Source organism: Sciurus carolinensis, chromosome 6 (genome assembly GCF_902686445.1).
Source record: "Sciurus carolinensis chromosome 6, mSciCar1.2, whole genome shotgun sequence".
Classification (NCBI taxonomy): Eukaryota; Metazoa; Chordata; class Mammalia; order Rodentia; family Sciuridae; genus Sciurus; species Sciurus carolinensis.
Window position 1 is genome coordinate 35,946,670 of NC_062218.1, and position 288,358 is coordinate 36,235,027.

Sequence of the window (288,358 nt, forward strand, 5' to 3'; positions counted from 1 at the left end):
CATTGATCAGATTCAGGGGTCTGTGTGTCCTTTCAGCAAGAAGCTTAAATATAGAACACAAACAACATTTCTGCTTTTGATAGCAAACCTGGCCTTATGATTGTCTTTAATTTCTGGATCAGGGAATGTACTTATTTCTGACATGTCACCAGTTATTCAGGTTTTAGCCTGGGTAAACACTTGCAGTTAGCCTGGTGGAGACTGATCCTCTCAGCATGAAACTATCTTTACAAGCAGGTGTCTGCTCTCACTGTGACCCAACTCAGAGATCAAATGCTCCCCTGGAGTTGACTTCTCATTCTGTTCTCTCATTCAGCCCTAGGATCCCTACCAATATCAAAGGGTGTTCCCACAGGGCACAATGAAAAAGGCCAGGTTGTCCCCTCTAATGGAGTTAGCAGGACCATAAGAGTGGAAGTTAGGATTCCTTTGAAATGTGCTTGTCACATGTGGGTGAGCAGGGAGGCAAGAGTCCTGACAACATGCAGTCATCTGCCCCTTGCTTTGCTAGTTTCATCCTAGAACTTCTGCTCTAAAGAAAAGACATATAAATAAACTAAATCATTTTATCAGCTCTAAAATAAAGAGGGGCATGTAACATATTTTTAATGTGGTATAATACACATTTGAAGGCATTTCCTGAGATTATTTCCCCTTTAATGAAAGCAGCTTAATCAGTTCATTACACATGATTGTCCTCTTAATTAGAGAGAGACTGATGCTAATCAGGTCAAAGACTTCATTGCCAGAAGGTCCAGTTACTTTTATCTCATTCCAAGTCTCTATTACTCACAAATTCCAAGCAACTTGGAAATGAATGCCATTGTCACATGAGGGACAAGAAGATGGATGGTTTTGCACCAACCTTTCATAATACCCATACCATCACCTTCACATATAAGGGAATCATTGATCTGGTGTTATGGTGTTTGCTACATCACAGCATCACAAGATACTCTGGGACAACTGACTGGCAGCAGCCAGAATTAGAATGCATGAATGACCCAGAGGCCTCAATCCATTCTTCCTGTGATAACTTTTAGGTTCATGACTTGGGTAAGTCACTCTCCTACTTCTTCATCTGTAAAATAAGGGTGATAAAACTATTCTCCGCACTACTTTCTCCACAAGACTGTTTTTAAGTTCACATAGGTCATGCACACAAAAGTGCTCCAAAAACTACAATGTCTTCAAAAAAATTATTCGGTTGTTATTGCCTTTGATCATTTTGTGCTATAGTCTCTCATCAATCATGGGTAGAAACCATCTGGGTGCATTCTGAGGAAATACACAGTTCTTTAAGTTCATATGGTCATTGATTTGGAGTAGTGAGAAAGGGATCACTCACCTCACATAAAGCCATACTAGAACTGGATTCCAGGACCTCACATCTCCCAAATTAGGTGAACCAGATATAGCAAAGCAATGAGCCCTCATCAATGAAGTCAGATTTAGGAAAAGAGTTGATGCAAAGAGAAGTCATCTTGCCAGTCAAGACTTGTATCTAAAATAATGCACACCTACTGAATTTGTGCCACAGAGATACAAAGGAAATATAGACCTAAGACAGCAAGGAGTGGATGGAGGCATCTCTGAGTGAGAAGATCTTTGTTACATCAGGAAATCTTTGTCACAGTAATCCAAAGTATTTCTTAGAGGAACACAAGCTGCCATCACTAACTCTCACTTTTCCTATCATGATGGATACTTTACCCTGGGTAAAGAAAGGATGCATGAAGATGATACTCAATGACTGGGATCCTGGGGTTCTGAATGACCTTCTCTATACTCCCCAAATTGTGAAAGACTCTGCCAAAGCCCTCCTAGCACCTCATAGCCTCCATCATGGGCTTTGAGATTAAGAGTAAGATCAAAACAATGTGTTAAACAGACAACATGATAATTGCCAGAAGTGAAATTGGGAAGCAGAAGTAAATGAGAACCATTAAAGATTTCTGACTTTAGCTTAGAATAGTTTTATTTTGTTGGTCTTTGGTCCATATACTACTTCAGTGTGTCCAGAAAGGATATTCAATTTGGGGAGCTTCATGAAGTACCTACTTATAACCTCACAGATAATAATTTCAAAGCTTTTACTAAGGTATTTGAAAACTAAAACCATTAATCTGCTTTTCTCTGGATAATTTTAAAGCACTTATCTTCATAGTGCCCAGGAAGGAAGACAAAGACAAATCTAATAAACAGGGAAGAGAAAAATATCCTCACTGTCTCCTACAAAAAGACCAGGTGAGTCTGAACAAACATGCTGTAACCTCAGAACACTGAGACATGGAGAACCGAGCTTTTGAGGATACTAAGTAAGATTTTCTCTCCTTAGTGTTAGTTATTTAAATGAGATTCTGCTATTCCACTGAATATATTTGCTAACTATTAACCAGAGTGTCTACGATTTATGCAGTTTGAAGAATTTATCTTCCCAAAGCTTTCTGACTGGAGGCAACTAGTCAATTACAAGTATATTTTAGATAGTCTAAAACTCCTATTTTTGGTGTAGGTATCTCTCTCTCTATCCCAAATTCCAGCCAGGCTAAAAACAGATGCAACATACTCTTATTAAGTTTAATTTGAGGAAACATCTCATGAATATTTTAACATGTCAATGAAATCAAGATTTTATTATCTACTCTCTCCAGTGCTCACCACATAACATACCTCATTCATTTGACTTTATCACAGAATAAGTTGATTCAAATCAATTAATTTTCCAGGTTGCATAACTTATTCATTAGAGCCTTAAAATATGTTTTATTGGAATTATTTTATTTGAAAATGTTTCTAAAATCCATGAATGCTTCTCTACCTCTTACGCAGAGGTTTCCTGTCATGATTTTGCTTCTTTATATTGCTTGACTATTTGGGCTGAATATCAGTCTATTTACTACCCTGCAGAGTTGTAATGGAGAAGTGTTTTCCAATGAGTAGAGAGGGCCACTTGCCCAAACACGAAATGACCCCAGGCTACTGACTGCAATGTTAGTTTATTTGCTGATCTTGAGTCTGCCTTTTCTGTTTCCCTGTATCCTGCATGGTAATATGATCATCAGTTGAGACGTCTTGCTCAACTGATGTGTTTGTCCTTTGTTTCTAATATACTGTAAGTGGGGAAGACATACCCCTAAGCTAATAAAGTTTTCTATAAAGCAAGAATACACAGGCTCAAAATGAAGTTCAGAGGGACTATGTAAATAAAGCTCATGAACTGAATATGTGGGTACTGAGAAATCTATTTTGTTGCTTATAGGCTTTTTAAAATATTATCTTCTGGCTGTTTCTCATCTGAATTTTGGATAAAATAAGTGACCACTGGAAAAGGGAAGTGTTTCCATATTTAAACATGTGAGGTGGCTTTGAGTCACATTTGTTCCTGCCACATTTTTTATAAAAACATAGTTCACCAGCCAGATTGCAATTCTGAGTGTCTGGCAGATCTTGTAAGGGGTTTCTGTATTAGAAAAAGTATCTTAACATTATTAACCCACTGGGTCTTATTTTTGATCATTCAGTCATTGTCATATTATTCTGGCCATTTTCCACTCCTGCACCACTGGTATTTGTTAGGCAAGTCTTATTAAGGTCATGGGCTCTACAGTTGCCACAAGTGTCCAAAGGAGAGAGTAGCTTCCACTACTACAGCTCTCTGGTCTTCATGATCTGGAGGGGCAGGCCATATGTTCTGTGGAGGCAGGAGGAAAGGGACTACAGCCCCTAGATTTGGAGTAGTATTGTCACCACCAGGGTCACCTCAGAAATAGAGAAACTTGCCTGGAAATGGGTTAAAAGCAGCTAATTTCAAAACCATCAGAATGGGGTTTTCTGAATTCCCTGTTAAATAGATGTCTCTAAAAACAGATCTTGCCTTTTCTCCCAAACATCTGATACCACAGGAAGCTGGAAATCGGGGCATCTGAGAATAGTTAAAGGACTCAAAGAACCGAACACAAAAGGAAGAAACATCTTGGTTTTGCTTCCCCACTGTTCTTCCTAAATAGCTGAGAAGCTTGGTACCCAAAAAGAAAAATATATATTTAACTTTTTTATTTCACCTTCAATACTGAAAAGACCTCAATCAAAATTTTGCAGTTAAATCCATTCTCTTCATAATTTTAAGCAGAGTCTGAAAAATAAAAATTCTTGGAAAACTATTATAAGTTGACAAGTTTCAAAATTTTGAAGTAATGTCCAAACCACACCTCAGCTATTATATGTTCATCTATTCCAGTCTATTTTATCATCTGATCTTATGCGGCCATCCTCTCATTTCTCTAAATCAGAAGCAAGTTGAAGACCTACGGAGAGCTGTCACAGATCAGAGCCAACCAACTTATTTGTGAAACATGGCTCAGAAATCTTTATAAAAAGTTCCTTTGATTGTATGTGGTCCCTACCTTAGACTTAAACAAACAAACAAACAAACAAAAAACAAAAAGGAAGATTTGAAGACTTAGTCTTTAAAAGATATCATTTCTGCAACAAGGAAGAGCACTCTTGTGTAGAGTAATAGTCATTCATCCATTCTGTCAAAACAGAACTTTATTGAGCACCTAGTGTCTACTAAGAATGTGCTTGAATATGGAACCAGGAAGAAAAACAAAACAAACCCAAAGTAGGCATTTGCAGGTCTTGCACTCCATTTGGACAGAAAAGCATTAACAAAAACAGAAAAGTTAATAATTTGAACATCGTTGTGGAAATTTCTGTGGATTAAAAAAAATAGAAAAAGGTCATGAGTTTTGTAACTGGAGTCCACAACAAACCGGGGATTCAGCAAAGGCTTTCCAGAGGTTGACAGGTTTAAGCTGAGTCCTAAGGTTAAAAGGTCAACCAGATGAAGAATTTACCAGTTAGAGAGAAGGGAAAATACAGAGACCTGCCAGGAGTTCTGTTTAATCAGACCAATCATGAGTCATGGGTAGGCATATTTAGAAACTGCATGGTCCTGAAGTACTGTTGCTTATGTCTGTAGCCTCTTCCACCACTCCAATCCCACCAAACCCTGCAGGCCTCCTCTACCACCCCAGCTGCTCAGACTTCTCCCACCTCTAAAGCTTTTATTATATTTGTCATCTAATGCGAAGCACTGATTCCCTTGAACATATTTTAAAAATTATTTTCTTTCTTATATTAGTCTACTTGAGCTATCATAACAAAGTGCCATAGACTAGGTGGGCTCACACAGCAGGAATTTGCTTCTCACTGTTCAGGAGGCTGGGAAGTCCAAGAGTTAGGTATTGGTGAGGCAACTTCCATTGTGAGGCCTAGTCTCTTGACTGGTTTGTAGGCACCACCTCTTGGCAGTGAGCTCACATGACCATTTCCATGTGCAGGTTCTGTCATAGTGAGGGGAAGCAAGCTCTCTGGGGTCTCTTCCTATAAAAGCACTGATCTCATCATAAAGGCCCCATCTCATGATCTCATGCAAACTTAATCAACCCTAATTATCCTCCAAAAACCTCATTCGCACATATAATCACATTAGGTATTAGAACTTCAACATATGAATTTGGGGAAACACAAACATTCCATCCATAACATTTCTGTATGGGTATACATCTTGACTCCACAACTGTACTGCCAGCAAGGCAGTTTAGTGGAATGTCTTCCCACCCCCCTACATTTCCAAAGTTTCTTGTACACATCAAATGCCCGAATCAAACTGCATATTAGCAATTAACTGATGGCTAATAAGTTATTTGTGGCCCTTTGCAATTAATCAAACACACAAAGTCAATTAAATACAATTTTTAAGTGATACATACAACTCTTCATGTCAAATGATTTAGTATGTGGCTAGAAATATTATCTTTTTTTCCCTTTGGTAGAAAGAGAGAGAGAGAAAGAGAGAGAGAGAGAGAGAGAGAGAGAGAGACTGGAAGTTAAGTTTTTTCTACCTTATTTTTTAGCAGCTTGCCCTGGCATGTTCTATTCCTTATTAAAATATTCATTTCCATACCTAGTTAGGGTTAGAATGATCAAGAAAGGGAACAGACATATGAATGCATACTGAAAACATATAGTTAGATTAAAAAATAAAATGTACAGAATAGAAATGACTCCAGTTTTGCATTGTATATGTATTTAAGAATCAGTAGAGAGGAATGACTAAGAACGGGACTCAAACAAACTTGCCTGTAGTATTGGAATATGAAGTCCACCATTCACTAAATATGGAACTCTGGACAAATTACTTAACTTCACTTATCTTTGTAGATTGTTGTAATAGCTATACATATAGGATTGTTATGAGAATTAGCTGAGTTTGTATACATAAAGCACATACAACAGTGACTGGCACTTTGAAATCTTCACATAAGCTTTCATACATAAAATGAAATGGAATTGAATGAAATACAATTAAATAAAATAAAAATGTGCCATATAAAAGACCATAAACAGACTTGCACACTTGTTACTAGAGGTTATCTCTGATGATAAAGTTATTTAATTATTACTCTCTTTGGGGGGAGATGAGTCTATATTTCCAAATTTTCTACAGTGAGAATGTCATATTTTTGATGCAAAACAAAAATACAAATATAATATATAAATTTGCATATGCATATATGTGTATTTGTATATAAGCATATACAATAAATTGTTTCACTGCTCACCAGTTTCATCTTCTAAAAGACTGGAATAATCAGTACATTGCAAGGACATTGAAAGAAGTAAATAGGTCATGTGTGCAAAGGGCTCTGTGTATCCTTCTGCACATGCTCCTACCCTTCTCTACTTTGACCTGCAGTGACAACAGCAAGAGGCAGGTGAGGTATGGACACAGACCAGTCCCAGTGCAAGGTCATCAAGAAAAAAGAATGAGTTTGGTCATGGTCTGTCCAGGGCCCCTCTGCTTCAAGGTCAACCTGCAGTCCAATTACATCGTAAGGTCAGATCAAAGCAACCTCTCTTCAGACCTGAATCCTGCAGGTTTTTATAGTAACTCCTCCTGCCCTCTTCCTTTTACTCTAGGGGGGTAATAGCCCACTCTTGCTAGTCAAGGGTACCAACCAATTCCTCAGGGATTCTCTCTGCTCTGTCCACACTTTTGTGATTATCCTCCTATTAGACCATCTTATGAATTATTCTGTGTTTGCTTTTTCTTTCCTGCTGGGGATTGCATGACATAGGGCTCTCATCAGCTGACACAGGGTGACTGCTCAGTAATTGCAAGGTAGGTATTTTTGTATGGTGAGAAGACAAATGCAAAGGCCAAATCTTCAGGGCTGGAGTCTAATGATCTGCCAATAGTGCAAGTTATTTGCTCTCATCAGAGTCAGATGCCCGTTTTTTTAAAAAAGAGAATGCGTGTGTTTTTACAACATACAGAGTACTTACTATGTAGTAGGCAATGGTTGTCTTGGTTTATCCCTTCCCCAGTGTTGACCACCTCCTTGGTAACCTGAGGTCTTAGAGAGCCTTTCTATTGCCTCTGCATAAGTCTTCCCTTGGGGGCAACTTTGTAACTGTATCAGAAACTCTAACTGATTGAAATCTTATTAGTTTGCATTTTCTCATATATCCCATGAACCAACTCTTTGAGAGTTGTATCTGTTTTTAAATTCTACTGGTAACTTATCTTAGTAACCGATCTCAGCACAGCTACTTCCCCAACCCAAGTGGCTACCCCCAAATCAAAGATTCTCATCATCTGCCCTTTCATCATTTTTTCTTTCCAAACCACATATTTCTATGAACCAGGGTCATTCTAGCAAGTTCCACTTCTGTGGCCCCAATTCTGAAGGAGATAGGGAAAATTCCAAAGCCTTTTTCCTGTTCTCATACAATAAATACAACACTTCTGGTCATCAAAATATATGGAAAAATGAGTTCCACCTACCAGCAACCAATTTTCCAGTGTCCCATAATTCATTTCAATTCTGATATCTACCTAAAGTGAGATCCCAAAGAGTAAGCTCTCAGTCCCACAAGACTTCCCCCCATACTAATTGCATATAGTCACTTGTCACCCATACGTCCGACTGACTATAAATTGGGGTTTGCACTAACCCATGCTTGGTTTCAATTAATATCCTAGGCTAGCCCACAGAACTCAAGGAAACACACTTGCAATTTTTTTAATATAGTCAATTATGAAAGATACATAAAATAGCTAGACGAGGGATGGATATGGAAAGGTAAGAGGGGCACAGAGCTCTATGCCCCCTCTGGAGTGCCATACACCCAACCCCTCCAAGAGTTCAGCAAACCAGAGCTTTCTAAACTCCTCACATAGGTATGATGGATTGCATCATTGGCCTTTGGTGGTCAACTTAACCTCAGTCCTTCTTCCTTCCCTAGAAGTCAGGGAACAGGGCTAAATGTTCCAACCTCCCAATCACATGGTTGTTTCCCCTGGCAACCAGTCCCCATCCTTAGGCTATCCAGAGGCTTACATATGTTCCCAAATTAGAACAAAAGATACTCCTATTACCAGAAAATTCCAATGGATTTAAGAACTGTGTCAGTGGCTCCTATCACTCAGGAAACTACAAAGATCTTAGGAGTTCTGTGTCAGGAACTGGGGTCAAACACCAGATTGTCCTAATGCCCTCTCTACAAGGCTTTTAGGACCTCTATCTATGTCATGAACTGTGAGCAGATACAAAATACATACATCGGTATCACAATATCATGCCAGCCAATGAGGTATATGGTTTATAAACAAGGAAACGGATACTAGTAGGTTAATTGTCCTGGTTAATAAGGACTACTAGGTAGTGACAGGATTGTCTGGCTGTAAAATTGAACCTCTTAACATGTACAAAAGCAGCTTTCTGAGTACTGGTCATGCAAAGTCAACAGGGACTTCAGCCTCTCTGGCCACTAGAAGCAACCTTCAAGCATAGTTGGGGAAAATGAACTTCACTGGTCACAACTGGCAAGGGTAAGGGAACCCCTGATCTGCAAAGAGAGGACATGGGGAGAGCCAGGTTTTTTTGCTTTCATTTTTGTTTTTATTTTTCTTTTTTTATAGACCAGTTTTCTTTGCATGGTACAGAGTGGTTAAGACCATTTCCTGGTGCAGAAAGATGACATTTCTTCATTGTTTTCCAAGCATGCTCACTTTCACTTTTGTAGCCTACAGAATACACTTATGCCGTTAGATTACTAACTCCCCAGGGCAGGACTGAAGCTTTGTTTGACCTAATCTCATGTATTGTGGATCTTATTGTGCAATCATGCTGTTGCAAATAAATAAACCATGTTCATTTTTAATATAATTTATTAACAATGCACAGGGAAGGCTTCCTTCCCATGTGTGCTAGCCAAGCCTCCATTCTTCGTGCACCCTAATTTAATGAATGGGGCAGTTTCCAAATAAATAAGTCCTGCTATAACCATTCAAGAGGTAGCTGATATAATTATTAGAAACACACTTTCTGAAGCATGATTATCGGGTTCCCATTCAATGCTACTGTTTTACCTCCTTGTGCCTCAATTTCTTCATGTGCAACTTCAGAACAATTGCAATACCTCTTCATGAAGTGCTGGTGAGGATGAAAAGAGCAGATATATGCAAAGTACTTCTAACAGTGCATGACACATATGTTCACCATAGGGGTATTAACTATAACTATATTTGATCAGGAACCAAAGGAAATGCTTCTGGAACATTGATGAGGCAGGAAGATGAAGGGTTTTAGGAAGTTAGATCAACTGGCTTTCCTGCATACTTTGATATAAATAGATTTTAATAGGAAGAGAATATCATGGTTTCTCAGATGACCTAATCATAAATGCTTTTGCAGGGGTTTGTTCGTTTGTTTTTAAGACAGTATCTCATTGGTCTCAAACTTCTGGGCTCAAGTAATTATATCTCAGTCTCCTGGCTGATTTTCAATCATCAAAGTTTTTAATACAAAATGTGTTCCAGGAATTTTTTATCAAGCATTGGAGATACAGCAACGAGTGAGTAAATCAAGTAATAGAAGATGTGGATGAAATATTCTAATGGAGGAAGATCAGAAATAGCTATATAAATACCTCACTGACTGTATTCAGTCAAGATACTGTTCCAGTCTCTGTGACTGACATACAGTCCTGCCTTATAGAAATTTAAGTCTTTCTGGGCAGCCTAGGAAGGCATAGGAAAAGCCATTCACTGAAGGCCAGTGAGTATTACTATGTGTACTGGTGAAGGAACTGAAAAGGTTGAGAAAGAGCCTTCTGGATGGCCAGAAATTCACAGGAGCAACAATGAGAGGGTCAGCCTGCTCCAGGGTGTGGGCCTCTAGCTTACAGATTCAGAAGCTCAGTTTATTCATGATGGCCAGCACTATTCAGAATCTGGACTCCCAGTAACCTTCTTCACAAAAAAAGATGTGTAAATCAGTATACCCAGTGTTTCTGAGGGTATATTCTTTTCTTATAAGTAAGCCCCCTTGAACCATGTTGGGCAGTCTTCTGCTGTCATCTCAAGGTATGTGAGGGAGTGAAGGAGGAAGAATGAGTCTGAATTCATAGTCAGGTGGGTATTTAGTGAGGTGGGATCAAGTAAAAATGGGTTATTTACAGGTCAAAGGAGTTAACCATTCCCTATGAGAGCCTGCTGTTTCCTCTGTCCATCACATTCATGTTCTCTCATCCTGGGCTGAGCTAATATACCTGCTACTAATTTTAATTACTTCTTGTTTTTCCTCCATGAAGACCACTCTATTTGTATTAAAAGATCTGTGATTTAATAGCTTAGACTAAGCAATTTTTGTCTGATTTCTATATTTTGTACCTTTTTCTTTTTCTTTCCAGCTCTCCCTCAAGGTAATATCTGCTAATATCCAATTCTACATCTTGTTGGTCTTCATGAGTTTAACATTCAAAGAGGATTCTGAGAATTCTGTGACCTACCCATCATGAGATAGTTTGGGGAATCACTGGCCTGGGACAGCCCTAGAAGATGCCACTAAGGACCTCTATTGAGTGGGACCTAGACATACCCTGACATGAATAAAAAGAAACTTGCATATAGGAGGAACACTTTGAGGGAAGGATGGAGACAGGAAAAGAGCATGACTCATTTCAAGAACGGAGTGAAACAAACTTCTGGCAGAGAATGGCTCATAAAGAGAGCATGACTCAGGATGAGAGAGAAATGGATAGAACCAGAAAATGGAGGCTTGAACTCCAAGTTGAAAAGTCGAGAACATACTTTAAATGCAGAAGGGATTTACCAAAAATTGCTGAACAGGAATGTGATATATTAAAAACAAAAAAGTCCTTGGAAAATTAATTGTCCATAAGGCATAGAGAAGTAGGGAGATAGATTTAGAGGAAAAAAGAAATGGTAGCAAATTACTCTTCAGACTTGACAAAGAAGAAGAGAGGATAACAAAGTGCAAGTTCATTCTTAGTCCATATATACTTATCACTCTAAATAATTATATTGGCAGAAGGTGACAGTAATAATATTGAATTTATAACTATCCCTAATTTTCACTCACCTAGAAATTATTAAAAGTCACTTAAAGTTGGTCAGTGACCAAAGTGGACCAGGCCCTCTCATTTTTAATTTCCTTTCCATAAAATCTATTTCCTACTCCCTCTAAAAGTTTCCAAACCTACACTAACTCTTTTCCTTTCAGGTAAGTCTATGTGGAATAGACCATCATGTCTAGGAGAGAAATAACTGAGTGTGAAATCTAAAAATGAATAAGGCATGTTGGTTATTTCCTGCTAAACTAATATACCAGAGCTAATCAGCATCTGTGTAGAAGTCATAGTCAGGAAAGTTAATTCAGTAATCAAGCTTTGAACCCCATTATGAATTCCCACATTAGTAAAATAAGAGATTGTTTTTTAAAGAATTGAATCTTTACTTTATTTTTATTTATTTTTTATATGGTGCTGAGGATCAAACCCAGTGCTTCACCCATACCAGGAAAGTGCTCTACCAGTAAGCTACAACTCCAGTCTCCCAAATAAGAGATTTGAGGTAAATTTCTAGTATGTGTATTCTAGAGTCCATACATTCTAGGAATTTAGGCCATATCTTCAGATTGGGGTCTGAATTAATAAATGTGATTAAATGCACATTTATTCATCTGTTTATTGAACAAATGTTTATTGAGAGTCTACTATATACCAGACATTTTGTTGAGGTTTGGGATGTATAAAGAAGACATTGTCCCTACACTCATAGGATTTATAGTCTAGTGAGTGAGAAAAAAGATAAATAAATAAAACCTGCAAAGGAAACAAACACCATGTGATTATGGTGAAGGTGGAGAAAGGAGTATCTAATTTAGATAAGTAGTAATAAAATATCTCCGAGAAGATAACATTAAGTCTGTGGGAGCCAGAAAAACAAATAACAAGGATAATAGTTTTTTTGACAGCAGATCAGTACTACCAATGGCTTAAATTTAAAAAAAAAGTGTAATAAAGAGGAAGACAAAAGGGGAGAAGGTAATAATGACATTTATCAGATTCTTTCCACATGCTCTGCTGTAAGGTTTACAAGCATGATCTCTTTTAGGCTCACAATTTTCCTATAGGTAGATGAAAATAATATTCCCATTTCAGAGAATTAAAAAAATCAGAAGCAAAGAAGTTGAGTTCCTCTCTCATAGTCATATAGTAAATGGTGGGGCTGGAACTGGGTCTTTAAAGGGATATTGAATCTCACACTCACACTCACAACCATGATGCTTGGGGGTATTTAAGGATGTGGAAGACAGCAGTATGGCTGAAGTACAGTGCACCAGAATAATGGCAAGAGGTGAAATTGGAGAGAGAGATAAAGGCCAGGGCATGAGGAGACTGAGTACTATGATAAATAATTCGATTTACTTCAATGTGTAATGAGAAGCACTGAAGAGTTCTATGTAGAAGGATGATGTGGAACATTTTGCCTATGAAAAGATCATTCTGACTGTAGGGCATAGACAGAAAAAAGTCTGGCCTTGGATTAACAGCATGATCATCACCTGGAAGTTTATTAGATATGCAGGATCACAAGCTCCAAACTAAGCATATTGAAGCAGAAGTAAGAGCTCTGCCTGAGTACATGCTCATGAAAATTTGAGAAGCACTGGATTACAGCAGTAATTCTTAATTCTGCAAATACATATTAATCAGTTCCAGGGTATTTCCCATGTTCCTCCAAGATATTTTCTATTCAAATTATTTGATTCAAAATTCTGGGAGTTGGGACCTTGACATTTATAAGTGATTCAATGTGCAATTTAGGTTGAGAGCTACTAGATTAAAGGACATAACAGGAAGAAGAAAGCCCCATTAAGAGGCCCTTGCACTAGCATAGGGCTTGATTTCCTTGGAAATGGATAGGAGTATATATGCTTAAGATTTCTTTTGGAAGCAGAATCCTTGGACTATGTTGTGACTACATATGAGGATCAGTGAAAGAGTGGGATCAAGAATCAGAATCTTAGTCTATGATTCTGAATTGAATGGTGAGCATGATAGGGATAACCTTTGGTAAAAGAGAGAAAGGAAGAACCATAATCTTGGACTTGAGATTCCAAGATGCATTGTGTAGGGACACGTAGATTCCAGTAATAGCATGAAGGTCCTGGTGATGGAGTAGTAAGAACAGGTGCGATGGAGGATGGTGGCAAGATTACAAATCTGACTGCACTCTTGGGCAAAGCAGAAAAGATCTCTGGGAAACAGTCAGGGATTCTGAAGGCTTCATCTCAGTTGGTATATTAAGGTCAGAACGAGAGAGATTTAAGGAGGAAAAAAGGGAAACCCACCACATCAGGATCAGGGTCTGAAAGTGGAGTGAGAGGTGAGAGAAACAAAAAAAAGCTCATTTGAAGACCTTAAGCTCCTGCTGTGGTCTCTACCTCTTTGGACCCATGTACCATACAGGGCAATGGCACCTTCTTCTCAGCAGGTATAGATTGATCAGAAAGTCATAATCATTGGGAATGACCCAAAGGATTTATTTATTCACCAACTACCTTTCTCTCTGGTTCCTGCCTTTGGTATCTTACACTGGGAGTGGGTAGAGGGAATAGGGAATGTCCAGGGGAAGAGAACAGAAAATAAGCAAATGGACATAAATAAAAGAGGTAATAACAGTACCTCTCTGTACATCAAATAAATCCTTCTCAATTTCAGGAATCACGTAGACCACAACACAATAATTCTGGGTGACTTTAACACACTGCTGTCACCACTAGATAGATCTTCCAAACAAAAAACAACCAAAGAAACCATAGAACTCAATAACACAATCAATAACCTAGACTTAATAGACATACATATAATATTCCATCCATCAACGAGCAGATTCACTTTCTTCTCAGCAGCACATGGAAACTTCTCGAAAATAGACCATATGTTATGCTACAAAGCAGCCCTTAGGAAATGCAAAAAAAAAAAAAAAAAAAAAAAAAAAAATAGAAATACTGCCTTGTGTTCTATCAGATCATAGTGGACTGAGAGTAGAAATCAATGACAAAATAAAAAACAGAAATTACTCCAACACCTGGAGACTAAATAATAAGCTATTGAATGAAACATGGATAACAGAAAACTTCAGGGGGGAGATAAAAAAATTCTTAGAGGTCAATGAGAATGATGATACAACATATCAAAATCTCTGGGACACTATGAAAGCAGTACTAAGAGGAAAATTCATTGCATGGAGCGCATTCCAGAAAACAATGAAAAGTCAACAACTAAATGACCTAACATTACACCTCGAAGTCCTAGAAAAAGAACAGAATAACAGCAAAAGTAGTAGAAGACAGGAAATAATTAAAATCAGAGCTAAAATCAATGAAATTGAAACAAAAGAAACAATTCAAAAAATTGACAAAACAAAAAGTTTGTTCTTTGAAAAAGTAAACAAAATAGACAAATCCTTAGCCACACTAACAGAGAGAAGGAGAGAGAAAACTCAAGTTACTAAAATTTGTGATGAAAAAGGAAATATCATGACAGACACCACTGAGATACATGACATAATGAGAAGCTACTTTGAAAATCTGTATTCCAACAAAATAGAAACTACCGAAGATATTGACAGATTTCTAGAGACATATGCTCCTCCCAAACTGAACCGGGAGGACTACACAATTTAAACAGATCAATATCAAGCAATGAAGTAGAAGAAGCCATTGAAAACCTACCATCCAAGAAAAGCCCAGGACCAGACGGATTCTCAGCCGACCTTCAAAGACCTTCAAAGAAGAACTCATTCCAATACTTCTCAAAGTATTCCAGGAAATAGAGAAGGAGGGTATCCTACCAAACTCATTCTATGAAGCTAATATCACCCTCATACCCAAAACAGGAAAAGACACATCAAGGAAAGAAAATTTTAGACCAATATCCTTGATGAATATAGATGCAAAGATCCTTAACAAAATATTGGCAAACCGTATCCAAAAACATATTAAGAAAATTGTGCACCACAATCAAGTGGGGTTCATCCCTGGAATGCAAGGATGGTTTAACATCCATAAATCAATAAATGTAATCCATCATGTCAATAGACTTAAGGATAAGAATCATATGTTTATATCAATTGACGCAGAAAAAGTGTTCAACAAAATACAACACTCCTTCAAGCTCAAAACACTAGAAAAAATAGGGATAGTAGGAACATAACTGAACATTGTAAAGGCTATTTATGTTAAGCCCATGGCCAACATCATTCTTAATGGAGAAAAACTGAAACCATTCCCTTTAAAAACGGGAACAAGACAGGGATGTCCTCTTTTACCACTTCTATTCAACATTGTCCTCAAAACTCTAGCCAGAGCAATTAGGCAGACTAAAGAAATTAAAGGGATACGAATAGGAAAAGAGGAGCTTAAGCTGTCAATATTTGCTGATGACGTGATTCTATATGTAGAGGATCCAAAAAACTCCCCCAGAAAACTTCTAGACCTCATCAATGAATTCAGCAAAATAGCAGGCTATAAAATCAACATGCATAAATCTAAAGCATTTTTATATGCAAGCGACGAAACAGCTGAAAGGGAAATGAGGAAAACAACTCCATTTGCAATAGCCTCAAAGAAAATAAAATACTTGGAAATCAATCTAACCAAAGAGGTTAAAGATCTCTACAAAGAAAACTACAAAACATTGAAGAAAGAAATTGAGGAAGATCTTAGAAGATGGAAAGATCTCCCATGTTCTTGGATGGGCAGAATTAATATTGTTAAAATGGCCATACTACCAAAAGTGCTATCCAGATTCAATGCAATTCCAATTAAAATCCCAATGATGTACCTTACCAAAATAGAGCAAGCAATCATGAAATTCATCTGGAAGAATAAAAAACCCAGAATAGCTAAAGCAATCCTTAGCAGGAAGAATGAAACAGTGGGTATCACAATACCAGAACTTCAACTATACTACAAAGCAATAGTAATAAAAACAGCATGGTGTTGGCACCAAAATAGATAGGTAGATTAATGGTACAGAATAGAGGACATGGACACAAACCCAAATAAATACAATTTTCTCATACTAGACAAAGGGGCCAAAAATATGCAATGGAGAAAAGATAGCCTCTTCAACAAATGGTGCTGGGAAAACTGGAAATCCATATGCAACATAATGAAACTAAACCCCTATCTCTCACCCTACACAAAACTCAACTCACAATGGATCAAGGACCTCGGAATCAGACCAGAGACCCTGCATCTTATAGAAGAAAAAGTAGGTCCAAATCTTCAACTTGTTGGCTTAGGATCAGACTTCCTTAACAGGACTCCCATAGCACAAGAAATAAAAGCAAGAATCGATAACTGGGACAGATTCAAACTAAATAACTTTCTCTCAGCAAAGGAAACTATCAGCAATGTGGAGAGAGAGCCTTCAGAGTGGGAGAATATCTTTGCCACTCATACTTCAGATAGAGCACTAATTTCCAGAATATATAAAGAACTCATAAAACTCTACACGAAGAATACAAATAACCCAATCAACAAATGGGCTAAGGATATGAACGGACACTTCACAGAAGAAGATCTACAAGCAATCAACAAACATATGAAAAATGTTCAACATCTTTAGTAATAAGAGAAATGCAAATCAAAACTGCACTAAGATTCCATCTCACCCCAATTAGAATGGCAATTATCAAGAATACATGCAACAATAGGTGTTGGAGAGGATGTGGGGAAAAAGGTACACTCATACATTGCTGGTGGGGCTGCAAATAAGTGCAGTCACTCGGGAAAGCAGTGTGGAGAGTCCTTAGAAAACTTGGAATGGAACCACCATTTGACCCAGCTATCCCACTCCTTAGCCTATACCCAAAGGACTTAAAATCAGCATACTACAGAGATACAGCCTCATCAATGTTCATAACTGCTCAATTCACAATAGCCAGATTGTGTAACCAACCTAGATGTCCTTCAATTGATGAATGGATAAAGAAACTGTGGTATATATATACAATGGAATATTACTCAGCTATAAAGAATAATAAAATTATGGCATTTGCAAATGAATGAAATTGGAGAATATCATGCTAAGTGAGATAAGTCAATCTCAAAAAACCAAAGGACGAATGATCTCACTGATAAGCGAATGATGACACATAATGGGGGATTTGACAGGGGCAAGAATGGAGGAAGGAGGGACTGTATAGAGGGAAAAGAGTGGTGGGAGGGGTGGGGGGGGGAGGGAAAAAAAAAGAGGTAATAACAGTACTGTGAATCAAACTATACCAGACTGAAAGGATAGAGAGGAACAGGGCCTGTTGTTTTGGATAGAGCAGGCTAAGAAGGCTTACCTCCCTGGGGTAGTGACATTTGAGCAGAGATCTGAGTAAAGGGGGAATTAGGACACAACAACAACTAGATTTGTTTTAAAACACCTATCTATAAAGGATGACCTTATACAGATTGTCTTGGAAATGCCAACTTTGTTCATTCAGGAAGCCCTCTTCCACATTGATAATTATCTATAATAAATAACTAAGGAACAAGCCTCTAAGAAATTGCAACAAGCCCTCCCAGGCAGTAGCTTAAAGCTCTGTCTTTCTGTGCATGTCTGTGAGACCCAGGCAGACGAAAGGGGCTGTCTGAGCCATCAATCAGCTCAGTCTAGACATTGCTGAGTTCTGGGGTACAGATATGCTGAAGGCACTAGCTTACTCCTACTCTCATAAACCCATTCTCTCCTTCCCTCTAGCTCTTCATTATGCCATTTTCTCCCGGTGAGTTTTCAGAACCACAGCTCTGCACAGCACAGGGACAGCAATTCTTCAGCATCGGCTTCCTTATCACACCATCAGCCTCCCAAAAGCACCTAACCAGACAGCGGAAGGACATGACCCAGCTTCTTTTAGAGGCGGTCAGTCTTTTTACATCTATTGAATCCATTGCAAGTTTCTCTACCAGAAGACCCAGACCTAAAAATATAAATGCCTCTATTTAATGGGAGTTGAATTTTCCTCATGGAAATGTTTTTCCACTGTTAATTTTGAGCACACCTGAAAGCTCTGTCAGAAATTAGAATTCAAAGTCAGTTGTTTCTTTCCCATGATGCTCCAGTGAAAATCTATTACAGGAAAATTTATTCCCATTTTGCGGACTTTGAAGGCCAGTAAGAAGTTTGATTTGCTAAATTACATACCTCTATTTTGGCTTTTTGAAAGCTATTCTTTTTCCTGAATTATGCCTGATTTTGAACAAGTATCCTTCATTCAGTTCATTATAACATCAGACCAAAATTGGCTAATAGATCCCTTGGTGCCCCTCTTAGAATGTAAGAGGCATACATGTCTGCCTTAATAAAGTTGAAGGTCTGCAGGTGGGTCTTTTTTCCTTGAAAAAATGCTATGCCTCTACTGAGTGCAACACATTTACACAAAATGTTCTATTCCAGCCAGTAGAGATTTGTCATGATGTGACATGCTGTACATTTCCTTATAGCATATCAAGACCATCTGAAAAATATATCACTTCAATTAGGTGTGTCAAACCATCTGCCACAAGAAAATGCAAAGTGCCCTCGCTGCCACCTGATGGAACATAGCTGATTTATTCAGAAGGTGACTGGAAAGTTGGCAAAGACTCAGCTTTTCATTGAGGGAGGAAGAGTTGCTGTCATGAGACACAAAAACAAAAACCTCACTCGTAATAAAAAGGGAAGGCCTGCTGAAGGCCACAGGAGAGAGAATACAACAGATGCCCTTCTTAAATTAGTTTAGTTTACAATAGATTGAAGACTCCACGTTGACTTAATATGAATGAATCTCGACATGATCCCTGGAACTTGGAAACTCAATCAGTTATTCTGCAGCTGTTTTGCCGTACCATCTGCGTATTTTGGATACAGATGATGTGCAGCACCTACAAGTTTCTCATTAAAGGTTGACATGAAAATTACATGTATATGTACCATCTACAACCCCTTGTATATTTTGGGTTGAAGTGCATAGCAATATCATGAGAGTATGACATGTCAGTAATTGTTCTGATTTACTTTCTCCCTGCAGGACTATCACGATGTAATGAAGCAAATGCCAAATTCTTTATTTTAGACAAATCAGTAGTGAGGGTATAAGAAATATATATGTAGTTTCAAGAGGAGATTGGAGTCCTTGTCTTTCTTATAACAGGAATGCTCTAAATCATATTTTATCACCACAAAATCTGACTTTTTTTAATAACCCACCTGGTATGGATCTGACTCAAGCATGTGGTTCAGTCTCTGTTCCTTCTGCCAACTGTCTCTGAAACCATTCACTTCAAAGGCAGGTTTTTTTCTCAACCTTTGCACCTTGTATCTGATAATTCTTTGTTGCAGGAGGCTGTTTTGTGCACCAAAGGATGTTTAACAGCATCCTTGGCCTTGATCTACTAGATACAAACAGCACTTCTATTGTGACAACAAAAAATGTCTTTATACATTTTCAAACGTCCCTGGTGTAGGAAGACTAAATTACCCCCATATGAGAACCACTCTTATAAGGGTTTTGGGAAAGTGATGCTGAAGTTCCTTATAACAAGTCACATGACAATTCTCAACCAACTACATCCAGTTGGCCCTGTCAAGATGGCAGCTGCTTCAGTTACTAAGAAGGAATCTCCACTGTTTCTTCATGCTGGTACTGGAACTGCCCAATCAATGATACCCAATTCTTGGGCTTAATGACGTGGGACTATAACATTACTAGAACCCCGTTTCCTAGCAGTCATGTTAGGATAAACACAATGTTTATGTGAGCTCGATTAAAACGATCAAGGTGATGAAGTATTTTATGGTCCTCTAAGCCAACCCATGGCAGAACAGATCAAGAACTCATACCTTTCACTTCTCATTATCTAGTCAACAAAAGTAAAGCATTATTCAGCACAGATAAGATAACAACTCCGACTTCAGTTACAGGAGGAGTATATCAGGAGGCTGTGAGACGCTTGAAATACATGGATTATAAATATTATAACACTCAAGATAATAAGAAGATAACATGGCCAAATGAAATCATAATCTGACAAGTGAAAAGAATATACTTTTAACCAAGGGATACATTACAAATAGTAAAGTTAGTTAAATATATATTAGGAGTTTTTCCTTTTTTTACAATCTTTCCCTTTTCCTTCTTCTTCTATACACACACACACACAAATTTGCTCCATAGAATATTTTAATTTAAGATTTAGATTCTGCTTTACCCTGTATATAATATGCTTCCAGGACCTAGATCCCCGTTGTCCAGTGAAGTTATCTGTTCTATGTTATGCATAAAACTGATTTAAAAAATGTTCAGATCTCAAGAAATCTTTTCTAAAATTCCATTTTAATCTCTCTCAAGTGAAAGAGAGTTCATTTCTCCAGTGAAAAGGAGTTCATTTATTTCATGCTGATGTTTACATGTGGTTTGTCCTGCAAGGATCTATGTGTTGGAGGCTTCGTCTTCAGTGTGGTGGTGTTGAGTTGGTATAGTAGTACCCTTGAGAGTTGGGGACTACTGGGAGATCCTTAAGTTATTGGAAACATTTCCCTTGTTCTCCTGAAGTGAATTTTTGGGAAAGTGAGTTGTGATAAAAACCTGATGCCTGAATCTCTCTTTAGCTTATGGTCTGGTATGTGAACTCTTACCCTTACATGTGCTCCCACCACTGAAATTTACCATGAGGTGACACAGCCAACCTAGGATCCCTCACCAGAGCCTATGCCATGTTGTTGAGATTTCCAGTCTCTAAAACTGTGAGTTAAATAAATCTTTCTTTTTAAAGTTGGCCTGCCTCAAGTATTTTGTTATTAAAAATAAAAATCTGACTTACACACATACCTATTAAAGGCTCCTTCATTCTTAGTTCTCCTAACACCACAATATAAATATTGCCAGATGATAACAGCAAAGTCCTGCATTTTTAAGCACTATTCCATATAACACTTAGAACTTTCCCACATATCATCTCAATTGATCTTTGCAGGTACAACTACCTTCACTTCACAATTGGGAAAACTAAAACTGATTTATTTAGGACCATCTGGGAAAAAGAGGAAAGAGGGAGATTAAACACTGCTCCTCTGGTTTTCATCAAAAACAGCTTCAACCACCTGCATTTTTTTGGAACCTGAAAGAAACATATTGGTTGCTAAAACTGTTCAATGCTGTAAGCTTAGATGAGTGGATCTAAGATAAAATGATAAAAGATGAGATTTTGAAAGAAAAAATGGTTAAAAAATATAAAGTGCTATTATTGGAGAAATTAAAATATTTGCTTGATCATAATTCTCTAAGGAAAGTAATAACAGTGGTCAAAAAGATACAGGGCCAAGGCATACCAAGCAATGTGTGTTCCTCTTCCTCCTTCCCCATAAATTTACCCAAGTAAAATCAGGTCAACATGAACACCAAAGGTAGCCCTGACATTAAAGGAAAATTATAAGAAAGACAAGAAATATATGCCATTTGGCTAAAGAAGAAAGCAGTTTCCATTATTGTATCTTGGTGCTAATAGAAGGACTGGTAGACATATTATACTATGAAATCTCTCAGTAGTTTGTAGCACCAGCTGACAGATATCTCCTTATTTTATCTCACACTGCATAAGCAGTTTCTCTTTAGCAGCATGCCCAGGCCAGTCCCTGTGTTTATCAATCCAGCCTCTCCCAAACCACTGGAGCTGAGACTAGCGCTCTTACCTTGGGATCATATTGAGACGGGAAGGCTTCCTAGTTCAGTGCTTAGGAAAGAGTGAGTGGAGTTTCATGGTGGCATACCCTCCTCTGCTGAACCAATTTATCCTAGATATATTTTCATGTTTAGTGACTTAATAAGAAAATTAAGGCACATAATATAACCCAGCCTCCCTAAGGTATTATGAATAGCTCATAACAAAATGATCTGACGCAGCCAACAATCAGCAGACAGCCATAAAGAAGAACATGATGTGAACTGCATAAACCTAACCAAACATGGTCAGCAATCAAAGTATTGGGAGTTTATCAACTGTTTGCACATATTAAGGTGTGGTCTGGACAAATGGTGCTGTCTATATTTGTTGTCCTTCTTCAGTCACCATGCACTAATTATCCCTGCACATTATTCCTTTTACCTTCTTTTTTAAATAATTTATTTATTTTGATTAATTGCAAACAAATGGGGTACAACTTGTTTCTCTGGTTGTACACGAAGTAAAGTCGTACCATTTGTGTAATCATACGTGTACATAGGGTAATGACGTTTGTCTCATTCTGTTATTTTTCCTTCCCCCCACTCCTCCCACCCCTCTTTTTCCTCTGTACAATCCATCCTTCCTCCATTCTTGCCTTCCTCCCACCCCCCATTATGTATCATCATCCACTTATCAGCGAGATCATTCATCCTTTGGTTTCTGGGATTGACTTATCTCACTTAGCATGATATTCTCCAATTTCATCCATTTGCCTGCCAGTGCCATAATTTTATTCTTTTTTTATGGCTGAGTAATATTCCATTGTGTATATATCTTTATCCATTCATCAACTGAAGGGCATCTAGGTTGGTTCCACAATCTGGCTATTGTGAATTGAGCAGTTATGAACATTGACGTGGCTGCATCACTGTAGTATGCTGATTTTAAGTCCTTTGGGTAGAGACCAAGGAGTGGGATAGCTGGGTCAAATGGTGGTTCCATTCCAAGTTTTCTAAGGAATCTCCACACTGCTTTCCAGAGTGGCTGCACTAATTTGCAACCCCACCAGCAATGTATGAGTGTACCTTTTTCCTTTGATTATAATCAGAAGAATCAAAACATTCCTATAACCTTAAGTTAATTCCTGATGGTAAAGGAGGAACATTAACTCTTTCAGGTCTTTAGGATGTCATCAAGAGCACAGTAATAATATGCTAAAGGGGGCCTACTGTCCAGAAAAAATTAATCTACTCCTTTTAGAGCCTAGCACAAAACCATGAGTTTAGTGCTGGTAACGACAGAACCCAATAATGACTATGCCACATAAAATAGTAATTCTAATCTAAGCACTGAGTTATGATGAAAATAGCCATGGTGTTTAAGGGTCTCTTCTTGCCTACAGAAAAGATTCTAAATTCTCCTGAAGAGTGTTTTTAACACATAGTTAAGCAGAAAATGGTTTTTAAACTCAAATTTCAGGGTTTTTGCTAAAAAATAAAAGCCGTGTTTTATTACATGGTGTATCTTAACTTATATTTCTCCTAAAACACATTTTAAAGAGTTTGAGGCCTTCAAGAAACTAACCAAGAGAAGCAAAGCCACTGGAACTTAGAGACATAGAAGAATATCTTGCTGTGGATGAAGAAACTGTCTTCTCAGTGAAAACCAAAGCTGAAATGCACCTGTCCTTCCAAAGGGATCACTTTTCTTCTCTAACCAATCCAACTTGTTTCTCTGTGCTGCAGGAATCTCAGCATCTACAAAAGCCCAGCTTTTAGGATGGAAGCCTCTGTGTTCAATGCCCAATCCCTTTAACACAAAAATGGCATTCCAACTTACCTAGAAAGCCTCTTTAAAGATTATACTGATTTCTTTTTAAGATCCTGACACTTTGGGATGTAAATGATCACTACACTATTTAAATGTTTATCAGTGAACTGGCCCCACATTTGTCCAATATAGGAATGTGTTCATTTTCTCCCAAACTTGATAATTATATATCAACTGATAAACTTTTAAATGACAGGATGGGGATTTTTCAGCTTTTCTTCAATTCAGTTTCTGACTATATTGTTAATATAATGAATTTTATTCCCACTGTTGTTGAATAAACTTGAACAAAAATAATGTAATTTTTACTTACATCAGTGGACTTTTTCTCATTATTGCAGCGTACACTTGTATTTCTCTGAATACCACCTCACAATTCACTCTTCACATTTCATAAGTTGAGATCCTCACCTATCATATGCATGCAGGGTCATCTCTCCAAGAAACTTTGCTCTCTTTAATCTTTTTGGTATATCATTTTTAAATGTAAATTATCTGGTTGACTGATTGCTTAAGTGACAGACCAAAAAATGGAATTCATTAAAAATGTGCATAACATTGTGGTTTGATGTCTCCAGAAATCAAAGAATGTTCAATAAAAGTCCAGTTTTTCATTATCTTGTAGCTTTATTCTATTCTTTCTTATAGCTTTAACCTCTGCACTGTTGCCAAAAAAAAAAAAATGGAACCAAAACATAACAAATACTTTAAAAGCTGAGCCTGTCATCAAGGTGGTTAGTTTCCATCCCTTTCATCTCGCCTTATTGTAGCAGCTAAAATGGAGCTCTGGAGAACTTAATAGTCCTGAAGCTGCTTCTTAGACCCTGAGAGTCATCAGGTTACTTGAAAAATTCTTGACAGATTTTGATGGAGAAAAAACACTCCATGAAACATATCATGTACTTTGAATCTAGACATCCATGGAATTCCATTTCAAATCTTATTCATGTGGTGAGCGTCTTTTGAAAGTCACAACTCCAGGGAACTAATTCCCCTCATCTCTACTCCCACCCATGCCTCATGTCTGTGTCAGCTGTCCCCTCGTCCATCCAAGTCACAGGGAAAAAGTGCTCCTGAAGCTTTCTTCCTGGTACTCTTGTGTTATAACTATACCTACCTTCACAGGACATCTGGGAAAGCTCTGATGTAACATGATTGAGTTTCCCAAGCTCTTCTACAAAAAATAGGCTCAAAGACTCTGAAGTTCATAAACCTCTTTTGTTAGTTCCTTTCCCAGACTTTCACAAGAGTTTTTCCTGTCATGCTTTCGAGAAATCCGTATATCACAAACATACATGTAAACAAAAATTTTAAAGAAAAAAATAGATTTCCAACAATAGGAATAAGTTATTTGTATCACAAACATTACATTTCATCTTCTTAGGAAAAGAAATTTTTAACATAAAAGTTAAAAACTCGGAGGTACAAGTGCTCAGCTATGGTAAAGTGCACATCATTATCTTTAACATCCAGATCTGTAACACCATTCAGGCCCCAAAGAAATGCTTATTCTCAACTTTTTCCCATGTCCTAGAAAGAGAAGACCACTGTATCCCAAGTATCATGAAGATTTGGGATTATGTCCCTGTTGACACTGAAGATGGACATATTACATAGTCAGAAGAGGATTTAGATAGCATATGTACTTAGGAAAAAGAAAGAAGAAAGGAAAGAAAGAAATGAGTGTAAATGAATCATGGTTTGTGAGGTATTCCCCCCAAAAAATCTCAGGGTAGTGCAGGAATTTTCAGGGGTGAAATGATTATGAGAGCTGAAACATAATCAGTGGATTAATCCATTTGATGGATTAGTAATTTGAATGGATTAGTAATTTGGATTACTGGGTGGTAACTGTAGGCAGGTAGAGAATAGCTGGAGAAGGTAGGTCATGGAGTCATGCCCTTAGAGATTATATATCTTGTCCCTAGCTCCTGCTACTGCCTCTCAGCTTCCTGGCTGCCATGAGCTGAGAAACTTTCCTCTACCATGCCCTTCTGCCATGACTTCTCCCCTATCTTCAGCCTAGAGCAATGAGTCTGCTGACCGTGCACTGAGACCTCTGACCGTGAGCTTGAACTAAACTTTCCCTCCTGTAAGTTACTCAGGTCAGACATTTTAGTCACAGAAAAGGAGACTAATACAGACAGAAGGAAGGGAAAATTTGCTAATTCTTCTACTCAGCATGAACACAATATTCTTGGAAAATAAATCATTGTTTCCTAGTAACGTGGAACTTTTTTTTCTTTTTGTATCCCAGATATTCATAAATTTTGGAGATATACATGAATTAATGAAATACAACAGTTGCACTTGGCTGAAAAGCGTTTTACAATATTGAATAATTCACATTTCCCTTAAATGTGTACATCTAGCAATACACCAGGAATATGATGCCCCTTTCTTCTTTACATTGCCAAATAGGGGGCTAGAGTACCCACACAAAGCAGCACCCACACAAACAAACAAAAAGCCCCAAAACAAAAACATTGCCAATCAGTGGGAAATTAATGATATAACCATAAATACAGTTATAAGAATATTTAATAAAATTGGATTCAATTTTAAAATATATTTAATATCAGATTTACTTTAAAAATTTTAAATGTGATTTTCCTTTAAATCTAACTGACAATTTTGAATGTTGTTGTATAAAGTTATGCATAATTAATAACTTTACATGCATTTTTAAAATTTGTCATTATAAGGTTAGATTCAAAAGTTGGAAAACAGAGGAAATTTATTTACCCCCTTGTTAATTGGTTTATAATTTATAAATACTCAGACCATACGAATGTTGGGGGTGGACTTTTTCTTTATCTTTCATCAAGAATTCCAAATTTTGTGTTCAGTTCTTTAAAGTCCATTAGCTGGTCTCTGTTCTCCAAGTTAATATTCTAGAGTTTTATTGGATTCTCAGACAGAAATATGGATAGAATATTCTCTTCTTTCTTCAAGCATCATAGATACACAAAGCCAGAGCTTTGTCTCAAAACTTTAGGAAAATGAAAATTTGGGAAATTCCTCTTCAAACAAATCCTAGGTTGTTCCCAATGAATAAAATGAAAGGAATTTCCTTCTTGCCCCTCATCCTGAAACTTTCTAAACCATTTGAAAACTACAAATGACTTATTTCCATTGAAGTAAGTAATGCAAACTTCTGTATGCAAAGGGAGGTTTTCTGATCAGTGAGTCATTCCCTCAGAAAAAGAAAAGAGAAAAATTACTCACGTGGGCTACAATCACTTGGTGACAGTTTCTGTAGCATTACTTTTTAACACTCCTCATTATATTTTTAGATCTTTCTTCTTGGTCTAAATTTGAGAAGCCAAACATCCCTTTGAACTGTATTTGAAATAAACCACTAGCTAACAGGAGAGGAGGCAATTTCACCAATCATGCTACAAAATCTGCAGGGATCCATCTCTAAAGATGTGTAATATATGTAAGCTGCTATTAATAATAATTTGTCGTGATTAGGGGAAAAATTAGGTAGTCCTTTGACTGTCAGGTTGCTACCCTAATGAAAAGCCGTCAAGATAATTTATTTTACTCTGAAATGTCTCCATCAATTAACTTTAGTTGATTGCTAGGATTTTAACCTTGGTTTGCCTTTCAGATCTGCTATTCCCAGAATGGTGTTTAAATATAAACATGGTGTCTTAAAATTGATTTGCTGCATTTTTTCCTATTCCAGCTAAATAAAATCTAACATTCTAATCATGAAAAAAATGAATTAAATATTTCCCTGGGATTAAAAGTCTATACCTGAAAGTGCAAAATTAATTCTAAATCTTATGGAAGATAGAAGTTCTATTCAAGTTTTCAATGTCCATGGAACTACTATATGATAACATGAAATATTTAACCAAAGAAATCATGGCTATTCATTGTTGTTGTTGTTGTTGTTGTTGTTGTTGTTGTTGCTGTTTGCAGTGCCTGGGATGGAATCCAGGCCTCCTACATGCTAACACATGCTCTACCTGGGCCACATTCCCAGCCCACATGCTTTGTTATGGTTGCCAGAAGTGACACCCACAAGCCATCCTTGGCTGAGGAGGGCAGGCTTCCCAGGAAGGAGAGCTTAAGGTCATACTTCACATGCAAGGAACAGGTTCAAAAAACAGAAGAGAATGGACTATATCAGACTTTTAATAGCTCCAAGAGAACAGAATATAAGCAGGTGTTAATGTCTTCAGAACTTCTAGCTCTACCTACTTCTGTTTCTGAGTACCCTTCTCCTGGTATTCCATTTCCTTACAGGAACCAAAACAAATTGTGGTGTAGGTACAAAGAATTCTTGCCGCAGACTGAATTCTCAGTTATCCCAATCATGTTTGAGGGCAACACAGCAGAGATACCATGTAATAAGCAGTATTGAACTTTGTGTTTCGATGAAATTTTAATTAAAAGAGTCTTTATGCACTTCCTCCCCTATTTGTTTGTAAGCCTCTCACAGCAGAAATAGTGTTCAATATATAATTGTTTCTCCCAAATATCCAGCACAGTAGTAGATGTTCACTAATCATCTGTCGAATGAGAGAATATGAATGGCCTTCTGTTCCTGATGAAATGTTTGCACAGGTATCCAAACGGAAATGACTAGAAAAGATGGAGGAAAGTACGGCAAGCCTTCTTAATTTCACTGAAGAACTTGCTAAACTATAAAGATTTGTTAGGCCAAATTTCCCCTGCAGAAGAAAATTCAGAGAACCATTGTTTTCCATGAAAGCATTTGTTGAATACAAGCAAACGTGAACTTCAGTTTTCTTGACCTTGCTGCTAAAGGAACAGAAACCAAGCAAAACCAAACTCAGAATTAGCCAAGTGAGGAGTAAAATAGGAAATCCTCCCCTTCATAAAGCTCCATTCTCAGTCTGTCATAGACCACATGAGTAATTGTTCTCTCTTTTCTTTTTTTTTTTTTTTTTTTAAGAGAATGACTCACACACACAAAAAATCTTTTGCAGTGTTTGAAATGGGTCATAAAGATGAAGGGCAAGAGGAAATTTTTTGTGTTGAACACATATCCTGGGATCCATTAGAAAGGGGTTTCCCCAACATTCTGGTGAGAATTTCATGGCTTTTCTTTTATTAAATCCTTCTCCCAACATGAGGGCACTTTTAATAAAGTTGCTTCAGATCTTAATAGAGGAGGGAGTATCCATAGGAAATTATAAATAAAAGTTGGTCATGCAGATTTGCAAATTAAACTTAAATTCAATAGGGGCCTATAACAAATGGACCATGTGGGTACAGAAGGTTGATGGTAGGGAAGTCTTGGTCAGGGTAGGAAGATATGATAACTCTGTACATTTTGCCTAACTTCGCTGAGACCATAAAACCACCTAAATAATAAAATCAATTAATTTTTAAAACTAATTAGTGGGCAGCCTCAAAAACCTAAGAATTTAAGAGTTCCAGATTATTGATTCTTCATCCTCTTTAAGCAAATGTAAGTCCTCTCTGAAGGAATGCATCTCCAGTGTAGACCTTGAGAACTTCCACAAATGCTTATGTAACCACGAAGCATGTGTTAGACATCTTTTCTTTGCTGTGACAAATATGTGAGAAAATCAACTTAGAGGAGGAAAGATTTCTTTTGTCCTATAGCCTCAGATGTTTTAGTACATGGTTAACTGACTCCTTGCTTTGGATCAGAAATGAGGCAGAACAGCACGGCAGAAGGCTAAAGTGGAACAAAGTTGCTCACCTCACAGCAGCTGGAAAGGAGAGAGAAAGAAAGGGGACCAAGGACAAGAAATATCTTCCAGGACATGCCCCAAGTAACCTGCTTCCTTCAACCACGTCCCACTTCCTACAGTTTCCATCCCACTCATGTCCTGACATTATTAATCCTCCAGTAGATTAATTCATTGATGATATCAGAGCACTTATAATCCAGTTAATTACCCAAGGCACCACCTCTGAATATTGCTGCATTGGAGACCATGTCTTCAACACCTAAATCTTTGGGGAACATTTCAGATCCAAATCATAATAATGCATAAATTCAAAAACCAAAAACAAGGACAGAAGGTTTTTTTGTTTAAAATCCAGCAGAAATGGACCTCTTAAAATTTCAAATAATGAAATAAGAAGATTCAGTATTTAAATTAAATCAAATACAGGTTTGAAAATATTTTCAGGAATATGAAATGCAAAATACAGTACAAGAGATTTGAACAGCAATGAAATAATATCTTTAGAAGTCATAAATGTAATAATTGAAATAGAAAACTTAAATGGGTTTATTTCAGATTAGATGCAACTGACCAAACACATTGTAAACTTTAAAATAGGCCAAAGGAAGTGTTTCAAAATGTAGCACAGAAAAAAAAGATGGAAAGGAAGAATAAACAGCTAAGATGATATACATATAACTGGGATTCCAGAAAGAGGAGAAAACAGCAGGGTCAGGGACAGTATTTGAGGAGATAATGGCTGATATTCCCCACAACTAATGAAAGACATTGATGCCTAACTTCAGAAATCATAATGAATCCCAAACAGAATAAAGATACGGAGACTCATACTATAAAAGAACACATGCATTATGATTCCACTTATATGAAGTTCCAAAATAGGCAAAAGAAAACAAGACAGTCCCTGATTTATGATGGCCCAACTTAACACTTTGTTTTCTTTTACTTTAAGATGATGCAAAATCAATAAACATTCAGTAGAAATTTTGAATTTTGATCCTTTCCTGAGCTAACAATATACCCTATTGTAGTCTGTTGAGATGCTGGGTAGGGTTAGCAAACTCCTCCAGCCATGTGTTCATGAGGCAAAACCATCAGTACTCTACAATGTACTGTGTAGCTAAGTCATTTATGTTCATTAGGTTGCATGTATTAAATGCATTTCCAATTATGATATTTTCAATTTATGATGAGCTTACCAAGATGTAACCCCATCATTAGCCAGTGAGCTTCTGTGGATATAGTTTAGGAATGCATGCATAGGTGACAGTGAACCAAAACTCTTGAGCCTGAGAGATCTCTGGAGTGGGTTTATTGAGACTTCACAGATCCTAGTGAGACAGGTCATGATCCTAGGACAAGTTCCCATGACAACCAGCAGCAGGGATAAATAGTGATTTGAAAAAAATGAACACTGGCCTTAGAGCTAAAAACATTTTTATAACAGAACTTTGGGGAGAGGAAAGTATAAGTTGTTTGTACTGAATAATAGAAAAGAGGGCTATAATTAAATAAGGGGTCTATACATTAGAGGGATAATGGAAATGCAGGGGAAGTTTTGGGAAAGGACAGTCCATGGCAGGAGGAATCCTTGCTTTTGTATTGTTAGGTATTAAAAGGATGCAGTGGCACCTAGGGATCCCCATGAACTTGAGTTAAGGTTTTTAAAGTTTTTCCTTGGCTTCAGTATGACATAATTACCCTCCCCCATCTCTCTTGTTCCATCCTTAGGGCCTTGTAATTACATTTAAGACATATTAGAATTTTTCTCTTTCCAGGGGGATAAAAATAAAGTCAGGAAATAGCTAGGTAATACCTAGGGAGAAAGGGGATATGCTGGGGAAGGGTTCAGGACCCATCATCTAATGAACTAGTAGTTGTTATATTCCTTATGTTATCTGGATGTTAGCTTTATAATCATTCTTTTAAGTCACTTTATATAGTTAATGCACTCATTTGTGGAGTTCAATAATGAAGGATATTGACTGAATGAATGATTAATGCCTGTTGACTGGCAATTGCCTTTTCTAGTCCTGCTATAGTTTGTATATGTTAGGTGTTCCCATAAAGCTCCCATGTTAATGCAAGAAGTACACCCCTCAAAGTATGCCCTGGAAGTGTTTATCTTCTCCACAGTCCCTTCTCCACCCACCCACTTCTCTCTGCTTCCTGGCTACCATGAGGTGAGTAGCTTTCCTCTCCCACACCCTTCTCCTCTGATGCTCCACCTCACCTTGCCAGAGCAATGGAGTCAGTCAATAATGGACTAAACCTTTAAGACAGTTAGCTCAAAATAAACTTTGCCTGCTCTAAATTGTTCCTGTCAGGTATTTTGGTCACAACAATGAAAGCCTGACTAACATACCTGTGTTTCTAAAAAGAACCTAAAATTTGCTGGGGTTATGTCTCAGTGGTAGAGTTTTTGCCTGGTGTGTACAAGGCCCTGGGCTCTATCCCAGCACTGAAGGAAGAAAAACATAATTTTTCTTTTAAAATATAACAATAGCCATCCCTTGGAAACTCATTCAATAGCATTTAAACAACCATGTGTTTCTTTTTTAAAGCTTTTTATCTTCAAAGTCCCCTCTGAAGCTTTGGATTTTGTTTGCTTTTTGTTGCTAAGCCAGGCAATCTGCATAACAACTGTATTTCATTTGAAACTTCCATGCAGTTGCTGGAAGCTGCTCACCTCTTATGGCACAGTATTGGTGCAGCTGAGGATTAGCCAACTGAGGTGATAGTTTTAATTATTAATGTTGCATTTAATTCCCGCTCCTTTCTCAAGTTGATGGACAGGTTTCAGGGCTGAACATGCCTATGGTTGAATTCTACCTTCACCATTTTACTCCTTATATAACCTAGACCAAGTCTATTTGCTTCTTTGAACTTTAATTTCTTTAACCCTGAATGGTTGATAAAAAAGATACAAAATAAGACTGTTAAGATATCTCTCATCAATAACTGATACATAATAGATATTCGCCAATTGGAAATACTTATTACACTAGACTTCATTTAACAGATTCAAGGAGGTAAAGAATACAAGAAGGTGAGTACAAGGAAGAACCTCGGAGAAACAGTAGAGTTCATTTCTTCCTGAAAGTGCTTTCTTTAAAATATAGGTAGGAGGTAGATCATTAGCCAGCTTTTGTAGATGGCTGTGATTCATCAATGGTCACAGGCAAATGGGAGCTAAGATAGGAATGCAGGGACTGACACACAACAACAGTCTTTGAACTATGCTTCTGTAGTTCCAAAGAGAACTAGTCATATACTAGAACCTCTGAAGAAACGAGTTGTTTCTCTCAATCTCAGTTAGCAACTATACCCAGCACCTAAGGCTTCAAAAATTGCCCCATATCCCCTATGATTCTTTTCATTAATTCTTTTAGCCTAATTTCCTCATTGACTCCAATGGTCCATCATAGTTATAGTTTCCTATAGAACCCCAAAGTTCCCTCCCAGTGAGATTCTGTAACCGGGAGATTGAATCAACTGTGGAGTGATTCTTGGTCTTTGGACATAATGCCTAACAATAGGGCAATCAATTCAGTGCAGAGACAGAAGTACAGCAAAGCAGAGATAGCAACTGGAGCAGGTTATTGCAAGGCAAGGGAATGCTAAGAGAAAGTGACATATACACCAGAGAGAGGGGCTAGCTGATCATCCAGGGACTGAAATGCACTGAAATGATTAGGCTTTGGGCTTTTGTTAGGATAAGGGGTGGGAATTTTCAGTAGAGCAAAACCTTGGTAGCAATGTCTCTCCAAGCTACTGCCTATTTGAAGGAAACCATTCACCTGCACTGTGTGAAAACTGAAGCTATGCACCTATGTACTAGATTTACTCTACCTTTTCCCACCTGGTCCACCATCAGAAGTCCATATAATGGTCAACTGACCCTCAGAGCAGCTTGCGGGCATCTGTGACCTTGGAAACATGATACGTGCCCTTAAATCTATGGAGAGGGGAGTTGTGCCCACTTTACGGTAGGTAAGGGGGTGACTGGTGGTGCCATTCAGTGGCTCTGAGTAGTCTGCCCAACTTCCTAACATGAATTTCTCCTATAGTCCACCCACACAAGGGAAGGGGGTAGTGTATGTCCTATGGCATCTCTCTGGGTTAATTGACAGTCAGAGGCCCTCTCCAGTCAGCCTTCTGCTTTGTCTCCCCTTCTCCTATTTCTGCTCATTTGTAGCTAACTATCTATGCTAACAGTTCCTGAGGCTGCAGTTCTCTGTGCTACTAGAAATTCCTCAATTTTTGGTCTTACATTAGTTCTTCATTCCCTCACACACCTGTGGACTTACAAATTGATTCTGTTTGGCCCTCTTTGCCTGACCATCAATTTAACCTCAGAGCTAATACAAATTAATAAGGAAATTAATGGGATGGAGCATGATCATTTGAGATAGGTCTCTGAGTACAATTGTGCTCATAATTTTCCCTTGCTCTTAGTTTTTCCTAAGTTTCATTTTTGAAATCTCTTTTTTATATTTTGCTAGGAGGGAAAAAAACACGAATTATTTCACAGTGTGTATAGCAGATCATACCTCCTATGACTCTGTGTGTTCCTCCAACAACTTCCTCCAATGGTCCTCTTCTTCCTGTGCCCTATGCTTTGGCCTCTCATCATGGAATGTTTGCTTTGCTGTTATTAAGGAGTTGGAATATTGTAATATGGCAAGGTGTGGAAAAGGCAATATACTCCTTTCATCAGAATATTGTGCTAACCAAGAATAGAACCTAATATAAACATAGTTCAGCTTGTATAAAATCCAGTAGCCTTCCACAGAAGAAAGATTAAATAATGAATTATAAGTATAGAGGAGCAACAGCATGCTGAGCTTACCACTCAGCTTGAGGCTCTCTGGGTGTATAAAACCAATGGTTTCCATTTGAGAGGGGAGATAGGAGTGTGGGAAAGTCAAATTTCAAGGAAGTCAAAGAAGTATAGAAACTTTATCATTGAAGATATTTTAATGCAAGTGAAGCTGTAATTTTTTTTAAAAAGTCCAACACTTCAGTAATTTAACACAAAAGGAATATAAACTTTTACTCACATGCACACAAACACACTCACACAAAATTATTCCTGCAGAGTATGCTGTCTTCTTCATCAAATTTAGGTGTTAATTCTTTGAAGTCTCATGACCTAAGAACTCAAAGAGTTCAAGTTATCAACCTCTTTCCACCCCCAGGAAAATGGTGAAATAGGAATAGCGTATTTGCCAGTGAGAACTCCCATCTTAGAAAGGGGAGCCAGAGAAGTCTGTGTTCCATGGCACTGACACCATCCTTCCGAGCTGGTGTCATTTAATACTCTCTGCCCTGGCCGTGGGGTCAGTTCCCTTGATTAACTTACTTTCTTTTTATCCAAGTGTTTAGGTCTGACATTTTCTTTCAGGTTTGAATACTCAATCAATGACTTTTTCAGTCTCTTTGTTTCTCTGTCAAATTAATTCCCTCAGTCTTATTGAGTCTCTGATCCATTTGCTTCTAGTGGGTTCCATGTATCAGTAGCCATGTCTGCCCAAAGTGCTTTCCTAGACACATGTCAAGTCTGCTTCATTTCTTCACATCCTCAACCTCATTGTTGTTCATGAATGAACGAACACACATTTATAGATCCTTCTCTGTAAGTCAGAAACTTCCTTGAACACTTAGTGGGTAGAAGACAAACAGGTAAAAGAGTGATCTCAAACCTCAAGAAGAAATAGGAGTTGAATGGAAGAACATATATGCATAAAAAGACAAAAAAAATTCAAGATATTGTTTTGTTATTGAATGAGAAGTACAAATAGCATCTGATTCAAGGCAGAGAAAGAAATAAAGACTGAAGTGGTGAAAGATAGCACAAAGATAGCCTTGACCAAAGGCCAGGGCTCAGACATGCTGAGGGGATTTGAAAGGACCTACGGGAACTGGAAATTAGAGAAAACAGGGAGATACAAAAACACCTGGTCTGTTGAGAGACACAGAGTACACCTATTTGACTGGTGTGAAGAGTTCATTCATACAAGTATCAGAAGAGAAGTTTGGTGAAGTAAAGAGGAGCCAGGCCTGGCTAAGCAATGTTGAATAGAATGTCATATTTTACAAAATATTGTGGATATAAAGAGTAGGCTCTGGGTGGAGGCAGACAGTTATCTACTTGAAGCACAGCTCTGTCCCTCATCAGTGGTGTGACTTCACACAAGTTGCTAAATCTGTCCATGTTGGTTTCCTCATCTATACAAAGGGGGTGATTCCACTGACCTCACAGAGTTTAGATAGGTTCAATGACATAATTCAGGTTAAGAGTCTAGCATATTTCCCTGATAGTCTTGCCAGGGAAATTGGGATGGGGGGATAATAAATGTGCAGATCATAGAGGAATTTTAGGGCAGTGAACTAATTGTATAATACTGTAATTGTGGACACCTGGCATTATGTATTTTTCAAAACCTATAAAACCTTCAAAAAACCAAGAGTGAGCCCTAATATAAACTAAAGACCTATAGAGTGTCAATGTAGGCTCATCAATTTTAACAAAGTTGCACTCAGGTACAGGATGTGGATAGTGAAGAAGACTGGCTTTGTGGAGACAGGATATGCAGGTACTCTCTGTACTTCTGCTCAATTTTGCTGTGAACCTAAAACTGTTTTTTTAAAAATAGAGTACTAAAAATAAAACATAAATTAAAAAGGAAACTTTTTTAATTTATGAAGTAGACCGGTGAGATTAAGAGCCCAATTGTCAAGTCACCTGCAAAACTATTTTCTAGACTTACAAAAAATTTTCAATAAGGAAAGTACATTTTACTTTGATTTTTAGTAAAATTGTCCATATTTTGGTTTTAGTTGGCTATGAGAGAAAATGATATATTTATGGAACTGTCTAAATTCTAATGTTCCATTGGTTTTTTTCATCCTCATACTGCTTCATACAAAAAATATCCTGTACTGATCTTAAGGAGTGACATCCTTCCAACACCTGTTCATTCCACCACAGACCAACACTATCAACCCAATGATAGGAAGCACTATGTATTCCTTTCCTAGTCTCCCAGGGACCTGACCTTAACTCTATTGCATTAATGTCATTTTTCTGGAATTCCCATAGAACAGATTTCTAAGTGAGCACAGATTAGGTTAGAATTATACAATTATTATACACATCAGAAGAGTATGCTTGAGAATTTAAAGGACAAAATTCCAGTTCTTAATAGGTATCCATAAGAGACTTCATTTGTCACTGGAATAATAAACAAACACATACAAGGACTCAGCAGAGGAGGACATGGCCTCCTACTTCACTGAGGGGGCTCCATTGTGCTGTCTCTTAGAGGACAGACAGGATTTAAATGAGTAGAAAAACATCCCAGATGGGAAAAAAAATTAAAAAGTGAGCCAAGGGTGGTAAATGGGAAGGGAAAAGCTCACATGAGTATGAGCAAGGAGTTCAATTCTCTGTTAATATCGCCTCACCAAGAAAAAAAAACAACATATACTCTTAGAACAATTTTCTTTTCCCATAGATTTACCTACAACATCCAAGTCATATCACATTAGGAAATTACCATATTAGTGAAAATTACAGTTGCCTTTTCTACTGGTAAGTAGTAAAAGAAAGACTTTTTCCACTATTTCTACACATGTCCTCTACTACCCTTTGCTAATATCTTCCCTGATAAAGTAGAGAAGATCTTTCCTCGTGGCTGCAATACAACCCAATTTTCTGTGCAGGGTATTCAATTATCTGAACATTTCAGTGATTAAGAAAGCCTGAAAGGAACCAGGCACAGTGGTGCAAGCCTGTAATGCCAGCATCTTGGGAGGCTAAGGCAGGAGGATCACACGTTCAAAGCCAACCTCAGCAACTTAGCAAGGCCCTCTCTCAAAATAAATTTCTTTTAAAAGGGCTGGGGATGTGGCTTAGTGTTAAGCACCCCTGAATTCAATCTCTGGTACCATAAAAACAACAAAAGAAAAAACAAACAAACAAACAAAAAACACCTGAGTCAATCTATCACAGTATCAAGTCCACTGTACTTTAGTAGGTATGAAAATATTCAAAAAAGAAGCCAAATTGGTTATGGAAGTTCTCAGCTATCTAATATGTGTAGCTTGCATGATCCATCTGGGCAACTCTATGATATTGAAGATTATGTGTCTGCAATTCTCTAATGTATCTCCAGTTTCTAGCACAATGTCTGGTGTATTGGTTAAATTTGCCAGCCAGGTTGTCTCTTGAGGTTTTGGTCTCTGAACATGAAACATGAGGACCCAGATATAATAGGTGTGATCTTTCCTCTAATAATGTTTTTTAATGACACATTTATAAAATAGAGCTCACGTGGAGACCCACAGATAGGCTGCATTTGACCTGGAGGGTGATCTAAAATTATTTAAATTAAATGCCCCAAACCTGGAAAATTCCTATATGAAATCCACTTGAAAAACAGCAGACATGACAACATTGTTCCAAGCAATTTGCTTGCCCGATACCAGTCAGCTGGTTTAAATGGGTTGCGATCTCTCCAGTGAGATTCATTCTCTACCATTCCTTTTCACTTACTACAACACATTTTATACATTTATTTTAATTCTCTACTCCCTTAGATATTTGATCTTGTGATCTCCTAGATTTTTTCATAAAACATAATAACCCTACCATTCAATAGATAGGAATAGAGACATACGAAAAAATTTTGTGTGATTATATTTAGGTTCCTATTAAGAATAAAAATCTGAAAATTCAAGTTAGGTCTATGGACATGCACCATACCAAGTCATCATATACTTCTAGCTTTGAATTTCCTTTCACTGCTCAAACTTAGCTGTCTCTGGGTAAAATTCTTTTCATGACTCATTTGGGAAAGAAAATATCTAAACTCCATACAACTGTAAATTAATTTTCATAGAACCTGAAGTAGCAACCCATGATTTCAAAAAAGGATGATTTTTTCATTAAGCATTAATTAGTTTGTAATGCTATTAAATTAGACAATATCCCTCTCCCTGACCCTATAGAAAGTTGTTTGTTGCATTGTTTGGAATCACCACTGTTGAGGCTCTGAGAAGGTCTTGTCCATCTTTACAGCCATATTCTATTGTCTATTAAAAAATAATAAGCTGCCCCCAGCACATGGTGAATATCTATATTTCATTGACAGAATAGGAAAGTAAGACTCCCAAGACATGGCCCTTGTCCAAGGCCATAGAATAGGTAAGTTGCAGACCTAAAAAAAGAACCCCCTAAACTGCTATTGAGCTCTTTTTCTAACAGCATTTTCACCTTTCTACTCCCATTTCCACTCTTTCCCTTTGATGCTGCAAAGAGATTATTACCCTGTGGAACAATAAGGATAATAAGTTTAATCAGGGCTCATTCCAATAAGCTTACAGATGTCAACAAATTTGTGGGATTTCACAGTTCACATGGCTTTTTGCTTATTTTTCTAGAAGACCTCCTACCTAAAACCTGAACTGTCATTCCTTGAACAAATCATGGTTAAATGGAATTTTACTAGAAAAATCTACTTTTTTTTTAATGTTGGTCATGGGCTAAATTTGTTTCATATTTGGAGAATCGTCAAATCATCTGAGAAAATAATTCTACTATCAATGTTAACCAATTAATTAAGATTAACCACCCAATTATGAACTCCTCATTGTGTGTCTACAGGGGAAGGGATGGATATAAGATATCTAAAACAAAAACAAGGCCTAGGGAACAATTGTATTCTGATAAGGGTGAGACTAGTTAATTATTACAGTGGGGATTCAGTGAAGAGATTGATAAAGCAGTCTGAACCGAGTTGAGCAGCTGCTTAAAGAGATGAAATTCCACCTGGATCTTAAAGTAGAAGTAGATGCCAGGTAACTGAAGAGAAAAAAAGGTAGTGATAATGTATTATTTATGCTAAAATTAGAGCAAACATAGAGTATCTGTAGTTTTCAAAAAGTGGTTCCATGGGGTGGGGTTGGGGCTCAGTGGTATAGCGCTTGCCTAGCATTGTGAGGCACTGAGTTCAATTCTCAACACTGCATATAAATAAAAGAAAAGAAAAGAATGATCCACTGACCAAAAAATTTTGTAAAGGTGATTCCACCTAAGTACTGCAGAAGGAATGTGTAGGGAATAGTGAGAAAAATGTAGCAGGTAGGGTAGGATTAGACATTAGAATGTTAGGACCGAGTACAATCAAACTGAATATAAAAATAAAAATAATAAAATTGTAAATATGTAAAAATTAAAGTATAAAAAATAATCAAGTAGCCAAAATCTAAAATAACCATTATTTGTTCATTCTGTTTAATGATGGATTTCCCATTGTAAACATTGTATTTTATTTTAGGGAAACCACTCTGACATGATCACATACAAATACATGCTGTTTTTGCCATTACCCATCTCAACAACGCCCATCTGAAACAACCTGCATCCCATAGAAATTTGATTTACTTTCCACTTGGGAAAACAGGATCCAGGGGTTTTATCTTGAGGCCCTTTTCACTCTTAAATTTCCTTAAATTCCATAATAATGTTTTGCCTTCTGTAGACTAGGGAATGATGAAAGGCACCCTTCTCCCATTTTGCGTAAATTGGCTTTGCAGACTTGTTTCTGAGGAAAGTTCCCTTATTGGGTATATTTGTAAAGACTTAAGATTTATTTTTATCAGCCCTGACATTTTCTAGATAGGAGAAAAATCAAATGGCATATTTGAAAAGGATAGTAATGGTAAACAGACAATATTAAGTAGCTAGTCAGCTTCCTTTCTCTTCATCTCTCCCTCCTTCCTATCTAACATATCTCTGTAGCTATCTATGTATTAACTTAATTTTGCTATTTAACCACAATTTATGATAGTTACTTCATTGATCCTTGGGAGAGTAGATGGCTTTTGACTTGGGCAAATAGAGTAGTCCTCCTTTATGAGTGAAAGATGCATTACAAGATCCTCAGTAGATGACTAAAACCATGAACGGTACCAAAAACTATATATACTATGTGTTTTTTCCTGTTGTGCATACTTATGATAATATCTAATTTGTCAATTAGGTACAGTAAGAATTCATAAATCAGGTACAGTAATAAATGAACAACAATAACTAAGAAAATAGAACAATTTCAACAATGTTCTATTAGAAAAGTCATTTAAAACTTATGAATTATTAATTTCTGGAATTTTCCATTTAAGGTGTTATGGGCCAGGCTATATGGGCAATAACCAAACAGACTCCATTTTATCCTGAGACTCCATATCTTGTAAGAAATGCTTCTCCCATGAGGAAACCCACCTCTGCCATACTGATCCTGCTTAGTACACCTTATTCAGAAACACAAATGTTTCTGTTCTTCTTATACAATGTAAAATTGTTCTCTTCTTGGTTTCCATTTTTCTTGGACAATGTACCCTGTCAGTTGTCTAGTTGTTAGTAACCATTCCTTAACTTGTACTCAACTAGGGTCGTTTTGACCCACTTCCCTTTCTGCTTATGATTTTAGACCTCATGATGTTTGTTTGCAGTTTTGAATCATAGCGACAGTCACTTATGATTAATGTACTTACATGCTTTACTTATGATATAAAAGGTGTACTCTAACACTTGGAGGGGGTCAAAGGGTGTAGACTTGCAACCTGCCCCTCTGTCCTGCCAGCTGGTGAATAAAGATGATTCAGTCTTCTGCTTTAAGACTGACTTGGTGATTTATTGCAACCTCGCCATAACAAAGGGGAGATGGCCAAATGACTTTAAAACATTGCTGAGCACCTTCCCTTCATTCCAGACTCAAGATAAATCTCTACAAATGAAAATTACTGGTAGGGTGGTGATGTGAGGAAATTAAGGAAAGCAAGCTCTCCCATGAATGTACCAAGGGAGTGAAGAGAATAAGAAACTGGATAGGAGGCATGAGTGAGGTGAACAGTTTGAAAGGAAGAAAGAGGTGAAGCACAACACAACTGTGAGAATGTAAGTTCTCTAGCATTTGAAAAAAATTTGGAGAGTACATTGCAATTTCCATTGGATAGAAATAGAGAGTTAAAGCAAATTCAATGTACCTCTCAGATTAAAATAATATCATTGGATTTACAGTATATCCCCATACATATCTCTATGCATACATCTGTCCTTTTTTCTGAATATAAATATCTGGATATACTATCTCTTTGCATATGCCTTTGCTCTACATGTTTAGATCATAGTTTCAAGTACTTATGAGGAAACTTAAGTAATTAATACACAGTCTTCACTATTTATGCATTCCACATCCATGAATTCAACCAACCACAACATTCCAAAATAAATACATGACTGCAGAGCATGTACAAATGGTTTTCTTGTCATTATTCCCTAAACAATACAACAATTTACACAACATTTATATTGTATTAGGTACTATTAGTAATCCAGACAATGACTTAAAATATACTAAAGGATATGCATAGATTATATGTAAAAACTAAATCATTTTGTGTATGTGATTGAAGTAGCCACGGATATTGGTATTTACCTTACAACTCTACTTAGTTCTGTTTCTAAACACTTATGAGTCACCTCCACCTCAGCAAATACAATTTCCCATTTTTTTTTCTCTTCCCTCTTGCTTTCTCCCTCGTATATTTCTGTCTGGTCATTGTATTCTTTCAGTCTCCTAATTAACAGATTGAAACCTTTCTCCACCTTAATATCTTTCCCAGTTCTCCTACACGTTCTGTGTTCTTTTTACTTTGGCTCCTTTTTTGCCTTCCTTTGAACTGATCTGGAATTTCTGTTGCTAGTTTTATGCGCTTGCACTGTTTGTTTAGAGATTACAAATGTGAGTCTCTAATTTACTCGAGTTAAGGTAAGAAACATTCACACATCCTGTTGTTCCGAGGCTTTGTGTTTAAATATGGTAATTTATTATTTAATTTCCATTTGTTCCAATGTTTTATATAACTGTTCATCCCCTTGATTATTTTCTTTTGGATTGGTACTTTTTTATTATTCCATTATCCCTTGTCTTAGCTTATTAGTCATTATTCCACTTTCTGTTACAGCCCACATTCTTGACTTCTGAGAGTATCACATAAATTCCCAAACAACACAGGATTCTTTAACATACTGATTCCACTTACCATCCGCCCATCATCTGGGCTGTTGTCATGTTCTATCTCTGTGGACATTTTAAATCCTACAAAACATTGTAATTCATCTAGATCATCCCATATATTTACTCTCTCCATTACTTTTCCTCTCTGCATTTCTGTATTTTCCTTCTACCTCAAAAACTCTTTAGTATTTCTCTAATACAGGGCACCTGGTGATAAATTCTCTAAGATTTTTGTGTACCTGAAGTTGTCTTCATTTTATCCAGTTTTTAAGGGTATTTTTTACTCTTTGAGAAATTCTAGGTAAGCAGTTCAGCACTTAAAAAATATTTCATTGTCTCCTTTTCTTTAAGATTTCATTTATTTGTTTGTTTATGTATTATTTATTGTTAGAGCAGTTTTATGTTCACAGCAAAATTGAGGAAAAAGTAAAAAGATTTCTCATATACCTCCTCTCCAATGCAAACATAGCCTCCCACATTATCAATATCCCCCACCAGAGCAATAAGTATTTTTATCATTCATGAACCTATATTTTTACATTTTAATCAAAGCCCATAGTAAATATTAGAGTTCATTCTTTATGCTGTACATTCTATGGGTTTGAACAAATGTATAATGACACATATCCATCATTATAGTCTCATATAGAATATTTCACTACCCTAAAAATCCTCTGTGCTCCATTTATTCATCCCTCAGTCTCTGGAAACCACTGAAGTCTGATCTTTATGGTCTGGCCTTTTCCAGAATGCCATATAGTTGGAATAATACATTATGTAGCCTTTTCAAATTGGCTTCTTTCACTTAGTAATATGCATTTGTCTTTATTCCATGTATTTTCATAGCATGACAACTCTTTTGTTGTTGTTGTTGTTCCAGGGATTGAACCCAGGGACACTTTACTACTGAGTCACATTCCCAGCCCTTTTTATTTTTTATTTATTTTTTATTTTGAGACAGGGTCTCACTTCAGGCCACACTAGTTTGCTGAGGCTGGCCTTGAACTTGCAGTCTTCCTGCCTCAGCCTCCTGAGCCCCGGAAATACGTATGTGCCACAACACCTGGCTCCATTTTTCAGTTCCACCAGTAAGACCTGAGATTTGCTGTTGCTTCACATCCTCAGCAGCATTTGGTGGTGTCGGAGTTCTGGATTTTGGTCGTTCTGATAGATGTTTAGCGGTATCTCATTGTTGTTGTAATTTTCATTTTCCTAATGACATAGATGTGGAGTATCTTTTAATCTGCGAATTTGACATTTGGACATATTTGTTGTTGAGGTATCTAATAAGGTCTTTGTCCCATTTTTAATTGGGTAGCTTCCTTATTTTTCAGTTTTAAGACTTTCTTGTATATTTTGGATAACAGTTCCTTATCAAATGTGTCTTTTGCAAATATTTTCACCCAGTACGATTTGTTTTCTCGATCTCTTAATATTGTCTATTGCAGAGCAGAAGTTTTAATTTTAATGAAGTCCAGCTTATCAGTTATTTTTTTCTATGGATCATAGTTTTGGTAGTGTATCAAAAGTTCTTGCCACACCCAAGGTCATCTAGGTTTCCCCTATGTCACCTTCCTGGAGGTTTATAGTTTGCATAATACATTTAAGTCATATTTTCTTCCATACAGGTATCCAATTGTCTCAACAGCGTTTGTTGAAAAGACTGTTTTTGTTCCATTGCACAGCCTTTGCTCCTTTGTCAAAGATCAGTTGACTGTATTCTGTGCTTTGATTGATGACATTGATCTGATTCTTTCATCAGTGCCTCACTGTCTTGACTACAGCTTTATGTAAATCTCAAAATAGTGTCAGTCCTCCAACTTTATTCTACTCCTTCAACACTGTGTGGATTCTACTGGAGTTGCTGTTTTGCTTCTCCACATGAACTTCAGAATCAGTGTTCTCAATATCCACAGAATAACTTGCTGAGGTTTTGTTTGGGGTTTTACTAAATCTGTGGATCAAGTTGAAATCTTGACATTAATGAATCTTCCTATCTATGAACAGAGAATATCTACCCATTTACTTAACTTCTTTGATTTCTTGCATCAGATTTGTATAGTTTGTCTCAGATTTTCATATATTTTGTTTGGTTTTACCTAAGTATATTTCATTTTGGGGGACACTAAAAAAATGATATTATTTTTATTCCAATTCCATTTATGCATTGCTGGTGTATAAGAAACTAATTGATGTTCATGTGATAATCTCGTATCCTGTGATTTTGATGTAATCATTTATTAGTTCTAGGAGGGATTTTTTTTTTCCTGTCAGTTCTTTCAGATGTTGTACACAGGTGACCTCATCATCTGCAAAGAAAGTTTTATTTCTTCCTTCCAAATCTGCATACTTTAATTTCCTTGCTTGTCTTTATCCAATTTTTATATTAGGATAGTCCTGGTCTCATAGAATGAGTTAGAAGATATTCCCTCTGCATTTATAATCTGAAGGATATTGAAAAAAAAATGATACAATCTCTTTCTCATATGTTTAATAGAATTCACCAGAGAATCCATCTGGGCTTACCAGTGTTTTAGAAAGTTATTGCTGATTTTCAAATTTTAAAATAGTTATAGGCCTGTTCAGTTGGTTTATTTCTTCTTGCATGAGTTTTGGCAGACAATGTCTTTCAAGGAACTGGTTCATTTCATCTGTGTTATCAAACATGTGGGCATAGAGTTCTTCAGAGTGTTTCTTTTCTTTTTTTTTTTTTTTAGTTATTTTCTTTTATTTTTACAGACTGCATTTTGATTCATTGTACACAAATGGGGTACATCATTTCATTTCTATGGTTGTACATGATGTAGCTTCACACCATTCATGTAATCATACATGTACATAGGGTAATAAGTTTCATTCCACCATTTTTCATACCCCCTCCCTCTCATTTCCTTCCACATAATCTAAAGTTCCTCTATTCTTCTCTCACTTCCTACCCCACCACTCTCATTATATGTCATCATCCACTTATCAGGGAAAATATTTGGCCTTTGGTTTTTTGGAATTGACTTATTTCACTTAGCATGATATTCTCCAGTTCCATACATTTATTTGCAAATGCCATAATATTATTCTTCTTTATGGCTGAATAATATTCCATTGTGTATATATACCAATGAATTATCCATTCATCTATTGAAGAGCATCTAGGTTGGTTCCACAATCTACCTATTGTGAATTGAGCTGTTATAAACATTGATGTGACTGTTTTACTGTAGTATGCTAATTTTAAGTCCTTTGGTTATAAACCGAGGAGTGGGATAACTGGGTCAAAATGTGGGTCCATCCCAAGTTTTCTGAGGATTCTCCACACTGTTTTCCAGAGTGGCTGCACCAATTTTCCAGATTATTTCTTTAATATCCTTCTTAATGTCCATGGGATCTATAGTGATGTCCCTCCTCCATTTTTTATGTTAATACTTTGTGTCCTCTTTTTGTCTTCATTAGCCAAAATCAATTCTATTGATCTTTTCAAAGAATCAGTTTTTAGTTTTGTTGATTTTCTCAATTGATTCCCTGTGTTCAATTTCATTGATTTTAGCATTCTTCTTATATCTTTTTTCTTATTATTTTGGATTTAATTTGCTCTTCTTTTTCAAGTTTCTTAAAATGAAAGTTTGAATTATTGATTTTAGGTCTCTTTCTCCTAATAAACATATTTAATATTATAAATACCTCTCTATGTACTGCTCAATATATTCCACAAATAATGATAAATTGTTTTCATTTTCATTTAATCAAAATATGTTGTAACTTCTTTTGAGAATTCTTCTTTGATCCATTGTTATCTAAAAATATGTTGTCAAATCTCGACATATTTCGATATTTTCCTATTATCTTTCTGTATTAATTTCTGGATAGTTCTGTGGTCTGAGAGAAGACATTGTGTAATTTCTAATATTTATAATTTCTGTTCTTTAAATGCTTTATGACCCAAAATATAGTCAATCATGGTGAATGTTTCTGATGAACATGAGAAGAATACACATTCTGCTACTCTTTGATGAAGGAGTGCAGAGGTTCACTGTATACAGCTGATGTTGTTGTTGAGTTTATCTACGTCCTCACTGATTTCTGTTGGATCTGTCCATTCATGACAGAGAAATATCAAAGTCTTCAACTATGATAGTGAACCAACGTATTTCTCCTTGTAATTTTACCAGATTTTGTTTCATGCATTGCATTTTGATGCTTTTATTGGGTACATACATGCTAATGATTGCTATATCTTCTGAAGAATTGACTATTTTATCATTATATAATCCCCTTCTTTATCCTTCATAACTTCTCTTGCATTGAAGTCTGCTCTTCCTGAAATGTATATACTTATTCCTACTTTGTTTTGATTATCAAGTGTTATCAAGGCATATCCTCCCTCTTTTACTTTTTAAACATTTTTAATTTGTTTAATTACTTATACATGACAGTAGAATGCACTTTGATACCTCGTATATAATGGAGTACAATTTCTCATTCTTCTGGTTGTACATGATGTAGAATCCTCCCGGTCGTATAGTTATATATGTACATGGGGTAATAATGTCTGATTCATTCTACTGTCCTTCTTATACCCATGCCCCCTTCCCTCTCTCCACTTCCCTCTACCTAATCTAAAGTAACTATTGTCCCCTACTCCCCCTACCATTGTGAATTAGCATCCACATATCAGAGAAAACATTTGGCTTTTGTTTTTTGGGGATTGGCTTATTTCATTTAGCATAATATTCTCCAGTTCCATCCATTTACCTTCTAATCTATATGCGTGTTCATATTTAAAGTAAGATTCTTATAGACAACATAGAGTTGGGAACCTTGGTTTGGACATGCTCTGGCAATCTTTGTATTTTACTTGGTACATCTAAACCATTGATGTTTAAAGTGATTATTGAAAGAGTTGGATTAATAGTTGCCACATTTGTTACCTCTTTCACTTTTCTTTGTTCTTTGTTCCTATTTTTGTCACCTATTCCGTTTCTGTCTTTTGTGGTCTTTATTGAGCAATTTATATGATATAATTTTCTTTTTTTTCTTAGCATATCATTTAAACTTTGTTTTACAATTTTTAGTAGTAGCTCTAGAGTTCATAATATACATTTTTTAATTAATCCAAGGCTACTTTCAAATAGCACTGAACCACTTCACAGATAGTGTGAGTACCTTATAAATGAAATAATTTTAATTCCCCTTCTACTCCTTCTATCATTGCTGTCATTCATATTGCTTACACATAAGCATATATATATGTATATATATATTACATATATATGTATATATCTAAGATATATACATAGGCATGCATAGTTGAACACATCTAGTTAAATTATTTCAAATAAACTGTAATCTGCCAGGTAAATTAAGAACAAGGCAAATGTATTTCTTCTTCAATATCTTGCTTGCCTTTCTCCCTTCCTTCCCTACTTCCTTCTTTCAACTAATTTTCTGATCTGTATTATTTTCCTTCTCTCTAAAGAAATTACTTTCATAGTCCTTTCAAGGTAGATAGATCTATTTGCAATAAATGCCCTCAATTTTTATTCGTGAGAAAGTCTTCATTTCTTGTTTACTTCTGTAGGACAATTTCCCAGGGTATGGAATTCTAGGTTGGTGGATTTTTCCTCCGTCTTCATTTTATTTCACTCCATTTGCATCTAGAATGTGTTTTCTGAGGCAAAGTCATATGTAAGGCTTATCTTTGTTCCTCTAGAGGTAAGGTGGATTTTTCCCCACTCTGGCTTCTATTAGGATTTTTTTCTTTATCTTCAATTATCTGTATTTTAGAAATTATATGCCTGGGTGCCGTGTTTCGCTTTGTTGTTTTTGTTCTTGGTATTGATTTTGGGTTTGGGTTTGGGGGGCGTTCTTTGTTGTTTTGTTGGTTTGGCATTTATCCTGCTTGCTGTTCTCTGAGCTTCCTGGTTCTGATTTTGGTACTGGATATTACTTTGGGGGAAATTCTCAGTCATTATTATTTCACTTATTTCTTCTGTTCCTTTCTTCTAATTCTAATATAATCATTACATATGTTACACTTTTGTAGTTTTTGCCACAGTCCTTGGATAGTCTGTTCTGGTTTTTCAGTCTTTGTTCTCTTTGATTTTTGGTTTTGGAGGTTTCTGTAGACACATTCTGAAAGTCAGATATTCTTTCCTCAGTCATATCCAGTCTACTGGTAAAACCCCCAAAGACATTCATGCTCTACAGTGTTACTAATTACTAGTTTTCTTTATGATTCTTTCTTAGAATTTTCATTTCTGTGTTTGCATTTCCCTTTTGTGTTTGTTTGTTTGTAGTTGTTTCCTTTTTTCTTTTTTCTTTTTTTTTTTTTTTTTTTTTGTATTGGGGATTGAACTCAGGGGCACTTAACCACTGAGCCACATCCCCAGCCCTTTTAAGACACAGGGTCTCACTGAGTTGTCTAGTGCCCTGCTGTTGCTGAGACTGACGCTGAACTCTGGATCCTCCCGTCTCAGCCTCCTGAGTCACTGGGATTACAGGTGTGTGCCACTGTGCCAGTGCCCATCTGTTTTGGAATGCTGTCATGTTGTCTATTTTATCCATCAGAAGCCTTAGCAAATTACTTATGTTGTTTTAAGTTCTCAGTCTGCATTGCGATATATGCATACATGCATGTAGAATGATTTTGTCAACTTCACAATGAATTCTACTTTTATATATTATTATAAGTCACCAATTAAAATAAATAAATAAATATTCAAGACCAATAGATTAAAGGACAAGGATCAGGGGAGGAAAGAAGGGAAGGAAGTGGAACATACCAGGTACTAAAATGGTGCAAACTATGTTATATGCCTTTATGGATATGCCAAAATTTACCTCAGTATAACTTTAATGCACTAATGAAAACATTAAAAAATAAACCTTCAGTGTGATAATTGCAACATCTTTGTCATGTCTCATTCTGATCTTTGTTTTGTGACATCAAATTGCTTTTGGTTTTTAATATGCCTTGTAATTTTTCCTTGATAGCCAGACATGATGATATACCAGATAAAAGAGGCTGCTGTAAACAAGCCTTTAGTTATGTGGTGGTAAGGTGTGAGGGAAAGGGAACTATTCTGTAGTCCTATTATGAGGTCTCGGTCTTTCTGTGAGTATTTGCTGCTGGACTGTGAACTTCACAGGGGCTTTTGAGTTCCTCCCTGACCACCTTAGGTGACACAGAACAGTTACAGGGAATTGGCATTGGGTATTTCCCTTTTGTGAGTTCAGATAGACTCTGAGAATGCCCCAGAAGCTTTGGGTTTGGTTAGGTGGTTTCTCCAGGCCTTGTTAGGAAGTTTGTTTTAAACCCTGCTGCCTTACCAACTTTCCTCTAGAAGAAGGAATCTTTTTCTCTGATACTTGCTATGAAAATCTTATTGACCACCTGGAGAACCCCACAAAACTGTGGGAAATCCCCTGTGACTGGGTCCTATTGGAGCTTTTACCTCTCAGATTTGTTCACATTGGCTTCTTTTTAAGAAGTCATTTCTCCTTTCTGCTCTTTCTCCTTTAGCAGTAGAATGTCTTTTATTACTCTGGACACTTATAAGATTTCTTTGTCTTTGACTTTTAGCAGTTGGTTCCTGATATGCCAAGGTTTTGATTTTGCTTTTATTTTTAATTCTGCTTAGGTTTGGTGGAGCTTCTTTGGATCTGTGGCTTAAGTTCTTTTAATAATCTTTGAAAATTTTTGTAGTCATTAACAGTTTTATACCCTTTCTCCTTCTTTTTCCCCTTTGACATAAATATTAGGGATTTTACCATGTTTCATCGGTTACTGAACACTTTCCTTTATTTTTAATGCTTTTATTCTTTCTGTTTTATTCTAGATATCTTATATTGTTCTACCCTCCTGTTTACAAATCATCTCTTTGTCTCATCTGCTCTTATACACATTTATTGAGTTCTTAATTTCAATTTATTATGTTTAAATTTCTCTGGTTGGATTCTCTACCTCATCCTCTATTTTCTTGAATATACTAATCAGTTTTTGAGGTTGCATCTAATGATTTCAACATCTGGAACAATTTCATGTGGAGAATCATGACAATAATTTGATGCTCTCCCTGAATTCCTCTTGAGAAGAGCTTTCTTCTTTCTGTTGAATAGTGATTCTTTCCCTCAGGAACTGAGATGGTGTGCGGATGGGTTTCATCTTTAGTAGGTTTGCCTATTCCCATTCTCCCTTACATCTGAGGCAGGGCCCTTCTCGGGAACACATGGAAATCTAAGGTGTTTACTTAGGAATTTTTCTTCCTGGCTGGCTCTAATGTCAGATTTTTCTCTTGCCAACTCATAAGACAGTTTATCTTTCAAGCATCTCTGACTCTTACCTGTCACTTTATGTTTACTTTCTTGTGTTTTGGCCCCACTCATTTTATAAATTAGCAATGCCTCCAAAGGAGAAAATGCCATGGAATGTCAAACTCAAGAATAACTTCATTCTCTTTTTTGCTTCAAAAATTTTTAGCTGCATTTTATGCCCTTTGATATCCTCAAACATTGGGTGGGGAGAAGGTCAAGGAGGGCATTTTATTGAGATTTATCCATGCCAATCTACCCCACCATTACAAAAAGTAGGAATTTTCCTCTTTACCTTCAAAAATGCTCATTGTCAGAGTATGGAATTTGCTGGTAAATGGATGGAGTTGGAGAATATCATGCTAAGCAAAATAAGCCAAGCCCAAAAAACTACAGGTCAAATGTTTTCTCTGATATGTGGATGCTAATTCTCAATGGGGGTGGGGGATAGAGAAGAATAGAGTTACTTTATATTAGGTAGAGGGGAGTTAAGGGAAGGGAAGAGGTATGGGGGTAGAAGCATATTAGAGTGAAACAGACATTATTACCTCAAGTACATATATGACTGCATGACTGATGTGATCCTACAATATGTACAATCAGAGGAAAGAGAAATTACACTCCATTAATGTATGAGCTATCAAAATGTATAAATGCATTCTACTGGCATGTACAACTAATTAGAACAAATAAAAAATTTTAAAAAAGAATAAGAAAAAAATACTCATTGTCTGCTTCATAAAAGTTGATGGACTGACTGTGAGGTGTAATTTATTTTAATACAACATCTTATTACAAGGTCAGGAAAAGCTGAGTACTTTTATATTTCTAAATCAACAGGCACCTTGGGTGATAAATGAGAACTGATAGGAGAACACCATTAGAATTTACATTCATCTTTAAAGGCTTAATTGTTCTGCATTTAAATTTTCAAATGATTTTAATGCCATCAGTTCTTATTTTCATATGTTCCACTTAGCCAGGAAGATGGCAGATAATTGAAAAACACAGATAATCCAATACCTTTCTCTCCAGACATTTTTCTCTTATCTAGAAATTTTGCTGTACATATATATAGTCACGTTTCAAGGAACACATAAACATGTATGGAAATTCCCAAAGACAAAGGGAGAGAAGTAGAAAAACAAGGGCCCAAAAAAATCTAGACATGAAAAAAGTTCTCTCTAATTAGAAGGAAAATTTTTTTAACTTTTTTTGACTTTTTCTTATAACTTTATTTTGCTTATTTATTTTTTTATGTGGTGCTGAAGATCTAACCCAGTACCTTATACATGCAATGCAAGTGCTCTACTATTGAGCCACAACCTCAGCCCACAAAGGAAAATTGAAGTAGCTACTATGGGTCAGGTACCTAATGGTATATTTTTAATCCTTACATCAGCCACATGAGAAAAGTATTATATCCATTTACATATTATAAAACCTACCAAAGGAGGTTAGGAAGCTTCTTCAGAGACATCCAGCTAGTGGGTGGCATTCCTAGGTAAAACTAAGTAAATGACTATTTCTTTTTTTTTTTTTATTGTTTGGTTTATATTGTAAACAAATGGGTTACTACTTGTTTCTCTGGTTGTACATGAAGTAGAGGCGTACCATTTGTGTAATCATACATCTACATAAGGTTTACAATGGTGTTTGATTCGTTCTGTTATTTTTTCCCTCTCCCCATCCCCTCCCACCCCTCTTTTCCCACTATACTGTCCCTCCTTCCTCCATTCTTGCCTCCCTCCCACCCCCCATTATGTATTATCATCCGCTTATCAGCGAGAACATTCGCCCTTTGGTTTTTTGACTATTTCTTATCATTAATACAAAGGTTGCAACCTCATTCTTTTCATTCCATTAAAAAAAAAAAGCCCCAAACAAAGAATACCACTGAGGTTTTGAATAGATTGAGTCAGTCTTGAATGCTTAGCTAGTTTTCAACTTGACTCTTAGTTGTAATTTTATTGGGATAACTTTAGATTCACATGCATTTATAAGAAATAACAGAAATTCCATGTATACTTCACCTATTTTCCTCCTATGATTTTGCAAAACTGTATTACCATCCCATGCTAAGTTAACGACAATCCACTAATCTTATTCATACTTATCCAGTCTTACTTCTGCTCATGCATGTGTGTATTTAGTTCTGTACAATTTTATCACGTGTAGGCGCACATATCTGCCACCATGGGTAAGATACACAACAGTTCCATCACAAGGACCCCTCATGTGACCAGATCATAACTATACTTACCCCCGACCAGCTCTCCCTCCCATATTCCTAACCCCTGGCAACTCTAATTTGTTCTCCATTCCTAAAATTCCATCATTTTGAAAGTTTTACATATGTGTAATCATGCAGTATATGACCGTTTGTTATTAGGGTTTATTCACTCAGTATAATTTTGTGGGAGGGGATTCATACTAGTTTGCTGCATATTTCAGTAGGACATTCCTTTATACTGTTGAATAGTATTCCACATAGGATGAACTACAGTTTGGCTAAATATTCACCATTGAAGGGTGTTTGGGATGCTCCCAGGTTTTGAATTTTATGAGTAAAACTGCAGTTTACATTTGTATATAAGTTTTTGTAGAAACATAGGTTTTCAGTTTTTTTGGAATATTACCCAATGGTGCATTTTTCAGGGATAATGCCCAATACTAAATTTGCAGGGTCACATGCTTAATTGCATGTTTAGTTTTATAAGAAACTAAATGCCAACTTGCATTTCCACCTGCATTGTGTGGGTGATTGAATATCTCCATATCTCCACATCACTACCTGCATTTGGTGGTGTCACTATTTTTATTTAGTCATTCTGTTAGATGTCTAGTGATATCATACTGAGGCTTTAGCTGGTATTTTCCTGAAAGTTAATAATGTTGATTGTTTCTTCATGTTCTTTGTACTTATTTTTATTCTCTTATTTAGCACTAAGGTTTGCAGTATAAGTGATTGGAAAGTGAAAATATGCTTGATTTAAAGAAAAAAACCAACTCATATTCTTTCCTCCATTGAGATTTCCATTCTTGAGTAAATCTCTCACCTCAAACCCCCCAAAAATCACTAAATTGTATTATTCAAAATTGTATTTACCACAAAAATGTTATAATGGATATTGCATTTATACCTTTCCTTTGAAAACTTAATAGGACAAATTTCAAACATACATTAAAGTGAATAGTATAATAAACTTCCACATACTCATTACCCCTAACTTCAATAATTACCAACATCTTGCAGATATTATTTTATCTCTATTTCTTGTTACTATTATTCAGAATATCTGTAAGAAAATTCTCATATCATATCACTTTGTCTTTGAATTAATACTTGTCCTAACCAGGTCAAATCATGAGATTGCCTGAATTAGGGAACACACCTTGGTTTTGGAGCAAAGGTTCAAATTACCTTTTTTGGTATCATTATAAATAAAATTAGTGTTTGCAAAATATGATCTCTATGATAGCTGAACTTCTTAGAATATTTTAGTGAATGATTTTTGACATAATTACCTTTTCTGGACTAGACATTAGGTTCTATACATGTGGGTAGCTTGATCGATTCTTCTGCGCTATGGTATTGATGAAATGAAAGAACATCTCCCTATTAATGACAGTCATATGACATCAATATGTGAACCTACTCTCTGTTTAGAACAGTTGTTTTCTTGATTTATGGTCACGTTTTCCCCCCTTTAACCAAAAGAAATTACTTTTAAGTTTATGCCTGAGTTAACTTTTGTAAACGCGCTCAATTCTACCACCAGCTCAGATGTCCTTGGAACATTTCTGCTACTCCACAATATTATAGATGACAATGAGGTCATTTCACAATTGCCTCTTTTCTGAAAAACACAGCTGGCTCTGTTTGGTTAGCCGTATTTTCATTGCTGCATTTCCTGAGTCACCAGAATATTTCAATTGACCCCTTCAGAACAGATTGTATCTGTGCAATATCCTTCCACAATAAAACATCTATAATCAAATGACTACAATGGCCATTGAGTGGTTATGCCCCCTATTCTGGGCTAGGATCATTTTATTTCATATCCTTTCACTCACTCTATTATCTCACTGAAACTTTAATGTTTAGATTTTTTTCCACAAGCATATGTGATGTTTGATTTTTGTCCTTCAGTCATTTCCCCCTAATAGTTTTGAGGTTTTTTTTTTTTTTTTTTTTTTGCGGTGCTGCGGATCGAACCCAGGGCCTTGTGCTTGCAAGGCAAGCACTCTACCAGCTGAGCTATCTCCCCAGCCCCAGTTTTGAGTTGTTTGTGACAGAATTCCTTTTGTGATTTTTGTACAGATCATGATAAGTCGCAAGGTTCTTCATCTGTATGTTGTTTCGTGGTTTCATTTTGGTTTTGATTGTCAGAAGTCACTTAGATTTTTCTTTTTAAATATACTTTACACATTTTATTGAACAACCTGTGGTATGTTTTAAGAATGTGCTGAAGGGCTGGGAAGTAGCTTGAGGGTAAAGAACTTGCTTAGCGTGTGTGAGGCCCTGGGTTCAATCCCCAGTACCACAAAGAAAACAAACAAACCAACCAAAAACCACAGGCAAGTATAAAATATAATTTTAAGATCATTTAAAATAATTTTTCATGGTACTCATACTTTTTCTTCATAGAAAAGGTAAACTTGACCCAATTAAGAATTAAAAGCATAATTGTTTGATGCAGAGTTCTTTCCCTCTATGAGACTGCAAGCTCTGTGAGGGTGGTCCATGTTTTCTAACTGCTGTTTCCATAGCATCTGGCACAATGCTGACCGGTAGCAGGTGCTCCTGCCACCTTTCAGCTCTTTCATTGCCTGCTCTAATCATCAAGATGGGCGCTCCAAATAATACTCCTTTGCCAACTGGTACAAAGTTAATCTTTGTCAACAGAAGGTGCTGGAGAGACACTGGAGTAGATCCGGTGTGCTTCCTTGCCAGGGTCCTGCAGCTCAGTTTGTCCACAGCCTATAAAGTTTCTTCAGAACGGCAATGGAATCATGATTGGCCTTTCCACTTCCTGGCTCCGGCATCGTGTTGCAATGAATGAGACCCAGAAGCCAGAAGTTTCCCCTGGGCTCCCTCAGATGCCTGTATATGAAGTGCCCTGATGAGACACCTCTCTGAGAACGGCTTGCTTCCTGGTAAGGTACATCTTCAGGTGGCTTTATGGCAATATCTGAAGGGTGGTAATTCCCCGCTGCCTCCACCAAGACAACTTCCTCTTGCACCTCAGAGACAGATTTCCAGAAACTTCTGTCAGTGTGACACCATGGTGGCTTATCTGACATCCAGTGAGTCACAGCTATATACTTTCTAGAAGGTCTGGGTTTCAGTTCTGGAGGCCTACTCCTTGGAAGCCCTATTTTATTAGGGTAGTGGCTGTTACTTATAGCTGTTATTCTTAGATTGCTTAGAATACTCTTTCGTTCTTAACAGCCAACCCTCATAACCCTAATCCCATTAGTTAATGATTCTTTATGTTAAACCTTTGCTATAAAATTACTATGTAATTTCTGTCTCCTGACTGGACTCTGACTGATAAAGTGCTCTATGAATACCTCTTGAAAGGATAGAAACATGAAAGGGATGTAGGTAGAGGGATACAGAAAGAGAAAGAGAGATTTTAAATTTTAAATTTTAAAAAGACAAATTTTGTCTGAATATGATCCTGTCATTGAATGATTTTTCATTAATTCATCCACTGTTTATTCATTTATTTGCTAAAAATGTATTGAGTATCTATTGTTTTCCAAGCATATGCTAATAAGTTCCTTGGGATGATGAAATAGTTGATAAGCCTACAAAAACCTCCAGACTATAAAGCCAGTAGAAACATTCATGATTCAATATTCAGATTTCATGAATGCTAGATTCCAGAACATTGTTTAAAACAGACTACCCAATACCTCTCCTGTCTCCTCCCTTACCTTCACCTCCTGCCAACATATAAACATCATATTGTATATCTTAAATATACACAATCAAATCTGTTTATAATGAAAAAGAAAGTAAACAGGTCATTTAATTCCTGTCTTTGAATATCTCATTATCAAGGAACACCTCTTAGTATCTAATACTTCCTTCTTCTTCTTTAGATATGGGGCATTCTTTATGAGTTATGCATAACATTCTTTAAATTCTTACTAAATCACTTTTTCAACTCTCATCTGAAAGTTGAATATTCCACGGCACTTTATTCTTTCCCCCTAGTTTTATCATTTTTAATTCTTCACCTTCCTGAGCTGTATTCAAAGTGATCACATCCATCCTAAGTAGCATGGTTTACTATTTGACAATCTCATATGCAATTTGATGCTACTGACTTAATGGAAGTATCCCTTTAAAACTTTGTTTGACCTTTTATATCTTTATGTATTTGAGTGTGTGTGATCTGTTAAACTACTTTAATTACATTATTTAAAATTCTTCACAGAGTATACTTATATAGGACTAAGGTAGAAATCATGTATACACAATGTCGGTGAGGGGTGAAGGATGGGAGAACACAGAGACATACCTGGAAGGCAGATCATGATGGAAAGATTCTATAATAAACACTTAGATGACTTGGGAGAGCTGTTTTAAAGCACTAACATACACACTAATAAATTTATCAACGGTTTCTTATCTGTAAAGTAGGTACCTGTGGATCTTCTGCAATCAGTACTAAAGGTATTTCAAAGTAATAATATTTTTCTTTGAATTATTCTTAAATCAGACTTTATGCTATCTAGAAAGACCTTAGAAGAACCACCTCGAGTTTACTGATTCCAAGATGAACAATTTCCCTCATTTTAAAGTATTCAAAATTGAGATACATCTCACCAATGATGCACCTTATGATTGTCTGGGGGGCCTTCACCTTCTGACTGCCTCCTAGCTCCAGAGGAGGAGACAGGTACCTGTTCTCACCTACCCTACCACCTGTCCTCTGACCTCTTCACCACCCTTGACCCTTCTTGTCACCAAGAAGACCCTTCACAACTGGTGGATTTTCTGTCATTAACTACTGGTGATTCCTATCAGCTGCAGAAATCATCCATTAATGACTCTTCTTTGCTTTAAATGTGCAGGGAATACTTGGCAAATTCATCAGGGACTAAGAGGAAGTCTCAAAAAAAATCTTATATATAGATACAATAAAATTTCAAGCTAGTAAGAAAACAAACACAATCAGAGTGCATTTTACAATTGATGGTGTCATATTCAAATAAATGGGACAGTAACACTTAAATGTTCTCATATGGTATGTGTCTTGCTGAGCCCGCAAGTGAGGAGTGAGCTCCTCACTCGCTCCCACTCCCCTGGCTCCACAAATCTGTGATGGATTTTCTTCTTTCCACAGATACTGTCCTTCCCAATGGAGGTGATGGTACAAGATCTTACTGAGTGATCCTTTCTCCAAGTCACCGGTAGAATTTCAGGCTGCCAATATCAGCCTTATCTTGAGGGCTCAACTGTATGAGTCTGAGACACAACTCTGACTTTGAAAACTGATAAAGGTTAATGCCAGGGAAGCTGAATTTCAAAGGTGTTAAGCTGCAAAGATAAAACAATGCCTGTCAACCCTTCCTGCTGGGGTCACGTGAGCCTCCTTAACTGTGGGTACCTACGCAAGGTCTTTCATGGGAGCAAATCTAGGTAACTATGAGTCTTTTACAAGAACATTTTCCCTGGTGGTGGGTGGCATTATCACTTTTGTTTTGATAGCTATCCATTTCCTTTTAAACTGGATTGTGCATAAGAGCTGTGTGGACAGAGGAAACAAAATTTGAATACCTGTCCCATTAGGTTTAAAGGTTTTGGACTCTGTTTTATAGCTTACCAGAGAGTAACAAATCTAGTTCTATTCAGGGGATTTAATTCACATCTCATTAACTACCTTGGCAAAATTCACCATTAGTCCTGAAAGGCTAATTTGATTAAAGAACTGGCGGACATTACTTCTCTCAGACTAATCAAGTTAATTTTAATGGAAGTAATAATGTCTCCCTGGCAGGTTATTGTGAAAATCAAATAAGCTAGCTAGCATATTCTGGGTGTTTTATAAATTTTAAAATGTTAAACAAATGTAGGTGATTATTGAAGGTCTCTTTTTATTTCTTTTATAACAGCCTCCCGTTTTCATCTCTTTTTTCTCCCCCTGCCTCTTCCTAAGAGATCATTTCTAACTATTTAGTTGAGGGAAATCCTCTAAGCCTGGACTCCTATAACTCAGTTTCTCAACTAGTCAATTGATTGAATGAATATATTGAGAAATGTACCACGGGTCAGTCATGCTGTTGTTATATAAATAACTATATAAATAACATATAAAACAAAACCAAAAACATTTGTGAGTTGAGCTACTATCAACATTGATGTGGCTGCATCACTGTAATATGCTGATTTTAAGTCCTCTGGGTATAAACCGAGGAGTGGGATAGCTGGGTCAAATGGTGGTTCCATTCCAAGTTTTCTGAGGAATCTCCATATTGCTTTCCACAGTGGTTGCACCAATTTGCAATCCCATCAGCAATGTATGAGTGTACATTTTTCTCCACATCCTCACCAACATTTATTGTTGCTTGTATTCATGATAATTGCCATTCTGATTGGAGTGAGATGAAATCTTAGTTTTGATTTGCATTTCTCTAATTGCTAGAGATGTTGAACATTTTTTCAGGTATTTGGTAATCAATTGTATAAACTATGGAACCAACCTAGGTGTCCTTCAACATGTGAATGGATAAAGAAAATGTGGTGTATATATATGATGGAATATTATTCAGCTTTAAAGAAGAATGAAATTATGACATTTGCTGGTAAATGGATGGGATTGGAGAATATCATGCTAAACGAAATAAGCCAAACCCCAAAAAACCAAAGGCTAAGTGTTTTCTCTGATATGCGGATGCTAATTCACAATAAGGAGGAGGGGGCACTAGGGAAGAATAGAGTTACTTTATATAAGGTAGAGGGGAGTGAAGGGAGGGTAAGGGGTATGGGGGTAGGAAGGACAATAGAGTGAAACAGACATTATTACCTCATGTACATATATGACTGCATGTGATCCTACAATATGTACAATCAGAAAAATGAGAAATTATACTGCATTTATGTATGATTTATCAGAATGCAAAAATGTATTTTACTGTCATGTATAACTGATTAGGAAAAAAAAAAAAACCCTTACCACTATGCACTGGTTTTGAAATATGTGTCTGAGAGTCTTAGTAAAACAACTGCTAAACTCTTACCCTACATTAAGTGTGCACCAGAACTGGGTGGAAGCTGGAGATGAAAACAGCATTTGCAGAGATGTGGAGTGTTGGGCATTCCAACCACAAGAAGACAAAGTGGGAGACGTAACCTCTTAATCCCTAAATTAAAAAAAAAAAAAAGGAGCTTAAAGGGTAACAGTGGGGTTTTACACATTTGTGGAGCTAATTACCTCCCCCAAACTTTATAAAGGGTAGAGGGTGGAATGCCCAGCTTCTAACAAATGAATCAGATACAAAATGACTTAGTTGGACACTGGCATCCCATAGTTCATAAGTAGAAATAAAATACTGACATGACTATGGGTCCTGCTACAAAGAGCCAGAATGTAGTTGCCTGAGGCCCTTTCCAAGAGGGCCATCCAGAGTAAGCACCCCACGCAGGGTTATGATGATCATAATTAATACTCATGACCAAACCTGATTTGTATTTGAGATACTGATAAGGGACTGCCTTATCAGTTGGTTACCTAGATGGATGTAGGCATCAGTCTCACAGGAGTTACTGTGTGATCCACGAAGTGCGTCTCTGAATGATTTTAACATGGACATGTCTGACTTCCTGCAGGCAGGACACTTGAAGCACATGTCACACATATGTGAACTCAGATCACATTATATTTATTGGTGTTTCTACTTAAACTCTATTTGATATGCAGAATGGCCTCTCATAGGCAGGTGACATAAAACACTAAAAAATAGGAACAATGGACAATGGATGCCAAAAGGAAGCCATCCATTGATTAAACCTCTGCTTATACATCCAATGGAATACCATTCCAAACTTGTGATGCACATACTGAAATGAGAAGAAAAATTCTCTACCAACAAACTTCCTACCACTAGTAACACCCACAAATGCTCTTTTGTGTGTTCTCTGGGCCCAAGTACAATCAGCTTTGCTCATATTATGTATAACTTCTGTAGGAGACTAGGTCCCTCTCAGATCTGTGGCTGCAGGTGATAAAGAACTAGCTCAAGCACAAAGGGAGATCTGTGGGCTCATGTACAGACATGGATGGAGGGAAGAAGGTCTTAAGTATCTAAAGCTTATTTTCAGATTCTCCATCTTTAAAATGGGGAGAATATGTTGTTTTCCACTGTAGTTCTGTAAGATGTAATTAATATATTTGGTTGCAAAAAGACTGACATCTTTTGAAAATGCTATACCATAATATTGCTTGGACCAAAACATAAAACCAAAATCACCAGGATGATTCCTCCCTATACCTCTGTGTATTTGTGTGTCAGCTTCTTTCTTTCCAACAACAGCTCAGCTGGCTGGTAGTGTGTGTGTGCATGTAATGGATAATTAGAGTAGGTATTAGAGCCAGACATGTTCTTTTGGCTTTGTGGCCAGAGAAGAATAAGAAAACCGACTTCTCTCTCACTTCCTGTTTTTAAATGTAGGAGGAATAATCTGAATGGTACATTTTGGATCATGTGACAATACCTGGGAATAAGCAGAGTGAACAGAGGAGAGGGACCAAAAGTGGCATATCCTGGGAACCTGTATACTCTTTGGCCAGGGGGTGAGTCTGTTTCTAGAGAGGCATCACAGATATATGTTGGGCAAACAAGCAGGAGACACTCTGAAATGCAACAAAATTCAACAAACCACTAGGAAATTAATTAATGTATGTCTATCATAAAGGAAAATGTTGGATGAAAGCAAAAACATTAACACATGAAACCTTCATTATTTTTATAAACATACTATTGGCTCTGATAAGGAACAAGGTGCAGACTTTATTTAAGTAATGGTTTATTTGTTTGCTTTAGAAGAACAATATCTCTTCTTTGGAAAGATAAAAAGAAAAGCAGTAACTTGATTAAAAGTGGTAACTCATACCTTTATTATTGGCTATTCTAACAACCTCTGCTGTATTATTTGCACCTTTAGCCCCACCATTTCCGAGTGAGAAACAGGACAAGCACACTGATCTCTATCAATTTGGAATCTTTATTGTATTTCTTAATGCAGTTCTTAATATCACAGTAGTCACTGATCAAGAATATTAAGTCATCTATTTAGGCTTCGCCAATGTTTAGAACATTTTTAGAATCACATTATCTTACAAAGTAACAGACTGGAATGATAAGCAAGTAAGTTTGAAGATGTAACAACCATCAATAACATAATTTTTTTCAAATTATAACTCTAATATGAACAAATATTACTCTCAATGGACCTTGTACATTCTAAGAAGGTTTCTTTTTGTAAGTACTTGGACAGTAAAACAGAAAGGCTGTATTATGTGCAAAGTGTGATACTCATTTAAAAAATCTCTCTTCTTCTTTGACTATTGTACATGACACAACTCTAGGCACACCTGAAGAGGAGTGAGTTCCAATAACAGTCATCACCTAAAAACTTGCATAAATTCCTGCCAGAGGAAGGATATATTGCATGTTACTCTGCCTTCGTCTGTCCAGAGGCCAGCTTGTCTGGACTGGTTTCAGGGTGTTTAGATTTTCTCTGATTAAATGGCCAGGATGCTTCTGAAGCAACCCCCTGGTACTGAGGAAACATCCCTTACAAGCCTAATCCACCACGTCTATCCCCCCAACACTAAAAATTCACCGACTCTTCACATCCAAGGTTTTTCCATCTCTATTTCCCCAGTTTGATTAAAGCTGAATTAAAAGTACTTTATTAAAAGAAGTACCTTAGGCAGAATAAAAACCACTGCTCTGTAGAAAAGTCATTCAATATTTAGAATCTTTTCTGAGCAAAAATGAGAGCCTAAAAAGAATGTATCGTTTAATTTTTTTTTTTAATCTCTGCTGTCACTGTGATTAAGGACTTGTGATAAATTACCACAGTCCTTCTTGACCTAAGAGGAGGTACTATACAAGTAGCTCACTGGGCCTCAGTAACAGGGAAGTAATCTTAAGGATTCTACTATATAAAAAGGAATACTGCACTGTTTCAAAAAGGGAAAACTGTCCAAGTAGATCAGTAGGGTTCTAGACCTCTTCCCATAGCCTTAGCACCAGGTAAAGCACAGATGGATGGTTTGATGTTTATTGATGCAAGTTCTCGATGGGATATCAACACCAATAGATCCTACACCTTTTGGTCTTTCCCACAAACCAGTTACTTCTCCTGCCAGAGACCTTCCTGCTTGTTTTCTTGGGCATCTATTTAGCTACAAAAAGGATGAGAGGAAGGGGGATGGTCTAGGCAGACAGGAGGCACGAAAGCAGAGGAGGTTGAAGGAAAAAGTTGTCAAGAAAGTGTTCTTCATAATCACATAGATATTATTTTTCTTTCACAAGTACTAAGTCATAATTTGGATATAAGGGAAAGCATATCAATGAAACTCTTCCTAGGGCCCATCTTAGTAAATACTGTATATAACTTAGCACAGCACAGATGAAAAAGATACATCCAATGTGAGCACCAATGGTAAAGACAACCTTCTAAGCACTTAGAAAAGAATAAGATAATCATAAATGTTTTCCTTTTGTTTTTCATTAAAGTGTCTTAGCACACTTGAGAGAATAAATCTATATGGCTGCATAAATCCTGAAATACCAAAAGAAAACTAGTCAAAAACTGCTTGTTAAATATACAATTGTGATCCTGACATCCTTTCAATTAAATCCTTTTTATTTTAATTGAAAAAGGAGCAGCCTGGGGCAAATGTCTACTCCTTACTTCAAGTTCTGATCTGCTGCATTGGCATGAGTTGTGGTGAAACCTGGTAAAAGAAAGAGAAAAAGAATCAAATTATGAAAAACCACATGGTATATACAACTTTAAATCTCCAAACCTGAATGATAAAGGCAGTTATCAAACTTGCTATGGACGTTGTCTAGAGTTTCCTAATTATTTTTTATTCTGAAACACCAAGACAGGAAATTCCTATTCTGTTTGCATATGAGGTCTTTAGTGGTTCTCAACCCTCCTATATTAATTACAGTTCCATATTAAAGACAATCAGGCAAGGCAACAAAGAGCAGGCAGAAAAGGAGTAGAAAGACAAAAGAGTCCTGATAGCCAAGCCCTCCAGTGGACAGATCAGGGATCTCCAAGACTGATGGATGCTTCTGAGACTTGACTCAAGAACCAGTGCCAAGCACAACTCTCTACATCCTCAAAACAGATCCTGTCAATTTGCAATTTATGTAGTCTGTGGGTCACCTGGATACACAGTAACAAAAATGTATGACCAATGATAAATCTTATCAGAAATTTCATGGTTTGGACAGAAATGATATAAAAGCAGTGAAAAGACTCCAAGTCACTACAAGAAGGTGATAACAGCACTAAAACTATTAAATGTTGATTGCAATTATGTTTAGTGTCTAGAACAGCAATTACATTCCTGGGAATCTTAAAGTACTGAAAAATGAGAACAGGTCTACACCCACAGTAGCATGGTTGAAGCAGAAACCTAGAAGTAAGGAATCTGGCTTAATTGTGATAGATCATTCAAAGTATGGTACCAGTGCCAGAGTTCTGAATTCAGTATGGTAAAGATCCATTAGATCCCAATCAGGAGCAGACACTGGAAAGCACAGTGGGGAATATTAAGAGGTAGGTGCTGTTCTGAGTACCTCACGGATGTGGTAGTGGAAGTGGGCCAAATCAGCATTTTGCTTCCAGGATAAACAATATCTTGTAAAATTAACAAATGAGTGAGTGGATGACTAGGTCAACTTCAAAGAACTAAAAGAAGGGTTCCCTCAGAAAGGTGAAGTCAGTATGAAAAATTGAAAGAGCAGGCAATTAATTGACTCTGATGAGGTTAAACATTTTTAGTTCATTTATAAATAACTTCTGTATTCATCTTCACATGTCAGGAGTTAATGCCCTTTCTTACACTTTTCTACTAAAATGAATAATAACAATAAATAAGAATAAACAAAGTTTTTCTACTAAAAGAAAGAATAAGAATAAAAAAATAAGATCAGCATAGTTTGGCATATAGCTTAGGATGAGAGACCATCTCTTTCCATATATATATACACACACACATACTCCACCTATTTGTAGTGTGTATATATATATATTTATATAATTATATATGCATATATATATTTATTTTTAAATTAAATTAAATTAAATTTAACTTTTTGGTACCAGGGATTGAACCCAGGGACACTTAACCACTGAGCTACATCCCAGACCTTCTTTAAAATTTTTTTTGGAGACACGGTCTTGCTAAGTTGCTGAGGGTCTCACTAAATGGCTGAGGCTGCTTTTGAACTTGTGATCCTTCTGCCTCAGCTTCCTGAGCTGCTGGGATTACAGTTGTGTACCACCACACTCGGTTTAGCCTTGCCATTTCTAAGAGCAAATGTATAACAGACAAAATATTGTATAGATAATAAACAGCTAAGAGTAACATCCCATATGCACCTTCACCTCTACTGAAGAGAAGACATATGAGCTCTGAATATTTAAGGAAGTGTGTCTCACAAACAACTCCCTTTCTTTTTTTAACAACATAGCATTTGTGGAATTGATTGAAATGAAATTTTTCTGTCTTGAAAACAGATAATCTCTAATAGACACTTAATTTTTAATACCTTAATTTTTAATTTTTTTGTTTTAATTAGTTATACATGACAGTAGAATGCACTTTGATACATCATATACAATGGAGTATAATTTCTCATTCTGCCTATATATGATGTAGAATCCCACTGGTAGTATAGTTATATATGTACATGAGGTAATAATGTCTGATTCATTCTACTATCCTTCTTACCCCCATATTCCCTCTCCTCCCTTCACTCCCCTGTACCTAAAGTAACTCTATTCTTCCCTAGCACCTGCCATTTACTGTGAATTAGCATCTGCATATCAGATCAGAGAAAACATTCAGGCATTGGTTTTTATTTTTAAAACTAAATATCTGATCCCTTTCCTTGTGTTGGTCCCAGTTTGAGCTCATAATATCATTCATATCCTAAATGTGGAAGCTGACTTTTATTGGAAAAGAAGATGATGAAGCTTTCTGTAGACTTGACTTGGCTTGTCTCTTTTGTAATAAAAAATATCTGCTAAACCACCATTTCTCATTTCTGTCCTCCCACAGTCTCATCAACATTGTAAGTCCATGCAAACCAAAGCACATTATCCTGCCAATGTGATCTACAGGCTAAGAAAAAGACATGATTTAAGTGTAGAAGATATGCCAATAATTTGTCTTCCCAGTCTAATGACATCCCAAGAGTATACTGTTTAATTCTGGTATGATGCCAGTTCATAACTGATATTGAGAATATATTTATTGAATTTGGCAAAAAATGTCTACATCTGGCTTCTTTCAGATTCCATGCTAAGCATGTAAATAAGCAATGCTCTTATTTAATTTTTTGCCACTGGTGGTTTAGGTGTGTTCTTGCCTGGAGAATACCACCAAGACCCTTGGGAGTAAGAACTATGTCAATTAGTCTTTTTTTTTTTTTTTCCTTTACATTTCACAGCTGGGTGTGACATACACTGAGTGATTAATAATAGATGGGGCTGTAGTGTGCTCCATAGTAGAGTGCTTGCCTAGCACTCATGAGGCCTTGGGTTCAAGCCCCAGTACTGTGAAGGTAGAGAGATAACTCAAAAGTAAGAGGTGACGAATGACCACTGGAAGTTTATTCTCCACATATATTCTTATATGGTTTAAATTTATTTTAATAAAACAAAAATTATTCTGTTTCAGAAAAGATCCACAGGTATTTATGGTAAAGAAAGCCTATTTCATGTAACTTCAGCATTCATCGAAAAAGAAAGAAATGAATAAGCGATTGAATCCACTATTTTAGAGATAATGAAATTTAAATGGTAGGATATCACCTTTCCTTTCCTTTCTACTTTGACCCATCAAGTTACTGGCACAGTGAATGATGTAAGTATAGATAAGAAACAAAGGAACTTGATAGTTTCATTCAATTGCCACAGTTTTAATATGAGGAAATGTGCAATATCATTTTGACTCCTTGAAAATGAATTAATACTTGATAAATATTTGGAAGACAGACTTCTTTCAAAATGTGAGGGTGATGGGAGAAAAATAAGCCAAAGGATTCCTTAGTTGTGAAAACGGTGGGTGCTAGTAGCATAAAAAGAAGTGTCAAAGGAACAGTCAACAGAGTGAAGAGACGGCTTATGGAATGGGAGGAAATATTCTCAAATCATGTATCTGACAAGGGGATTAACATCCAGAATATCTAAAGAACTTCTACAACTCAACAAGAACAACAAAAGAATATAGGATAACCTGATTAAAAAATGGGCATTTTGGGCTGGGGGTGGAGCTCAGTGGTAGAGTGCCTGTCTAGGGCTGGGGGTGGAGCTTAGGGGAGAGTGCCCATCTAGGGCTGGGGGTGGAGCTCAGTGGTAGAGTGCCTGTCTAGGGCTGGGGGTGGAGCTCAGTGGTAGAGTGCCTGTCTATCAAGGTTTTATCCCAAGCACTGCAAAACAAACTCAAAACACAAGAGCAAAACAAAAATTTAAAAAAAAAAAAAAAAGGCAATTGAATAGACCAAGAAAATACACGAATGTTCAACAAATGTATGAAAACATGCTGACTGTCACTGGTCATCAGAGAAATGCAAATCAAAGTCACAATGAGCTACTAACTCACATCCATGAGGATAGTCACTATTAAACAGAAAATAACAAGCATTGGTGAGGATGTGAGGAAACTGGAATCCTTGTGCATCACTAGTGGGAATAGGCATTATGGAAACTGCCCCCAAAATTAAAAGTAGAAACATCATATGATTCAGCGATTCTGCTTCTGAGTATATAACCAAAAAATTTAAGAGATATTTGTATATCCTTGTTCTTTGCAGCATCATTCATAATAATCAAGAGGTAGAAGCAACTCAAATGTCTACCAAGAAATAAATGGATAAAGTGTGATATCTACCCATAGGGACTATTATGCAAGCTTTGGAAAAGTTAATCCTGTTACATCTACAACAGGATGAACCTCAAGAACATATGCAAAGCAAAATAAGCCAGTCAACAAAGGGCAAACTGTACTGCTTCACTCACAGGGAGTATCTGAAGTAGTCAAAACCATGGAAACAAAGTCGAACAGTTTGCCAAGAGCTGGAGGGAGTGAAGAGAGGGAAGAGGTTGTTCAGGGTACAGAGTTCAGTGTTGTAAGGTGAAAAGTTCCAGATCTGTTGCGTTGAATACATTTACTACTACTGGACTGTATATTTAAACATGATTAAGATGGTAAATTTTATGTAATGTGTTTCTTCTAATCACAGTTAAAGAAAAAGAACGATAGAAAAGCATTACAGACCACCACCACAGTCAAGCACGTGTGGAGCGTGAATGGGGGCCCATGGCTCTGCCACCCAGTAGCGCTGAGGTACAGCATTTATTCCACCTGTCTCATTCCCTTGGGTGGAAGGATACCCATTAGTGTAACACCCTGGCCTCTAGTGTGCCCCCCAGGGACTTAGCTGGCGAGGAACTGCAGCCTGTGAAATTCACTCTGACTCTTCTTCCTTGGGATTGTCCTTGTGAGGAACACATGCTGCTTTGTTTTTGGTCTCTTGGAAGGCAGCTCAGCAGTACACGCTCCTCCTGTGTAAGAGGCCTGTGGTTTTCCCAGTCCGTCTACACATGGGAGCCAAAGCTTCTCCACCACTGGGGTTCGTACCTGGGAAGTCTGCTGTGGTTGCACATCTAAGCTACATCCTTCATCCTAGCCTCTGTAATGACGATGCTGTTTTACATCTCCCTGGCCAGCTATATTCTCTCTCTCAATGGATTCAGAACTCAATACCTAAGAAACACAGAGGAGAGTCCCTTTCCTCACAGCAATTACATGTTGAGAGAGAACGATCATATGGAGGAAGCAGATCAATGTTCATCAAGGGGTGCCTCCTCTAGCTGTGTTACCCTTTGACCAGATAAGATTATTTCTGGAATATACTGAAGGTTCTAGAAAGGGAGTCAATATTTGCATTTCTATGACTAAATTTACGTGGCCTCCTTCAAAGTTCATTGTAACTGAAGATTTGGTTCTTGTTAGTTTTCTGTCACCTTGACAAAACACCTGAGATAAACAACTTAAAAGAAGGAAAGGTTTACGTTGGCTCACAATGTCACAGTCACTTGGCCTTGTTGCTTTTTGAGCCTATCATGAGGCAGAAGTGCACGGCAGGGGAAAGTATGTCTCAAAATCATGGCAGCCAGGAAGCAAAGAAAGTGAGATTAAAAAGGACAGGGTCTCAGTGTCCTCTTCAGGTATACGCCCCCAATGAACTATGTCTCCCAACTAGGACCCACCTGCTCCCAAAAGTTCCATCAGCTGGGGACCAACGGGTGTTGTGGGGGCATTTACGATCCTAAGAATGATAGTCATTACAGACATTTTTAGGAGAGGCTATTTCATGTGGTATTTAAAGAACTAATTACACTGTGATAAGTAGGAAAGGTCCTTTCTATTTGTTTGTTTGTTTTTAAGTTCCCAAATATTTCATTATAATCATTCATTTTTAATAACCTGAAACCATAATTTTGTCATGTCCTATCATCTGATGTTGGCATATTTCATCTTTTTCATTGAGATTCTCTATTTCCTCAATCCTATATCCACATTCTGAATCCTTTGCCCATATTGTTAGGTCTGTAGACCTTTTACAACACATTTTAAATTGTGTGGTACTAGTTTTCACTTTTTTTCTTTATTAGGCAATAACCTGACCAATCATTCCCTTCTAGAATCTTCACTGCAGGTACACATTGAAAGCTGAGTTATTGGGTCTTTTCTTAAACATAATTCTTTTCTGTATATGCTAGAGATCGAACCCAAGGCATGACTTTAGCACTAAGCTACATTCCAAGCCCTTAAAGAAAAATGAGGAACTGATACATATGCAGTGATTAGCACATCTCCTGAATTATGACATGGAATACCTTCTGGATTATCAGAAAAGAAACATTATCCGCATGTGCCTTTATTATTAAATATATCATTACTGATAATCCAGTTATTATGCTTTTTATTAATCAGAGCACTCCAGTCCCTAGCCTCATGGAGAAACCACCTGCTATCTGTGATTTCATCTGTCAGGGTCTAAAGAGAAGCCAACCATCATCAGATCCTCAAAAGCTAGCTTTTCTGTCTAGATGAGTCAGCTGATACCACACCTTTAAATTGCTGGGACAACAGTGACATACAAATTAAGACTGCATCTCAACAGCCTCATATAAGATTGCAGGTCCATGCTGAAAGGCGAGATGGGGCTGGGAGGAAGATGATGGCTGCGGAGACACTCCAATGACCACCTGAGGAGGTGAGACTGAAGTGACAGTTTTGCACACACCAGACTACCTTCAGAACAGCTAAGGAAGCCAGGTGAGACCACACAATGCCTAACTTTAGCATAATAAACGAGAAAAGGTGCATTGAAGAAGGCAGGAAGGAAAAAGTGGCCCTTCTTTCTGCTTCCCCAACTTCACATAGCACAGAAAGAAAAGAGATGTCTCCCCCCACACATACCCCAGGGGGACGGGGAGGAAACTGAGTCTAGGCCTTAGACTTGACACCCAGCAGCAGGCTCGCCGTGGGGAAGCCCAGTGGTAGCCTCATGATACCTACCTAGGCTGGTACCTGCAAACTGAGCCTCTGGCCCCTCTCTGCCAGATGGCCAAGGGGCTGTCTCCACCAGGATTCCTCTGACTGTGGGCATCCAGAGAAAAGCAACACTCCTTCCCAGGGGGCAAGGCATAAGAGTGAGCACAGGACTGTATCTTGAAACGGAGTGCTGGGCTGGTCGACACCTAACACGGGGCAGATCCTAGCCATCCCGTCTGTCCCCAGGTCAGTGCTCACAGACAGAGCCTCTGGTCCTACCCCACGCCAGGTGGAAAAAAGGGATTTGATAAAATTCAGCATTTCTTCATGATAAAAGCCCTGAACAAATGAGGAAGAAAGGTACCTCCACATAATACAGGCCATATATAAAGAGCCAGCAGCTAACATCATACCTACAGAGGGAAAAGGCTCTCTCTCTAAGATCTGGAACAAGACCAGGATGCCCACTTACACCAGTTTTACTTAGCATAGTATTGGATGTCCCAGTGAGAGCAATCAGGCAAGACAAAGAAATAGAATGCATCCAAACTGGAAAGGAGTAGCCAAATTGTCACTGTTTCTATAATGACATGATTTTATGCAGGAAACCCCAAAGATTTCTCAAAAAAAAAAAAAAAAAAAAAAAAAAAAAAAAAAAAAAAAAAACTATCAGAGCTAATAGATGATTCAGCAAAGGTGCAGGATAAACAAATCAACATATGAAAAGCAACAGCATTGCTATAAACCAATAGTAAATTATTTGAAAAAGAAGCCAAGAAAGCAGTCCCAATTTTAATAACTACACAGAAAAAAAAATACCTAGAAATAAATTTAGCCAAAAAAGTGAAAAATCTCTAAAATGCAAACTATAAAACATTGATGAAAAGATTTGAAAGAGGATAGAAAGAAAATTTTGTTTTCATGGATTGGAAGAATCAATATTGTTAAAATGTTCATACTAACCCAAAATTATCCACAGATTCAATGCAATCTCTATCAGCATACCAAACACTTTCTTCACAGAATAAGGAAAAACAATTCTAAAATTTGTATGGGATCACAAACAACTCCAAGTAGCCAAACCATCTTAAGCAAAAAGAACAAAGCAACTGCAGATCATGTTAAGCAAAATAAGTCAAGGAAAAACAGGAACTGCACGTTTTCTTTCATATGTGGAATCTGGTAGGGAGTCAAGAGGGTCAAGGGGGGTCAAGGTCAAGGGGAAGAAAACATGAAAATAGAAGGGAGACTATTAGAGAAGAGGAAGGGGATGGGGTAGGATGAAGAGGGTAGGGAGGGCCATAGGAGGTGGAAACTGTTCAAGTATTGTCAAATACATGTATGAACATGCCACGATGAAACCCATTTCTCTGTATTGTCAATGTGTACTAATAAAAAAATAAAAGAAAGAAAAAAGCAAGAGGGATTACACAACCTGACTTCAAAATACCTTACAAAGCTATAGTAAATTAAAACAACATATGGGTATAAAAACAGGCATATGGACTGATGGAACAAAACAGAGATCCTAGAAGTAAAACCACACATCTCCAGTCAACTGATCTTTGACAAAGGTACCAAGAACATGCACTGGAGAAAGGAATCTGTTTAATAAATAGTGCTGGGCAAACTGGGTAACAGTATGTAGAGGAATAAAACTAGATCCCTACCCTCTTTTCAATTCTTAAAAAAAAAAAAAAAACTCAACCTGGACTGAAGGCTTAAAGGTTAGGATCTGAAACTATAAAACTTGTAGAAGAAAACACAGGGAAATACTGCAGGACATTGGAATGGGCAAATAGTTTTTGGATAAGACCCCTAAAGCACAGGGAAAAAAAGCAAAGGTACACAAATGAGATTATAAGTAAACTAAAAAACTTTTGCACAGCAAAGGAAACAAGCAACAGAATGAAAGAGACAACCTACAGAATGGGAAATAATTGTAAACTATGCAACTGACAAAGGGTTAATATTCAGAATGTGTAAGAAACTCAGAACAAGTCAAGAGCAGAAAATCTCAAATAATCCAATTAAAAAGTGGTTAATAGACCTAAATAGATATTTCTTAAAGGAAGACATAAAAGTGGACAACAGGTTTATGAAAAAATGCTTAACGTCACTAATAATCAAAGAAATGCAAATCAAAACCACATTGAGATATCACCTCACTACAGTTAGAATGTCAAGAGATATCCTTCTCTTCTCAGGTAAGATTATGAGTGAATAGAAAAAAAAAATAACAAGTGACAGCAAGGATGTAAAGAAGAAAAACATATTGGCAGGGATGTAAATTAATACCACCACCATTGAGGAAAACAGTATGGAGGCACCTCAAAAAAATTAACAGAACTATCTTATGGTTCAACAATCCCACTACTGAACATATATTCAAAGGAAATAAAATCTGTTTGTCAAAGAGACATCTGCACTCTCATAGTTACTGCACCAGCAGTCACAACAACCACGAAATGAAAACAACCTAAGTGTCTATCATCTGATGAACGAATGAAGAAATGGAATGAACAATGGAATACTATTCATCCATAAAAATGGATGAAATCCTGTCATTTGAGACAACAAGGATGGAACTGGAAATCATTATGTTAAATGTAGTAAGCCAGGCACAGAAAGACAGACACTGCATGATCTCACTCATAAGAGGGATCAAAAAATTATTCTCACAGAGGTTGAGAATAGAATGCAGATTCCCAAAGGCTTGAGAGAGAAGGAGAAAGGGAATGATAAGACAGATTGATCAATGGGTGCTTAGTTGCAGTGAGACAAGAGCAAAGAGTTCTGATGTGCCATTGCACAGTAGAATGACTACAGAGAATGATAATGTGCTCCATATTTCAAAAAATTAGAAGAAAGGATTTTTAATGTTTCTAACACAAGGAAACGGTAAGTGTTATAAGAAGTGGATATGTTTACCCTGACTTGAACATTACATAATGTAAACATGTGCTGAAACATCAAATGCTACCCCATAAACAAGTGCAACTTTTATACATCAGTTAAAAATAATCATAATGAAAAGAAGGAATGGTATTGGAATACAAGAGAGAACATAGATATTTTTCAATGTATGAAGATACAGGAATTAGCACATTTTTGCAAAATTTTAAGAATCCATTTGTTTTCATTTCTGATTTACCTGCATGAATAAAAAATAAATAAATAACGAGGGTCTTCTATTGTATATTCTCTTTTGCAGCAGAAAAAATGAAAATTGTATGGATGTTAAAATGCTACCTGACAGTTAACTCTTCCACATAGAAAAGGGGAAAAAACAAAAACTGAAACAAAAGATCAGCTGATTAAAAACTATTTGCAAATAGTTAAGGTATAAATAAATCCCACTTTTCCTCCTGTGATGAAATGGGAAAATTAATTAAAGATGTGCTTTCCAAGCAAAGCATTACTGGGAGACTTCTTTTTTCCAAAGGGAAACTCAGAAAAGGTTAATAGACAAAGACCTTGGTATAATACCAGAAACACTTATTATGTGGATAATGAATTATGCAACAAAACTCTTTTACAGAAATTCGTTATGCACTGATAAGTACAAGCCAAGCATGTAGCACACATAAAGTTACATGGAATCTATGCATGATCATCAAATAATTGTTGTTAAATTTGTATCTTCAAGATGGGTAGTTGCAACATGAATGTATTTTCTTCTCATTACAATAATGTTCCATTTTAATTAGTCGACTGGTTCTTTAAAAGGTGCCTGAGCATTGACATTTTCCTCTGTTGCTTCAGAGACATATCACTTTTACTTTTGGTTAACTTTAAGTGGACTGAGTTGTCCTGTCAGAGATGGAATAAGGAAGCATAATTTTCTCCACCTGTGGCTCACACTTTTGTGCTAATCAAGTTTAATCACAGCTGACACGTACTCAAAGAACAGAGGACCACCGGGGACTCAGCAGCAAGTAGCCTGGAGCTGAAGCCAGCCCTGTTTCCAACAGCTCCTGCTGGCTCCTTCCTCTCCTGCTTCAGACTCTTGAGCCAAGCCCTGGCCCATGAGTCAGAGCGTGTTCCTGCTCCCACCTGCTCTCATCTGCGGGTACCCTTCCTTCCACTGTTGTACACTGCAAAGGTCAACTCCCAAAATGATCACAAATTAACGGTTCACGTCCTGTAAACACACACTCACGGAGCCTGTGATGTAGCACAAAAGGCTGGATTAGCTCACAGAAACACTTACAGCAAAATCACACCCGGTGCTCTTTCGTATGTCGTCCACCGTCAAGCCTTCCCAGAGCTCAATCAGAGTCAGCCCTTTAATCCTGTCCACGTCAAATACAGCCTGCGGGAGACAAGAAAATGACAATGACAATTTCCACCACAATAATTATTCTACAGTACCAAACAAATAACCTCTCAATTTTTTTAAAAGATAGACAAGATCTAGGACAAAAGACTCAGAGACTCAGCAATGAAAAAAATATCAACTGTAACCATATAAATGAATGTTGACTCCCTAATCGGCAATTAGATGCAGAACACTATTGGTGCTGGAGAAACAACTCTTTTGACTATTGGTGGCATTTGTTATTATTGTAACCCAAGTCTAATGCTTTTGATGAAATGATTTGAAGAAATAAAAAAAGAATAAAGAAAGGGAAGGAGGGAGGCACCGAATACCTGAAAGGAGAAAGGACAGGAATGATTAAAAAAAAAAAATGTTGATAAATGTTGTTGAGTGAAGAATTACAGGAAATAAAAGGTTTTCTGAAATGCTAAAGGTAATTATAAAAGAAGAGTTATCCTGGCCCTGAAAAACAAGAGAACCAATCCAGGGAACTGTTAAACTGAACTGTTAAAACTCTCCCTTTACAGTCCATGAAAATACCTAGGTCCTAAAAGGAGGGCATGGGACTCGCCATCTGGTGTAAATCAAATGAAGTTGTTATGCTCAGGGCAAGAAAGAGGCACCGACCTCACCCTGAACATTCTGTTGCTGCATTCTGGTCCAAAGTCCCAGGTGATGGAAGTGACAATTGCCAGAGCCAGCCTTAGTGGAGACGAACCACGAATTCAGTGTGACCTCCCTCGCCAGCATTCCTGTCGACTGATGGGAAGTTCGAACCACAAGAACCGAAGCTGCTTCCCTGTGACTTTCCCCTACTTCTGCAGCCCTCCTCCTGTATGTCAGGCACTGTTCCCTCTTTCAGTTCTCATGATTAGCTTCCTCTTTCTCAGACTGGGCATGTGATGCTTCCCAGATCTTTCTTCTACTCTGGGTTTAATAAATTCAAACATTATTTGCAGGCTTAGAATCTTTATTTTCAAATTCCTTCCAAGTCCAACTCTCAACTGTCATTTTTTAAACATGCTCCTGGCTAGAAGGCTAATACCAAGACACAAAAACAGGTACAGGAAAGAATGTTGCCTTTAGAGCTGAACAAAAATTACAGCTCTGCTGCAGGACAGCTAAGCACCTCTTGATGAACCTGTCTTTGCATCTGTAGACATGTATCATGAAAAAACCACTCCCCAAGACTGTGATACAGTCAGATACAATAAGAAAACACACTCAGAGTACCAAAACACACTCAGAGTACCGTGCCAGGGACACTGCAGGGGCACGGTACAGGTGTGTTCTTATTCCTTAGCAGCTTAACTCATCATTTCTGTGTGAGCTAATCAAACCCTGAAATGATTTCTGTCTGCAAGTTGATTGATATTTTCCCCTAGAAGCAAAACATCCTGGGATCAGAGATGCTTGCCTTCCCTCTTTGTTTGATAACCTGGTAGATTTTATTGAAAAAGGTGGTTTACATTAAGAGGAAAATATTTTAGCAAACATTCCTTTTGTTTGCACATTTTTTAATATTCCTTAAAAAGAACTTTTTTTTTTTTTTTTTTTTAGCAGAAATGTGTGTTGGTAATTTAGGAATGTCCATATATCCCATTAACTTACTTCATCTAAAATGGTTTTTATTTTTAGTTGTGGATGAACACAATGCTTTCATTTTATTTATTTATTTATTTTTAATGTGGTGCTGAGGATCAAACTCAGTGCCTCACACATACTAGGTGAGTGCTCTACCACTGAGCCACAACCCCAGACTTAAAATGACTTTTTAATGGATATTTTCCTTTACAGAAAATGTATCTAGAATCCTATTCAAAATTATTTACTTTTTTCCTGAATTATGAACAACTATAAATTTATAAAAATGGGAAAATAAGAAAAAAAGGACCTCTGAATTATGTTATTAAGAGCAAGTACAGAACTGATTTACATTGAGGATAACTTAGGCATAGTGAATATAAGGTTTCAGTAGTCAGGAAGATAAAACCTACAGCAAATTGATTTACTGCTTTAAAAATAAAAGAAAACCTTATCATCTTTATTAAACCTTAATTATTTCCCAAGATAATATATGTGAGAGCCAACAATCTATTATTTTTAAAAAGAGGGAAACTTACTTTTAAAATATTTAGTGCTATAAACTGTAAATAAAAACTCAATAAAAAATGAAGACTAAAGCCTAAAAGTTATAATGAATTATTCCACTATCAAAAATAATGCTGAGCTGGGAGCTGGGGTGCATGCCAATAATCCCAACTCCTTGGGAGGCTGATGTAGGAGAATCACAAGTTCAAGGCCAGCCTGGGAAACTCAGCATGACCCTCTAAATACTCTAAATACTGGGAGTATAGCTCAGTGGTCGAACACCTCAGTATTCAATCCCCAAATACTGAATCAAGAAAGTGCCTCCTTTCTAGCTGACTTAACGGGAATTATGACATTCCAACACCTGAGATTCAAATCTGGAACAGAAAGATGACTGCAATGCTTCTCTGATCTGAGCAGATTTGGGTTGCACCAATGGCCAACGTTTTCTACCAAGAAGAAAATTCTACAGAGGGATTGAAATGGCAGGTGTGTTTGGACATCCCGGTGCAGAAAGCATGCAAGAAACAAATAAATTTCTTAGCTCAGTGTGGGGCCTAAACTGTAATCTGCAACCAAGTGATTAAAACTGAATTTTGACAGAGTGTCATAAAATGAAAGCCAACAATTTGTACTAGGAAGTATAAAACTGGGAAGGCAAGGAAGTAAAGTAGGAATGATAAATGTGCCCTTAACTCTGTATATATCATCCAGCTTGACATATTAATAGTAAAAATGTAAGGATCAATAAAACTCTTCTGATGATATACTGTCAGTTACCAAGGATAGCAGTTCGATATTGTATGTGTATATTTCCAGAGAGTCGCACATGAAAAATTTTACAATTAAAAACATTAAATTGATGAATTTCCCTATTCATTTTACCCACAGACTCAATTAATCCTATGACTACTGACGCAATACACTTTCGGAAGGTAATAAAGAATTCTAAAGATGCTTCTAAATAAAAAAGGCGGTGGTGGATATTAGAGGGAATAAAAGGACAAAGCACCCTACCTTCTCTGTAATGATGCGGTTGACACACTGTTTGCCAGTCAGGGGCAACGTACATTTCTCCATGATTTTGTGGGCATTTCCCTGTTTAAAAGAAAGACCAAACATCAAAACAAGAAGTTAGGTAGAAATTCTCATTTAGAACTGGTGTGACCTTGGGAACTATCAGAGAGACCGTCTCCTAGGGCACCGGCTGTCTTAAAATCTTTGACAGTCAAGATTTGACTTCCTTTCTGAAAGCAGCATCTGTCCCTAAAATAATTTAGGGAAGGTGCTACATGAACAGTCAAAGGCACACGTGATTTCTTTGGGAGAAACTCCCACCACACATTTGGCCTCTCAGACCTTGGGTCTTCTGATGTGCAGTCTTATTTCTAACGTCCAGCTTATTTTTTCCTTCCAGGGACAGATCTCTATGAAAAACGTGAGCTCTATCTGCCAAGTACAGGGAGTACACATAGAACACAAATGCTTAAGCTCCCTTTAAAAAAAATACATTTCATTTCATTTGTTAAAAATGTAATACACAGAAAATAGCAGTTAGCAGTGCTTTCTACCCAACAGGAATACATTCCTCAGTTTTTTTTTTTTCATTTCTTATATCCACATTTTAAATTATGTTTACCTTGCTATTTATGCCTTGACTAATTAATTTGATTTCTTTTAATTACTACCTGGTTCTAGGGATTGAACCTGGAGTTTTGCACATGCCTGGCAAGTGCTCTACCACTGAACTACACCCCCAGTCTTTGATTAATCAATTTTAGACATTACCTACTAATTTCTTACTGTGGCAAAGAGGACTTAATTCTCTTACATATGCCACTCTCACCCCTCCAGTCCCCTCAATCATCTTCAATTCTCCCATCTGGACAGGTCACAATTTGTAGTTAACTCCACAGTCAAAATTTCTATCATTCTGACCTTATGACCATGTAAAACTGATTGCTGCTGGGCCAGGTGGGGTAGCTTATTACGATTATCGTTACTTTTTTATCCGGCTCTTCACTGTTCCTGGAGTTTGTCTGAGCTTCTGTTTGCTCATTAATGAAATGTGAGCTGGTCTAAACGCACATTTTCCAGCTTTCATTTAGTCACAGTACCCTTTCTTCAAACATAAAACAAAAGCAGGATTAAGAGTGGAAGTCAGGCTTTCTGACCTTCAGGTAATTTTCTTCTGATTGTGATTAATCTCCTTTTTAAGTATCAAGCACCAGGAACCTAAATTAATATCTCCCTTGAGACCAAAGGCTAACTGGGCATACTCTGGATCCTCTCTTAAAAATGGCAAATGCTTCCACTGCTTCCTTCCTGATATAAACACACCACATACCATGTCACTGTCATCTCATTCTTCAACCATTGAAATACTCACCTGCTACCTAGTTTATACCTCTCCCCAAACTGGCATGAGGCCATGAGACCAAGTATATTATCAGAGGCAATGAATTTCTGATAATTGTGTTAAATTAAGATTTTGCTTCTTGAGATAACCTGTCAACTCTGAAACACACCATTCATTTAAAGGTTTTGGTGTACTTAAGTCAGTGCAAGGCATAGAAAGTATTCAACAGGTTTGGAATGAATGCATGAATGAATGAATGGAAAAGGAAAGTGAAGTCTACTGTGGATCATGGATGGATTTTTAAAAATAGACACACTCTATTATCTTAATGCAGTCAAAACAGGTGCTAAATACACACGAAATACACAGAAATGATACCTTTAAAAACAAGTTATATATTTCTGGATCTTGCAATACAAAAAAAATTTATAGATATAGAAAGAGAACCTTATTTTCACTTCATTTCTAATTATCTATTTTCCTTTGGAGATTTCAAATCTTGCACATGTCACAGAAGCTAAATTAAACAGCTGAAATTAATGATGAATATTCGAACTTCTACAGTTGTCAGGTCTTCTTACGTTTAATATAACTCCAATAAGGCACGTCACAATGAATTCGAAGCTTGACTTCAAACAAAGTGAACAATCTGTAGGCCTCTGAAGAACATTTTCTGCAGGGAGCTCTTAACTTTGATCTCATTATGTGAGCAAGGTCTACATCTGGTGTGAAAGCAGCCACTTGGATTTTAATGAACAATTGATTTCATTTTAGGAGAAATCATGAATTTCAACTGATAGCATTAACTGTGCCCTACTGATAAAGACCTTTTATAGATCATTTTCTGCATAAACAAAATGGCACAGTGGTATAGAGAATGGGCCATAGCCAAAGGATCTCTGTGTAAACCCTGGCCCTTTTCCACGCTATCTGTGTAAGATCCATGTGCCCATGTTTCCTTATCCACCTTATTTCACATAGTTATTGGTAGGATTAAATGAACTTCAACTGTCTGGTACTTTGCAAGTGCTCAATAAATGTCAAGTGGTATTGTTTACATAACTTATATTTAACATTTTTACCCAGACAATTCAAGTTCCTATGTAAAGTCTGACATAGAATTATACACAGAAAATGGCCTAAACCCAATTCCCGAGACCCACAAAACTAATCAAAACATGATACGAATTTGGAGGCAAACTATTAAGGCTTGTCTAGGAAAATGGCGTCAAGTATATTCTTATAGTTAGAACAATGTAGCTAGATGATTCCATTCACATTTAGCTCCAAGACACAACAGAGATCAAGGGAAGAGAGAAAATGAGATGCAGAAGGATTTAAAAATGTCACAATTTCAATATTCAACAACAGATTAGCTATGAAGACAAAATTCGACTGACTCCCACTTTAGCACTCTGCTCTAACCACGCTGGGCTGAGCCTTACGGTTGCTGTGTGGCAGCTGCATGTATTAGTGATTCAGAAAGAAGGAACAATTGCTGAGCTTCTAACATTTAAAAATAAACCCTAATAAAGACAGGCAGTGGAGTGTGGCAACAAAGAACACTATATGAGGAACCCAAGGACCAGGATTTTGCCATTAGAAAGCTGGATGGTCCCTTTATTCCCTGTGCTCTAGTTTTCTCTTCAAGTGCCTCATCCTATGTGACCACTGCAGGAATCTTTCCGTGTCCTTCTTGCCTTCTTGTGGAAGAGATGTCAGAAAAGGCAGCAGAATGGCCAATGACTCCTGTGAAGACTCCTGATTTCAGCCTGCTGTTGTTAACTTCCTCATAACCTTCATGAACGCTTAAATCCATTTCTTCCACCTGCTTCCCTAGTTTCTTTCTTTCCCCTTCAATATTTAGAGGCCTCATGTAAGACTTGTACTTACACCATTTTAATTCTTTAGGTGTCTGTATGAAATCCTAGGCCTACATTCTGGGCTGACGTACAACTCTGGTTAAATGATAATAAATCCCCTTGCAAGCTTAACAACGTCTCATGCTATCACGGAGAACTTGATCCCAGATAGCAAGCTCTCTTTCGCATAACAGAACGATTTTGCATTTGATGTCAACAGTTCATTGACCTGAGGCAAGTGGGCATTTGTTTAAGATGTTGCTTTATATAAAAACTCATTTCACGCTCATCTACTGTGTTAGGTACTTCCTAAATGTGGCTGCAATGTATTTTTGTCTTTCAGGCACTTTCTTTAGGAAAATCTTAATAATCAATTCCAGAGAAGACACAAATTCTAGGAATCAGTTGTTCCTAAAAGAACTAAGCCTTGGTTAATGCTCCCTGCTACCTAGAACATATACGACCTCATGTCCCATCACCCCAGATTCAAATGGCAACACCTTCCTAACTGTCTTCAGGATTTGGCTCAGCTATTATCTTCCCTGGGGAAATCTTCTCCAGGAGCTCCTATCTGGTGTCTGTGCACCAGTGTCCCAGGGACATTCTCTGGTCAGGAGCATCCCTCTTGGGTGCTTCTGTGCTTCCTTCCTCCACCACCCATGTTGTAACTGTTGACGTACAACCACCCTGCCACAGCTCTGGAGCTCCCGGAAGGCTGAGCCCATTCATCTTTGTATCCACAGCCATCAGTAGAGCTCTAGCAAACCACAGTGATCAATAAATTCTGTCCGAACATTACATTTCTGATTCAAGGAACTCCAGAGTGTTGGAGTCATAAAATACCACATGACTACATGCCTCAGGAACACTAGAGGCTGCTTTCTAGTTTTCAGATAGTTACTTGTCCATTCTCAACATCTCTGTACTCACCAGGAGGAGCACAGCTGACAAGCACATAAAGAGGCTCACAAGACTTTGGGGAGACAGATGAAGTCATGATCCAGGGGAGAAGCAAAGATAATCCAGGACTGATGCAGGCAATATACAAATTTAAAAGAGCAGAGGAAAACAGAATGAATTACTCTTCTTCCACCCGTTCCTTCCTAGTCTTCAAGGTTTGCCATAATCTGCTAAAAAGAGAGGCTACAAGGGCTGAACCTACAAGGGATTATTTAAAACTTTGCCTAGCACAAGGAAGTCAAGGGAAGGTCTCTCTTAGAACTTGCCAAAACATCACAAGAGAAGCCTGAAAGTCCCTATTCCTGGGTCCTTTCCTTCTCTCCACTGATCTTAATACTCAAATCAAGTGAAGTATTTTCTACATACACAACATAACCCCCAAATATAAAATATCAGAAAATACTATATTACCAAATCCATCACTATGATGATTGATGTGGTACACAGAAGAGAGAATGGAATTTGCTAAATAAAGAAAATCAAGGTAAACAGAATAAAAGGACAGAATGAGATGACTCACATATCCTCATGGGATATTTTTGGCCTTTATACAGCACCTACTCAGTAGAGATTCTAGCAATCCACCAGGGACTTTGGTGGAGAGGTTCAGCTAACTCAGAGAACATTTGCTGTTACAAATGATCTTTATGTGTGCATGCAATAACTGTTTGTGGTTAGAGGGAATTCACAAGGGAAAGACTAGCCAAATGAGACAATGGATACAGCAAGCCATTTCCCTGAAAATAGTCTTCAGGGTTTTGAGGTCTTAGAATAGAAGGCCCTTTTTCTTCAGCATAACACAAAAATCATTACAGCAGCTGAGCCTTTATGTTCTCTGTAAAGGTTGCAACCTGGGATCTGGCAGAGCCCAGGAGTGACAAGAAATTATTTTCCCCTTTCAATCATGCATTGGTAAGCTACCTTAGCATTAGTTTGCTTTCCATTTTTTTAAAAAACGTGGGTACCCATGCACACAAACTCAAAGTTATGGAATTTAAAGTTATGAGCTTAACTGAATTCTGGAAGACACGTTTAAGAGCCCACTGGCTGTTTGCCTGTGTTATGCCTTTTTATTCCAGAGGATAACATTTGGAGGGAGGAAGAATTTCACCAAAAAGAGAAATTCAAAGGCAAAATCATATAATAATTTTGACTTTTTACTTTTATTTTTTGGTGGTGCTAGAAATTAAACCCAAGGTCTTGTGCATGCTAAGGATATGCTCTGTCACTGAGCCACACACCCCAGCCCAACAGAATTTTCTCCAAATGGATCCTGCCTACTATATAGACTAACAAACTACAAAAGAGTAAAAAGCTTTAAGTAATTGAAAGAAATTAAACCAGTTGAAACTATAATTAATTAGGAATTATCCTAACCAAGGAATACCTTATTTACTTTGGGATGCTTTTCAGTTTAGCTGATAATTATCTCAGGAATGTTTCCCAAGAAAGGATTAAAACAATAAAATTTGCATTTTTTTAAACTTTTGGTAACACATTTGATTCAAATAAATATAATTAATAAACTTTAGTAAATTTTTTATGATTGCTCGTCACAAAAAATAAAGAGAAAATAGTCTTCAAGATTTCTATGAGACCTGTGCTACCAGACAGTGATTGAACTAAATCAGAAAATTATTCCCTAAGATTTACTCCCACCTTCTTAACAATATAATTATGATTCTTTTATCCCTTGAGAATTCAGACCTCCTACTGTAATAAAAATAAAATCTAAACCTGTTCTGGAAATGCAGGCCTTATTTATGTTCTCAAAAATAGGTGGCCAAGCTTCTCTTGTTTACAGTAAGTGACAAGTGTGACTGTTTCTTTGCTTTTTTGCTCTGGAAGGTATACTCTTCAGAATACATTCCAGTACTCAAAACTGAGAACAAAACCCTCGCTCTATCTTGTTCGTGGTGATGATATTTGCCAAAAAGTTTAGCAAAAGCAAAACAAGACCCAGAGTCAGGAAACACAGGCATGGTTTGTTCACCATTTTCTGCGACACTCTTCTCAGAACATTTAATCCCGATAGAATTCAATTTATCTGTCTTTGGAAGGGAAATAATAAGACCTATGTCACAAGAGTACTATAATGAAAAATGGAAATAATAAACATGCAATAGCTTGGAAAAGATCAAAAGTCCTCTGTATGTACAAAATATCATTATTATCTAAAGAATTAATGGATTCAACAAGTATTTATTGAGTACTACTGTATACCAAGCACCGCTCTGCTTAGTGCTTCTTACAGACAGAACCCCCAGCCATTTCAGGGAGCTCTTCACATTCTAGTGAAGAGGGTGGGTGAAGGATCATCAGAAGAGCAGTGAAGGAAAGCCTCTCTGGTATTCTGAGCCTGAGTGAAGTGAGGGAGTGAAAGATACAGACATCTGGGAAAAGCATTCCCCGCATGGAGAACAAGTGCAGATGCCTCAGGGCAGGACATGCCAAGAATGTTCCAAAACTTTCAGGGACTATGGCTGGAGCTAAGTGGGTGAGAGGGAGAAGAGTAACAGATGGAACCAGAGAGGTAGGGAATGGAGTCAAACCAGATAAGCCTTGGTGTGGCCTTGAATCTAAGCAAGATGTGCAACCACAGATTTTTGGAGCTAGGAAGAAGTGACATGGTTCCATTTATATTTTTAAAAAGTCACTCTGGCCACTGTACAAAGGACAGACACTGTGTGCATCTGGGCCTATATATATTTTTCCACTTAAACCTTCTCCCTTTGCTTTCTGACAACAAGGAAATGACTGTGATTCCTCAACACACTGTCTTCTTAGTCCTGCACTGCCCCAGGGTCTAGTTCTCTATCCCCTGCAACCCTGTGGTCCCTCTCAAACTCTGACCCCAAGCATCCCACTGGAAACTCGTCCTTGCTTTGCACCCTTCTAAGTGTTAATTCTTTTCTTCTATGACTTTTTCTCCAAGGGACTCTGAGATGCCTAGAGATAGGACCACATCTCACCAATTTTTATTTCCTCAGACCCTATAATATTACTGGCACATAGGAGGTCCTCAATAAATTAACATTCATACAAGGTAATTCTATCAAACTCCAAGACAAAGGAACAAAAATATTCATTTGGTCATTCATACTATCTATCTAAATGCAGTCATCAGACAAGTGTTATAATTTTCACAGAGGCTTAGAAATCAGGGTTCTAGGGTTGGCATCTGTCTGTGAGAAGCACCAAGTAGGATGGGTGCTTGGTATACAGTGGTGCTCAATAAATACTTGCTGGTTCAATTAATGCAATGTTAACTGTGCTTGGTGTCAATAGGGCAGGAGTCAAAAGGCATCATGGGTGTCTTCAGACATGGACTGGGAAATCACCACTTCTCTACTGGGCAAAAAAGAGGAAGAACATACTTAGGTGAAAGGATGGAGGCATATGGAAATGTGCTGGAGCTGAGGGGGCTCTGGATCAAACCAGAGGAGCTGTCTGAAAGGGAGTAGAAATACAGTGCTAAATCCCATCAGAGAATTCTGATGTGGGGAAAAAAAAAAAAAAAAAGATTATGGAGCCACTCAGTGAAAAATAATAGTTGCTCCAAAAAAATTAGATGGCACCTAGGAAAGGTGCACGTGGTAAAAAGAGTAGGGGTGGAGGATGGAGTTCTGAGGAGTCCTGGCAGGAACCCATAAAGGAGGAGACAAGGCACCTATGGACCCAAGCTTGTGGAGGGGAGCCAGTTTTGCAGCCCTCTGCACAAGGCTTACTACTTGGAGCCCAAGGCTAATGCTCCATTTAGGGCCTTTATCAGACGGATAGAACAAGGACAAAGGAAGTCCGAAAGTCATTGGCTTTATCTTTAAAGGACATGACTCAGAAATTAGACATCACAAATGTTCAGATCCGGTTTTCAAGATGGCGGACTAGAGGGTGGCTGCATTTCATGTTGCTCCAGGACTCAAGATTCAAGAAGAGGAGATATTGAGAGACTTGGGACCAACTCAAAGTCGCCTGGTGAATCTCTCCTGTTGGGGAGGCGTCCCGGATGGGGCGGTAGTCCTGGAACACAGGGAACTTTGTGAAGTACAGTTGCCCAACGAGACACCCCTCCCCCCGCTGGAGTAGTGAACTCAGACAACTAGAAGCATTGTAGAGGAGGCCTCTCAACACCACCTTGGACTCGGAGCAACCCACTGGAGCTCCAGGTGGCTGCCCAGAGGAGGAGGAGGAGCGCGGGGGGGTGGCTTCCATGCAATTAGGTTCAGAGCACGGTCCCAGGACCTAGGCGGCTTCTTGGTGGAAAAGTTGCACAGAGACAAGCTGAGGGGCAGAGCGAAGGTTCCAGGACTACGGGCAGATTATCTGAGGAGGGGCAGCCTAAGGACACTCTTTTGCGCAGGGTGAGGCTCCCAGGCCCAGGAGGTAGGTCAGGGCCCCTGGGAACGTTGCAGAGGAAGGCTGCCCAGCCCAGGCGATAGTTGTGGATTGAGGGGAACCTCTAGGAGGTGAACTGACCAGCGAGACCTCCCCACCAGGTGAGTCTTCCCTGCCGGGTGAGGTTTTCCCACAAGGACGGTAAAACCACAGACACAGGCCCAAACAGGCCTTGCCTCAGCCCGCAGCCTAGTTCCCCTTTGGATGACCATTGGTCAAAAAGTGGAGGCACCTCTGCCCACTAGCAGGGAATATACCCCACCTGAAAGCCACCACCCCTAGAGAGGCAGCTTCCTTGTGGAGCACTGCATTATCAACTTCCTCCAAGACTTCAGGCTACTGAAGGCTAAGAGGGGATATACTAGAAATCTTCAGAAATCTGTAATATTTCAGCCATCCACTGATACCTGAACAACATGAGAAAACATGGGAAGAAAATGCCCCAAACAAATCTAGATGTTACATCAATAAAATCCAATGACAGCATGGCAGAAGAAATGACAGAAAGGGAGTTCAGAATGTCCATAATTAAAATGATCAGGGAAGTAAACGATGAGATGAAAGAGCGAATGCAGGCATTGAAGGAGGAGATGAAAGAGCAAATGAAGGCATTGAATGGTCTCACCACTCGACAGTTAAAAGAGCAAATACAGGAAGCAAAAGATCATTCAATAAAGAGAGATATTAAAAAAAAAAAAACAGAAATCCTTGAAATGAAGGAAACAAAAACCAAATTAAGAACTCCATACACAGCATAACCAATAGGATAGAATACCTGGAAGACAGAACCTCAGTTATTGAAGAAATAATATTTAACCTTGAAAACAAAGTTGACCAAACAGAGAAGATGGTAAGAAATCATGAACAGAATCTGCAAGAATTATGGGATATCAAGAAAAGGCCAAATTTAAGAATTATTGGGATTGAGGAAGGCTTAGAGAAACAAACCAAAGGAATGAACAATCTATTCAATGAAATAGTATCAGAAAATTTCCCAAATCTGAAGAATGAAATGGAAAATCAAGTTCAAGAGGCTTATAGGACTCCAAATATACATAATTACACCAGACCCACACCAAGGCACATTATAATGAAAATACAAAACACACAAAATACAGACAGAATTTTAAAGGCTGTGAGAGAAAAGAACCGAATTACATTCAGGGGGAAACCAATACAGATATCAGAAGATTTTTTAATCCAAACCATAAAAGCTAGAAGGGCCTGGAACAACATTTTTCAAGCTCTGAAAGAAAATGGATGCCAACCAAGAATCTTATACCCAGCAAAACTTACCTTCAGATTTGACGATGAAATAAGATCATTCCATGATAAACAAAAGCTAAAAGAATTTACAAAAAGAAAGTCAGCATTACATAACATTCTCAGCAAAATATTCCATGAGGAAGAGATGAGAAACAACGATGCAAATCAGCAAAGGGAGGAACTATCCTAAAGGAATTGTCAAATAAAGGAGGAACCAAGTTGTGTCAAAAAAAAAAAAAAGTGAGCCAAATGACTGGGAATACAAATCATATCTCAATAATACCCTGAATGTTAATGGCCTGAACTCATCAATCAAAAGACATAGACTGGCAGATTGGATTAAAAAGAAAGATCCAACAAAATGTTGCCTATAAGAGACTCACCTCATAGAAAGAGATACCCATAGACTAAAGGTCAAAGGATGGGGAAAAACACCATGCACATGGACTCAGCAAAAAAGCTGGGGTATCCATCCTCATTTCAGATAATGTGGACTTCAAGCCAATGTTAGTCAGAAGGGATAAAGAAGGACATTTCATAATGCTTAAGGGAACCATAAATCAGCAAGACTTAACAATCATAAATATCTATGCCCCGAACATTGGCTCATCCACGTACGTCAAACAAATCCTTCTCAATTCCAGAAATCAAATAGACCACAACACAATAATACTAGGTGATTTTAACACGCCTCTCTCACCACTGGACAGATCTTCCAAACAAAAATTGAACAAAGAAACTATAGATCTCAATAACACAATCAATAATTCAGACTTAATGGACATTTATAGAACATACCATCCAACAAAGAGCGAATATACTTTCTTCTCAGCAGCACGTGAATCCTTCTCTAAAATAGACCATATATTATGCCACAAAGCTAACGTTAGCAAATACAAGAAGATAGAGACACTACCTTGTATTCTATCAGATCATAATGGATTGAAATTAGAAATAAATGAAAGAGTAAAAAACAGAAACTACTCCAACACCTGGAGATTAAACAATATGCTATTATATGATGAATGGATAACAGAAGATATCAGGAAGGAAATTAAAAAATTCTTAGAGGTAAATGAGAACAAAGAAACATCATATCAAAATCTCTGGGACACTATGAAAGCAGTACTTAGAGGAAAATTTATTTCATGGAGCACATTCAATAAAAGAAGAAAAAATCAACAAATAAACGACCTAACACTACACCTCAAAGCCTTAGAAAAAGAAGAACAGACCACCACCAAAAGCAAAAGACAGGAAATAGTTAAAATCAGAGCTGAAATCAACAAAAATGAAACAAAAGAAACAATTCAAAAAATTGACAGAATTAAAAAGTTGGTTCTTTGAAAAAATAAACAAAATTGATAAACCCTTAGCCACACTAACAAAGAGAAGAAGAGAGAAAACCCAAATTACTAAAATTTGGAATGAACAAGGAAATATCACAACAGACACGATTGAAATATGAAACATAATTAGAAGCTATTTTGAAAATCTCTACTCCAACAAAATAGAAAATTTCGAAGACATCAACAGGTTTCTAGAGACATATGAATTGCCTAAACTGAACGAGGAGGACATACACAATTTAAATAGACCAATTTCAAGTAATGAAATAGAAGTCATCAAAAGCCTACCAACAAAGAAAAGTCCAGGACCAGATGGGTTCTCAGCTGAGTTCTACAAAACCTTTAAAGAAGAGCTCATTCCATTACTTCTCAAAGTATTCCATGAAATAGAAGAGGAGGGAACCCTCCCAAACTCATTCATGAAGCCAATATTACCCTGATCCCTAAACCAGACAGAGACACATCGAGGAAAGAAAATTTCAGACCAATATCCTTAATGAACATCGACGCAAAAATTCTCAACAAAATCTTAGCAAATCGCATACAAAAACATATTAAAAAGATAGTGCACCATGATCAAGTGGGTTTTATCCCAGGGATGCAAGGTTGGTTTAACATCAGGAAATCAAACAGACTTAAAGTCAAGAATCACATGATTATTTCAAAAGATGCAGAAAAAGCATTTGATAAAATACAGCACCCCTTCGTGCTCAAAACACTAGAAAAAATAGGGATAGTGGGAACATTCCTTAACATTATAAAGGCTATCTATGCTAAGCCCATGGCTAATATCATTCTAAATGGTGTAAAACTGAAAGCATTCCCCCTAAAAACTGGAACAAGGCAAGGATGTTCCCTTTCACCACTTCTATTCAACATTGTCCTTGAAACTCTAGCCAGAGCAATTAGACAGACCAAAGAAATTAAAGGGATATGAATAGGAAAAGAAGAACTCAAACTATCTCTTATTTGCTGATATGATTATATACTTAGAGGAACCAGGATTTTCCACCAGAAAACTTTAAGAACTCATAAGTGAATTCAGTAAAGTAGCAGAATGTAAGATCGATGCACATAAATCTAATGCATTTTTATACATAAGTGATGAATCTTTGGAAAGAAAAATTAGGAAAACTACCCCATTCACAATAGCTTCGAAAAAAATAAAATACTTGCGAATCAATCTAACAAAAGAGGTGAAAGACCTCTACAATGAGAACTACAGAACACTAAAGAAAGAAATTAAAGAAAACCTTAGAAGATGGAAAGATCTTCCATGTTCTTGGATAGGCAGAATTAATATTGTCAAAATGAACATACGACCAAAAGTGTGATACAAATTCAATGCAATTCCAATTAAAATCCCAATGACATACCTTACAGAAATAGAGCAAGCAATCATGAAATTCATCTGGAAGAATAAGAAACCCAAAATAGCTAAAGCAATCCTTCACAGGAAAAATGAAGCTTGGGGTATGGCAATACCAGAACTTCAACTATAATAAAAAGCAATAGTAACAAAAACGGCAAGGTACCAAAATAGAAAGGTAGATCAATGGTATGGAATAGAGGACACAGACACAAACCCAAATAAATACAATTTTCTCATACTAGACAAAGGGTCCAAAAATATGCAATGGAGAAAAGATAGCCTCTTCAACAAATGGTGCTGGGAAAATTGGAAATCCATATGCAACAGAATGCAACTAAACCCATATCTCTCACCATGCACGAAACTCAACTCAAAATGGATTAAGGACCTTGGAATCAGACCAGAGACCCTGCAGATTATAGAAGAAAAAGTAGGTCCAGATCTTCAACATGTCAGCTTAGGACCAGACTTCCTCAACAAGACTCCCATAGCACAAGAAATAAAAGCAAGAAGCAATAACTGGGATAGATTCAAACTAAAAAGCTTTCTCTCTGCAAAGGAAACTATCAGCAATGTGAAGAAAGAGCCTACAGAGTGGGAGAAAATCTTTGCCCATCATACTTCAGATAGAGCACTAATCTCCAGAATACATAAAGAACTCAAAAAACTCTACACCAAGAATACAAATAACCCAATCGGCAAATGGGCTAAGGAAATGAACAGACACTTCACAGAAGATCTATAAGCAATCAACAAATATATGAAAAAATGTTCAACATCTCTAGTAATAAGAGAAATGCAAATCAAAACTACCCTAAGATTCCATCTCACCCCAGTTAGAATGGCAATTATCAAGAATACAAGGAACAACAGGTGTTGGAGAGGACGTGGGGAAAAAGGTACACTCATACATTGCTGGTAGGGCTGCAAATTAGTGCAGCCACTCTGGAAAGCAGTGTGGAGATTCCTTAGAAAACTTGGAATGGAACCACCATTTGACCTAGCTATCCCACTCCTTGGCCTATACCCAAAGGACTTAAAATCAGTATACTACAAAGATACAGCCACATCAATGTTCATAACTGCTCAATTCACAATAGCCAGATTGTGGAACCAACCTAGATGCCCTTCAATTGATAGATGGATAAAGAAATTGTGGTATATATATACACAATGGAATATTACTCAGCCATAAAGAATGATAAAATTATGGCATTTACAGGCAAATGGATGAAATTGGAAAATATCATGCTAAGTGAGATAAGCCAATCTCAAAAAACCAAAGGTCGAATGATCTCTCTGATAAGTGGATGATGACACATAATGGGGGGTGGGAGGGGTTAGTGTTAGGTTTAGGGTTAGGGAGGGGGGCAAGAATGGAGGAAGGAGGGACTGTATAGAGGAAAAAGAGGGGTGGGAGGGGTGGGAAGGGTGGGGGGGAAGGGAAAAAATAACAATGAATCAAACAACATTACCCTATGTAAATTTATGATTACACAAATGGTACGCCTTTACTCCATGTACAAACTGAGAAACAACATGTATAAAAAAATGTAAAATTAGGACTCTTATGCAAATATAAAATGAATACGTGTCAAAAAAAAATGTTCAGATCCCACTGAACCAAGCCTTGTGGCACGGATGTATCCATATGCAGGAAAATCTGTCACTGGGCTACTGTATGCCCTGGTAAAACTTGCAAGATTATTATAGTGGAAGAGAGAAAGATCGGCGAGCACAATTGTATTCTCAGACTGTGTTCTTTTAAGCATTTTATGGACATCTGTCTCACCAAAGCAAGAGGGGCTTTGGCCAGAGAAAGCAAGTACAAAGAAAGGAATTATTCTGAAACCTGCAGCTTCCTGGGAAGGACAGAACTGGGAGCTGCGGGGAGCAGCTCTGTGAGGATGTGACACAGCTCTGCATCATGGTCACGGGCAGGACCAGACTGAATCAAGCTCCTAGCTCTGTTGCGTACCTAGACAAAATTCTGAGCTGCCTACATCCTGCTGGTCCTGATGACACTTCAGAGGGTCACAAAGCAACTGAGACCAAGCTTGTGCAGCCCCAGCCCAGCACCTCCACACAGTAGGGACAGAGATGTCACTCCTTTTCATCCTTCCTTTCCCTCCCAGTTTTAGAGGACAGAAGATGAGACACATAGAGAGATAAAAAGCAGCTTAAGAAAAACAGGGGTAATAAAACAACAACAACAACAACAAAAAACCCTGACTACTTCACAATTTTGCCTAGAACCCTGATTTCTCAGCCTCAGTGAAAATTATTACATTGTCAGTTTGATGCCTATCCCTGCCATACGTCGGAAAGGTTGTCTGAAGGCAGGGGTCAATTGAAAGCAGCACCAGTAGGCAGCCAGATTTGGGGTTTCAGAAGCTGCTGGCCCCTAACCTAAAGGAAAGCTATTTGCAAAGGCTTGCAAGGAAAGAATTTTGTTTCTCTGATTAGAACAATAATATAAAAGCATGCTTCTAAAGGTCAAGCAATGCTATATTTATAAATAATATGCACCTGAAACTCTACAAAAAAGAGCATAAAGAAAGCTACACCTAAAATCCAATGGACAGGCCCACCCACTTACAGGGAAAAAAAAATTATCGGCCCAAGAATATAATATTGTATTTCTTTACTTGGGTTTTAAACTTTCATTGTAAATTTTTCACTCTCTTTTTAAAATTTTTATTTATTTATTTATTTTTGGGTTTTGGAGATTGAACTCAGGGACACTCAACCACTGAGCCACATCTCCAGTCCTATTTTGTATTTTATTTAGAGACAAAGTTTCACTGACTTGCTTAGCACCTCACTTTTGCTGAGGCTGGCTTTGAACTCACGATCTTCCTGCCTCAGGCTCCTGAGCTGCTGGGATTACAGGCGTGCGCCACCTTCCCTGGCAAATTTTTCACCGTTGTGTCTTACAAAACTCTAGGCATTATTAGTCCCTTTGACTATGAACTGGTACTAACTAGAGCAGTTGCCAGGATTGAAGAGCTCCTCTCTGCCTCCTTTCCAACCTGTAGCCTAGTAATAGATGTAGGATAGATATGGTATAGGGCTGGGGTTGTAGCCCAGTGGGACAGCACTTGCCTGGCATGTGCAAAGCACTGGGTTTGATTCTCAGCACCACTATAAATAAGTAAAATAAAGGTCCATTGACAATTAAAAAATATTAAAAAAAAAAAAAAAAAAAAGATGTGTTGCAGTTCCCATGTAGCCTGGAGCTGAGCCAGTCTCAATGAGTTCAGGTGGACAATACTAAACAGCAACCAAACAAGGAGACCTGCAGGTAAAATTTTGAGGGTGGTCAGAAAAGACACTGTTGGTTAGTTTTCAAGGTTACCTAACTTATGTGCACAAACCATTACGATTCTTTTAACCACAAGTACATTTTTTACCGGTTTGTTCAAATAAAAGTATCTAGGGAAAAATACTAAACTCCAATTCTACTCTAAAACTCTGGGCTAATTTCCCCACTGAGAGAAGAAAAAAGAAGAAAAGATAAAAAGTATTTATTCCTTTAATAAGGAATTTCTAGTTAGAAGTATGAGTACCATTTATTTTACATATCAGAAATTCTATCTGAGGAGAAAGAAAAGACTTTGGGGGAGTGAGAGGGAAAGAGAAAGAGAGTGAGAAGAGAAAATGTGCTAAACACAGGCTTAATGTTTTGAAAACGAATGCACAAAAATAATCCAAAGTAAGTCAGACTTCAGTGCCTATGCGTCAACACTAAAGTAACAACAAAAGGGAGGTTGGAAAGAGTTTTCTCCAAACAGACATTAGGTTCCAGAAAAGATATAGATTTGATTTGCAAGCCTGGCATTCTTTCGCTTCTGAAATTAAGTCTTTTGGATGCTTCTGCAAGGCATCTCAGAAGTCACCTGTGTTGGTTCCATTTCTATTGTTCCACATTTCTGCACCACTGCTCATTCCCACTGTTTACTAAACAACTGATGATAATTCACATTTATTGCAGTTTTCACAACAAAGCCATCTCAAAGCACACATCATTTTGTAACAGAATTCCCCCCAGGGAACCAAGTGAAGTGTGAATCTTTCAGCTCCATGTGCTTATGCAATGCTGCATCACTAAATAAAAACAGGGCAAATGTACTATAGCTTCCACTCGGATTAGCAGGTCTCACAGCGAGAACCAGTAAATTTTAAAACTAAGGATGACCACAAATAGAGGACAATGAACAAGGGCCATAGAAAATGAAGATGGTGCCACCCAATATCAACTACAAAGCATCAGATGTCAATGGTGAAGGTCAGGAAAGCGATTAAGTTTAGTTGGTTCAAAGACACTGATTTTAGAAATAGGAAGAAAATCGTAATGATGGCACCATGGTTAGAAGGGTGGCTTTGGAGCCACACCCAGGTCTAATCTCAACTCCACTCTTACATGACCTCAGGCAAGGGACTTAACCACCCTGTTTCAAGAACCATAGAAAACACCTCTGTCAAGTTTATGGGTTTGTAAACACAAACACTTGCAGAGTAACTACACTGCCGACACATGGGAAAAGCTCATAAAGTGTAGCTCTGATTATTATAGGATAAAAGAAGAGGAAGAAGGTTGAAAATGAGCTTTCAGGAGATCAGTGATTTTTGCTCAGTTTGGGTCACTGACAAAGCCTAACTGTGCTTAGCACATATAGGTACACCATGTATATTCAATAATTTATTAAAATAAAAGTATAATACTTTTCAGAATAAGAATACTTGATATCACTGTGCCCACCCTTTTCTGACACCTTCTGGAAAAGGCATCTGGCAGACCTGTTAAGAGGTCATACTGTTCATCTGAAAACAACTGCTATTAAAACCTACACTCTGTTGTGCTTCTCATTTTGCACACAGTGAGCAACAACTATAATCATCTTACAACAAGAATCTATACATCTGTCCTAATATTTTTTCACTGTCTTTGAAGACATTAAAACGTTTACTTTCAATGTGTATAAAAGGGAGTTATTTGAAGAACACCCCTATATTTGGCTTCACTCAAAGTTCAACAACTATTTAGCCAAACAGTAATAAATAACTACCTTTATTGTCATCTTTCTCTCCAAAGTGTAAGTGCTATCACCTTGAATGAGCTGAGAAAAACAATATAAAGCAGTCAGGGGACCCTGGGTACCATGTTTTAGTGTACCGTGAATTTCCAAAATCAGGATTAGGAAAGAAGAGTACACAGTACCTTTGCAGAATGCTCCATTGTGACCACCACTCTGGTTTTGGCACTGGACACTAAATCCATAGCACCTCCCATTCCTTTCACCAGCTTCCCCTGCAAAATAGAAACAAAATAAATAGTTCTACATCTTCTAACTTCTGTCATATGTAGGAGATTAAAATTAATTGCAGGAAGAAGCCACTAGAATAATTGATGTAAAACTCATTGAGCCTCAAGGCTCAGCATGTGAAACTTTACCATCTAGTATTTTGTTAGCCTATTATTCTATGATTGAAGGACAAAGTTCAGTGTAAATATTATAATCTGACTTTTATTAAGCATGGTTAACATGATTTTGTTGATGCTTTATTAGCAACAAGACAATCAGTGGATAAGAAGAATTTTAAGACATTTTCTAGAATTCTGGAAAAAATATCAGATTAAAATTCTAATACCCCAGACATTCTCTTGTTTCTTTTTAAACACATAACTGATACCACTGAGTTTTTAATTATAAGACACTTTCAAAAGCACTCTTGGATTTCCCATGGATTAAAATGACATTAACTAGTAGGCTGAGGCACTAATGGTGTTTCTGTAGTAGTGATTAATGTGAAACATGTTTCTGTCTAACACTCGGCATATATCTTGCTCTTGGAAAAATAAAACAAACTGAAAAAAACATTCCTGTTAAGCAAAAACAGAAAATAGAAGCTGAGTTCAGGATCCTATTTTTGTCTGTCCATTCCCTCATTCATCATACATTTATCAACCACCTTCTATGTGCCACATACTCTGAAATATTCCCACTGTCTATTCTGTCACCTGGTTACAGAGTTTTGGAAAAAGCAAATGCTTCCAGAGATGATGAAATAAATTCTTACTCAAGTATACTGAAGAGAAATGTCTTCTAACATTGAAAGTTCCTTAATATTTTATTTATTTTTAGACATAGTCCTCTTACTGATTTGACAGTGAACACTCAAACATCTCTCAGCTCTTTTCCTCTAATTTCAGAGCTCTAAAGAGATTAGGAAAGGCACTCAACACTTGGATTTAAAACAGGGTCTCAAATGCCATGATTTCAGAGACATTTTAGATGCCAATGCAACACAGTATGAACATGAATTAGAAGAATGGTCCAAAGGAAAGGAGCAAAAAGTCACATGCTTTATGATTTGGAGCCCGCTACTGGAGGAGATGGGCGGCAGCTGGCAATCATTAGCTGGGAGGGAGGTGTGCAGGGTCGTTCCAGACATGTAAGTTTGGACCCAAGTACAGTATCTATGTGAAAATGTATAATTTTAAACTTTTATGAGCAATACCCTCATTCTCCATCAGCTGCAACTTTAATAAATTGGGCATCAGGACATGATATTTCTGCTGATCCATTTATGGTATGAAATATGGATAAGTCAGACACAGAGGTAATGGCTGTCTATCACAAATTCCTATGCTAACGTTTGAGACTTTAGAGCACTGAAAGACACAAAAGCAACTTTTTAATAACAAGTCATGGTAAGAGTATCAACTGTCCCACTGTCCTGGGCAGACTCTAAGCAGGTGAGTGCTAGAAGACAGAAACAGCACCAAAGATAACAAAACCAAGCCAGCGTGTTAAAAAAAAAAAAAAAATAACAACAACAACAACAAAAACTTGATTCCAAATATAACATACCACAGGCAAATTTTGTCTCCTGTGACACAATGTTTACATAGGTAGAATTTAAGACAGCTTCTAACAGGAAGCTGTCCAATTTAGATAAATCTAATGTACACATTTTAAATCACTGTCAATTAGTTAAGAAATACTTGGAGAGTACCTACTAGGTACAAAAACAGTGCGAGGAGGAACATCACACATTTATAAAACATGGTGGAAGAACCATCTCTATTTCTGGAAAAAAGAACACTTGTTTGACTCAAGGTAAACAAGCAGCCTCCATCACTCAAAGAGATTTAGGTCATTGGATGATTCAGCCCCCAAAGCACACACTAGTTTCAAAACCCCATTTTGATATGTAAATTAAAGGTTTGTCTCCAAGAGTAGAAAATGCACAAGATTAGGTACAGAACACCTGAAATCTATTCTGTTAACCCACTACATGCCACTGGCAAAACACCAAATCTCTTTGATTCTGAGTTCACTATTTATAAACCAGAAAGAAGAGTAACTGTTGTAAGATACAGCTGGGTTGAACACTCCATAGGATAATATAGGGAAACGTGTATAGTGAATTTTATCTAGGAATTCACTTACATCCTCATTTGGACAATTCAACTTCAGTGAGCATCTAGCATGAGCCTGGCAATATAGTAGAGACCATCAAAAGAGGGTTCTTTTTTTTGAAAAGCTGATGGTCTGGGAAGGAAAGTATCCATGAGTAGTAAGAGATCTGGACCAAACTTTCTTCCTCTACAAGCAGCATTCCCCTCTTCTCACTCACCACCAAGGTAGAGCTAAGTGCCATTTTCCTATGTCCTTGTATTTGATCCTATTACAGTGATTTCAAATGTTCCCTCTCCTTCTCACTTTCTTTAATTTTAAGTAATGGATGAATGGATGAATGAATACACAGGTATGTCTGAGTTCTAGCAGAACCCTGAGCATGAATCTGCTAAATGTGCCTGGGAAGCAGCAATAAAAGGAAGAGGCTCAGGGGGATTTCACCTAGGAGCGAGTTCACCAAACTAGTTTGCCAGATGGAAAGAGCAATTCTGTAAAGGAGAGGAGCAGTATCTCCCAGGAGAACTCATTTCTAGGAGGTTAACAGTAAAATCATATATTTGGTTTTCCTATTCTTGTAATATGTTCATTGCTTTGGAAAAAAAAAAAAAAGAAAGAAAACATCTCCCTCCATTTCAATTCCCAAAGGATTTCTGAAACAGAGTCAGTTACTAAAAGAAGACAAGTTATTCTATCTATACCGGAAGAAACACAGTTATGTAAGTATACTCATCATTATCCTTCAAACCCAGCTTACCAGGCTTTTTTTGTGACCCAGCTACTTGCATTTCTTAGCTTTCTATTGCAGTTAGAGGTGGGGTTGACCATGTGTCTAAGTTCTAGACAATGGAAGAAAAGGAGGTAATATTTATGATTTCCAGGCCCATAAAAATCTCTTAAATGCAATTCTTCATGCTCTTTCACCTCTAATCTGGACAATGACATCCAAGGTGAATGGATGATGATTTAGTTTCTCTCATCCTGGGTCCTTAAATGACCATGTATAACAGAGCCCACTTATTCAGAACCACATTGCACTATTCAATATCAAGGAAAAATAAATGTATAGAGTGCTAAGTCACTGAAATTGGAAGTTTTATTTGTTACAGCAGCTAGTGTAACTAATATAATGATGTGGTACCCAAATGAGTTAAATGAAGAGGGAAAAATTCTGTGTGGAATTAGAGCTAACTATTACAGCCGCATGGCAGAAGGGGGCCTGAGCCAGGTAGTTAGGGGGTGATTGGGTTATGAGAACCTTAACCCAATCGGTGAATTAATCCCCTAATAGGGATTAACTGGGTGGTCACTGAAGGCAAATAGGGTATGGCTGGAGGAGGTGGGTCCTTGGGGGCATACCTTTGGGGTATATATTTTTTATTTGGCAAGTGGAGTTTCTCTCTGCTCTCTGATCATCATGTGAGCCACCTCCCTCCACCACACTCTTCTGCCATGTTGTTCTGCTTCACCTAAGCCCCAAAGAATGGAGCTGGCCTTCTATGGATTGAGACCTCTAAAACCATGAGCCCCCAAAACAAACTTTTCCTCCTTAAAATTGTTCTTGGAAGGTCTTTTAGTCACAGCAGTGAAAAAGCTGGCCAAAACTGTGGGTGGGTGTACTGCTGTACGAGACAGTGACTATACCAGGTACTGTCCCAGGTACTGCAATCTAAATGTCTAACACACCACTTGACATTTACAGTGGCACAACAGACCTGTTCAGCAAATCAAAGAGTGAGGGAATGAACGGAAGGAACTTTAAGAAGTTAAGGGAACAGCCAAAAAGGGATATAGACCCCACCTCCTTCCTCATCATCCTCCCACAAATTCAACATCCTATTCAACATACACAACAAGAAGCTGATAAAACAGGGAGATTATGGAGCTAAAAATATACTTTTAAATAAATCACAAGTGGGAAAGTGATACTTGGAGAAAAATAGATTTGTAAAGAAGAAGAGTTTCTGGGCATGACTGAAGCACTGGGCCAGGGTGACAAAGAGTGGCTTTCTTCAAAATCTCAGCAGCAAACATACATTTCTTGAATGGTGCGACTTTAGTTCTGAAATGTATTCTGGCTTGCATAATGGGGAGATGATTGCTGGGTACTCAGCCCATAGCCAGCTCATCCTTTTGCAGTTTAAGATTGACCCTGATATCAAGTATGAAGAGAATACTGTAATAAAATGAGCTAGAGACGCAGTACGCTCCATTATGACCCTGTCACACAACTTTCTTAAGAAGACACTGATTCAAGTATTATCCTCAATTCACAAATATTTACTCAAAGTCTGTTATAGACCAGGTTCCAAGATAGGAATTAGAAATAACAGATGAATTTGAAGCTAGGGCGATGGCACATGTCTGTAATGCCAGCTACTTGGGAGGCTGAGGTAGGAGGCAAGGTCAAGACCAGTCTCAGCAACTTAGTGATCCTGCCTCAAAATAAATTTAAAAAGGGCTGGGGATGTAGCTCAACAGGGCACTCCTGGGTTCAATCTCCAGTACAACAACAACAAAAAAAAAAAAAAAAAAAAAAAAAAAAGAAAGAAAGAAAGAAAAAAAGATAAATATGATTTCTATCTTTTCTGCAAAAATAGATCTAAACCAAACTCAATATTCTCTGTATGCCTCACCTACTTTGATCCTATTTGCAAATGCCAGAATTTTAAAGAAAATAAAACTATGAAGGCCAATAACATTAAAAACCTCAACACATCAAAGGACAAATATTAAATTAGATCACCAAAGAAATAGTAATTCAAGGTCTCAACATGACCTTTATTTTCAGGTAAAATGAAGACATTTGGACAGTGCTATGCGATGTTACTTAAAATAGAAAGCACAATGGAAATGACCACATGGCCACCTTTTTCATTAGGATATTTAGTAGCAAAGGCTCACTTCCAGATCTGTTACCTCTCAATATTCCAGTCTTAAGTGTGAAACAATTTATAATATATAGAAACAATTGTTAAAGCATTTTAAAATTAATGTTATGTGCCACAGTAGAAAATGTGAATCGATTGGAAGTAAAAGGTAAAGATAGCCATGGAGTGATTTATTAATAAAACCAGGGCTTCTTGCTCAACATTAAACACCAGAACATTAAGTTCCCACCTCAATCCAAATATAAACCTCTTTATTTCTGTCTTACCCATTACTAAAAAATGCTCTAGGAAAGAAAAGTTCCTCTTAACATGCTCCTAGCTAAAGAACAGGAGAGAGGCAAACTAAGGATAATAATAACATTTGTTTAAACACACAGAAACAGTTTATAACTCTTTTCTTCAGGGAAAATAAGATTTATGATTTGCCTTAGTTTAATAAAGTTGTTACAAAGTTACATCAGATGATTTCTCTTTTTTGTTTCAGTTTGTTTCCAAAGCAAACAAACAAAAAGTGATTTTCTTTTCATAGATTAAATGTATAACCTGGATGAATAAATTGATTGTGTAAACCAACTAATGTGGAACTAGAAATATATTCTCTACTTCTAGCTAAGTTAACAAAATTGCTAATAATAAATATCAGTTATACATCATAGCATGGGTTTTTAAAAAATGTCAAAAAGGAGAATGAAATAAACCTGACATTTCATTTCAGAGAGCTGAAATCTGGTTTCTGCCATGACTGTCCTCAAAATAAGCACACTAAATTAGCTTTCTAATAGTTAATTGCCTGATTCAGTAGACATCCTGAGAGTTTACTGTATTCCTGAGCTGATCTACTACATTTTAGAGTATATTCCACCTACTCCCTGAATCTGCCCACGAAGGGGCTTCCAAGGCACTGTCTTTTCCTGGTTCTTCCCACCTCTCTCTTGAGGCTTTTAGGTTCCTTCCAAGTATCCTTTATCCAAATTGTATTTGTATGTTGGCCAAATTAAGAGCTCTATCCTTGGACTACTGCTTGTCTCTACTTGTTCTCCAAGATGACTTCCTCTACCCTCAGGATAGACTTCCTCTGTCTCTAAAAACTCTTAAAACCACATTTCCAGCTTAGGTCTTCCCTCAGAGTTTCAGACTTCCATGTCCAGAATGCAGTCACCCTGTATCAATCTGCGGGCTGATTCCCAAAACCGTTCCCTCTCATTCCTGGGCTCATGGTTAGGTTAGATTTTCTAGCTTTTTGTGAAGTTAGAGTTGGTTGGGTGAATCAATGGTGACCAATGGAAAGGAGAACAGAGTGCTGGATGATACTTCCCTGGCTAGACCACTGAGCCTTGCAACAACAATCCTCCGTGTTTCTCCACCTTCTAAACTACAAGTTGAAAATGGAGGAGCCCAAGGAAGTATCTCAGTACAAATTTTCATCCAGAGTATTTTATTTCTATGTGGGTGAAAAATAAAAATTGATTTAATGAATTCATATCTTCCTCACTCAGTCTGATCCAAATTAAATGAGAGATCTTTATGAAGTCAAACAGCAAAGGCCCACCTATTAAACTTCCTAGCTCAGTTAACGGTCAACCTCTGCCCCAAAATCCATATCAGAAACTTCTGTGTCTTTTGCCTCTCCCTCATCTCCACATCCAGCCCGTCATTCAATTGCTAAGAACTCCAGGATTCCCAATATTTCTTGAATTTGACCTTTCCCTGTCCTGGCTAAACCCTCACCACTTCTTCCTAACAAGGTATAATAAGTTGAGGGTATGGCTCAGTGGTAAAGCATTTGCTTAACAAATGAAAGGCCCTGGGTTAGATCCTCAGCACTGCAAAAGAAGAAATGAAGAATAAAGATGGTAATAAGCTCCCTACTGGTCAGAGTATGTTCACCCTCATTCCTCTTGAACCCGTCCAGCACACAGCTATGAAAACAATCTCCCTAAAATGAGCTTCTGATTGTGTTGATGTACTGCTTTAAATCCCTTAGTGGTTCCTCAACACTTCAGGGTCAATTCCAAGCACCCCTGTCTAGCATACAAGGCCTATGATGACTGGCGCCTTTTCCATTCCAGGAACTGTGATTGGATTGTACTATGTCATAAAATCCCACGCTCTTTCTATCAAGTGAACACCACCTTATCCTTTATGTATCAAATCATGACTCTCTCCCAAGAAGTGTTCACAGACCTCTGACCCACCTCATCAGCAAGATGGGCTTAGCAAACTCTCTTGGGAGATCTCACATCATTCTTGCAAATCCATGTTTTAGAATTTATCACATTACCTTCATAAAATAAGGGTTGATGATCCACTGGCAGGTAGTGGCCAGTCTTACAGTTATTTACCATTTAAATTTTTTCTTATGACAGGAACCTTGTCCCCTTCTCTAGTTAAATCACAATAGGGGGCCTCGAAGACCCCATCCAGCTATGAGTACATCTGTTATGATTCATCAGCCTTTGGGCCTCAGCATCCCTGACAGAGTTCACCTGTCACCATGGAAGGCATTATCTCATCCCCATATTCAACTCCAGCCCGACCATGCAGTGACTGATACATAACAGGTCCTTTCACTATGTGTTTAAGCAAACTAATTTCTGTCTTCAAGTGAAAGTCTTATTTTCAAAAATATAGGATGAGAAATGAAAAACTAAGATGTACAAATGAGGCTAATCAAAACTTGGGGTTTTACCTACAGAGAAAAAGAACAGCAAAAAAAGTTCCAGAGTTTAAGCTATGATAGGAAGAAATGAGGAAGGCACAGAGAAGGCCAGGTGGAAGACAGGCCAAGGGTCGAATACCCACAGCTGACTCCGACTCTGAGGGCTGCGTTGACCCTTTCCTCTCCCCCATCTACTTTCCATTTTCAGAAGAACTGCAAATATCTAGAGCAATGATGAAGGGGGAATACACCTGAGGAAGGATGAAAAATGAAGCATACCCCAAGAGTATATGCACTTTAATGCTTTTTAAAGGTGATGATTCAAATTATGAACACACACAAGTGCCGTAAGTCATTTGCAATTCAGTCACCTGAATTCCCACCACTCAGTTCACATTTTCTTCCCATATGCAACCACCGTAGCTGGGGCTGGCAAAGGTGGCAGGCACTCTTACAGGTCACCTCCAGAGAGCCTGGAGACTGGCCCCTGAACACACTCAACCTAGGTCAAATGAACCGGTCCAGCAAGAGGTGACTGAAACAATATGTGAAATTAAAACTTCACCTTGCAACATAGCAAAGTTAAAAAGTCCAACAATTCCTTGGCTTAAGTAGAGGGACCAAGGTGAGGTAGAGAATATGGTACTTTGATCCTACAGGAACATTTAACCTTTTCATGTCATTATTAGTACTGAATGCTAAATAAATGTTATTTAATAAATATCTAAGTATTTTTTTCTGATGAGGAGAAATAAGTATTTTATAATATACCCAAAAGGGGAAAAAAAAAAAAAAAAAACAACAACTAATAAACCTGATGATACCTCAACCTTTAGTCATTAATTAAACATCACTTAACACACATTACATGCTCTGGGATATCCCTGGGTATACAAACCCTCTCCTCTGAACAGCTCACAATTATTAAAAGCCCTCTTACATTCCTGAGACTGAATGAAATCAATAATGCAAATTCTAAAATACTAATACTGTCACCTCTGTTTTCTTTCAAAGATTCACAAAGACTATAACCCATTTCTCTAGAAACAAAGGAATAAATTCTACTATAACATAATTATAATAGAACCAGTACTATGTAAATGTAAAAATATTTAAATAGTTTTATATATATACATTCATATATATGATTATTTGATAAATATGTACATTTCCTAATTCTAGGCAGAATATTTTAAAATAAAAATTGATTCTGTATAGAAACTGTCTCTACCAGTTTAGACCAGAAACTGCATATAACAAAACAACAGACTTTCTTTAAAACAATGTTTATTGCAATTAAACCTGAAGAAACAAAATCCTAATGTAAATGAAACTCATTTTCTTACCCTGATCAGAATCTTTATTCATTCATTTATTTTTACAGTCTAGAGCAAACACTTAAACAGGTCAAAATGTAATAGGCTTGATTTCTAAAGAAATCAATTAACTTCAAATAAGAAAAACAAGTTCTGTTCTTAGCTATTGACCACACTGAGTTTCTTATTTCATAAAAGTGCAAATACCATTCATGAAGCTATCCATAGTTCACTTAAGAAACCTCATCACTCCAACTAAAGAAAAAATACCAATATATATAAAACAGATTGCCATTAATTACACAAAGGTCTTTAAGTCACCTTTGTCCAGAAAATTGATAAGCATTCATTAAGTGAATAGTTAGAATTATGAAGCTATTTTCTTTTCCTAAGGTATAATGTGTGTGATATTTACCATTGTTGTTGTTATAAATGAGGCATGTTGCATAGGCTAAGGTCTTTGTTACAAGGTCAGACAGATGAGCTTTCTGATCTATTTGCTGAATTAATAAAATGGACAGAAGGGAAAACTGTGTTATTTCTAGCTCTGTTTTGAAGCTGTGGTTTCAGTTTTCATAGAGTCTATTCGTAATGCTGCAGAGATGAAAACAAACATCAAAAAAAAAAAAAAAACCGGCTGAGTTCACCTTGTTTTCTTAGGCCTCCTACAAAAAGGCTTCCAAGGAAAGTGCTTGAGCAAGTGTTTCAGAACAGATATAAGGGGATCTGAGTTCATTTAGAATGATTATTACACCCCAAGTAAGTTATTTAATTGAATTCATTAAATATGGCTCAGCACTGGAGCTTCTGGCTCTGTATGTTATAGAAACAGAATAAATACTGTATTTAAAAACCCAAGAATTATTTTTTCCTTCCATTGGAACAGAGAGAGAATTTTTTAAAAATCATATGCCACTGCCCACATATGACCATGCATGATGTACAAACACAGGAATTCCACATACTAGGTTCAACCTAATGTTCTAAAAGCAGAGGGTGGGGAATGGTGGTGGTAATAAAAGACCCCATTTACTAACAGAATTTTTTGGAAGGCTTGTTATTTTTAGGAGGTCCCTGGATAATCATTACAAAAGTGACAGCTAAAATACAGAGGAAAGCTAACAATCATTTTTATGATCCTGCATGTACTACATCAGTCCCCTCACCAACTCATTCACGTGGAATATGAAATTACTACTATGCTATTTGCAATCAGAAAATAGCCATTCTCCGAAATTTTATTTTCTGATTTCTCAAAAAAAGGTGTGGGTTTCTGATTCCTTAGAGAGGGTGTGAGAACTAGAACCATGGGCAGAAGCACATTTGCTCCATCACCTCCTCCTACCGTCTGCAAAGCTCTAAAGAGCACGATTATGGAATTACTGTAATTACACTGCCATTTCTGACAGCTGGATGGAACTTTTAGAGAGAGAGAGACACGGTGACTGAAAGAACATTAAGAAATACATCAAAATCATTACCAGTTGTTTTTAGCCACAGTAGAAAGGATCAAAAAATAATGTAGAAGATAATTTAAAAGTTAAAAAAAAAAAAAAAAAAAAAAAAAAAAAGACCAGTAAGGGCAATTGTGGAGAAGCATGAAAGACATATTAAATCTAGGTGTCCTACTAAGCAAGTATTAAAGGACTGGGTGGAAGAATGCACCACCATATTGATTTTACATGAAATTAATAATAACTACTCAGATGTCTTCTGGATTCAGTCGAAAAGCCAGTTTAATGACCACTGAGACCCTTCTTGGCGTTAACAGCTATGAATATTCATGGCAATCTTCCATCCCTTTTGGTCACTGTTCAAGAATCCTTTAATTTTTCCTTCATGTGCAAGTCTTCTCACATGAGAAGTTAGGTCTAATCTCTGGATGCTGAGAAAGCCCTACTTTCGAGACTAGGAGAATCATGGGTACCTGGAATAACATCTTTCCACTGGGGCCAGTGGAAGCCGAGTACCCAGAGGGAAGCCATTTGCACAGAAGGACCACCCAGTTGGAAGCAATAGAGGAGGCTAAAGAGCCTGAACCCTGTGGGAGGGTCCTAACATCACAGGCAGTGCATAGCATTAGAAATTTAAACTAGTGCTTCTAGAAGATAAAAAGGGCTCCTTCTCAAACTGGGGAGGATGAGGTGAGAAGAAAGAACTTTTTCAATCAGCAAGATGGGTTAAAAGAATTGCTTTGAGCAATTTACCAAAAAGCTAAAATTTTTGAAAGACATACAACAATGTAAATAGAATATTAGTTTCTACCTTCTTATCTTTTCAAGCCAAATGAATATCTTAGTGACACAGAAATAAAAATACTAAGAAGAGAATCTAACCATCAGAAAACCCAAATGAAGGACACTCAACAAAATGTCTGACCCGGACTCCTCAAAACTGTCAAAGTCATCAAAAACCAGGAAAGAATAACAAAGATGAGTTATGACAACGAAATGTAATGTGGCACTTGGGATGAGATCCTAGAACAGAAAACAGGCACTGGTTGTAGAGCTCACAATAATGCAGTATATACTTAAAAATTAAGTTAAATTTCTTACCATATGCAGGTGTGGAGAAGGAAGAAGATAACTGTTAGAGGCGATGGCTAAGTTTATGGTATTGTTTATCATGATGGTTTTGCAGGCATACACTTACCAACAAACTCGTCAAGATGTATACATTAAGTATGAACCCCTTTTTGTATAGCAATCTTACTTCAAAAATTTTAAAAGGATTTAGGGAAAAACTAATAAAATTCAAGTAAGGAGTTTCATTAGTAAAAAGAATACTGAGAATGGGATGAAAATACAGAATTTTTTTTCCAAAATGAAATACAAAGGAAGGTCAGTAGACATAGAGATATTTCAGGACATAAACCTTAACTCATTTTCTGATATGTCAGTGTTTCAACTCCCTGAACTTCATAGGTAACCTTTTAAGTTTTGATCTTGATGGTTTCATTAATTCTCCCTCTTCACTGTTCATAGCACCAGAAGTAGATGTAAAATACATGACTAAAGAGTAATAAAAGTAATATGTAAGTGAAAATCTGATCACTTAAATTTCATTTATGGACCAAAGATGAGAGGCAGGGTTCCAGCAAGCAAGAAGATTTTACTACTTGAATGTCTCAGGACAGTTGATATGCTCTCTTGGAGCTTAAGCATGACAAATATTCAAAGGTGGGGTATATTTAATAAAAAAATCAATATTTTCATTACAAAGAATGCCATTTTCTAGGCCTAATACTTGGAAGAAGACACATTCTCTTGATGCCACCTTCAGATATAGGTATTTAGGAAGGAGTTATTTTTTTCCCTCTATCTTCAGTGACAGGTGTAAAGAGAAAAGTTGTTTATTTATTATTCACAACTGTATAAGTCTGGGTTAGTATGAAGACATATGTTATAGATCTGTCCACAGAGAAGACCTAGAAGCTATGATATCCCCCCAGCAATAAGCACACCCAGCATCCAGGTCTTGGTTTCTAAATATCATTCTCCAATAAAAGAATAAAAGATCTTTGAAAAAATAGCTGATTGTAGGATTGTAGGGGGCGGGAATATATTTATGTTTATATACATACATATATTTAATATATAACATATTATATATACATATGTAAATGTGTATATATATATATATATATATATACACACACACACATATACAAATGATGAACATTTGTAGTGCCAGAAAGAAGTGCTCAACAAAATAAATAAATAAAAAGAATGGAAGCATGCCAAAGAAGTTTAAGAGCCAAACTGAAGGAGCTCCCAAGGGCCACTGCTAGAATAATATGAGCATGAAAATAAATAACATGGTATTTCATTACAACCCAAAGTACTAAATATGCATGAGACTATATTGATACAAATAAATGACTAAGTCAATAAATAAATGAAAGAACAAATCTCTCCAAAAGAATTGCAAAAAATACATAATACCTCCTCAACTGTATACTCATAATAAGACTTATAGGACTGAATCCTTAACCCATGGGTGCTGTACTAACACCAGGTAGTTAAGAGTCAGAAGTTAATTGAATTCATTGACACCCAGCTGGTGTCAGGGGATGAGAAGAATTCACTGGCATGAAAAAACCCACACATGCCCTCTTCAGAAGCCAACTGCATATCTGGAATACACATACTTCTGGACAATTAGCTAGGAAGCCAGCAGATTCCCATGACCTCCCTCTCAGGTTTGATAATTTGCTGAACAGCTCACTGAATTCAGGAAGCTGTTTGACTTACTATTATTTGCTTATTATGAAGGATACAACAGAAGAGCAGCCAAATGGAAGAGGTAAATAGGGCAAGGTATGGGAGAAGGGGTGCAGAGCTGACATGTTCTCTCCACCTTCTGGGAACCTGGATTTAGCAACACAGAAATTCTTGAACTCAGAAACTAGTGTAAACCAAAGAAGACTGGAGAATACATTATGAATATTTACGACATTTTTTCTTCTAATTATTCTATTAAAGATGTATATGCTTTCACAATTATATCAGGGTGTGTCCTAGTGTTGTATAAATTTTAAAAACTGGATAAGAAAAAGACCACAATATGGTACCCTGAGTTGGATTTTGAACAGAGGGATGATTATTACTTTATTTGAAATCCAAATAAAGTCTGGGGATTGGCTGATAATTAATACACCAATACATCCTTCTTGGTTTAACATATACCATGTAATGTAAGATGATAATAATGGGAGAAACTGGCAAGGGGCATATGAAAACTCTGCATTATCTCTGGAACTTTCCTGTGATTCTAAAATTAATCTAAAATAAAAATCTTATTTAAAAAAAAAAAAAAACTCAGTATGTGGTCTGCTTCTGTGGTTTTTGTTTCTCCATGAGAATGAAAACCACACAGAGAAAGGTGCTGAGATTTCTCTCTGCAAGACTCTCCCAGTGGTGACTCTCAGATTTTTCAACTTTGTAAATCTGACTTGGAAAATAAGTAAATTTATGAAGGTTAGATATATCCTTGCTTTCCATTGAACCACGATCCATTTTCTGGTAGTAGCTAAACTTTATTCCTTTACAGAATCCAACATTTAGCAATGCAGAGTGGCTAACAGAAAGGCATGAAGTAGTTTCTTGATAAAGAATCAGAAAGACAACTCTGAGAACTGCATGTGTGGCCTTTTTGGATTTTGTTTTACTTTTCCCAATAAATAAACTTTATCATCCAAATCAATACTGATTGGATCAGCCCATCCTGATGGTAGACATCTTAGATTTCTTGATAAAGATTAAAAAAAAAAAATGACAATAAGGACCTTTTAACATAAAACCACATTTCTGGCTTCAAAAAATTAAGAATGCGCAGTGGATTGTATCTGCTACCTCAGTTTCAAGTGGAAACTTTTTTTCCATTTGAATGCAAACTAGACATTTGTTCTATGACAAATAAAATATGTTATTTCTCTTTTACTATTCTTATTTCATTTTTCCTGTTAAGATAACTTTATTCATACTTACTACCTAAACAGTACTACAAAGAGTAAGTATAATAGACTGCCTTTACAAAAAAGAAAATAGAAGGAAAAGTTAACAGAATTACCTAAAGTTATAGAACAAGTCAGGAAAAAATAATAGTTTTTTCTCCAGTTACCAGAAAGATGTAACTCAATCCCCATACAAGATGCTTCCTATTTTAAAATACCCATTATGTTGGACTCATTGCACTATCTTTCTTTCTCATTGTTCTTAACCTGTTGGATAGTGTTAATTAATTTACTTGAGAGGCAGAAGGAGAGTCTAGAGATGTCCTGTGCAGCTTCAGTTTAGACAATTTCTAAAAATACAGTTAGATTCTCCCAGATTAAAATTATAAAACTTCCCAAGGTGCATATAAACAAACCATGCATCTTTCACAAACCTGAAAGTCATGATTTAAGAAAATTAAATTTCCTAAAGTATACATGGTTATAAGCAGAAGTTACATTCTGGATGGAAATACATTAGCTGATAAAGCTCCTAAGTGCCAGAAGAATATGTCTATTTCTCATAAAGTTCTGGCAGTAAAAAAAAAAGAAAAGAAATAGAAAGGAAAGAAAAATATTGCCTTTGTTAAGGGAGCTACGTCTGTTTTATTTGTGGATTAAGTTTTCAGGTCTGATTATTTAGATATGTTCTAGGCTATAGCTACAATCCAGATACAGACAAAACAGAAGAGTAGCTAAAACATGTCATAGCTCATAAGGAGTCTGTGTCAGGCTTCATGCCAAATAATTTGCTCTTTTTATGCACAACGTAACAAAACTGGGGCTCGGATATTACATCCAAAGTTATACTTAGAAACTGGTGCTTATATAGCCAAATTTGGATAATCTGAAAAAATATGATCTTATTTTTTACTAATTCTCTTTTAATACAGTATTGTTACAAATACTCCAAAGGCCTACTGAAGTTACAAGTAATAATACAACATTGAATTGACTGGATACAACCAAGTTAAACTCTATTTGCATTTTACTTAGGGAAATTCCACTGTACTGGCTGAGGGAGAAGAGGGACAAGAGAAAGATAAATATAAAATGGTAATGATTTTTGCCTTGCATTGTATTTAGACAGTAAAGGCAGTAAAGACAGTAAAGGAGGTGGAAAACCCATATTCACTCAATCTTGATCTCACGTTCCTTTCATATGTAATGTGAACTTGTTATGGTTTGGATGTGAGACAATGCCAGAAACCTTAGAGGTGAAATGATTGGGATATGAGAGCCTTAACCCAATCTGTGAATTAATTCCCTGACAGTTATTAACTAGTGGAAGTGAAGGTGTGTAGGGTGTGGCTAAAGGAGGTGGGCATTGGAGGTGGCATGACTTTGGGGTCATATTTTATTTGGGGTTATATTTTGTCTCTGGTGAGTGGTACCACATTTCCAGTCTCTTCCCTCTGCTATACACTTCCATGATGTTCTGCCTCATCCCAGGCCCTATGGAATGGAGTCAGCTATCTACGGACTGATACCTTGGAAACTGTGAGCCTCAAAATAAACCTTTCCGCCTCAAAATTGCTCTTGTCAGGTCTTTTGGTTACAGCAATGAAAAAGCTGACTAAAACTCATCCAGAAAACTCTAGGGTTTAAAGATATACATCAACATTTCATATGGTCCCTGAATGGAAGTCAACTACTCTACCTGACCCTTCACAACAATAAGCATAATCTGATCCAGCAATGTTCTTGAGGGTCTTACTGATACACATCAAGTGCTAATATGACCCAGTGCTGGACATCCTTCAGTCCACCATGGGCATCACACTGGTAAAGAATGCAAGTAAGCAGGAAACCAATAAGGTACCATTTCTGCAAATAATTAAAATCATTTAAGGCTCTCCATTTTTTTTTTCTGAGAATAATTTTAGTTGCACTTCACAAGTTTTGACATAAAGTTCTTATTTTCATTAATTTCTAAGTAATTTATAATTTCAGTTTTGATTTCTTTTTGATCTGCAGCCCTCTGAGGAAAGAATATGTGATAGATTTCATGGGTTTACCAACCTTTGATGAAGAAGTAAAACATACTTATAAGCATAACGTGATTTATACCTTAGGGTTAACTTTTAGAAACTAACCCTCACTAAAATAACCACATTTCAAAGTCTTTAGATTATCATAGCCTCAATTCTGAAATGTAGATGTAGATGATTTCTAAGTCTCAAAAATATTACAAGTTTGAGAGGTACAAAAATTTTGGAATTTTACCATCTCTCAACTACTAATTTTTCTAACTATTCAACTTTCCCATTTTGTCATAGTATTTTTTAAATGTTAGAAATTTCTTTATTATTATTCATTTTTATTAAGTACCAGCTTAACACTGCAGAAAATTTCAAATTATCCTTCAACAACACCCCCCTCACTCCCCACCAAAGTCTTGATCAAGAGTTTTTCAAGTAAAGACATGCTCTCTTTCTTTCCTGAATAAAACTTTATGAAATAAAGGCAAAGGATTGTATATTTCTTGTAAAATGCTTCCCAAGGCACTGAAGACAGTGATTGCCCAGGATCCCCTTACTGCCCAGGTCCTGAAAGACTCTTGTTCATGAACTGTCTCTTCACAAAGCAAGTTCACCATTTGCTGGGTTTATCATTTCTGAGGGTCAAAAACTTGCTCACAAAGTCTCAGTCCAGTCTCTTGCCTTAGCTGCTATAGACAGGCTTGTATGACTTCATCTTCTTGTTTGTTTGCAGGTTTGGCATAAATTGCATTAAGTGGAAAACCAGGCTTTCCAGGAATGGGAAAATTAGTGATTCACAGGGTATACATCTCTTTTTCACCTTGGTTTTTGGAATTGCACTTTTGGAGTTTCTTTAGGAACTCAGAAATGTAGAGGGTGATATATATCAAGGTCCTATCAGCTTCATGCTTAATTTCATAGTTTTTGAAGAAGACATTGGCCTTGAAATAATAGATGGCTTTGCCACACTTTAAAAACAGGTCCTGCCGCTCTGGGTCCAAATCCCAGCACTACCAAGATGCTGGCGTACCACTCTTCTCTCATGGACCCTGACACCAACCTCATTGGAAACATGGTCCTATTACTTGTCACAGTATTTTATAAAGGTATAAAACCACAGCTTGAAAGTTAAGATTTCAGAATTGGGTTCCCTGAGGATTTATGGTGTCCAACTTTAATATCACAGATAATATCTGTACCATCCAATCAGGTAGACTAGCTATATGTGGTTATAAATCTGAATTAAGAAAAACAAAAACTCAGATCTTTAGTCACACTAGCCATATTACTTGGGCTCAAAGGCCACATCTGGCCAGTGGCTACCATATTGTACAAAGCACCTCCAGATTATTTTACCATCACAACCGAAATTTTTGGACAGTACTATATTTGAGCGAAGGAGAGAAAATAGCTTGCATAAGATCACAGTTTACTAGTAGCAAAGCTAAACCTAGAATTTAGGTCTTTTAATTCCTATTCTTATTTGCTTTCTACTAAACCACAGCCTCTAAGAACTAATAAAGAAAGTAAAGAATCTGAGTACAACAAAGCTCAATGACAAGCTCAATCTAATACAAAACTGTCTTACACTCATGTAAAAAAGTTTAGAAAAATCAAACATATATTTGGGCACCAAGAAAATATATTCCAAAAAGCAGCACAAGGAATTATTCCCCTTACCTTTGAAATTTGGTGGGGGAGAGAAACTTGTAAAAAATTCTTGAATAGAAATAGAATTCAAAACTGAAATAATGAATTACTTAGGAAATAAGAATTTTATGCTAAAGTTTGTCGAAAGCAATCAGAATTATACTCAGGAAAACATGGAGACCCTTAAATGTGTCTCTAAGTTATAATAAAAAGACTGTAAATAAATCAAATATTCAGTTTATGAATCTAGAACTACCATCACATAAGCCAGAGGATAGAATTAATAAAAAAACAAAATTAATAAATCAGATATTTCTTAATGATTAATTTAAAAACAACAATTTTTGCAAGCCTAAGAGAGAAAATGAACACCTATAGTACAGGGGATGACAGTTTCATTATAGTAAGTTGCAAGAAAATTAAAGAAATTATACAAGAATATTATATGTTGTTTTAGGCTGGTCAATTTAAGAATCCAAAAGAAATGAATGTTTTCTAGAAAAATGCAGATCAACACATTACAGATTAAAAACTGAATTTATTAAAAGGATAACAATGATTTCACATCATCAATTTAAATAATGACATTAACAAATTAAATGTGAAGAGCTTTTGATCAATATATGAAAATACACTTGATAAAATTCAATGTCATTCAGTTTAACTGTAAGCAAGGGTTCATGTCCCACTTGTCAAAAAAAGAAGAGCCTTGTGGTGGCACACACAGGTAGTTCCAGCTACTCAGGAGGCTGAGGGCTGAGCCGGGAGGGTCATAAATTCAAGTCCAGTCTCAGCAATGAAGCGAGACATTGTCTCAAAACAAAAAAAATATATATAAAGGGTTCAAAGGGCTGGGATGTAGCTCAGTGGTAAAGTGGCCCTGGGTTTAATCTCCAGTATCCCCTAAACAAATTTAAAAAAACCCATAAGCAAAAGGCCTAGAAGAAAATTTCTAGGACAGCATGAAGGACACTTACCACAATCAGAAACAGCAAGCACAATATTAAAAGTTAAAATTCTAAATGAATTCTCATCAGTATCAAGAAATTCTTCAACTATTATTGTATACTCACACTGTTTAATGAGTTATATTAAAGAAAGAAAGAAAATAAATTAAATTGTATGGGTATTAGAACAGAAATAAAGCTATTATTTTGAGATAAAAGAATTGTATAGAATATCTAAGAGAATTCTGAAACCCTTACAGCTATTAAGAGAATTAAATAAAGTAAAGGATAAATATGTAGAAATCAGTAGTTCTCCTTTATACTAGCAATGACCATTTAACTAATTTTTTTGTTGTTGTTTTTTGGTTTGGTTTTGACCATTTAGATATTGAAATAAATTATCCAGCTTAAAATATTGACAAAAACTATAAAATGATGTAACAAATATAATGAAAAAAATGATACCAGAATAGAGAATATGGCATGCTCCTGGAAAAGGAGACTTAACTATTAAAAACCCATTAGCTCAAAAGAGGGGTGGGAGGGGTGGGGGGAGGGCAAAAATAAAATAAACATCATTACCCTATGTAAACGTAAAAAAAATAAATAAATAAAAAAAAAAAAAAAAAACCCATTAGCTCTTCCCAAATCATCCTATTTAAAGTTGGGTATTCAATAGGTTTTGCATTGACAGTACTAGCTCTCATCCTTCTTCTTTTTTATCATCATCACAGAAATAATATCCTCTGTAAGGAGGAGAACATATTGGGTTTGCTTACTACTCTACCTTCACCATTAATACACCACCTAATATAAAAAAGAAAAAAACTCCTAATAAATTTTATTGAATAAAATCCATCCCATCCATCATGTTTTAAAAATAAAGATCAATGTTTAGGATGGTTAAGTGATTTCATGGAGACATAGAGCTGCTTTCAGTGTACTTGAAAGAAAAACAGAAGGTTCTTTTATTGGGATGATGTATTTTAAAAGTAAACATTTCCTGCTAGGAGCCATGGTGCAGGCCCATAATCCCAGTGGCTCAGGAGGCTGAGGCAGAAGGATCACAAGTTCAAAGCCAGCCTCAGCAACTTAACAAGACCCCCTATCTCAAAATAAAATATAAGAAAAGGGCTAGGGACGTGGCTCAATGGTTAAGTGTTCCTGGGTTCAATCCCTGGTACCAATAAAATAAAAATAAATAAAAGCAAATTTTTCCTTGTGTACTGGAAAGAACATCCCTACAAGACTGAGACAGCAGATAAGTTCCAGTTCTGGCTTAGTTACTAATGGATTTGGGAACCTGGGCTCAGTCACTTTACTTTTCTGCATTCAGGTTTTCCATCAATTAAGTTAGGGTGCTGTATGGCTCAATATTAATCACCAGCACCTTTAAGACCTTACTTACAGGTGGGATAACAGAATTATGGTTTGTAAAAATAATCCTTTCTAGGGAAATCTGAAAGAATATTTCAGAGACAATGTGGAGATGTTTATGAATTGACTGATTTGATGTGTGGGATTTGCTTCAAAATAGTCTGGGGTGGAGGGGAAGCTGAAGAAGAGTACAGACAAAACAAGACTGGCTGTGAGTGGACAGCTGTTTAAGCTGGATAGATGTATGCCAATATCATATATATATATATATATATATATATATAATAATTATATATATATATAAAACATTTTCCCTAATAAACTTTTTCAAAACTGTTGATCTAAATGGCCTCTAGACCAAAAAAATAGAGAGGTGAATATTCCCCAACTGAAAATGCCAAATTCAATGATTTAATAACACTTACTGTTCCCGAGTCATTAGCCTGTAGCTGCAGGGTCATGTTGTCACCAGCCCTTTGGTTTCATTCCCTGCTAAGTCATCTCAGCAGCACCATTATTTGTCATATTACTAATAATGGGTTTCTAGGAGGCCTCATTTGTCATTTTTAATGTTTCTTCTCCTCCTTTTAAGTGGGCTGTTTAATGAGAAGAGGCTGCCACATTCATATAAATGCATCATTAGCCAAAGGGATATTACTGCGAATACCAACTCACTCATTGTTCAGTCATTTTAGAGAGAGAGAGAGAGAGAGAGAGAGAGAGAAGAGACTGACTGATTCAAAGATTCACAAACTCCTAAGGTCTGCAAAGAAGTCCACCTTCTCACACCAGAGGAGATGGAAATTATTTAATCAAATTCTTACAAGAACTTCTGGGGGGCTGTGTAGCACCATGGCTTGGAATCAATCAGTTGTCCAGTGCACCATTCATTCAGTCTCTGGGTTGAATACATCAAGTCCCAGTGAATAGTCAAAGTTCTTAGAGTTAAGCAGTTGTTCATAAATATATCATATGAAACACAGCAAGAACAGAAACTCTTTCTTTCACAACAAAAACAGGCTCAAACAGCAATCAAAAAGCAAAATCTCTTTCAGTCCACTGAAAATTGAGATAAAGAAGAGGTTGTTTCCCATTCTCACGTCCCTTTGCTTACCTAAAATGTTAGCATATGTAGGGATGTGAGCTAGGTGAGCTGTCTTGCTAATGGATTTGCTTTGGTTCCTTTCTAAGTGCTAATATTTTTTAAAAACTTGTTTACGGCATTCCTTTTTGCAATTGTCTCATTTCTACAATTATGCTTCAATGTTTCTCATTTAAGTAGCACAGAAAGTTGATTTTAGGAAAATCCTAGTAGAGGGCCTGAATCCTTCCAAAGAATTCTATTGGTAGATTATAAAAAATAAAAATGGATAAAGCACTTCATAGACAAACTTTAGGTTAATTATATGTGATGAGTTAGTGGAGATTTAGAACTTGAATGAGAGCCTAAAGGAAATAGGATGCAGAAGGCAGAACATACAATCATTTCTTTCTAAAGCTTATATTAGGTACAAAATCCCCAGAACTCATACAAGTCTGGGAATAACTCACATTTCTATTATTCAGTGAGGAAACAAAGGGTCATAAAAGAAATAACAAGGAAGATAAAATATTTTGAAGTCAATGAAAACACGACATATTAAAAAAAAAAAAAAACCACAGGATGTCACTGGTACAGTATTTAGAAATATATAGCAATTCCTTGCTAAGGTAGGAATTGACAAACATTTTCTGTAAAGGACCAAATGGTAAATACTTTAGGTTTTGCAAGTAATACAGTTTTGTCTTAGTCTGTTTTATATTGCTATAACAGAATATCTCAACCTGGGTAATTTATAAAGAACAGATAGGTATTTCTTACAATTCTGGAAGTTGGGAAGTCCAATAACAAAAAAAGGGTCTCCCTGATGAGGACTCTTATTGCATCATGCAAGGGTGGAAGGCAGAAGAGCAAGAGAGCTCAAGCAAGAGGGAGCAAGAGAGAGGCCAAACACGTTCATGACAAATTCATTCTCAAGAAAATTAACATATTCCCACAACATGACATTAATCCATTCACGAGGACAAAACTTTCATGACCTCTTCACCTCTTGGTAGGTCCCACCTCCCAACACTGTTACCTTGGGGATTAAGTTTCCAACACATGAACTTTGGAGGCCACACTCAACCCACAGCAAGTTTTTATTCCAACTATGCATCTCTGTTGTTGCAGCACAAAAGTTGCCGTAAACAATATGTAAGTTAGTGGATATAGGTGTATTCCAATAAAACTTTATTTATTAAAAAAAAAAGGGGGGCAGTGGGCCAGATTCAATAAATGGGCTATAGTTTGCCAACCCCTGCTAGAATATAAACTCCACAAATGCAAGAATTTTGTCTATTTTGTTAACTGTTGAATTCAGAAAAGACCTAGAGGAGCTCATGGCCCTTTAACATATGTTAAAAAATACTTGTTGAATAATTGAACTAATTTAATCCCCAGGACAAGCAACAAGTTAAATATTATTGTCATTTGACAAATGAGTGAATGAAGAGAAAAGGATGCACCACATCACCAATAAATAAAAGAACCAGTATGTAAGTACAGGTGTGCCTAATTCCAAAATTCTATGTGCTTTTCACTATATTGTACTAAAAACGCAAAAACATTACTGAATAATGATAAAAATTTCATTCCCTCCCTTTGATTCTCCCTGCTCTTCCTTACTCACAGTTTGTACTTTCCTGAGCCTTAGGACCAAATGAACATGACATATGTTTGTATATGTTAAAACTCTATCTAGATTTGCATTCTTTTTTTTATTATTTTTATGTAGCTTTTAATTTTTTACAGATTGCATTTTGATTCATTGTACACAAATGGGGTACATAATTTCGGTTCTATAGTTGTACATGATGTAGATTCACACCATTCATGTAATCATACATGTACATAGGGTAATGATGTCTGTCTGATTCCACCATTTTTCATAACCCCCTCCCTCTCATCTTCTTCTACATATTCTAAAGATCTACATTCTTAACTGTGATAATCTATGGATTTTTATATCTCTGGATTTAATATCTGAACTACACAGTTGATGAAACTAACCCACCAGAATGACTCTTGAACACCAAACTTGTTTTAGGGGGTTTAATAAGAAAAACCAGAGACTTTGCTTACTTTAAACAGATGTGTAGAGGACCCTCTAGAGAACCCATTCAGGTTTATGCTCTCACACATGTAGCATACATCCATACAACATTAATTTGTTTTATCCTTTTCAGATACACAGAAAATGGAAAATGTGAGGGGAAAACAAATACCCAAAATGCCCTGTTCTCCTTCATCTCAGGAATGCCTCAATTCAACCCTTTCTACAGGTAAAGAGAGGGCCCTTGCTCAGTACCACTTGTGTATGGCTGCTCTGTCCAGTGGCCTGTTATTTCACATGTTCAGTGCCATCTCCCTTACAGATCATACCATCTGCTTCCCTTCAGCAGTCAGTAATCTACGCCAGCTGTTTTCCAAAAATAGGAACTAGGAAGGCAGCAGAGCAGATCTGAATGTAGATTCTGTGGATTACACATCTTCCCACCTTTTCTTAGCTCATCTGGGGTTTTACCATTATCACCATCATGCTAAGCAGGGAACTTGAAGGAATGAACTACTATTTTGTCAAATTTTCCTTTTTGAGATGCTCAGGAAAAAAAAAAAAAAAAAAACTGTTAAAAATCTGTGTATGTGGGACCAATGCTGCACACTAAGAAGCTGTTGAAAAGTAAGATGGATAGCATCCACACCGTTTGCTTGTCTTAAAGGTTTAATGTGTATTGTAATATGACGATGTAATGATTGATGGTGATGTCAGGATGCTGAGAATCCAAGGCTTATACAACCATTGAAAAATTATTAAACTCCATAGAAAGATAAAAGGAAATGAAAAATGATGTAATAAAGATGAACTTTCCAGCTTCTTGACTGTCAAATCTTGCAATAAAAATATATCTAAATTTTATAAATCAACATAAATCTTCAGAACAAATAGAAATAGATTGTCTGCTGAAGCTCTTTAGGGAGGATAGGCTATATATCTTATCTATGACCAACAAAAGCAAGAGATGTATTCTCAAAGGGTTTAATTTTCGATTCTAGAATAGGAACCTAGGATACACAGGTTGAACTGGCTCCCACAAAATCATCTTGCTCACACTGGTGCATTTTTAGGCAGACGCTCCCTCTTTAATGTTAAGCAATAAAGCATTAAAGAAGATGAAAATAATAGCCACTATTTATGGAGTGCTGCAGTGCTTCACTTTTCATTCTTTTCTCACTTAATCTCAGCAAAAACATGTGTTTCAGATCATATAATTTATAAGGGGTAGAGCTGAAATTCAAATCAGATCTCTTCTAAACTAAACCTCATGGTCTTGACAGGGAAGCTATCCTTAGTTCCAAAGAATAAAAAGATACACTGTGCATCACATGCAAAGAAGTCAGGAAGAGATTAGCAGTTACTAAAAGAAAAAAAAGAAATGACAATCAGAACTGACATACCCTAACCCTCACCCCCTCCTTCCAGATAGATGAATGCTTTCATCTCCATTTTTCTTGGATCATAATGATGTTCCTTCAGGATGCTCCAGAGTTCCCCAGCATCACTCTACTCTTTCTGTTCCTTCAGAAACTCATGAGTTCCAAATTGCATTAAGAAAATTACAAATTAACAAACACTGATGTTTTAATCATTCACAGGAATCTTAGAAGAATATATAAAATATGATACACATAGGAAAGCCTTACAAGTGACAATCACATAGTGCATCTCACTAGAACAGCTTCTATCCACCCAGAGTGCTGAACCATAATATAGACAAATCTTACATATACCAACTTTTTAGAGATGCTCAAGTTCTCTGAAAGGAAGAGCCTGTTGAACATTTTCTGTTGTACTGCCCAGGACCACTGTGCAAATTGACTTAAAACAAAACATTAGTCCAGAGAAACAGACAAATTAAAAACCCTTCTGCTTCTCTTTACAGTAACCAATGCTATTCCCTTCTCTGCCAGGTATTTCAAACCTCTCCTGATCAGAATAATATCCCACTTATTAACCATATATATGTGTCAAGCTCAGAGACATGTACCCAGTATGCATTTCCCCATGTATTCTTTTATATAGCCCTATAAGCAGGTACTACTCTTTCATCCATATTTTACAGATGAGCTCAAGTTACACTAACAGCAAGTGGCAAAAATAGGATTTCTACTCAGATTTATATCACTACAGGGTCCTTGTTCTTAACCACTATCTTAGGAGAGCCAGACATGACCCAGAAAATCATCTAGTCTCAAACCATTTTACAGATGAGGATGCTTTAACCCAAAGAGCTTAAGTGCTATGTTCAAGTCATACCTTGATTACTGGTAGAGTGGGGGAAAAAAACCAGCAGGGCTTGCCTTCCTACTCTCCTTCTACTGCCCATACTGCCTTTTTCTAAAATTTGAAAAACAGAAATACACTACAATTTCCTGAACCAATAAGCAGTCCCAGAAACTATCCGTCTGACCTATTATGATGCTCAGGAGTCCCACTCTGTTTCTTTTGAATACACCAAAAGCTGCCAACTCTTATAATCATAGCTTAATTAGAATGATCAACTTTTATGACAAATATTTTTACAACTCAAATAGCAATATAATCCATGATTTGCTAAGAATTGAGTATTGTTGAGTCCCTGGTATTTTTCCTTTGTATTTTAAACACTAGTGAATTGTGATTATTCTGTAATGTGCTTGCTTCCAGACTTGTTCACATACTGGTGTTACCTAGGTTGTTGTAAACCACCCAGTACCCAGGCTACATCTCAGATAATTAAATTGGAAAGTCTGGGGTTGGAATCTAGGCATCAATATTTTTTAAATATCCAACGTGATTGAGTCCAATAAGCAAAAAGTTTGAGAATCAGGGCTTAATAATTACTAAAACTGTAATAATATTTTAGGTCATATTAGATCTACATGACTAAACTAACATGATCACTAAAATTGTTATCAACTATGTTAATCAACCTTCCTCAAAAAATTATTACAAAATATCAAAGAGATTTCAAAAAACAAATTGGAAAATCATAGAATGCCAGCCTTGGTTATTTAACAAGATTCCTTTTAGCTGATGCTATTAAGAAACACACAGAAATCCTTAAGCACACACACAAAGAGAAACCTAAGCTACCAGCCAAAATGAGCTCATAATCATGGACACAGATCCACTGTTATTTCCATGTATGTAATCAGAAAATAACAACCTGGAATATAATGAACAGCACTTATGAATTAAGTTACTGATTACAGTCCTTTTTCCAAAGGTAACTCTTAAGAGTTTTCTTCCTTGATTTAGGTCATTGTTAAATGAAAACAGTTTGCATTTCACATGCATGTTTAAGTATCACAGAGTTTGCATTCCATAATAGAAGTCAATGTGACTGATTCGTTATGGGGTCACAAACCCAATCAAGAGAGGATTTTAATCACTGTGAAGAATAAAAATAGAATCAACATAAAATTAATGAATTTATTAGTTGTCCTATTATAAAATATTAGTTATAATAAATATTTGTTATTTCTTAGTCTCATCAGAATATAATGAACCCAATATTTTTAATCTTTCCCAACTCTGTTTTCTCTAAAAGAAAAAAATATGACTTTGGCCCTAACCTTGCCTATTTTAAGTCTAAACTGTATAGTAAACTGGAAACATGGAATACTTCTCAGTGCTTGCTTAATAAAAATTTGATTCCAACAAGAAATATATACAAAGCATTTATCTCTTTTTAAACAATTATATTGTAGTCTCATAGCAATTTGAAATCTTTTTTCCTCAATAGTTGAAAAATAATTATTCTTACCCAAGCACAATTAAAAAGGAAAACAGAAGTATCTACTTACAGGTATCATCCAGTTAGCCAGGTCACCATATTTGGAAACCTGCATTGCTCCTAGCATTGTTAGATCAACATGACCCCTGAGAAAGAAAAAGAGGACATATAAAGCAAACTTCGCAAGTTTTTTGTCTCCTTTGTTTGAAATTGCCAGCAATTAAAATACCTCTATCCCCCCACAAAACACATTTGCTTTTCCTTTCTCCACAACTGATTTCTAAATAGATTAGCTTCCAAGTTGATGCAGAGAAATAACCATTAAGAGTTCTTTGAAAAAAAAAAAATTATAGCCTATACTGTCTCCAAAAACAAACTAAACACAGGTGTGCACAGTGAATTTGTTTCCTTTGGTGAGGGAGAATTTAACTCCATTTGAAGCCAATCAGTAGCTAGAAAGTAAATACACAATCTGAAGAAAATGTAGAGATCCTCAGAAAAGACCTCAGAAAAGTTGATTTCAATGGAGTTGGCACAAAGATACAGTTCCATTTTGAGAATTCTTTTCATAACAGTGGGCTGCATATTTCTTTTTTTAAAATATTTTTTTAGTTGTCCATGGTCTTTTATTTTATTTATTTATATGAGGTGCTGAGAACTGGACCCAGTGCCTTGCATGTGCTGGGCAAGCGCTCTTCCACTGAGCTATAACCCCAGCCCTGGGCTGCATATTTCAATGCCCAACCCTCAGTGGGAATAATCTCACATCTTCTTGCAGCCAAAAAAGCCTTGAGTGTTTCTCTGGCTGAGAAGTGGGGCTGTCTCAGAGCCTTGCTCACACGCTCAGGGGATGACTCAGCTCCTTCCACACTGTGTGAAACATGAGGGGCTCCGTTATTACATACCCTCTAATCATTGCGAATGACTCATCGCTGGAGAAAAACGAGGCTCCTGGAAGAACAGTAACTGTTTCCTTGCCTAAACACAAACAAAAGAAGGATTAAAAAAAAAAAAAAAAAGTAAGAAAAGACTATTAGACTTGGAGAGTAGCATTTTAGATGGAAATGTCTGAATCTTCTCTGTTTTCAAAAAAAAAAAAAAGTATGCTCCCTTTACCAAATGCAGTGGCATGGGGTGGAGGGACACAGTGGGAACTGTCCAGCCTGTGAAGAGGGGTATTTTGTCACCAGTATTGTTCAGCATTGCCCCTGCAAGGTGGTCAAAAAGTAAACCGACTTTCAGTGGTATTATTATAGGCAATGCACCCTTTAATGTCTATATCTGTCCAGTCTCTCACCACCCATTCCCTTCATAAGTCACTGCAAAAAGTTCGTAGGAATGAGGGAATTCTGGCAAGATGCTGTCATAATTCAATGCTACTAGAAGTCACCAGAGGAAAGAGCTGATGGAATAATTATGAATAGAAGAAGAAATATCATTTTGAAGGGAATATGAGATGCCCCTCAGTTTTTAATTTTTTTTTAAAACCAACAAATAACTTTCAGTTTCAAGATGAATAAGTACAGGACAGTGGCTATAGCTAATAACACTGCATGCGTACATGAAACTTGCTTAGAGAGGAAATGTTCCCACCAAAGAAAAAATATAACTGTGAGGTGACAGATACGTTAATTAACTTGATTGTGGTAATCATTTCATAAAGTATATATGCATCAAATCATCACCTGTTACACACTAAATATGTATCATTATTATTTGTCAATTATACCTCAATAATGCTGGGGAGAAAATAAATATAAAATAAATTTAAAAATCAAAGAAAAAAGAAATAACCTGCCTAATTCCTCAAAACCATTAAATCCGAACACTCTTCTTTTCATCTGTCTCTGATCAATGTTGTTCTTATAAGTTTCTACTAAAACCACAGGGTTTGATATAATCAGGCACTATGGTAATGCCAAAAAATGTAATATTGACTTCTAGGAGACCCTCTAGAAAGCACTTATAAAATTTATATCATGTAATAAATAAAAGTTTAGAGCTGGAAAATAATCTTCGAGTTTATTCAGTCACCACGCTACTAATAACATCACCTGACTCGTGCCTAAGCTGTTCTCATCTAGTGATCTATTTCCTGTCTGTTCAGGAGCTTCAGGTACCCAGGAACAGCTTTTGGATTCCACCAGAAGAGCACACGCATGCCACTTGGCCACAGGTAAGTCAACTGCCCAAGAACACCCTACACATGGCCCTGGTGTAAGAGGGCAGATAGAAAGACTGGGGAGAAAATCTGTGATTCCAAGACTGGAACACAGAAAAGGTTCTGCAGACACGAGGACCAGAGTGGTGTGATCATCCCCAGCTGTGTGACACAGCTATACCCCAGCCTCTCACCTTGCTGAAAGACAACTTTTCTATCAACATCCTCCTCCATTTTAGATGAGTATGGAGAAAGAGTAAATCTCTATATTAGGCTGAAATATTTACTCCCCAAGGAAGTTTGATTCTAAATGATAAGAACAGTTTCACATTTTTTCAAAGTACCATGAAACAAAAGCTTTGGAAAACACTTTCAGGTATGGTTAGAAAGGACTTTTAGATGGCACATAAGACCTGGGGGATTAAATGATCTAACCCATGTGAAGACCTTACTCTAGAGTCTGGTATGGAGAAAGAGCTCCAAAAACATCAGCTTGTATTATTGTCATTATCATCATTCCTCTCGCCAAACCTACTTATAGAAGGAACAATGCCATTTTTCTTCCAGGTATAAATACCATAGGACGCAGCTCTGGCTTAAATGGTGGGGTTTTGTAACTGGCCTATGGGAGCTCAGCATACAACACAGTTGGTCCTTATCCTAACACAGTTTCTATGTCCAATAAAATCAGATCCTTATCCATTCTGTGAGGTAGAGTGTCGAGGAGGAAGAATTTGTAGAATAAGAAAGGAGAAAAAACATAAAATTCCGGTTCTTTGTTTTCTAGGTATTAAACTGCAATAACTTCCAAAGGGTTCCGCTGGCGGATAATACATAGAAGGTAGAGTTCCCCAAACTTTGGAAATGTCAAGATCAAGGGGGAGACTTTTGGTTCCCCCTGTATGATTTAGGTAACATAATTTCATTAATGAGTCCAAAAAATAACTCTCAAGTAAAACAGTTATCAGGCCCTGCAAAAGCATCCTAGCATCTCATGAATGTCTGTTTTTGAAGTAAAGTTAATTGTCAGAATTTTTCAATTAAAATTGATTCTTAACTGCTACATGAAAACTGTACCTTTATGTACACACTATGTACATTTATGTGATGTTTAAATGCATGCATACATTGTGAAATGTTCAAATCAAGGTATTTAAATGTCTATCTCCTCTAATACCACTTCTTTATGATAGAAATATTCAAAATCCTTCCTTCTAGCTTTTTGAAATGTACATTACTGTGATCAACAGTCTCTGCAGTCACCCCACTGTACAATAGCACACCAGAACTTCTTGGTCCTAACTTTAACTTAGTATTCACTGATCAATCTCTCCCTCCCTGACCCAAATGATTCTGGTAATCACTAATCTATTCTCAACTTCTACAGATCAGCTTTTTTGTATTTCAATATGACAGAACATGTGGTACTTGCTGTTCTGTGCCTGGCTTATTTCACTGAACATAATGATCTTCAATTCCACCCTTGTCACAAACAACAGAATTTCATCCATTCGGGCTGAATAGTATTCCACTGTACATACATATCACATTTTATTTTTTTCTACTCATAAGTTGTTAGATACTTAGGTTGTTTCCATTTTTAAAGTTATTGTTAATAATGTTGCAACAAACATGGGAGTACAGATAGATGTCTTCAACCTATTGATTTCCTTTCCTTTGGCCATATATATATTCTCAATTGGAACTGCTGGTTCATGTGTTGATTCTATTTTCAGTTTGTTTGAATTGTTGGCATCTTTAAACATCCTATATCTAAATAAAAATAAACATTATAAAGTTGAATTCATGATTTTCTAATAAAATGTTTAAATTTGGTCCAGGAAAGATATATAACAATAACCGGTAAGAAAATCAACATAAATGATGATGACTTTTCTTATTTAGTTATTCCTGAATTATTTCTGACTCTTTCAATTTTTCTATAAGTAAATCTGAATATTTTCATAATATTTGGTCAATGGAGTGACTTGATTTCCTAGTTATCCCTGACCATAATTTAACGGATCACTCGCTCAACAGGGAGTAAATATATACTATAAGCCTTGAACAACATTATGAACACAATTCAGCTACCCTAAACTATTAATTCTCAAACTTGAGCACCCATCAGAGTCACACAAAAGGCTTATAAAAATGCAGATGAGTGTTGTACCAAATTACTAGAGTTTCTAAATCAGTAGGTGTGCGGTGGGCGCTAAGAATTTCCTTCCTAAAAAGTCCCTGGTGATGCTGAGGCTGTGGGGTCTGGGGCCATGAAGAACTAATGCCCTAAGCAAAAGGAGCCTACTATCCAGCAAGAGAGGCAGACACAGACAAATAATTACAAGGAAAAATATGGTGTGCTTATGAGAAAGACACCAGATATGTTGGAGACTCAGGCTTGGGGAAGGACATTTTTGAGCTACAGAAGGATTAGAAAAGGAATATGAGCTGAAATTCGAAGGATGGATGTAATGCATTTTGATACCAAATTACTAGTAGGGAGATAGGGATGAAAAAGGAAGGTGGTAAAATAAAGTTGCCTGGTGAAGGGCACAGTAGGAGCAAAGGTATGCAAGAAGGAAAGTTATGAGACATGATAAGGACCTCCTCAGCAGTCCAGGGTGAGCAGACAAGACGTCCCTGTTGAATGTGGTGAAATGGAAGGTTGCAAAGGCTGGGTGCAATCATTAGAGAAATGTAAGATGCTGTGCAACTTGAGCCTGCTGGGCTATGATTCTTCAGATGTGGTCCGGATACCTCTAATGCAGTTGCTCCTTTCTGACACTACTGACCTTTGGGGCTGGATAACTTTGAGGGGTATCCACAAAGTGGATAGTCTCATCATTGTAGGATGTTTAGCAGTATCTCTGGTCACTACCTACAAGATCCCATTTCTTCCCCCAAGCATGACAATCAAAAATGTCTTGACATTGCCAAAGGTCCCCAGGGGGGCAAAACCACATCCCCGCCCCAAATTCATTAAAAACTACTACTGCAGAAAGTAGAAGGTAGGGCAGGCCATGAGATTAACATGGTTTTTGAAGGCAATTTTAATGAAAGATAAATCATTTAAAAAAACATTAATCTCAAAATAAGAAAATAGCATTAAGAAATGGAGAAAGATGTAAAATACACATTAAGATAGAAGCAAAAACCTGAGACTTAGTAAAAATTTCAAAACACAGGACTCTTGAAATGTTCTAAGAACTGCTGTCTGCACCTCCATAAAAGTCGGGTTATCAGCAGGCAATTCTCAGTGTAAAGAGACAGAGGTCAAGGAGCAGGAGCAGGAGACTGGGAGTTCAGTCCCTGCAATGTTAGTGGAGCACACCATTTCCCTTTTCTGGGCTTCAATTTCCCAATCTGTGTAACAAATTTCACTTGAGGTTCAAATGGTATAACACACATAAAAGAGCCATATGGTACTAACCCAGTGTAATTCATTTTTAGATAACCATGTGAGACTATTATTTAGAAAGAGATCCTTGGAAATAATTCTATTATTATTTTGAAATTTTAATTTCAAAATCATAACAACTATAACCAGAAAAATATCTCTTTGTATTCATTCAAAGGGATTTATATAAAAGTAAATTAACCCAATCTAAGAGATTTATATAAAAGTAAACTAACCCAAACAATGGGTTGATCTTTCAAGTAATTTCCAGGTAATTTGGGGACTTTAGGAAATCATCAATTTATATTCTAGGTTCTCTAACTCAAAATTTCTGCCAGGTACAGTGGCATATGCTTGTAATCCCAGAGGATTAGGAGGCTGAGACAAGAGAATTGCAGATTCAAGGCCAACCTCAGTAACTTAGCAAGGCCTCAGCAACTTAGTGAGACGCTGTCTGAAATAAAAAAGAAAAAAGGGCTGGAGATATGACTCAGTGGTTAAGCACCCATGGGTTCAATCCCTGGTACCAAAACAAAAAACAAACAAACAAACAAAAAAAACTCCTCTCTATTTTAAATAGCACCAAAATCAAAAGCAACAAAAATCCCCAAAAGGACTACAGTGAGAGAATATTACTAAACTGATTTGCAGCTTGGTTTCTCATTACCAATGAATCCTTGTTTTACAAAATAGTTTAAGATTGTATGCGGTATTTCAGAAGTTACAATATAAAACTGGTGGCTTCATTAGGACTGAGCTACTTTTAAGCTCAGTGGACTCAGAAACATCTACCATCTACCATCCAACAATGATACTGAAAACTATTTTTCCAGGAAAAATGGGTCTTTTGAACTTGAGCCTGAAATCTGGAAAATGGAGTTATTCATTTTGCAAATAATTCCCTAACATCATAAATTAATTAAACCAAGCAGCAAATATTTTCACAGATCAATGAACTATTGCTAAAGGGTACAGTACAATTAAATTACAGCCTTGGTTAAATGTCATTGCTTTATCACAGTGAGTCTTTCAGAGTTGAGTCGTGTTAACTAATTCAACTATTCAACCAGAAGCTGTATTACTTCCAAAAACTCCAAGAATCAAACATCAATTCTACTTGGCAGCTGGCTTTTATATTCAGATCACATTACTTTTGAGATTTACAAATACTAGTTTTAAGTGCAAAGGAAGAATGTGGGGGTAGAATAAAAAAAAGAAAATAAGGCTAGAGTATAGAATTTAGCTTATAATGGGGAGTCCCAAAGATGAGCTGCAGCCCCAACACAATGGCAGTGTTGGCTCAAGCACAGGCTTGACCTGTTCTTCCTCTGGGCTGCTGAAAGATGTGGTTCTATATCCCAGTCAAATAACAGACAGATGACAGCAGGCAGCGCACCTGATTACAGGAGCAAAGGAGCAAATAAGCTCTGGGGCAGAGCACATCCTTAAGCAATGCTGTCCTGTGGAGGATGCTGTCTCAGTCCCATAAGGACTAGAGGACAGTGAGAATCACCTACAACAAAGGCCCCAGTGCATTAGGCCTTTTCTTTCGGCTACTATGAATCCACTCCCACATTCTCCATTCAGAGAAGTCTTGCCTATTTCAACTTGGGATTTGCCAAAGGGAGGTTCAGGCAGAAGACCCAGCACAAGAGACTTTCATCCCACCAGGCTGCTGCTTGTTGATCACAGACCACATTTCCTGTTAGGGGCCTCTTTTATTACTGCCCCTTAAGACCTAGAGGTGACAATAACCCCCTGTAGGATTTTATCATCCTTTCTGGGTTTCCCTGAATCCTGTCCATACTTGTAAATTATCATTTCTGTTAACTCTACTCAGTCATCCCCTTGGAGAGTGTTCTTCAGTCATAGGCAAGGCCTTATGTGAACCACCAAGCTTTTCCATTACACGTGCTGCCTCCTGCACTTCCTCCTTTATCTTAGCCCTGGATGAGAGGTCTCAAAGAGGGACTAGAAAGGTTTAACTCACCCCTGCCAGTGGTACATGGGGTGGAGGACTCTCCAAGAAGAAACAAAGAACTGAGTACAAGTCCTTGCTGTTGTTTAGCACAGAACTAAGTTAATAGCAAAGAGGTGCTGGAAAACATGTAATAAATGAGTTTACCTGCATTGATTAGATCTGCATCAACTTCATGTTGAAATGGATATGGACCCTGTCAAATATAGCACACAGTCAGTTAGGAAAAGAAGATTTTCCAGAATCACATACTAAAACTATAATTTAAATAACTTCCAGCCTTTTGGTCAGAACCGCCATCTTCCACTAATTTGCCAAAATGACGAACACAAAGGGAAAGAGGAGAGGAACCCGATATATGTTCTCTAGGTCTTTTAGAAAACATGGAGTTGTTCCTTTGGCCACATATATGCAAATCTACAAGAAAGGTGATATTGTAGACATTAAGGGAATGGGTACTGTTCAAAAAGGAAAGCCCCATAAATGATAACATAGCAAAACTGGGAGAGTCTACGACGTTACCCAGCATGCTGTTGGCATTGTTGTGAATAAGCAAGTTAAGGGCAAGATTCTTGCCAAGAGAATTAATGTGCGTATTGAGCATAAACACTCTAAGAGCCGAGACAGCTTCCTGAAACGTGTGAAGGAAAATGATCAGAAAAAGAAGGAAGCCAAAGAGAAAGGTACCTGGGTTCAGCTGAAACACCAGCCTGCTCTACCCAGAGAAGCACGTTTTGTGAGAACAAATGGAAAGGAGCCTGAGCTGCTGGAAACTATTTCCTATGAATTTATGGCATAATAAATGTAAAAAAAAATAAAAGCCTGTGAACTTTAAAAGTGAAAAATAAATAAATAAATAAATAAATAAATAACTTCCCTAAAGCCCTAGGAGTTATCATTGAAAGATGTGAAGTGATTCTCTTAAAATAACTCCAGTGTTTTCCTAGCTCTGTTTTTCATATCGATTAGTCTTTTCTACACAATAGTTGTGACTGGGCTAATGAAAAATATTTTCTAAAAATTACCAGTTTTAAAGAAAATCTATGCTATTATATGTCAATAAAACAAAAAAAATATTTAAAACCTATAATGCAGCCAATGTTATTCATTAAACCTTTCCGGTAGGATCAATAAACATCAACTACAGAGATACATTATTTGGCTAGAAGAATGAAGGCAGCTTCAGCCTTCTGATATGCAGCACTAAAAGAACCTGAACTGGTGGTTTTAATGTTATGTTTCTCTACATCTAAACTGAGATATCCTTATGTTCTTTTACCCAGTTATTCTCAGCTAATTTTTTTTTTTTTTTTAAAATGCTGGGATTGAACCCATGGCCAGGCTAGTAAAGTGCTCTAACACTGAACTACACCCCTAGCCAATTCTGTACATATTTTTATAAAGCAATTCTAATTACTCAAAAGGGGCAATTAGTTTTATAAAATAACATATACTAAACTAAACAAAAAGGGAGAAAAAAGAGCTGTAATATAAGGTGAAGAATAAGAAATATTTGCTATGAAAGTTTTTACATACCTTCAAAAGAAGAATCAAAAATTTATACTATAAACTGAAGTGGCCAACTAGTGTTTGAGACCTATGTGAATTTGCCTTTAAATGTTGGCTATGGATAATTCACATAAATTTATTTCCCTTTTCTTCAAAATAAGGAGTTAACCACTCTAGGCAAACTCTAATTATCTTAAAAATGTAAACCTTTTACTGTCATGTATATGTAAAAAGAACAATTTTTTTTTTAAATGTAAGCTTTTGACTTCAAGAGGAGTCTGCTTTTATTCAGATATACAACATTCTTATGTCTTTGAAAATGGTCATGATTATTGCCTCAATCAATATCAACTAGATGCCCATGATCATTATTTAATTAAATTTTATGTACTGGATATACATGTCCCATATAAGTACAATTTTTATTGCATTAATAATTAAAGTCTACTGAGAAGTAAAAGATGGGAAATATTGTAAAAATGGCAAACAATAAACAAGCCTTGTAATAGTTCATAATTAAGAAAACTTTAATTTCCATCTTACCAAACCCAGGACTCCATTTTCACTTTGAAGATGAACAGTCATATTTGGGCTGATGAAGTTGCTGGCCAGAAGAGGGATTCCTATGCCCAAGTTAGCTAGAAAAGAAGATGTTAAGGCCCAACATATCAAAGGTAGAGAGATCATGCCATAAAACTTCTGTACATATAAATCTGAATAGAATCCTTTTTAAAAGGGAACTTGCTGTGAATGTAATAACTGCATATATTCTCTAATCACCCTCTGGGCACTTGTTTGTAATTTTCCAAAAAGAAAATCTCTAATTAGTCACAGCTTTCTCAATAACAGTGATGTGCTTTCCCACAAAGATATCAAAGGGGTAATTTCAGAAGCCAGACAAGAGGTCAATTTAACAAAAGTGTGTTAGACACTTTTTATTTTCATTAATATTTTTCGTTTTTGAGGTCTTTTTGGTACTGGGAACTGAACCCAGGGTGCTCTGGACCACTGAGCTACAACCCCATTCCTTTTTCTTTGATTATTTTGAGACAGGATCTCACAAAGTTGCTAAGGCTGGCCTTGAACTTGTAATCTTCCTGCCTCAGCCTTAGAGTAGCCAGGATTACAGGCATGTGCCATCATGACGTATCATGACTGATGTATTATTATACAAGGTTTGACCTTCATTTAAACATTATTTTCACTCTATAAAACTATCATTAAAAATAAAGATGATTTTATATTCTAAAGAGGGGATACTATTTTTAGATTTTCAAAAAGTTTTCTGGCAAGGTCAAAATGTCTGCCTAAAGTGTATCAATCCTTTGGGGCACCATGGTGACATTCAATAGTGACTGAATTGTCTGGAAGACACAGGGGAAGGTGGAGAGGGAGGTACATTTCACAAACACACCTGAGGCCAGATAAAAAAGTAACTACAAAAAGGGCATCAAAGAACTAATTGAGGGTGTTGAATGTTCTCCCTTAAATGATCAAAGCAGGGTCAGGCCTGACTCACAGGCCCTGGTGCGGAGGTCTGCTTCTCACAGGCAGGCCGAGTAGCTTAGAGGCATTCACACTGCCAAGAACTGCTGTGCACTGCTGTTCACCATCACAGCACACCCAAGATCTCTCCAGAATTAGTACAAATAATAATGGCACTCAGATGAGATTCCATGTACAGCGAAATCTTTATGAATCACAACTAGAAAAAATAAAATTTCTAGAAAAAATAAAATTTATAGTTGGCACCATATTATAAACTACAAAAGCCAGCAGGACAGCTTGGTCACCCAGATCTCACAGGTGCAGTAAGACTATGAAGTATTATGGCAGCTACTCGGTTCAGCTCTTCCCAAATCACAATCTAAAATAATGTAATGCTATTTGTACTTTGTCATGCACAGAACACACTGAGATAGTAATTTAAGAACAGGTATTTTCAGAGAAGAGCAACCCAAATTACAAGCCTTATGCCTCAATTCCTTCATCATATTCTACTCTTTTCTTGGTTTTTAAAACACTTTTTAGTAAGTCATATACCAGGGAGAGAGAAGTCTATGTTGAAAAAGTGAGTGATATGGAAAGACCATGTAGATGAACTGACTTGCTTATTTTTTTCTTAGGCAATATAATAACAATGAATAAAGAATATTTACAAGTCATTATTATTAAAATTATTATCTAAAGTCAGTATTGTAGCCTGTGCTTAAATATCAGTGGGAAGTCATTTGACCCAAAAGAAAGTTCAGAGACTAACTTTCACTACAGGTCAAGGTTGATTCCATATCTTGCCTATGCAGGGTTTGGATGATTGGCAACATTCTCTCTTCCTTGATGTGAACTGTCACCATAGCAGAAGGTACAACTGGGGAAACAAAATAAAAAAGGAGGAGGTAGAAGTAAAAAGAAGGAAGAAAAAGAAAGCTCTTTCAGTCAAGATCACAATCTAAATGACTAAGTTAACAAACTCTAAGTACCTTCTAAATGACAGAAGCTCGCAGGATGGAGATACTCTGTCACATTTCTAGTTCTTCCTGTCCTAGGACTTTAAGTATGGATTTACTCTATCCACAGTTCAAGCAATATTTATTTATTTAATCACATACTATTTGTGTTATACAGTTCAATGCCTTGTCTCTTGAAATACTAGCATGATGGTGAACGGTCTCACTGCTATTTAAATGCATTCAAAATCCGAATGCTAATTATACTAAATGATATTTACTCTAGCTCTTTTTTCCCAAGTAAAGCAGAATTTGAAGCAGTGATTGAATACCCTTACAAAACATTAGACATAAAATGGCACACTCAGAATCTCTGTCAAGCAAAGTGGAGATTCGTTAAGAAGCTGGATCTTACGTTTCAGTGAGTATGCAAATGTCACATTATGGAGAAAATAAACAATACCGACTATCACTAGTAATTCTGAGATTTTAAATCCTCATCTTGGGGAACCTCTTTTCCCTACAACCTCTAAATAAATGCCACACTGTACTGAAATCTGTAGTAGAGTAGAAAGTAGCTAAGCAAATTTTTGGCTGAAAATTTGTTCCAAGAAGGCAAACAGGTCATGATCCCAATTTCATTTACCAATATCTTCATGTTAGATGCCATGTTTTATAAAAAAAACTGATCAATGGTTTTAAAAGTTACTGTGGACCAGAGAGGAATCTTCAGGAGAGAAGTAAGGGCTGCCTTTGACAAGTTAGAAGGACAAAGGATACCGTACATGCCATCCTCAAATTCAAGAGCTGCTCGCTTGATGATACGTTCCCTTATATTATCTCTAGGTTTCCTAGATTTGATTTTTCCATCTTCTTCCTTCCGGGTTGATAGACGCTTTAAAATGAACAGAATACATTATTCATGGTCGAAGATATGCTGCCATACAAAATTTTACTGGGAAAAAAGTGAACTCTCTCCTTACTATCAGGAGGCAAATTTGCAATGTAATGAAGGATTTTAACACAGAATAACATGGGTGATATCTGATGACAGAAGTAATTCTTTAGGAAGTAAAATGAAAGCAGTCAGATTTATTTGAAGAGGAAGATATATACCTATTCTATCTCTTTAATGTAAACAATGCCCCTGTTACTGTCACACTGTCACACTGGCTGCTACTACTGTTCCTCACATGACTCCTACCAGTGAATTCTCCTCAGGTGTTCTGAGACTGAGCCAGAACAAAGAAAAATGAATAGACTTTAGAAATCTGTTTTTCAGGGCTGTCAGAATGTATTTATCAGGTGTTGCTGCTGCCAATTGCCTATTTCCACCTGCACAGTCTAGACTGGTTTTGCTACATGTGTATCACAGGAATCATGGAAACATTCAGAAATCTGCCAGAAAACAATTTCCGTTACTAAATCTCCTTGACACAGACTCTGGTTTCTGTTTGCAAATGTCCCATTCTTTCTCTCTAGCCCCCTGACAATCATTTTAGATTGCAGAACATCTTTCTGTTTGATGTGCACAGAGTAGTGGGTATCTCTGATTCCCTAACATCGCCTATTAAGTGTCTATTCTGTGGCTGATCCCTAGACACTTTTGAATCTTGACATCAATGCTTGCCCAGCTGGTCATTCTTTACGCTCTCACAGGCCTTGGAATACTTCCAATGCTCCTGGTACCCAATCCACGCGCAACCTCATACCCACCAGCTGCTCAGAGCTCAAAGATAATTAAAAATGATATTCTTTCTACATTCCATAAAAGTACAAAGTAATTTCAAGATAGGCAGACATTTTGGAGCAATCAAACATTAAGACTCCAGCAGGGGTAAAGCCACCAAAGGCCTGATTATTCTTGGCTTCCTCTAGGACAGTCAGCCAAAACCATGCATTATTCATTAAAACATGACAGAAGTCTAGCAGACACAGCCTGGAGAGTCAAGGGATATGGTGATATGTGCCTCGTGCACACAAGGCATGTCAGGCTGGACAGTAGCATAGATGATCAAGTTCCCCTTACAAAGGACACACGAGAAGTTCTTAGACTATGACCCAACGAGAGTCTTCCTGCTTAGCTCCCATCTGCTGTCATTAGGAATAGACAAATACCTCTGGTAATCAGATGCATAAATACTAACAAAGAATTCAAGTCAATTACCTCAATTCTTTTCTCATATTTTTCTCCCTTTATAAGGCGATGTACATAAATCTTAGGAATGTGGATATCTTCTGGAGCAAATGATCCAATATCCACAATTTCTTCAACCTAAAGGGAAAAAAAATTTAAATTAGGTAGTAAAAGTTTACATTAAAACAGTGTATCTTCGCTTCCAACTTAGGTTGGGAAAACAATGTAAGCATACATAAGAGAGAGAATATGTACACAGTATCTGTGTATATGCAATGTATATCATACTTCCAGACCTACAAAAGGAAGGAAATTCAAACACATGTGTCTGAACATAAAATACCGAACATAAAGCTCCAGAACTTAGTCTTTTCCTAAAAGAGCTTCAGTTACAAATTTATCAAATGGTTGTCAGTACAGCTGCTTGAACTTTCACAAATTGCAGCTCAACTATGCAAAACTTGAAAGCACATTTCTTAAACACAGATTTTCGAAATTAATGGAAAATTTATCATATCAAAGAAAAAATCTGTAACAACATCTGCTTGGTCAATTGGAGAACTTTTTAAATATAGATACAAATGCTATTTGCAACATTTTAAAATTATTCCTGTGGTGAGCTTCCTAGGATCACGATGGAACTGCAATTGCTGAAATAATTTAACTTAAAGATGGGTAATTAATTTTAATATGGAAATTTCAAGAAGGAAACATTAACTAATAACTGGAAATACTCAATTTAATTGGAATTAATGTTATTCACAGAACATAAAGGCATTTTATAGCAATGTGAAATGCCACAAGTTACTCTGCTATTTCAGGATTCGTAAAAGAAATAGTTTTTCTACATCAACATTTTTTAAAAACTCAGAATAACAAGGATAAAGACAAGTTAATTTCAATACCATTATGGGCAAAGACTCAGAATTTTTGTTTTGTTTTGTTTTGTTTTGCATGCTACGCAAGCACTGTACCACTGAAGCTCCAAACACTTAGCTTTTTGATGACAAATGTGTGTGTGCATATTTCTTTAAATTATGAATACTCAACTTAATAGATTACACACCTGTTACAATTTGGATTTTGAATGCCCCCCAAAAGCCCGTGTGTTATAAAGGTTTGATCAGGAGATGGCACTATAGGGAGGTGGCAGAATATGAGATGTGAAGACTGGGGGTAGGTCCTTAGGTCAATGGTAGTGTGATCCCAAAGAGCACTGTGAGACTATGGGATCACCTTTGTCTCTGTTTTTCTTCCTGGCCATGAAGTGAGCAGTTTGTTCCATCATATGCTCCCCACTATTTCCATCTAGCACCCCTATCAGGGTCCTAAAAGCAATAGGCTGGAACTTATGGAACCATGAGTCAAAGTACACCTTTTCTCTTTAAAAGTTAATTATCTCAGGTATTTTGTTATAGTGACACAAAGCTGACTTAATAGCCAAACCAAATAATTATTTGCTTAAATGAATTGATGTATGTAAACAAGATGAGCTGTATTGAACTTGGCTCCTAAAATATTAACTGCCGAGGGATTTGTGAGGTGAATAGTCCTCCTTATGCTATCCTATCACTATATACCCTCACCAGGTTCCTCCTACAGTGAAGGAATATCAGAAATTACAGGAGATATTTTAGTTATTGTGCAATGCTCACAAAATATGCAAAAAAAAAAAATCACAGGAGATGGTAGATAAAAGCTATATTCCTTGAAAAATGCAAAGACCTGTACTAAAATCAAACAGAAACCCCAAGGAACAGTCAGTAACCATGTGGGCATCGCAGTTGAGCTAGTGGATAGAGATGTACCTAAGGATGAATTAGGGAGAAATAAGGGGACTCCTTGCCCTGCCCTCAGTGTCTTCTTTGCAAACCGCTCTGCCCTTCTCTATCCAAAATGGGCACCAGGTAAAGAGCAGGCAGAGCCAGGAAGTGCAGAGTAGCTAAGCACTGTTGCTGTGTGTGGGTTGGAACCTTCAGCCATCAAGACTTACTCACATCTTATGCTTTTCAACTTCAAGCCTTCCAAGAAGTTCTTGACTTTAAAAACATGTTTATTCAGTAATTCATTATTCTGAGGATCTACATGAAGACTTATTCATGAAGATATTGACCATAGCATTCATTATAATGAGTTGGAGACAACCTAAATGGTCAACATTGGGGAAACAGTAAAATAAATATTGTGCCTCCACATGATGAATCAACATTCTCTCTCATAGTGTTGAATGACATCTCATAATTTCATGTTTCATAAATGCAAGATTTTGTATAATAGAGATATGTTCCATCATAATTATTTCTTTTTCCTTTTATGTTTTGATAGGCATGTGTTAACTGAACATAGTAATGGGGTTCAGTGTGATATTTCAACACATGCATACAGTGCATGTGTACTGCTTCAATCAGAGTAATTAGCATTTCCTTTTGGCATAAATATTTCTATTCCTATGAAAAACTGGAATACACTGAAATGTTAATAATCATTATCTCAAGGTAAAGTGCAAGTAGCTTTTTTTTTTTTTAATTTCTCTTTTAAGGGGGAAAACCTACAAATGTTTGAGTTGAGGGCATGTGCTGAGGATTGAACCCAGGACCTCACACATGCTAAGCACTAAACCATTAAGCTATATCCACAATTTCTCATAGATGTTATTTTTTTGAAAAGATACAATGGTCAACAAGTGAGTGGTTTCCAAAAGTAGGAAACACATAAGTGGAGCATGTGGTATTTCACAATTATATATGTACCAAAGAAGGCAGTTAAAAAATTTTAAAAAGACTAAGAAAAAACATAGAAAGCAGTTACAGCATTACAAAATATGAAATAAACTAAGGAAACCCTTTTTGCTTAAGTGTTTTAAGATAACAGTGTGAATCATTTTCCATGCCTAATGCTGCTCCAGAAAATCAGGCCCTCATATCTCTTGCTTGAATTATTACACAGCAGCTTCCTAATTAGTTCCCCTGCCTTGCTCTTCAGCAGGAGCAAGGAATGTGGTAGAGAAGAAAGAAAAAAAAAAAAAAGGAAGAAGAAGTACTCCTCACTCTGGAGATGTTGATGGTAACCAGTCACTATTGATTTTTCTCACTGCCCCAAAGAAAATTACCTCAAAAAGCACCAAATTGAGACAAAGTTTCATTATGAAGAGCAATTACATCATAATTTTCACAACAGATAGAATAAACATGTTTTTGTTTAAAAAAAAGACAAGAATTTAATTAAATGTAATCAGTTCCACACTTTGTTATCCTCATTCGAATGATTTTCATATTGTAGAAAATGCATGTACAGCATTTGTCAAAACAATACCAACACTCAACGTATTGAAAATTTCTATACAAGAATCAAAGTTTTCTCTGAGTTGGTTAGCAGAGTTAACAGCAAAAGAAGAAAATATTTAAGTACAAATCAAAAGAAGAAAACATGTTTTCAGACAATCCGTGTTAAGAATTAAAAAAAAAAAAAAAAAAACCTAAAGAGGCACAAGTTTCTTAATGGTCTCTTGGCAGTAAGGGATGGAGGGTGGTGACGATTTTGTGTGACCTTGAGAAAGAAGAGGAAGAAAGAGGCAAGGAGATGATTAAAAAAATCTTGGGGGCTCAGGTGATAACATAGGGGTCAGAGGAAATCTGAAAATGATGAATGAAATGAGCTTGTTAGGGAAAAACAAAGATCACAAGAGCGCTCACTAAAGATGACAGAATGCACCTCCTAAAATTAGAAGAGAGAAGAAACACAGAGAAAAGTGGGCAGATGTCAGTGTCCTAAGACAAAATCGAGATGGAAGAAAGGTAGCAAGGAAGAACCCAGACTGGTCCTGGCACTATGAATAGTTCTCACGAGGCACCATCTGGTGCAACTAGAAATCCAGACACTTGAGGCTTCTCTAATTAGTACTTGTCTTCAGTTATTAGCAGGAAAATCGAGGCTAGCAAATGTTAATCATTATTGATTTAAACTTTGTTTTAAAAGGTTGTTTTCTCTGCCTTGCACCCTTCCTACTTTATAATTCTGGGAAGTTTTATTTAAAAGCTCAAAGAAAGATAGGTATTCATCCCTTGGTGGCAATGCCTTTGCATTTCCTTGCAAACATTATTTATGTCTCAGTTAAGGGAACAGAGGAGCTGCAAGGCAATAACATTCTTATTTTTTATTTTATGTTAGTGACAACCTCAATCTGTTACAGCCACAAAAGAGGGTCCGACCCTAAAGGTTATTAGTGAAAATGGCCTCTGCACACCTGCCAAGCTCCCAGTACTGCACTAAAGGAGGGAGGGCTCTGCAGGGAGGGGAGAGGGAGACTCCCAATCCAGGTTTGTTTGTTTTTTTTTCCTGAGTCATTTTAACTTTTAAAAAGTTTAAGAGGAACATTTTTCTTTTGCCAAGAAATAAAAAAGCAGACAACAAGCAATAAAATCTAGAATCATGAGAAACACTAAGTAACCCCAAATAGCAAAAAGCTGTGGAAGACGAGAAAAATAGAAGAGGGAGTCATGAGCAATGACAGAATGTTGCAAGTCAGATGCAGAGGTGCTCTGGATGCTAATTTAACCCAGAGAATGAGTAAGAGGAAGAGGACATGTGGAGAAAAGGGGGAGGACAGCAGGTAAGACATCAGTCTCAAAAATTAAAAGGAAGGGGAAAACCACCTACGAGCAACAAGGTGATTCTTCTTAAGTCTCCTGTGAAGGGACGATACAACCAGTACAGAAATATATGAGAAAGTAGAAGGGAAGCTAAAACAGCCAAGAACAAATGCATACGGCCAGAGACGTCTATATAGCAATGCACAAAGAATGAAAAAATGAGTGACTATCATTGAATGCACAAAACACAGAGCTAACCAGGTTATGAGACTCATTTCCTTACGCACAGTTCCCTGCAGCACCAGTTAAAAACGGTGACCAACAGGAGCACAAAGTCATTACCAAAGCCTGGTAGATCAGATCTCACGCCAACAGACATTCTACAATGTCCAGGGAAAATAAGTTAACCAAAGAACACACTCCATCGAGAAAACATGCACATGCCCAGGAAGCCACAGACCTTGGGATGAAATGGGGCAAAGAATATTTAAAGTGAGAGAGTGTCACTGATGGCCATATAATCAGACCATTCACCCAACCAAAGATGTAGATGAGGGGCTGGGGAGATAGCTCAGTTGGTAGAGTGTTCGCCTCACAAGCACAAGGCCCTGGGTTCGATCCCCAGCAGCGCAAAAAAAAAAAAAAAAAAAAAAAAAAAAAAAAAGATGTAGATGATATGTTCTTAATAGAATTGACAAAACAGTTCAGAAATAAGACAGTGATGTCATGAGAGATGCAAATTATTTGAACGTCTTCTGTTCATCTTATTCTGCTAATGAATTCTATATTGCCCTCTGATAAGTTCTATCTTTCAGAATGAAACAATGATAGAAACTATGATTCTAGACTCCTCACCAGTAAGGATAAACCCCTCTTGATAAAGTAGAAATGATGGGAATCTTGACAGAACATTACAATGTAAAATTGGAATTTGTAATAGACCAGGAAGTGAACACTGGATATAGATAGAAATACATTCTGGTCTTTGAAGAAAAGCAGATTTCATCAAGTTTGGAGAAAAGACAAGCAGGATCCAGTGGGTCAGAAACTGAAAATGGCAAATGGGCTTGTGAAGCCCATTATGACAACAAGAAAATGAATCTTTCTGATGACGAAGATGATCATATACGAAGAGACAAGTGTAGCTGGGCATGGGAGCACATGACTGTAATCTCAGCTACGTGGGAGGCTGTCAGGAGGATCACTAGTTTAAGAACAGACTCAGCAACTTAGTGAGACCCTGTTTTAAAGAACAAAAGGAGGTTGGCATGCACCAGACCAGTGGTAGAGCACTCCTGGGTTCAATTCCCAGTACTGGGGGAAAAAATGGAAAGAAAAGAAAAGGAGAAGAGATTAGAGGAGAGGAGGGAAGGTGAGAGAAAAGGAGAGGAGAGGAGAGGAGGGGAGGGGAGGGGAGGATGGAAAGAAAGAGTGTGGTAAGTATAACATGGGTACTTATGTGTCTCTTCATATTTTCAAAGGGTTCACACAAAAGATAGATATGTCTGACCTAGAACAAATAGAAGTCACCCTAAACCTTAAGAAGAATGTCAAAAGATATAAAATTGGAATAAAATGAGGCTTGTCCAAAATGATAAAGATGATGAAAGGGTGGCCTTTGGTAAAATTTTGTCACTGCTGCTGGAGAATTGGGAAATGAAAATCATCACTGCTTGGGCAGACAACAGGAAAAAACCAGCAACTTAATTCCATTTTGTTTTTCTCTTTGCCACCAGGGAGAAGGAAAAAGACAGAACTAGTATGTTTAAGGAGGAAGTGAATTCCAAGAAGAGCTAACCTAGATTTTCTGAAATTAGACTGTAGACCTCCCCCCAAAAAATTATCTCCCAGGATTCTCAAAGAGCATGAAGGTAGGATTGCATAATTACTGTCAAGTGCAAAATGGTGGAAGCATCAGCACATGGAGAGAAGCAAATATACTCCTTCTCAGAATGAGCGCTCATGCACAAGAGCATTCAGGATGGATTATTAAACAGATGATGTGTGCAGCCATAAAAAAGAGAACAGAATATTATTGAACAGCAGTATAAGATTCTCCCCAAATCGAGTCATGCAAAAGGAACTTCATTAATTTGTGATGGGAGCAAGCACATAGGTAGGCCAGGAGAAAACTGTGTGATATCATAAAGCACTTGACCAAATTCCTGGCATAAGAGTTTTATAGACAGTGGGAAAATGTGACTCAGGTTGATCTACTTCAAGTCAACAAATACAATTTAAGCACGCATTAGATTCAGCAAGGAAGAAAATTGGAAGCCTGCTGCTGTGATGTAGAGATGCATAGATAATAACAAGTGGAAGAACCACTTCCACTGGTTATTTGATGGTTTGACAGAGTCTTAGAAGTCTCCAGTGCTGTTTTTTAACTTTTGGAGAAACATGAACTTCTTTAAAAATCTGATGAACCACAAAATCTATTCACATGCACTAAAAAAAAAATTCTTTACCCATAAAATCTTTTAGGAAATAGGTCCTTATACCTCTTACCATGTCCATCATCTGGCTCCAAGGGTAGACCTCAGATTAGAAGAGAAACCCCTGATCCAGAGATTTCATGTCTTTGGTTCTACCCTTCTCAATAACTTTACCAAGGTCTTAGAAGAAGAGAGGGTGATCTGCATTCTGGTTAAAGGCCAAAGGTTTCTGAATACAACTGACAATTCTGAACAGATGCATTCCTGACTGTTAGACAAGAAAATCTCAGCCTCATGCCTCCAAATATTCACCAAAACCACCTGAATAAGAAAAACCATATTCAGGAAGTTGGACCAAGAAGAGTATGCCCCTAGACCAAACCAGTATCTTTATACCACGGTTAGGAAGAGTCAGTTTTCTTTCTTACAATCAGGGCTTCTCTTGCAATTAAAAGGATGCCTGAGACAAAATTCTGTCCAGTTTTAGTAGCAAGAACATTGTACTTCACCTGATCATTAGGTTTCCTTTTAAATTATAGGTATGCTAACTACGTAGTTATGTACTCTAATTCATGTTTGGCATTTCATGGCTCACTCACATCTGCCATCAATACTATCGTGTTTTAATCCAATCCTGGCTCCCTGGTACAGCCCTACCATTGCCATTTCTTCTTCTTTGAAGCTATCTTGCATATTTTCTGTCTTATAAGCTACTTTATATCATCTCTTGCAACAAATTGGCTAAAAATTAGACAGAACAATTAATCAAATTGGAGAATGATAGAAAGCCAGAAAAAAATAGCTAACATAACGATGACAGAATGTGATGTCTCCTTGTAACAGGGCCATTCCTTTGGGGGTGGCAGAGTTACTTCTGCTCCCCCTCTCTTTGCCATTCTACTAGCCTATTCCCTTCCTAATCCTTTCGAAAGAATTATGTCCTCTTTCCTTTTGCCGGGCATAAATTCTGAGATATTAACTGCTAAATAGTCTTTCTTCAAGTTTAGGGAACCCAGAACGTCCGGTCGCCTTTGCAACACCCCTCTTCAGTCTTTAGTTCAGTGTACAACCTAACACAAAAGTTTACTGCTGTGAGATTTAACGTGCAGAAAAGAAATACGTGTGTTTTAAGAAAATTGAGGAACTAGTCCCATGAGATCAAGGTCAATTCTGGCCAGAGAAAAAAAGGAGACATGCACTTTTTGGTGATGAAGAGCCCACTCAGCACGCAGTCTTCCTGCCCACCATCTCACTACTTCCTTTCCTTCCCTAAAAACCCTTCATGCCTCAAGTTCCCGAAAATGGAACTCTGAGGTTGAAAGCCCTCCCAGCCCTAGGACAAACCTGATTCCTGCCTACCTACTCTCCTCCTGAATATTGGCTTCGAGCAGCGAGCAGTCAGACCTTAATCTGGTAATATAAAAAATAAAACAGGTCTAGAAAATAAAACAGGTACTGTTACTTTAACAGAATGAAATTCAGCAGGGGTTTTTAATCATGAAAATAATAATAGGCATTTTTGGAAAAGATAACAAAAGGGGTTAGTTAGTGAAGCACCAACTCAAAGACATAATGAGTCAGAGATCCTCCAAAATGTCAAGGGTCTTCCTTCCTCCACCTGCTGTCCAACCTCAGAGTGGGTGATAACCATCTTCACCCATATGTCTCTTACTACAGAGCAAAACCTGTCCTTCCTCCTGACAATGTCTAGCTGAAAACATGGGCTGAGCATAAAAATGGATAATAAAAGTTAAACTCTTTAGAAGAAAAGCTTTGCTTAAAATAACTCAATTTATTAAAACCATGACTAGCAACAAAATTCATGATCTACTGAAATTTTTTTTTTTTTTTTTTTTTTGGTACTGGGGATTGAACTAAGGGGCACTCAATGACTGAGCTACATCCCCAGCCCTATTTTCTATTTTATTTAGAGACAGGGTCTCACTGAGTTGCTTAGCCCCTCCCTTTTGCTGAGGCTGGCTTTGATCTCACAATCCTCCTGCCTCAGCCTCCCAAGCCATTGGGATTTACAGGTGTGCACCACAGTGCCCAGCTGACATTGATTTTTCAAAAAAGGTGGAAATGTTATCATTGACCACCCCCCCAAATTTTTGTAACACAGAACTGCTTTCTAAAATAAATTCAAAAGTATTTATGATAAGTATTATTATCATTTCCACTGTCTCTAATAGCAAGTCCAACAGCCTAGTCCATGCTGGTAGTTTGCTTACACATTTTTTTGACCAAAAATGTGACTTAATAGCACCCAGGTAATATTCTAAATATCCAAACTTTGTCATATCTTTTTCTAAAAGAAAATTCCATTAGGACTGTAGCCAATCCAGACAAATAAGTAAAATGAATACACTTTCCCAAGGGAATTAAAATACTTCTAACACATTTATTCAAAGCACCAGTCTTATCTATAATAGTAAGAAAAAATTACACCATTATCACATACCCCAAGAAAAACAGGGAAGCATGATACAATTAACAAAATTAAACAAGCAACACTTTTTTTTTCAATGAAATGAGTAATGGAGAAAAAGAAAGTAAAAGAATTTTGCGTTGAGTTTTATAGTCACAGAAAAACCTGACTATTAGTGTTGCCATATAAAACTTTAAAACTTTATTCTTTAAGACTTGTTTCCTTCAATGTGGGACTGTTAATCATTCTTGGAGCTTTTTATAATGCAAGAACACAAGATTTAACACATAAACTGCAAAGCAGAAGTGTGTTAAATTGAGTATTTGCAGAACACACTAATGACTGCCTAATCTGAATGTGCCTTGAATTCGGCCTGTGAATGACTCAATAATCCCTAAATTTAAATTCATTTAGCATGTGAAGTAAAATAAGAGCTTTCTTTTTTCATTGCATCTTTTAAACATTCTCCATGTTTTCATTTCTATGGAACAGTAAGCAAAATGCAACTGTGTTTAATTCATTAAGAAAATTGAAACGTTGTATTTATTTTCCTGATTTAGTATAAGGTAGATATAAAGAAGCAAAAACAAACTTCAGAAAAAACATACCCTCTCTCCTCTCTCTATAAATTAATTTCCAAGTCCTAGAGAAATTCATCACATTCTCAGCTGTGATTTTAGCATTAACATCAAATTGCTCTTCCTTTAGTACAAATAGCAGAGCCAGTTTTGGCTCTTGGCATATACAGCTCATCCTTGAAACTCAACACAATAATTGAAAAGTTTAAAATGACAAAGTACACACCCTGATCTTTAAAGCACAATGTTTTTCATTAAAGAAAAGCGAATGTGGTTGATTGATAAAGAACAATAACTAATTGATGTCAAAACTTTGCAAAAGAGAAACTTGTCCATATGATTCTAATGTCATGTATTTCACTGACTTCTATAATTAAGAAATAAGAAGATAACAGAATCTGATATAAAGAGAGCATCAGATTTGGAGGCAGAAATATAGACTCTGGTTTCAGCCCTAAATCATTTAGGACTATTTTCTTACATGAATCAGTAAAGATCATTTCATCTCCAAAATGTGCAAGTTGAATTGCAATTGATATCTAATAGTCTTCCAAGCCCCTGCATGTTTTAAAGTCTACATTGGTTTCTGGATGTTCTATATAAAACATCTGTAATGTACACACATTATTGGACAGTATCTTTCCAATTATTTCTGGGTTGTTGAACACTCTAGACCAGTACCCTCTTACTGGGCACACACTGTCAAATGCAACACGTGATTGTAATTCCATGCCACTCCATTTATAGTCCATTCCCTCTGAACTCATTACTTGCTATGCCGTTCTCTCTTGCCTAACCAGGCTGTTGCATTTACAAGGCCAGTTATTTGCCACCAATTTATAGCCCTTTGCATATCTAGTTAACTTCCATATGGCTTGTTCTACTTTAGCTGAGTAATAAAAGCCTACTGAATGAGACACACTGTCTATTCCAGCCAGCATTAAAAGGCACACCTTGAGATAAAATGATCCCAGAGAAGTCAGAGGAAGCTAGTCACAGTAATAAGGAAGGGAATTACAGAACAGCTGGTGGCAGATTATCACGTCTCTCAATGCAGGACCCGACAAACATAAAGCCATCAGGAAGAACCACTGAGCAAAAGGCATTTTTGCTTTCTTAGACCAACACGGGATAATGATGTCAATCAAATAGAACGGGCAGAACATTTCTAAGTCTACAAAGTGGTGCTTATATCGCAAGACTGCTGGTTTGGTGACTCAGACATCATTTAATGAGCATCTATTATATGCCGGGCATTGTGCCATGTGCTAGGAATAAAGAGATAAGTAAGACAAGGTGCTCAGAGGTACCCACAGATTCACGGAGGGAACAAGTAAACAGTTAGTCATAACAACACGATAATAAATGCCATAATAGAGGGAAAACTCAACTGAGAAAACAGAAAGGGAGTAACACAAGGGACAGGGAGTGCACTCCAGGCAGCAGGACTGGTCAGGGAGGACAGGGGTCAGGAAAGGACAGGCCCTACTGAGGGAATGTAGGGAGATGTTACCTTTGAAAGTTTTCAGGGTGCACAGAAATGGAAGTGTCAAAAAGAAGTTTGAGGTTTTCATTATAAGGAATGAGGAATCTGATTTTGGAAAAGTTATTAGAAATGGCAAGAGCTACCTAAACCAAAAAGAAGTGTGATTTCCTTCATACCTCAAAAGACTCACAGAGAATTAACCTTAGATAATGCTGCTGGGGCAGTTCCTCTGGATTTTAGTGGCTTCTTGCCAGGAAGAAATTCTTAGCACCTTGGCAGTTATCCTCCCTCACTTTTATTAATTTTTGGTTGTACACCTGGATTTTCTAGGTGTCTAGAAAAGGCCACTGGCATATTTGAATATTTTCTAATTTTAGGAAGCTGCCATGTGCTGCATGCTCATAATAATGAGACATGCAGAAATGTGTTTACAAGAAATATAACCAGTAACACAAAAAAGATCAGTGAGTAATGTTTATCATTTTTGCTCTCACACATTTCTTACTAAGTCATTTATGTAAGCCATGACTTTAAAATGCCTTCTTCTTTTAGCAACATTCTTGAACCAGAAAAATGTGGAGATTAACTCCTTACCAAAAAAAAAAAAAGCAGCTAATTTTTAAAAGGAAACAATTTTACACAAGTCCTAATTATCACTTCAGTATTTGTAGACAAGGTCTATATTTGAAGTGGAAAAAAATAACATTTTTTGACAAGGTCTCTGGAAGGAGTGAGGAAAGCCAGTATTATTTTTAATCAGAGTGACTTTAAAATCACACGCTAAATTCTTAACACAAACATGGAATGAACTGATAAGCAGGCCAAAAGTTGTCATTTAAACTGAAGGGAAAAAAAAATTAGGAAACAGAATCTTTGTTCTTTTTTGCAACAAGATCATTTTGTAAGCGAGCATTCTCTGGATTTATGTCAGTCATACCATACCTTGTTATTTAGCAACCTTTAAGAAGAGAACATCACAGACAGAGTCTAAGACCACCATGTCACATTAAAATAGCCTCCGGTCCTTTCTGCTTTTCTGTTTGTGAACACAATCTATGTCCTCATTGCAACAAGATTGTTCTGTGGGAAATCACGACCGTGAGATTTCGGGAGCTGTCTCAAAAGAGTAAAAGCAAGGGAGCACTTGACTGGCACCTTATTTTAGGAACAGGTTCTGTGGATACAGCTGTCGACCACAGTTCCCTTCTCTCTGAAAGTCTAACCCACCCATACTCGGATAACTGGGTTGTTGCTGCAGGTTCATGATGCTCTTCCCTTTCTAGTCTAGTAGCCTCAATCTGCCAAGTTCTTGTCTTGGGTCAAGCAGCCAGAAGGATTTTCCACGAAGGTGGTTCAAATGTCAAGGATCTGGCTCCTGAGCACATATTTCAGCCACAGCCTTGTATTTCTCCCTCCTAAACAACCTCTCATCTTAGTAGGGAACTCAAGAACACTTGGGAATAAAAAGCAAAAGACATTTCCAACAAAATAAAACCAATACATACAACAACACATAAAATCACTAAAGAGATACAAACAGCCAACAAATATATGACAAATATTCAACTTTCCTCCTCATCAAAGATGCAGAAATTAAAACCATAGGACAGCATCTCTCACCTAGCAAATGATCAAAATAGCCTAAAGTTCAATATTCATGTTATTGAGAGGGGTTCAAAATCATGCTTTACTATATCACTATGGGGCATTACTGTCTTAGAGAACTATTTAGCAATATTTAGCAAAACTTTTAAAAATGTCGATACACACCCACACACCCACATACATACAAGCAATCCACCTCTAGGACTGTGGTTAAAGAAAACAGGTACAAAAAAACAAGGATACTCACTAAAGCATCATGAATAAAAGTGAAAGAAGGAAAACCATGTGAAAGTGCAACAATGGAGTTGTTAACATAAATTTCATCTATTAAAATACCCTTCTTTGTGGAATATTTAGTGATCTGAAGAAACATTAAATGGTTGATGTACAAAAACATATATATAATACAGTCTTAATTTTATAAAAAGAAACATATGCAAACAGGAATTAACAAAATCAAGCCAAGACTCTGACAATTCCATTTTTTCCTGTGTCTTGGTTCCATGCAGGACGTTTCTCTGTGTCCATCCACTCCACCCCCACCCAAATGTCCTTAGACCTGTGAGCCAAGAGGAAGAGTGTTAGATGCTTATTCCTGTCCTTTTTTCACAATCTTCCACACGCAAATATCTGTAGAATCAAGGCCAAGAACTCAGGAGTCTCAAAGCCTACAATAAACCAGATCCCACAGTAATAACTGCCTTTATTATTAAACTGAGCACTAGCTGCTCTATGGACAACAGAAGGACATGATGGAGGAATGCAGCTCAGGATGTGACAATCAGGAAGCATGTCTCCTCACCATGACAAAATATAAAACCCAAAAGTATACCCCCAGTGACCCACCTCCTCTAGCAACACGGAGCCTACAGTTATCAACCATTAATCTACATCAGTGGATTGGTATACTGTTTAGGTTAAGACTCTTCTAAGCCAGACACTTCACCTCTGAACTCTTGTGTTGTCTCACATATGAGCTTTTGGAGAGCACCTCATATCTAAACCACAGTACCCAAACATCTAAAGATCAGTACTATGTATTGATTTAGAAAGACACAAACCTTTTTATTTTTTCAAAAAAGTCACTGCATGTGCGATTATATATAGATAAAAACAATACTTCACCTAATCGTGGGAAATGCCACATTCTAGAAGAGAAGTGTGTTCTAGCTGCACATTAAGTTTATAGCTTATCAAAACTACAAATCGCCCCCATCAGAGTTGCTTGGGAATATAGTAAGGCTCATGACTGTCATGACCAAAAATGGCAAGAATCTCCCACACGAGACCTAGTGACTTTCTCAGACCATCTCACGATCTAATTGATAAGACAGGACTTACTTGAAAATTAGAAGTCACCTAAATTTCCTTCTCTATTTTCCTAGGACTGTTTTTTTTTTTTTTTTTGGTTACGCTTTGTGTTTTAGGTTTGTGCTTTACTTTTAGGTCTACGTTCCATTTTGAGTTGTTCTTTCATCAATTATTTTATAGAAATATTTGAAATAAGGAATCAGGAGCTGAAAGAGCACAAGGTGGAGGTGACACAGATCAGGTAACTAGGAAGTGAACAAAGACAAATGGCTGGAACTGGTGCTTGGAAAGGGGCTTCGCAGAGCTAAGATGCAGTCCCCTATTCGAAGGGACCCTGAGGTGCCGATGCTGGTACTCTGAAGTGCAGAATGAGGCCTCTTTTTAGGAGGTAGGGGATTAGAAACCAGGGTCAACTGCCACAGCACACACATTAAAGATTACTGTGTCTCGTAACAGAACACTCTCTCTATCCCTGACAGTTTTCTTTGCTCTAAGTCTGATTTGTATGAAATCAAGATAGCTACTCCTGCTTTCTTCTGGTAAGTGTCTGAATTGTATGTCTTTCTCCATCCCTTTGTGTTTAATCTATGTGTCTTTACACCGAAAGTAGTTTTCTTGTAGAAAACATAGTTGGATCTATCAGTTATCTATTGGTCATTTTTTTTAATCAACTTATAAAATCTAGTCCTCACCAAAACACATATAAAATGCTACCTTGTACATTAAAAATATGAACAAATAAAGCCAGTAACAGTGGCACATACCTGCAATCCCAGCAGATCGGGAGGCCCAGGCAAGAAGTTTGCAAGTTCAAAGCCAGCCTCAGCAACTTAGTGAAGCCCTAAGTAACAGTGTAACTTAGACTCTATATCAAAATAAAAAATAAAAATGGCTGGGGATAAAATTTACCTAGGTTCAACCCCAAGTACCTTAAAAATAAAAAAAGATATATATTACATACACATATATATGTGTGTGTGTGTGTATTTATATTTGTGTGTGTGTGTGTGTGTGTGTATATATATATGAATCAACAAAGAAGAAAAACAAAAGAAAAAAACTTGTGGGGTACAAATACATTTAGATACCAAAAGCACTGGGAAGAAAAAAAACAAAACTTGTATATGCATTGCTGGTGGGACTGCAAATTGGTGCAACCACTCTGGAAAGCAGTATGGAGATTCCTTAGAAAATTTGGAATAGGACCACCATTTGACCCAGTTATCCCACTCCTCAGCGTGTACCCAAAGGACTTAAAATCAGCATACTATAGTGACCCGGCCATATCAATGTTCATAACAGCTCAATTCACAATAGCTGAGTTATGGAACCAACCTAGGTGCCCTTCAGTAAATAAATGGATAAAGAAAGTATAGTAAATATACACAAGGAATATTGCTCAGCCATTAAAATGAATGAAATTATGGCATTTGTAGGAAAATGGAAGGAACTGAAGACTATCATGCTAAGTGAAATAAGCCAATACCAAAAGAACAAAGGCCGAATGTTCTCTCTGATATGCAGATGCTGATTTACAGCAGACTGGTGGGAGGGAGGAGTGGAGGTTCAACAGATTGGATAGGAGGGAATGGAGGGGGGGAATGGAGGGTGAGAATAAGAAAGACAGTAGAATGAATTGGACATAAATTTCCTATGTTCATATATGAATACACCACCAGCATAACTCAACATCATGTACAACCACAAGAATGCGAAGTTATATTCCGTGTATGTGTGAAAATACATTCTACTGTCATGTATAACTAAAAAGGAAAAAATGTAAAAACCTATATATGAATAAAACAACAGCTAAAATACTCCTTTTTATAGTAGGAGTTGAATTATAGAACTGTCTTTAACTAGTAGTTAAACCCAAACCATACAGTTGGTTTTATCTATTTTGGGAGCCTCTATCTTTTAATGTTAATGAGTATTTAGACCATTAACATTAAAATAATTACTGATAAATAGTGAGACAATATCTACCATATTGATTTTTTCTTCATTAGCCCTCACTTTGATTTTTTTTCCATCTTTACCTTCCATTTTTTGTCTTTTCTAGTTTCAATGAGCCTTTTAATGAGACGCTAATTTCTCTTCCTTACTTTATCATATCGTGACTATGTTTCTTTTTGCCTTTTTCTAATGGTTATACTTCAATATGTAGTTCTGCTAATCTATACATTAACAACTAAGTGCTTTAGAAAATAACACTAGACTGATATATACGAGTAGCCCACACACTTAAAAGTATTCCCAGTTCTCCTTCACATTCCTCATAAAACTGTGACCATTCACTTCACCTGAGAGCAGTTCTTGTCAATGAACAGAATGCTCTGGGCATATTCAAAATGGTTACTTTCCCTCTCTCCCTGACAGAAGCACAAGGAGGTCTTTGTCCAATCTTCACTATGAAAATCTAGTGGGGACCTAGCGGTGAAACTCATAAACTGCAGGGTCCCTCTGAACTTCTCCATGTAGGCCTTCGGCAGTTCACCCGCTTCAGCCTAGCTTTCCCCACCTGGGTCCTGTTCTCATGGAGGTTCTGCTCCTAGGCTTCTGCTCCAGTAGGCCGTGATGCCTCTATTACCCTGTCTTTCTTGGTAGCTTCTGGGATTTAGGGGGAGGGGAGGGGGTGGTAGGGGGAGGCAGTGGCTTGCCCTGCCACATCAATTTTCTAAAGGATCTAAGAAGAGCTATTCATATGAAGTTCACTCAACTTTTTTCTCATTGTAAGGATGGCAGTAATGACTTCCAAGATCCTTGCATAGTGGAACAGAAACAGAAATGCCTATTTTTTAAGTAGTAAGCATCACCAATAGTTATTATACTATTACCATTAAATTCCTATGAAATTTAGATTTCTAAAATTTCTATCTTGAATTCAAACTATTGTTTGAATACTATCTACTTCACTTGGAGAGGGGGTGGGTGGGGTGTATTCTAGCTTCAGAAGTGTGAAGGCTCTCATTTTGTAGCTTTTGGGAGATTGTCCTATTTTCTAAGTTCTTAAAGGCTAACGTTACTGAATGGTTTTTAATTTTGTGTTTATGGAAGTATTAACATTGTCCCAGGGCTACACTTTGTTAATTGAAAACACTCGATTAGGTACAGCTCTCTGACAGTAAATTATATAAAAGTGTTAACACTAAAATGTCAAGTAAAATATACCTTAAAACAAACCAACCAGCCTTTGCTTATGCTTAAGAAAATAAGCTCTGAAGGCCAAAAACAAGGTGTTTAAATCTAAACTCTCCCCCTTACTGGCTTTATTACCTTAAAGTTTTTCCTTATCCCCTTTTACCTCTATGAAATAAGGATAATAAACCTAACTCACTGAGTTATTACAACAATGACTTAAAGAGCTTTGGACATAAGTACATGATATAAATAGCATTTGTTGCTATTTTTGCTGTTGCTGTTTTCATTATTATTAGGCTATAACTCCTTCCCTGCTATTACCACTGTTGAAAATATTTCAGTTTTAGCGCCTATCACGCTCTGCACAGGGCATACCTTAGCTGTATATAGCCTACTTGGCCCATCTTACTGACCCTCCTATTTCCTGTGAATTGATCTCATAAAGAAAGTTTTCCATTCCATTTTCTTATCTCCTTATAATCCCAGTCCTCACCAATCCAGACATAAAATGTTACCTTATATGTTAAAAATATGAATCTCCAAAGAAGAAAAGTGAATGAGAAAAACTTTGGGGATAAAATATATTTAGATGCCAGAAGCAGTAGGAGAAGAAAAAAAAAAAACAAAAAAACCTGCATATAAATAAAACAGCAACTAAAATACTCCTTTTTATAGCAGAAGCTGAGTTATAGAACTGCCTTTAAAATTCTACTTAATGTCTCCTTTATTTCTAAGGATCTAATTCCACTTCTAAGAAGCCAATTCTCAAAATGAATGAGCTCCTTAAATTCTTCAAACTGGCAGAAATTTAGATTATACCAAAACTTTCAAACTCTTAACAGCCTTAATCCTGTAGCTTTTTATAGTCAACCTATATTCATCTGAGTTTGGTAATGATGAATATTTCCTCCCTGAGTTTTGTCTGTGCCTGCAAAGCTTTTCCAAAATCTAAAATGAAATTCTAAACTGAACAGAAGTTTCTCATAATACAAGGCAAAACTCATATGCTTTCCCCCAATTATTAAGGAAACTAAAATAGATTCTTAAATAAATGACCTAGCTCCTTTTCACAGAAAGTACAGAAAAAAGCAATAGGGTTCTTCACATTCCTGTTTCACTTCTCTTGCAGGGGATTTGGATTTAGAATTCTCTTCAAAGTACTTGAATGTGGACTTAAGTTACCAAGTGACAGAAACACTGTATATTATCCTTAAACATCAAATGCTTAATCAGGGAGAAGGTGACCTATGCTCTAGGGCATGAGTGGTTTTAGTTTCTTCATGGAATGAACCACTGAGCAGAAGACCACCACTTGTTTCTAGTCTTTCATATATTTTCCCCAAATCAACCAAATGTTCAACTATCTCATCTAAAATCAAGATACTTTCTCATGATTCCATGAAGATTCAACAAGGCAAAGCTTTCTTTCACAAGGAAGCAGTGAAACACACCTTGTAAATTTATTTACAAGTAACAGCACAGCATCCTAAGGAAACAGGGAAAACAATCTTTAGGTTCCTCGTGTGCAGGCCGTAGTGTTCCATGATCGAACATAAATCATCATTGCATCTGAGGCTTCCCTCTTCATTTGTTTCTCCTACTACCCAAAGAATAACAGGTGTTACTTTCATTCCAAAGAAATCAAGATGGATATTCAGTAGAAACACACTTTAAGAGGGAAAACACTTAAATTTTCACCCCAATCCAGAACATCTAAACCTTCTGAGCCACAGTACAGAAAGAGCTGAAAGACATTGTTGGCTTAAAACACAAAGGCAGAGAGAGTTCATCGATTGTGAGTGTGTGCAACTCAAGCTAATGAAGGAACAGATTAACACGGACCTTTCTTTCTTTTTTTTTTTTTATTTATTTATTTATTTTTTTTACGTTTACATAGGGTAATGATGTTTATTATATTTTTCCCCTCCCCCCCACCCCTCCCACCCCTCCCACCCCTCTTTTCCCTCTACACAGTCCTTCTTTCCTTCATTCTTACTGCTCTCCTTAGCCTAACTCTAAACCTAACCCTAAACCTAATGCTAGCCCGTCCCACCCCCCATTATATGTCCTCATCCGCTTATCAGCGAGATCATTCGTCCTTTAGTTTTTTGAGATTGGCTTATCTCACTTAGCATGAAATTCTCCAATTTCGACCATTTGCCTACAAATGCCATAATTTTATCATTCTTCATTGCGGAGTAATATTCCATTGTATAAATATGCCACAGTTTCTTTATCCATTCATCAACCGAAGGACATCTAGGTTGGTTCCACAATCTGGCTATGGTGAATTGAGCAGCAATGAACATTGATGTGGCTGTATCTCTGTAGTATGCTGCTTTTAAGTCCTTTGGGTATAGGCCAAGGAGTGGGATAGCTGGGTCAAATGGTGTTTCCATTCCAAGCTTTCTGAGGAATCTCCACACTGCTTTCCAGAGTGGTTGCACTAATTTGCAACCCCACCAGCAATGTATGAGTGTTCCTTTTTCACCACATCCTCGCCAACACCTATTGTTGCTTGTATTCTTGATAATCGCCATTCTAATTGGGGTGAGATGAAATCTTAGGGTAGTTTTGATTTGCATTTCCCTTATTACTAGGGATGTTGAACATTTTTTCATATATCTGGTGATTACTTGTACATCTTCTTCTGTGAAGTGTCTGTTCATTTCCTTAGCCCATTTGTTGATTGGATTATTTGTATTCTTCGTGTAGAGTTTTTTGAGTTCTTTATAGATTCTGGAAATTAGCGCTCTATCTGAGGTATGGTTGGCAAAGATATTCTCCCACTCTGTAGGCTCTCTCTTCACATTTCTGATAGTTTCCTTTGCTGAGAGAAAGCTTTTTAGTTTGAATCTATCCCAGTTGTTTATTCTTGCTTTTATTTCTTGTGCTATGGGAGTCCTGTTAAGGAAATCTGATCCTGAGCCAACAAGTTGAAGATTTGGACCTACTTTTTCTTCTATAAGATGCAGGGTCTCTGGTCTGATTCCGAGGTCCTTGATCCATTTTGAGTTGAGTTTTGTGTAGGGTGAGAGATAGGGGTTTAGTTTCATTCTATTGCATATAGTTTTCCAGTTTTCCCAGCACCATTTGTTGAAGAGGCTATCTTTTCTCCATTGCATATTGTTGGAACCTTTGTCTAGTATGAGAAAATTGTATTTATTTGGGTTTGTGTCCATGTCCTCTATTCTGTACCATTGATCTACCTGTCTATTTTGGTACCAATACCATGCCGTTTTTGTTACTATTGCTTTGTAGTAGAGTTGAAGATCTGGTATTGCAATACCCCCTGCTTCGCTCTTGCTACTGAGGATTGCTTTAGCTATTCTAGGTTTTTTATTCTTCCAGATGAATTTCATAATTGCTTGCTCTATTTCTGCGAGGTACATCATTGGGATTTTAATTGGAATTGCATTGAATCTGTATAGAACTTTAGGTAGTATAGCCATTTTGACGAAATTAATTCTGCCTATCCAGGAACATGGGAGATCTTTCCATCTTCTAAGGTTTTCTTGAATTTCTTTCTTTAGTGTTCTGTAGTTCTCATTGTAGAGGTCTTTCACCTCTTTTGTGAGATTGATTCCCAAGTATTTTATTTTCTTCGATGCTATTGTGAATGGGGTAGTTTTCCTAATTTCTCTTTCTGAAGATTCATCACTTATGTATAAAAATGCATTGGATTTATGAGCATTGATCTTGTAACCTGCTACTTTACTGAATTCACTTATGAGTTCTAAAAGTTTTCTGGTGGAATTTCCAGGTTCCTCTAAATATATAATCATGTCATCAGCGAACAGGGATAGTTTGAGTTCTTCTTTTCCTATTCGTATCCCTTTAATTTCTTTGGTTTGTCTGATTGCTCTGGCTAGAGTCTCAAGGACGATGTTGAATAGAAGCGGTGAAAGAGGGCATCCCTGCCTTGTTCCAGTTTTTAGGGGGAACGCTTTCAGTTTTTCACCATTTAGAATGATATTAGCCATGGGCTTAGCATAGATGGCCTTTATAATGTTTAGGAATGTTCCCATTACCCCAATTTTTTCTAGTGTTTTGAGCATGAAGGGATGCTGTATTTTATCAAATGCTTTTTCTGCATCTATTGAAATAATCATGTGATTCTTAACTTTAAGTCTGTTGATATGGTGAATGACATTTATTGATTTCCGAATGTTGAACCAACCTTGCATCCCTGGGATAAAACCCACTTGATCGTGGTGCACTATCTTTTTAATATATATTTGTATGCGATTTGCTAAAATTTTGTTGAGAATTTTTGCATCGATGTTCATTAAGGATATTGGTCTGAAATTTTCTTTCCTCGATGTGTCTCTGTCTGGTTTAGGTATCAGGGTGATATTGGCTTCATAGAACGAGTTTGGTAGGGTTCCCTCCTCTTCTATTTCATGGAATAGTTTGAGGAGTATTGGAATGAGCTCTTCTTTAAAGGTTTTGTAGAACTCGGCTGAGAACCCATCTGGTCCTGGACTTTTCTTTGTTGGTAGGCTTTTGATGACCTCTTCTATTTCATTGCTTGAAATTGGTTTATTTAAGTTGTGTATGTCCTCCTCGTTCAGTTTAGGTAGTTCATATGTCTCTAGAAATTTGTTGATGTCTTCAAGGTTTTCTGTTTTGTTGGAGTATAGATTTTCGAAATAGCTTCTAATTATGTTTTGTATTTCACTCGTGTCTGTTGTGATGTTTCCTTGTTCATTCCGAATTTTAGTAATTTGAGTTTTCTCCCTCTTTCTCTTTGTTAGTGTGGCTAAGGGTTTATCAATTTTATTTATTTTTTCAAAGAACCAACTATTTATTTTATTAATTTTTCCGATTGTTTCTTTTGTTTCGATTTCGTTGATTTCGGCTCTGATTTTAACTATTTCCTGTCTTCTACTACTTTTGGTATTGGTCTGCTCTTCTTTTTCTAGTGCTTTGAGCTGTAGTGTTAACTCGTTTATTTGTTGATTTCTACTTCTTTTTTTGAATGCACCCCATGAAATAAATCTTCCTCTAAGTACTGCTTTCATAGTGTCCCAGAGATTTTGATATGATGTGTCTTTGTTCTCGTTTACTTCTAAGAATTTTTTATTTCCCTCCTGATGTCTTCTGTTATCCATTCATCATATAATAGTGTATTATTTAGTCTCCAGGTATTGGAGAAGTTTCTGTTTTTTATTCTGTCATTTATTTCTAATTTCAATCCATTATGATCTGATAGAGTACAAGGTAGTATCTCTATCTTCTTGTATTTACTAACAGTAGCTTTGTGGCATAAAATATGGTCTATTTTAGAGAAGGATCCATGTGCTGCTGAGAAGAAAGTGTATTCATTCTGTGTTGGATGGTATATTCTATATATGTCCGTTAAGTCTAAATTGCTGATTGTGTTGTTGAGATCTATAGTTTCTTTATTCAATTTTTGTTTGGACGATCTATCCAGTGGTGAGAGAGGTGTGTTAAAATCGCCTAGTATTATTGTGTTGTGGTCTATTTGGTTTCTGGAATTGAGAAGGATTTGTTTGACGTACGTGGATGAGCCAATGTTCGGGGCATAGATATTTATGATTGTTATGTCTTGCTGATTTATGCTTCCCTTAAGCAGCATGTAATGTCCTTCTTTATCCCTTCTGACTAGTTTTGGTTTGAAGTCCACATTATCTGAGATGAGGATGGATACTCCAGCTTTTTTGCTGTGTCCGTGTGCATGGTATGTTTTTCCCCATCCTTTCACCTTTAGTCTATGGGTGTCTCTTTCTATGAGATGAGTCTCTTGCAGGCAGCATATTGTTGGATTTTTCTTTTTAATCCAATCTGCCAGTCTGTGTCTTTTGATTGATGAATTCAGGCCATTAACATTCAGGGTTATTATTGTGATATGATTTGTATTCCCAGTCAATTGACTCATATTTGTTTTTGACATGATTTGGTTTCTCCTTTATTTGGCTATTCCTTTAGGCTAGCGCCTCCTGTTGCTGATTTGCATCGTTGTTTTTCATCTCTTCCTCATGGAATATTTTGCTGAGAATGTTCTGTAATGCTGGCTTTCTTTTTGTAAATTCCTTTAGCTTTTGTTTATCATGGAAGGATCTTATTTCATCGTCAAATTTGAAGGTAAGTTTTGCTGGGTATAAGATTCTTGGTTGGCATCCATTTTCTTTCAGGGCTTGGTATATGTTGTTCCAGGCCCTTCTAGCTTTTAGGGTCTGGATTGAAAAATCTGCTGATATTCTTATTGGTTTCCCTCTGAATGTAATTTGATTCTTTTCTCTCGCGGCCTTTAAAATTCTGTCTTTATTTTGTATGTTAGGTATTTTCATAATAATGTGCCTTGGTGTGGGTCTGTTGTAATTTTGTATGTTTGGAGTTCTATAAGCCTCTTGTACTTGGTTTTCCATTTCGTTCTTCAGATTTGGGAAATTTTCTGTTATTATTTCATTGAATAGATTGTTCATTCCTTTGGTTTGTTTCTCTAAGCCTTCCTCAATCCCAATAATTCTCAAATTTGGCCTTTTCATGATATCCCATAGTTCTTGGAGATTCTGTTCATGATTTCTTACCATCTTCTCTGTTTGTTCCACTTTGTTTTCAAGGTTAAATATTTTGTCTTCAATGTCTGAGGTTCTGTCTTCCAGGTGTTCTATCCTATTGGTTATGCTTTCTATGGAGTTTTTAACTTGGTTTATTGTTTCCTTCATTTCAAGGATTTCAGTTTGGTTTTTTTTCAGTATCTCTAACTCTTTATTGAAATGATCTCTTGCTTCCCGTATTTGGTCTTTTAACTGTTGATTGGTGCGATCATTTAATGCCTGCATTTGCTCTTTCATCTCCTCCTTCAATGCCTGCATTTGCTCTTTCATCTCCTCATTAGCTTCCCTGATCGTTTTAATTACGTACATTCTGAACTCCCTTTCTGACATTTCTTCTGCTGTGCTGTCATTGGGTTTTATTGATGTAGTATCTAGGTTTGTTTGGGACATTTTCTTCCCTTGTTTTCTCATAATGGTCAGTTGTCAGTGGGACCCTGAGATATTGCAGTTTTCCACTATTGGCTTATAGTGTCCCAGTAGATTTCCAGTGTATCACCTCCCAGCCTTCAGTAGCCTGATGTCTTGGAGGAATCTGATAAAGCAGCTCATTCGAAGAATACTGCCCCTAGCCCCCTACTGGTTCCACGTTTTGGAACTGGCTCTGTGCGGAAATGTTCTCACTGTGGGCTTGTACCGTGCAGCTGGCCGTGTGGGAAGAGCCCACTGCCGGAGTGTGGAAGACTACCTTGGGAAGACTCAAGCTGCCCTGCCCGGCTCTGCTAAGCCACCTCTATCTGTGCCTGCCACCCGGGCTGAGCTTTACCCAGTGGGCAGACTCACCCGTGGCTCCACTTCAGTCCGAGTCTCTCAATGCCTCCCCTTCTTAACTCCTGGGTTCTGGAGCGACCGGGGGTGCAGTCTCCCTCTAGGCCGCCATCTTGGATCTCCCCGTGAAGAGAGCCCGCAGCCGGAGTGGGCAGAGCCGCCTGAAGAGGTCTCCGGCTGCCCTGCCCTTATCCCTGAGGCTGATTGCAGATCGAGGCTCTCCGCTGGTTCTTTGCAGGAGTACACTGCACTGCAGCGGCTCCGGGACTCGGAGCCTGCTCTGTTCAGACAGGCTCTCACTAGCGGGCCAGTTCCGTTCCGAGAACCTGGAGAAGCTGGCTGTGTGGGCGGGGCCCACCGCCGGAGTGCGCAGGACTGCCTGTGGATGACTCTAGCTGCCCTGCCCGGCTCCGATAAGCCACCTCTATCTGGGCCTGCCACCCGGGCCGAGCTTTACCCAGTGGGCAGACTCACCCGTGGCTCCACTTCAGTCCGAGTCTCTCAATGCCTCCCCTTCTTAATTCCTGGGTTGTGGAGCGACCGGAGGTGCAGTCTCCCTCTAGGCCGCCATCTTGGATCGCCCCATGAAGAGAGCCCGCAGCCGGAGTGGGCAGAGCCGCCTGAAGAGGTCTCCGGCTGCCCTGCCCTTATCCCTGAGGCTGACTGCAGATCGAGGCTCTCCGCTGGTTCTTTGCAGGAGTACACTGCACTGCAGGGGCTCCGGGACTCGGCGCCTGCTCTGTTCAGACAGGCTCTCACTAGCGGGCCAGTTCCGTTCCGAGAACCTGGAGCCGGACCTTTCTTTCTTCAAGGTGTCTGTAATTCTCCCCTCGACAGTCATCACAGTTTTTACTTGATATAAGGAATCAACACATTTGGGCTGATTTTGAGAGACTTTAAATATTAGCTAAGTTGCTGAAGATTGAAGTCAGCAATATTTTTAAGACACAATTTAAGTTAGGTTTCTGATAATGCCCTAAGACTTTAGAAATCAGGGGCACTGTGGAATTTTCAGTCCCCTGGATCTCAAGAATTTTAGAAGACAGGAAAAGGATAAGAAGTGACGTCCTGCCAGCTGCCATTCACAGTGTAGTTCAATAGTCATCATCACCCAGCCAGTGAGAAAAGCAGCAGTCACCTGAGGCTTATTAACTGCAGTAGCGGGAGGGATCGGGTGAGAATATAGCACTTTAAAGTTTCAAAACCATGTTCAAATGACCTTTCCTACTAATGCTCAAAAGAGACTCATGAAATAGGCAAGCAGACAAGAGATGCTCTAAAGCTAGAGAACTAAAGTTATTTGCCCAAGGTCACAAACCTTGTGAGAGGCACAAATGTGATTCTTAATTTTAGATTTTGTTTTAAAAAAATTAAACAATGAAAAAGAAAGGAAGGAAGGGAGAGAAAAGGAAAGAAAAGGAGGAGACACCTTGGGGATTGGTCCAGGGACTTCTTTTCCTAATTGGTCTTTTCTATTCCACAGTTCTAACTCATCAATAAAATGTGGATTATTCCCAACGCTGTAACTTCAGTCTAGACCTCTCCTCTGTGCACTATATACACACGTCCAACCGCACCTGCAACATCACATGTGAATGACTAAGGGCCCAATCAATCCCAGTAGAACCCTTAATCCTTTCCCCACGTCCCAGGAAATCTGTTCCTCCCAGGTTTCCCCATCTCGGTAAGTGGAGCACCAGAAAGTGAGATAGATTCCCCCTCAAGAACTGGATCTCCCTCATCACCTCTCCACCCTTTCAAACCCCAAGCCCAAACCACCATATACTCCTCACCTGGATCACTACAATAGTATTCTCTCTGGTCTTCCTACCTGTCATTTCACCTTTGTGAAATCCATTCTCCACAGAATACTCAAGCTAAAATCACAACCCATTCATCTGCACTTAGTATGAAATCCAAGCACCTATTAAAGCCCATATACCTACCCACTTACAGAGTTTTATATTTCTCATCTAAGTCTTGATACCCAGAAATAAAAAGCCTCAATATTGGTATGGCAGCTACAAAGTGACAGAGAGAGGATGGAGAGTCAGGACTTCAACCAAGTCTTCCAGGTGTCTTTTCATTGAACCATTCAACTTCCTAGGGATCTATTCCATGAAATGGTGAGTCTCAGTTTTCTCATGTGTAATACCACAATAAAACTTCTTCTCTTCCAACTTCACCTGGTAATTACAGGAGCAAACAAGATACTCTATGTGAAAGTGCTTTGAAAAGCATAAAGCACTGTGCAAACAAAGTAAAAGTGAATGCACACTACTACAGAAATGGCACTCGAGTGTGGAGTTCTCTGAGCCTTTGCTTACGAGAGAGAGAGGTGCTAAGTGAGTCCAGCTAAAATACCTGCCTTTTGTTGCTAGAGTCTCTTCAGCTGGACAAAGCCTTTCCTACTGTTTAAGAGGATGGGTTTGAGGCAAGATAGCACACAGCTACCCTAGGTAACTTCCTGATTTAGGGCTTTACTGCAACAACAAATAAGAAATAACCAGAAAAATCTTACAAACGTGTTTCTAGCTAAAAAGAAAATAGGCAGCTAAACGCCACAGTCTGGGAAGTTGAGAAAATGAGCCTTACCGTCCTCAACGTCTCACCACCTCCTCCTTCCTCCCTCTTTTCAGGATGCAAGCGTACAGAGGGTTCAGATAAAAAACAGCTCTGTGAGGCCCTTTCGAACCCCAGGCACATAGGATGCCTCCAACCCTGGATTATTTCCATAGCTCCTGGAAACTCTACCAGCCAGCCAGAGCTGAAGCCACAAGGTGGACTCTGGTCTGACTGGAGAAGACCCCAACCCATCATCCCAGGGTACTGACCTTCACCTGGCTGTCTACCTGTGTACATAAGAAGCTGGCCTTCAAGTGTTAGGTAGGTCAGATGGGGGGGAAAAGGCTTCTAATAAAATTTTTCTATCAGTATGTAATTAACTTCTGTTTGAGTCAGATTTACTGACAGAGGCACTGAAACTTTAAAGAAACTGTAATAAAGCTGTTGTATCTCATCTTCCTCTGCCCACAGCTGCCCCAAAAGCAAGCCTACAAAATCGCATGACCATTTCATATTGACCCTTTTAATATTTCATTGATTCTCTTCAAATCAGTTATCATTATTTCAACTTTGCTTAAGTTCATTGGTTTTTAAGTAATGCTAAGTGACATTTTATATATTCAGACTACAGAAATGGAAATTATGTCATGAATCGAGAGTCTGAAATTTTTTTTTTTTTCTGTAAAGGGTTGGATAATGTTTTGGGCTTTTCCAGATATACAGTCACATGCTTTCCTTTTTATTTTTTTAACAATTTTTAAAAAAATTTTTGAGTTCTTAGGCGGTACATGAATAGGCCACCTTTATTGTAAATAATAACAATTAGGAACTAATAATATAGAGAAAAATAGATACAAAATGAGTCAGCCTTTCATTTAAAACTATCACACTCCAATAAAATTAGGAACACTATATAATAGAGAAAGAAAAGGAATATTCCCTGTTTTTCATCAGGCCAGAAATACTGCTTCAGAATTTTTTCTCCTTCTCTATATGGTCAAGGATAAAAGATGCTCAGCAAAAACTAATGAAGCATCACTTTTTTAAACTTTATTTTATTTATTTATATGTGGCACTGAGGATTGAACCCAAGGCCTCACACATGCTAGGTAAGCACTATGCCATTGAGCCATAACCCGACAGCCTGAAGCATCACTTTTAATGTACGTATTTATAATGACATTTAAAAGCTAGATTTATATAGTACAGGTTGCTAAAACACAAACTTGTGAAGCTTCAAATATTATAAATAGATGAAAAGTCAAAAATCCAAAAATAGCCAGAATAAAATTCACCAATCTGTCAAAAAAAGGATATATTATTAAAATGACTTCTTTCAGGATCTCTGCACTAACAATAAGAAAGAGCACCAAATTTTTGTGAGGATAATGGCATACAAATGACTTGCTGTAATTGGTGTTTCTACCCCACAATGCAATGAAGTCCATTGTACCTGAGATAATGGGACTCTCTCACGAAGTTGCTGCATAGTTACCAAGCAACAAGAAATAAAATGTCAAGATTAGCACTGTTTAATATATTTTTATCATCAATGAACTGTATTTCTATTCTGCTCTTTTTCTGGATGTAAATGGTCATTAGGTTAAGAATTATATTCAGTAATCGACAAGAGTATACCAAAAAATAAAAATGCAGTTAAGTAAATAATAGTCATTCACCAAGTCCATATCTTTCTATTTAGTGACATAATACTAATTCTGTTATTGAAAGGTTGTTTTACCAAGTTGCTCAGCTACAGTTAAGTCTTCATGAGCATCCAAATAGTTTCGAATCAATCTCACATTTCATGAAAATTCAGGGGAATGAATGGTCTTTCAATACTTCAATACTTTGAAACAAGTAGAACCGATCAGTTCATTTAACATAGTTATGTTAGAAAACCAATATGTTTTCTGTCAAGGCATTCTACACCTGGCAAAAATCTGTAGCACAGAATTTACAGATATCACCTTTTTTGAAGTGATTTAGTAATGAATAGAAACAATGAAATCCAAATGCATGCATAAAACCTTATAACTGAAACTGTCAAGGTAAATTAAAGATATATAATTTCACAGGTCTAAAAATCAATCCATACGAAGGATAGCCATCACTCACCATATCTATCCCAGAAGTTAACCCTGGAAAGACAACAGTATTCTGCCTTAGGAATGAGTGTTTTTGAGGCCCATAGCCTGGTAGAACAATGGCACTCCTTCTTTTCATGTTATAACAGACAGCTCTTTCTCTTCTTTTTTTCCCCTTTTCTTTGTAAGAACTTGTATTGAGTGTTTGTCACAAGTGGTCCATGCAGTTGGACTCAAGAAGATTGGGATAAACTATTTCTTGCTGGCCTTCAGCAACTGAAGTAGAGAGGTTTGCCAATTTAATACTAATGTGTAGTGAAGGGCGTTTAACCTATTAAGTTTCACACAGTGAATGTCAAATTTGGCATTTCAGCCAAGTTCTCATAAAGATCATGCCTCCACATGTCAATCAGAGATATTTGTGTGTGAATGAATTCCACACAGGCGTGCGCAGCAGTTGCTTGTGATGTGATTGCTTGAAAGTAGATCTAAAGAAGTTTCTCAGCATGGTTAGAAGTAACGTCTGAGGTGAATGGAAGCTTTATTATTTTTTTTTTTTTCCTGAGTTATGCCATTATTTTTCTCTTTTACTGTCTCTTGAAAATAATTTGAATTTCACTGCTCTTGAAATTGTAAATAAAGGCATTAGCAATCTAAAGATTAAGAATAAAAGAAATTTAAGTGGAAAGGAATTATGTTTATCCTTTAGGCATTTTCAATTTCTTTAAAGCAGGAAGTAAGATAGCCAAAATCTCTAAAATACTGATACATTAATTGGCCTGCTTGGTGGAGATTAAATATTCACAGGATCCAATGAAGTAATTAGTCCCCTGGTTAAAATCCACTGTGTGTTCCCACATTCTATTGTAAAGTGAAACCAATTTGATCACTTACTTTTTTTTTTTTTTTTGTACCAGAGTTTGAACCCAGGGGCACTTACCACTGAGCCACATCCCCAGCCCTATTTTTTCTTTTAATTTTTTATTTAGAGATAGGGTCTCACTAAGTTGCTTAGGGTCTTGCTAAGTCTATTCAATCACTTCTGCCAAGACAATGCATGAGGCATTATCAATGCAAACTCCTCCAAACAGGGATCAAGAGTCACAAAATTCAGAAAGCTCTAATCTCAAAAATCACATGTCTCTGCTCACCTGTTTTGACATCAGATTTAAGCATTAGGGTGTTTTCTGTTGGAATAACAAAATATCTAAAGCTGTGTACCTTAAAGAAGTTTATTTAGCTTACAGTTATAGAGCTGAAAGTCTATGATCAGGAAGCCCCATCTGTTCTGCCTCTGATAAGAGCCCCTTGGCTACATCGCACCATGGTGGAAAAGCAGAAAGGGAAACAGTCACATGCAGAAGAGGTCACGTGTGTGGGATGACCCTGTATCATAACAACCCACTCTCTAAGAACTCACTCTAAGAGACCAGCATTAATCCCTTTCAAGAGCATTGCCCCCACAACCTAACCACCTTCCACCAGACCCCATCTTTTAAAGGTCCCACCACCTCTTAATACTACCACACTGGGAGCCAAACTTCCAGCACGAATCTCTGGGGAAACAAATCACATTCAAACCATAGCAAGGCCTAACCATTTCTTGGAAACTATTGTAAAATACATTAGTAACAAAAATCTTATTTCACATGGCCTTGAAGGAGATACTGCTTTGACTCTCAAGAAAGTAACTCTCATGTAAGATTCTGGAGCATGTTCCTTTGTTTTGAAGAAAAGAGAATATGCCATGCTATCCTGAAAACCCACTGGGATGCTCCCCTTTGGAATACTCAGGTCTCTGCAACTCCAAGTCCTTCCATACCCCTGCCCCAAATTCCCCCGGTCAGCTGAAAATCTACCTTCCTTACTTTCTTGAGTTCTTTACTCAACAGTCATCTCAACCAGGCTTTTAACTGACCAACCTGTTTAAAAGTCAAACTTTCCTGACATTTTGTGTCCCTTCCCATGTGCTGTTTTCTTTCTCTTTAGCATTTAACAGTATCTAACATGTGAAGCATTTTGCTTCTTTACCTTACCTTTTGTCTATGTGAACCATCAGAAGAAGGCTCTGTGAGGGCAGGGGTTTTTCTGTTTTGTTCACCGTTTTCTCTCCAGACCCTAGAAAAGAGCCTGGCACGCTAGACTTTCTGAGTATCAGTGTACTGTACACTGATCTGGTACCTGTTTCAAGATGATATATGCAGAGAGAAGGTGATGAGATGAGGCAGATGAGGCAGGAGCGATCATGGGGTGATTGTCACTGGAGCTGGGGGTTGGGTTTGGCTGGGTTCATTACGCTCTTCTATTTATGGTTACATAAACCTCCTAAACAAGCATATACAACAAAATTTTGTAATATCGTTTACACTGCAGTTTTCACCTTTCCTCACTTGCTCACCAAAAGACACAACATGCCTGCCTCATGGGAAGGCAGATGTCCCCTAATCTCTTCCTCAAATTAACCTCCTAACTAGAGATAGAATGTGTCAGGTAGATCCTGATACAGAACATAGAAGTCACAGTTCTCAAAGCCTGGCTCTTAAAAATATATCAAAAACTCTTAGAATATCACTTTTCAATAACTTTCCGTGTGCCCATACCATAAGACCCAGAATTTGTTTAAAAAAAACGAGACCTGACGAATATAATATTCCTGATGGTAGTTACCTCTGGAGAGTATGTGGACTCTAATTCTTACATTAATTAGGCAGGTTCATAGATGTTCAACTTATTATGCTTCATAAACCACACAGGCTACATGTCTACAATAGCTGTGTGCATTAAACATCATACAAGCAGGTATGTATGTCAATATTCCATGCTATAAACACTGCTAAATAAAAATAATTTTATTTAAGTCATGATAATGAATATACCCATTTTAACTAAAAGCTGAAAGTAACTAAAATAGGTGAAGGGACTTTGTGTAAGCCTTTGCTGTCTTAGGACACCAACCATGGCACAAGGCTGACGGCAGAAAGAAAACCACACCAGCTAGGTTATTTCAGTCACAGGCAGCCTTGGGTGGCTGAGTCAGAAGACCTTTTCTGAAAGCACGTGCATGCCGGGCTGCTTCCAGGAGACAAAGCATCAACAGTCTCCTGAGTGAAGCACTCCTGGTCTCCTCCTAGGGTTTCTATTATAAGCTCCTAACAAAAAAAAAAAAAAAAGTAGAAAAAGGCCATTTGCCAGAGAAACCCAGGATGGTGGAACTGCCAGAGGAGACTGGCAGAGGGGCTCACAGGGAGCTGAGAGATTAACATGTCTCCTTCCGAGAAAGAGCCAAATCAGTTCCCTTCGCAGTGGTCCTTGCTGCTCTCATTACACACATGTAATACAACACCCAGGAATTGCTCTTAAACTCATGAAGTTTATTAGGGAAGACGTCACCCACTCAAAGAGAGGGAGGTCCAGAAATAATACTGGCTGGGTTAAAAAGAGAAACCTCTTTCTGGCATGAGTGTCAATATGTGCACCCACTTATACTACTTTTCCCAAGTAATGACCCAGTTCCGTAAGAGGACTACATCACAACTTTGGGGGGAAAAAGCATGCAAACTGCTGCAGGCCTTGAGAAAGAGGAGTGTTAATATTCATATTTATTTTGCTAAACACAGATATCATTGGTAACCACCTTGGTTTTTTTTTTTCACAACGCACGTTTGCTTATAACACATCAGAAAGAGACAACCTGTCCAAAAGGGAGTAATGTTCCCCATTTACAGAACCTAGAAATAATTGATATGGAAGGCAGATTTAATTTTCTTTTTCATTCAAGATAAACATATTGGCTTATTTCTTGACATAAAACACATTAGAAATTAATTACCATATAATTAGAAAAAAATGAGCAAAAATTACTTCTAAAAAGCAAGAGTTGTATTGTATGTTCCTTTGCCATGGCTACTTCTAAGTCCCAAAGAATTTTAAGGTATCTAAGGTAATCATCATTTATATTTTAGACATTTATGGTTTTATCTTCCTCAAAACTCAAATTAGAACTCAAGTAAACAGAGAGAAACACTGAGAAGACGCAGCACTATGGAGCTTCCAGAGACAGGTTGTAAACCAGATGTAGTTATAAAAAGCCCTCCATTCCATATTCCATATTTTGTACCTACAACTAACTTGTTGAGAAAAGAATCAGTAGTAATTGATACATAATAAATTCTTGATCAATACGTAGAAGAATATAGAGGTAATGCTCTGTCAAGTTTCTTTTTAAATACTATACTTCAGACCAGCTCATGATCATTTATCCCACAAAGACCGCGATAAAATAGAACAGAACATGGCTAGAAGAGAAGGATCGTAGACACCTAGAGGCCAGAGCAGGCAATGGAACACACAGAGCACTGCACAGACCAGGGGGCAGAGGTCCAGGTACTCACTAGACTCCAAATAATTCAGAAATCACCAAGTCAAAACAGAGTTTTCACACCAGAAAATGTCCAATCTAGGGCATCCCCAAATCCCAATTATTTTCCACTTTTCTATGCACATTTCGCTTCTTCTCTGAGCATACAGAGAGGGTAGGCTTACAATAATCCTTTGCCTAAATAGCTGTTTTGCTTAAGTTCCTAAACTCGAATAAAATATTGATTTCACCCCAACTCTTCAACTCCAGCTCTGACCAATGTACCTTTTTGCAATGATGATAACAATGTTCTCTCTCTGTTGATCAACAGAGTCAGCACTAGCTACGTCCAGTTTAGTGAGTCTTAGAACTGGTACTACTTTGACTGAGTAGCTTTGTATTGTATTTAAATTTTAAAAGTCACATGTAGCTAGTGGCTACCATATTGGACAGTGCAGTCAGTTGGGAATGGTTGTCCACAGCACTGTATCAAAAAGGATCCTAACGTGGGTCTGGGCCCACCACGATACAGTGCTATGATAGATCAGAGATTTCTGTTCCAGGAAGCAGGGAAGGGTGGCTTTTATTATATTTGCAGGCTCAGTTAAAGAATTTTTTTCTCCCCTTATGCCAAAAGAGAGCCTCTCTTTTCTAATACATACAGTGACTCTTGGACACTAGAAAAATCATTCTTTTGCTCTTGCAAGAAATAAGAACAGATGAAAAGAACCAGATTATAATAGGAAAAAATTCTAAACAGAACTTCACCCAGGATAATACATAATGCTCCTTTGTACTCAGGGAAGAAATGTCAGTTTCTAGTATTTTACAGAAGTACATAAAATCAGTGGAGGGTTGACCTATCCATTATTTGAACCTATATAATAGATCTTCCTTCAGTAATGCTATAGATATGTGCCCTGGACAGGTCGTTACAATAATTCAAAAAAAGAAGAAACAGATTACACAGACAAGGTAAACCACATTATCCATCTTCAATGCAGAAAATATACTAAAGTCACTGCAAAAGAAACCACCATAGCCAGGCTGAAAATACCACATCCCCCAGCACTAAAAGTATGCACTTCACTTTCCAAGAGTAGAAAAGAACAGGAGGGTTTAACTGTTTCAAAAATATTCCTGAACTGCCTCCAGGAAACACCATCTTGACCAACTGTATGAGTAAATCAAAAGATGCCACTAATACCACCACCATCATACAAAACACCAGGACACACAGTCTCTTTTTCGAGATCCCAAAATGGCCATCTACAAAGTCCTTCCAAGGGAAAGCTATCTCAAACTTCCATGAACATTTGTTTTCAAGTTGATTCTCAAAGACGCAACTAAAGAATCATTTTGAAGTCTCCCTTGGAGTTCAAATATGTACATTCAAAATGGCAGGGTTTTGGTAAAAGTACCTATCTCCATTCCAGGGCCTTAACTCTGGGAAGGCTCTAGAATTCTTAATGCCTCTTCCAAACCCTGACACAAAGGAGTCAGTCAGTGACTCCTGAATTCAACTCCTCCAAATGGAAACCCATCACAGCAATTATTTGTACTACCCTCCTGCCTTAAAGAATTCACAGCTAAAAAAAAAAAAAGAATTCACAGTTAAGGGATAGGGATGTAGTTCAATGGCACAGTGCTTGCCTAGCATGTGCAAGGCAAGGGATTCCAGCCCCTGCTCTGCAAAAATAATCAGAGAAGACGTACTCGCAACATTGATCTCAGAAAGATAATAAACTTCTGATATTATTTACTATTGTCCTAGAATCCTGTAAATAGTCATGCACCACATAATGTTTCAGTCAACAGTTGACTGCATATATGATAAAAGGGGTCCTATGAGATTATATGGCCTAGTGACATCACAAACACCTTAGTATGTAAAAATACATTTATGATGTCTGCACAAAAATTGATGGTATCCCCATCTTAAAATGATGCATGACTATATATAAATGTATCTTCAGATTTTTACCTAATTTATTCAAGGACTAAAGGACTTTTCTAAGCTACTCAATGGTTAGATTCCAAAAGAGAACATTCTAGCAGAAAGCTGACCAGAGATCTGCCACAACACCAACTTATTACATATTTAAACAGAATCCTTCCCTATCCAAAACCAAAAGGCTTCCATTGCTTGTCCTCCAGAGAACAAACAGATTATTATGCTTCTTCTTGAATTAATATATAACATCAAGTTAAAAAACTTATATGAGGAATTCAGAAATAACCTCTTCTCTTACCTCTACCACTGTGGTGTCTGCAGCTTTGCACATCGGAAGGTTGAAATTCCTCGCACTTTTCCTATATTAGAGAAATAAGAATGTGAAAAAAGAAGACCAAAATCAAAAAGCATCTTTCAATTTTAAAATGTTGTAGAGTGAAAGAATCTATGAATCTTTTCCAAGAATGTATCATATGTTTCACTAATGAAATTTTATAAATTTCAACATGTGGCCATTTCATTCAATTTATACAGTTTCAGGGACTGAATGAAAGAAGGATTATTTTTCACATTCAACATATAGCTTATTCATGAAAAATAAAATGGATTTTAATCTACTCTACTGAAACACAATTCCATTAATCTTTTAACAGGAATGCTACTTCGCTTCTATAGTTAAGTATTTCACTAAACAATTTGCTGTCATTAAAATACTAAGAAAGGAAAAGTAAGTACTATGTATGAAAAGGTATAGTAATTACATTCTCTATTAAAGAGAAACCTATTACAGAAATTAAATGAAACATTCACTGGTAATTTGTGAGTCACCTATAAAGGTTCTAGAGAATGCTTTTCTTTCTTCTTTCTTTTTTTTGGGTACAGGAGATTGAACCCAGGATTGTCTACCTCTAAGCAGAGTTTCACTAAGTTGCTGAAGGGCCTTGCTAAATTGCTGAAACTGACCTCAAACTTGCAATCTTCCTCCCAAGTTGCTGGGATTATAGGCACATGCCACTCTGCCCAGATGGAGAATCAAAAATTTTCTTATGAAATTTTTGGAAGCATAACATGATGTGTAAAAAACTCAGAAAGGTGTTAATTTTGCTGATGATTTTGCTTCCCACATTCCTCAATTGTTAAACTTCCTCTAACCATAAACATTAATATCTATTTTTATTTCAATAGGCACTCTTTGATGGAGGGAAATCAATCACAGTCACATGTTTTACTCACTTTTTTAGGCCACCACTCTCCCACTTTAGCAATGGCTGAAACAGGCCTCTGGACTAGTTGTCCTACGAAGTATCTTAAGAATCTAGGTTACTTGACCATTAGTGATGGAGAGTTTTCATTTTATACCAAAGTTCAATAACCATGAGAATAAGTCAGGCTTAGAAGAGCCCTTGTGCAGCCCTTTGAGCCAGGCAATGGAGCACAGCACAAACTCCTGGGAATATTAAAATAAGTCATTGCTATTTGCCACTATGCAAATTCAGTAACCATTTTAAAAAAGCAACAAGCTTTGCAAACATTACACCAATGTGTCAAATAAAGTAAACATGATGCAAAATGTCCCCTGTAATTGCCAGAAGTAGTCACACTGTAAAAAACTGAATTCAGGAAATCAGCATGTTAATATCACATATATTCTTCAGGAAAAAAAAAATGAAAACAGGAGAGTGCCATTGAGAATTTAACTGTGATTGCAGCAAAGCTGCATATGCTAAGTATAAAAAAAAGTTAATTAAATGCAGCAAATGGCAATATTATAAGAAAATGATTCCTGTAACTTAACAGGTGCTGTCTTCAAGAGCACACATTTTGAAAAACTCATGTGTAGTCAAAGGCGGCACAATTGTCAAAACACAACTATATAGTCTATAAATCTAAGATGCTAAATACTCAGAATTCACTATGCTTAGGATAATCAAGATGCTAAAATCTATTAAGCCTGCGGCTACACAGATAATGAGAATGGAAGTTCAGCATTATTAAAGATAATCAACTTTTCCAATAGAATACTAAAAACATTTCCTGGGAGACACCAATAGGACTGAAAACAACTGACCTAAATTATCATTAGCAATATCTTTCCAGAATAGCAAAGGAATTTTGATGTTATAAGATAATGTACATAAATAACAGTATCAAAATTAAATTGTGTGCTCTTGTCATGCTTTCTAAAAATTGGTCTTGACAACTAAAATACATAGGGAAAAATAATTGCTCGTGAACAATAGATCCAAATATTTAATTTATGAGCAGTGCAACATGGACATAAGCAATCAGAAGACTCCCACAGGTCCACTGCACCAACAAGACTACATGGCAGTAGCCCTGCATGCACATATATGTAGACACAGACCTGGGTGTGTATGATCATAAGTCATTTTCTAAATGAATGCTTAAATAAAAACTCACTGTGATACCCTTTTTTGCAGTCATAATTTAGGAAATGTAGAGTTGCTGCTATGTCTTACATTCATATATTTTTTTAAACCATCACAATACCTGAAAATTATGTTTCCTGCTCGATCTGCTTTCCAGGCTTTCACCAAAGCAAAATCCCCAGTAATTGCTTCCTCCAAAATAAAGTGCTGACCGTTAAAGTTCCTCACCTGTAGGAGACAGAGAGACCAAGATCAGGTGTTTGCACATGTTTTGTTTGTGATACGTTCTCTGACAGAGGCAAACAATAGGGATACAAGCCTAGTGAAGAAGGGTCTCCCAGAGGGAAAGAAATCTGAAAGGAGACTTCTTAAGTAGCATTAAGCAACTAAGACTTCATCAAAATGGTCAAGGGGAGCTTGGGGTACAGAATGTGCAAAGGTCCAATGAAGAGAAAGTTAGCTGCATTTGAGGGACTGAAAGTTCTGCAGGTCTGAGGGATAGACTATCGTAATACTCCTTTTATTTTTTGTGTGTACAAGTTACATATGCAACATAAAAAACAAGTCCATTTTCCCACTATCCCAGGAAATACCTATTTAACACACATGAAACAGCCTAAGCATTGTTTTGAAACATAAAGTAGTTATAAAAATCCATTCCTCTCTCCTCATTTATCTGTGATCTATAATCACCTGTTTAGATTTTAATTGGGATACACAGAATTAGTAAATAGTTTTAAGAGCACTGACATATCAACATTATCCCACCCATTGATATAACATATGCCTCTTTTGAAGTTTTCAGTTACCTCCTTCAATAGTTTTATCACTCTCTCCATAAAATCTTGGTGTATTTTTCTTAAGTTTATTCATAGGTATGCCATGGTTTCTGTTGCTACTATGAACATAACACCTCAATTTATTATGATTTTCTGTCATTACTGAGCTCATGAAATGCTATTGATTTTTGTATGTTTGTTGCCCTTCGATTCTGCTTTGAACTGGGAGGAGAAGAAAATAAGGTAAATCTCTGCCTCAGCATTATGTTCCCTTCTTATTGGGGATTTTTCTCCGGGAATTAAGACAAAGGAGAGTGGGAGAGTGGAACCAGCCACCACTGACACACTCCATTTCTGCACAGGATGGAGCCACAAGAACTTCAACCTTGTTCCTACCGCACCCCCTAGTGGAAAAATAGATTCAGTGCAGTTAAGAGAAGGCTTCAATAGGAATTTGGCAAGTATACTTTTTAACAATGGTTTAAAACAGAGATCCTTTATTAAAGAAAAGCTTCTTTAAAGATATTATCCCAGTTTCCTGCTAGAAAATACTACGGAGCTTGGAATTCACTGATGAATTGAGACCTTTTTAATATGAACTTACATAAAAGAAATATATCAGCTGCATATGGATAAACAAAGCTTTTCTTGGTACATGTACTTCAAACACCATCACCAATGATGACATTTGAGTGTTTTATAAACAGATCTGGGGAAATGAAGTAAATATTTGCTAATGCAGGGCAATGTCAATTATATAACTTCCTGATGTTTGCACACTAGCTGTTGCTCAGTGTTAGTCGCTCTAAAATTTAAAAAGGGAAAGAACTAGTTTTGTTGAGCTAGTTATTATACTCACTTGGAAGAGTTGTGAAAGTCAGTCTCTACCTCTTCATCTAGGTTCTTTCTTGAATCCACTCCAATCAGATTTTCATCCCCTCTATTCTAGAAAAACCACTCCTTAAGGTTGTCAATGACTTCCACTTCTGCAAATCCACTGGTCAATTCTAGTCTTGGTATTACCCAGCCTTATCACACTCTCTGACTCAGATGATCCCTCCCTCCTTTCCAAACCATCCCTCTTCTTCCAAATCATCAAAAAGCCCTGGGTTTTCTCTTCATTTATTAGACCCTAGTCATTCTTTTCCTCTTTTCCCCTCATCCTTCTCCTGACCTTTAACTGTCAGAGAGGAGCTCTCTATTTGCAAGCAGGCCTAAGCTATCCTAGCCCTGGGGGTTTAAATGCTTGTGCCAATGCTTCCAAAGTTCCTATCTTGGTTCTAAACTCTTCCCTCAGTGGGAGACCATCTACCAAGCAGACTCTCTTGAGTCTCCTGGACATCTCAAAAGCACCATGTCCCTGGAGAGCTCTTTGATTAGCCCATGTCTTGTCCATTCTTAAACTCACAACCAGTCCATCAGCAAATCTGGTTGCAGCTCCCTCATCAACTTCTATTCTGACTCCAACCACTTCACCCAAACTCCACTGTTAGCTTTTATCTAAGTCACCTTCCTCTCCCATCAGGATTAATATAACTGCCTCCTAACCTCTCTCACTGTTCCTGCTCTCAGTCCCCAAGAAAACAACAAAAACCATAAAACTCATCACCCAAGAGCCACAGTGATGTTTACAAGAAACAACTTAGATCACATCACATTCCTACCCTTTCAAAACTCTCACTGGTTTCTCACCACACTCCATGAACTCCAAGCTGTGTGGATCTGGCTCCTGTCTCTCTTCACTCTGCATCTCTACCCCTCTCTGCCTCATGTTCTCTGCTCCAGTCTCAATGCACTGATGATCTCCAAACAGGATAAGTCTATGGCTGTGTCAATCCCTTGTACTTACTCATTACCCTCTGAGAATCTTCCTCATTCTCTTACCTGTTCAGGTCTCCATCAAAAACTACCTCCTGAGAAAGACTTTTCCTAATCACCCAATCTGGAACATCATCTCCCTACTGATCATTCTCTTTGCCCTTAACCTCCTTGGTTTTTCTCTATGACACATACTACACACGTTATGTGTTTGTTCATTCACTCTCAGAGTCTCCACTAGCAGGTGGACCTGGTCTAGACCATCCATTGCTCCACAGTGCTTAGATCAGTGCCCGGCAAAGGCAAGAGTCTCAATAAACAAACTTAACCTAAGGAATTAGCTCACTTCATCTTGAAACCATAAGCCAACAATAAAGAGATGAGAAGAACTGTTTCAAAGAATAACCTGTCATATTCCTGGAGGATGCGGTCAAAATGACAAAACTACTAGATTCATGCACCTGGCTCCAGGCATAAATGAACTCAGGGAAGAATCTAGTTTATCAAATTTTCTCAGAGTGAGTTAATGCTACAATTTGTAGCAGCTACCAAAGTGTTAACCTGATTTTTCTGGGTACTTTTGTACTTATTTTATTACTAAGATTCATGTTTTAAATTTGGCTCTTTTTTTTTCTTTATTGAGAAATATTTTAAACCTAATTAAGTAGCAAAGGAAAAAGCAAGATTGAATATGAAAATTATTTAATAAAAGCTTTCAAGTCATATAGGTCACTCTCAGTAGGAGGGCAAAGCTCCAGATGGAGGTCATGGTTGGAGATAAACACTGAATAGTGAGAGGCATGTTCAATGACCCCGTACTGTCCCCCAGAAGAGGAGGAGAGAGCCAGCATCCCCACATGTACAAAAATGGTGAGAGATGCCTTCACTGACTACTTTCACTTCCCTAGAGGTATAATCTTAGCATTTCTGCAACACCCCCTAGTAGCTAATTCCCTTGAGCCATCTGGAAAAGAAGAATGAAAAGATCATAAAAAATACAGTAATGAAATATTGACCATATAATTTTTAAAATTATCTCAGATCTGAGTAACTTAAATACCTATATCCAGAAGTCTATTCTTTCCAATTATATGACTAAAACAGACTATTATAAAGGTATCCCATCCAACACAGCATTTTAAATCAATCTGGTGTATTAAATGAAAAGTTCACAGATGTCCAAGATACAAAATATAAGGGTGATAATATGAACTCTGTATTCCATCATTTAATTTTACTGGTCCCCTGCTTTTCAAGATTTCAGATTAACTTATGATTTACCTTTTCTTTTTAGTTCCTTCAATCACAGGATGGGTCCACACATATCAAACAAATTTTCCATTTTTCATATAAGCAAAATCAGTAATCATAACATTGCTAAATTTGTTAAAATCATCCATAAAATAAACCAACTAATCTTGCGCGGTATAGTATATATGCCTCACAGCTTCTTTCTTCTTATTTATTCTAGTTTCTGTATGTGATTTTAATTACAGCAGATACCCAGATTTAGCTAGAAATGTCACCAAATATAATGATGAAAGTGAATTTTTTTTTTCTTACCACAGAGATTCCACCCAGAATCCCACGTGGAAAGGGTTATTGGTATGGTCCGGATGAGCTGTTCTTACCTCTTTGGGCTTACTGGCAATAGCAATGCTGCCATCTTTGTTGTATTTGATGGGTGATCCCCCTTCTTGAACCAGGGTCCCGTACCCTGTGCTGGTGTAAAACGCAGGAACTCCAGCCCCGCCCGCACGAATCCGCTCTGCAAGTGTGCCCTGCAAACGAGCACCAACACTCAGTAAAACGTTCACTAAGTGCACAGCTGTCTGAGCACCAACACTCAGTAAAACGTTCACTAAGCACGCAGCTGTCTGGGGACACAGAAACATTTACAGACATGATTCCCACTCTCCAGAAGCTTATAATTCTAAGAAGCACAGAGCACTATATATTGACGTGCATATTTCCCTAACCCCACATGCTGGAAGATCAAGTAAAAGAAGTATCTGTGTCTCTGGACAACAACGGGTACATTCTTAATCCATACTCCAAACGTACTGCTTATTTGTCTAGTTATGCTTTCAGCTTCTAGACCTCCCGCTGGTCTCCTGACATCATTCTACATATGCCTAGTTTTCATATTTTTAAATCAAATTTCAAATCCAAATTAAATAACTCTATATATACTTCTAAAATAAGCTTTAAAATTTGTATGTTACTGTGTACTATGATTAATAAGCCAATACTGTGAAGTGTTCACATTTATTTTAGAATTTATTTTGAACCATATTCTTAAGTGTTTTGCTAAATGGCCCAAGGAAAAATCCAAAGGTAAGCAAAGAGTACAGTATACAGGTAAATTGGGTTTTAAAAGCCAAGAGTACTTCGAATTTTGTTTCATAGTACAAACAGCTGAAAGCAGTTTCTTTGTGTCTCCTTTTGGTTATCTTTCCCATAGATGACCCTTCCCTACTCTTACTACCAGTGATTTCAAACCTGCTTTCCCTGGGTCTCTCTCACCCACAACCAACTTTCCTCCCAGATTTCCTCTAGATCTATGCTGGTCCTGAACATGTCCTGACACCCTCCCTAACACTGAAACCTATTGGTGGGGTCTTGCTGCATCATGTCTTACTAGATAACTAATGGGCTAATCATTAGTAAGAATTAATACAGTTATTAGGGACAGTCTGTTCAGATTGATCCAATTTCAGAACTGTTCTCTCTATGGTAACTGAGGCCTATAAGTATTTAACTCAAAGAAGAGACTAACATTTGGGATCAGGTCATTCAAGTAGGAGGGATATTCTGGGAAGGAGGATCTTGCAATATAACTGGAAATCTTCCTGATAACTGGTTCTCTATTCTAATGTACAGAGACAATTCTGCTTTGTGTTGCAGTTTAGGTTAAAAATACGTTCAAAAAATTAAATTATTGAAACATTCATAAAAATATTCCCTACTTCAAAATATTTATGTACGCCCTTCTCTGAATACTCTACTTCTCTGTACAACTGAACAAGAGCCTGAGAATCAAATATTTCTGCAGATGGACCCTCTGCAGGTACCACCAGGCGCCTACTCTCACCGCACAAAGGAGTCCTAATCCCTACCACATCATCAACACTTTCCCTTTGGGCTATTGGCCTTCAAAATAGGCTGCCAGAGCCACCGACCCATAAATGAACCACCAAGTTGAGAAGGGAAGCATCTACCTCTTTTAGCTTAAAAAAAAAATAAAGAAAAATATTAAGGAAGTTCTTCCCCCTTATTATGTCCTCTGACAAAATAGGATGTAAGGTAGAAGACACAAAGGGTACCTGAAAGGTTAATTTTCAATAGCTCCACAACCCACAGGATAAAGTATCTCGTCCTATGATGTAAAAAGGTGCCAGGGTCCAGCCCTAGCAGCGGTCGGAGGTCCTAGGTGGATGGGAGGCGTTGGCACAGTGGAGAAACAGCACACAGAGACACCAAGTGTTCTGAGACTGAATCTGAATTTTTATTGTTCACAGAATCTTTTTGTATTTTTTTCTTTGGTATTGATTACATCATTTCAAGGTTAATACAAGGAAATGTTAAGTAAAAAATCTTCAAGAGTATAATTAATTATCTTATTCAAGAAACATGTTCTTACTGTATGATGGCTTAAATAAAAAAAAATTTAAAAAATTTAAAAAAAAACCCAGTTCCCAGCAAGGTAGAGGGCATCATGCTCCGTTTAGTTTTAATTTCCCTGAAAGAATACGTCATTAAGTTTCTATAGAAGTTACCCCTTCCAAGAACTCTAATGTTAGTTATTAACAGTGGAAAGTTTTGGTTATTACTAACAGAGAAGAGAGGAATCAGCTTATAGTTAATATTTATTCTATTTCATATACTCAATGGCAGACTAAAACTCTTATTTTGATCTTTAAAGAACTAGACATAGGAAGAATACAAATTGTACTTATGATTACCTATTTATTTTTTATTAAGTGGGAAAAATATCCTTAAACTTAATCATAAACACTAAGAAAGCAATGAAAACCAAACACCACATCAAAGCTCAGAGGAATACATTCTCATATACCTATATATAACTTTTAGAGAATTTGTAGACTAAAGAAATCACAGGCTCCTTACAAATTTGAGCAAATCATAATTGCTTATTTATGATTTCATCTAAGTATTAATATTAAACTTTATTGTATGTTATTTTGTGTCCCAGCACCATGAAATCTCCCCAGTATTCTCTATAATCTGAATCTAAGGATATATTGATTATTAGTATTAAAAGTAACTGCACATGGAGACATGCCATGCCTATGGCCCCCAAGAGGGAGGATGATCTTTAACAGAACCGTGTCAAGTGTTGATTCCTCTACTCCAACAGAACCATGTCAAGTGTCGGAGTGGTAGGAAATAGATGCAGCAAAAAGGAGAATATGCCACAGACTGAACTGAGACCCTCTTAAACTCCTAAGTTGAAGCCCTCACCCTCCCATTGTGACTGTATCTAGAGAATGTGCCCAGGAGGATATAATTAAGGTTGAAAGAGACATAAATGATCTTACAAGAAGAGACACCAGTGAGCTTGCTTACACTCTTGTTCTCCCCCCTCAGCTCTTCACCCTTCATGTGAGAACTCTGCCAGAAGTCAGCCATCACAAGCCAGGAAGAGAGTCCCCACCAGGAAATGAACTGACTGGCACCTTCGTCTTGAACTCCCCAGCCTCCCAAACTGTAGGAAATAAATTCTGGTGTTCAAGTCACCAGTCTATGCTGTTTGGTTATAGTAGCCTAAACAGACTAGGAAAGCAAATCTTTGCCTTTTCACAAAATTTTAAATGGAAACTGAGTAAGTACCATGTAGTGAAGTGCTATGATAAGTACAGTCCAATGTTGTAGGGTGACCAGGTTTGACTGTAATTCTGTGAAACGTCAGTTAGAAAGAACAGCCCCCTGTGCTCTCTCTAGGCCAGCGTATGCCTGATTTAATTACTGAAAAATATTTTTCAATATTCTGCTACATTACATTATTAGCATCTTGGTGAAGTTGGAGGTAAAAGTCTTTCAAGCAGAACAGTGGGTTCCATATCAGAGGTGGAAGCAGAACATGTCCAGGTAGAAGACCAGCACAGGCAACCCCACTTTACCCAAATGGCTTCAAGAGACTGACTTCCTTTACGTCAAATTCTTCAGTGGATTAAGAGATGAGTCAGCAAACAAGTGGACAATTGTTAGATAAACTGGAGTAACTGCTTGCTTCATAATAACATCAGTCCCCAGGGGACTGGGCTCTGATCTCCACACTTACTCTGTGATATAGTCAGTTTCACCCTCTGTGGGCTTCATGCTCCTATGTCTCAGGCAAGACCTGATCACTCACAAATTCTAACTCTGTGATTTGTAGAAACTGACTTTCATGACAATTCATGAACGTTTCATCAAGTCATTTTGCTGGCTTCTGGCACAATGTACACTATGGTATCGAACTTGGAATTTACCCTGCAACAAAGATATTTCTACTATACCTCCTTCTTCAGTACACAGGGGCATAAAATATTCATCCTCTAGCAATCAACAGATCTGATTTATAAACAAAATTCCTTGGTTTGGCAAAATAGCATCCCCTCTGTCTCATACAAAGAAATTTTTTTTTTTTTTTTTTTTGGTGTGTGTGGTACTGGGGATCGAACTCAGGGCCTTCTGCTTGCAAGGCAAGCACTCTACCAGCTGAGCTATTTCCCCAGCCCACAAAGAAATTTTTAAGGAGAAAGAGCAAATGTTTCAATAAGCTAGCATTGTGAAAGGCAAGTAGAGAAATCTTCTCACCTGAGGTGTCAGTTCCACTTCTAATTCACCAGATAAATACTGCCGTTCAAATTCCGCATTTTCTCCTACATACGAAGAGATCATGCGTTTTATTTGCTTTGATTGAAGTAAAAGACCCAAGCCAAAGTTATCAACCCTAGAATGAAAACAAAGAAAAAAGGTAGCTTAAACTCACAGGAACATCTGACAGGACATTGTTATAGCATACATTTATTTATTCATTCATTCATTCATTCATTTATTTTTGCAGTGTAGGGGACTGAACCCAGGGTCCTGGGCTTACGAGGCAAGCACTCCACCAACTGAGCTATATCCCCAGTCCTATTATCACATTTTTGTAAAAAGATGGAATTTCATTTATTTGGAGAAAAAGAAATTCTCCTCTGCTAAGGAATTTCTTCCAAATTCTCTTTCTAACCCCCACCACTCAAAGAAATATGCAAGGTGGCTATTCTTATTTCACAGTTGAGGAAACTAAAGCTCAAAAGGTTTAAGTGAACTTTTTTCCCTAAAATCTCAGACAGTAAGGGACATAGTCAATATTTAAACCCACATCCATCTTCCAATTCTAGTCTATATTTTGTTCTTTACATTGCCACAAAGTGATCCTGAATTGGAACCAAAGCAAAGAGATCAATTAGTTTTTGTCATGTGCTTTGGGGTGGTGATATACTGATCCCAAAGGAAGATTTGAATGGAGAAACTGTGCTAAAAAAGGGAGAGGGCCATTCTTGTATTAAAGAAAGAGAATGACATACTCATTGAAATATGATCCCAAATCGTAAGTTAGCTATGACCATTTTTCACAGATATTTTGCTCAATGACATTTACATACTTGTATATTCTTTCCCCCCAAAATCAGCATATTAATAATGAACAATGAAAATATTATAGTAGCAAAAGTAATCCTATATCTATTAAATCATATATACTTTGGGTTAATTTTAAAGTTGGAGTTCAGTTTATTCTTAGACATGGTACAGGTATTTTGGCTTTTTTTTTTAATTAGGTAAAGGACTCCAGATTTGTGCATTTCTTCTTTATTTCTATCACCATTTTCAAAGCAAAATCATTATGACAAGACAGATTAAAACTTGAATGAATACTTCTCCATTTTCAGTCACCTAATCCCTCTCCCCTCAAAAATTTCAGAAATACTTTAATCAACTAGAGGAAGAAAACATTTCTAAGATAACAAAGAATATTTGACCTTAAGCCATGAAATTATTTTTAAGGGTGAAATGGTTTTGATGGTGAAGATCCTGAGACACCACTACAAACATGAAAGAATAGCTAAATAATAAAGAAGGAAATTCCACATGTTGGCAAGCATATGAAACACCAAAACGCTCATATGTGCTAAGGAGAATGGAAATCAATACTTCCATTTTGGAAAAACTGCTAGAGGTATGTATTAATGTTGAACAGCAACTCAACTCTAGGGTCTGTACCCAATGCATCCTCAATGTTCACCAAAAGACCAGATACTCAGAGCAGCAACAGTTCATTATGCCAAAACCTGGAGCTTTCCAAATGCACATACACAAATAAATAAATAAATTAATAAGGGTTTATCTACACAATGAAACACAGCACAGCGATGAGAATGAACACTTCGTAACTACCAGCCATGCATCCTGGACAAAATGCTGAGCAAAATATTGTCAGACACGAAAGGGAACATACTGCATTATTTCTTTTATATGGACTTCAAAATCAGACAAAACTAATGCATGAGATCAGAAGAAAGGATAAAGATTAACCCTGGAAGTAGGAAAGGAGAGGAAATTGGCTTTCTGGAGAACTAGTCATACCCCATTTCTTCATTTGGGTGTTGGTTACAAGGGTGTGTAACTTGTAAAACTTCATCTATAGTTGTGATATGTTCACTTTTCCATATTATTACCTACTAACTTCAATAGAGGGTTTCTTAAAAGACAGAAATGTAACTAAGTACAGCAGAACACGACTCTACTTCCAGTACTTGCTATGGTGAATTGAGCTGCTATAAACATTGATGTGGCTGTGTCACTGTAGTATGTTGATTTTAAGTCATTTGGGTATAAACCGAGGAATGGGATAAATGGGTCAAACAGTGGTTTGCTGCCATATTTATGACCGACAACTTTGTTTCCGACTCAGACAGCTTCCCTGGTTGGAGGCCAGCCTGGGCAACTTAGGAAGACCCTGTCTCAAAAAGAAAAAAGAGCTGGGGATATATCTCAGTGGTAGAGCACCCCTGGGTTCAATTCCCAAGATTTTAGAGAGAGAGACAGAGACAGAGACAGAGAGACAGAGACAGAGAGAATGAATAAAGGTCTGAACATCTCCTAGAAACAAAAGCCTTTACTTACTTTCCTTCCCAATTCCTTCAGTTCTCTGATGGTTCCATCCCTGTGAATCTTGTATAGCCTACACATTTCATTTACCTAACAATCAGGGTTGGATGTCAGGCTCTGGGGCTACAACCATGAATAAGTCATGGTCTTGTACCCTGAATAGCTCTGAGAGTACAGAGAACATAAACATGCAAACCCATCAGGAGAGCAGAGGGAGACATGCTAAGAGAAAAGTGCACGGATGAGCACACTGCAGACTGAGAACCCCAGGCTGGAGGAGAAACAGGGCAGAAAAGGCCTAAGTGAAGGAAAAGGCCTTAGAGAAGAAGATAGCATGTGAGCAATGGAAGCAAAAAACACATTTTGAGAGTAGAGTGGAGGATGGAGTCTGAGGGAGAGAGGTAACCAGGCACCCTTGCCAAGACACACAGAGAGCACCCAAGCTGAACATGACTGGGATATTGTTATGGTTTGGATGTGAGGGGTCCCCCAAAAGCTCTCACAGGTGAGACAATGCAGGAAGGTTCAGAGGAGAAATGACTGAGTTGTGAAAGTCTTAACCCAATTAGTGAATTAATCCCTGATAGGATTAATTGAAGTGGTAGGGTGTGGCTGGAGGAGATTGGAATTTGGGCGTGGCTCTTGGGTATATATTTTTAATCTGGAGAATGGAGTCTCTCTCCTTCCTGATCACCATGATGTAAGCTGCTTCTCTCTGCCACTCTCTCCGCTATGATATTCAGCCTCACCCCCGAGGAATGGATGGAGCCAGCGTTCTATGGACTAAAACCTCTGAAACCATAAGCCCTCAAATAAATCTTTCCTCCTCTATAATTGTGCTGGTTGGGTCATTGAGTCACAGCAGCGAAAAAACTGACTGAAACTGATATGAACTGTTAGGGCAGGAGGGGTGAAAGAAAGACCAGGTTGGGGTCTGCCTCATGGGACTTCATCCAGAAGGATATGGAGGGCCTGTGAATAACTTGAAGCAGAAGAGTAACAGGTTATAGTATTAATTGAAGAGATTCAGAAACAAAAGACAGGGAGAAGAGTTAAAAGGTTTGATATAGCCCAAACAAGCAATGACGAGCATCTAAACTAAGATAGAGGTAACTTGTGGGAATGAAAAAGAGACAAATCAAGAAATATCTAGGAGAAATTATTCATTCATAAGACTTGTTGCACATCCTAATACAGAATTCTGGCTTTGGCAATAAAACAACAGTGGGACGGTGGACTGGGGGTCTAATAGTCACTGGTGATATCCACTTGTTGGACCAGCAAAGGTGCTAAGTATGGCAGGTTGTGTGTCAAATCACTGACATTTCTTCAAACAATCAATTTCTCCACTTTCACCCCACTCTCTAGCCTCGTACTGTTCACACCCACAAGTTCCCATCCCAGCTCAAATGGCTCCTTCTTAATTCTTAGAATGTATCACTTCCAAGTCTTTTAACTTCTTCTATAGTCCTGCAGTGCCCAGGTAACAGGTAACTGTCAACCTTCTATTAAACTTGTTTTTTCACTTGTGGCCTTTAAATATTGAATCTGATAAAATTTCACACTTCACATGTTCATAAAAAATATCTATATCAGTTATTATTTATTCTAAACATGTTTCAAATGAAAACTAAAGTCTAAAGAACCTAAGTTATTTTCAAGAGTGTACTCGAGATATGGCAATTCCCTGCAGGTTAATAATACATTTGTGTCCACTAGAGGTCGCCAGATCACTAAAGATTTTCCATCTCCCTGATGTTTGAGCATGCATACAATGCCTTCCAACTATTCTTCATTTATATATTTCTTCTTTTAACCTATTTCTAATACCTGACTAGGCCCCCAGTTCTTCAGATTAACAATTTTACCCCTCCAACTTCCTGTAGCCTTCTTCAGTTCACCTGACAGCAGATCTATACAGATATCAGTACATCTATACAGATACACAGTACAAAGTAATAAACTGATCTAACTTCTTTCTCACATTCTCACCATCAAATCATTATTGACTCTACCTTCAATATTTATCCAGAATTGGACCATTTCTCACCCTCCTCTGTGCCTTTGCATGTTAACCTTCCCTGGTTCTGCTCCTGCCCCCTACTATCTACTCGTAGCATGGTGGCCAAAGCAAACCTTATAAATCCTGAATGCAACAGGCCACTACTCTGCCCAAAGCCCAGCAAGGTGCTCATTTACTCAGAGGAAAGCAAAGGTCCCCAGGATGACCTGCAAGGCACATGTACTCAAATGCCCTTTTATCTCTCACTTCCCTCCTCCCAAGCTCCTTTCTGCTTCCTGTCTACCTCTGCTGCCTCTCAAACAAGTCAAACATGTTCCCACTGGGGCCTTTGCATTGGTCTTTCCCTGTGGTAGAAACTCTTTCCCAGTATGTCCACATGACTCACACTCTGGCTTACTTCAAGTGTGCTCAAATGTCACCCCACAGAACAACGAATCCCACCTCTGCTCTCGTGTTCCCAATCCCTTGCCTGCTTACCTGCTTTCTTTTTCTTGCTTGCTTTCTTGTTTTTCTTCTCTCTCTCTCTCTCTCTCTCTCTCTCTCTCTCTTTCTTCAATGTATATATAACTTTCTAACACACTGGAAAATGTACTTATACTGACTACTTATTGTCTGCCTTTCCCTACTAGAATGGAAGGTGCATGAGGCAGGGATCTTGATCTGTTTGTTCACTTTTGTAGCCAAGCACCTGCAAGCACCTGCAGCACATAAAGAGAACTATACAAATATTTGCGGAACATTTGTTAAATGAATTTACTGCTCAGTTCCACTTTGCTTCTCCTCACTGACTCCTCTCTCTAAAAAACAAAAACCACCAAGTCATCATCATTTTCTGTTTGCTGTCTGGGTCCATTTTCCAACTTCCAGGTGGCTCTGTGCTGGGACATCTGACCTACAAACTTTGTGAACCTCCCTTGCCACTGACTTCTGATTATGCTCAGTCAATGGGAGACACCATAAGGATGATTAAGGCGGGGGTGGGGGTTGAAAGAACAATGATGCAGGACTTACCTCTTCTTCACATATTGTAGCATATTGGACAGCTTTCTACATGAAGCTTACTTATAAAAACTAACAAAGGCTCCTTCCTTTCCTCACTTCTAAATCAGAAGTGGTAACAGCTCTCCTCTGTTACTAAACTCAGGGTCCCCCCACTTTTTTTAAGAAATAATTTATTGGTGGAATTTAAATTATTAAATCATGTATGATTTTTGGTATAATATAAGCACCTTGAGTAAAAATTTTAGCAACTTTAGTGGTCTCCCGCCCATTTTGTCTTAGGAAAAAATGTAACAACAGGAAAAATTTTTAAGACCATCTATCTATTTGTATTCACACATATATATGTAATTGAGGATAGATAGATAGAGACAGAAACATAACTATGGGGGAAAAAAGATACAGGACAAAATAATTTTCCCAGGACAATATTTCTGATTTTAATAAACTGACTAGCTTTTTAATTCAGTCAAGAAAATTTATTGTATTAGCTTTTAAATAAATCCCCTTACTCATCACACTGCAATCTGACACAATAGAAATGGGAATACAGTTAGCAGGGAGGGAGGAGGAAGGAATAGGGGAGGGGGAGAAGGATTGAAATCAAATTCCTTGCATATATGATTTTGTTAAAATGAACCCAAATATGATGTACAATTATAATGTTCTAATGAAAAGAAAAGAAAAAATGTTCCCTTTGGTAAACTCCTCAATTACCCATCATCAGGAATACTAACAATCTTATCTGGAGCTGGCTAATAAAGTCATAACCATAAAATAATCCATGAAGACAGATCTGCCCATTTGCTTTCTGTAGTTTCAAATTCTGAAACCCCCTCCAAAGTCTACAGGTTCAGTCTAGAAATCAGAATACAGTTGGTCATTCACTGACCTGGGAATTTTTCTAACCACTCTTTCATACTTCTGTTTGACTTTTCAACACATTACATATTTGAATTGGCTCTATTTAAAGATGACCTCTCTGTATTTGTTGATCTTGGCTCTGGGGAACATTGTGTATTTGGCCTTTGCCTTGTTTTTGGACCAATATCCTAGCATAGCAATCAAGCAGTGCCTGAGATGCTTAGCCCAGGCTACCACTGAACCAGATAAAAAGTCAGTTTTCATGCCTTGAAAAGTGCTGTCAGATAGCTTAAAATAAAAGTGAATACCTTGCAACATGCTTCCCAATTTACAAATCCAGTAAAAACATCAGACTCTGATGATAAAAAATGAGTAAGGCAAGCCCCTTTCCTTTAAGAGGTCACATTATAAAAAGAGAGGACATATGTGATCTTTAGCAAAAGAGGACTATATTGTTTCTATTAGAGAAATATGTATATAAGAGCATCTCATAGCTCTTTGATGCTAAAGATAATGCTGATATTAGATTGTGCTATCTGCCTTCAGTAGCCACTAATTTTCTAGAATACCTGAAGAGAAAGATTTGTTTTCTCCATACCACAATAAACTGGGGTTTCAAACATTTTACTATTTAAAAGACGTCTAAAGTCAATAATTCCTTAAAGAGATATACTAATGTAAAGCAAAAAGATTGCATGGAATAAATTAACGTTCTGCAAATACATTCATCTTCTGAATCTGAAATTTAATTTACTGAATTTTCATTTTCTGACATTTCATTAATTGGCAACCCTTGTCAAATAAAACTCCAATAAAAATAGAACTCTTTTTCTCCTATTTATTTTTCATTTTAGACATATTTTAGTCTCAATTATACAATCTACGTTTACTCTGATAACATCAGAAGTAGTAAAAGAAAAGGCTGTGTTTGAATATAAGGTTAATTTATGTCCTGGCTTTATGGGACAAGTGAGCTAAGCACAGAAGTTCAAGTACACATCCCAGGAAGTAGTTAGTCCTTCCCAGAAAAAAGAAAAAAAAAATTCTGGAGAATGCTCATAATCATCCAAGGTGGCCTATTAAGTCCTTCAGAACTGCAGCTGTATCAACAAAAAGGAAAAAGAGGGAACAGCAGAGGGGCCACAGGCCTCTATCTTTAGGTTCAGTCACTGGTACAGAACCAGGAATTTTATTTAGAATGAAAGACAGCTAACTGGGCCCTCAATAAACTCCTATACCTGACTAGTATAAAACTCTATAGAACTAATCACAAGTACGGGAACATAATATTATCAGATAATACTGATTAGCCTTCCATATGTAAGTGGGGCCGCCAGTGGAGTTATCTGCACCACACCCTTCCTGAACTGTGAGTCCTGAAAAAGGAGGAATGTACACAGGCAGGGGAGAGGAAAGAGAGGCTCCCAGAGAAAAAAGCATGAACAAACTCAGAAAAGAAGCAACGAAAACAAACACAGCATCAGTTTTCTTTCCTAAATAATCTGTATTATTCGTTTTTGAATACGTTTATAATAATAGGCTGAGATGCCAATTTGGCTAATTTTTTAATTTTTTAAAGCTCTTTAAAGTCTTTCCTTCATTGTTTAGAGGGGATGATTTACTATTTTGCATACAAATGAATTTTCCAACAGCTAAATGTACGTGATTGAGCAAGCCTTTATTAAAATTATGGCTTACTGTTAACCATTTTGAAATGCAATCCTACTGCTTTAAGTGCAGGCTGCATATCCTCCACCTTCCATCAAGACCAGCAACATTTTTGTGATTCACATTTTCTTTACATATTCTTTATAGATCATCTAGAGTAATGGTATAGTCAAAAGAAATAACTTAAAACCAATTTCAAGTTGATGTCTACTCTGCTTTATAAATAGTGATATACAATAACAAAGTACATAAAGGACCATACATAAAGGACCATCTTTAAATTCTGAAGTACAAGAGTCAATATGAAAATATATACTCTAAATGTTGACAATACATTTTAAATTTAGAAAAATAAAAGCACATCAGATTAAGAAAAATCTTAATTTATATATTTATAATTATTATGAAGGATGTTACCAAAAATATTTGAATAAATGTAACCTCCACTCCTGACCCTGTTACACTGTTTGGATGCTTGGACATACTGCTCATTAGAGGAAATTTTAATTTCACTGATAAACTTGATTTAAATACTATTAAGAATTGCCATTTCTTTCAAGCCAATTGTTTTTAAAATTCATACTTACCCTGCATTATTGCTGACTGCAGTTAGTCCTCTGACTCCAGTCTTTAGTAAAGCTCCTATCAGATTCTCTGGAATTCCACAGAGTCCAAAACCTATGATGAGCCCAAAAGTAAATAATTTGTGAAGATGATAACGTTCTTTCAGGGAAAATGTGTGTTATTCTTCTTTAAAAAAATTTTTTTTAAAAAAGAAAAATATACAAAGCACACTATCACATCTACTAAGCAAAATACACAAATATATCAAAACAATAAAGGTTCAAATAACTAGATTCAAATGTTTCGCACCATAATATAGCTCCAGACACCTCTGTCAAGGCTTGACTCATATGTGAAGGCCAAATGTAACCAGTGTATATACTTACTATATACCAAATACTGTCCCACTTTACAATTCAACCCTTAGGCAATTACTTCATGAAGCAAGTTTGTTTTACAGGTCTGACTAGAGTTTATAAAACTGGAAGCCTAAACACCTATAACTTCCATTTCTTTACAACTTCCTAATTTTTTTTTTTTTTTTTTTTTTTTTTTTTTTTTTTTTTTTGGTACTACTAAGGATTGAACCCTAGGATGCTTAACCACTAGCCACATCCTCAACCCTTTTTTATTTTTTTCATTTTGAGACAGGGTCTTGCTAAGTTGCTTAGGGCCTTACTAAGTTGCTGAGGCTGGCTTTGAACTTACAATCCTCCTCCCTCAGCCCCCCAAGCTGCTGGGATTACCCCACTGCACCTGGCACACACCTTCCACAGTTCTTGACATAGGACTGGATTTAAAATGAACATTCAATGACTTCCCAGTTGAATGAATGAATGTAGACAGGCCCTAATATAAACCTTGATTGAGTTATAAGAATCAGGAAGCAAGTTTACTGAATGTGAAGCTGTGGTTCTAAGAGACATTCAAACAAAAAGAATCAACAGAATGTGGAAGGTCTCAACAGCAGACAGATGCTGACATACACAAAACAAGGAGTAAGAAGAGGAGAAGCTAATAAGATCAATGCAAATGTTTCAGTTAAACAGAAATCCCAAGGACCCAGGGATTCCTCAAAGCTCCAAAGTGGTTATGAGATCACCACTTTGAAACTTTACCTTTTAAAATAATTGGGGGAAGGAAGCCAAAAAATAAGTAAAATATGAAGTGCTAAACCTTGCTCAACTTTCAGGATAGGACATGATAATAAAGTAAAATAGTACAATGTGCACAAATAAATAAATATAGTAGATGAATAACTAAGTAATAAAAGAACTAGCACTTCTTAACTACACGGCTTTGACCCTGTGGTTTTCCTGCTTCACTAGAAGCATAAGGACTAATTACCATAAAAAGGAAGACAGTAATTATTACTCACCACCAACCAGAATGGTTGCCCCATCAGGGATGTCTTTTACAGCTTCCACTGAATCTGTATAAAATTTGGTACGGCGACGAGAACTGATAGAGAAATAGCACACACTTCCCTGAAATATTTAAAAAAAAATTTTAAGTGGTAATATTTTAGAGCTACATCTTTACTCACATGTACAGCAATTCAGTTTTAGATATACAATGAGATATTACATCATTATGCACAATATGTACAAAATATATATTTTCACTTGTCAGTTAAAAATACCCACAGAGTTGAGCCCCTGATCTGATCCTAGGTGGCAGAGAATGTCTGCAAAAAGGGCAAGTAAAGAACAGCACACAGAATGACTTAGCACCCCAGATTTGGTTCCCAATGTAAGAGTGTTGAGAGGTGATGGGAATTTCAAGAGGTGTTTGGATCCTCATGAACAGATTCATGCTGCTCTTCAGGGACTGGGTCAGTTCTCACAGGAGTGAGCTCTCACCCTCACAGGACTGGAGTAGTTGCTACAAGAGCAGATGGTTATAAAGTGAGATTGCCCCTTGCATTTCAGCTCTTCTGCATGCACCAGCTTGCCCTTCCACTTTTCCCCCAAGTTATCATGCACCACAAGGCCCTCATCAAAGGCAGTCACCCGATATTGCACTTCTAGCCACTGGATCAGTGAGCAAAATAAACTTAATTCCTTTATAAATTAACCAGTCTGGGTATTTTGCTAAAGCAACAGAAAACAGGCTAATACAGGTCCCAAATGAGTCACCTGGTGGGCATTCATAGATAATCAGTTGTTCGCTATTTTTTTCTTTATATTTCATGTGTGATATGGACAATTGGTATGAGGAGACAGAGTCTGGGGCAACCAATTGCTCATACTCAATGTCATCTCTCCTTTAGTTTCAAGATACAACAACCTGAAAAGAGAGGGAGTAGAGGGACTAATACCCGAAACCTGATGTCTGCCACCTTAGCAAGCCCACCTGAAAGTGCACATACACATCACTTCCTAAAAGTTCACCAGACAGACGTGGTCAGGTGGTCAAGGTCACTGTATTATGAGTGTCTTCTTTTCTTCTTCTAACAACTATTTTCATGAAAAGTAGCAATTAGTACAAAGGACTCTTAAAGAGAATTATACTGAGAGAAAGTCAAATGAGAAAGAGAACGTCGCGATCACACACATGACTTCTGTCACTTTGAACCTCCATTGTGGTCTAGGTCAGGTGAGGACAGTGTATAAACTGGCATTCTGCCCAGACCCAGGAATGTTTGTGGAGGCAGAGGCTGAAGGGAAGTGGCTGGAGCCATAAAGAACTGCATTTTTACCTGTCCTCAAACAGCAAGGATTCATTTCTTCCATCTTACATGCACACAAGCACAAACACCACACTTTTAGTCTTAGAAATTAAAAATGTGATAGAGTGAATAAACAGTCTAAAGATTGACTGTAAAATAAAGCTGAGGATATCTCCCAGAAAAAAGAAAAAAAGAAAAATCCACAGATATCTAATTTAACCAACTCATTTTATAGATCTAGTTTCTGAAGTTTAGAAAGATCTTGCAAGACTGGATCCAAAGTATGGGCCTCCTATCACTAGTTCCTTCTACCACAATATGCTCCTTTCTGTGTTTACTGAAAGACTTCATTGTATTCTACTTCTACTTCATTGTTTACACACAACAAATCTTTATATGAGTATCCTATTTTTCCATGTATAACTCTTCTGTCATTATCTCTACCTAAGAATGAAGAGTTCAGACCTCAGCAGGAAGGGGAAGAAAATAAAAGAATGTGTCAATACCCAAATGGGGTGAGAAGTAAACTATGTTTCTAAAGAGGGAGAAACATGCATCTAACCAATAGTAAGATGGAAGAAAACCCATTTCCCTCACACACCTAGAGAGGCTTTTCAGATTCACCAGTAGAAGCAAAAACACATAACCATAGACCTAGCAAGAATCCCATCCCTTTGTTTCAGCTGAGAACTGGTGTTTTCATGATAGTCAGAAATTACCTGGCAGCTTATCCTACTGTCCCCACTTAAAAAAAAAAAAAAAAAAAAAAAAAAAAACAAGAATTATTTTTAAAAAGCTGTGAAGTTGGGCTGGAAGTATAGCCAGTGGTTGAGCACTTATCTAGCATGCCCGAGGCCCTGGGTTCTACCCCCAGCACCTGAAAAGAAGAGAATGGAACAAAATGGTACCCTTACACAGATAGCAAAAGTTAAAAGAGTGACAAGTTCCCAAGGACTGTGAGAAGGGCTCAAGATAATGAGCCGTTCAGGTACTCAAGTGTTTGTTTTTCATTATTCATTCAGTTAAGAATATGTGTTGACATTTGTTAGATGTTACATTGACATTTGATATCCATTTACTATTTACTGAGAAACCAACTTTTACGACAATAGTTTTGTCCTCAAAAAACTAACCATCAAGCCAGGCATAGGAGGCTGAGGCGGGAGGATCAAGAAGTTCAGGGGCAGCCTCAGAAATTTAGCGAAGTCCTAAGCAACTTGGTGAGACCCTGTTTTTAAATAGAATATAAAAAAGACTGGGGATATGGGCACATTGGTGAGGACTTGTAATCTCGACAATTTAGAAGGCTGAGGCAAGAGGATCACTAGTTCAAAGCCGGCCTCAGCAGCTTAGCAAGGCCCTAAGCAACTTAGCGAGACCCTGTCTCAAAAAAAAAAAAAAAAAGGCCAAAGATGTGGTTCAGTGGTTAAGAGTCCCTGGGTTCAATCTCTGGTTCCAGAACAAAACAAAACAAAGCTAACCACCTAATTTGGGAGACACTGTAGCCTAAAAGGCTACACTCCTAGGGTGAGAAGTACCCTCGTGTTGAGACCCAGCACAGTCACAACTGTGTGGATCTGAGCAAATTACATTTTTTTCATTCATTTTTAAGTTTTAATTTTTTAGTGCATTATAGTCAGACATAATATTAGGGTTCATTTTGAGATAAATACACAAGCATGGAATATAATTTGCTCCATTTCAGTCCCCAGTACTTCTCTTTTCCATCCCCTCTTCCTCTCTGTTCTCTTTACTACACTGGTCAAGGCATTTTTCACTGGGACTAAAATTTCACGTTGACAGTCATTTTCCTTGAGCACACTGAAAATATAATAGACTTCCTCTTTGTATTGTGTGGTTGCAGCTATCAGTTGCCATTCTAATCTGTTGATCTTTTATGTTTTCAGTCCTTTTTTCTAACTGATTTTAATTTTTTCCATCTCTGGTTGTCTCCACTTTCACTATGCTATTTCTAGCATTTTGCTTTTAATTTATGTATTGCTTCAGTGCTGTGGCTCAAACCTAGGGCCTTGTGCATGCTAGGCAAGTGCTCTGAGCTGTATTCACAGATCTTGGTATTTATTTATTTAAAAAATTTTTCCTGCATCAGATTCATTATTTTGATTTGTAGATTCATGTCTTAAATCAGCTTTGAAAAATGCTGTCATTATCTTTCTTTTGTATTCTTTTTAGTTATAGATAACATTAGGATACATTTTGACATAATCACAAGAGCAGGGACTATCATCGGTTCTAATTTAGTTCCCCCCCCCCCATTTACCCATCCCTCCCCAAACTACTGATATTTCTGCAATTTATTTATATTTTTTTAATTAGTGTCCTGTGGACATACTTGAAGTTGAGATTCACTGTAGTATATTCACGTATGTACATAATAAAAGTTCTGTCAGATTCATTCCACTGTTCCCTACCCAATCACTCCTTCCTCCACCTCAATCTCTTTGTCTACTCAAATGATCTTTCCTCTGCCTTGATGGAATTCCCTCTCCCTTTTGTTTTTTTCCTTGGATTAGCTTCAATATATTAGAGAAAACATACAACCTTTCACTTTGGGGACTGGTTTATTTCACTTAGCAAGATAGTCTCCAGTTCCATCCATTGACAAGCAAATACCATAATTTCATTCTTGTTTATGGCTAAGTAAAATTTCATTGTGTGTGTGTGTATGTATGTGTGTGTGTGTGCGTGTGCGTGCATGTCACATTTCCTGTATCCATTCATCTGTTGAAGAGCACCTAGGTTGGTTGCTTGGTTATTGTGAATCATGCTGCTGTAAACATTGACGAAGCTGCATCCCTGTAGTATGCTGATTTTAAAAATTTTGGATATATACCAAGGAGTGAGAGAGCTGGGTCATATGGTGGTTCCATTCTTTGTTTGTTTATTTAATTTTTATATATTTATTGTGCAGGGATTGAACTCAGGTGTGCTTCACCACTGAGCCACATCCCAGGCTCTTTTAATTTTTTACTTTGACACAGGGTATCACTAAGTAGCTTAGGTCCGTGCTAAGTTGCTGAGGCTGGCTTTGACCTTGTAATCATCCTGCCTCAGCCTCCAGCGTTATAGGTGTGTACCATCACGGCCAGCCCATTCCCAGTTTTTTAAGAAATCTTAAAAAACTTTCCAGAAGAGTTGCACTAATCTGTAGTCCCACCAACTATGTGTGAGTGTAACTTTTTCCCAAAACTCTCACCAACATTTATGAAATTTGATCCCTTTCTCTCACCCTACACAAAACTCAAAGTGTATCAAATACCTGGGAATTATACCAGAAAGTGCACCAGACAGAAGAAAATATAAGCCTCCAGCATGCTGACATGGGAACTGACTTCCTTAATAAGACTCCTAAACCATAAGAAATAAAATAAAAAATCAATAAAAGGGATGACATCAAATTAAAAAGCTTCTTAACAGCAAAGGAAACATTTAAGAACATGAACAGAGAGCCTACAGAATGGGAAAAGATCCTGGCCACCTGCTCCTCAAATAGGGCATTAATATCCAGAATACACGAAGACTCAAAAAACTTGACACACCAAAAAAAACCAAATAACCCAATTAATAAATGGGCAAAAATAACTAAACAGACACTTCTCAAAAGAAGACATACAAATGGCCAACAAATATATGAAAAAATGTTCAATATCTCTAGCAATTAGGGAAATGCAAATTAAAACTACATTGAGATTTTATCTCACTCCTGTTAGAATGGCAATGATCAGAAATATAAATCATTTTTTTTTTGAAGGGCTGCAGGGAGAGCTTGATTTTATAAAAAGATGACAATTGTCCTCTATGGACTGAGCAAGGTTAAGTAAGGATATATACAAAAGTTCTGCACCTGGAACACAGAGGATACCCAGATGTTAGCTTCCATTGTAGAATGCCACCTTTGCTCCATTCCCCACCAAGAAAGGAAGACTAACTTGTCATTAATTGTAGTTTAATATTATTTTTAACCTTGCCATTCTGCCTTACACACACATGCATCACTGATTACACACAATTAAATACTTTTAATGTGACCCATAATACATGTAATTAACCCATGTAATTAACCCATGTAATCTTTGTTAAGCTTTAAAAAAAAAAAAAATGGGTCCTAGCTTTGGGATCACTTTAACTTCCTCCTTTTCCCTTTCCTCTCCTTTCCTTTCCTTTTCCTGGAGCAAGGGGCTTGCTGTTGTTGCCCAGGCTAGTGGTCTGGAATTCCTGAGCTCAAGTGATTTCTCCCACCTCAGCCTCCAGGGTAAATGGGACTATAAGTGTGCTCCTCTACACCCAGGAACATGTTCCTTTCATTTTTAATTAGGTCTGGAAGTCTGGATATTCAGAGATAACTGGGCAAGACAGCAATGTGAACGCAGGCAGTGGGGCAAAGAGGAAGCAGGAGGTCTCGCTGGGTGTGCTACTGAGGATCTTCAAGCCAGAAAATTGCTTAAAGCAGCTCCTTGGAGGAAGGTTTTGGATTTGTTCTCTTCACTGGTTTCCTCCCTCGCTCCCATTCTCCACCCACACTCCCTGTCTCTGGGAGTGAAGCAGTATCTGTGTCACTGCCAACACCTTCTAAATTAGGCTACAGGGAAAAAGTCTGTTTGTGATAACCATCTACCTTTTTTTTTTTCCCTTAGATAACCAGATTCAAAGAGCAGCTTCAAGCTTCTTTAAAACTAACCTCTCCCTTCCAAGATTTTATGTACAAATACAATGATGTTTAAAAAAGCCATGTACCAGTTGCTACCAAAACAAATAAACAACTTTAACTTTGCAGAAACTACCAAAAGAATGAAGAATGAGTTTTGACATCTATTTACCCTGGGGATGATATTTTTCACTCAGGTTTTCTTTCATGTTCACTGAAAGTACTTCATTTTGCTTTCCCATTCTCCTGCCTTCAGCAGAACTCGATGCTATTGTGAGTACTAGTTTCTGTTATTACAATTGAGGGAGGGAAATAATGATAATTGAGCACTGGAGTGAAAGAAGTAATCAAAAATTTTACAGTGAAAAATCTTCTTTGCATAATCTATTTCTCCTTTTAACATCTTCTCTATCTTCACCCTTGATCCTTTTCTTCAAATTCTTACACCTAACTTCTAAATCCTATTTAACTCTTGAGCCCAACCTTGATCTAATCATCAGGACTTTCTAATCCATACTCTTCCATTCCAACCACTTCCACCATTATCCCTCTCAACTCAATGTCTCTCTTGTCCTTCAACACTTGAGAACTTGAAATGCACTCCTTTGAGATAATCTCTCAATGAAAATATAAAAATCATACAATTGTTTTATTTTTAAATAAATATTATCTTAATGATATACCCACGTGATACTAATCTGGCCACATTACAGTTAAATCATGAAACAGAAAGATTGATTTTGACCGCTTCAGCATCAAAGTTTGTTAAGCAGAAGTAGGAAGGGGAGGCTCTCAGAAAGAGGTGAAGAGACCCACGTTAGAAGGAAAAGGCAATAATATGTGGGTGGATATGCACATGGACAGGCTTGCCACGAGGAGCATGGCATCACTGCCAAGGGAAGGTAATGTGTGTTGAACACAAACAAGGGGGCCCCACCCAAAACCTACTAAATTTGAAACTCTGGAGGAGGGCACGCAAACCTGTTTTACAAAGGCTCCAGGAAATTTTAATGCATGCTCAAGTCCAGAGACATTGCACTTACCCACCACTTGCCCACTGTTCTTAAAGGAAAAAAAAAATTATCTCATTGTACCTGTTAGTTATATTTAGCAAAAAAACTCTCAAGGTTAATATTTAAGTTGCTTGCAGGGTTCTCTCATCCATGCATTTAACATGTGTTAAATGTCTGATTTTTTGCAGAGTAGTAATGTTGAGGGAGATAGAGAATAAGGCAGACAATAAGGTCCCAAAGTTAATCAAGTACACAGATATTAGAATTAAACAGAAGTGGAAGATGGGATTTAGATGCTAACTAAACAGTGAAGGCCCTCAATGCCATTAGCTGGGGGAATACTCTGGAAATCAGGAGTTGGACCTAATCACACAGGAAAGGTGAAAGCTTGAACTCTGATATAAACTTTCAATAAGGTACAGCTAAATTGTAGCTCATCCATCTTAAAGAGGTTTGCTCGGCTTGAGAAATGGTTTAATGATTATACTCAAGGTGAGGAAGACTGGAAGTGAATAAATAATACACAAACAGGTGACTGCCCATGGTGGAAATGGTATTGTCCTTGGTTCAAGGGTACTCCTGTGTCCTGGATTTTTCATCAGCTTTAGCACCAGCAATAAGATGACTGAAAGTCAACTTCCCTTTTAAGTAATGTTCTATATATCCAAAGCTACCTGCAATTACCAAAATGTCTCCTAAAAGGAATGTATCTAATGATGCAATCCAGTTATGAATTATTCCTTCTTACAGGAGATTAGTTCTCAATTCTCTCACCTGGATGCAGGAAAGAGAAAAGCAGTAAGGTGGACCAGGAGTTCATGCAGGAGTTTACCTACGGTGATCACACACCATGTCCAAGGTACACTACTATCAAGCTCAGAGCTATTATTCAATATGTTACTAAGGAAAACATTTCATCTTCTTGTTCGAGGAAAAGGTTCCCGAAGTAACTTAAGTGACCAAGGTAAGGTCACCCTCCTGGACCTGGCGTTCTGGTCCAGTAATTGGCTACTAGGACTCTAGACACGAATCCCACAGGTACGTGGGCTTACAGGAGGGGACAGTGCATAGGGCAAAAACACATCAACCAACAGTCCGCTGCGAAACTGTCTCCAGATACCAAACACTTGGTGCAGAATTGCCAGTTAAAGGTTGAAATTTAAGGGCTTTGAAAACAAAAAGCCCATACCCCAGATCCCAGAGCCCTCCAGAGAAATGGCATCTGCGCCCGCAGTTAATACGCGAGCCGCAGCCAGACCTCAACTGGATTCCCCGCTTGGCGGGCTAGACGCCCGACAAGAGCTCCAGTCCGGGTTCCCTTTTCCACCGCTGCGGTGCTGCACAGCCATATAGGGAAGGCGGGTTGGGGAGCGGCATTCCACCCCCGCCGCGCCCAGCATCCGCCCACTTGGCTGTGAACTTGAGCCAGCGGCGGTTCGCCGGGTCCCGGTTCTGGCCTCTAGCGGTGCCTAAATCCCCTAGAAGATACCCTAGGTGTGTAAACCTACCCCGGCTGCCTTCATCCCTTCCCCCCTGTAAATTGGCGCCCTCTTCGCGCGATTGCGGCCGCCCGGAGGTCTGGAGGCAGCACGGTGGAGACGCATGCCCTCGGGGACCCGGGCAAAGAAGGGCGAGGCGGCGCTGCCCGGCTTCCTCCCGCCCCTTCTCAGCCTCTCCGCGCGCTGCTGGCCACATCTCCCCCCAGCGCGGAAGCAGATGCAGAACCGAGCCAAGGCGGTAATCCCAAGAGGCCGCGAGGGCAGAAACCCTTCTGTGCCCAGGGCGCCGCGCAGCCGATGCAGGGTGGGGATGGGCAGAGGACGTATCGTGGGCACCGATTTCGTCTGCGACCTTCCCGCGCGTGGCCTTCCTCTTCACCGGCAATTTACCTTGGACCAGGCGCCCCCGGAGCTGCGGGTGGAGGCGCAGAGCCGTAGCCCCGAGGAGAGGAGTTTGAGAGCCGCCATCTTCGGGGCCCGCTGTGGAAGACTTGGCGGGTTGCAGCGCGCGTGAGTGTGCAAGCGCTGGTTGCCGGGGCCGCCGCGGCGTCACAGGGAGAGAAGAAGGGGAGGCGCTCGGGGGGCGGGCTGGAGGCTCGACCGCGCGTCGCTGACGTCCTCGGGGCCTCCAGCGCGTCACCGCCCATTGCCTGCTGCAGACTCGTGGAGAAGCGAGGCTGGGAGGGGCCGGCGGCCCGGAGTGGAGGTTTGCAGAACCCGCGCGGGGCGCGGGGAAGGCCCGGGGGTCCAGGTGCGTTTTGAGCAGCGGTGTTGGCATTCACTTGCTGCCGCAGTCCCCAGGTCAAGCGCTTTAGCTTGGAGCGTGGGCTAGTGTCTGTCTGCTTTCCTGTGGGTGCAGGATGAGCCTTGTCCCAGGTTTCCAGCTCGCCCTGGAGACCACCTACAGCTACTCAACCACCTGGAGGGTCTTCCCATTTTACTATTTCTCAGCCCCTTTTCACCACAAATTGCCCTGGCTTGTGCAAAATAAGTTTGCTCTGCGAAAATGCCCATAGCTGTCATGAGATGTGACTAGGCAGACCTTCAGGAGGACAAGATTATAACTGGGCCCTTGTTCCTCATTATCCAAGTCTGCATGTTTTAAGACCTTTTTGGCAGTGGAGCCCAGAAACTCCGGAGATACATAGCAGAGGCAGACATAGAGGTGTGTGTCCCTTTGATGACTGTAGCCTGTTACATAACTCTCCCAAACCTCTGTATTCTCAGGTACAAGTAAGATTGCTTTATAATACCCAAACTGTTTATATGAGATTGTTCATGCAAAACTTCGGGTACATTGTGAACACAAAGTAAATATTAAGCATCATACTAAATTTATTCCAGTTATAGGTTGATTGGCATGGCACATACATACTCTCCAAACCTTATCTTTTGACCAGCTCCTTAAGGACATGAGCCACGTCTGATTTCTTCAGAGCTTTCTATGCACTCAGCAGAGTAGAAACCAGGTGGAAACTTAATAAGCAGTTTATTGGATTAAAGACTGACCAAATCCTGGGAATATGGCTCCTAATTTTGACCCACTGCAAACACACAAGAAAATTAAATGAGACTAGCTTCCTTGGGAAATACACTAAGACAATGAACAACCCAGTTTAAAATTAAGTCTGTTCATAAAGGCATTTGCCCTACTATTCTTTTAACTTTGAACTCTTTCCTTGTGAATATTATGATTTTAATCAAAATCAATCTGGGAATGAAACACCAAGTTAAACTATCCAGTTAAATAGGAGAAAGTAATTTAGTAATGCTGGGTGTTTCAACACATTTTTAATGAGTTCTGTTAAGAGGAAACTCAAGAATTAGAACTGAAATCCCATATCTAGTCCTAATACAGCATATAGCAGCTATTGTAGCGCAATTTACAGATTGTGAAAAAGCTAACATTCCAAATGAGTCTGCTTTTTCAATTTTTCCCTTCCACAGGCACATGAAATGGAAAAAAAAAAAAAAAAGCATTGGCAATTCTCTCCACCATCATATGATTCACTCTTGGCTGGTCTCACTCCATTGCTTCTGGCTGAGGAAGACACATATTTTAAATCTTGTGTTCTGTATAACTAAGTCTCTTAAGAAAATCAACCTTACTGTAAGGTCAAAACACACTGGACTACATTTTTTGATGACTTAATAGCTTCATTTTCTACTTTTTCAGTAGTATGAGTGTCTTCAACCTGAACAAATTATAGAAAAAAATCCTGCATACAAATATCCCTTCTAGTTCCACCAAAAATATTCAATTTTAATCCATGTGTAAAATCCTACTTCTTTTAAATCTCTGACTAGTAAGTACATTTCCCCTTTTCTTGGAACGGCAGTGTATGATAAATATATATTCTGGAAACTTTTCCCTGTGGAGTCTTGCAGGACTTACCTTCTGCACTCTTAAAAACTGGGAGAATTGCATTCAAACCCTTTAAACAAAAGGTCTGATCCCAGACAGGCAATGAGGAAATGGGGGAAGTTTATTTTGTATTGTGTTATACAGTGTCTGTATATGTGTATGGCACCTTTTTATCAGATGAATGTAAACAAGGTGTTGGAGTTCCATTGTAAATAATTTTCTGCCTGAGAGATTTTGTTTTAATTTTAAAATATGATGCATTACCATTTCTCTTTATTGAAAGATAGGACATCTTGACCTCATAGTTAACAGTGTACTCCTTCAGTGATAATCTGAGGCATGTGAAGATTTGTTTTTCAAATGTTGTTTGACTGGCTTAACAAGTAATAGGAGTTTTTCATCTAGGTCCTTTGAATCAGTTACAAAAATGCATCCATGCTTCATTTATACAATGGTTCTTTAATAATAGAAAACAAATTACTTTAAACAACTCCTTAAAACAATTTTCCTCCAATAACTTTGAAAGACATAAATCTGAAGTTTTACATGTCTGTAAATCTAAGTATTGTTTTATAATACAAATCATTCCTTAATTTGCCTAGTTTGTAAGCTTGTTATTTTCATAGATTTTTTGAAGTAATAATGTGTACTTAATATTTGTTCAAGGAATAGATTTAAAAAATTATTTGATTTTTTTTTAATTGTCGTTTTCTCAGGAGGAAAAATGCTTGACAGAGAAATCTCAACTTATGGAATGAAAATGAAAATTGGTAAGATGCTATGGAAACTTAAAACATACCAGAGTGATTGAGTATACATTCAAATCTGATTGTATTGTACTTCAGTGTTTTCTTCCAGTGTCTTTGAGATCCAAAGTCCACATTTCTTAACATGTCATAGAAGGGATCAACTCTCCTGGTCTTCCTCCCCCACACAGACTCTGATTTATATTCCAAATTATATGTGCCTCTGGATTTTTACATAATAAATACAACTTCAAAATCAAGTGTTAATAGAATGATTTAAAAAAATCATAGACTCTGTAGCTAGACTAATCAAATCTCAAGCTCTGCTGTTCCCTTGTTACGTGGATCCCTATGGTAAAACAGTTCAGAAGAACTTGCAGAATGTCAAGATATAGGACAATATCTATACCAGTATTTGTACCTAGTGTTATGTTTAAAGATTATACCTTGTGAATTTATTTCATAGAGACTGTCCATCTGTTTGTTTGTTTGTTTGGGTACAAAGGATTGAACTCAGGGGTACTAGACCACTGAGCCACATCCTCAGCCCTAATTTGTATTTTATTAAGAGACAGGGTCTCACTGAGTTGCTAGCTCCCTTTTGCTGAGGTTGGCTTTGAACTCACCATTCTCTTGTCTCAGCCTCTGGAGCTGCTGGGATTACAGGCATGCACCGCTGCACCTGGCTGTCCAACTGTGCTTGCTGGTGGGGAAAAAAAAAAAAAAAAATACCTCAGACTGGGTAACTTGTAAACAGAAATTTATTTCTCAAAGTTTTAGAGACTAGAAAGTCAAGATACCAACAGATTCAGTGTGCTAAAATAAATTAAATTTGACCTAAAGTTCCCTGTGTGTTTTGAATTCCTAGAAAACTGCAGTGTAATTGAGGAATATATTCTTAGGACAAATAACTTGAATCCCAGTTAATCACAGCAGCCAAAGGTTAGCAAATCAGACTGCCAAATGATCAGACCATTTTTCCATAAGGCAAATGACTCATCCCACCATGCCCCAAAAAAGACAAATGCTGATTTGTAACCAATCAAGCTGTTTCTGTGTGGCACTTCCATTTTCTGTCCTTACTGCCTGCCCACATTGCTTGGAGCTCTCTAATCCACTACTGGTTCAGAGTGCTACCAGATTCGTGAATTGTTCTTTGCTAAATTTAACTCTGCTAAACCTAATTTTTCTAAAGATTTTCTTTTAAGAGGTCTGGTGAAGATCTGTTCTTCGTAGAGAGCACCCTCTTTGTGTCTGTACACTTCTGAAGGAACAAACAGTCCCTCTTACCTCTTTTATAATAGCACTAATTCCATTCATGAGGGCTCCACCATTGGTATAGTCTAGATATGGATCATCCCTCCAAAATCTCCTGTTAATCCAGGAATATTAAGAGGAATATTAAGAGGAATGATTACATTATGCTGTCACCTAATTAGTCCATCCTAGTTTGTTTGGACTGACTGGGTGGTTACTGTAAGCAGGGTGAAGGGAGTGATTGGAGAAGGTCAATCACTAGGGACTTGCCCTGAAAGGGTGTATCTTCCCTGTGGTCCTTCTCCCATGATGTGCTGCCTTACCTTGGGCCTAAAGCAATGGAGTTGGCTGAATATGAACTGAGACCTCTGAAGCCCTGAGTCCCAAATTCTTCTCTCAGTTGTTCATCAGGTGTTTTGGTCACCACGACACAAAAACTGACAAAAACAAACCTTGCAACTTAATCATCATCTAATGGCCCTACCTTTTAATACTATCACAATGGGAATTAGGTTTCAACTTAGCAGTTGCAGGGGTGGGGAGATATTCAGGCCATGTCCGTTGCCTTCTCTTCTTTCATACTCTAGAAAATATCAGGCAGGATTCAAACCCTGTACTTTATGACATTAAAGACAGCTTTTACCTTTACACATCCCTCTTTCTCAGATATTTTTGACTTTCACCTCAACTCTCCAGTTTAATTCTGCACTAATTCAGAACCGGAGCTTCAGTTTCTCTAATCTGGATTATATAATTCCCTCCTAAATATATGTCTCTTCTCCCTCAATGTAACTATCTTAAAATTATCATTTCAAACACAGTCCAATCTCACATCCTTCCCTAAAATATTTCAAAATATCTTTATCAGCTACAAGTTGAAGCCCAACATCTAGGCATAGCCAAGATTTTTTAAAATATGGTCTTAATATACCCTCTAATTGTAAAGGCTAAGCAGAGGTACTTTAGGAGCTGAACATTTGAAATTAAATTAATTTATCTTTTATCAATTTTCAAAAGTTTTTTGTAGTTGTAATATGGACAGAATGCCTTTATTTTATTTGTGTTACTTTTATGTGGTACTGAGGATCGAACCCAGTGCCTCACACGTGTTACAAAAGCACTCTGCCACTGAGATAGAGCCTCAGCCCTCTTTTAACTATTTTTAATTTTTTTAACTATTTCATCAACTCCAACAAAGAAGTAGCATGTACACTAAATTATAATTTATCTCCAGTTTTAGCATGTTAAAGATTACCAAATTGTTCAGTTAGTAGATAGACATCAGAATGGAATTCCTATTATCCAATTCTTATATGTGAACTTATAGAATACGTCACTAATGAAGAGAGTTGTAACTCTGAATTTATCTTTTTTGATATATCAGCATCTGCATATTGACTTAATTAAGTTTGAAAACATATATAATACTTAGATTCCCTGGTCACACACATATACTGCTTAACATTATTTCTCATCACAGCATAGTAATTTTTCAATAGGAGTACATAAAATACTCATAATGTACTATAGATAGTTTTAGAGGGTAGTTTTAATTTTGGATAATTCTTGTCTTATGAAAGTCATATTTTCCGTTCCCATATGTAATTCACATCCAACTTGACTATCCCCTATTGAAAATGCTCAGGATCAATTTTGGTAATTCTTGTCTAACATTTATATATATGTCAACAAGCGATGTTGATATTATTGGTGTTTAAACCCTGAAGGAAACATTTCCTGTTGCTTTTTTTCAAACTTATGATCTTATTAATTGAAGCATGCACTGAGAGTCTAAGGCAAACTGCAATATGAATCAGAATTTTCTTTATGTGGTTGTAGTCAGGTGGAAAATAATAAGCAATCCATCAGATATAACCCCACAGTTGCAATTTTTATCAGAAGAGTTTTATTTTTCTCATTGATTACATTTGTAACAGGAAATGGTCTCACAATTAAAATGTTAAAATACTTATAAAATATCCCTTTTATCTATTTTATATGTTGGGGTTCTAAATAGGATTTTAATTGAAAAAAAAGGCCCTTACTAAATATGTTTGGAAAAAAAAAAGTGGCTGTAGCTTGGTCAGCCTACTCTGCTTCCTGCACACACCAAGGACTTCTGCCATAGTCTTTTCTCATGCCTTTTCTTGTGTCAGCTGAGCAAACTCCTACTTATCTTTCAAGACCCACATCAAATGTCACTCCTCTGTGGAGCTTGACTGCTCTCACCCCAAACTCTACCTCCTAAAGAATTATTTTCTTTTACTCCATGTTCTCAGGGCCCTTTGTCACCAAGATTATGAGCTTTTCAAGGGCATGCTTGTTCCTTTTTATATCCAGTGTCCTAAGATTAATGTTAATCGTCGAGCAGATGTTCAACAAAGACCATTGTGTTGACTTGATTCAAATTGCCCTTTTCTCTATCACAAAAATACAAGCTATGAGCTTTACTCTGTGTCTTCCAACTCAATTATTTAGATCACCCTGATCATGATGTGACAGTAGCAATTATTACCTCAGCATTCTCTTTACAGTTTCTTTTGTGCCCATCTCCATCCCTGTGGCTTTTCTGCTGTTGGGTAGTTCTTGCATGGAGTCTCCTGATCACTGGCTGTCCCCACAGAGAACCTGCAATCAAAGGATGTGTGTGAGTTCAGTAGTCACTGTCAAATTGTTTCATACTTCCCTGTTTACCTCCCAATGGCCCTCTGTTTCTTTAATTATTACTTTCTTCCCTTCTTTTGAACATTCGATTTGGCTGCCTTTTTGTCACAAAAAGTAACTGAAACCACCTGCGATTTTTTGGCAACACCCTCCCACTGGTAATGGTATAAGACAACCATTAATGCTTGCGAATAATACAATTCAAAAGAAAAGCTGCCAAGACAGTGTGACACACTTTATTTATTTTCATATCATATTCCACATTTATTATGAGAATACAAATATGAGGTCACTCCAGAGATCAAAAATCGAGGTCACTTATAAATATCCAACCACAGGAAAACGATTCATTACATTATAATTATCATCTTGAAATACTACATGCCACCACAAAAAAAGTAAAATTAGATGGGAAATATTTAGGCCAAGCATAAAAGGCAGGACTCAAGTTATATAATGATCATAACCATATGTTAGATATTTTCACATAAGAACTGAAAAGGACCATATAAAAATGTGGGGTGGAAAACATCATGGTAAGGGCAGGATTTCAAATCTTTTTCTCATTGTTTAAAATATTGTACAACTTCTACTTAACTTTTAAAAACATTAGACAGTTTGAGTGTAAGAGTGCTAAATATCCATTTTAGGGTCTCAAAGAGGCATTTGCATGTCCATGTTCATTGCAGCATAATTCACAATAGCTAAGATGTGGAAACAACCCAAATATCCATCAGTGAATGAATGGATAAAGAACATGTGGTATAAACTTACAATGGAGTACTGTTCAACCTTAAATTAGGAAGAAATCCTGCCACGTATGATAACATGGAAACTTATGATAGATGAAACTTGGGGCCATCTATCCTAAATGATATAAACCGGTCACAGAAATACTGTTTGATTCCATCTAAATAAGGTATCTGAAATAGTCAGTCTCTGAAAACAGAACTAAATAGAAGGGGACATGGGAAGGTGCTATTTAATAGGTATATATTTCAGTCGTACAAAAATAAATTCTATAGATCTGCTGTACAGTGCTATACCTTGTTTATAATACCGTATTACACACTTACAAATCTATTAGGATAAATTTCAGATTAAGTTTCCTTACCACAGAAAATAATAAAAATAAAAAATCATGTATACATACATACGTGTGTGTGCGCGTGTGTGTGATTTGTTTGTAAATTTTGCCTGCTCTATTCTCAAACTGGGAACCCAGGGTATTACTCAGTGGATTAGATGCTGTATTTTGCCATCACACATGTTATTTCCTTCAACTGTTAGGTCAGGGAATAGAAGAACAGGATAATCTTCATTATGGTTTGGATCTTACCAACTCCCCTTGGCAATGCATTGATGGTCTGGTCACCAGCCTGTGGTGCTATTGGGAGGTGGGGAAACCTTTAGGAGGTATGCCAAGCAGAAAGATGTGAGGTCATTGGGGATATGACCTTGAAAGGTATATTGGAACCTTGGTCCCTGTGTCACTTACTTCCTGGTCACCATGAGATGAGCAGCTTTGCTCCATCACACACTCCCTACCATGATATTTTGCCTCACCACAAGCCCAAAGCAATGAGTTAAGAAACTGTGGACTAAAACGTTTGAAATTGTGAAGCAAAACAAGTTTATTTTGTCACAGCAGCAGAAAGCTTACTAACACAATCTCCCAAAATGCACTTCTCCAGAGGTGAGCGAGGGCAGCAGCCTTCAGTGAAATGAAACCATTAAATCAGGAAACAAAAGAATCAACAGATAACGATCTCCTCACTTGGAAATCCTTCATTGACATTAGCCAGTGATAGTAGTTTTGAGTTGTGGCTTGAAATATTGTCAGACTCTCATCATCATATCCACATTTTGTTTCTTAATTACCTCAGATTTACCCTGCAGCCATTTGTTCATGTCTAACAAAAATACTTCTGGATGTTAAAAAAATGGTAGCATTGACTAATCCACTGACTAGTCTTAGAACACAATAATCCTGAAAGTATTGAAGTTCTATCTACTGCAATGTAACTGCGAAAAAGAGGCGCTATGGTCTGAATGTTTATGTCCCTTCAAATTCATATGTTGAAATCCTCAATTCCAGGGCAATGAGGTTAGGAGGTCAGGCCTTTGAAGTGTTTAGGTTGTAGGGGAGAGCTCTCATGATGGGATTTATGCCCTTTATATGCCCTTATCACCAAATCTACCACCAGATCTTGAACTGGGACTTCCCAGTTTCCAGAACTATGGGAAATAAATTTCTACTATTTAAAAGCTATCCAGTTTGTGTTATTTTGTTTTAGCAGCCAGAATGACTAAGACAAGAAGGGTCACAGAATTTATAACCAATGTTTAGTGACCAAATGTGGAAGAAAGGCAAAGTAAATTTTAATGGACAGTATTCAGACGTCATTCCTTGATTTGGAAAATAACCTTGAATGAAAGATTGGTTTTAGAACAATATCTTAGGACAGTTAAGATTCATCACACTCTTCATTCTCTTCATGTTCTAGAGTGGTCGTCTACTACCAAACCAGGATTCCTTTGCCCAGTGCACTGTGTGCCAAATGCTGAAGTGATGATTTTTGCAAAAGAAAATAATAATTTGGCTACATGTGAGTAGGGGAGCTGCCAGACTCAAATCTGCCTCCCCAATAACATGATTTAGGTGTAACTTATTGGAGAAAGAGACAGTGTTCTGAGGTGGGGATGACTGGAGGTAAGGAAAGGTGATGCGATAGTTGGTCAGAGTATGTGTAACTGAACGTCATGGCTCTGTGTAGGATGCAGGCTCAGAAAATGGCAGCATTGTCATGATGCAGGTAGAGCTTTTGGTCCTCTGATATCAAAAGGTCCTCCATCAGACAACTCTGCGGGTCCACACAAAGGAGTTGGTGGTTTCCACCAGTTTAAGCCATCCCTAATAAAACAAAACAATCATTACCAAAGTGACCATACATCAGAGGGGTTATCTATAGTAAAGCTAACAAGGGTCTATTATTTTGTTGTTCACTTAAACAACTTCTAAAACCAGTGATGAAAGCCGTTGGCTAAAAACAAGTGAGGCGAAGGATGTATTCAGGTTCTCTCTGAGTTTCAAAACAAAGGATGAGCCCCTTGGTTCTTAAATTTCTTAATTAAAGAGGGAGAATGGCTTAAACTCCTACAAGAGGTGGAAAAATTCATCAATTTAAATATGGGGACTTGGTTATAGTAGAGTAAATATATTTTGAAGTTGTCCCCTACACATACATGTGTATGTAGGTGTGTATGTTTTTGTAAAACAAATTTTCTATAATATAATCTAAACACAGTATTTGTTTAGAGACTAGTTAGGCTATGGAGTAATTATTAAATGCTTTCTTCAATGTGCACTGTGCTAAGGGATAGGGAATCTGTTGTGTATAAGACTGACAGACATAGTCCCAGACCTCCTGAACTTTATTGACACAGCGCCCGACCCTGCAAAAGACAAACACCTAAAAATATAAATGGACATGTTATATAAGAAGTGAAAATAATACCAGAAGAAGAAGAAATGATCAAACCCAATAGTAATCAGGGAAATGCAATTTCAAACAGTGGGATACCGATATTTTGTTAATTAGGCAAAAATTAGATAAATGATAGTGTGGTCAAGGATATACAAGAAACAGATACTATCATTTTTTGAAATAAAATGTCAAACTTTAAATTTACTTTCCTTTAGCATATTATATACTTACTATGGGATAATACAAAGCAGTTAAAAGGATGAAAGGATCGATACATCCATTCAGGAAAACTGTACTAGGATATAATATTATATAAAAGATTGAGTGACAAAACAACGTGTGTGATGTGATTCCATTTATGTAAAAAAAGATGAACCCAGATTATATATTGGTTATATTTTCATGGAAACTCATTGAAAAAAAATGTGAAAGGAAAGTAAAAATGATGTTTATCTCTAGGAGGTTGGAAATGGCAGTTTAAAATGTAAAAAGATTTTAAAAGTTTCAACCTATATGCATTGCATTGTTTTAATTTCTGCTTATTTAATTGAATATTATATATGTAGTTTTTTAAAGTCAAGAATGAACCAACAATTGTCTGGAAATTTCTTAAACTTTTTAATTTCATAAATACAGCAATATTAAAAAGAATGATTCATTTCAGTATCTTTAAGAATCCAAAAATCAGATTAAAATCTTATGATTCCAGATGTGAAAAATTGATTTAGTTTATGCATAGATGCCTGGAAGAATATCCACAGAAATTTTAATAGTGGTTACTTCTATTTTAGATAACTTTTACTTTATTGCTTATACTTTTATAATCAATAATCCTTTTTATTTCATTGTGAATAAAATACATGTTGCCTCTGCCCCTCTGTTCAAAATATTTGTCTCTAAAGAGGTGATAAAAGCAGTTTTAAAATTTCTAGTCGTTAGACATTCATTATAGAGTACATTTTCTTTCCGCCCAGCAGAAATATAGGAATGAGTGAGATATATTGCCTTCTTTCAAAGGAATAGAAATCTAGTTTTTGAAGAATTATTTTTTATTTCTTAGAAAAGAAAATTTGATCTTTTGGAAAGTAGCAAGTTATGTTTCTGTTATTTAAAACATTAAATGGACAAAAGAAAATAAAATCTTTTGTGCTCTAAAATAACTGACTTGTGTCTCTTCTTTCTGACTATAATTAGCAGAATCAATTATCTCTAAAAGTCAGTCCTAATAATAAAATCAGACTATCTGCATGTCAAAGAATGCTTTACCTTTACATCCTCTTAGATGAGGGTAGGGAAAGAAGGACTTTCCAGATCATTTATAAGAAACCATTGAAGTATAAATTAATAAGACTTTTGGATATTATCATCTAATCCAGAGATTAGCAATTTTTTTCCATAAAGGTCAGAAAGTAAATATTTTCACTGGTAGGAGTCACACCATCTCTTGTAGAGTGGAAACAACCATAGATAGCATGTTTATAAATATGTTATAGAACTTTATAAAAATAATTTAGCTGACTAGATTTTGCCAGCAGGCTATATCTCACCATCCTTGAATTATAAGCCAAAAAAGAAGTTTTTCAATCCCAATATGAATGTATAATCATAATGCACCAGTGAAAGTGAAAAAAAAAGCTTTTCTACTAATCTAGAATATTAAGGTGAAGACTCTGCATAAAAATCAGTAACCAGGAGAGACTTTTGGCACAATAGTATAAGAAGCTCACAGACCTACTCTCTAGACAGATGGGTGAAAAAATAATTTTAAACCAACCATTAACAGTCTCTAGAGATGTCCTTAAGGACAGACAATAAATGAAGAAACATTTAATTAAGACAATCTATGAATATTCAGAACGAATGCAGTCTGTGGTATTTGAACCAAGACCAGTTCTCTCACTCTATTTCCCCCACCTGTGCCCAGACTATAGCAGATAAGAACGCATGACTCCCTTCCCCTCAACTTCCAGTCAGAGGGCAATCTTCATTGAACATTTCTCATTCCGTCCCAGATACTTATTGCTAAGTCTAAATTCCAGGCAAATCCTACAGAGATGTAGGGTTGCCTTCATCTGCCAGGCTCCATTTGGGTATAGTGCTGTTAAGAACACTGGGGACATTGTCACCTCTTGCCCTGACTCAGAAGGCAATGGTTCTAAAACTGAACACAATGGTTTTGCATCTTGAGTGCCAAGCCAAGAAGCACAAGTAGAAGATAGAAGAGTGGGAAAAGATATATTACCTACAGCAGATAAGGAGAACACTGGGATTATTTGCAAAGTAATGCTCTCTCTGAGAAACAGAAACACAGGGGTTTTATTCAGGGAATGTCTACATATTTATAGAGGAAATCAATTTATGAGCAGGCACGTTCCCAAGCAGGCTGTTTAAGGTTTATGTTTCTGAGCATGTTCAGTTTAATATTACAATGAGCCAAGTTTACTCTCTGAGGCAGGAGGATCATGAGTTCAGGATCAATCTGGGCAATATGATAAGACCCTATTTCAAAACAAAACAAAACAAAACAAAAATCAGTGGATGTTGTGGCAAAAGGCAATAAGGAGAGAACTGGTAGATTCATTGGTAATAAAAGATAAAGACAATTAACAGGTTGGAGGAATGGAGTGACCAATTATGGACTAAGACCTCGGCAAACCTGAGCTCTCAATGAAACTTTTCATCCTCTAATTGTTCTTGTCAGATCTTTTGGTCACAACAGCGAAAAAAACTGACTAAAACAGGTTCATTAGGGTTATAAACTAAACTAGAGATCTTCTAGTTTGCTTCTGAGAACCAGAAAAAAGAGAAAATTTGGAGTAGATCAGGAATCCAAATAAATTCCAAAAGGGAATTTTTGAGCATGGAACTATTCCTTCAAAGGAACCCAATTTGATTCTTTAATCTGTGGAGCTACTTATACTTCAAGTCATTATTGAAAACATTAAAATGATCGACCTGTTACTAGTGGAATGTAATAGCAGGGTGAAACCATTATCATCCTAGAGTGACCATGATAGCAAAGCCAAGTCTGAGCCCCTAAGGAGCACCATTAGAGGCTTCCCACTGGGACTAGATACAGAATAGATGAAGTATAAATTATATTAAAATAATGCAGCAAACTCTAAGCATATAGCAATACCAAATGGGGGTAGGGGGACTGGGGTTGTAGCTCAGTGGTAGAGCATTTGCCTAGCACATGTGAGGCACTGGGCTCAATCCTCAGCACCACATAAAAATAAATAAAATAAAGGTATTGTGTCCATCTACAACTAAAAAAAGTTTTTTAAAACAAATGGAACAGTGTAGGAAACCAAAGTTGCTACAATTTATTACCTAAAGTGTTCAGTTTTCAACAAATAATTATGAAACACCCCAAACACACAGGAAAGTAGATCCCCTACACTGGGGCAGAGGGGTGTGGTCAGGGGCGCAGCAGGAAGCAGACAACAGAAACTGAATGTGTGAGTGACCAGAAGTGAGATTACATTAGTAGTCATTATAAATGGTTTAAAGAATTAAAGGAAACAATGACTAAAGAAGTAAAATGTAATGATGTCACACCAAACAGTAAGGAGACAGAAACAGTAAAGGAGAGTGAAATGAAAATACTGTAATTGAAAAGTATAGCTTAAATAAAAATTTATAGAGTTGCTTATCAGTACATTTGAACCGGTAGAAGATAAAATTTGCACACTTGAACAAAGACTAATAGAGATTATGCAACTCACAGAACAGAAAGAAAAAAGAATGAAGAAAACTGAGCAGAGTCTCAGAAAAATATGGGAACTAATAAGTGCAAAAGCATATGCATGATGGGAGTACTAGGAAAATAGGAGAGAGAAAAGGGAACAAATAATAATAATTCAAAGAAATAAGGACTGAAAATATAACGAATTTATTGAAAAATTATCTGAACAATCAGGAAGGTCAATGAATTCCAAGTGTGAATAATGCAACTATATCCACAAATAGACTAAAAATAAAGTCAAGACAGAGACAATATTAAAGATATGAAGAGAAGAATGACATGCCTCTTACAAAGGAGTCCCAGTAAGATGAACTGACTTGTCAATAAAAGCAGTAGAAGCCAGAGATAGTGGAAAAACACATTCAAAGTACTCAAAGAAAAAAAAAGTCAACCATAAATCCTACATCCATCAAAGCTCCCTTTCAACAATGAAACTAAAATAAAGACCTTCCCCAATAAATAAAAATAAAAATTTGCTGTTATCAGACTCACCTTACTAAAAATAATAAAGGGACTTCTTCAGGTTGAAATCAAGTGATACAGACAGTAACCAGGATAAAATATTTGCAAACCACGTACACATCTCATAAGGCACTTGTATTTAGAATTCAAAGGATCATTACAACTCAATAATAAAAATATTAACAGCCTAATTTTAAAATGGACAAAGGATCTGAACAGTTATTTTTCTAAAACATACATAAATAAATAATAAGCACAAATGTACCTTTGATAAGGGACATTATCAAAAATACTCAAAGATACCACTTCATACCCACTAGAATGACTAATGAGAAAGGCCATAAGAATTAAAATATGAGATAATAATAATAATAGGAGTTGATGAAAATGTGAAGAAATTAGAACTCTCATATACCACTGGTGGAATGTGAAAAGGTACAGTCACTTTGGAAAACATCCTCAAACCATTAAACATAGAGTTACTATATTGCACAGAAATTTAATTGGTATATACCCAAGAAAATGAAAACATCTGTCCACATAAAAAATTTTATATTAATGTTTAGACCAGCATTATTCACAATAGTCAAAGTTGAAAACAATCCAGATGCCTAAAAATGGATGAATGAAGAAAATGTAGCATATCCAAACAGTGGGATTGTATTCAGCCATAAAAAGAAATGCAGTGCTGATACATGCCACCTTGAAATTGAAGTGGAAAAAGCCAACCAAAAACGACCATTTATTATATGGTTCCATTTATATGTAATTTAGCACAAATATAGACTATTTCATTTTCACAAAAAGTAGTATTAGACAGCACTGGTCAGTTCAATAGTAATGGAAAGGCTACTTAACCTTTAGACATTAATAGTTTGTAAGTCCTATAACACCTATTAGCAAACTATTAGAATTTGGTTTTTTAGGCAAAGATCTAGGATATAGTTCTTCTCTTACTAATTAGAGATGTTTTCAGAGTTCAAAGTTCAGTTGAGGAGATGGGTTTGTTAATTTTCCATTGTCTTAATGCCCAATTACTATACTTTTAGTAGCTTAAAACAACACAAATTTGCTACCCTATGGTACTGTAGTTCCGAAGTCCACCACCATGGGGTTCACTGGGCTAAAATGAAAATATTGAACTTTGTCTCTGAGAAAATGTCAAGTTACAGAAGTTACCAATTCTGCAGTGGTTTCTCATGCTCCGGGGTGGTCTGAAGTGGGAATCCTCAGTTTCTGGGGAGGCTTCAGCTGCATTTGGACTGTGTCTCAGAGGCAAGACTAAGAACAAGGAATGGCTTCCCATCATCAAACTGTCTTCCTGGTTGAGGACATAAAGATTGAATCTCTGGGGGACAGCAATCTCTTCTCCCTGCACATCAAAAGTCAGAAATCATCAACTTTTCCTGCAGATGCTCCTCAAGGCTGAGGCTTTAAAAATTACACCCACATAAAAGCAGATCTGTGCTGGCCAGCAGATGAGGATCAATGTATTTGTTATCATTTGGGACTAAAAGTGAACACATTGTCTGGGTGTTTAATTTTCCATTGAGGTAGCCACTGCCACCAGTGGGACAATTATTCTGACCAAACACTCTGTAGTCGCATTCAGAAAGTCTACCAGAACAGGATGGGTGAGCCCAGATCATCCTTTATAAGATACCTCCAGCTGTGGCTCTGTGCTGGTACAACTCATCCCCACCATCCCAGAAGCTGCTGATAATGGCTGGTAATGCCCTTGGTATTCGTCAAGGACTTGACTGCCACTCTGGGAGATTTCACCAAGGCCACCTTTGATGCCATCTCCAACATCTGTAGCTATCTCACTCCAACCTTTGGAAAGAGACTGGCTCCCTATCAGAAAAGACCCACATCAATGTCCATGTAGAGAAGCTAGACTTCAGTTGTGGCCAAAGTGGTGTTTTTATACCATATAAGAAAAGTAAAATTACTCAATTAAGCCTTTGCTTTAAAAATATTGGTAGAATATATTCCTTCTGGAGTGCAGAAGGCTAATGACCTTTGAACGGGCCATAAGCCCATTGCTGGGACCTTTGCATGTTACCTTAGGTGCCAAAAGCGACTTTTTAGATGTGATTAAGTTAAGGATCTTGAGATGAGAAGTTTCTCCTGGATAATCAGAGACAGGAGGTAGTAAACGAATTTGAATGTTCAGACTGATAAACAGAATGCTTAGAACCAGAAAGGACCTCAGAGATAAGGGATGGGAGAGATAAGAGAATTTTTAAAAAAATACCTGCATTCATTCAGTATAACTATTGAATAATTTAATTACTAAATATTTCATAATTTAATAAACATTTAAGTGTCTACATGCAAGTCAGTGGTAATACACAATGGATGTCACCTTCCATAAGGTATTCACTCTTTCCCTTACTATCTAAGAAGAAGCTATAGACAAATGAAGAGAAGACTGTCAGCATGAAGGATCCAGCTCAACATATAGTGGCACCAAACTACGTGGAAATAAGAATGTTGTGTCATCGAGCTGATCACCAAATGAAAATTAGCTGGGTTTTGTAGGATAAAAGGAATAGGGAACTGAGAGTGCTGGTTTAAGTGATCAATCATGTGACCAAAAAGAAGGAAAAAGGCCACAAGGAAACTATAGAGATTATATTGGGAGAAATGTCATCAAAGGGTTTTTCTAGATCAAAGATTATGAGAGAACTGAATGACTTATTAGGGTTCAGTTCAGAGATACAGAAGAGATGGGCTTTAGGAGTATAAAAGACATTTGAACAGTTTGTCTACCTAATATAATGCCAGGATTATAGCAGAATTTAGGGTGAAGATAAATGATGTGAACAGACATTCAGTGTCTTAACTGAATATTAGGGATGCAGAGGCTAATAGAGAGGATAAGAAATATAGTCAGGGAGCTTAAACTTGAGATGATGAACCATGGATTAATAGTCAAGTGTCCCTGAAACAAACAGATGGTAATTTTGAGATGAAGGTACTAGTGAATATCAAGTAAGAGTTCCAGGAGATACAGTTAAAAAAGGAGGGAGGAAGTGGCCGTTAGGAAGAATCTTGGGAAAGGAAGTTCAGAATAGTGGAGATAAGGGCATGAAAGCAGGCTGGAGGTTGTAGGGCTTCCCTTCCCTGAAGGGCTAAGAAAATATGGTTGGAAGTGACAAGCTTCAAATGATTTAACTTGGTATAAGTTGTTTTAAGCCAGAAAAAGGAAAGTGCATCTGTCAAAGTTAATCCTATTATCATAGTTTATAAAGGTAAAGAAGGGAACTTTCTGGATCAAGTATAAGGAATATAAGGGTATTTAATTCTGGCAACTCTCTGATACTGTGTTTTATGATCTGTTTTTATGAAAAAGTTGAAGAGAAAAACTGAAACTGCCAAATCATGTTCCTGGCCAAAGTACATTAAAATCATTTTTTAATCTCCAAAGGTAATAGAAACAACATTAAACAATGGGGCAGTGAGACTTTTCATTTTAATCGATTAAGAATTTAGAAATTAAATAGTGAACTTTTCTTGTGAACAGGCACAAAGTAGTGCTCTTGAGCTTTAACTTTGTGCTAAATTGAAGACTAGTCCTTACTGATTTTACCTTTAACATTATCTACTTCATTGTGACTACCCTCCTCTTCCACCCACACTAATACCCTTATGTAAGCCATCACCCTCTCTCTTAATTATTGTAATGTTGCCCCAACTGGTCTCCCTCTCTTAATTATTCTTAAGTCTCCCACTCTGTGCTCCTTAACTATCAGTAAGTTTATCTTTTCAAAACCTGACCCTGTCATTATCCTACTGAAAACCAAACCATTCTCTCCACTGTCTACAGTGGTCCAAACTCCTTAACTTCTGCCAATTTTTCCAGTTTTTTTTTTTTTCAGTGCTAATAGTAATTGCCTATCTAATCAAATTCAGTATATTCTTATTCTTTTAAAAAAAGGAATTTTGCATTTTCTATAAATTACCAAATAACCATCCAGCTTGACAAATTCCAAATCTAATCTCAGAGTAATAAATCTTCAATGAGGTAGCCATTAGGCATGGCTATTCCATTGTTGACTACTGGGTTATTTTAGGAATTACATTCTGGCTTCTGTCACATAGCATATTATGTTTAATGTTTATTTATATTCTAGCATTTCAGTATTCAATTACTGTTTTTAGCCAAGAAATGACCCATTATATGATTATACAATATTTTATTTATCAGTTAATAGGTATTTAGTTTGTTTCCAACTTTTGCCTCTTATGAATAATGTTACCATAAACATTTGTGTAAAATTTTTTGTGTGGACATGTTTTTGAATATGCCTTGGGTATATACCTAGGAATGGAACGGCTGGTGTCTCAGTCTGTTTGGACTGCTATAACAAAATACCACAATCCAGGTGGCTTATAAACAACAAAAATTTATTTCTCACAGTTTTGGAGACTGGGGAGCCTAAGAACAAGGCACTGGCAGATTCCATATCTGGCAAGGCCTTTCTTCATAGACAGCTTCTTCTTGCTGTATCTTTGCATTGTAGAAGGAGCCGGGGATCCTCTGAGGCCTTTTTTTTTTTCTTTTAGAGCACTACTTTCATTAATGAGAATTTGGGCTAGGATCATGACCTAATCACCCCCAAATGCTGCTCTTACTAATACTATTCTCTTGAGTTAGGATTTTACCATATGAATCTGGAACATTCAGTCCTTCACACTGGGTCATATGGTTATTCTATATTTAACTTTCTGAGGATCTGCCAAAGATTTTTTTCAGAGTGGGTACATAGTTTCCTCCACCAGCAATGTATTACCTCAATCTCTCTACATCCTTGTTAACACATTTTATTATCTGATTTTTGGGGTATAGCCATCCTAGTGGGAGTGAAGTGATATTTCATTGTGGTTGTAATCTCTATTTTTCTAATACCTAATGATACTGAGCACTTTTTCCTATGTTAATTGGTCATTTTTATTTCTTCTATAGAGAAATGCTTATTCAAATCATATATGTATGTGTGTATGTATGTATATGTGTATATATGTGTATGTATTTATATAGTTATATAACATATATAAGTATGTATATATACATACATATAGGGCTAGTGATCAAATCCAGGACCTTGTACATGCTAGGTATATACTTTCTCACTGACTATATATTAGATATAAATATACATCTTTACATGTAAATATATATATATAAAATATGTATATTTGTGGAAATTTTTTAGTGCTAGTGGTCAAACCCATGACCTGTATAGTAGTACACAGTAGTGCATGGTAGGCATGCACTCTCACTGACTACATCCCCATGTCTTCCCATATATTCTGGATACTTGTCTCCTATTTGATGTTTTGCTAATAATTTCTTCCATTTTGAGAGTTGACTTTTTGCTTTCTTGATAGTGTCCTCTGAAACACAGTTCTTAATTTTGATTAAGTTCAAAGTATCTGTTTGTTTAAGTTCAAAGTATCTCTTCTTTGTTTTTTTTTTCTTTTTTCTTTTTTCTTTTTTTTTTTTTTTTTTTTTTTGCAGTGCTGGGGATTGAACCCAGGGCCCTGTGCTTGCAAGGCAAGCACTTTACCAACTGAGCTATCTCCCCAGCCCTCTTCTTTGTCATATCTGAGAAACCAAATTGTCTATTATTTCTCCCAATATTCTTTAGACTTTGTTGCTGCCTTGATTTCAGATTTAGCTGCCAGAGCAAGAAAAATAAATTTCTGTTGTTTAAAAGCAATCCAGTTTGTAGTATTTTTTTTTTATGGTAGCCATAGGAAACGATTCTTGTTGACCCCATCACAGTTCCTTGCTCCCCAAGATGATAGTCATCCAACTGATTTGGGTACCAGGGCTGCCCTTCTATGCCTCTCTCCTGGCTTTCAGTGGCTGTCATCAATCCTTGGCATCTCTTAGTACTTCACTGTAATTGCTGTCTACATCTTATACTTCTGTCTGCTCTGCTCTCTCATAAAATTTCTTGTCTTTGGATATTCCAGAATGAGTTTACCTCTAGACAATTAAGTTAGTTACATCTGCAAAGATTCTTTTTCCATATAAGGTTACATTCACAGGTTCTGGGGGACAGCATGTAGTTATAGCCACTACAGTTACTCTCATAGTAATTTCTCCATAGAGAAACATCAGGGAGAGGGAGAAGTCTACTTTAAATTAATGCTCACTAAAAAAAGTTTTTAAACTAAAGAAAATTTTCAAAATAAAGATTATCCATAAATGCACCCAGAATGTAAGTTCACTTTTCATAATTTATGTCTTTTCAAAATTTGAATTGATAAATCCATATTAAAACTGAAATACTATGCTGTGTATTATTATCCTTATTTTTACTTAACAAATTGCGATTATTTCAATCTGTCAACAAAGATGGAGATAATTACAATTTTTAATGTTTTCCTTTTATTATGTTGCTGAATACACCCAAACTTGTTGACCAAATCTTCTGTGGCACATATGTGTGTTATTTACAAATGTTCACAATTATGAATAAATTATTAATGTTTTTGTTTTATTCAGTTTTACACACTTGCCCAGTTTTTGTCTTAGAATAAACTGCTGGGTCAAAAAAAATTAAATTTGTTCTTTTTAGTTATACATGACAGTGGAATGTATTTTGACATATCATACATACATGATATGTCCCATTCCTGTGAGATTTTAATATATAAGGCCAGTTACCCTTCAGTAGTTTGAGGAAATTCCTTACAACAGTGTATGAGAATGAGTGCTCATCTTCTCTTATTGATTTGAGGTATCATCACCCTTTTAAGTTAATTTGCAAATATCTTAGTTAAGATTTTTGCAAATATATTAATGATATTTTTGTACTGGTTTTGTCATAAAGGTTGGTGTTCACTACAGAGAGGCCTAAAAATTTTAGACACATTTATGACTAGAGAAAAAAATTACTTTATAAGGAGTCTGGGAACGTTTTGGTGTTCAGCAAATTTGAAGGAGTGCTGATGTCAGGACTGGATGCTTCCTAGGTAGTTTCAGTTTAACTAGAAAGGACTGGCTCAGCTTTGGCAGAGCCAGAGGAAATGCTACAGGGTCTGTAGAGATGGAGAAAAGATGATAAAGTAGAAGGAAGGGAGGTGAGGGTGATTTCAATATATTTTCATAATTTAAAGTTTATGTGAACTCTGCACTAAATAAAATGCATTGACATTCTCCTTGATTCAAACAGAAATCCAAGATGACTTCGTGGACAGGATCTTCCAAACCAAATTCCTATATCTAGAAAATGAATCACCCGATTATACAGACCCTAATATCTGTCTCTACGTATTTGGCACTTGGGATGGAACCCGGCCTCACAGATGCTAGGAAAATGCTCTGCCACTGATCTATACCCCTGGTACCCTATAATATATCTTGTATAAAACTCAGAACCTGAAAAGAATAGTGGAACTGAGAGCAAAACACTTCTGCAGTGAGAATCTACAGACCCACAGCCAAAATACTTTAGCTGTGCCTTGTTGTCTACATTGCCATGATTATTTTTAAGTAGTTTAGCAGTGATAAATTATAAATTTTTGAGGGGACTGAAAATTCTTAATCAAAGGTTAATTACTTTTTGAAAGTTACTTTCTGAAAAGTTGAGTATGAACTACATAAGGTTCTATTTAGTTCAATATCCTATAGAAGATGCAGCAGACAGCAAGTGTAACCCTGCTCTTTCTCTGACCATTATTAGTTCCTCACCTTCCTTTTAAATCTCTCTAGTAATTTTTATTGTTCTTCCTCTCTACAGATAGGATCACTCTGCCCCTTATTCTCAGCACCTGCCCCTCCCCTCTACCCCTTATCAAGAAATCCTTCTCTCAACTCTACATCCTGTTTACACTTAGCTGTTTTTTTCTTCATATTTTCAGTTTCCAAACTACTGAACAGCTGTGTACTCCCCATAAACCATGCCACATCTCCTTGCTCTCCAACTCGTTGGCATTTTTTCAGCCTGGCAGTAGACTGAAACTTTGCCTTTCTAAACAAACTGCTGAAAGGACAATGATAAATGATGTCTTAATAGTTCAGAATAATCCAGTGGTGTGTCCTTAATTCTCCTCTCTCAGTTGAATGCTTTTCTATTCTGTATTGACATTATTGAATGTTTGTACAATTAAGTCTCCAAAGAGTCCAACTGCCTCAATTCCAGGAACTCCAAGACATGTTTCTAAGATTCCTTTTTAGTTTTATTTCAAAGTATTTAATTTAGATGTATTCTAGATTCCCATTAAACTAAATCATTTGTTTTTGTTTCTTAAATACAGTCTTTACTTCCCTCTCTCTGTTGTTTTGCTTAAGTCCCTCTAGCTAGTCAGTTCCCCTTAACCCTCACGGTTCTTTCTATGTCAAAAGTCACTTCAAATCATGTATCACACTGGGAGTATTGTGACTTTTTTAAAATTAAACATTTCATTTTTAGGTAACTGTAGATTTGCATGTGACTATAAGAAATAGTACCAAAAGATCTCATTGTACCCTTCTCCCTATTTCCCCAGAGGAACATATTGCAGAACTATAATATGATAATCATGAAAAGGAAATTGCCATTGATTTACTCCATAAAACTTTTTCAGGATTTACTAGTTTTACATGAACTTAATTTGTGTGTGTGTGTGTGTGTGTGTGTGTGTGTGTGTGTGAGTGTCTGTGTGTCTGTGTGTTAGTTAGCTTTTTTGTTGTTGTGACCAAAAAACCTGACGAGAATAATGCAGGGGAAAAAGTCTATTTTGGCTCACAGTTTCAGAGCTTCATCTGATGGTTGACCAACTCCACAGCTCTGGACCCAAGGTGAGGCAGAGCATCATGGCAGAGGGGAGTGGGCAGGGGGGCATAGAAGAGGGAAGTAGCTCAGGACATGACAATCAGGAATCAGAAGGAGAGTCCTGCTCAGCAGGAACAAAAAATAAATCCTAAAGTCACAGTCCTAGTGACCTACTTCTGCCAGTCACATTCAACCTGCCTGTAGTTATTGCCCAGTTAATCCATAAGGGAATTAATTCACTAATTAGGTTATATCTTTCATAGTTTAATCATTTAAAGTCTGAACATTATTGCACTGTCTCACCCATTCAGTTTCAGAGAACACCTCAAATATAAATTATAACAGTGTGTGTATATTTAGTTCTATGAAATATGATCACATAGTCTTGCATTTACCATCAAAGTCAACAGACAGAACAGTTATACCACCAGCTGCTCTTTTATTACCACAATCACCTGCCTCCCTTCACTCATACTCCCCCATCCGTAAACCTGGTAACAACCAATCTGTTTTCTTCTTCTATAATTTTGTCAATTTTAGGAACAGTAAATGTAATCTTACAGTTCATAATTTTTCAGGCTTGTTATTTTTTTCTCACCATGATTCCATTGAGTTTCATCCATGCTATTGCATATATCAAGTCATTTCCATTTATTACCAAATCCATTGTGTGGATACAAGTGGTGAAGTTTTAAATGCCTTTGTGGGAAGGAACTGAGTATGGATCTAAGGAAAAAATTACTGCCTCTGCTTAGGGTGGAGACCATTAATTTACAATGATTCATTTTCTCTATTGTATTTCTTTTTATACAGCAGAACTTGCCAGACAAGGCATATGATCAATAGATACATGATTTAATGAAATAAGTTGGGGTTGACCAGAAGTTAATTACCATTTGTTCATTCCTATGTACTGCTTACTATATATAGGATAATACTCTGACACCATACAAAGTTCATTTAATTTAAACCTCAGAGCAACTCAAGGAGAGTTATCATAATCCTCATTTTACAAATAAAGAAATTGAGACATAAATTTTAATTAACTTTTCCCACCATCATATGGTATGTGTGAAAGAACAGAGGTAGTATTTGGACCCAGATCTCTTATGGTTTGATGACCCTGTTGGTAACTAGATTGATATAGTGCAGATGTCCCCCAAGGGTTACTGTTAATTAAATATTGAATTAATTACTATTTAATTAAATAAGTGAGTTGACCATGACCCTCAAAGATAGGGTCAGTTGACATTTGGGGCTCACATTTGGTGTAACACAAAGCTGTTCTCCCGGCCCTTTCCAGTGCAACCATTTTCCCCACCTCCCAAATCACTTTCAATCTATGAACATCCTAACAAGCTATTGGCTTATCAGTCAGCTTGCAAGTATCCTTCTCTGTTATTGGTCCCCTGTTAGCCCAGCGGAATTCAACTGCTTCACGGTAGCTATCCTGCCATCTTTTCTATTGCTTTTTCTCCTACACACTTGCTTACTTTCTCCTCCTCACTTTTCACACTCTTTCTTACACGCGCCCTTTCTCTTTCCCTTTCTTTTCCTCTCATTTTCTCTCTTACCCTGCAGGAAGACATTCAATTTGCTTAATAAACTCCCTTATGTGATTTCCCGTGTGCCACGTGGTTTTCGTGGGATCCCTTACATTTGGGTCTTGGAGTCCATTTCCATGGCAGTGAGGGAGCCACACACTCAACAGGTAACCTCCACCTCTGCTCTTAGGCCTCACCTTGCTTTACTTTCCCTTCCACTCTAAGAGCTTTTAACTTTCTTTCATTTCTGCAAATTGCCATGATTTTTCCAAATTCAGAGTCTTTGCTTGTGTTATCTATTGCACCTGAACATTGTTTTGCCACACTATTCCTGCTTACTGCCTCTCAGCTCCAAGTTATGTTTTTGACCTGCTTTGTGCAAATACATCTGGATCCTTTAACCATTTTTCCTTTGTCAGGTGCTATGATGTTAAGTTTTAAGAGTAGAAGGAATTAGAAATGCATTGCAGGAGGCAAAAGGTATTTCTTGCTTTGTTTTTTTGTTTATTTTTGCAGGTTCCTGAGGCAAGGACAGCCTGCTGACTTCAGGCTCCTACCACAGAAACAGCTTCTCTGGGCACTGGAGTCCTGTAATGCATGGCAACCAGCATCTTCTCCTGGCATTCCCCTCAGGCAGTTTTGTAACAGTTTGCCCACTGTGAAATGCTTTCCCATAATGTCTTTCCCTGGAAACCTGTAGGACAGATTTCTAGCAAGTTCTAAAGGATGGAGTTCCAGGAAGTTTCACTAGCATGTACTACTGTAACTTCTCTGTCATCCAGAGATTCATGGCCAAGGATTCTCTTACGAGGTCTGAATCTCTGTTCCAATAGTAACAGCTGCTCCTTATGCTTGCCATTCCTTCATTATTTAAAGATTTTTGGCTTCTCAGTAGCCAATTCATTGTCATTCTAGCTCCCCATTATACTTAATATTTCCCTGTATCAGATTTTCCATATTCAAATTACTTTGTGGTTTCTCTTCTGTTTGGATGAAGATTGATATGCTCTCCACTCAAATGGCTAATTTCATTCATCATATAGGTGTTGGTATCATTTCCTAAGAGATGTCTTTCTAATCCTTCAAATCAAATCATATCCCTTTAACTTTTCCTTCATGGTACCTTCTACAATTTTAAAATTATGCATTTATTTGTGTTATTATCTTTATATTGTCTAACTAGATAATAAGATCTAAGAGGGCAGGGATCATGTTAATTTTATTTATTGCTATATTTCCAGTGCTTGATCCAGTGCTTATCCCTGTGCCTCACCCAATAATAGCTCATTAAATGAGAAAGGGAGCAATTGTGCAATAAAGTCTTATTATATACAAGTGGCAACTAATAAAATGTGTATCTCTGTTCATTGGGAGTTAAAAAGGAAATATAAGGCCTACAAAAAATATAAAATGATTAAAGGAAGTTTCCAAAATAATGGTACAGATTAATTCAAGGACAACCAAAAATTTTATATTTATATAAACACTCCTAGAAATTTTTCTTTGATAATTGGATTTTATCCATTATATATCAGTGGTGGGGTAAATGGGCCAGTGAGATCAATTATTCCTTTTAGAAGATATTTTTGGTATATTGAGTTAACTTCTCTGAAAATAAAAAAAAAAAAACTAGCATTGTATTATCATTTGTTGTATTCATAGGGGTTTCCTAAAGTTAAAAAATAAAAAAACTGAGTTGGAGAAACAATATTTCTTTTCTAGTAGAGGGGTTCTCTGTCTTTGAGCATTTTGTTTGGTGTATGTTGGTAAGACTTGGCTGTTTCCTGCATATCTTTATGGCAAGAGGGCTTTCTATGGGTGTTTACTTTGTATGATCTTGGACAAACCACAGAATCCCGAATTCTAAGGTCTGGAGGGAATAATCTTTCTTTTCATTTTCTCATCTGTAAGTGAGGGACTGAACCACATACTACACAATACTCTCAGATCCCATCCAACTCTTTCTTGAAAATAGGCACACATCAAGTGTATCGGCTAAGCAATAATTCCCAGCGTTAAGTATATTTCCTGCTAAAAATCTGTAGTTATTTAATGTATCATGGGAATTGTAAATTTTCTTTAGAATATATACTTAAAAGTTTTGGCACTTTGTGATTTCAAATGCCTACCAGATTTTTTAAATTCTTTGTCCCACCTTGATCATATAATATAAACTTCCTGGCCTTAAGTTTTGTAATCACATGACAACTGGAGGTTTGCTTTGTTTTTCAAATTAATATACATTTTCCGAGTATTATGTGCCAGGCACTGTAGGAGGCACTGGGGACACAGAACTAATACAATATTAAGGGTGATTTGACAGAGGAAGAAACCAGTGTTACAAAGGTCTGTGAAGAAGTCATTGTGGTCAACTACTTATAAAATCACAACACACTATTTCCGTACTTTTAAGTGTTTCTTATTAAGTTAAAAAACTACCTCCCATAGGAAAGAAGATAAAAAACGAATAAACAGAATTCAAGATTTGTTTGACCAAAGGCAAGAAAGCAGTAGGGGAATGCAAAGCAGAAGAGTTGACTCCTTGGGAACCTTGAAATGCACAACCGAGAGGCTGAACCTCACAGCGCCTCCAGGCAGGGTCTCGAGAAGAACTGCACACAACAGAAATAGTTTTGTAGCTGCAACATTTAGTACAATTGGAAGCGAGACGGGTAGAATGATCGCGCGCTGGTCAGGGGAAAAAAAAGAGATGAAACAGTCCACGGCAGAAATTCGACTTAGAAAAGATATTCAGCCACGCAGACTGGGAACTTCCGCGACGGCTGGAGCCTTCTCCCTCCCCCAGACAACCACTGCGAGACCTGATGTCCTGCGCGGGGGCCCGCAGACTTTCCATTTCAGACCCAGAGATTATGATTTTATTTTAGGCAACCTCCCTCACTAACAAGCCAAACCCGATAGTCCTCTTTCCACACATTCCGGCCCACCCTCTTCCTGCTGGTTGGTTTGCCGCGGTGGCGCTCTTTTTCCCCGAGCTGGCGGAGAGAGATGATTTCCCATTGGATCACCTTGGGGCATGGTTGGCTTCCTATTGGCTTAGAGAAGGGGGCAGGAGGAAGGTGTGCCCCTGCATCACACCCGCCCCTAGAGCCCGGGCTGCACAGAATTGTGGGAGGGAGGGGGGAGTTCGGAGGAATAAAATACCCCGGAACGACCTTTGCCGGTACGGGTCTGTCCTCTCCCGGAGCTGAAGTCTCCTCCCACCACCCGTCAAGCTCCGCCCCGACGCCCGGCAGAAGCTGGGGAATCAGGTGATCGTCGGCTGGGCGCGGTCACGTGACCGGGGCGTGCCCGCCGGTGGTGGCCATGGCGGCCGCTGTCTCAAGTGTGGTGAGGCGAGTGGAAGAGCTGGGGGACCTGGCTCAAGCCCACATACAGCAACTTAGCGAAGCCGCGGGTGAAGACGGTGAGGGAGCGCAGGAGAGGGAGGCGGCCGGGAGGACGGTGGTTCAGGGCTGGTGTTGGATGGCTGTAAGGACTGGAGGCTGCGGCCTGTAGTCCGTGGGAGTCCCAGGTCGTCGCCACCCAAAGTTCTGTTCTTCCGATCCTCTGTCGCGCGGCGGATAGTCCTTTCCCTACAATTTGTATTGGCGAGGCGTTTGCTTTCCAAACCGCATTTTTCATAACCAACCGGTGAAATCTTTCTTGTTTACATCTGAGCCAGATGTGTGCTGTCGGATCTAACCGTCTCGGTAACATTGGAAAAAGTGTAGTGTTAATTAAAAGTACACGCGAACGTTTAAAGAATTAAATTGAGTGATAGTTGTCAAACAATGGTAGTTTTGCACCCAGTAAAGATAAATAGGCATGTATAACAGTTACACTATTTTATTACTCCATTATAAATTCCCGTTCCATATTTTGGATTAAAACTCAACTGAAAATAATATTGTACAGAAGAGCTTTACATTGGTGTAATTTAAACGATCTTGATTCACGTGTGTCATATTATTTCTCACAAGGGCTCTGTGAGTATTAGAACACTTGTTTTGAAAACGTCGGAGCTGTTTCCTTTGGAAAAACTGGCTTAGGAGTTACCTTGATCTTTTGAATTCAAGTCCAGTTCTCTTTCCATTACTTCCCAGCTACTTTAGGTTCTACATAACCCCTTTTTGAGTTTTGAACCTTTACTACCGACAGGTAGGTGTTATAATTCTTAAGGGTTCACTCATTTCTCATTAGAACAACAGTGAGACATTTTCCTAAGTCATTGAATAGTTGGTGAATTTACTGAATAGGATCTAAGATGAAATGACTTAGTTTCAGTGAAGATTGTTTACCGGATTATCTCTTCTCAGGAGTATGTTCTTCAAAGACCCACAGACCACCCTGAAGCTGACTTCTTTTTTGGTTTGTGGTAAGTGAATCTTAGGATTCACATGAATAGTTTGTGGATAGTAGTAGTAATTACCTGGAAGTGTATCCAAGTTACCTCTAATTCCAGCCATATTTGGACCTATCCAAAGAGATCACAGATTATTTTTTAATCACTTATCACTGGACCAATGAGTCATTCTCATTTTCCTGTGGAGAAATTCTTTAATTCAGTTTAGCATGAAGCCTGAATATTAAAGTCTGTTAGTATGTATTCATATTTGGAGATGTCATTTTTCTGAAAGTTTACTAAAATTGTAATAGTAGCTGTCCACATTATGGACTATAAATCAGTATTTAAATTGATCTTATTAAAATATTACCAATATTTTCTTGTGAAGTTTAATTTAAACAAGACTGCATGTATTTGAATTAGACTTGGCATTTGTTTCCCACACAACAAAATAGCATATGTTAAAAAATTGTCCTTTAATGTAACAACTATTTGTTTATACCAGGTTGTAGGGATTGATAGTTCCCATTGACTTATTCAAATTAGATGAGATACAGTCAGATATTATTCCATCTAGGAATGCTCTCCTTTATATTTCTGGCCAATTTTTATTTTTTTTCTTAATTGTACAAGTACAGTATGTTTACTGTTTGGAAATATGCTATGAGAGGGACTTTCTCCAGAGATTATATAAGAATCACTTTTCATCTTTTGCCTTGCCAGTTGTTACTTTGAATAGTTCTAATAGATATATTGCATTTTTACCGACTTTTCTAAAAATAATAGCTATGCCACGATCACAGCTTCCCTATGGTATTCATGTCACTCCTTCAGCAGTGGTTTAGGGGGTTCAATCCAAGACTTTAAAAAATTTTTTAAATACTTAGGATATTCATTTTATTTTTTCTCTTTCCACATATTTTTATTGGTACACTTTAGTTGTACATAATGATGGGATTTGTTTTATGTGTTTGTATATGCACATAATATAACAATATAATTTGGACAGTATCATTCCCGAGTATTTCCCCCCACTCCCCTCCACCCTCTAGTCCCTTTGGTTTTCATGAGACTACCACCCCACCTTTTTTTTTTTTTTTTCTCTCTCTTTTTCCTCTCAGCTTCCATGTATGAGTAAACATGACCCTTAATCTTCTGAGTTTGGCTTATTTCACATAACATAATGGTCTCTAGTTCCATTCTTTCAATCATATGTTTATAATAATCTTGCAAGTTAAGAAAAAATGTGAACACAGTCTCTAAAGAGGCACTGTAAGGAGTGCTATATTCTGTAATTTTGGTTCACAGTAGAATCTGTTTTTTCTGGGTTGTGTACTTGGCACTTCTGGGTCAAGGACAGATAGGAAGACTGTTAAATAGGGAGCATTCAGTTCAAGTGAATAGTGAATCTTAACAGCAGTCAGAATCTGGTAAGAGTCTTTACCTTTCCTGGTCTTTACCTGGGAAACTTAAGGTCATCATGTAACTGGTAATGGACATAGCCTGATGGTTGGTGCTTTTGCTCTGACACTGAACAGCTTAATGGAACTTTCTGCCAAGGCTGGATCAAATGGACCCACACCAAGTGCTACATAATGTGTCCATTAGCCGATGGGGAAGAATGATCTATATTTCAGAGGAGAAACAAATGGGCAAGCTCAGGGACTTGAATGTCTTGCACAATAGTAGGCATATCTAAATTTTACTACATGAGGTGATACAGAATGACCTGTAGTACCTTTGTGTGGATACATAATAAAGACTAAAATCATAGAAGCAGCAAAGGGATAATGACAGTAGGAAAAGGGGAAAAAATAGGAGACAGGAAGAAGAGTTGGATGAGTTGTGATAAGAAGACCTATTGTTCCTTTTTACCCAGTTTTTGAAGGAACAAGGTAATTTGTTTCATGTCTGTTTTAAAAAAATAAAATACACAAAATTATTACATAATTGTAATTGTAATAGCTCTAAACAAAATTAGGTTATAATTACATTGTAATTGCCTCCAGTGCTGATATTTTATGAAACATTTGATTTGGTCAATCATATTCTTTTAAAAAACCTTTACAAATATTTTTATGAAATTACACATTTTCAGAAGCCCTATCAGTGGATTTATATATAGTATTTGTACTTTTCCAGTAAAAGTTATAAATTTATTATTTAAGCATGTGGGATGGATCAGCATTATAGAAGAAGCATTATGGGAATACACACTGCATTCAGGAAATAGCAGTTTCCTAAATAGAATCCAGGAAGTTTTTAGTCTTGCTTTTCAGAATAAATTTCCATTATAAATTTACTTCATTAGAATTGGGCATTGTGTTATACTTAATATTTTAGATAAGATATTGTTTGCTATTTCTCTGTATTCTGTAGTATAGTTTCACTTTGTCATCTCAGATACTTAACTTTTAGGCACTCTAGATTTGTGAAATAATTCTCATGTTTTAATTTTTTTACAGATCACTTTTTAATTCGGGCCTCGGCAGCTCTGGAAAAACTGAAACTCTTATGTGGAGAAGAGAAAGAATGTTCAAATCCATCAAATCTTCTAGAACTTTATACACAGGTACTGAAACAGATGTGAACTCTGGCATTTTATGATGGCAGATTTCTTATTTAGGTGGTAGACTCCAAAGTGTAGACATAACAAAATTGGTTTATTTTTCTTTGTTTTTGCAGTGCTGGGAATTGAACCCAGGGCTTTGTGCACATTAAGCAAGTACTCTATCACTGAGCTATATCCCCAGCCCTAGTTTATGCTTTGTTTTTTTTTTTTTTTTTTAAACTATAAAGCAGAATGCAAAGAAGTAGAATTTATTTAATGTGTTGATAAGAAGAGTTAGGAAAAAAGTCTTGCAGGTAAAAGCTAAGTGTTATTGTGTACAAAGCCTAAGCCAGGAAAGAGAGATCAGCATCCAGTGGAAGATGGTTACCTTTATGGGTAGCTAACACAGAATAGCATTCAGTAGGGGCTGGGGAGATAGCTCAGACGGTAGAGTGCTTGCTTTGTAAGCATAAGGCCCTGGGTTCGATCCCAGCACCCACAAAAAAAAAAAAAAAAAAAAAAGAATAGCATTCAGTGTCTTAAGAGCTTGCAGGTTTCAGAGGGAGTAGGGGACTCTAACAGTACTGTTATTTTTATTTTCCTGAAATTCACCTTTTCTCAGGATTCTAAACATGGTTCCCTCTGCTAGTGTCATGTACATTCATAATATTTTTCTGTTTCCCCTTTTTTCTTTTACTTTCCTTTAAATTCAGGCCTCTCTGTGGATAGTACTTGTTTTCTTGTTTTTTGTTTTTCAAATACTGCTTAGGCAAACTGACATTTAAAAATAAAATTTCATTATAATAAACTAACATTTGGATTATACTTCTTGTTAAAGTGCTTTTGTATGCCTTTTACTAATTGCTGTACGATTAGAAAGATGAAATGGTTATGAAAAGTAGAGTACTCAAAGTTTCCAAAGTGCACATTTATAGCATTTACATACTTGGCACTATGCTTTCTATTAGGACGTACATAAAGATGATTTCTGCTTTCAAACAGGTATGATTGAATGAACCTAAACAGCTATTGACAAACACCTAAGAACGATTATAATTTGGCAGGTACTTGGCCTGACTCTTTTTCCTTTCAGAAAACTTTCTTTTCTTGTTTGTGTATGTAGATGTCATTTTATTGCTTTCATATGAGGGAATTCTAAACATTTTCTTATTTCTAAGAATAAAGCAAAAGACCTAGAAATACAGATTGAAATTTCCCACACCTTCTAGAACCTTATTTAGAGTTCTGAATTACCAGACCATCTTCCATGAGATGCTGATCTCTCTTTCCTGGCTTAGGCTTTGTACATAGTAACATTTACCTTTTAAATATCACTAACTGTGCTAGGTAATGTTTCACATGCTTCACATGTATTAATTTATTTTATCTTCAAAACAAGGAATTTTGAAAGGCATTTAATCCATTTTATCATTTACCAGTGAAGAAACAGCTTCAGAAAAAATAAAATTGACTTGTCCTTGGTTAATTAGATGATTAATGTAGAACTGACACTAGAATCCAATTTCCTCAGTCTTAATTCAGGAGATTTAAAAAAAAGAAAAAGCATTGAAAAGTATTAAGGTGCTTGAACTGAATGTTTCATGTCTTTAGGACTCCTGGTGACTTGATGTTTGAATTGCATATGTTGTTAGTATGTGTTCACTATTGGGTGGCAGGATAGATAGCCCCCAAATACTGACTGTGCATTTGGGAAAACAAATCCTCCGAAAATTTCAATATACAAAACTAGAAGTGGTGACCTTAATACTATAGGTGTTTAGACGATTTTCAGGGATCATACATATGTAAACAACATAAAATGTAATAATTGATGACACTTTCATAATTTATTATATATGATTAACTTACATTAAAACATAATCATGGGGCTGGAGTTGTAGCTCAGTGGTTGAGTGCTTGCCTAGCACGTGTGAGGCACTGGGTTCGATTCTCAGCACCGCATATAAGTAAATAAATAAGGGTTCATTCACAATTAAAAATATATTTAAAAAAAATACTTTATTTTTTGAGAGAAGCAAGATAACTACTAACCTAGTGTTTTAGTAAGATAAAATACTTACAGAGTTTTCTTTCTTTTTTTTCTCCCCAGTACTGGGAATTGAACCCAGGGGCATTTGCCACTGTACTACATCCCCAGTCCTTTTTTTATTTTGAGAAATGGTCTCACTAATTTGCTGAGACTGACCTCAAACTTGGAATCCTCCTGCATCAGCCTCCCAAATCCCTAGGATTATAGGTGTTCACTATGTGCAACTACCTATAAACTTTTCTATAATGTCTATTTCAAGATATTTTTATAACTAGACATTTTGCATACTTCCCAAATTCAACTACTGTGCTAGAATATTTGATACATGTATGCATATATGAGATGTAGATGTATACATATGTATATATACACACACATACATATCTTCTACATATGCAAAATTGAACTCTAATAATTTATTTTTTCAAGTTTAAATAACTTATTCTTTTTTTCTTTTTTGTTTAGGCTATTTTGGACATGACATATTTTGAGGAGAACAAGCTAGTAGATGAAGATTTTCCTGAAGACTCTTCTTCACAGAAAGTAAAAGAACTGATCAGATTTCTTTCAGAACCAGAAATTTTAGTTAAAGAAAATAATATGCACCCAAAAGTAAGTTTTGCACTTGTATAAATTAATGTGGAATGCTGCTAGTTCTTGCTATCCTGCTCTTTGGAGACTATTTTTTTTTTTCTTTTTGAATGTATCTTTCTGTTTTAAATTAAGATTGAAGGAGAGAGATATGAGTGCTTACCCCTGCAGACCAATGTCAGAGTAAAATATTGTATTTTACTAAATATTTTCAGAATATTTGCATGATGGAATTATATTTATAATGCCTTTATAAAAACAGATATTCCCTACTTTTGCTCCCTTTATGGTTGCAGGTGCTGTTTTTCTCCAAGGTTATTAGAAATCTCATTACCACATCTGTTATACTTTTTCTAGTCTTGATCCTTCTGAACTGTTGCTACCTTTCTTAGCATTGATCATTCAATCCCTTGGAGCCCCTGCATGCTCTTTTCTCCTTTATTTCTGGGAAGCCTTCTCTTGCTGTTTTCCCTTTCCTTCATTCTTGAAACATTGCTACTCTCTAAGGACATTACCTTCATCCTCTGATAGTCTGTATTTTATCTTGTTTGACAACCTGTTCACATGCTTTTTACTATCATCTCTGTTTAGGTGATTGCAAGGGTTATATTCATAGTCCTAGATAATCTTTCTAGCAAATAATTTCTAATCTTTAAGTGTCTACTGACTAGCTTACCTAGATATCTTTGCTCTGTGTATTTATTAGGGAAGGCTAACTATGGAAACAAATCATTCCAAGATTTAAGTGCCATTCCACTATAAAACTTTTGATTTACTAATATCATTCTTGTGTATAACTTTTCAGTATTTTATTCTAGCAATCTAATTCTTATTAAATTCTCTAATGCTTATTTTTATCCTTTAAAGAAATAGATATGATCTTGCTTCAAGTAACACTTCTGAAAAGCTATCTTTTTTATTAGATTGTAGTCTGTATTTTGGATATATTAGAGGAATTTGGTACTAAAATATTTTTTAAGTTATTTTGTAAAATTAAAAATTATTTTAATTTTTATATACTAGTAGAGTTCAGTATTTTTGCTTGATTCAAAGATAGCTATTCCTGTGTAAATTGATAAATATGAGCACCTTTTGTGAAATGAGTGTTTTTGATTGCTAAATTTTTTGCAATTTGACTTCTTCAGACATCAGGTTTCTCTTTTGGCTTTGTGTGTGTGTGTTTCAGCCCTGTGATTTGCTTGGGGATGAACTACTTGAATGTCTCTCTTGGAGACGAGGAGCCTTACTATATATGTATTGTCATTCTCTGACCAAAAGAAGAGAGTGGCTCTTGAGAAAATCAACTTTGCTTAAAAAGGTAAAAAGACATTTCTTATACATTCTTGATTGTTGACATATAGGTTCTCAAAAGCTGTCTTTATTAAAATATTAACAGTAGTGGAGGGCTGGGGTTGTGGTTCAGTGGTGGAGTACTTGCCTGGCATGTGTGAGATCCTGGGTTCGATTCTCAGCACTGCATATAAATAAGTTAATTAATTAAATTAAAGGTCCATTGACAACTAAAAAAATATGAAAAAAAAAAAACAGTAGTGGAATCAAAGGGTCTGGGCTTCCATTCTAGGTCTTGTACTTATTAGCTGTATAATCTTAACTTGTAATTTCATGTGAAGATTAAATAAAATAATGTGAAATCACTTTGTCATTTGGGGGTTCTACATGATTTTTTTAAGTTCTGAATTTTAATTCTTTAATATAAAATAAATAATATTAATCCCTAATCATATATATCTGTATATGTATGTGTGTGTGTGTAATTTTTTTTTTTGGCTGAAGAACATCTTGGATCAAGCATCCCTCTGTCAATAAATTACTACTAAAGAACCGCATGCCCTTGCTTCTCAAAAATTGTGGATCTCTTGAGTCATCTTGACTGTTCTGACCAATCATTTAAGATAGACATGAGTCTCAGTATTGTACCAGTAAGGAATCTTAACTCAACTGAATGTAAACATAGTTTAGGTGGACTTGGAATGGAAGATCACACTTTCAAATATAGACATTTGATAATATTTTTTCTAAATTATGAACACATACAAATTTTTAATAAGTTGTTTTGACATATCATTATGATATTTATCCTTTTCTACCTTTGATAGCATTTATTTGACAAGTATATTACTGAACCATGTGTTCTTGGTTAACATTTTCTTTTCTGTACTCTTATTTGGAGGGGTATACTTACTTATGAAAATCTTGAAGTTATGGGACCTTATACCATTGAAATTTAATAACCATTAGATATATCTGTATACTAGCCCATTTTCACTGGCTGAAGAGTGGGAGAAAGTATTTGAAGTTGATATAGTTCTGTATATAATACTTTAATGCTTTGGCTTTGATTTTTATTTAGCATCTTGTTGATGGAATCAATTACTTGCTACAAATGCTAAATTATCGGTGTCCTATCCAGTTAAATGAAGGAGTTTCTTTTCAAGACTTAGACACAGCTACATTACTGAGTGCAGGTAATGTGAACTATTTTTTAACATTTTCTAATTAAAGCTTTTTAAGATTTTAGGAAGTTTGTTAGATTTTATTCTGATTTAAATACATTTCAAGCTAGATTATAGACAAAAACTAATAACAGATCTTTTTAAGAAATTCAGAGATTAAAGTCTTCATGTAATGTGCAAAAATTCTTCTAATCTCTGCTATTTAATAATTTGGGGGAGAGTTTTATATCATGTTAATTTTACAAATTTTGCATTCCTGCATAGCTCTGATCAGAACAAGATTTGTATATTTGTGTCAATGTAGACATTTATGCTCTTTCACATTAAAAAGAAAAAATCCAGAGCTTTTATAGTGGTTCCATGACATGATATTCTTATCTTTTTCTTCTATCCTCTTTAGAACCAGAGTCCTTCAGATTCAGAGGGAAGCACTTTATTTAGAGTACAATAGTAACAATACAGAGTTTTGCAACAGGTATTCCTGTTTAGGACATTGCCTTCGTACTTGATATTCCAAAATCCTTTTCTGCGTCACTTATGTTTCCGGCTTCTACGATGGCAGAAGGGAATTTCTTTTAGCCAAGTCAGCTCCTTTAGAATAGCCTTCTGAGAAGCTCTTTACAATCCTTCCACTCCTTGACCAGTTTAATTCAATCACTTCACCTAGCTGTAAGGAAACTTGAATAGTATAGTCCTTAACCTGATAACATTGCCATTCCAAATTAAAGTTCTTTACTGAGGAGGTGGGGAGAGGATAAATATTGGGTGGCAGCTGTTTCTGCCACAAATATCTATGCCCTTAACAATTCTAAGAACTGGATATTCAGCATCATTGGAATTTTGAACTGAAGTCAGGGGAAGAACTGACTTTTACCATTTCTTTTTTGTAAATGGAGGAACTGAGATCCAGGGATCTATTCAAGGTCACAGAGATTCAGTTGACACTGGAGCATACATGTGAATTTTCATTATGCTTTGTCTGATTTTTTTTGTGGAAGAAAATGAAATGTGAGAAATGCTAAGAAAATTTCTTGAGGAAAATTCTAGAATTTTAAACATTTTAATTCCTTTTGTTTCTTTCCTAGCTTCCTGAGGCATTTTTTTAAAAAACACATTTCATTAAACAAAAACAATCTATTGTGAATACAGAGTTCACACAGTGGGCATGATGTTTTGACAAACATAGTTTTGATGTATTTATGGAAAAATGTATATTAGTCATTAGTTATACCAGATAAAACTGATGAACTAATCAGAAGTATTGAAAATGACCTTTTAAGTAATTTCCTCAACACACACCTCAGTCAGTCCTACATGGACTGATTCCATTGAACACTTAACCTAGAACACTGTTTAAAAGAAAAAGGTGAGGATTAGTACTGAAGTCTATTTAGAACTAAAGAAAGTGCACAAGTCACCTATTTCCCTCATTTTCCTATTTCTGGTTTTAAGGTAAGACACTCCAAAAATTCCAAAAGCCTGGAATTTTTTTCTTCAGGAGGCATATATTACTGCATTCTTTTCAGTCATGCTTTGAATATATTAACCCCTTGCTTCAAATGCTTCGTTCACAGGGGAATTTAAAGGATTAGATATGATATTAAAGCAATTTCCAGGGAAAAAGAAATGTCAACCACAAAAGTTTTGCTAAGTCCTTAGCTCTCTTATGGTATTAACTTCTTGTTCTCATCTAAAGAAGTTTGCTTTACCTGAATCTGTCTCTCTGTACATGATTAAGTAGCTAGGAAACCTATTTTTCATAGGCTAAGTTTCTCCCAAGGCCCTGTAGAAAGGATCAGATTATTTTTGTTAGCAAATCTAAAATACAATTCTTAGAATAAAATGTTTAGAGCAAAAAATTCTATATGAGGCATCAAAATATTTTTTTGTGGCCAAATGTTGGTGATAATTTATCTAATTTTAGGTAAAACTCAAGACAGTGTGTGCTTACTATGATTACTTCCTTTTGATACTTAGAAGGGAAAATAATTGTGTTGTCCTTTGGACATTACTGATATGTTATTAAATTTTCAGCTACTAATAATTACCAACAATTATGTATAAACCTCTTTATCTTACTTCTTTACTACTTTAGCCTCTTTTCTCTGAAGTGGGGACCAGAAAATTTTAATTTTGGGGTATAGACTTATCAGATAAAAGTTTTTTAAAAATAGCCTTATAAGAATACCCCTGGAGTCAAATGGGGCAAAGCAAAATACTATCCAGTGTTCACATCCTTGGTTTGTGTCCCCCTTTTTAAATGCCACTGAGGATCCTCCCTCCCATGCAGTCCTTTGGCCCCCTTCTTAATACAGAACCGGGATTTCAGGTTCCATAAAGGGCAACTCTGAACTAGTATCACAAATTGCTTGGGTAACTTATTGAAAATACAGTTTTCTGTGTACCTTGTACATGTTCTGGTTGAATATTTGAAGCCCAAGGATCTATTTTAATTAAATTCACATAATTGTTAAGATGTGGGCAGACTAGTGCAATAATGCTGTCAGAAGATTCTAGTCTGGCCATCTTTTTTGTCAGTGGAAGACATCTTACTTTACTCACCCTCATTTCATGAATTACTATTGTATAGCTTTCTATCACTGTGACAAAATACCTGAGCTAAACGACTCAAAAGGAGAAGAGTTTTGAGACCCTGTGATTCAGAGTTTCAGAAAGTGGTTGCTTAGCCATGTCACTTGGGCCTGTGGTGAGGCAAAACATCAAGGAAGGGAACACATGGGGGAGCATAGTTGTTCAGCTCCTGTCAGCTGAGAAGCAGAGAAAGAACAGGAGGCGAGGATCTTAATATCCCTTTCAAGCGCACACCTTTGATGATCCAATTTCTTTCCAGTAGACCTTTGCTCCTAAAAGTTCAGGTTCCTCTACTTTCCAGCAGTTACAAAGACTGGCAACCAATCCTTCCACATAGCTTTGGGGGTCATTCTAGATCCAAACTGTAACAATTATACTTCCTTTCCATACTGCTCCCACCTCCCCACATCTCATATACTCTCCCCACTGTCACATATACATTTACCATGGACATTTTACAGTTCAAAGTGTTTTAGTGAAAAACCATTCTAAGTATTAACAGAAAAAGAAGATATCAAGGGAAATTCAGACAAGTAAAGAGCTCGTCTATAGAAAAGTGACTCCTTTGGGGAGTAGACAGTAGAAAGTACCTAATTTTTTACATGTTCATCCCTTCCTTTGGCATTTTAATGCAGTAGCTTTGAAAGTGTAGTCCATGAGCCAGCAGCATCACCTTTGTCCTAGATCCTAGGAATTTATCTAAAAAATATAAACTTTTAGGTTCAATCTTATACCTGAATCTGAAATCTAAGTTGGGACCCAGCAGTGAGCATTTTAGTTAGGTCTGCCAGGTAGTTCAAAAGTAAGCTAAATGTAAGAACTATTCTTTCACATATAGCTCTGCATTTTCTTTGTAATAAGACCTTCCCATACAATATCTGTACATCGGTAAGCAGTTGACTCCTTGCTAGTGTGAAAAATGAGGCTTACCTAAAGAGTGGGGCATAAATTTGAATCTCAGATCTGACTTCTCACCCTTCCCAGGTGATGTCACCTTGTGGGATGTACTTCAGCTCCCTCCCCCCAAGACTTTAGTCTGCTTTTAAATTAAACCTTCCCTTCATTTTTACTTCTCTTCCTTTGCCTACATTGGTGTTGCTAGTATTATCTACACAAGGTATAGGATCACAAAAATAAAAAGGATATTTGTTCAATGAAATGCTATTATCGAATATAAAATAATCCTGAATAATATCTAGTGCTCTCTCTAGCTTTTTCATTGAAGTTTATGATCTTAACTACTAAGAAGTAAAATAAAAAGAAATTATTATATGTAATAGGCATTGTACTTATTAAGTGGAAGTTGTTTTATACATGCAAAGTATAATATAGTGTAGCCTATCATTTTCATGAATGCAAATCTCAGATTCTGCTTTCTTTTTCCTTTTTCAAACTATGCATTAATGAGCCAGCTACTGTGCTGAAACTGTTTCTTGTCTTGTGAAACTTCAGATATCTTTTAGTAGGTTGAAAACAGTAGGAACTACAGGTTTGGAAGTTGAATTGTTCATCTCTGCCATCATGGTCTTAGTTTCTATTGAATCATAATTAGGTGAGGTATGTTTTATAATCACACAAGTACAGGTACATTAGAATAAGTCATTTATTTGTATTTTAGTGGCCTTATGAAGTTAAGTGACCTTGTATTTTTATATTATTTTGTTTTCTGGAACACATTTTAATTTCATATGTTCCTTAAAAATGTTCTATGTTTAGGGTACATGGAATCCTAATTTTTCTGATTTACAAACAGACTCAGAGATTCTCATGGGTTGATCTCATACCCAGATCTCTTTTATTCTTTTTTTTAAATGGTAATTTTTTATTTTTTATTTTGAGATAGGGTCTCACTCAGTTACTTAGGGCCTCACTAAGTTGCTGAGGCTGTCCTTGAACTTGAAATCCTCCTGCCTCACAGACTCCTAAGTCACTGGAATTACAGGTGTGCACCCCTGCACCTGGCTCTAAGTCTTTTTAAAAATCTTCTTCCAAATTAATATACATGTTTATGTAATTGGCTACTGGAATTACCACTCAAAGGAAGAATGCATTCAACCTTTTATCAAAATCTTGTAGTATAAGCATTTCTGATAACTTGGAATTGTATGACCTTTTCAGGGGCATGAAGATATGTGATTTTGGTAGACACATTGAAAAATATAAGAGCTATAGAATACTTGACTTTAGCTATATCAGTGATTGCAGAGTATACCCCAAAATGAAAGTTATGTTCATGGGTGGTATTCAGGGAGTTTATGAGTACAGAATTTGGAGTATATTTCTGAGAGGAGTTCCACTGATTAAATTAATTCTCAAAGAAGTCCTGATGAACACCCCAAAAAGGTTAGGAACACTAACTTAAACAGTTCTTTAAAAAAATTCTTTGATAATAGTGGTTTTATTGTTGTGATGAACATCTTTTATAAGTTAATAGGGAGAAAAAAGTGCTATTTAAATGAGGATTGTAGTAGTTTTGGCATTTCTACATGTTATCACTAAAGTAAATGAGATGAAAAGATAATGCTTAATGACAAGGAATTTTAGAGTTTTAACAACTAGGATTTCTCTTTAAACTTTTAATTCTGACCTCTCATCATAAATGACCTTCCCAGGAATATTTAGTGACATTCATTTGCTGGCCATGATGTACAGTGGAGAAATGTGTTACTGGGGATTGAAACATTGTGCAGATCAACAGCCAGGAAATCATGAAATGGATACTGGTGTTTCTGGAGCAAGCTGCATGACACACAAGGAATCCTTGGATTTTCGAGAAGTAGGAGAAAAAATTTTGAAAAAGTATGTATCTGTGTGTGAAGGACCCCTGAAAGAGCAAGAGTGGAATACAACAAATGCAAAACAAATTTTAAATTTCTTTCAGCAGTCCTGTAAGTAGTAATTCATCTAGTCTTTTTCAATTAGAAAGAAAAAGACCCATGTGATGGAAAAGAAATTTCAGAAAGAAGACATACTGATAACTGAATTTGATGTTATAGTACATCTAGATACCCAGTATGGTTGCCCTTCTTTAAATGCCATCTTCATCTTTAATTGTATATTCTTAAGCCCGTGGGGGGGAAAATGATTCCTTAACGTCTAAAATGGCATAAATGTTATTCTAACTCACCTTGAACTACAGGTATCCTGTCATTAGTAAGGAGGAGCCCTATTTAACTTTTCAGAGATTTTTTTTCTAATACTTATGGTTATTGTTTTTTTGTAATATGTATATAGCGTAAACTCTAATTTCCCTTTCTTGAAATTTGCTATACTTTAGCTCACCTCACTGCTTTGAATAGGTATTCTGGATATAAATGTAGGCAAAATGAAAGATTATGACTAATATTCAGATTCCATTTCCAATAAGGTTAATAACAAAAGACTCCACAAAGAAATCACTGTTGAGCTCTTTTGCCATGTATTACTACTAATCATATTTAGAGTTTTTAAAAATTCTAGCATGCATGAGGCTCTGGGTTCAATCCCTCAGTACTGGGAAAAAATAATTTATTTCTCTTGGGCATTCTACGAATGTTTAAAAATGATTTTCCTATTTTGTTTAAGATGCATATTTTCTCAAGTAAGGAAGATAAAAATCAGGTTAGGTTAGTCCATCATTACTTCATATACTCTTAGGGCACATATTTTCATACTGTATTGAAGTTTTATTATTTTTTTGCCCTTAACAATAGGGGTAGAATGCTAAAGGCCTGAGAGCCTTATTTGATACCTTGCTCACTATCTTTCTGTCTACCTCAACTCCTATTATCTTGGGATGAGCTGTCTGGTACCTTGGTAATACACTGGACTTCAGTGTATTACACTGGACTTCTAGTGACTCTATCACATTCCAGCAGCTTATTCCCATGACCACATCTTGAGCATTAACCTTCCTTAAGTTTCTGTTTCTAAAATCTTACATTTCAGTAGCCGATGACAATTCTCATCTTGTCCTCTTTTTTATTTCCTGATTTTTGTACAATCTGTAGCTTCTTTACAGGCTTTTTTTCTTGCTCCCCTTACTCCTAAATTATCAGCCTCTTTCAGGTTTTCTTTCTTCCTTGTCCATCCTCAGCTTTCTGGGGCACTTCTATCCCGTTTTCCATATTCCCTCGTATTCTTCAGCCTAGTCATTCTGTGAGCCTAACATTGAATTAGCTACCTTTTCTGGGTTGTTGAGTTCTGTGGGAAGGACATGTAGCCCTTCAAAGTGGGATCACAATGTCTCTTTCAGAAGAACCCTCACAATAAGCCTTCTGTTTGTTACTAGATGTCCTTTCCCTTTTCCCACTGTACTTGAGCCAAACTTTGTCACTTTCCTCAGACACTCTGCCCCTCCCCCAGAGTATGTCCTTCCTCCTATCATTGTGTATGACAGAGTTGAAGCTATGAAGGAAATCAGCAAGTATTTACTATCTTTATTCATTTTCCCCTGTTTTAGAAGAAAAGAGGTTACTTGCTTCCTTTTGAAGGCAAATCTGTGCTACAGATTTCTTCTGTGTTATTTCCCTCATTTCCCTGGTGATTTCTCATTTTCAGCCTATATTACTAGAGAACTCTAAATGAGAGTTCTTTTCCTTCTTTACCCCTTTTCCCTCATTTTTTTCTCCTTTTTACTCTAAATACTCTAGTTATATGATCTCATTCACAGCCATTGCTTCCTCCACCACCTTTAATATCAAGCTGATTCCCAGTTCAGTAACCTGGACTCCAGCCTCCCTCTTGCTCTCTAAATCTCATTTCTAATGGCTCATTAAATAGCTTCATTTAGAAAAACATCCACAATAATTTTGAATTCAGTATGTCCAAACATCAAATTCTGATCTTTTGTGCAAAATCTTTCCTGCTTCATGATGTTTTATCATTTTTAGATCTTCTGCAGAGCAGGGTATAATGTATACCTTTCCAGCCTTGTCTCTGTAAACATCCTCTATAATCATATTCTGGTCAAACATTGAAAATCCATGCTCCTTTTTGATAAACATAAAAATTCAAATAGAGCCTTCAGGGTAAGGATAAATTCTCCCCATCCCTGCCCAACCCCCTTGGCTTATGTTTGCACAGCCAAGATTTGTATTGAACTTAGCATTTTAGCAGATTTTATTATGAAAATACCTTTGGGCTTTCTGAATATGAAGATTTAAGTCACTTTTAATATGGTTTTTAGAAGCACAGACTGTCCCTTCTATTTTCAGAGGTCATGATCTATCAATTGTAGGTACTTCCAGTACCTTCCCCAAATGTGCTTGTGTTTTTTCAGCCTCAGTAACTTTGTAGACATCATCACTTCTGTGTCCTTCTTTGTAGCAAGTGAACACCTACTTATCTTTTGGGATGCAACTTCAGTGATATTGTATCCAGAGGCTTTTATCAGCCTTTTGCAATCTAAATTAGATGTTCCTTTGTTACATTTTCTTAGTCTTCCCTTCCCATGTTATCCTACTTCCTTTCCTTACTGGGTGAACTCTATTTTAAAATGTACCTTTATATATAATGCTAAAGGCATGATCAGCCCTTAGTAATGTTTTTTGAATTAATGAGGCATGATTCTTAAGTGCCAAACTGCATAAAAGGGTTGCTGCTATTTGGATTTCAAACTGCCAGGCTATACATAACAGTGCTTGATATATATCACCTCAGAGGAAGAAAGTATTATTTAGATTCCAAACCTGAGAAAATAAGAGAACTTTATCTTCAGAAGCTGGGAATTTCATTTTGCCTTCATGACCCTTGTAGATTCACTGGTTGGTATGATTATGAGGGTATTACTGGGTGCTTTTTTGTACAATTTTCCATTCCCCAAACAATTGGAGAATTAATTTGTAGACCATAACAGTAAAAGTGCTTTTTACTCTAGTGTGTGATAAATGAAAAATACATTTTTGTATGTGTTAAAGCCTCGTAAATGGAATCTCTTTCATTTAGAAAGAAATGACCTTAGGATACCAAATATTCCACATAAGGAAAGTACCATAATTCATTCATTTACTCAGCAACTACTGCCATATTTTGTCTAAGGCACTAAGGATATTGCATTTTAAACACCCTCCTGTTTCAGAGTTCTGGAGGAGGAAGTTACACAAAGCATTTTAAGGAATATATGTGTCAAGTGATCAATAGTATGAAGAATAAAGCGGGGAAGGGGCTTAACAAGACTCCAGTGGGTGCTGTTTTATTTAAAGTGTTAGGGAAGTTACCTCTAAGCACCTTTCTATTACCGAAGCATTCTGTCCTTCAAATTCAACCCTGTTGTGTAAATGCCTTGTAGTTATAGTATATTCACAAATATAGTTTTTCTTTCCTATGGAACTGATACTGAATTAAGGAATGAGTAATTTCTTAAGACTTTACGTTTTGTTACATTTAAAGGATTTCTTTTTAGCATGGGCTTTACCAGTGGGTGATGTTACCTACAGGCCTATTGCACTTTTTACGTGTGGGGTTTCTCTTCAATTTGAATTCTCTGATGGCTAATAAAATTTAAACTCTGCTAAAGGATTTTTCACAATTCTTAAATTTGTATGATTCTTTTCCCAGTATGAATTTTCTGATGTCAGCTAGACTTTTAACACTTAGTTAAGGGTCTGTTTTGCTACATTTACAGGGTTTCTGGCTACTGTGAATTAATTGATGCTCATTAAGGTGCAAATCCTGACTTTTCCTTATTCCTTTGCATATGGTAGAGTGAGGTGAGAGTCATGGCTAAAACTTAGCATAAAATTACATTCCTAGCTTTACAGTCCAGCTGTGAATTCTGGTATTCTTTTAAGTGTGAGCTATGTCTAAAAGCATTCCTAGATTCATTTTAATAGCATTTTCAAGACCCTACAGCTGGTTAACATGCTAGTTTTAGACTGTCTCTTTTTCTCTTCACCTTCTAGGGCCCTTTTTCTGGCTCCAGTAAGGGTACCCTATCTGACGTGAATCCAGGATTCTATAATTTTCTAATACCACTTCCCTATATTTTTTTAACACAATATGAGTTGTCATACTTATGGAAGTATTACATTAAGATACATTTAATATAGCCACAATTAAGGTATGTATTATATATTTATGCTGGTGTTCTCTACTGTACTTCGTTTTGTTTTTCCTACTTCTAGTGAAAATATTCAAGTAAAATGTTCTGGAACATTTAAAATTTGTAAAAAAATAAACTCATATTCCCCTACTTGTATCTTGTGGTTTTGGTCTTCTTTTTTAGTTTACTGTTACATCAGAATGAAAGCCTCTGAAATCTCAGTTTATTATTCTACCTTCTGAATGTTATTTTCATCTGGTCTTGATAACTTTCAGACAGTATAGCATAAAGATTAGGATTGTGGGTTCTGGAGCCAGTAGGCCTGTGTTCAAATCACAGCCTATTTCCTGACTGTGTGTCTACTATGTAAGTGACTTAATCTTTCTGTGCCTTAATTTTCTATTTTTTTTAACACAAGGAATATTACTAGTACCCATGTCACAAGATTTTGAAGATTAAATGAATTGATACTCAAAAAGTGTTTTAGTGCCTAGCCACAGTAAGAACATACAAGAAAGAATTAGCTACCATTGTTTTCCTTAATGTTTGAGTAGTTCTGGATAGCCATACCTCATTCAGCATGCTGGCTAATATTAGAATGCTCATCAGCCAGAAGAGTTGAGTAACGAACTCTTATGTCCGGTATGCACTGTATTTTCCTTAGTTCAAGCCATGCTTGGTCATTTTAGATAGGAAGTAGGTTTTTAAGAATTCATGGACTGGATAGGAATCTCATATGTTTTTTGTTGATGTGGCCAGAAAACCTAAAGTTAATTGTTATAACATTTTCAGCTCCACCATCCAAATATACCCACTATATTTAGTATTAGTCATCCAAGTATCATATATACCCTTTTTAAAACTTATGCTTTTAATTATCAGCCTGGTTACTTTTGGTATATTTCTAAATTCACAAGACAGAGGCATTTAATGAAATATAATTAATTTAAATATATAGATATAATATAAAATATATGTATATCCCATTTAAAAGTAGGTCATTATAAACTGGTACATGATCATAATTGAGTATATGACTATAAAAAGCAGTGAATATTTCCATATAATGCTGTGGAATAATTATTAAAAAGAAGGTGGAAAGTATATAGTATAATGCTATTTATTTATGAAAGGATACAAATTATGTGTGCTTTAAAAAAAAATGTTAACTATGGTGGGGTAGGAGAAGAGGAACTAGATGGAAAGACCAGTATGGAAGCTAGATTTCTCTGGATATGCCTTGAATTTTGTATGTTTGACTTTGGAATAATGTATATGTGTTATAAAATAAAATTGAGTCATAGTTTAAAAGGCCATGTTTTTGATCTTTGGCAAAAAAATCCTAAACAAAGTAAACAAATATGCTGAATTATGTATCAGGTTGGTAGCTTAAATACACAGAATTATTTCCATTACCTTTTGTTTTCTTTTTCCACATTTTTTATTAGTGCCTTATAGTTGTACACAATGATAAGATTTATTGTTACATATTCATACATGCATGTAATATGACAATATAATTTTACCAATATCACTCCCCAGCACTCCCCCGCCCCCCACCTTTTGGTCCCTTTCCCCTACTGATCTTCTTTTGACTTTTAAAGCATAGTTATTTATACATCCCTATGTGGATGTACGTTATGGAAAAAAAACTACAAAGAAATGTTAAACAACTCAAACTAAATTTTTTATAACTATGCTAATATAGTTAAAAATAAGGCTGTTCAATATAAGAAAAAATGTGAAATGGAAGAAGTTATTTTGCAGTTTTAAATTTGGGAAATAACAGTATGAACTTCCATATTCTTTTTATATAAAGGACACTAGAAAATCCTAGAAACAAAGTCCAATCACCTTTTCCCCATCAAAAACCATGGCACTACACTCAAATGGTTAAGGGGAAGCATTTTTTTAGTTGATTTAATAAAAGGAATTACAAAGCTAGGATAATAACACTTTGCAATATGTGATAAAATAATATTTATTGTTAACTGCTAACTCATTGAAAAGTCTGGGGAATTTGGATCAGGTCATTGAAACCATTGATCACTCTGACATTAGAAAACAAGAATGACATCAATTCCAATCTAAGTACATGATATCACTTTAAAAAATGCTTTACAAAATAAACCCAAATTTGACCCAAGTCTGGGACAGAAGAATGTATTAAGGTTCATTAAGAATACCATCTGGAAGGTCCAGAATGTGGTCCAGAAAGATCAACACAATTTCTTCAACAAATTGCAAGGAAAAGTAAAGGAGGGGAAGTCTGTGTTATGGCCAGATAGCAATAAGTCACTAATTCGATCTTAAAGCAGGAGACGGAACCATCTTTATTCACCAGCTGGCAGTCCAGATTCACCAGCTGGTGGGACTGAGGGGCAACTGCAAGTCTACATCCTTCCATACTCTCAAGGGTTAGGGTACACCTTTTATACCATAAGTAAAGCATGTCAGTACATTAGTCATAAGTGACTTGCTATGATTAAAGAATGGTTACTAACACTAGACAGTCATTCTCTGACAGGGTATGTTGTCCAAGAAAAATGAGAACCAAAAAGAGCAAATTTACATTGTATAAGAATTGTCATTTGTGTTGCAAAACATGCTATGCTAGGCAACTGTTGATGGGTTCAGAGGCAAAGTTTTCTCATGGGAGAAGCATTTCTTACATGACATGGAGTCTCAGGGTAAAATGGAGTCTGGTCATTGCCCATCTAGCCTGGCCCATAGCTTTAAAAGTTCTAGCTTTAAAAATTCTAAGAATATGTGCAATTTAGAGACCTTATTGGGTCATGCTTCAAACAAATCAAATGTGAAGGCAGATGAGGAAGTTGGAACACTGACTAGATATTTTGATTTTAAATTATATTATTTAGGTGTAATGTACAGTAGTTAACATTTCTTAAAATATGCCTTATATGGAGATAATTAAGGATAATATGGAGATAATTAAGGATAAAATGTTATGCTGTCTAGGATTTGCTTTTAAAAAAATCCAGAATTGGGGATGTGGTGTTAGGTGGGGAGAATGACAGAGAAAGACTGACCAGGTGTTGAAAATTGTTGAATTTAAAACATTGGGTACATAGGAGATTATTATTCTCTCTCCTTTTATATATGTTCATTTGATAATTGAGCTAATGTTTTTAGCCTTTTGCTATGCTGGGGATCCACACAGTTTCTTGGGAGCATTTATTAGATATATTTCTTTGTAAGAAGACTTAGAGCCTCTAAGTACTTAATACACTTAATACCTGAACTGATTTTTTTTTTTTTTTTTTTTTTTTTTTGCTTGAAAGTAGATCACCTCCTAGAGAAGGAGGAGAAATACCATATGTTTAATTAACTGATGGTTCTTTTTCTTGTCCTGATAGCCTCATAGAACTAACCCTATAATCATCTTGATTATAGCAACGGGCTATACAAGAAAAAAAATTACACTTTATATTCAGATTTCAGAGTCTCAACTATAAGGTTTTATTGATTTCTGTTTTCATTTAGATCCTCAGATACATTTTGAATGAATGATATAATTATGCAAGGTCACACCAATAAACATTATAGTCCTTCATTGACCATTAAGTACTTTGTTATGTGTTGGTATATAAAATACTAAATATATGTATTTAAATACAAAAAAATTATATATTCTTTGTAATTTGCCATAATCCTTAAAGATTTTATAGTTTTTGAAGATGCTGACCACGTCTTCTGTTTTGAAGACATAAATGGGATTATGAGAGTAAATGGGATTAATTTCAACCAACTGATTTGGGTTACATGTGAGAGAAAGTTTTGACAATTGAGATAATAAAACAATTTTGTACAAAGGGTCATTGTAAAATTTAGAATTTACACCTATGAATATCTTTACAAATAAATATTTAGAATTTTCACTTTTGAATATCTTCATGTCCTGAATATGGTAAGCAATTACTGGTTGGAAATGAATTTAAATCAGATTATGTGGAATCTCAACTCTTTTATAGAATTTTAACACCACTGATTACTTTTATTCAGGTGCCGTTTTCTTTTACATGTTGTGAGGGATACCGTCCTGCTCTTTTCTGAATACTCCTATCTTAAATGATATATTTAATGTAACATTAAACTGAAATATTCCTTTAAGCAATAGCGATCTGATTTTGGAACAGGGTATTCTCTGGTTTAGATTAAGTGAAGTAATCTATTTGAAAATAACTGACAGACTCGTAGTTCTAAATGTAAGTATTTGTGTCTTTCCTCCCATTAGCAACTAATCTCTATTCTGTGTAATGATTACTTTGTAATGTGATCTGTCTTTGGTATAGTTTTTTAAAGCCCTTTTAAAGGAAAACCAAATTGAGTAGAATAGGAATAAAATTTTTTTAACATTTTATTGGTTACTTTTAGTTTTACATGAGACTAGAATTAATTTTGATATAATTATGCATGCATGAAATATATCTTATTCTAATTGACACTCTATTATGGATGTACAAGCTGGTGGGATTTGCTTTGGTGTATTCATATAAGAAAATAGGAAAATTATTTTAGATTAATACTTTTTCCTTTTCTTATCCCACTTCTCATTTATTCCTCTTTGTCTAATCTCCTGAATATCTATTCTTCCCTCTCCCCCCTTATTGTGGGTTAGCCTCCATGTAGCAGAGAAAACACTGGATCTTTGGCGTTTTTAAGGCTGACTTAGTTCACTTGGCATGATAATCTCCAGATTCATCCATTTACCTATGAATGTCATAAAGCCATTCTTCCTTATGGCTGAGTAATACTCCATTGTGTATATATACCACATTTTCTTTATTCATTCATCTGTTGAAGGACAGCTAGGTTGGTTCCATGGCTTAGCTATTGTGAATTGAGCTGCTATAAACATTGGTGTGGCTTCATCACTGTAGTAGTCTGATTTTAAGTTCTTTGGATATATACTGAGGAGTGTAATAGCTGAGTCAGATGGTGAATCCATTCCTAGTTTTTCGAGGAAGCTCCATATTCTTTCCAGAAAGTTACAAGAATTTGCAGACCCACCATCAATGTATGAGTGTACCTTCCCCCCACATCCCTGACAATATTTAGTTACTTGTGTTCTTGTTTATTGTCATTTTGACTGGAATGAGATGAATCTCAGTATAGTTTTAATTGGCATTTCTCCAATTGTTAGATATGTTGAACATTTTTTCATATATTTGTTGGACGTTTGTAAATTTCTTCTTTGAGAAGTATCTGTTCAATTCCTTTACCCATTTATTGATTGGGTTACTTGTTTTTTTGGTGTTAAGTTTTTTGAGTTCTTTATATATTCTGGAAACTAAGGTTGTATCTGAGATCCAGGTGTCAAAGATTTTCTCCCACTCTGTAGGCTCTTTCTTCACACTTTTTTCCTTTGCTGTGAAGAAGCTTTTTAGTTTGATTCCATCCCATACACTGAATTTTTATTTTACTTCTTATGCTACAGGAGTCTTAAGTTCCTGAGCTGATGTGTTAGTGTGTTGGGTCTACATTTTCTTCTAATATGTATAGGGTTTCTGATCCAATTTCTAGCTCTTTAATCCACTTTGAGTTGAGTTTTAGGCAGGGTGAGAGATAGGGATTAAATTTCATACTCCTACATATGGATTTCCAGTTTTTTCACTACCATTTGTTGAAGAAGCTGTCTTTTCTTCAATGTATGTTTTGTCTAGTATGAGGTAACTGTATTTTTATGGGTTGTTTTTATATCTTTTGTTCCATTAGTCTTCTTGCCTGTTTTAGTGCCAATACCTACTGTTTTTGTTACTATGGCTCTGTAGTATAATTGAAGGTTTGGGATTTTGATAGGCATCAATATTGAGAGACAAAAATTCCCTATTGAGATTTCAACAATATCACATTCTAGCTGTTGCTTTGTTTTTTGGCCCTTTTATGAGATGGTCTGCTCAGCAATTTTTACTATACTAGTATTTTTTAAAAATTCTTTTAGTTGTAGATGGACACAATACCTTTATTTATTTATTTTTATGTGGGGCTGAGGATCAAACCCAGTGCCCCACTCATGGGAAGTAAGTTCTCCACCACTGAGCCACAGCCAGCCCTATACTAGTATTTTCGAAGAGCGGGCCCAGACTCCTCATTTTTGGCATGAGTACTTTATGATTGGGCTTGTCAATGTGAAGTAGCAATTCTAAGGAAATAAAAAGAGATTATTTCGAACCGGATATGAGTAATCATAGCCTGGGAACAGTGATTCAAGTTATCTTGAATGGCAAGCTTCCTTGTGGAACTTTGAGCCATAGTACCACAGTCATAAATAACATTTACCCAGTGGTAGGTGGGTTGCAGCAAAATGGAGAAATCTTAACATAGGTTTCAGATATAGCACTCTTAGCCTTCAGGTAGGTCAAAGAGGTCGCTAAGCTTAGCAGTACACTCTAAGTTTCACTTAAACACAAAGATTTTACGTTAGATACAGAAGTTGAAAGTAATTGGCTATTAAATGAACTAAGATGGCCCAAGATAATTTTGGCCCCCATCTACAACACTCTCTCTCCACAATCACCATTTTCTAGTAGGCTGAGGTCGAAACGGGCTGTACGTTAATATAGATGCAGCTGCTTAGGAGAACTTAATTCCACAGGCTCCTGACACTGTCTCATTTTTGCTAATCTGCATGAAAAGAGACCCTGAATTGTTGCTTGATTGAACAACCACGAAACAAAAACAACAAACAAAAACCCGCCCATGCCAAAGTGCTGAGAAGGAAACAACCTGCTATTAAGTCCAAGATAATGGAGGAGGGGCATTCCCTGCCCAGGGGCCCTCCAGGCCCAGGCCACTGGAAATGGGCTCTAGCCAGAGGGAACGCCTTGAAGTCCGGAGGTCATTACCGAGGTTTTAAGGACCGGATGCCAGCGCGGCTGGGCCGAGGCCGGCAGCCAAGCCAGCCGGGAAGCGGTTGTGGCCGGCGCTGGGAGCCGCGCTGCGCCCACGCCCTGGCCCAGCCCCCGGCGACGCGGAGCTGGTGCCCAGCGCGAGCGCACGCCCGGGCCGCGTCACGCGGGGAGGGCGCCATGGCAGAGAGCGAGCCGCGCAGCGGAACCAGCTCCTCGCCACCGCCCCCGAGCGACTGGGGCCGCCTGGAGGCCGCCATCCTCAGCGGCTGGAGGACCTTCTGGCAGTCGGTGGGCAAGGAGAGGACGGCACGGACGGCCTCCCGAGAGGAGGCGGACGAGGACACCAGCACCTTGACGCGGCTGCCGGTGAGCCTGGGCCGCGGAGGCCGCCCTGGCCCCGGCCTCGCAGGCGGGCCTCCGCAGTCCCCGCCCCTGCAGCTGTTCCAGGCTGCGTAGCCATAGCCGGACAGCAGCAGTAGAAGGGAATCGCCTTGGCGTTGACCCTCGTCCTCCCCAGCTAGAGAAAGCACACGGGACACCTTCGGGGCCGCCCTGCCTACCAGCGGGGTCGCTGCTGTGTTGTCTGACCCTGAGGCTCGCACTGGGTCCTGGGACAGCCTGGACATGGGGTTGAGAAACAGGACTTCCCGACCAAGGGTCAGCTTAGGAAATCCTTCCAGCATTTAGGTGCTCAGCACATTTCATCCCGGGCTCAGTGTAGTAACAAACACTCTCCCAGGACATTGCTGTTACCTAACTCTATTAGGGTCAAAACTACAACTTGATTGAAAGTAAGTGACTGCTACAAGTGCCTCAAGTTACAGCAGGCCTGACAGATTATACAAGTTATCTAGTGTTAAATTTTGTAGGCAGATAGAAAAATGAAGAGAACTGAAATTCTTGAAAAATATTTCATTTCTGTGTATCATTTGAATTATTGACACCTTGCTCTGTTGTTCATTCCAAATTGAAAACTGCAGGATCAAAATGCCTCCAAGGTTCTCCTTTCAGTGTTCTTTGAAATAATTTAATAAATTATAGATAGGAAATCAGATGACCATTTACCTTTATCATTTGATCTAATGATAAGATTAGAATTTTGTCCACTTGATAAAGGTTTTATTTTGAAGAATAAATTGTTTCCTTAACTAATTTACTTAAATAAGTAGTGTCTCAAAATATCCATGAGAAGAAATTGAGGAGCTTTTAATTATTTTGCTTGAAAAATAACAGGACAATAATCCTTTGTTAATTGTCTAACATCATCAAACAATAATTTTCCATGATAAATTATTCATTCTTTTTTTCTGAGCTACTGCTTTCTTCTGTTCCAGATTGATGTACAGCTATATATTTTGTCATTTCTTTCACCCCACGATCTCTGTCAGTTGGGAAGTACAAATCGTTATTGGAATGAAACTGTACGAGATCCAATTCTGTGGAGATATTTTCTGTTGCGGGATCTTCCTTCTTGGTCTTCTGTTGACTGGAAGTCTCTTCCAGATTTAGAAATCTTAAAAAAACCTATATCTGAGGTCACTGACGGTGCATCTTTTGATTATATGGCAGTGTAAGTATACAGTTTTATGAATTAAAAAGAGATGTTCATTTTCACCTATCAATAGTCCACATTAGTCTAGACCCAACTTTTAATTTTTTGCATGCTATTGTCAAAAGTAGGGGTTGAGTTAATTGACTTCCTTCATAGACCCTTTCAGTTTTAACATTTCCCTGTGGTGCCTAATCAGTATTTTAATAATTATAATAGTACAGATGTGTACTAGTCAGATTTCTGTTGCTGTGACAAAATACCCAAGCTAAACAACTTAAAGGAGAAAAGGTTTATTTTGCTTCAGTTTCAGAGCTTTCAGTCCCTTTTCTGTTGGCACTATTGGTTTAGGGCCCATGGCTGAGCATTGTATGGTGGTAGAAGTACAGCAAATGACACTGCTCACCTCATGGCAGCTGGGAAGCAAAGAGAGAAAGAAGAAAGGAAGGGCCAGGGTCCCAGTATTACTAGCAAGGGCATAGTCCTAGCAACCTAACTTCCTTCCAGTAGGCCCTATCTCCCAGTGGTGCCCCAGACTGGTGACCAACCCTTTGGCATATCCGTCCCTGGGGGACAATGAAAATCCAGACCATAACCCAATGGCAAGAATTAAACATTTAAAATTCTCATTATCTTTAGAACACTTGTCTTTTTGTTAAATAGTAAATACTTTTCCAAATTCAGAAAATGAATGACCAGAGATTCGAAAGTAGTTTTTTGGCATTGAAGAAAATTATTCTCAAGACTCTGGGAAATAAGATTTTGTTGTCATCCAAAAGTTACATTTTTTAATATCATGTATATGAGAGAATTAATTTTATTGAACAAAGGCTGTATATTTGATTCTATGGGGGATACTTTATGTGTGTTTATTTATTCAATTCTCAGACAACATGGGGTTTGTCTTTGTATTATGAATGTAGAGTTGAGGTTCGGAGAAGTGATATGTTTTGCCTAAGATTTATAAGAGACTGTTCAGGTTGGAGCCCTATTGTGCTACCTCAAAGTTATCTAATGTTGTTGAATGTGAATATACTCCCCCTTCTTGAGAACCCCGAAGTTAGGGCATTTTAAAATAAATTAAAGCAGTATCTACACTTAGGTAAGAATTGTTTTCCTGTGCTAGAATCAGTAGCTATGTGTAGAATTTTTTTTTTCAGTGCTCAGAATGGAACCCAGGACTTCATACATATTAGGCAAGCACTGTGCCACTGAGTTACTTTTCCAGCCCCTACATACAGGATTTTCCCCCAAATTTTATTTAAATTATTCAGTCTTTCCTTATTTCAATCCAGATGCTACTGTGTCAGGTCTTGTGAGATTACTTGATGAAAATGTACATGATGTGTTGCATATAATCGAAACAACTACCACCTTTTGTCTCATTTGTTGGGCAATACCTCTCTGATGCCCCATAGCATCAAGTTTATCTGATAATGTGGAACCATATTTTCCCCAGGGAATAGTAACAATCACAGTAACTACCATTTATGATCATGTAATTATTTCTATTCCTTACAACCCTGGGATATTGTTATTGCTCAACAAAGCCAATGAAGAAGATGGAGTTCAGACTCTTAAGTGGCTTAATTACTAGTTAAAATGGTAAAACTTGGACAGGTCTACTTGGCTTCAAAGTTAAATTTGTGTGTGTATGAATTACAGGTTTCATCAGGAATAAAGATGATTTTGTTAGGTTAGTAATTGTCTTCAACAACTTGATTCATTGAAAGGGTGTGTTAGCCAAAATTTTTTTTTTGCTGTGACAAAATACCTGAGATAATTAACTAATAAGAAGGAAAGATTTTTTTGGCTTATGATTTCAGAGGTTTCAGTCCATGGTTACTTGTCCCTGTTGCTTTGGGCCTGTGACAGCATAGTACATTATGGTGTGAAGTGCTTGGTAGAACAAAGCTGATTACCTCATAAGGCTAAGAAACAACGAGATAGGCCTGTTTCCTAATACCCCTCCTGAGGAATGCTTCCCCATCCCAGTGATCTAACTTCCTTCCACCAGGTCCCCAACTCTGTCACCTCCAGGTAGCTCCACAGGTTGGCAACCAAGCCTTGAACACATGAGCCTTTGGGAGATGTTTCAGATCCAAACTATAACATAGGGCTTTATGTTTTATTTTGCTTTAGATAACTATGTTTTAATTTCTGATAAAATGTAGATTTTTAGTTTAGAGATTTGTATGTATTGAAAGAAACTGAATTGTTTTCTTTCACACGATTTGGTTTGCTCAGTTTTCTGTAAGCAATGTTTGAGCATTCCCTCTTTATTTAGAACTTACCAAACTTACTTTTTAGGCTGACAGTAGGAGTACTTAAGAAATTTGGTAAAATTGGTGGCCTTAGTAAATTTTTAAAAAACTTCTCATGACATTGTACTGTGTAGCTTATTGTCATTGTTTAGCTCATTGTTATTTTTCAGACTTAGCAGCGTTGACATTTTGGACCAGTTGTTGGCAGCGGGCAGAACTGTCCTGTGCATTGTCAAATGTTTAGCCACATCCCTGGCCCCTGCTCCCTAGATGATAGTGGAACGGCCCCTTTCTCCCCAGGTGTGCAAACAGAAATGTTCAGACATTTTCAAATACTCCAGGAAGGGGGAGTAAAACATCCTCAGGTTGAGAGTAACTATTGTGTATAGTGAATTCTGACCAAATAAATGTTAGACCAAGTGTTCCATGAAAGAATCTAAATGAAAGATGAGAAAATAAGTAGCCACTTCCTGGGGACTTCCTCAGTGTCTGGGCCACTTCCACTCCCACAGCACCTTGTGGTTCTCCCTACCATGGTAATGTCCTCCTAGTGGATTGGGACTATGTAATCCTTATGGTCCTATCCTATGTCTAGCAAGTACTTAGTAACTCATATATTCTTTTAAAAATTTTTTTTAGTTGTAGGTGGACACAATACCTTTATTTTATTTATTTACATGTGATGATGAGGATCGAATCCAGCACCTCACACGTGCCAGGCGAGCGTTACATTGCTGAGCCATAACTCCAGCCCACTTATGTGTTCTCGAATGAACAACTGGCTCAATGTTTTCTGTGTTAATTTCTAATTGTGACAATCTTATACAGTTATAAAATGTGCTGTCCACACACCAGAAGAGCCTCAAAATCCAGCCGTCCTATGTATGGAGCCGTCACTTCCTTTTTACATTCATTGATCATTCAGAATGAACCACGATTTGCTATGTTTGGACCAGGCTTGGAAGAACTGAATACATCTTTGGTGTTGAGCTTGATGTCTTCTGAGGAACTTAGTCCAACTGCTGGTCTGCCTCACAGGCAGATTGATGGTAATTTTATGTCCATAATACATAATAATTCATATACTTTGAACTTGGCTATCATCTTAAAGGCAAATTAATTCACCTTAAGTTAATTCTTTGTAGTAAGGAAATAGAGTAACTTGGTGCCCTCCTATAGATCCCACTGAACTGAAACAAATAGTGTAGATATTGTTAGAAGTAAGATTCCTCTTAATTCTTCACATTTGTATAATCCAGAATTTAAGATTATATGAAAGTAAATTACATGTTGCCAGGATATTATATTCAAACAATGCATATCATATTTACTATATTTTAAGAGAAAGTTATCAGAAGAAAACCAATCACCATCTATTTGCAAAGGATTTTGCTATATGTTGGTATATATAAAAAAAGTGAAATCATCACCTTCCTCTCTATGAAATAAGTACTTACTTATTTGGCAAGGTAGGATATACAACATAATATAATAACAAATTTAGCCTATGCTTTACATATTCATTTATTGAGAGCACCTAGTAGATGTAGGGATGCAGAGATACAGGGGGTTAGGAATGGGATCTGTAGGAAGAACGACAGCAGTTCTTTGGATTATGTTGACTTTGATAACTGTGGAAGATTAAGAGATGCCTACTATAAGCTATCCATTTGAGTAGAAGCTCCATGAGGGTGGGTATCTTGCCATCTTTGGTGCCAGGCTATAGTAGGCACTCCATATATGTTTGGGAATAAATTACTTCATGGATCACTTTATGCATCCAGGTTTCAAGAGCAAGATTTGGGTTAGAAATTGAGATTTGGGAGTCATATGACTTCTTATGAACTGGGAAGTTTTGGGGGATGGAGAGAAAGATTATGATCCAGTTGCTGAAATCTTCAGTGAACTATTTCTTCATAAATGACAAGGTTGAGGAAGAAGAGATGGTGCTACAGCTGAATAGTGTGTTTCTCAAATAGATGGAATTTTTAAAGAAGAGTTTGTGAGTAGTGGTTTAGGTATGACATTGGGAGTAAAGAAACATCATTCCCACCTATTTACCATGAGGTATGAGAAAATAAGCACCTTTGTTACTTGAGAGTCCATGCAATATAAGTAGTGCCTAAGGACAGGTTGGTTTCAGGTAAGTCCATTAGATGGGGGGAGTACTTTAAGAAGAGATTGAGGCTATAATGAAATTGGCCAGTTATATAATGGCAGTTCTGTTCTCCAGTAGCAGCTGAAGTGATGCTTAAAAATGCAGCTCTGCCTATGCCACAAACTCTACAAGATCAGAGAAGAACTTTACATCATTGGTGAAGAAGTGCAGGGCAGTATGAGAACAGGTTGGACTGACGTTACATGTGTCAAGAGGATAGTTTCTGGGAGTTAAACTGATGAAAGCAAAGTTCAGGAAACATGGTAGATTTTATTTCCATGTTTTCTTTGTGGAGCATGCACCAAAATTGGTGGCTAAAGGATCAGAGTCATGTAGTCTGGGATGGTTGCAGTCCCGCATCCAAGAGTCATGACACTCTTTACATGTGTTGCCTAGAATGGTGGCATGAGATGGCATGGCATAGCTTATTTAAACAGGTTGATTATATGGCAGGGATTAAAGGTATTGAAGCCTGGAATTGTCTCTAATGAACTAAGTAGGGACCAGATTATGTTAAGAAATTATTGTCTCAATCTGAAGTACAATGAATGACTTTGTAGAGAAGAGATATAGTTAGGTATTAGTAAGCAGTCTCTCCAGCTACTGTCAGAAGGCTAGTTGGAGGCAAGAGGATGGAGGAGACTGGTTAGAATTGATTGTAGAAGTTCAGATGAGAAATAATGATAATTTGTATTAAAGGGTGCAAGTAAGGATGAAGAGAAGTAGACAGATCTAAGAGGACACTTACATAGCAAGAAGAGGACATTTATTTGGCAAGAAGAAGAGGTAGCCCTCAGAATCCATTTTTCCAGGAGGCAAGAGGAAAAATCAACCACTGAGTGTTAATCCAGCCAAAGGATGAAAAGAGGTTAAGAAATAAGGACAAAAACCAGTGTCAAATGATTCAGATATAAAATAGTAAGAAGCTAATGTTTAGCACTATTATTCCCAATCACTGTACTAGGAGTTTTACATATGGGATCTCAGTTAATCCTCGTAATAACTTTAAGAAGTATATATTATTATCATGTTTTTTTCATCAAAATGGAGGTGCTCAAGTACATGGTTCTAAGTGGCAAATTTAGGATTCTAATACAAGTCTTTCTAACTCCTAATATCAATATCTGCAGTGTTTGCTCAGTTTTCTAAGGTACCACTGGTGATGTCCCATACATTTAGAAACAGCTTTCATAGAGGGAAGAAAAAGGAGCTTCACTAAGTGTATACAAGGATTATTAGATTAATGGGAAAATAAAAATATAAAAATTAATCTTAGTTTTGAGGATAAATCGGAGTTGCTGCTATGATGCAGCTGCTGCTGGTTAAGACGATAAAATTACTGATGTTAGAATGACATGAAGAATGTAGCAGTTCTTCTTTTTCTAGCATATTTTTATTGCCATATGAATGAAAGTTGCATACAGGGTCTTCTTCAAAAAAACATTGCATTTTATTCTAAAGTTATATATATAGCTTGTCAAAAGTTTTTTTCTTTGCTCCTCTTGCTTTCGCTGGGTGTTTTTTTTTTTTCAGTTAATCTTTTGCTATCTTTATTAGTGACATTGTGATGACTATAATTTTCTACTTTAGGTATTGGATCAGGAGTCAGTTTTCAATTGAGCAACCAACATAAATTTAACATTCTGATACTATATTCAACTACCAGGTAAGGTTGACCACTTGGTGGCCTACTTGAAACATTAGGATTGGAACATTTTAGGGGGATGGAACCTGTTTAGTGTCATTTTATGACCTATATTTACATTTTTCTTATAGAAAGGAAAGAGACAGAGCAAGGGAAGAACATACAAGTGCAGTCAACAAGATGTTCAGCTTACAGAGTGAAGGAGATGACCAACAGGGAAGCCGGTACATTGTGATTCCACAGATCCAGAAAGTGTGTGAAGTTGTAGATGGGTTCATCTATGTTGCAAATGCTGAAGCCCATAAAAGTAAGAATTCGCTTATATTCTTTTAAAAAACACTATCATTCTGTGTAAAACAAGTAAGAACATGTCTTTTTAGTGTTTACAATAGCATCTTAGTAATACGACTGTCGATTTTACGTATGATTTTGTGAGTGTAATTGTTTATAGTGAATTCGAAAGCCTCTTATGTATGAGGATCACCTGGGGAACTTGTGAAACATGTAGCTGCCCAATTTCTACCCCAGTGGATTGGTATTCATAGACTTGGACTATGCCCTGGACACCTATTTTTTATAAGCACTTTCGGCATATCAAAATTTGTTACTATAGTTATATAATGTTTTCTGTTGTATGCCTGTGCATTTTTATTATTGATATTTTTCTGTCTGACTTTATGTAAACAATTTATATGGATAACTATGAAAAATTTACCTTTGTTTTTACCTAGATAGTGGCAACAATATGGGGATAGGGTGTTAATTAAATACATTAATTAATTAAATTGGTGAGTTGATAACATTCTCCATGTATTCTGAATAATTGCCCATTGACAGTGCTATTTAGGCATAAAGTTATGATATAATTGGGCCATGAACCAGTATTATAATTTTTCCCAAAGCCTTTGTGAACAAGATAGAATATATATGTGTAATAAATATTTATTGTATATTATTTATATAATGAATACTATTATATATACAATATGCATGTATTATACATGTATTATAGTTCTTTAATACACTGGTTTGAATTTTTATTGAATTTATTTCTCCTATAATCCATTAGGCATGGAAGCTATTACACTTTGAAAATCTAGAGAAATTATTTATAAGAAAAATATAAATTTTTTTGTTATTACAGAGCTGTCTATAAAGGGATAGCAAACAAAATAAAAGTTGTGTTCATTTAATCAAAAATGGTTGTTGAATATGCTCTTCAGCTGTGTTTAGTGCTGAAGATAAAACTGAGAACTAAAACAGACAAAGTTCCTACTTTTACCTAGTTTTCCAGTCTGATACTTACATTATTCTATAAAACAAGTAGAAAAAGAAATTTTAAAAAGGTACAAGATATAAGGATAATCTGCACTCACCAGCTTTTTTCCACTGACCTCTACTAGGTGCTCATGTGAAGGTTAGTGGTAGGAGAAGGAGGCCTGTGAGTTATCCTCCAAACTTGGTGATATACTCAGGCATATCATGATTAGCCGAGGATTAGGTGTATTCTCCTGTTTTCTGTATTACTTTGTCATAAAAGCCAAAGCTGTCTGCCACTAGGAATGGAATTGGAAATCCTTCTGCCTTTTGATTCCAGGCAAAAGCTAACTGCAGAGAAATGCAGAAGCAGAAGCTTTCTGCCCCAGTGGAGGGACAAGAATCCCCCTTTTGTTAAGGATTTTGCACTTATACAAATTAAGTTTGCTGATTCTGGGGGAGGACAGGAAATTTGCACTGAAGACTCTTCTACCCATACAGGGCAGAATTTACTAAACATGCCAGAACACCAAATAAGCTTCTACCACTAAGTCTCCGGTACATAGGGTCTACCCATGACTAAAACAGAAGTCTCAGCAACCGTAGTAATAAATAATAGCAGACTATTTCAGGGGTTGAGCCAAGGGTGTGGAGAGACTTTCCCTTCCCATTCCTCCTTTGTTGCCTAGGAATGAAGATCTGAAAGCTGAGGGGAAAGCGAAAATTCTGAGAAACTCACACTCCATCTCTTGCACTCAGAACAAGGTAGCAGCAGCCCCCACCTCTTAAAGAATTTAGTTTGTGCTGAAGTAAACTTCACCTAATCTGTGTAGTGACTGACTAGTTTGATTCAAATCACTGCATCAATGGCTTACCAGAAGAAGAAAAAGAAGCAAACCTGTTTCTGGGAATAAATCCTCTTTATTTTAGTCTTCTACTCTTCTACATAAAATATCTAATATTAAATCTGAAAACTCTAAGACCTAAAAAATCAAAGCAGTATGTGGTGACATGTGCCTGTAGTTCTAGCTACAGAGGAGGCTGAGGTGGCAGGATCAATTGAACCCAGGATTTCAAGCCAACTATCAATATTCCTTCTCAAAAGATAAAACACACAAAGAAATAAAAAATGAAGTGTCAAATTATCAGTAGATAAGTTGAGTCGGATGCAGAGATGGACCTTATGCTGGCACTCTCAGAAAGACATGACAATAATTAATGATTAATGTGTTAAAAGGTCTAAAGGAAGTCAAACAATGTGTGTGAACAGATAGGAATTTTCAGCAAAAAGAAGGAAGTTATTTGAAAAAGTAAAATAAGAATGGTAGAGATAAAATAATACAGTAAACAGGTGAACAGTTCTATCAATGGGTTTATCAACAAAGGAAAGAAATAGTGAACCTGAAGATATGTCACAGAATTATTCAGATTAAAACACAAAGTGAAAAAAAAAAAACGTAAAGTAAGAAACAGAGCATATGAGAGCTGGGGAAACGTAGCAAGTAATCTAACTCAGGGATCCCCAAACTTTCTTAAAAGAAAAGGTAGTTGGGAAGGGAGAGGGAATAGAAATAGGAAAGACAGTAAAATGAATCAGACATAACTTTCCTATGTTCATATATGAATACATGACAGTGAAACTCCATATCATATACAATCAAGAATTGGATCCTAATTAGAATAAGTTATACTCCATATTTGTATGCTATGTCAAAATACAGTCTATTGTAATGTATGTCTAGAAATAACAAATAAAAAAGTACTTTTCCAAAAAAAAAAAAAAAAGAAAGAGCAGGTAGTTAAATATTAGACACATGCATCATATAATTTTTCTCATTCAACTTTTCTGTTTTAGTGTGAAAGTGGTTAGAGACAATATTTAAATGGATAGACATGGCTATTTTCCAATACAAATTTATTTACAAAAACAGATCCACAGAATGTAGTAGCTAACTCTAGTCTAACTTGTGCAGTGTCTCAAAACATAAAAGGAGAAAAATAAAATTTTGAATAATGACCAAAATTATTTCAAAATAATTTTGAATAATTATGGGTATATGCCATTTTAAAGCAAAGTATAAGATAATAGAACATATAAGAGGAAATTGAAGTATATTGTGTGTTTCTTCTATATGTACAATCATATTATTTAAAGGTAAATTGTTACCAGTTAAAAATGTTTATTATAGGGCTGGGGATGTGGCTAAATGGTAGAGCACTTGTCTAACATGTTTGAAGCCCTAGTTCAATCCCCAACACCTTATCAACAGCAGAAAATGATTATAGATCCTTGACCAACTACTGAAAGTTTAACAGAGGTATAACTAAATTAACCAATAGTGAAATCATTAAAAAAAATTACAAAAAGCTCAATCCAAAAGAAGGCAGGCAAAAATAGGAAAAATGAACGAAGAACTGATGGGAGAGTCAAATCCAAGAAGGAAATGCTAGATTTAAATGTACCATATTGATAATTACGTTAAATCTTTTATTCATTTTCAGTTATAGATAGCAAACTCCTTCATACAACACCTATTAGCACACAGTTCTTTATATAGAATTCTAGGCAAGGTAGGAGTAGGTTCTCTGCTTATGGTCTCATGGACTGAAGTTAGAGCATCAGATGGAATATATCTCTGTCTTGAGGTTCTGGGGAAGAATCCATTCCCAAGTTCTCTTGAGTCGATGGCTAAGTTCAGTTCCTTATTGTTCTAGGACTGAGGTCCTCTTTTTCTGGCTGATTGTCAGCTGAGGCTGCTCTCATCTTCTAAAGACCACCTGCATTCTTTGCCACATACTCCCTCTATCTTCAAATACAGTAAAGGAGAATCACCTTTCATCTTCCCAGTCTCACTGGGAAGAACTCCTTTTAAAGGCTTGCCTAATTAGCTCAACCTCTTCCTTTCTTAAGGTCAACTGTGTCCTAAAGCCTAGTGATATCTCATCATATTTGCAAGCTTCTCCAACACTCAAGGGTTATGCAAGAATCACGGGGTCATTTTAGAATTAAAATGCTCAATTCTAAGCATCTTAACCTGAAATGAAACCACTCCAATAAAAGATAATCATTTTAACTTAAAATGTTGGACCAAACATATGCTAAAATTTTGAAATTAAGACTTTTGGAAGAGAAAGGTAGTGACAACTACATTTGTGAGGGAAAAATATCTGTATCAAAGAGTTTTACATTTAAACTCTAGAGACTTCTAAATAGTATTGTGATTTCTCCCCACTCTGGTTTAACTGAAATTCCTATCCTTGAAAGATTACTTAATCTAATTTTATGACAAGCAATATATCCCAGAAAGAGATATTTTGTTATGTTTGGATCCTGGTAAAGTTTTGGTTCCCTAATTTTGTTCATTTTATGTTTAATTTTATGATTTAAAAAATCATTGGAGGTTATATAAATTAAGGGTTTTGATTTACATTTCTTAGGACATGAATGGCAAGATGAATTTTCTCGTATCATGGCAATGACAGATCCAGCTTTTGGATCTTCAGGAAGACCAATGCTGGTTTTATCTTGTACTTCTCAAGCAGATGTAAAAAGAATGCCCTGTTTTTATTTGGCCCATGAGCTACATCTCAATCTTCTAAACCACCCATGGATGGTAAGGTCCTAACTTCTTTGGTGACAAAAATCTCATTTTCACTCTATTTTCTGTTTGATTTCTGTGTTAGTTTTGTGTTATTATAACAAAATACCTGAGATAATCATTTAGAATACCTGTCTCACAGTTTTGTAGGTTTCAGTCTAGGGTCAGTAGGTCTTGTTGCTTTTGGGCCTGTGACCTGGCAGTAGATCATGGCGGAAGTCCATGGCAGAGGATACTCATTCACCTCATGACCAGGAATGAAACAGAAACAGGAAGAGAAGGGGATCCTAATATCCCCTTCAAGGGCATGCCCCAGTGATAATAAGACCTCCTACTAGGCCCCAACTCATAAAGGTTCTCCACCTCCCAATAGTACATGGCCTGGCAACTAAGCCTTTAAAATTTGGGGGTCACTTGTCCAAACCTTTAAAGTTTTATCCTTTCATATTCATCCCCTTCAACGAAATAGCATTCTAAAGTCAATTTTAAGGGCTTTATTGATGGGAGCTGTTTGAATGGTATTAATATATCTCAGTTGACCAACCTCCCTACTTCTCCTGTCATAGAAACAGTGAGAGAGTAATTGGATATGGTTGGGGATGCATGAAGCCCTGAGTTTGATCATAGCATTGCCAAAACAAACAAAAATAAAGACAAAACAAACATTTTTCAGCATATAGTTTATTGCTTTCCAAAGTTTATTTTAATCATGGAATTCTTTCTTTGAATGAAAGCCTATGAGAAAACAGGTAAAGAAACGATAAGGTTGGAAATGTTTTGACTGAAAACGTTAGCAGAGTTTCTTCCATCCTCCCTCATATCTTCCCTGGAGCTCCAGAGACTCTTTGGAACACAGTGTTGAAGACTGCCTGAATGGTGGGAATTTTAGCTCTACCAATAGGAGGAGTAACAATTTCCCAGATTTTTTTATTAAAAACATTTTTTTAAATACACAAAACATGAAAATTGTACTCATTAATGGGTGCCATGCAATGTTTTAACATAAGTATACATTGTGTAATGTTTAAATCAGGTTAAACATATCTTTCTCTTCAAATGTTAATCTTTATGATGAACACTTTCAAAATTCATCCTAGCTTTTTGAAATGTAGAATATAGTCTTGTTATCTATCATCACCCTCCTATGCAATAGTGTGCCAGAACTTCTCACTTGTATCTAATTGTAACATAGCATCAATTGACAAATCTTTCCCCATCCCTTCCTACCCATACTATCCCCAGATTCTGGGTCTATTCTCAACTATGAGATTAAATTTTTTTAGGTTCCACATGTAAGTGAGATTATGTGGTACTTGTGTTTCTGTGCTTGGTTTATTTCATATAACATTTTAATCTCCAGTTGCATTCATGTTACAAAGGACAAGATTTCATTTTTATGGCAGAATTGTATTTTGTTGTATGTATATATCACATCTTTCTTTATCCATTTATCAATGACTCTAAATTTTGGCAATCATAACTAATACATCAGTGAACATGGGGGTGCAGATGTCTCTTTGACATACTGATTTCATTTCTTTTGGATATATTCACAAGGGGATTGCTGGATCATGTGGTATTTCTATTTTTAATTTTTTGAGGGATCTACATGCTATTTTCTTAATGGCTGTTCTGATTTACATTCCCCATAACAGTGAGTCAAGATTCCCTGTTTTCAGAGAAAACATTCAGCTTTTGATTTTGTAGGATTGGCTTATTTCACTTAGGATAATATTCTCCAGCTCCATTCATTTACCAGCAAATGCCATAATATCATTCTCCTTTAAGGCTGAGTAAATAGTTCATTGTGTGTGTGTGTGTATGTGTGTGTGTGTGTACACACACACATATATATATATATATATATATATATATATATACATATTACATATATATATATATATCATTTTTTTATTCATTCATCTGTTGAAGGGCATCTAGGTTTGTTCCATAGGTTAGCTATTGTGAATTGAGCTACTATAAACATTGATGTGGCTGCATCACTATAATATGCTGATTTTAAGTCCTTTGGGTATAAACTGAGAATTGGGATAGCTGGGTCAAATGGTGGTTCTATTCCAAGTTTTCTGAGGAATCTCCATACTGCTTTCCAAGTGGTTACACCAGTTTGCATTCCCACCAGCAATGTATGAGTGTAACTCTTTCCCCACATCATTGCTAACATTTATTGTTGTTTGTATTCTTGATAATTGCCACTCTGACTGGGGTGAAAAAATTTTAAAAAATTTATAAAGGACTGGAAATGTAGTTCAGTGGTAAAGTACCCCTGGGAGGTGGAGAACTATTCTTTATCATTCTAACCAAATATTTTAAAATTTGTTTTAATCTGTAAAATGTTGAATTATATCAAAAGCCTTTTAAGTATGTATTAAACTATTTGTTTTATTATTTGCTCTTTTGAAGTGATGGGTTAATATTTTAATAATAGACATAATTAGATAAAAATAATTCCTTGTTCTTCACCTCCTCACCAGTACTTGTTATCTTCTATCCTTTTGATTATAGTTATTCTTACTGTAATGAGGTGATATCTCCTTGCAGGTTTGATTTACATTTCCCTGATAATTAGTGATGTTGAACATTTTTTCATGTACCTGTTGGCCATTTATATGTCTTCTTTATTTTCTTTGGTGGGGGATACTGGGGATTGAACTCAGGGGCACTCTGCCACTGAGCCATATCCACAGCCCTATTTTGTATTTTTTAAGAGACAGGATCTCACTGAGTCACTTTAGCACCTCACTTTTGCTGAGGTTGACTTGGTACTCAAGATCCTCCTACCTCAGCCTCCTGAACTGCTGTAATTAACAGGCAAGTGCCACCATGTCCAGCCTGTATGCCTTCTTTTGAGAAATGTCTGTTTAGACCTGTTGCCCAGTTTTTAATTGGGGTTTTTTTCTTGCTGTTCAGGTGTTACATATATACTCTGGACATCAACCCCTTGTTAGAAGTAGTTTGCAGATATTTTCTCACATTCGGTGGGTTGCCGCTTCACTCTGATGATTGTTTCCTTTGCTGCACAGAAGCTTTTAAGTTGATGTATTCATATTTGTCTGTTTTTGGTTTTGTTTCCTGTGTGTTTTGGGTCTTGTCCAAAATGTTCTCACCCCTTCCAATATCCTGAGGTAGTTTTCTGTTTTCTTCTAGTAGTTTCGTTATTTCAGGTCTTACATTTTAAGTCTTTAATCCATTTTGAATTGATTTTTGTATGCAGTGAGTAATGGAGGCCTAGCTTCATTCTTCTACATGTCAATACCCAGCTTTTCCTGATTTATTGAAAATACAGTCCTTTTCCACATGCATGTTCTTAGCTCTTGTCAAGTCAGTTGACTGTGATGTGTGTGGGGTTATTTAAGGCACTTCCTTTGTTCCTTTGGTCTGTGTGTCTGATGCCAACAAGCCATGCTTTCTTTATTACTATGCTTTTTAGTGTATTTTGAAATCAGAAAGTGTGGTATCACCAGCTTTGTTCTTTTTGCTCAAGATTGCTTTGGTTGTGTGGGTTCTTTTGCACTTCTATATGAATTTTAGGATTTTGTTTTTCTAGTTCTGTGAAGATTTCCATTGATATTTTCATGAAGATTGCATTGAATCTGCCCATATTTGGGTAGTGTGGACATTGAAATCATATTAACACTTCCAATTCATGAACCTGAGAGGTCTTTCCATTTTGTGTGTGTGTGACCTCAATATCTTACATCAGAGTTCCATAATTTTCATTGTAGAAATCTTCTATTTCCTTGGTTAAATTGATTCCTTGATATATTTTTGTAGCTATTGCAAATGAGATTCCTTTCATGATTCTTTTCTCAGAAATCTCTTTATTGATCTGTAAAAATGCCATTGATTTTTGTTTGTTGATTTTGTATCCTTCAATTTTACTGGATTCTTTCACCATTTCTAATGATCATTTAGTAGAAGATTTAGGATTTTCTATACGTATAGGACTATATCATCTGCAAATTAGAATAAATTGAATAAATGGGAATAAATTGACTTGTTCCCTTCCTTATTTTGCATTCTATCCCTTACCTAATTGCTTTGGCTAAGTCTTTCATTACTATGTTGAATAAAAGCTTTCCAGTACTATGTTGATAAGAGTGATAAGAAATGGTTTTGTTCAGATTTTAAAGGAAAAGCTTTCAGCTTTTCTTCATTCATTGTAATGTTTGGGGGTTTATTATACTGAGTTATGATCCTTCTGCACCTAATTTATTCAGTTCTTATCATGAAGGGATGTTGGATTTTATCCAATGCTTTTCTGCATCTGTTGACATAATCATATGATTTTTGTTTTTTTCATGTGATGTATTATATTTATTGATTTATGTATATTGAACCATCTTTGCATTCCTGGGATAAATCCCACTTGGTAATGATGAATGATGATTGTGAAGTGATATTGAATTCAATTTGCTATTCAATTCAGTTTGTTTTATTGGGAAATTTTGCATCTTTTTTCATTAGCTATTGATCTATAGTTTCCTTTTTTGTTGTTGTTTTCAGCATGTCTGGTTTTGGTATTAGGCAGTACTGGCCTTATAGTTTGGAAGAATTCATTCCCTTTCAATAGTTTGAAGAAAGTTGGTTCTTCCTTAAAAGTTTCATAGAATTTAGGAGTAAAGCCATCTGATCCTGGGCTTTACTTTGTTGGAAGACTTTTTATTATTGATTCAATTTCAATGTTCATTATCAGCCTGTTTAGGTTTTCTATATTTTCATGGTTCAATTTTGGTTGATTTTATGTGTCCCAAAATTTGTCTGTTTCTTCTAGATCTTCCAATTTGTTGACATATAATTGTTGAATTTCTCTAGTATTAGTTGTAATGTCTGCTTTTTCATCTCATTTATTTATTTGTATCTTCTTTATGTTTATCTTAGAGAAAAGACACAAGAAAATATAATACTTTTATCCAAGTATTTTAGAGGACAGCACTTGAGTAACTTACCCAAATTTGTTGAGATATTCTAGGTTCTTTTTTGTTAAAGTGTCTAGATAAATGTCCCTCCAAATCACAAGATTTTGGATGCAATTTCTTACTAACAACACTTTCTCTTATCTACTCATAGGTCCAGGATATGGAGGCTAAAACTTTAACTGGTTTTTTGAATGGCATAGAGTGGATTCTTGAAGAAGTGGAATCTAAGCATGCAAGATGATCCTTCTTTTAGACCTTGGGAACTGAAACCATTCGAATTTGTTACTAAGGTCTTTATGTGTATATTTGCTCAGACAACTACCATTATCCTACCTTTTGTAGGTAGGCTTTATACTGTACATCTATAACTGCTGTATTTTTATATTATTTTTACTTTTAACCTTAAATCAATTACAAGAAGAGTTGCAATCCTAGCATTTAGCCCCAAATGAACTTTTAAATTTTTTTGATAAATTTTATATTTTATGTCTTGTAAAAAACATTAAATTCTGGGAAAAAAAATAAGCCTGTATTGCACTTATTCTTTGTGCTTTCTATTATTTTCAGTACAAAGATTTCCTTAGAGGGAAATAACAAATTTGCTAAGCTTTCCAAAGGTCTTTTCAAGAATTCATAACTAGTTATCAGAAAGGAAACTTTTTGATATCCATTTTTAATAGATATACTTTTTAAGGAATAAAATGTTTACTAGAATTACATTTAATATTATAACCATATGAACTCTCTTTTTTTCTGAAACAGTAGAGAGCAAGATTATATTTAATACTAGTTCACTGAAAAAATAGCTTTTCTTGGCAGTTATTATTTTCAAATAATTTTAAATGATATTATAGTACTAAAGCTAAATTTTATTTCATATTCACAGAAAAACATTCCAGAGACTTACATTTATATTATTTCCTTCTACAAATTGCTTGCATTTTGCAGAGGAAACACCATAGTATCTTATTGGAACTGGAAAATTTTAAGATTTTAGTAAAAGAAGCATAAATAGCTATATACCACTTATGTAAATTCTGTATTTAAACATATTTCTGTTTTAGGAGGGAAAATTTATAACATATACCTATAATTGCATTTAGTCTTTTAGCAGACCCACTCTCCAGATAACCCATTAACCCACTAATCCAATCATGAGGGGAGAGCCCTAATCATTTCTTAATGATCCACTTGGTCGTCCTTCTTAATATCCCATAATGGAGATTATATTTCAACATGAGTTTCACAGAAGATAGACCATATGAAAATCATAGAAGTTATATTATCCTAGTTTTTTAGGTGAAGAAATTGAGACACAGAGAAGTGAATTCTATTACAATTCAAGTTCATGACATTGTGTATTTAGTAGAGAGGTCATGAGATGTGGAGCCTGCAAATCTCTTAAGTATAAAAGAACTCTAAGTTATTACAATGGTTAATTAAAAATCAATTTCCTGAATTCTGTGTTTCACTAAATTCTTCATTTCCCTAGCAATACTATCTAGAAATGAATGAAAGCAAAAATGGTTATATATGCAGTCTCTGGAGAGCAAGACTATATGAGAATGACCTGATGCAAATTCCATCCATGCCAACTCTAATCTATATGACCATGAAGTCTTAAATTTTGAATCTTAGTTTTCTCACGTACATAATGATTACCTTGAACTTAAATTTTGACTTTACCAAGAACTGCATGGAAGCATCTTGGAAGTAACGTCTCTGTGTGAAGGCTTTGACTTTGACACTAACATTCTCAGTGTTTATAGATTTTTCGGTGTCATTCTCTGAAATAATTATCCTCCTGTGTGACAGCTATTTCATAGGTGTATTTAGCTAGTCATGAAAAAAAATAAGGGTCAGTATTTAATCATCCAAATACTATTACCACTATTGAAAAGTAATGTAAAAATTGTGCCCTTTTAGATGGTGTATGAACTACATGTATTTATTATAACTATCGTCTAAATTGTGTCCTTCCAGATTCATATGTTGAAATCGTATCCCCCTGTATACCTCAGAATGTGAATGTATTTATAAGTAGGACCTTTAATTAGGAGGAATTTATGGTCAAATTAGTAGGCAGAGTCCAATGTGACTAGTGTCCTTCTAACAAGAGGGAGAGGCACCAGAGGTGGCAGTGCACAGAAGAAAGACCACATGAAGGCAAAGCAAGAAGACTGCCTTCTGCAAGCAAAACGGGACCTGAGAAGAGATCAGACCTGCTGACACTTCAGTCTTGGACTTTATCCTGCAAATCTCTGAAAAAATTATTTTCTGTTCTTTAAGACAGTCTGTAGTATGTTATAGCATCTCTAGGAAACTAATACCATAGTGAAATGCTATTTTGTAATGATCTTAGGCTGTTGTTGTGTAGTAATCATAGAAGTCCTTATTAATACATCAAGGTATTCAGTTCTACAACTGCAATTAAAGTAAGCATATGTTAAGGGAATATTTATTATATCCAAAAAATATAATTCTCCATTTTATTGTTGAAAATTCCTAAATATGAAAATTCCTAAACTATGAAAACTGTGTAATTCCTCTATTGAGGAACTTTGAGTGGTTCATCATTATCTAGGATAAGGTCTGAAAGATCTAGTATGAAATCATTATAGAAAAGAGAAGCAACTTTCTCTGTTTTTTTTTGTTACTTTTAGTGACGTAATAATATGGGTAGCTTGTGAAATTGTGATTATTACCATGATGATGGACTGTACTGCCATCTACTTGTCATTTTTAAGTGAATTAGACAAAAGAATGAAACTAGATAAACAGTAGAAGATTTTCTCGTTAATAAAATATTTCATATTTAGTAGTAATAGAAAACATGAAAATCACAAAGTTCAATAATTAGTACATGCCTGCTATGTGCCAGGCTTTGTTCAGTTTCAGGGGATACAAAAGAAAAAGGGTTAAAGTTGGACTTAACTACTATTTTGCAATGGTACTTAAGTTGGTAACTATAAAATGTGGTATATGCAAAGCACATGCCGAAAACCAAAGCAGAACAGATTTTTAACTGAAGTTTACCATTTTTTTAAATTTTCAAAACATTTTTAAATGGTAACAGAAGTGAAAAAAGGAAGATCTAAGCTTTCCAGAAGGCTTCTGACAATTTATATCAAGAGCCTTAGCGACATTGTTTTGCCCTAAGAATTTTATTTCTAAGAGAATATCCTCAGGAAACAATCATTGATGTGACAAAGCCACAACTAAAAAGATAGTGCAGCATAGTTTATAATTGAGAATAACAAAAAATTTTTAAAAAGTGCTATGAGCTATGCTAGCTTTGCATTTCTATAATGAAATACTAGAGGCAATTAACTTAAAAAGAAGATAGTTTTCTTTTGGCTCATGGTTCTGGAGGTTCTTGTCCCAGATGTGGCATCCCCATTGCCTTGGGCCTCTAGTGAGGCCAGTACATCCTGGAAGAACACATGGTAGAGAAAATCACTAACCTCATGGGTCAGGAAGCAGAGAAAGAAAAATCTAGATGACCTGGGGTGTTACTGTCCCCATCAGGGCCATAACCTATATGACCTAAGGACCTCTCAAAAGGTTTCACTTCTTCACAATCCGTAGCACCTCCGAGTACTGTTACTGGAGACCAAGACTTTACACATGGACCTTTAGAAGGTCTGTATTCCATATTCCAACCATAGCCTAGGCCACTCTGTTTGACAAAATTTTAATAATGTAACTATATAAAGAAATATGTGAACTTTATAAAAGTGACATTTTTTCTATTTTGTTTCCTTCTTTTATCAGTAAGAAGAGTGGTTGGCACATACTCAATGCTTTGTAGAATTTTTAGAATGAATGATAAGTAAATAAATAACTAATCTGTAGCCAAGAAAAATAATGCTTTAAGGGATGAGGAATGCTGATGGATTTGAGGAAAGTACATTTTTCAGTTGCTCTGTGGCTAGGATTCACTGCTTACCATCAAAGTGTGTGAAAGAAGGAATTCAATATCAGAAACATAGAGACACAGAAACTTGGGTGCTTTGAAGAATACCTCAGAGCCAGGCCAGTAGTGCCAGTGGAACCTGTTCACCACAGAGGGGAAGGTGACACACAAGGAGAGAGAAAATCTATGGAAAAAATTGTCATGGAGAACCTGTGGAACAGAAGCAGTGTGATCTCAACTGATCTAGAGGCAGCGTGGAGAAATAGTATTTGAAAAGTATTCCATGTTTCTTTGTTGGCCAATGGAAAGCTGAGGTGGGGAACCGTTGCCACATATTAGCTCTCTGCTGCTGGAACCCAGGAGATCAAAACAAGTGTTATCAGACTGTCCCAGCAAGTACTTGCTGCGGGGTTTGGAGTGTGCCTGGCAGGGTGAGACCAAGATGGGCAAAGAAATGATTGTGCCCAGGGGACTTAGGCCAGGGATACAGAGTGTGGCTTGCTTTTCCTTTGGGTCTGGCAGCTTGTGGGATCAGCCAGGGAGAACCCAGAATCTTAAGAGGTGGGTATATTTTGCTTGGGATCTGGTCCTGCAGTGACCGTATTTGTGGGTGGTGGAGAGTAAGAGACCTGCAGAGAGTTAGTTGCTGTGCCCTACAAGTGGAGTTCTCAGGAAGCCCTTGAAATCCAGATGACCAGTGTAGATGGACATCTGCCTGGCAACAGAGCGGGTAAAGCTATTCTCTCTAGAGCAGATACTGCTGACAAAATTCCGAGGTCAATCAGAGCTAAACACTAGCTGTTGGACTTCACATTCAGAACTCTGCATCAGCCCTGCCCTGGGAGTGCCTCTAACTAGTTTGCCCAGACAAAACTCCAATTGTCACTACTTCCCTACCTTATATTGATGAGAAGAGAAGCTGAGAGCTACAACCAGCCTCAGTTCCAGGCCACTCCAAATGACAGCTAAATGAGCAACTCAAAAAGACAGATTTAACAATCCCTAGCCATTGCTCTCTCTAATGGGTACACAGTCCAAGAAGAAACAGATCAAAGGGAAGTAGGCAAAAGCAGTGAACATCCCTCCTTCTCAACAGTTTTGACTACCTCAGTGGAAACAATGTCTTTATTTTAAACTAAGATTTTTCTCCTCCTTTTATTGCATTTTGCTCTACTGATTTGTTTGTGGATACATATATATGTATATGTATATATGCACTTTTTGTATCTTCATTTTTATCATTTTTTTACCTATTTGTTATTTTGCATTTTGATTTCAAAGGGTTAGGGTTTATTGTTTGTTTTGGTTTGACTGTTTTTGTTTCTCTTATCATTCCTTCTCTTCTTTCTTCCCTTTCAATAGTCAAATTCTCTCATTCTAACTTTTATTTCTCTAGTTACTTTTTACTCCTCTTTTTTTATAGCCATCACTTGCTACTTTTATCCTGCTTTTCCTTTTTAAATATGTTAAACTTATGCCTTTGTACCCCATTTTCTTTTCTCTTAATAAACTGTAATTTTACTATCTTTTAGAACTATTTCATTTCTTTAATTCCTGCCTCCACCACCATTTATGCTATTGTGGTTATGAGTACTGTGGAGGGAGTAGTTAATACCTGGTCTTGGTTTTGATGCTATAGTTCATGGCTGTGTGTTGGTGTTGCTGTTGTTAAATGCTGACCCTACCGTTCCTCTTTTAGCAGTAATTGGTGTTGTCGATGTCATAGTAGGCACTGAACAGTTATCATAATGCTGTATGATGGTCACTACTCTACAACTTAGTCAAGTGACAGCACAACTTGCTCCACACACAAACCATCCATGACCAAGCTTCAAGAATGTTGTAACACATGCAATAGGGGAGACAAAACTCCTAAACCAATGACCGGGCCCCAAATAGGAATGTCTAGTGGAGGACCTTAGATCCCAATCTTGAACATTTATTCCTTCAGCAAAATCAGAGAAAGATTCCAGAACAATGACTAAAATGAACCCATATTGTTGCAGTAGCCCTCCAAGGGTGAATTAAACCAGCAGTTCTGAAGTAGCAAACTGAATGACATTGGCAATTGAAACTAGCATTTGGATTACATTAAGCCTACACATTGGGGCTAAGAGATACTCACAACACAGAACTTATTATGAAAGAGATAAGTATACACCATAGGACATCCTCACAGAGGAGGAAAAGAAATCCATCTCAACAGATTCACAAGTCCAAGACCTCTAATAACATCTGGAAAATGGCAAACAAGTTTCCTTCCAAAATTTACAATCTGCAAACAAAGGAACACACAGACATGAAAGAGAATTAAATTCCATAGAAAGAGTATAAAATTATTAATGAACTAAAAGAATCTAAGAAATGATTCAAGAGACCAAATACAGGAGGAAAAAGATCATTTCAATAAAGAGATTAAGATTCTAAAAAACCAATCAGAACTTCTGTAAATTACACTATGAATCAAATAAAAAATTCACTTGAAAGTATCAACAGATTAGATTACATAGAAAACAGAACTTCAGCCCCCATAAACAGGGCATATGAATTGGAACACTCAGTAGACATTAAAGAAAAAAAAAGACCATGATCAGAATATATAAGAACTTTACACAATATTAAGAGGTCACACTTAAGAGCCATTGGGATAGAAAAGGGCATAGTGATACAGGCTAATAACATTAAGAAACTTTTCAGTGAAATAATAGAGAATTTTCTAATCCTTAGGAATGAGATGGACATCCACACACAGGAGCATGTAGAACCCCAAATAGACAAGACAAAAAAAAAAAAAAACTCTCCAAAACACATCAAAATCAAAATGACTGACATAGAGAATAGGGATATAATTTTAAAACTACAAGAGAAAAACATCAGGTCAAATTTAGAGGTAAAGCAATAAGGTTCACTTATGAATTCTCAACTCAGACTCTAAAATTCATGAGAACTTGGATGAAATAATCCAAACTCTGGAAGAAAATAATTGCCAATCAAGATTGCTGTATTCAACAAAGGTATTATTCAGAATTAAAAAAGAAATAAAAACTTTCCACCATAAGAATAAACTAAAAGAATTCATGACCATTAAATTAGTACTATAGAAAACCTTTAAATACTACAGACAGAGCTCACAGAGAAACTCAAGAGATCTCAATGGATGAAGTTCTCCAGAAGAGGAATTAGGTAAAAGAAAATTAAGAGCAAATTAAATCTATTACACAAACCTAAATAAATGGAAACGATAAACATCTCTCCAGAGTAGCTCTGAATATAAATTATCTCAACCTTCCAATTAAAATACATTGACTGTCATGATAAATTAAAAAAACAATAACCAACCATATATTGTTTGCAAGAGATTCATAGGCAAAGATGTCCACAGCTAAGAGTAAAAGGATGGGATGGGAATAGTTATTACAAACAAATGGAGTCCATAAACAAGCACAAGTAGCTATTCTCATATTTGACAAATCAAAGTTCAAGCAAAAATTAATCAGAAGAGACAAGGAAGGCCACTATATGCTTTTAAAGGGAACTATCCAACAAGATAATAAAATGGTAGTAATATTTATGCTCCAAATTTTGGTGCACTTAATTACATTAAAAAAAAAAAAACAACTTTTTGACATTAAGTCCCAGATAGACCCCCAAGACAATAATACTGGGTGATTTCAACACACCCCTCTCACCGGTAGATAGGTCATCTAGAGATAAAATAAATAAAAAGCCACTTCTAATCTAAATCATACTATAAATACAATGGACCTAACAGAAATATATAGAATATTTCATCCTAAAACACTTTCTTCTCAGAAGCTCATGGAACTATTTCCAACATAGATCATATTTTAGGTCACAAATCAAGTCTAAGCAAATAAAAAAAAATTGATGTTATCCCTGCATTTTATTAGATCATAATGGAATGAAATTAGAAATCAACAGTACAAAAAATTATAGAAACCACACAAACATACAGATATTGAACAATACTCTTTTTTAATTAATTTTTTATTTGTTCCAAGTTGTACATTACAGAAGAATAATGCATTTTGATAGAGCATAACAAATGGAACAATACTCCTTTAAATGAGAAATAATGGATCATAGGAGAAATGAGAGAACAAATTTAAAAATTTCTAGAATCAAATGAGAATAATGATGCATCATATCAAAATCTCTAGGACACTATGAAGTTGGCTCTAAGAGGGACTTGTATAGCATGAAGTGTCTACATTAAAAAAATATATAAAAATCCAAAGTACACAAACTAACACTATATGTTGAGGCCCTAGAAATAGGAACAAACTAATTCCAAAATCAGCAAACACAAGGAATGATTGAAATCAGAGTCAAAATTAATAAAAGGGAAAATAAAAAAAGAATCAATGCAACAAAGAGTTGGTTTCTTGTAATGATATACAAGATTCATAAACCCTCAGCCAGATTAACCAAAAGAGAAATAAGATTCAATCAATAAGGTTAGAGATGAAAAAGTAGATCTCATTATGGACATTTCTGAAAACATTGGGAACTATTTTGAAAACTTATGTTCCAATAAATTGGAAAATCTAGAAGGTCTTGATAAATTTATAGACACATGTGACCTACCCAAATTGAACCAAAAGGATATAGAAAACCTAAACAGACCAATATCAACTAATGAGACTGAAGCAGTAATACAAAGCCTTCCAACAAAGAAAAGTCCAGGACCTGATGAAGTTTCAGTGGAGAATTCTACCACATGTTCAGAGAAGAAATAACACCATCCTCCTCAATTTTTTTTCCATGAAATAGAAAGGAATACTTCCAAACTCATTCTATGAAGCCAATATCGCCCTGATACCCAAACTGGATAAAGATATATCAAGGAAAGAAAACTACAGATAAACATCCCTGATGAACATAGATGTAAAAATCCTGGTATGCTTTGGATATGAAATGTTCCCCCCCAAACTCCTGCATTCATGCAGAAATGTTTGGAGGTGAAATGATTGGATTATGAGAGATGTAACCTAGTAAGCCTATCCTAGATTGGACAGACTAACTGGGTAGTAACTGTAGGCAGGTGGGTCATGGCTGGAGAAGGTAGGTCACTGGGGGTGTGCTCTGGAAGGTTTCATTTTCCCTGAAGTTTCTTCCCCATTCTATCTTGGCTTCCCAGCTGCAGTGTCTTGAGAAGTTTCCTTTTATTATGCTCTGATACCATGAGGTTCTGCCTCACTTTGGCCCCAGAGCAATGGAGTTGGCCTGCCGTGAACTAAACCTCTGAAATCATGAGTCAAAAATAAACTATATCTCTTCTAAGTTGTTATTGTCAAGTATTTTGGTCACAGTATGTGAAGAAGATGAACACAAATACTGTATAAAATAATAGCAAATAGCATTCAGAACATATTAAGAAGATTGTACACCACAATCAAGTTGGATTTATCCCAGAGATTCAAGGTTAGTTCAATATACATAAATCATTAGATGTAATTAATCACATAAATAGAATAAAGAACAAAAATCACATGATCATCTCAATAGATACAGAAAAATGCTTAACAAAATCCAGCATCCATTCATGTTAAAAATGCTGGAGAATCTAAGGATAGAAGGGATTTACCTTACAAATGCTATATATGACAAACCCAAAGGCAATATCATGCTTAATGGAGAAAAACTGAAAGATTTTCCTCAAAAATCAGAAATAAGATGTCCACTCTCATCACTCCTATTCAATAAAGTTATTGAAATTCTAGCCAGAGTAATCAAGCAAGAGAAGGAAATTAAAGGGATACAAATAGGAAAATAAGAAGTCAAATTATTTCTATTTGCTGATATGATCATGTACTTAGAAGACCCAAAAGCTTTACCAGAAAGCTTCCAGAACTGAGAAACAAATTTAGCAAAGCAGCATGGTACAAGATCAACATACAAAAATCAATAGTCTTCCTATACTCCAATAATATGCTGATAAAAAAATACTCTATTTACAACAGCTTCATAAAAAGTGAATACTTAGGAATAAATCAAAGGAGGTGAAAGACCTTGCTATGGTTTAGATAAGAGGTGCCCCCACAAAACCTCATATGTGAGATAATGCAAGAAGATTTAGAGGTGAAATGACTTGGTTACGACAGCCTTAACCCAATCAGTAAATTAATCCCCTGATAGGGGTTAGCTGAGTAGTAACTGAAAGTAGGTAGGGTGTGGTTGAAGCAGGTGGGTCCTAGGGGCATGCCTTTGGGGTATGTATTTTATCTGTGGTGAGTGGAGTCTCTCTCTGCTTCCTAGTGTGATGTCGTGAGCTACGTTCCTCATTACACTCTTCTGCCACGATGTTCTGTCTCACCTCAGGCCCAGAGTAATGGAGTTGGCCATCTATGGACTGAGACCTCTGAAACCATGAGTCCCACAATAAGTTTTTCCTCCCTTAATTGTTCTGGTTAGGTCTTTTTGTCATAGCAGTGAAAAATCTGACTAAAACATACCTCTCCAATGAAATTACAAAACAATGAAGAAAGAAATTGAAGACGACCTTAGATTATGGGAAAGACTTCCCATGTTCTTGGAAAGGCAGAATTAATATTAAAATGGACATATTCCCTCAAATAATCTACAGATTCAATTCAATTCCCATCTAAATACCAATGACATTTTTCACAGAACTAGAAAAAATTTTCTAAAATTCATATGAGGAATAAAAGACCCAGAATAGCCAAAGAATCCTAAGCAACAAGACAAGTCTGGAGGCATCACAATACCTGATTTCAAATTATGGTATAGAGCTATGGTAACAAAGTTGAATGATATTGGCATAAAAACAGAAATGAAGACTACTGTAACAGGGTGGAAGACACAGAGAAATCCACTTAGATACAGTCATCTATTCTTGACAGAGATGATAAAAACATACATTGGAGAAAAGATAGCCTTTCTAACAAATGGTCTGGGAAAACTGGATATCCATATGTAGAAGAGTGAAACTAGATCTCTCTCATTCTGCACAAAATCAACTCAAAGTGAATCGAAGTCATAGAAATTAGACAAGAAGGAGTGCAACTACTAGGAGAAAACAAGGGGGTAATACCCCAACATTTTGGTGTAGGCACTGACTTCCTTAACAAGAATCCCAAAACTCAAGAAATAAAGCCAAGAATCAATACATTGAATGGCATTGAATTAAACTCCTGAACAGTAAAGGAAACAAGAAAATGAAGAGAGAGCCAAGAGAATGGGAGAAAATCTTTGCCAGCTACTTTTCCAATAGGGGATTAATATTCAGAATATACAAAGAACTCAAAAAACTTAACATCAAGAAAATTAATAACCCAATCAATAAAAAAGGAAAAGATCTAAATAGATATTTTTCAAAAAAAAAAAAAAGAAATACAAATGGTCAATGAATATATGAAGAAAATGTTTAACATCTTTAGCCTCAGAGAGATGCAAAATTACACAGAGATTTCATCTTACCCCATTTAGAATGGCAATGATTAAAAACACAAATATATATAATTGCTGGCAAGGATGTGATGAAAAAGGCACACTCATACATTGCTGGTAGTACTGCAAATTAGTACAACCAGTTTAGAAAGCAATATGGAGATCCCTCCAAAAAGTAGGAATGGAACCACTACATAACCCAGTTACCCCACTCCTTCATATTTATTCAAAAGAACTAAAATCAGCACAATATAGTGATACATGCATACCATTGTTTATAGCAGCACAATTTACAATAGCCAAGTAACGGAACCAGTCCAGGTGCCTGTCAGCAGACAAATATACAAAGAAAACATGGCATATGTACACAATGGAGTTTTATTTAACCATAAAGAAGAATAAAATTACATCATTTGCTGGTAAATGAATGGAATGAGAGAACATCATGCTAAGTGAAAAATAACCCAGACTCAGAAAGTTAAAGGCCAATTTTTTTTTCCTCTTATCAGAACCTAGACAGAAAGAAAGGAATAAAAATGGTGATCTCACCAAAAGAGAAGGGCACTTAGTAGGATAGAAGTTGGGGGCCCAGGGGAAGGTAGGAGAGGAGAAAGGAGGATAGGAGGAAGCAAGAGGCCAAGTACTGAGGATTGAAGTGGAGCAAATTATGCTACATGCATTTATAAATATGTCAAAATGAAGCCCACCATTGTGTATGACTATAATACACTAATAAAACTTGAAAATAATGCTTTAAAATAATAAATCCATTAAAGTGTTCACTTTTTGCTTCTAAGTAAAATAAAACAGTGTTCACGATGTGGCCATTGTAACGTCCATTCAATTTTATTGCATTCTTCACTTAAAAGGGAGAATCATATTTGAATAATTTATTTGCTTTTTGAGAAATAAATACATTAAAAATTTAGTGATTGATAGAGTAATATACCTGGATGTTGCTGAAGGGGTGAAAAAGGGGGCCATCCTCTTCCTGCTCATCATGAAGTGTCATTGCTGACACCTCTACACAAAAGGACAAATTAACAAGAGAAAAGCATTACAAAATTTTTTACTCATAATTTTATGTGATATGGGAGCCTTCAATTTGAAAACCCCAAAACTCAGGGTGAACTATGCATTTTTATCCTTAGTTGAAAAGGGGGCAGCCATAAAAAGATAAGTAGACAAGAAAGGTTATGATCTAATGCTAGTAGAAAGAGTGGGGAACCCATAAAAGCCAGTCCATTCAAAATCTTCTTGGCCTCATCCTGTAGGATGGCCTTCCTACTAGATACCATCTAAATGGGTATTTATTTATTTATTGGTACCAGGAATTGAACTCAGAGACGCTCAACAACTGAGCCATATTCACAGCCCTTTTTAAATATTTTATTTAGGGACAGAGTCTCACTAAGTTGCTTAGGGCCTTGCTAAGTTTAAATGGGGGTTTTATGATCCACTATCAAACAAGGTAGGCCAGCCAGTTATGGACAGTTCCAAGACAAAAAGGTGAGGGAAAATGAGTAATATCAAACTTTATGAATTACTTTAGGGAAGAGGAATTATAGTTTCCATGATTTGCCTTGGAAGAAGTGGAGAGGAAACAGGAGGCAGAAAGACAGGAAGAAGTCAGAGAGAAACTTTGCTTTTGGAGGTCTTCACTTTGGAGTATTGTTTTCTGAGGCCCAACATTACAGAAATCTTTCATATCTGGCAAGAGAAACAGTTTAACACTCAACTTTCTGAAAAGCCCTTGCCTTGAATAATTTGGAAGCTACCTATCTCTGAGCATATCATATCTTGAGGTATCTCAAGAGTCTTATTGAATTAAAAGCTAATGAGAGAGCTAATATTTTTCTATTCCAAGTAATATCTTAAAGTTCTATACACTCCTTGGATCGACTGCCATTATAATAAACAACTACACATAGTTCTTTATTAGAATTCTATCAAAATCAAAAGTCAACCCTGCTTCCAAACATCCCCACTAAGAATTCCTGTTTGTAAAAAAAAAAAACAAACAAAAACCTGAGAAATATTTGTTGCAATCACAGGTTTAATAGAGGACCCACACTGCCTGCACTGTGATCTTAATTTATTAAACATCGGAAAGGAAGAGTTCAAGAGTATATGACTTTTTCAAGACTCCAATTAGAGCCAAAACTGACCCACCCATGTTCCAATCCTTAATACTCAGAATCAACAGTTCATAGATATCATTGCTCACCAATTTCCAAATAAAGGACCATTTATACTCTGATTTCATTGGGAGAGTGTGGATTGACTACCAATAGTTAATTTTGTTTAAAACAAACTGGTGATATTTACTATATTCTAACAGTGCAGAGAGCTCTAGGAAAAAACCCTGAATCTTAGGTAGGAGAAGGAATATTTCTTCCTTAGGAATAGAAAATGAAAAAAGTTTACGATGTATGGTTTTTTTTAACTACCTCCACCAACTAAGAGAAAAAAGCATCTAATTGCCAAGGCCAAGGAGGCAAAATTGGGTTTAGATTGAAGGACTGAGGAGGAAAATAAAGTTTTGAACAGTTGCATTGAGAAACATATCAGAATCCAAAGGAGATGGATAAAGACACTATTGAGTAGTAATGATTAATCCTTTGAGTTTGAAGAGCAAGAATCTGAGAACAATCACCATGCTTTAGAAATTTCTCAACTAATGTTCAGGAGCCCAGTTGTGGAAGTCATGATTTGCTATGTATTTCATGGAAATTAATGAGGGTTAAGTTTTGGCAACAGGAGCTCAGAGGACTATGTAGGAGAGCAAGACAGGAAAGTGCTGGGGAATGTCATTAATCTAGCGTATTGGTTCAAGCTTGAATAGAGGGAACCAGGAAATTGGGAGAACACAGACAATAAACAAGCTGGGTTGCTTGCTAGGAATAAGGGAATGAAAGAGATAGTGGAATGTAGACTGAGCATTATTTGTGCTTTTCAAAAAAAACTTGTCCATTTCATATAAACTGTCAATTTTATTGACCTATACTAAAATTGATACTATAATTAGCAAGACTATTTAAAAAAATTTTTTTAGTTGTTGATGGACCTTCATTTTATTTATTTATATGTGGTGCTGAGAATCGAGCCCAGTGCCTCACACATGCTAGGCAAGTGCTCCACCAGTAAGCCACAATCCCAGCCCAGCAAGACTATTTTTAAATTCTGAAAAATATAGCAGTGCTATCCTTAGATTTCCAGAAGGTGGTACTATTACTACATGCAGAAGACAGATCTGTGACAAGAAAAATAGCATTTCAACTTGTTATAATTTTGATCAGATGGGATTTTCAGCGGCATTTTCTAAAGTGTATTCTAAAGTATAGTGACTTCCTTGATAATTAAAGCAGCGCAACATTAGTTCTTGATGGGTTAAACAAAGGTAGGTTAGTACAGCACTACTTAGAAGCTTTTAATATATTGATATAAGTCAAAGATGATAATTTAGTGTAAGGCATTTCTTATGCTTATTTCACCACAAAACCGCATATCACAGAACTTATTTAAGGATTATTTCTGTGGTAATAAATACAGGGAGAATAGGTTAAAGGAATTCAGACCCAATAGAGTGAAATTTAAAAATTCTGTTGTGACAATCCATGGAATGCAAGAAAACTTTTGCAAATTAACTATATGATAAGAGTTTTGCATGTAGGATATGTAAAAATGACTACAAATTAATAATAAAACTACAAATAACCAAGTTAAAAATGGGTGAAGTATCTGAATAGACATTTCATTAAAGAGGATAGACAAATGATCAATATGCAAATGGAAAAATTAAATATCCTTGGCCATTCAAGAAATGCAAATCAAGACTACAAAGAAATACCACTTTATATCCATTTGTATAACAATCGTAGTAAAAAAAATAATGATATTAATGAGAGTTATGGAGGAAGTAGAGAAATAGAAGATCACATATTGCTTATTGGAGTGTAAAATGGTACAGTCACTTTGGAAGGCAGTGGACAGTTCCTCAAAAT

General features: G+C 36.9%; 3 protein-coding genes, 1 long non-coding RNA gene and 1 pseudogene across 5 annotated transcripts; 4 read left to right on the forward strand and 1 right to left on the reverse strand.

Annotated features, from left to right (window-relative positions):
* Positions 1–62,227: 62,227 nt before the first annotated feature.
* On the reverse strand, positions 62,228–202,618 carry Oxct1 (3-oxoacid CoA-transferase 1). The gene is made up of 17 exons (XM_047555068.1): positions 202,439–202,618; positions 193,578–193,686; positions 192,223–192,313; positions 183,742–183,877; positions 179,550–179,699; positions 175,443–175,549; positions 173,230–173,290; positions 137,077–137,184; positions 135,690–135,804; positions 133,006–133,100; positions 131,101–131,149; positions 124,320–124,392; positions 123,485–123,560; positions 96,038–96,127; positions 78,271–78,351; positions 75,055–75,156; positions 62,228–63,989 (listed from the first exon to the last, which is right to left on the reverse strand). Exons 1-17 carry the CDS (start codon positions 202,514–202,516, stop codon positions 63,948–63,950), a joined length of 1,563 nt encoding a protein of 520 aa, XP_047411024.1. The 5' UTR covers positions 202,517–202,618; the 3' UTR covers positions 62,228–63,947.
* LOC124986608 (60S ribosomal protein L21-like) lies at positions 131,270–131,752 on the forward strand (annotated as a pseudogene).
* LOC124986609 (uncharacterized) lies at positions 202,422–207,495 on the forward strand. The gene is made up of 3 exons (XR_007109045.1): positions 202,422–202,754; positions 205,130–205,183; positions 205,259–207,495. It is a non-coding gene; the product is annotated as an uncharacterized LOC124986609 (long non-coding RNA).
* Positions 207,496–230,333: 22,838 nt separating this feature from the next.
* On the forward strand, positions 230,334–250,046 carry Rimoc1 (RAB7A interacting MON1-CCZ1 complex subunit 1). 2 transcript variants are annotated; one of them, XM_047556485.1, is made up of 7 exons: positions 230,428–230,523; positions 231,416–231,474; positions 233,910–234,016; positions 236,511–236,657; positions 237,823–237,954; positions 239,008–239,122; positions 244,315–250,046. In XM_047556485.1, the coding sequence occupies exons 2-7, from the start codon at positions 231,420–231,422 to the stop codon at positions 244,596–244,598; spliced, it is 840 nt and encodes a 279-aa protein (XP_047412441.1). In that variant the 5' UTR covers positions 230,428–230,523; positions 231,416–231,419; the 3' UTR covers positions 244,599–250,046. The 2 variants fall into 2 exon arrangements, with proteins under 2 accessions (XP_047412440.1, XP_047412441.1); XM_047556484.1 differs by lacking the exon at positions 231,416–231,474 and having other exon boundaries at positions 230,334–230,523; positions 244,315–250,045.
* A 5,043-nt stretch (positions 250,047–255,089) lies between these two features.
* Positions 255,090–278,139, forward strand: Fbxo4 (F-box protein 4). Its single transcript, XM_047556700.1, has 7 exons — positions 255,090–255,961; positions 256,930–257,165; positions 260,237–260,457; positions 263,157–263,232; positions 263,343–263,518; positions 267,907–268,082; positions 273,159–278,139. Exons 1-7 carry the CDS (start codon positions 255,491–255,493, stop codon positions 273,246–273,248), a joined length of 1,446 nt encoding a protein of 481 aa, XP_047412656.1. The 5' UTR covers positions 255,090–255,490; the 3' UTR covers positions 273,249–278,139.
* The last annotated feature ends 10,219 nt before the right edge of the window (positions 278,140–288,358 follow it).

Coding starts and splice junctions, on each gene's coding strand:
- Rimoc1 (XM_047556484.1), top strand. CDS start 230,424: ATGGCGGCCGCTGTCTCAAGTGTGGTGAGGCGAGTGGAAGAGCTGGGG. Junction 236,658..237,822: donor AAAATAATATGCACCCAAAA/GTAAGTTTTGCA, acceptor TGTGTGTTTCAG/CCCTGTGATTTGCTTGGGGA. Junction 237,955..239,007: donor AATCAACTTTGCTTAAAAAG/GTAAAAAGACAT, acceptor ATTTTTATTTAG/CATCTTGTTGATGGAATCAA.
- Oxct1 (XM_047555068.1), bottom strand. CDS start 202,516: ATGGCGGCTCTCAAACTCCTCTCCTCGGGGCTACGGCTCTGCGCCTCC. Junction 193,687..202,438: donor CCGGGGGCGCCTGGTCCAAG/GTAAATTGCCGG, acceptor TAAATATTTCAG/GGAAGTGTGTGCTATTTCTC. Junction 192,314..193,577: donor GGCAACCATTCTGGTTGGTG/GTGAGTAATAAT, acceptor GGCTCATCATAG/GTTTTGGACTCTGTGGAATT.
- Fbxo4 (XM_047556700.1), top strand. CDS start 255,491: ATGGAGGAGGGGCATTCCCTGCCCAGGGGCCCTCCAGGCCCAGGCCAC. Junction 257,166..260,236: donor TCTTTTGATTATATGGCAGT/GTAAGTATACAG, acceptor AATCTTATACAG/TTATAAAATGTGCTGTCCAC. Junction 268,083..273,158: donor TTCTAAACCACCCATGGATG/GTAAGGTCCTAA, acceptor ATCTACTCATAG/GTCCAGGATATGGAGGCTAA.